This window comes from Coptis chinensis, chromosome 1 (assembly GCF_015680905.1).
Source record: "Coptis chinensis isolate HL-2020 chromosome 1, ASM1568090v1, whole genome shotgun sequence".
NCBI classification, from domain to species: Eukaryota; Viridiplantae; Streptophyta; class Magnoliopsida; order Ranunculales; family Ranunculaceae; genus Coptis; species Coptis chinensis.
The window spans coordinates 10,791,674-11,080,031 of record NC_141456.1 but is presented as its reverse complement, the minus strand read 5'-3'; the positions used below and the strand labels follow the sequence as shown (position 1 = coordinate 11,080,031).

Here is a 288,358-nt window from a genome sequence, read left to right as displayed (position 1 = left end):
ATGGTTTACTACACAAACAATTCTTGAACTAAAACCCATTCAACAGGTTATATACTTGCACAATTTCTTAATAGTCTATGAAGAACAACTACTCAGCATGCTTATATGGAATATTAAGCTTTTCTATTAAACAAAAAAAAAACTAATTTCGTTAGCAATTGTATATGGAATCCGTCAAACATATGCCATTGAGACAACTTTTGATTGTTGTGCTTATAAGTAAATTACAATCACATATACAAAAGCCATAACGTCTTAAGTGGCTTAAGCTAATACCTGAAATGGACGAAATTCATGAATAGTTACCCATTTTATTTTGGGTAGTGATATCACTCTAATATAACTTCAAAGCTCACATTCAATCCTAATTATCTTTCTACTATACATTAGCTTTGTGATGATGTCCTAGCTATAAAGGGAGTGCCACCATGAAGAACAAATTACACTTCGTGTAGATGGAATCTGCAGCAACAACATGCTACATTACCCTCAATCTTAAATAACCTAAGAGGCTAGTCAATATAATGTGTTTCTAGTTCTGTCTCATATAAGTTCAAGAGGTTATAGTAATAAAAAGGTTGATGACACAGAGTATACTTACCTAATACTGATAATTTAACTTGAAGTGTTGAATAGCGATGTTCCATGTCTAAGTCCCTCTATATAAGTGCATAAGCATATATATTCTATTAAATTGTCCATAAGAAATTCAATCACATGGTTCATATCTAAGTTTTGTATTTCAACATACACCACTTTAGGTACTTCACTCCAACCCAACAATAAACCGATCCCAATTAACATCCCCATTGTAATTCCAGAAATTAAAAAAAAAAACCTCTAATTGTATTAAGTTTGAAATTGGAAATTGCATACCCAATCAATCATCAAATTGTGGGAACTTCAATTCGTTTTGGCAGTGGTGCCAGTTCATCCTTGCATGATAAATTTTAGGTTTATTTACTAACTGCAGGGATGAAATATTAAAAAACATCAGTTATAATAACACTGATTGTCAAAAAAATTAAGGAATACTTGTTTGGATGGAAAATCGATTTGCTACATCTAGTTCAGAAACCTTCTTTCTTCGTGGAGAATGGATTTTTGTCTGGAATAAGGGGTTTTTTTTTATTAAGGAGTCCAAGGTTTTTAAGGTATTAAGAAACCTTCTTTCTTCTTTCTCGAGATGCACATTCCAAGTAGGCCATTCCAAGTAGGCCATTCCGAGTAGGGACTAATTTGCAATAAATTGAAATAGGTATGAGCATGGTGGAGAAACTTCAACACTTCTTTTGATGATAAATTCAAGCATGCTGTCACACCCCGAATTTCGATAAATCAGATAATATAAATGATATCCGACTCCTCGATATCCGAGATGTGACAACAACCTCCAAACCCAATCTATATCATAACCCTAATGAATAATAACACATGCGGAAAAGTAATACAATAACATACTCAAAACCATCCACTCATCATGATGAATACTTGTGGTCAGAATTAAGTTACAAACTTCTTCACTTAATAATACGAAAAAAATAAATTAAACATATGTCCCCAACAAATTTCCACTACATCTCAGAGGAAAAATGAAACAACATCTTATTGAAAATAAATGCTAACATCAATCACGAGCAGCCCGCCACCTTCTCGAACATCAGCTAACCCTGTCCAGGCTGATCGACTATGTTCATATAAGAACACACCCGATTAGCAAACATGCAAATCGGGTCAACATTATAAATAATGTTGGTATGAGTAGCCTTAGAAAACCATATAGATATACATAAAATTTCATTCTTTACAGGGCAGGTAGTTCCTCCATCGAGGCGCCTTAGCTTAAGGTAGTTAGTTCCTTCATAAAGGCCCCTTAGCTTCTAACTATGAGTAAATAACTTATGGCATCCTAATACTTACCGTTATGCATGCTCTATCGCAGAGTGGGTCCTCTCTGCAAGAATAATTAGTTTAACCCACTCTCCTGCAAAGCAATTTGTGAAAAATCATAGCATAAATTGAAACTTAACTTGCTAACCACACCGAAGGGAAAAATAACATATCAGTAACATTTATCAAGTGTTTATCAAGTGTCCCTAGTAACACGTCGTCTCTATGTTTTACCTAGTTTTCCTGGCTACCACAATCGCTACCCAACGCCGAACATGTACATCCACATGCCTCCCCTTACATAATGAACCACTCCGTGCGTAACTACCCTGGCGGGATGCCCGACACCAAGTAAATCCTCACACGGAAGCAATTATGTAAGTAATGCCACTATTCGGGAATAAAATATTGCGCATCATCGTTCTATTTTTGCGAGCGGAATAATCAAGCCACTATTAAATTTCGCCAGAGGGCCATCAAATTTTCTTTGAAGCGCCCGGAAGGGCCAATCACATTACTTACGCCCGAAGGCCATTCAGATTAACTGAAACGCCAGAAGGGCCAATCACATGAGTTGTGGTAGCTAGGTTCTAGGATTTTCGTTACGTAATTTATTCAAGTGTATATATCTATGCATCTTAAAATTTCTCTATTTTCACGTGTCAATATTTACACAAGATCAATGTCAAATCTATATTAGATACCGACAAGCAAGTTTATACAAGTATCACCCACATCCTATCTTCGGATTGGTCCATAAATTCAATCTATAACATTTTTGGAAAAAGTCAACAGTCAACGGGTCAACAATCAACCCAACAGTCAACGGTCTTAACCGGTGGTCATTCCACCCGGTCCTTACCCAAATCCATATTTAAAAAGTTCAAACCCTGGTCCTAAGCGACTGGGCTAAACTGACCCGGGTTAACCCGGCCCATAACTGATCTGGCCCAATTGGAAATCTCAAAATTAAGTAGATTCCATGCGACCCAATTCAAATTTTAGGACCAGCCCACATAAACCTTGTAAACCGGCCCAACCAGAACTAATAGGGTCCGGCCCAACTAATTAGTCCTAAGTCCAAAACTACAAATGACACGGAGCACCTTTGGATGCGCTCTCCACGGTCATCCCTTCCGCAGCAACAACCGCTCCTTCCAGCCACCTCCAAAAACCTTCACACACCACCCAATTCGATCTAAGCGAAAATGGAGTGGGTGAAAAACCACACGACTTTACTTCACCACTCAACCACCAATTTTCAGTTTTTACAACACTCCAAAATTTGTTAGATCCGACCCCCATCACTATTCTTGGGAGTTTTCGAACCCCCACAAACTCTCTACCACCACCATACCTCATACCAACAACCCTCAATACACCAAAACAGTTCAAACACGAAATAAAAACAAAACAATCAAAATTACTCAGTAACTCAGTAATGGCCGAAATGGCGTTTTAGACAGAGGAGGAGGTTAGGGGCTCGCGCCTCCCTTCACCACCACCTAATGGTGTAGGCGGTACTAACAATTCTTCAGTGTATTAAACATGTATATGAAAAAAATCCATGGTTGATCAGAACAAAAACGGCATGAAAAATAATTGAAAGGTGGGTTTTCAGTAACCGAAACGTGGTCTGTGTATGTGTCTAGATGCGAGAAACAATACAGAATAACCACTCACAATAAGAATAATCTTTGAATAGAAAAAGCAGAAAACGAAATATGAGCGTAGCAGTCTTTGGGCGTACGGTTTCTTTGTGTCCATATACGGGGAAAAACCAAAATGAACTACTCACCTTATGTGTTAACAATGAAACGAGAAAATATCGGCCGAAAATAATGAAAGATCCAATCCCAGCTAGCTCATGAAATCCGTGTTCTTCTCATTGTTGGCTTGTGTGTGTTGTGTGAGGTTTTTCCAGAAAAACAAGTTCCTATGAAGACAACCTATATTCTCCTTAACTTCCAAATTACTAAATATTCTTATATCCTAACTATGGAAATATTATTTCTATTAAAAGGATTATATATGTGTTACTTAGGTTAATAACTTGTTTCCTTTTTATTTAAAGCTTTCCAAAAATTAAAGATAAATTACCCACATTCAAAATTCAAATACTAGTTTCATTTATTAACATTATTCGAAATTATTATTTGGTATTTCACACGCTAGCACGTTGACCAGAAAAAATGATCAAATACAAAAATATTAAATATTGTTCGTAGATAATGTAAATATAAAATAGGGTCTTACACTATACACACCTTAAAAGGATCTCGTCCAGAGATTTGATGAAAGGACACTAAGCGAATAACTCGGGTCGTGATTCTAACCTTGTCCTCTAACTCCCACGTAACATCCTTCTCATCTTCACTCCATTGCACCTTCACCAAGTTCACTTGTGCGCCGCCGAAGTTGTTTCACGTCCACGGTCCACGATGGTGATAGGTTTCACCGAAAGTGTGTCAAATCGTCATTAATCTCGATCTCGATCGTGGCTCAACAATCTCGGCCGGGTCTTTCACACACACTTCGAAGCATGGAAATATGGAAGACATCATGCACCGAGGATAAAGTAGCAACAGCAACGCGAGCTGATATGCCACACTGCCAACACGAGCAACAATCTCAAACGGTCCAATAAATCTAGGGCTCAACTTGCCCTTTTTCCCAAACCTCATCACACCACGCATAGGGGACACCTTCAAAAATGCAAAATCCCCAACTTCAAACTCAACTCCCTTCCTCTTTCGATCGGTAGTAGCTCTTAAATGCCGAACATCTTAAAATCCTAACATTCTCTGCAGTCTCCCTAACAATGTCCGGACCAAATAAGACACCATCACCCACCTCGGCCCAACACGCCGGTGATCTACATGGCCTCCCATAAAGGGCCTCGAAAGGTGCCATGCCAATACTAGAGTGAAAACTATTATTATACGCAAACTCAACCAAAGGAATGTGTTCCTCCCAACTGCCTCCAAAATCAAGGACACATGCCCGCAACATGTCCTCCAATATCTGATTCACCGCTCTCTTTTGTCGATGCATGCGAGGGTGATATGTCAGGCTCAAGTTTAGCCGTGCCCATAGCACTGGAAGCTCCCCAAAACTCGATGCAAAAGGGGATCTCTATCGAGACAATGGAAACAGTACACCATGGAGTCTCACCACCTCTCGAATGTACTTCTTCGCCAAACTATCGGTGTTTAGCCGTACCCCAATTGGAATAAAAGTGAGCAGATTTAGTCAATCGATCCACAATAACCCGGATAGACTCATTTCCCTGCGGGACTTAGGTAGTCCATCCACAAAGTCCATTGAGATTTGTTCCCATTTCCGTGGGAATCTCCAAAGGTTGCAACAAACCCGAAGGCCTTTGATGCTCTGCGCCTTCACTGTTGACATAAAAATGAGACACATACTCTCCCACATCTCTCTTCATACCTTCCCACCGGAAAGTCCTCTTCAAGTCATGATACATCTTCGTACCCCGGGATGGATAGTGAACCCGAGACCTATGAGCCTCATTCAATATCTCTCTCTTCAACTCAACATTATTCGAACACAAAGTCTATTGGGACTCTCAAAAAGCACCATCGAGAATCCAGCGACCAATCGTAGGGCAATCATCCGGAAGATCCACCACTAAGTCACCCAAACGCCGGTACCAAAGAAAGATCACACATCGTAGGTTCAAAACCTTACTCACTAAGGAAGGCTGGACAGTCAAACTACCAACAAAAGCTCTAGCCGTCCCCGACTCAACATGCAAATCTACTGAAGCTAAAATCTTGAGGGACTTCCACTCTTGCACCACAAGTGAAGTCATCACACTGTGTTGCCTACTCAAAGCATCAGCTACCACATTTCCCTTACCAGGATGATAAAGAATCTCAAAGTCATAACTGCTAATGTACTCCATCCACCTCTGTTGTCTCATGTTCAACTCCTTCTGTGAGTACAAATACTTCAAGCTTTTGTGATCGTGGTACAACTCAAACATCTCCCCATATAGGTAGTGTCGCCATACCTTCAAAGCAAATACCCTGCAAAGCTCCAAATCATCGGGGGGTATCGCCTCTCATGGAGTTTCAATTGTCTAGATGCGTAAGAAACCACCTTCTGGTCCTGCATCAAAACACATCCCAAACCCGTACCGCTAGCATCAGTAAAAACCACCAACTTCCCACCTCTAATAGGAATAACTAAGATTTATTGTAGTCAATCTTTGTTTCAACTCTTGGAATGCTCGTTCACAATCATCATTCCACAAGAACTTAATATTCTTCCGAGTCAACTGTGTCATCGGTGCAGCAATAAGAGAAAACTTCTCTATGAACCTCTATAATGCCGGCCAATCCTAAGAAACTCCTCGCCGATTGGCATTAGTAGGTTGCTTCCACTCCTTAACCGCTACAACCTTCGGGGGATCTCGCTATCCCCTTTTTCGATATCACATGCCCTAGAAATCTGACTTGACCACCCAAAAATGGCGCACTGGCGAACTTTGCATATAATCTTTGCTCCCTAAGAATCTGAACACTAACCGCAGATGCTCCTTGTGCTCCTCAACACTCTTGGAGTACCGCGAGAATGTCGTCAATGAAAATAATAACGAACTTTGTCAAATACGGATGGAACACCCGATTCATCAAGTCTATAAAGAATGCAGGTGCATTAGTGGGTCAAATGGCATAACAGAAACTTCATTACAACCCATAGCGAAAGTAAAAGCGCGTGAGAGAAATACTTTGCTCTTCCACACTCATCGATAGTACCGGTCCTCAAGTCAAACTGCGAGAATATCAACGCCCTTTTAGTTGATCTAGGAGGTCATCTATCCCGGGCAATGGGTACTTGTTCTTGATCGTCGCCTTGTTGACTCCCTATAGTCAATGCACATCCTCAAGGTACCATCCTTCTTGGACACGAAGATAGTCGGTTTTGCGACCACGGCGAAGTTACTCGGGACGTATAAACCTAGTTCATACACACCTTAAAAGGTTTATACTTATATCAACACATAATAATAAATAATAAGCACACAACACACCACAACAAAAGTCAAACACAAACAACAAGGCTTACCCTTTCTGCAACAACTCCTCAAGTTGAACTTTCATCTCATCCAGCTGCTTTGGCGCCAGTCTGTATGCTGACTTGGAAATTGGAGATGTCCCTGGTAGCAAGTCTATCCGGAACTCTACCTCTCGCTTAGGCGGCAGTCCAGGGATCTCCTGAAAAACGTCGGTATAATCGCGTACTACTTCCACCGCACTAATGTCCTTTTCCGGTATTTCCACCGAATACAGGAAACTAGACATCACCGAATCTCCCCGAGTACCACACTCATAAGTGGCAAATGGTAATCCCGGGCTACTAAAAGAAATGGACCTCGCAGCACAATCTAAAGTAGCATAGTTCTTACTTAACCAATCCATTCCTAATATGAAGTGAAAACCTTCGAAGCCCAAAACTACCAGGTCTACTATGAACTCACGACCCATAAAAGAGATCTCAAAGCCCTTACAGTAATCATACAAAGTCACTGAACCTCCTAATGGTGTTTCAACACGTAAAGGTTTAGGGAGTGGGGTGGTTCTAACATTTTCTTTTTCAACAAGCTGGCGAGAAATGAAAGAATGAGATGCACCAGTGTCAAATAGAACTCTAAGACTGTTATGAGGTTGCTACACATTTCCGCTGTCCGCAATGCCGAAGGCACGAAAGTGGTGGGTGCAGTTGTAATCGTCCCTGCTCTGCCCTAAATCCATGTGGGCAGGTACTAGCACGGTGTCCCAGTCGTCCACATCTATAGCAACTGCCTGCAATTGGGGCGATAATTCTCGGACCCGAAAGAGCTGCCATCTGGGGTCTAAACCGGCCCATTCTTTGGCGTGGTTGACCGTGGTAACCTTGTCTCTGATTGCCATTTCCCGGTCGATTATGATATTGATTCCCGACTGGACGATTCTGATGCTGATTTCCCTGTCTCTAGAAACCATTTCCCTGCTGGGGTCTCGGCTGGATCTGTTGGGGTCCCCTGTTTCGACCACGGCCCGGGCGTGCGGTGTCCTAACCGACCACGATGTGGTCGAATGTCTGGAATCACTAGCTCCTCCCTTACCCCTTGTCACCGGATTTCACGAAACTCCTTGTTTACGCTCCTCATACATCAAAGCAAGATCCAAAACTTCGGTCAAAAGTGTCTGCCAAAGGGAGTAATGACCTCGACAAGTAAGGGTTGATCCCTTGATAAACTTTCTATTCTTCTTCTCGGAGTATCCACCAAATAAGTAGCAAACCTTGACAACTCATTGGTGGTAACATATCTTGTTCAAGCTGCCGTCGACCAATGCGCGAGCGAAGTGGCTGAAACTCTTACGCCCATTGTTCCCTCACGGCGGGGAATAAACCTAGCCTCGAACTTCTCACGGAACTCGGTCCAAGACATCGTATCGGCATCAACATGTGGAAGAATAGACATCCACCAAAAGCGTCTTTGCATCGTCCAACTGATGGGCAGCCAACTCTCGCTTCACGAACCTCCAGCCGGATCCATGCTTGAAAATCATCTCGCAAGCTTTAAGCCAAGCCGGCTACAAAGAGGCCAAGGGTTCAAATGAACCTCTTACCACCCAGTTGGCAAAGTCCTTATTACGCTTTTAGCAAGCGGATCATTATGATTCCCTGGATTAGTGCGCATGCGACTGCGGGAGAGTCAAATCCCCCAGTCATCGGACGGGGCGTTCCCTACTGGGTTCAAAGACCATTGCTAGCTCGTGTCTCAACCATGATCTACAGTTCAAACAAAACTCCTATTAATACTCACAGAAACCCCAAAACACTCAACACTATAACCTAAAATCCACATCCGAGGATCACTTAGACATTCCCAATCTAAGCTAACCAAATGCTCTGATACCAAACTGTCACACCCCGAATTTCGATAAATCAGATAATATAAATGATATCCGACTCCTCGATATCCGAGATGTGACAACAACCTCCAAACCCAATCTATATCATAACCCTAATGAATAATAACACATGCGGAAAAGTAATACAATAACATACTCAAAACCATCCACTCATCATGATGAATACTTGTGGTCAGAATTGAGTTACAAACTTCTTCACTTAATAATACGAAAAAAATAAATTAAACATATGTCCCCAACAAATTTCCACTACATCTCAGAGGAAAAATGAAACAACATCTTATTGAAAATAAATGCTAACATCAATCACGAGCAGCCCGCCACCCACCGAACATCGCCTAACCCCGTCCCAGTCGATCGACTATGTTCATATAAGAACACACCCGATTAGCAAACATGCAAATCGGGTCAACATTATAAATAATGTTGGTATGAGTAGCCTTAGAAAACCATATAGATATACATAAAATTTCATTCTTTACAGGGCAGGTAGTTCCTCCATCGAGGCTTTTAGCTTAAGGTAGTTAGTTCCTTCATAAAGGCCCTTAGCTTCTAACTATGAGTAAATAACTTATGGCATCCTAATACTTACCGTTATGCATGCTCTATCGCGAGTGGGTCCTCTCTGCAAGAATAATTAGTTTAACCCACTCTCCGCAAAGCAATTTGTGAAAAATCATAGCATAAATTGAAACTTAACTTGCTAACCACCGAAGGGAAAAATAACATATCAGTAACATTTATCAAGTGTTTATCAAGTGTCCCTAGTAACACGTCGTCTCTATGTTTTACCTAGTTTTCCTGGCTACCACAATCGCTACCCAACGCCGAACATGTACATCCACATGCCTCCCCTTACATAATGAACCACTCCGTGCGTAACTACCACGGCGGGATGCGCGCACCGGTAAATCCTCACCGCGGAAGCAATTATGTAAGTAATGCCACTATTCGGCATAAAATATTAGCATCATCGTTCTATTTTTGCGAGCGGAATAATCAAGCCACTATTAAACTCGCCCGGGAGGGCCATTCAACTTTCTTGAAGCGCCCGGAAAGGGCCAATCACATTACTTAGCCGAAGGCCATTGGATTAACTGAAACGCCAGAAGGGCCAATCACATGAGTTGTGGTAGCTAGGTTCTAGGATTTTCGTTACGTAATTTATTCAAGTGTATATATCTATGCATCTTAAAATTTCTCTATTTTCACGTGTCAATATTTACACAAGATCAATGTCAAATCTATATTAGATACCGACAAGCAAGTTTATACAAGTATCACCCACATCCTATCTTCGGATTGGTCCATAAATTCAATCTATAACATTTTTGGAAAAAGTCAACAGTCAACGGGTCAACAATCAACCCAACAGTCAACGGTCCTAACCGGTGGTCATTCCACCCGGTCCTTACCCAAATCCATATTTAAAAAGTTCAAACCCTGGTCCTAAGCGAGTGGGCTAAACCGACCGGGTTAACCCGGCCCATAACTGATCTGGCCCAATTGGAAATCTCAAAATTAAGTAGATTCCATGCGACCCAATTCAAATTTTAGGACCAGCCCACATAAACCTTGTAAACCGGCCCAACCAGAACTAATAGGGTCCGGCCCAACTAATTAGTCCTAAGTCCAAAACTACGGCTGACACGGAGCTTTGGATTCTCACGGTCATCCCTTCCGCAGCAACAACCGCTCCTTCCAGCCACCTCCAAAAACCTTCACACACCACCCAATTCGATCTAAGCGAAAATGGAGTGGGTGAAAACCTCCCACGACTTTACTTCACCACTCAACCACCAATTTTCAGTTTTTACAACACTCCAAAATTTGTTAGATCCGACCCCATCATCGTTCTTGGGAGTTTTGAACCCCCACAAACTCTCTACCACCACCATACCTCATACCAACAACCCTCAATACACCAAAACAGTTCAAACACGAAATAAAAACAAAACAATCAAAATTACTCATTAGCTTCGGTAATGGCGAAATGGCGTTTTAGGCGAGGAGGAGGAGGTTAGGGGCTCAAGCCTCCCTTCACCACCACCTAATGGTGTAGGCGGTACTAACAATTCTTGATGTATTAAACATGTATATGAAAAAATCCATGGTTGATCGAGAACAAAAGCGGCATGAAAAATAATTGAAAGGTGGGTTTTCGATGGCAAAGCGTGGTGCGTGTATGTGTCTAGATCGCGAGAAACAATACTGAGAATAACCACTCACAATAAGAATAATCTTTGAATAGAAAAGAGCGTAAAACGAAATATGAAGCAGAGCAGTCTTTGGATTTTAAAGTTCCTTCGTGTGTCCATATCTGAGAAAAACCAAAATGAACTACTCACCTTATGTGTTAACAAAGAACAGAAAATATCGGCGAAAATAATGAAAGATCCAATCCGGCTAGCTCGCGAAATCCGTGTTCTTCTCATTTGTTGGCTTGTGTGTGTTGTGTGAGGTTTTCAGAAAAACAAGTTCCTATGAAGACAACCTATATTCTCCTTAACTTCCAAATTACTAAATATTCTTATATCCTAACTATGGAAATATTATTTCTATTAAAAGGATTATATATGTGTTACTTAGGTTAATAACTTGTTTCCTTTTTATTTAAAGCTTTCCAAAAATTAAAGATAAATTACCCACATTCAAAATTCAAATACTAGTTTCATTTATTAACATTATTCGAAATTATTATTTGGTATTTCACACGCTAGCACGTTGACCAGAAAAATATAGTCAAATACAAAAATATTAAATATTGTTACGCAGATAATGTAAATATAAAATAGGGGTCTTACACATGCATTTTGCACTCTATCAATTATATTTGAAGTCTAATGATCTAGTTTTCTCACCTCCAAGGGCAACAAAGCTTGTGGCATCGTTTTTGAGGTGTAGATTCATTCCTTTTAATAGGTGAAGATCCTCCATCCAAATCTTCGTACTGTTAGTCACTTGGATTTATGCCACAACAACAAAACTGAAATAAATAGGAAGACATTCAATAGTATTAAATGCTTGGTATCTTACCAGAGGGGAACTTTTAGAAATTTCCGGAGACATAGAATGCAACTGCTAATGAAATTTATGTAGTTTGAATGTTGAGTTGGGTCCTGAGGTGTCTTTCCAACTCTTAGATATGGCAGGATGGCCTCCATAGGCCCTGCAACATTCAAAAATTCCTTAAGACTATATCCCGTTTCTTATCCCATAACAATCATTCAAACATATACGCCGCAAGTTAGCTAAATACATATATAAACACGTGCAAAAGTGAAATTATGATGTTGATGCTTCCAATCAACTGATCATAATCTACACCATGGCAAAGAACCCCAGATATATATTCCCCAAAAAAAAACCCCTACAACAAAAAGGGAAAAAAGGATGCAAATAACAAAAAGGGAAAAAAGGATGCAAATAACAAAAAGGGAAAAAAGGATGCAGAAAAAAGGTAATAGGTGTGATAGCAAATACCATTATCTTAGCTATAACAATTATTCAAAAATATATGAAATTCGATTTTCTAAAAAGCACATTTAAACCTTGATGTAATGTTGAAATTGCTAGATATGGTCACAAACTTCAGTAAAACATACTTACATTGGTACTTGCGTATGACTTTAGATATGCATTGTTAGTGAAAGGATGCAGATAATAATATAGATCTTGGTTGTTTCACGCTTGACCGTTGCATTTGTAAAATGAATGACTGTCACTGTTAAAGTAAACCAATTGATCGTTCCAAGAGAGGGGGAGAGAAACTTTAACGGGATAAAAATCATATCTAAATGTTCCATTTTCCATTCATTTCTAAAACCCCAAATAAATCCTAAAAGTTCAATTCCATAAAAGTCCAATCAATTCCAATGCTAAAAACACACGTTAATGAAGCTAGAGAATGTGTATACCCTGATTAAACATGTTGGTTTAATTACAAAATATATATTTTAGAGAGAGAAAAGAAGACACATACTTGATTTAGAACGGTAGTGAGAAATGCTCCAAATGGATACACATCATTATGTGTACTTGTTTTTCTAGTTCTAGCAAGCTATTATGTAATATAACTGAGAGTACCTGCCATGGCGAGAAGTTTGAGGATCACTTCCATGATCACATAATTTAGCAAGGCCAAAGTCCCCTAACTTCGCATTTATTTCAAAGTGTGACATATAACAAATATTTTCAGTTCACAAAATTAAATAAGCATTGAGTGAAACTATAGTTGATCCATCGACTCTACTGTAAAAGCTTAGATTTTAGGAAGTTACATAACTATAATCCTCATTTTTGTCGTAGATTAATAAAGTTTAGCTTTTCCAGTTTCTTTCATGAAAAACCAGAAGGGTTAGATAGACTTACCCCCATTTTCAAAAATATTAGTGATACCCCCCCAATTATAAGATCCAACGGTCAGATTTCTTCATCTGAAAAAAAAAATCATCTCATAGCCGTTGGATCTTGCAATTGGGGTATCACTAATATTTTGAAAATGGGGTGTAAGTCTAACTAACCCAAAACAAAAAATGTCTATGTTGCTTACGTGTATCAAAAGTCTAAAGTGTCTCAAAAGTTTAAACTACTAAAAATGATTGCTACCATGTATATAACCATGTTCTCTAGATGTTGCTTGCATGGGAAATATTTGCATATAAGTCGATTTTTCGAACAAAAATATATGCATATGCTTGAATTTAATAGCAACCCATACACAATTACACCAATGCTTAATAAAATCAAGGATTTTGTATTGAGTGAAGGGTTTTAGGCGGAAACTAAAAAATAATGACATACCCCTCAACTTCATCTTTGATTTCTTTGATTTTTTGCATATCAGTCGACATATTTGAAGCTTAGAAGAACGTTAAATGGATTTTTGATACTGTGAGAGTTCATGGAGATATTAAGTTTCTGATTTTATGGTTCGAGGGGAGTGATCTAAGAATTGCAGAGAGATCTCAGACCAATGAAACAGAATCGATTTTGGTGTTTTGGAGATGACTAACGTAGAGAGGAGATGAGTAAACCCAAAAGATAGCTTTGGTAAATCTTGTGAATCTTTTCAACTCTAACAGTCTAACTAATATTCCTATCCTTTTTATCGGTATATCGAGAAGTAAGTTCTCTAGGCCAACTTTTAATTTTCTCATGATTTTTCGTGAGTAAAATTTGATATGGACACCTTGAGCTGAGAGAGCTCAAAAGGGAAGCTAGGCGAGGTGCTTCCAACTTATGACCCCTAGGAATCCAACTCACGCCCACAGAGGGTCTAGAACATAAGATAAACAATACAATACTATATGTAGTAGTTCAAAGTTTGAAAAATATTAATTACAAAGAAAAAGTCATACCTGATTCTAGTGTTGCTCCTCCTTCTCAGATATATAACATGGTGACAACTAAAAATGCGTATCAATGTCCCAGATCCTTGATTAGTTCACATTACAAATTCATTATAATCATCAGCCTAATGAAAACAAATTGTAGAATATTGGCAATAGTTGAATCAGCAATATTATTGAAGCAAATTACAAAAGAGGGTGAGATATCCAGCATACTCCTATAAAAATGAAAGAGACTTACTTCCCTGTTGGGTGCGACAATGGATCATAGCTTTTCCAAAAGTATCCCTTTATATCTAGGATTAGGTGAACTTCTTGATTAAACCCATCTAAAATGACATAAACCCCGTTCATTGTATGACAAATCAAATGGCAAGGAAAGGTCGCCATCTTCCAAACAGATAGCCTAAACTATGTCGTTTTCTCCTACTGCAATGGTTTCCTGATTTATCATATAGAATGGTGTAGTTTGAACTATTTACATTCCTAAAGAAGCAACCTCCAGTACCATCATAGTTGTATACTTGTTGAGTACTTCCCAGCCCACTGGTCACTAAGTTTCCCTTTACCACTGTAAAGGTGCGTTTTGGTTTTTCCTTTACATACAAGGAGAGAGAGGGAGAACGGATTAGAATATGGTTAAGACCGAGTTCGTCGAGGAGCGAATTGCCTACGTATCTTCTCTTGATTTTGGGGGGAGAGAAGAATCAAGTCTGGCGTAGTTCATATGGGGAGTATTTATAGGTGATGAAAGTGAATCCTCACCCAACACGTGTAAAGAACAACACAAATGGAGGGTGAATATTGTGGAGGCGTGTGAGAACTGTGCTCATAGGTCTGCTGTAATGATGAGGATTAGTATCCTGGCTTAGTAGCTTGTGGTAGTGGTCAGTAGCTGGCAGCAGTGATTTGTGTACGTGTAGCTTCATTCATGATTTCTTCTAGAAGGTAAGCTGAGTCACGATATAGAATGATCTGTATAATGATACGAACTGTTTTGGAGCGATGTCGTAGCTTGTTGATGCAATCTAGTAACACAGATCGGCGAAGTACATCAGAGATCGGTGTGGTATTTCCACCATGCTGAGCACGTGCCTGATATTCTTGAAGGAGAATATCACTCCCTCACACAACCCCCTCTCAGTAGGTCGTTGAAGCGAGTTGCTGAGAGAACACATTAGCGCGTGTGGAGCATTGCTAAAGAGAGAAGCTGGTGAAAGTGGAAATACCCAACGAACTATGGAGATCGATCCGTGCTATCTGGTGACCTGATGGGCGAAAACATCTGACACGTGTACAACACGTGAGCGGATCTGAGCAGTTGCAGAGAAAGCGTGCTACCCTATTTTTCGAGATTTGAAAAGACAAGACAGCTTGTTGGAAGTCGTGGGCGGCTAGGGCTAGGATGCAATCATAACGCTTTGGGAACTGGAGGGGCGGTTATACAAAAACTACACTGGCTCTCTGAAATGCCATTTTGTTGCTTCGCTTTGCAGAAAAACTCACTACACCAAGAGTCTTCAGGTTAGTTTTCTGCCATTGTTGGTTTTCTGCTCTCTGCTTCGTTCTTGCTATTTGATATTAAGTTGTTAGGTCGTTCGCTTAGTTGCTTGTGGTTAAAGTTGTGAGAGACAAGAGAGAGATGTCTGACTTAGACGATACGCGATCTAATGAGGTTCGCGAAGTTTCTCTTGGTTGGGATGACGCGCTTGAGAGGAAGAGAAAGAAGAGTCGGTGTGTGGGGTGAGCGAGGGTGGTGATGAAGATGATGATGTTGTTGATGAAAAATTGGGAAGATGATGCCCGTCTGCGTGTCGTGGTTCTGCAAGCTAACGGGGTTCGCGGTGAAGGTGCCATCTTCTAGTGGTTTGCCTCCTAGGGCGTGGATAGACACGCTTTGGCGTTCCCCACTTGAGGGAGGCGTATGGGATCCGTAAAAGCGGTGCGGAGATCCACCAAGAGCCGGGCCGAATTTCTAAACAATTAAAAAAATGAATAATTGAAATATAAATATCTCAACCATCACTTGGTTCAATTGTTAAAACCCAGGGGGCTATGGCCGGGGATACAACACATGTCAAAACCTAAAACCCACATCACAAGGGATCAACTTAACAACAAAATCTCCAAATTTCTCAACTATCACTTTATTAAAACCTTCTTCCATCCCAATACAAACATAAACAAACTTTAAGAATAACAGGTCTTGACATTGTATTTCATGTCATATGGTAACCTACATTATTACATCCTTCCAAAAGATCGGACCTAATAAACTAAACTGTGGTCCTCGGTGAGAATAAAGTCGCCTTCCACCTATGTTCCAAGAACACACCCACGTTAGCAAAAGAAGCAAACATGGTTGACAAAATGGAATTTTCTTGGTATGAGTAGAATAACCACATATAAACATTCAAAACTTTACTTATCCAACTAACACTTTAACTCTATCATAACCTAATCATTCGGCTTGGAAGGCGGTGGTTAAGGCTCATCTCTGGCCCGGCATAGTTCTTCCCAAAGCAAAATTTCTATTATCTTAACTCATTCTAATACCCGTTTTAATATCTAAATCATTGCATTAAAACTTAGGGATATCCATTTGTTGACAAAATGATGAAAAAAGTTAGAAGTATAACATATGTAGATATCGCATGTAAAAGTAACCCAAACACTCGCATAATCAAAGAAAGAGTGGGATAGAGGTGATCAAACAATCACGGTCATTCATGGCACATTGATGAATACGGGTCATTCATGGACATTCAATGAATACATATAGCGCTTAACGGGCCATTTATGGCACATTCAATAAATGCCGACCTAACATATCGGTCATAAAACTCAATTCAAAACTTTAGGCGTGGAGAGTTCTAAAAGAGATGATGAAATTTTGGCATTATTGAACATTATTTGTATATATATGGTAAGCGAAGGTGTATCTTGATTCATGTATTTTTTGTTTTCTGGCGTTATTAATTTATGAATGTATAAAACGCTGCATATCACAAACCGTTAAATATGAAATATCAGTAGCGGTTAATACACATACACATTATATATAGAAAGGTCTTAGCCTAAGTCAAACATGCTAATAGTCCTAGACTTATCCTAATAGACGAATCATAATTTTAGGTTTGGTCATTTTGGTCAAAGAAAATAAAGGATCCAACTCACGGTTAAATAACTATGGTTAAAGTCAACACATCATTGTCTCAAAATATCGTTTCAGGGAGTTCGGGGATTCCGGGACCACTTGCTCATTTCAAACCGGGTTGGGGACATAAAGACCAGCCTACATAAATTAGAAACCGGCCCAAAAACTAATTGGAGAAGGCCCAAACAAAACTTAATTAAACTGGTCCAAAACGGAAAAATAGAAATGAATCTAGTCCAACCCAAAAACTGATATGGTCCGGCCCAACCAAACTAAACCAAAATGGCCCAAGCTTAAATGAACTGGTCCCAAACAAACAAGTTAAACTCGGGCCCAACAAGAAATAGAACCGGCCCAACATAACAATAGAGTTTTGGCCCAACCAATCTAAAACAAAACCGGGCCCAAGCCTCAAGCCCAAACCCCAGGCCCAGCCGGCCAACAGTTCATCTTCTTCACTCTCCAAATCTCCAGCCACCACCGACCACCACAACAGCCACCACCGGTCACCTATAAACAAAATGAAACCCACGGTTTGACTCTTGGAGAAAAACCCCATGTATCTACACCAACAATTCGCGATTCCCTTATACTGTAAAATCCAAATTTGACGCCATTGACAACCTTTGGAGCTTCGACAGCTCCTCTACCCACCACGAAATCAACTCTCCAACAATACAAACCCACCACAAATTAAAACGATTCAAACAACCAACAACACAAACCCACAACAAAACGAGTTCAAACAAATCAAACGTCATTAACGTTGGTTTGGGGCCGACGCCATTACTGCCGGATACAAAGCTTCGACAGCCCCATCCCAACGTCCAAACACCTATCCAACACTTCTTAACAACCAAGCTAAATTACAAAAAAAAAACAGTATGAGCGCGCGCCTCCATTAACCCCTGTTAAGAGCTTCAACAGTCCACCCCAAATCCGGCATTTAATCCCCACTAATCCCCAATCAGTACGATTTCAAAAAAAACCACAATCAGTGTATAACCGAAAAATAAAACACAACAGGTACTAATCATATGCAGGACCATTGTTTTGTTTGAGCGCGAGGGCTCGCGCTCCATTGACAGCCCAAATCGCCTCAACAGAGTTTCGACAGTTCTAAATCAACTCCGAGTTTCACTCGAGTTTTAACAACTTGACAACACCACGTCGAATCAAAACAAAATAAAAGAGTAGTATAAAAACAAAAACAGTAGACAGTATACCGACATACGAAAACTACAAATATGGTGAAATAGCAAAATAGCTACTTCGCTGTGAATAGCTTCTCCGATTATCGGTGTCTTTCCTTCCTTGGATGGAGAAAAACTCCCGGAAAAACAAGGACAACACTTATCCATTTACCTACGGGCTTTTATCCGTATCTGATAATTATCTATATTCAGTTTAACCTATTATTATTATTATTATTATTATTATTAAAATAAGAGAACTAAAACACGGGGTGTTATAAGGACGCACGGGTCTTTAGTGATAGGTACAACCCACTGAACTATGGGGTTATAATCTGTGAGGCGGTGAGGGCATACATACATGGCGATCTGGATTCTCTAAACTGGTTTGTGAGTTCTTGAACTGTTGTGGCAAAGCGCCTTGTCAATTTGTGGGTAACAAGTGGCGGTTGTTTAAATTGAGCGCCGTGAATACCGTGATATAGGAGGTCACCGATATTATTGAGCATTTCTCGATAAAAACGATCTTTGGTGAACTTTAGCTTGCAAACTTCGAATCGATGTCGAAATGCTCGGATGGTGTGAGTAATGAGTCTTGGGATAGAAGACCGTTACTGTTGGTTGGGAACTTTTGTGCTAGGGGGTTCAGAGCATAGAGAATAGGATATGTGACCTTACTGGTGGGTACTAGTACACTATCTGAGTAATCTGAAATTGCATTGGTTGATATTGTATTAATATTACTATTTTGTTGTCTGTGCAGAGCTCGCATTAGAGAGGGAGATGAATCGGCAGGTGATCGAGAAGTTCGCTAGGTTGACTCGAACGGGCGAAACTTTCGGAGGTTGCACATTTCTTTTAGGAATGGGGAGGGCTCGCAATTAGGGAGAAGAGGGAAGTGCAGAAGAAGAAGGCGCGGGGGAAGGTGAGTGGTAAAGCATCGAGGAAGCCTGTGATATGGAAAAACGTAAGAGTGACTTGGTGACGAGGGAAGATAAGAACCGAGGCCGTGCTGGGTCGAAGCGACCCTCTGGAGGTGATGGTACATCTAGGTCTAGAATTGGGAGGGGTCAAGAGGACGCTCCGTTCGACTTGGATGACATCCTCTTTGAAATCCCTGAGTGAAGTCGCTTGCCAAAGAGGAAGGGTAGCGATCTTGAGGCTCGACCTGCCAAGGTCGCAAGGGTAGTTGAAACCACGCTTGGAGGTGGTTCGGGAGCTGGTGGGGAAGGGTGAACCTGGGGGAGGGAGGCTCGTAGTTCAAAGGCGAGGCCGATGCCCGACTTTAGCGTGCTGGGTGAGGAGACTATGGAGGTTGCTGGAGATACTCCCGGGAAGATGAAGGGGAAGGCTATTATGAAAGAGACTGGCAAAGGTCACTCCAGTGGTGGGAAAGATAAGCTGGAGCGCAATCTAATGTATGTGGATGATGTGTCTTGCAAAAAGCACTATGTGAAGAGGTCGGATTGTAGCTACAAATCCACACCTATAGCTGCTTGCTTGTTGGAGGGGATGACTCTGGATGGTGATAGGAAGGACTTGGATTCCAAGGAGCTGGAGTCGAATTTGAGGGGGATGGATAAGGCGTTGTGTCTGGTGAGTAGCTCCTGTATTATGACTTGTCTGCTTTATTGTGCTTCATGTTATTACTTGGTGTTAATGTGGTATATTGTGCGAGTTGTCCCAACTTATCGCTGGGTACTAGAAATTGAAGACGGCTGCTCAGTTTGCTGAGCTAGAAAAGACTGAGGTCGATTCGCTGCGGGATGAGCTCTCGACTCTTCGAGAAGTGGAGCAGTCTGAGAAGAAAGAGCTGGATGCTGTGAGGACAGAGCTTACTTCATTAACGTTGGAGAGGACATCAGTTGTCAATGAGTCGGTCGGGCTAAAGCATGAGGTGGACGACCTGAAGAACAAGGTGGCTACAGCGAATGCTTTTGCTGAAAGGTGCAAAACTACCACGCTGCAGGCGAAGGAAGCCTTCCTTGCCATTCATGCTGAGATAGAGGAGTTGGAGAAAAAATATGAAGATTTGCAGGAGGAATATGAACGTGGGGCTTTGGGTGTTCGTATAAGCTAAACACTCGAAGATGCTAGTAATGTTCCTGAGGTCGTGCCTCCTTCCAATACTGGTGAATTGGCAGATCATCCTCGGGCTTCCGGTGACCAAGATATGACCGTGACTGATGCAGCTGTAGCGACTTCCGGTGACCCGAGCTCTTCTCATGTGTTGGATGTCCTTCTCACTGAAAATTTTGATAATGTTGTTTAAAGATGGTTGTTTGAATTTGTGTTTGTATGTGGCCTTTGGCTTAAAACAATAGAGCTAGTTTCCTGGGGTAACCTGGGCAGTTTGTCTTTTTTTTTTGTTTGTGACAATGATGAACGACTTGGCTTCCTTGAATGTATTAGGGAGTTCAAGTAGTGATGACTGGTGGTTAACTGAGCTGGATTTCCTTAGTAGACTCAGTAGCTCGGTTAGTTTGCGATTTGCGGCTTAACCGTGGTCATCGGTTCGCTCATTTGCTTGTATGGGAAGCATGTTGCTTTACTTTGTTCAATGAGCTTTGCATATTATACGTCTGATTGCGTTTTGTAAGCGTGTGATTGTTGTTGCGACTTGTTGTAAGAGTGATATAGTCTAAACGACCTGTGAGTTTGTTGACCTGTCTTGCTTGTTATTCGATTTAAGCGTTGTAGGTTGCACATATCTTGAGGACGCATGGAGCGTTCTATACTCTGGAGTTATCTGGGCTACAGTACGTGTGTAGCACGTGTAGGAAAATGAGCGATCGGGAGATATGAAATGATGGCTGCCAGGTGGCGTCTCGATGCCATTATGACTTGCCTTGGGAAGATACGTTACTTGGGCATAAATAGAACTGTTTTGAGAATCTGAAGAGCATTTGCTCGTCTTCCTCTTCAAGCTACTCGGTTATTTTAGATAGTGTTTGCATTCTTTCCTCTACTGATCGCCTCAAGTACGTGTTTTTGTTGCTTGGTTCTTTGTTTGATATATAAAACTTTGTCCGTGTAGCAGCTTGCTGATCATTGGCTGTGTTTGTAGACTTTTAAAATGGCTAGACATCGTGAAAACACTACTGGTGGTAGTGAGGGGACGAGGGAAACTTCTCCCCTAGTGATGGAGGAGATGGAATTTAGACCCCATCCTCTGGGGAACCATTGTAAGCGTAAAGCTGATGATTCTAATTCTAGGAAAGGCAAGCGAGCCAAGGTGGAGGGACGTGGGTGACCTGGAGGTGTCGCGTTCAGGTTTCCAAGTTGTGGAGGGGGTGGCGATCTGGGACAAGATCACCATGCTGCGGCTGGCAGCTCGTCCCCACGTCGTGGTGATGTGGGGCGTAACTTCTTCTACATTAGGAAGACAGGGAAGAAGCGCATGGTGAAGTATTCTGATTGTAGTTTCCATTTAGCCTCTATAGCGAGCTGTCTTTTGGAGGGAATAGTGCTAGATGGTGATAAAGACGAGCTGGAGAGTGAAAGTTTGGAAACGACCCTGAAGACCACCGACGCGGCTTGTTGTTTGGTGAGTTTTCTAGTTGTATCAATTTATTGCGACATGAATGAGGACTATTAACAGTAACATTGTCCATGCAGTTTTTGGCGGGGTACAATAGGTTGAAGCGAACTGTTCTTCGTCCTGGTAGTGGCGATGGTGGCGTGGCTGAGCTGGCGAGGATGCGTGCTGCCTGGGAAGCTGATAAGAAGAAGCTGACGTCCCTGAGGAACAAACATCATGACACACTGAAGGAGAAGACTGTACTAGTGAACTCAATGATGGAACTGCGTAAACGGTGGCATCCGTGGCCGAAATGCACGCCAAGCGAAAGGTCAAGAGGTGGCATAAAGCATAAAAGGAGTATGATTGAACTTATGAAGATCATGTTGTGCTGGTGGAATTGTACGTGGAGCTACTAGAAGCGGGATCGGAAGTCGAAGAAACCGGCCGCGACTCGTCAGAGCACGCCGACCACGACGACAGCTTGCCAATGTAAAGGTGCGTTTTGGTCTTTCCTTTACATACAAAGAGAGAAAGGGAGAACGGATTAGAATATGGTTAAGACCGAGTTCGTAGAGGAGCGAACTGCCTACGTATCTTCTTTGATTCTGGGGGGAGAGAAGAATTAGGTCTGGCGTAGTTCATATGGGGAGTATTTATAGGTGATGAAAGTGAATCCTCACCCAACACGTGTAAAGAACAGCACAAATGGAGGATGAAGATTGTGGAGGCGTGTGAGAACTGTGCTTATAGGTCTGCTGTAATGATGGGGATTAGTAGCCTGGCTTAGTGGCTTGCGGCGGCAGTGGTCAGTAGCTGGCGGCAGTGATTTGTGTACGTGTAGCTTCATTCATGATTGCTTATAGAAGGTAAGCTGAGTCACGATATAGAACGATCTGTTTAATGATATGAATTGTTTTGGAGCAATCTCTTAGCTTGTTGATGCGATCTAGTAACACAGATCGGCGAAGTACATCAGAGATCGGTGTGGTATTTCCACCATGCTGAGCACGTGCCTGATATTCCTGAAGGAGAATATCACTCCCTCACAACCACTATAGAACCTTGTCCATTCTGCACATTCTTGAGTGAGCTAGCTAAGAAGCCAAACAGGCTCTAACCCAAAAAACTCTCCTCGTTGTATCCTAAGGAGACATTGGCGATTGAAGTGTAATGGCGCCATTTCCTTGGTCCACATTCTCATTGTACAAATAAAAGGGGAGGTTTTGGAATAATCTGGCCTTGTAGATATGAGATGAGAGTTTGGAATCAATGCTGTAGTTAGAGTTAATTGTTTGACTCACAATTTGCAAACTTCCATTTTTCCCCATCCGCATAAAGTTTGTGAAATTGAATTCTTGGAAGGAATGTGTAACTACCTTTCCTTGAGACGACTCCACCCATCCACTTGAATAGATAGACCTACTTGCCTTAGTCAGGAAAGTCCCATCTAGACCACTAAAGTTTGAAACCAAAGACACCGCAGGAGTTGGATTCTTGTATTCGATCAAATTTCCTTTTGTTTCCATGCTCTTATTGTCCAACCATATATGCAAATTCGCGTCAATGTACATACCACACATCCAAAGCATTTGTAACACCAAATCCAAACTTATGTTCCATTCCATCCAAAATTCTCCCCAGAAAGGGAGTAACTTCAATGTCGTAAGAAGGAAGACCAAATTAACCAATTCCAGTAATCGGTCTCCAAAGAGTGGATTAACCCCTCCGGTATAGATCACAATAAAAGGATAAACAACACCAACTGCCTTACCATCAAGACTGATCAAAACTTCTCTAAAAGGTCCATTCCCAGCCAAACCCGTAAGATTATTGGCAACTATATAATCATTTAAGATAATAGATGGGTTGCTGCTTCAAATGAAAGAAGATAAAAATCATCTTCAGAGAAGACCTGTTTGGAAGAATAAGAGATGTGGATTTTGGAGAATTAGAGATGTGGATTTTGGATGGCCACGTCTATAGTATGATTTATTTATTTATTTATTTTTGGTTTAAATCGTGGGGTTTTTAAGGTTTAGCTTTGAACACTTTTCGCAGTTTTTTTCTCCACGTTTCTCGTAATCTCCTTATCGACGTGGACACTCTCAGAGTGCTCTAAAAGAGACTGCTATTATATATATATATATATATATATAAAGATTGCATACATCGAGCTGTTGAGAAAATAAGATCATCCGTCCTTACATATTACTTTCATATTCTCCATATATCATTATCAGATATATTCAATCTCTAGGTATGTCTTTGAGGACCAGATTGAGTTCATTAAGGCATCGATTATGGATGGGGATAAGATATCTAGAAACAATCATTCTCAGCGTTTTTGTTTTCTTGGATAGTCTGAAGATACTGTTGTCTTATGCTCATGAATTTTAATTGGATTACTTTGTTTTTTCATTTGTTTTGTTTTTGTTTTTTTCTAATTTTTGCTGGATAGCGTGAAGAACTGACCAATGTGCCGCCAACTAACAATTCTGGGGACAACTGCTGAACGCCTGAACAGAAACCATTTAGAGTTTTACATTAATTACTACCTAATGATTTTTTGATCAATTCTTTGTTGTAAAACATAGACTGATGCTTTGTTGGAGACGAGCAATAATCAAATAACAAGATCCCAGTACAGTGGCAAGACGTTAGGCAAAGAACTAGAAACTTCATTTGCTTGCATGATGATCTATCCCCATTTGAACATGAAATTATAAAATATTCTGTTTCAGTAGTCCTAAGTCTTTTGTTATACCTATAGTGGCTAAGGGTGTCAATGGGTGCCAGTTTAACTGGAACCGGAACCGGAACCAGAACGGTGGAAAAAATTATGGTTACGGTTTCTAATTTTAAGAACCATTTAAAAATAGATACTAAAAAAACTGAACTATATAGAACTGGACCATAACCGAAACCGAACCGAAATTGAATGTTATTGTAATTTTAACAAAAAAATATCTAAATAAAATATATAAAAACACAAAATGTTCATTTATATATTACTAAATTCTATGTTTAGTGTAATATATATGTAGTTTTTATGATATTTAATATTATAAATAATATAAAAATATAGCTTACATCTTTAAATATATGTATGGTTTTATTTAATTTTCAACGTCGGCTCTGAGTTTCTGTTGGCCCGAAGCCAACTCTTAAAATCTTGCCCTATATGTGTCTATTGACATGTCAAAAACAAAAATCGATGCCTTTTTTTGCTTCGCGTTATTATTTGTTTTCTTCTCTTTTTAGTCGAATTCCTTTTTATTTTATGTAAGAAATAAGTTTTATGCATCTTTTGACTTCATCTGTGAAATTAATAGCAAGTGAATTTAATAATTTCATTATTAGACATATATAAGCTTCAATTAAACTTATAATTATATTGTTCTTATTAGTAAGTATATATTGCAAGGTGCGTTAAATTGTTACAGTAGACTCTAGTGGTGGATTGGTGGCCCCTTACTTTGTCAAAATAATGAGGGCCCAAAGTATTTGCTTGTGTGGCTTTGCCTTAGGGCTGGCACTGTTAATTTTATTATTGAATGACATAATTATTTATATAAATATTTAAAAAACGACTTGTTCGTGTAGTATTTTTGTGTATTTAGTACACAATTTTTAATAAGACCAATAAAAAATGTGTGTAAATAATGAATATCTTAAGAACCGAAATGAAAAACCGAAACTAGGAATACCCGCTAGAAACTAGTGGTTATGGGTAAGATTCTACAATTTTAAAACCAGAACTGAAACCGCAAAATTAAATGGTTCTTGGTTCTTACAAAACTAAGAACAGGACTAGAACTAGGAGACACCCCTAATAAGTGGTGTTATGCAGAGCACAAAGGTGGGCCTTTGCGAGTGACTTGAAGTATCATTGAAAACTTGTTACAGTCCCGCTTTTAAAAGTACATACTTAAATTAATAAAGTAACTACAAAATCTCAAACAACTCAAAACTTAGAATATAGTTTATTTGTAGACATATCTACGGACCATAAAAAATCATCTCTACAAAAACTCAGCTTGTTTGATATCCTATAAACCTAGGTGTAAACTATTAACTCTTCTTGATATGAAACTATGAACTAATCTCAACTAACTCATCAATAATTTATTGTGTATAATGTTGTATCACATAGTTCACTTCACTTTATTGATGTTTTTTTGGTTTCTATAAATTTGAACGACTTCGAACTTTATATTTATATAATAGGAATCGTGAGGAATTAATTGGAAAAATTGACATGCACTTGAGGCTTACACCGCGTTCAGGCTTACGCATCGCGTCATCAGGTAGTCAAACCGCGCTTTCACGTTTCGAAACATTGTTTGGTACTACAAGGTAGTATCAATGTGACGAGGGACTAGAGAATAGAGATATGATGATGGCTCTCTTCTGGAATCCTTTCCTAATTAATCTCAATTTCTGAAAACTGCTCATCTATTTTGCATACTCCAGTAAACTTTTTAAAGTTTAAACCGTGCTATTTCTGTTACTGGGACAAGTTGTTGAACACTGGTAGTGATCCCACCTAATGTTAAGTTTGGTTTTATCTCGTCCATCTATATCCGAAACAGCACACCCCTTGCTAACTCTGTTACAAAAGTTCTACTAAACCTTACATATATACTGTCATGTTAGGAATTAGCAATTTAGCGTACTCTAATGTTTAACCATTTTTTTACTTGCAACAGATTAACTCCACGACTTAGTTTTGCAAGTTCCACAATTTTCACTGGACGACATCTCTTACTATTTAAGAAGTTCAACCAACAAAATCTTAGAGTTGAGAGCTACATGGTACCTTCTGTTTCAAACGCATTGTATTCAACCTGCACACATGTTTCATACAAATGCTAGCTTATAACTAGTAAGAAGAACCATTGGACTGAGAGCACATTAACATGTTTATAGTTGGATGTAAATGTCCATAAGCTAAAATTATTATGTTCGACTCCTCACTTCCTTCAAAAACAGCTCCAAATTCTTGGTGGAAGACCCACCTTTACCAACACTTTTCATGGCCATTTCTTTCAGCTTTAGTGCATTTCCTTTAATCTCCTTGTCTCCTATAAGTTGATCCAATTTTCTCTTAATTTCATCCCTTGAAATGATCCCATCTTCATCTGGTTTAAGCCCCAAACCAACTCTCCAGATCTCAGTAATGTAAGTCGCATCAAAGAACTGGTCAGCAAAATATGGCCAAGATATAAAGGGAACTCCATTACTTACGCCCTCGATGGTCGAATTCCACCCACAGTGACTTACAAAGCAAGCAATGGAAGGGTGAGCTAACACCTTATGTTGAGGTGCCCAAGATACTATCTTCCCAATGTGGGACACTCTTTCTTGAAATCCGTCGGGGAATGTTGTAGCATGCCTACCATAGAGATCTGATTCTGACCTAAAAACCCACAAGAATGGTCTTCCAAGGAGTTCCAGTCCCAATGCTAGTTCATTAAACTGGCGCTGATCGAGTATTGCGGTACTTCCAAAGGCAATATAGATGACTGAGCCTGCAGCTTGTTGATCGAGCCAACTCAAACAAGTTGAGTCCTCTGGCCATAAGTTCCCAAGTTGATTGTTTGCGGGTAATGGGCCTATTGGCAGGAGTTTCGGAACCAATGCTATTGCGGCATGTTCTAGCTCATCAAATGTGTTGCAGAAAACCCAGTCTGCAGATTTTGAATGTTGGTTATTCCTATGTATAGTTTGGAAAATAATTTCTGGAGATATAAAATCACCCATGCAGTTCCACGTGAAGTGACTCGCTTTCATGGTTGGCATGGTTGGAGACCAGACAACCATTTCATCTTTCTTTGGAGTTCCTGCATTCAAGTCAGATAATTGTTAGTTGTCCATTCATTCATATTGAATACACTCAATAATATAATGTTAGTTAATTTAGCTTGTCATGGTTTCAAATCTTTTTAAAACATTGACTCAGGATGAGACCGGTCACCGGTGGCTAGTCCAGTGGAAACTATCTGCATTCTCGGCGATGTTTTTTTTTTTTCATAATGGCCCTGTTTGGTTCACCATTAAACACAGAAAAATGAAACCACAATTAGTTATCTCATTTTATAATCCCAAACAAGGTCCAAAGGTTAAAGAATTTCTCATTTCCATGTCTTCTCAACTCTATTTCTATTGGTTGTAGAGTTTCAGTATGTGCAGGGTTAAGCTGCATAAAACATTTCTGGTGGAATGTAGCTAGGTAAAGGTGCATGTTTCCAAAAAAAAAAAATTAAGTCATTACCATTTTCATCTATAATACCCATTTCAATTAGCTTTGGTATGTGGTGTAATAAGGCCTTGGCTCCTGCAGATGCAGGGAAGAAGACGGCCTGCCTTATTCCCATCCTCCTGGCAACTAGCAAGTGAACCAAGTGTTTTAGAATCTATACATAAATTTATTTTCACTTTTGCTCGCTTTTACGAAGGGTTGAGCCATATGCAAGTTTTAGTTGTGCAGCATGCAGTAGTTCAGGTCGATGTATAACCGGAAAAATACATGTTCTGAAGATTTAGAAATAAGTAAGGTCATTACCATTACCATTTTTATCTATGATACCCAATTCAATGAGCTTCGGGATGTGGTCTGCTAAGGCGTTGACTCCTGCAGAAGAGGGGAAGAAGGAGGCTATACGCATTCCTAACCTCTTGGCGACATCGACTGCCCATTCTACATCAGATATAATACATTCAATCTTACCTTTGTCAGTTGACTCAGTGTTCTTGATTAGCTTCTCTAACTCTGTAGGCAGAGTGCTGAGGACAGCATTATGTAACTTAGCTGAATCTTTCCGTTCTTTGGGGGTAAGACCGTCTGAGATGGAGGCCAGATGAATATGATCAAGTTGTTTTCCATCCTCTGGCAACGCTCCGACTAGCCTAGAATGGATGTCCTCTGTGTTCACGAATGTTATCCTTACACCTCGTTCAACCAAGCAATATGAGAGCCTCATTAGAGGCATGACATGACCTTGAGCTGGGTAAGGAACAACTAGCACATGAGGTTGGTCACCGATAGTTGTCATCCTTCGACCTTTATCATTACTCGGTATGACTATCTCGTTTCGAATGTCAAACTTTATACTTTGAGTTTTGATTGATATACAAGATATTTGAATGACATCTTTTTGAATAAGCGAGGCATCTTTATCGGTGTTTTTTATTGGTGGAAGGATTCCCTTATCTCTTCCTATGTCTTCCTTTCTTCTAGATCATGACGTTATTGTATTTTCCTCTTGTGATTGATTGATGAATTTAAACGGGCGACTCTGTTTTAAAATATTTAAAGGGAAAAGGAAATCAAAACAAACAAGTGTAAGATGACAAGAACTGAGCTCAGCGATTAACACTTTACCCATCATGTGCAGTTCAAAAGGAAATGAACATTAAGGAGTTCATGCTGTCACAAACCCACAATGCCCATTCACCTCTAGGAAATCAAGAATTCTCTGACGCCGAACTAAAATATGAAGTCTGTATATTCATCACCACTCACCAGAAGTCCAGAATCGATTCCCATAACAAACAGACAGCACTGAACCCAAATAAACCCATGCTAACAACTGTATCTTCTGCTAGGAATTTCCTTTGGGATTCAGAATGTTAAATGCTCAATGAAATTCTTAATTTCTAATGCACTGTGTAACCTTTGTCTTCGTAACGATAACTGGTAGTGGGTCAACATAGAAAGCCCATCAACTTAAAAAACCACTACGGGAGATTTCCAGACAGAATCACTCATCCTGTTGCTAAATGACAATCAGACAATCAATCACAGACTAAAACTAAAGGAGCAAAGCAGATGTGATCAGTTGTAGAAATAAATCATGGCGCCTCGGATAAAAATGCAGCAATCCTATTCAACATTTCTTACATGGTCAATGCCAAATCCGAAAATGACATTTTGATTGAAAATCGTGCACTGCAGTTCATCACCTTCAATTGAAATACGAAGTGATTAGAAGTCTATCAAAGATCTCAGAATGAAAGGAGACTAAACAGCTACAGTTGAGAAGCAGTTGAGCTTGTTAATTTTGTATTCTGAAGTCGGCCTCCTTTTCTTCTCTTCTGTGGATGTAGAAAGAAAATCCAAACAGGTCTTCTCTGACTATGAGATCATGTTTTCACTGAAAGGTTGAACAGAAGGTGCTACTGTTCCAAATCTACAGAACACATAGTGGCAGTAAGAAATGAACTCATGCTGTTGCAGCTAGAATTAGATCGTTCTTCCCCCAACTAGGTAAAGACATGATCATACAATCATCCATGTCAAATGCCGGTAGCGGATCCATTTGGCAGCAACATGGATACCAATGGCCAAGGCTGCAACCAACAACGGTGCTGGAAGTTTTCTTACTGTAACTGTGGCTTCAACTTCTGACTTCCCTTCTGAGAGTTTCTTTGAGTGATAAGATATAGCAAGAGCTACATAAGAAGTCATCACAACCACTCTCAACCAAGGCTGGCCAACGGCCGATAATGCAGCAGCTACAGGCAATGTAGATGTAACAACATCCTTCTTCTTAAAAAACCACGAGAAACTGAATAATCCCATTAGAAGAAGCCAAAAAACCAGCTCAGGAATGTAGTCCATCACAGCAGCAAAGCCAATTATTCCAGCCAGAGTGAGCATATAAGGTTGGCTGTTTGCAGAGTCTGGAACAGCTGCTTCAGCAATTGCAATCAGTATTGATACGAACACAATTATCACTGTTAACTCCTGAACAGGCGCTGCTGCTACAATGTCAGAATATATCCCCCGAATACTGTAGAAAACAGTCTCGACAAACCTGATCAGACTAGTAACTGGAGTGCCAATAAAATAGAAAACAAAGGCTAACACAAATTTCGAGAGATAACCCATGAAACCAGCAATCGCCAGAGCAGCTTTTTTCCAGTTAGAAAGTTCCCACAGCACTGTTCTCCACGCGTAAATCCCAAAAGCTAAGGCTGCACAACAATGGCAAGTCCACAAAATCTAAGATTCGTTGAATAACCAATTCCCTTCTTTAAAATCACAAGTACAAGTAATGCCACTCTTCTCAATTCTTACTGTTAGTCTTCTAACCTTGTGGAATTGAACATAGTAATCTTTAAACACACCGATTTTCCAATCAAAATTAGTGTCAGTATTTCGACAAATATTGCTTCTTAGTTCAAATATTTTGACATATTATAAAGTAAATGCACCTTCTCAAATACATAGAACATAAATTAGAGCAAATATAACTACATTTCTAAAACCCCAACACTTGATAAACCCTGATAAGTAAGAAAAATTGGACCATACCAACCAACCAAGGCCACCTAACTGGACGATCTGGAGCTTCTTTAGTTAAGTATCTAAACCTCTCAGGCATAGTACTCTCTCCTCTACTTTCATCAACTTCCTTCTTTCTCTCTCCCCCTTCTCCATTCTCAGATTTACAAACAAAACCCATTTTTTTATTGAGTAAAAACCCATGGGTCTTTAAGGAAAGCCCAAGAAATGTGTTGGGCTTTGAAGATTGGGTTGTAATTGTTGGATAAGAGGGAAGACGACGAAGAGAATAGATTGGTTTTTGAGATAATGAGTGTAGTGGTGGGAAAGTGACAAGGAGTTTAGTAGCTGATGAAAGAGCTACCGCCATTTTTTTTCAGCTTTGAGGAAGAAGAACATATTTTGGCCAAGTTTGGCAGTGTTATCAACATAGTACAAAATGTCACGAAATATCGAGATATATATAAAGGTTAAAGGTTTTCAGCTAGTCAGCTACCAGCATTGATATTTTGCGAATTGTTGAAATTTAAGTAACCTGATATTTTTTTGGCACTATAGTTTCGAATTTCGATATGCAATGGAAGCGTACATTTAAGTGTGTGAGTCGTTCTTGAAGCATACGCCTCACTCGTCGGTAGTGAAAAATTTTAGACCATCAATTAATTTTTTTTTTAGACATCAACTTTAACTTTAAGTTGTATTGATGTACCAAACTAGCCCACTCTTAACATTTTGTTGGAAGTACTGTAACTTGTAAACTTTTGTTTATTAATCTATCAATGTAATGATTGTGAATGTATAAATTTACATGAATAACATAAGTCTTGGTTCTTACCTTTTAAGTTGGAATGAAGAAAGGAGATAACTATTGATGGTGGAAGTGGCTGCTCTTGATGAGGTAGAAGATGTCTATTTATCCACTTGAGAGAATATTGCCTAAAGATATGGAAATTGGAACAAGCCAATATAGTTCTCTGGGTGGCTTTTATAGTCATTGAGGGTGTGTAGGTGGTATGAACAGTGTTGTGTTGGGTTGTTTGAGTTGACATAAAATGTAATGATGGTAAAAGTGTAATGATTGTAAGAGCATTTGCAATGCAGGTGATAGTTTTCCCCCCCTCTATCACCGCCACCTCCTCACTTTTCACCCCCCTTTTTACCAACCCGGTGATAAACAAGGTGAAGCTGTGCAATGCAAAGGTGATAAAAAACATCTCGGACGGGATGTTAGAGTCCGTTTGGAGTTTTTTTGATACGAGACGAAATGTAACATCCCGTCTGATATTTTATAACGAGACAGAATGTAACATCCCGTCTGATGGCTCAATACCAACAGACGCGAACAGGCTCCATTTTCACTTCCTTTCCAGCCAAAATTTCGATTTTGAAGCCTCCATTAACAACCTTTTCATACAAAATTCCATTGATAATGACTTCTCAACCCCCCAATCCATCCCCACCAACCTCATCACATGAAGAGCATTCCCAATGGTTTGGAAAGGTTAAAATTTCCAAAAAAAAGGGGCAAAAAGGATCGTCGTCGAGAACGCGTAATGTGGGCGAGGAGGACGAAATTGAACTTGGGTTCAATTTTCCACCGTGTTGTGAAATCGAGGAACACCCACCATTAGCAAGTACATCGGTCCGACACGTAGCAAATCGAGTGGCGGAGTCTCAAGTAAGTTTTTGATTTTTTTTTTTATGTTAATTATTATTATTTATGTTAGTTTATATCAAGTTTGTTGTTGTGTAATTAGTTTGAATTTGTCACATTGTTTTAAAAAAAAATACTTGTAATTATATCGTATTGCGTGCGTGTTTGTTGAATGTAGGAAGTACACTTATGGAAAGTGCGTTGTGCACTTTCAAATGTTGTGTCGTGGTGGCGTTGTATGAAATAAAAAACGGATCCTAATTTTGTCCGCGTTTCGACATTATATCCGCCACACCATTTGGGAGCTTTTTAAATTCTAATTTGGGACAAAATGATCAGGCGTTGTTGTTTGGGATAGTTGAGCGGTGGTGGCAAACTACCCACACATTCCATTTCCCATGGGGTGAGCTTGGGATTACCCCTCTTGATTTCACAATGCTCACGGGTATCCCAATTGGTTATGGAGATGCCGTTCCTTTTGATGAAACTTTAAAGGTTTTTACTACGACAATGAGTTTCTTTGAAGGTTTTGATTTGGTTGAAGATGATGAGCAAGACGAGTTTTTGAGATTATCGGCTGAGCAGTTTAAGGGAGGAGCTATAAATATGAGTTGGTTTACTTGAGATATTTGAATAGACTCAAGGAGAAGCCGAAAGACTATCATATTGGTGAGGAGTCGATCCACGGAGTATGTACGTGCCTTCCTCTTCTACTTTGTTGGTGCGGTATTATTTGGATATGCTGATAGTTATTTACGATCGGGTGGATGGCGCTGTCTCGGGCGTAGAGAGGATGTGGGATTATGGTAGGGGTCAATCCATCTTGGCATACCTTTACCGTGGCTAGACCCCTTGAGTTGAGGCGAAAGCCCGCTAAAAGGCAATTTCCAGCGGCTTTGTTTGGATTATACCGGTAAGTCTTATTTATTAAGTTATTGTTTCATTTCATTTATTTATCTAATTATTAATGTTGACATGTTTATATATATATTGATATTGTATTTTATCTATTGATGGCAGTATTGGTGGTATGAACATTTTCGTGTGATGCATCCTGTGTTGAAGAGGTTGGAAGAGGATGAGACTCATGACCTGATTCCACGTATTCAAGCATGGGGGCTTCATCGTAAGGAGGGGTATGGGGACCTATCGCGATAATATTCATAACACTTTCGCCGCCAGATTGAGCTTTTAGGAGCTACCCAAATTGAGTGGCAACCCGGGCGAGTCCTTCATCTTTCGGACCCTTATGCGGATATTCGGATGTTCGAGAGAACACCGAAAACCGTAGACTATCATATATGTGTCATAGAGCAAGGTTTCTTTCTCGGTGAATGAATGATACTTATAGGGTCAGTCACTGCATGGTACCTTGGGGACAGATGTTGGCGGCAAGTATCTGGAGAGATTGTTATACCTTACCCACCACCTATAGATATGACAGCCTCTAATATTCTTCCTGCTGTTCTTTCACACTATAGAGCAAATCCAAATGAGTGGCCAGACGCATCAGCTTTCAGTCTTACGGGAGACTATGACTTATATTGGAAGAGGGTTGGTCGAGGTCTCTTGCTAGGTGCATTATACCGGGGCACCAATTTTGAAGGGGTTACTTCTGGAGCATTGAGGCCCGACATTCATTTCCCAGGAGGAGTGGAGTTGCCACAGTCACAGCCCAGGGTGTTTCATGATATTCAGATGCCACAAAGAACTCCACAGATATTTGATGATGATGACCTTTGGCAATTGGAGCATGATTACTTTCGAGGGGCAAGATATGAGAATACCTATTCCACCAGTAGATGCCGCAGATGGTAGCAGATTTGTCGATCTGATTCGGCGGTTAGCCGAGGTTAGTATGATTTGAATTTATTCATGATTTCTTATTATTAGTATTCACTATAACCCTAACATGCATTTGTTTTGTTAAATAGGATGAAGTAAGGTCGAGCTCCTTAACTACTGACTCTCTCGGTTATGTCATCGTGAGTCCTTCATGGAGTCCTCTCAAATTAGTAGTTTTGAGTACTTACAAGAAGAGCGTGTCGAACTTTGCAGCTTTAGAGGCGTGTGCAAGAGTTGGAGAATCTTTGGAAGTGGAGTACCTCAAGCTCAACCTCAACCGAGAGAGGCGACAACGACGTGGGGGGAGAGCTCTTCGACCGAGCCTTTCGTGGGGGGGAGGAGGTCTCGATAGATATTTTTTGTAGTTTGTAATAAGCGCGGCGCCATTACTTGCCTTATGGCGTTTGGGATTATTGTTTGTAATGAATTTTTGATTAGCGGTTTTTCTTTGATGAGTTTTGGATATGAATATGTCATTAAACAAAGGAGGTTATGTCCAATTTTTTAGAAATTATAAGTTAGTTTTTTCTTGAGTTTCTGTGTTAGACTTGGGTGTTGTTCATTATTGTTGTTTGTCTTATTTATTATTTTCAAAGTATATTAGCAGGTTTTGAATATGAATATGTCAATAAAACAAATGAGGTTATGGCCAAAAAAAATTAAAATTTTATAAGTTCGTACGTTTCCGAAAATGGAACATTCGTTTCACTCGTTTCACTCATTTCACATTCGTTTCACTCATTTCCTGTCTTTGTTGAAACAGAAAATTTTGAGTTTGGAATATCACTCATTTTTGCAGGTGGTTTGGTTCTGACAGTTAAAGCCCGGGAATAGTGTAATGGGGATACGAGAGGCGGAATGTAACATCCCGTCAGGTATTTTAGGACCGAGACGGAATGTAACATCCCGTCTGGTTTTTAAGCCCTCCTCACTGCACATTTTACTATTCCAAACAATGCAATTATGGATGGGGATGGTGGCCCATTTGGAATTATTGAGGGTACATTTGGATAGACATTTGGATACAATGTGTTGTCACTTGGAGAGTGAACAAAAATCTAATAAAATGTGTTGTCAATTGGTAAGTGGACCAAAATCGAAGTATCACATGTGACCTTATCATATGTGACCTTACCTTTCATATTTCGTTTTACTCTTCTTTTCTTTTAGATCAAACAAACAACACGACCATCTTCTTCCCCACAACCAAGCTAAAAATAGGAAAAATGTCTAGAGAAGAAAGAATTGCATATAACCAAAGGTTATGGGGAGGATCTAGTAGTAATAGTTCGTTTTACGGTTTTCACCGAATTCGCCTTACGGTACTTCGCTGAAGAAGATGACTACATGGAAAGAGTAAAGAGATGAGCATAATGATATGATGAGGTGAAGGAGGAGGAGGAGGAGGTTGCAGTTATTATCCTTTGTTGGGGCATTAATGACTCAAGCAGCCATTGAAATTGAAGATGTGGATCTGCACAAACGGTGGATCTGTGAAGGCGAGAGAAACACGCGTTTAGAGATGGTTGTGATTTGAGTAAACAAAAGATAATGAGGGATTACTTTCACAACACCTTGTAGGTGGCCTCCTCATAAGTTTAGGCGAAGGTACGGGATGACAAGAGAGCTTTTTATGTATATGTTGCATCTTGTTGCATCATTCGACGATTACTTTAAAGACAAGGTGGATGGATTGGGTCGGCAAGCAATTTACGGGTTACAAAAGGGACTAGCTGCGGTTGCACAATTAGCAACCGGTTGTTCTTCCGATTCAACGGATGAGTATTTACAAATTGGAGATTCCACAAAGACAAATGTATCTATGAAGCGTTGGTGCAAGGCAATTATCACGGCGTTTGAGGAAGAGTACTTTTGAGGCGACCAAGTGCGCATTAATCGCTAGGATATTAGCTGAAAATGCGGCAAGGGGTTTTCGGGGAATGCTTGGATCAATCGATTTGTATGCACCGGGTGTGGAAGAATTGCCCAAGTGGATGGGTTTTGGAACACATGTAGGGTACAAGAAGGAACCAACTTTGATACTTGAAGGCGTTGCGGACAAACATTGTTGGATCGGCATTGCTTCTTCGGCCTACCAGGTTCGTGATAATGACATTGCGTGCTTCATCATTCTCATGTTTTTGAATCATTAGAGCAAGGTGAGGCTCCCGCCATTGCATTTAATGTGAATGGTAATGACTATGATATGGGATATTATCTTGGCGATGGTATTTACCCAAAATGGGGCACATTTGTTCAAGCCATTCGTTATCCAAGAAATAAGCATGAAAAGATCTTTACTCAACGCGTCAAGAAGCCGCAAGAAAGGATGTTGAAAGGGCGTTTGGAGTTTTGGCACGCACGATGGCATATTGTTAAGGCTTCTGCAGCGTTGTCATAGTGTTGTTGTTCTTGAAGATATAATGAAGGCATGCATTATAATGCATAATATGATTGTTGAGAATGAGCGTGAAAGTGGAGTTTGGAATTGGAAAGGTCGGAGGAAATAAACAATACCGCTCTTTCGGGGAAGATGATGGTTTTCATTTTGTCTATCGGATGATTGAAGCAAGAAATAAGATCGAGAAATGAAGTTACACATACTAATCTTCAAAAGGACTTAGTTGAACATGTTTTTAATTGGTGGCATTGAAGAAACAAACAGATCCGGTACCAATTTATGATCCAAATTGGTCGGATCGGATGAGGGAGAAGGAGGCGAAAATTAAAATGGAAATGAAAATGTATTTCTTATGTATTTCCTATGTATTTCCTAACGTGAACTATTAAGTTCCAACGTATTTCCTATGTATTTCCTAATGTATTTCCTATGTAGTTCCAACGTATTTAATGAGTTGTGTTTTAATGAACTATATTACAATGTATTTTAATTTTATTGGTAATTGTATTTCTATGAAAATAATTATATTGGATGAGAACATACATAGTGCATTAATTAAAAAAAAGTTAGATAAAAATACATAGTTCATTAATTAAAAATACAATGAAATTAAAATACATAGTGCATTAATTAAAAAGACAGTGAAATTAAAATACATAGTGCATTAATTAAAATACATAGTGCTTTAATTAAAATAAAATACTAGATAATTAAAATACATAAGCTTAGTTAGAGCTAGAACCACCTCTAGCCCTTCCCCATTCAAAGACGTATTTCAGCTTGTTGTTGCTTTCGATTATAAAAGCGGTATCGGGGATGGAGGACACTTGTATCGGTCGCTAAAATCTTAGCTTCATATTGCATCTTTTGAAGCCGATTTTTTTTCCAATTGAACCTGATTTTTTTTCTGCTTGAATCCGATTTTTTCTTCTCTTGCCATCACAGTTCTTTGACCATATGCAAGTTCCCTTTCCCTAAGTTCTAAGCATTTTTGTGTTTCATTTGCATCCTGTGAAAATGTATCCTCTAAACGTGTAAAGTAACCCTCCAACATACCAATTGATTTTTCTTGGTTCCTTTTGGACTTGGCTTTCTTCGATCCAAGAGGGCGCTCCATTTCTTTTGACGCTCTATTTCTTGAGAACCCTCCAATTCAACTCCACCAACACTTGGTGAATTAGAAGTTGAATCTTCACCATCATTTTTGCGACCTTTTCCCTTTGTGGGGCGGCTTGACCTTGCCTCAAAAGCGTTACTCCACTTTGGATTATCCTTGAGTATAACGTAACAATGATCAAGTGAAAAGCCGATTTTTCTTTGTTGTTGATGCGTCATCCTTGCCTCGGACAACTAAAAAAATGGTGGTAATTAGACTAAAATAATCACTAGGACTAAGATAATTAAACTGCAATAATAATTAGACTAAGATAATAATTAGACTAAGACTAAAATGGAAATAATAAATACACTAAGATAATTAGGCGAAGACGGAAATAATTAGACTAAGACTAAGATAATCAATAAATTCCAAATTGACAACGTTGTAATTACCCGGCTTTGTATTGTTGTACCACTTGCATGTCGAGCCTCCACCGCATTCACAATTGCAACAAATTTGTTCATCATTTTTGAAATATATTTCCACCTACCGCTAATTGAATCGAGACCTATCCCACCCACGTGCTTGATTGAACTTCGTTTGTTACACGATTCCAAAATCCTTTTGCATTTTGGAAAGCACCAACAATGGAGTCTTCACTAATTTTTATCCAAGCAAGACATAGAGCTTGATCATCGGACATGCTAAAGTGAGCTCTCGCTTTTGCTTGAGTGCTACCACTTGCTTGAGATGCTTGAGTTGATGCCATTTGATATTTGGTTTTTTTAAGAACTGATTTTAAAGAAGAAGAAATATGATATATGATTGTTGGAAGTGTGAGTTGAAATGAAATAAATGTTGTATATATACCAAAGTTTTTTATTTTGACCGTTTTTTGACCGTTCTGACTTTTTGACCGTTGGTACACTAGCCGTTAGGACTCCGGACGGGATGTTGGATTCCGTCTGGTGAGTTTTGTAATCCAGACGGAATCCAACATCCCGTCCAAAGTTAACAAGTCAGTGATAAACTTGGTGGAAGGTTTCACCTTGTTTTGAACTCGGGAAAACTATCACCGAGTTTATCACCCAGCATTGCACAGCACTTTTGGAGGAAAGTAGGTGATAGTTATCACTTCCCCCCCTCTATCACCTGCATTGCAAATGCTCTAACTAAGGTGTAATGATGGTAAAAATGCTACAGTACGTGGTACTGCCTGTAGCTTGATCCTAATAATAGCAATGATGGTAGTAGCTGGTGCTGATGTAATGTTATGAGATGATGCTGAGTGACGACTGCTCAAGACGAGTACTCGAATATAGTGACAACTGCTCAAGATGAGTGCCTGAGTCATTAAGTAGGAGGTCCCTTACAGTAGCCCTATCTCGTTAGGGTGTCTTTGTAAAAGACGACTGGCGAGAAATCAGGAAGAGTGGCCGATAAGATGTCAGTTGTTGTGTTGAACTGTTGAGCAAATAAAGAATGTGGCCTTCGGTTATCATAGACCGTAGGTGTAGCTGTTAGCCCTCAGCGTGGAACGTGAGACATCGTGCCTTGATCGTTTTGAGGGTATGATTTTAATCTATCCCTCAATTGTGAAGTATCATTTGTAGTGTGATGTTTTTTGAAGCAGTTGTGAAGGCGTTAAATATTTGTTACTAAGAGTTGGGCCGTTGGCCCTTTTGGGTTTTGGATTTGATCGGTTGGGTGCATAGATTAAAATCAAACCCTCAATTATCGAAAGTTGTTGGATTGATGTATCAAGCTATGTCATAAAAAATGTCTATGATTATTAGTAAATGTCTAGAATGTTGTGAGTAAAATGAAGATGAAAAAATAGAGCTGTTTTAGCATAGTTGCCTATGACGTTGCTGTATTTACTATGACTTGACTTGGTGAGGGTTTGGCAAAAATCTACACCTCGATCAGTCCCCAAATGTGTTGGAATCTCTTGATGATTAGTATTTCAAATTACTATTCCCAGTAGGAGTTATTCTCTGATTTGGAAACCGAGTGTCTTTTCCAAATAGGAGTCTTTATTTGTTTTGGAAACAGACGAACTTACCTCTATATAAACAAGGACTTTGCGTCCATAAGAGGTATTCAAGAGAGAATAACACATCTAGCACTTCAAAACCCAAGCTACTGTTGTTGCCCTTTTGTTCTAGTGCAAGTCAAACTGCTGTAAACCATTGAATCCTATGAGGAAAACTCCACTGCTGCCTTTCTACACCACTAGAAGGGGTGAAATATTTCCTTAAGGACAGTCTAATCCGCGCCTTGGTTGTTCCCTGTTACTGCTGTCCTTGCCTAATGTTCCTTCTGTTCTACTCTAGTTGCTGTGTTCATACTACTCGTAGTAAAACAAAGGAAATGTTTTAATACGACAATCAAAAGATAAGTCTTTTACTTTGAGTTATTGTTTGTGTTATTGGGTTATGACTTTAGACATTTTCTAATAATTTCGTGTTTATTAGGGAAACCAATTAAAGATTGAATCTTAATTGATCTTTTGTGGTTTATCAAACCCTATATAGTTGTAGACCTTTCTCCTACGTTTGTGGGAGTCAAATTTGACATTTTTATCAAGAAAAACGTCAAAGTTCGTCTTTTTGACAACTGCGTCACTCGTTACGGAAACTGCTGTATCTTTCAGCTCAGAGCTCGGTTTTGCAATCCGCTTCTTGTGTTGGATAGCTGAGTCAAAGAGCTTTCCAGTGGTATAAGTCTTGATAACTAATTCGTCCTGAGCTGGTCCAGAATTATAGTTCTTTTAAACTGTTTCTCTAGAAGGAGGAAAATATGGTAATCTGGTTTTTCAATCGGTTAGGTATCGTATTCTTTCACTCTTTGCAATTCTTTTGGTTTGATTATATGGTGATATTCTTGCCTTGAGTTGCATGCTAGTTTTTCTTAGGAAGGAAATTCCTAAGCTTAAACTTCTTTAATAACCTAGTCAACAAATTATATGTGTTTATCACTAAGATATTAATTGGTTTGACTAGAAGTAGTTTGATATTAATTTTTTTTGTACATATGTAGATGTATGTAGATTGTTTAAGAGAGACCTTAAGATATTTAATATCAACCACACTCAAATCTTGGATAGTAATTATAATGTATTCAATACATAATTGTTTACCTCTATTGAGTGTACGTGTTGTTAGACGATGGTTATAATTGTACTGTTGTGAAAATACATGTTAGATGAAGTATCTTGTAGCTTATATCTAATATAGCATATGTTAAATTTGTGTAGCATGCTAGTTTTGGATATTAATCATCGTGGATTTACTTTGAACTTGATGATAGTTTATTGGTAAATTTTTCTAGTTTAAGACATTAATGGGTTGAGCCATTAGATGTTGTTGTAGTACTTGAGGTCTTGTTGATAGGGTATTCTATCTTACTTGAGCTCATGTAAAAAGAGGATGTGAAGTCCTCATTGTTTTGCATATTCAATGGCTAGATTTGCTTAAATATCGTATATTTTTTGTTGTAAGGGGTACAGTTAAAGTTTTTTTTTTTTTTTTTTTTTTTTTTTTTTTTTTTTGATATGTTATTAACCATGTTTGGCATGAATGCATTTTTTAACATTGGCATGAAGCTTAACCATGTCATATTTTATTAAGTAATGAGCATCGTTGTCTACGAGAGGAAACAATATGGGAAACAATCAATATCCTTCTAAACCTAATTTAGTCAAAGAGATGTAAGGTTATGGATTGTCTTCTTAGACAATATCCTCCAGTGACTATTTTAGACAAGGAGATCTAACGCTTGTAGATTGTCTTATTAGGCATTATCCTCCTATGACTATGAATAAATAGCCAAGGTGATGTACAAGTACGTGGATTGTCTCACTATGTAAGTTGGAATGTTGAATGATGAAAAGAAGAATGATAATGATATTATTTTGGGTAAAACCCTTTTAATCTAATTCTTCTATTCTTTAAAATTCATTTGAATCACTTGTGGATTTCCTTTCAAATAGATAGCATGAATATAATATAACTATGTTTAATATGATTCATAATCATAGATATGAGTAAAGTATATTCTTGTCATAAGAGTGCATATTATTGTTGTTGATTCTTTTAGTATTTGTAGCGGTATAATGTGTTTTGCAAGTAAGTTCGATTATGTTGAGTAACCATTGAACTGTAGGGGGTGGTGACCCATATGCATGACACTGTTTTACCATAGTTTACTTCACAAGATAATTGGAAAGACACTGAACTACAAAGTATGGAAAGGTCTTGGGCCTATCCAAAAATGCTTCAAAATGTGTCTTGTCAAGGGTATTGTGAATGAATCTAAAAGAAGTTTTTTTTTAAGACCTAGAACTATCTAGCAGATGTTCATTGGTGAAACTCATAATAGCGTGATAACAATCTTGTAGATATCGCACTATTATTGAATGTCTTATATGCTAATTTTATTTGAGGATGTGCTATCTGTGAAATTGGCATAGAGTGGTTGGATGTTCATAATGAACTATATAAGAGGATCCCATAATTTCTGAACAAGAAATTTGGAAGACTATCAATGAGTATATCCACCATTCACGATGATGATGTTTATATGTTTTTTGAGGAAGATTCATTAACCTATAAGGAAGTTGTCTGTCTATGAGAAGTATCCTTTTTGAAGGATACAATTTCTCTAAACTGGACTAGCTCTTGATTTATTGGGGGATTTATAGGTTGAATTAGATCTTCAAGAGAAAACTAAAACGTGGTAGTTGTATTGCAAAATACAAGGCTAATAATAATAGCCAAGGGGTTTCACTCAGAGACAAGATTTATACCACTTTGGAACCTTGCCCATGTAACTAGAATTTCTTCTTCAGAATTCTAAAGACTCTAGTTGAGTAGTTGTGCAAAACTACAATACCAAGTAGTACCAGGTGATGAGCTTAAGGTATACAATTTAGTTAACTCTTTGTATGAATTTGATTCAAGCACCTATAAATGGCATAAGCAATTCAACAACATATTGGTGTCGTATGGATGTCAAAGTATCGTTCTTGATAAAGATGTGTCCTTTCTTTAGAGTAAAGCAAGACATATGTGTTAATCTTTCTTTGTTTAGATGATTTCATATCATGAGTGCTAGCATTGAGAATGTGTATGAGAAAGAGAAATTCCTATTTAAAACACATAATAGACCGTCATTGGAGATGATAGTTCATTATGTTGTTAAACTCATTTATGTAACTGCTATATTCAGTTGTCAAGATGTTGACGTTTGAATATGGTTGAAGCCCACAATGTATCTTAAACCAAACCGGCTAGATGGTATAGAGAAATTTCGGGCACTACAGAATTGAATGACTGGTGAATATAGAAATTAAAACTCATGTTGGTCTCATTATGTTGTTATAACACTTAGTAGAAATATTTTTCATTGAAAAGTATGAGTATTATGATAGTACACTAATGGGCATAATGCACAACGTACTATACATGTTTTTGCAATTTAGATAATTTAATTTTTTTTTTTTTTGCACTGCAGTACTATGTACAATTAGTTTATTTGCACTTTTAGACTTTGACTCAATTCTAGTCGGTCAATGCTGATGTGGCCACCGGAATACACAACGTGTCCATTTATTTCATTAGGTGGCATTAATAAAGCACGTGAGAAACACGTTTTTTTTTCTTAAAAACTGAAAAAAGAAATTAAATACCAAATTCACAACTTCAATTCGTCTTCTCTACGAAACCAGTTCACATAAACCCTCTTACAGTAGGAAACAAACAAACTTAAAACACAAAAACTAAACCTAAAGCATGGCACACTTGATTGTGAAATTAAAACAAACATAACACACAAAAACTAAACCTATAACATGACACACAGATCCAAGACTAACTTCAAACACCACAACAACACTTCAATCAACACAACCTCTTCTTCATCGTGCTCATCATGCATACACTAGCAACATTTAGAGCCAACACAACCTCTTTAACTTGCTGCCTAGATGGCCCGGGCACTGGCTGTTGGTGTTCTTTGGTGATCTTATTCTTCGCTACGCTAGCCTAGGTGATCTTCTAAGCCATCTCTGAGGTCTCTCAAATCTTGGTGGAACTTCTAGACTTGGTTCTCGTTCTCGTCGAGCTTCACTTCCCTCTCCATTCTCCTCCATTATTTCAATACAACAAATTTTGCCACAGTCAGTACAAACTTTCAAACATATCTCATCATCTTCCATCACAATCTCCATAAATATCCTCCTACCATTCTTTGTTTGCATCATTTTTTGAATTGCTTCAACTGATTTATCAAATTGTTTACTATCTCTTTGAATTTCAAATACCTTTCCCTTCACCATTATTTGTTTTCACTAAATAAACCTAACTATAGCCTGTTTGAGTTTTTACCTAGCAAAAAAAAAAGTCTGTTTGAGTTTTTATAGCAATTTAAGCCAATAAATACATCCAACTAATTAATCCATTTTTTAATCCTCACACATATATTCAAATTTCAAATAATTTCAATTTACAAGGAAACATTTATGCATGGTTTATTAGGTTTTGACACTTGTTAGTTGATGTCTTTTCAGCCATACCTATTTTAATTTTGAAACAAGGTTAAATGGGCGCGGAAAAATGGGGAAGGAGAGTAAAATGGGTCACGTGCCTTTCATGTGCTGTTTTCAGCTGTTGTGGCATACCAAACAGTGATATGACGCCACAGTAGCAAAAAAAAATGACATATCAGCATTTTTTGACCGGAATTTGGCCCATGGTCGTTACCTGGAAAAAAAAACCATTGTACAAAGTACTGCAGTGCAAAAAAAAAGTAAAGTATCTAAATTGCAAAAAGATGTAACGTACGTTGTACATTATGCCCATTAAGTGTATGATAGTAAACATGTGTTAACACATATTGTGGCAAATATCCATCTTATGAAAAAATAATCTACTTGTGTTTTCTCATACTAAATATGTCAATATCATTGGTAGCCTATTGTACTTAATGGATTATATATGTGAGACATGACATTGCCTACATTAATGACATACTGAGTTGATAACCTATTGTTCTTATAAGGAACATTGGATGTATATTGTCAAATTATCCAAGTACTATAACGGAGCCATTGATTATGGATTTATATTTAGTAGATTTCCATCATTGTTGAAAGGGTAATGTGTTATAAGCTGGATCCAGTAATGTTTATGTGTTTACCCTTGGTGGAAATTGAGTGTCTTGGATATCATCCAAGCTAATCGCCTTAGAAAAGGCATGCGATGATGTTTAGTGGGTTAGCAACCTCTTGGCAAATCTTCCTATTGGCACTAAACAGTCTCCTGATGTGTATATGCTTTGCAACTATCTCATTGCAATAGCTAAGAAATAAAGAAATATGTGCAATGGGAAAAGAATACATGTAAGTTTGAGATATAACTTAATCAAGCAGCTGTTAGAGATTATGTTAGGTTGGACTTCGTTTGGCCACATGTCTGACCACACCACTTTTTAGAGGCAAGTGGTTATAAGTCGAGGGGGATGGGACTTATGCCCTTATATAGGGCGACACTGACGGCAACCCTACCTATGTGATTGGAGATCCCATGAAGTAGGTTAAAAAGGAAAAACAAGTCACTTCGTCGTCCTGCAGTACTATCATCTTATATATTTATGAGATGTCCCACCCTATGGCGAGATGGTACTATAGTATACTTTGTATAACTAAAATTGCAGTGAGTAAGGATGAGTTATTTAACTCTTATTGGATTCCATAACCCATATTTTAATGAGGTAGTGTATTTAAATTGCAATGTATACCTGATGGAAATCCACCTACGTGACTGGGTCGGTTCTTATGAGTATTCGTACAAGTACTCTAGAGCATTCTGTTGGTGTTATCCCTCACATAAGGAGAGAAAAGGAGTTGATTTCTGCTTGGAGAAGTCAGAGCGCGACCCGCGCTCATGTCTTGGTCGACCTCCAGTACCTTCAGCACGACCCGCGCTTGACTTGGTCTTGCCCGAGGCATGACCCGCTCCCAAGTCTATTTTCAGAAGAAATTTGGGACCACGAGTTTGCAATAAGAGTTAGAGTTTTTGGCAAAACCTAACACCCAGAAAACACACAAGAGGCAACACAAAAGTCAGAGAAAACCCAATCTTGAAAGCTATCAAGATTGAGAGATAACTTTTACAGAGATACAACCCTGTAAAAAGATAAGAACGATCTAGTAAGGTGAGAGACTGAAAGGAGAGATTGTAATCTTCCTTCCCACTTTATATAAAGACGAGCTCTTGTGGAAGTAGACATCATTGGCCGAACCACGGTATATCTTTGTGTTGTGGTATGTGTTTAATACTGCTTTACATTATTATCTGTTGTTAATAGTTGTTTAGCGAGTTGGGCATGTTAGTATAGGTTGTAGTTGATATTTAGAATTTGTCTGGAGTTGAATTGTGTTCAAATACAAGTTATCTGTGTAGTGGGGGAATCAATTGGTATTGGTATAAACCCCAACACATTCATGGAACACAGGAAGCGCAAGGGCCAAAAAGCGCAACACCGCAGAACTGACATATAATGAAAGAGCAGTGTGGGTGCATGTGATCTATTTTACTACAAGGGAATGTTGGTTCAAAGATTTTTTAATCCACCACTTTCACGTATTATAAGACATATTACTCTATGACTGATTCAAGCCCGTAAAGCACTAGTATCTTAGGCATTGCTTTTTCGATTCTCTCTGGCATTTCGTTAACCCATTTATTTTAATTTGTAATATCCTATTCCAAAGTAGTGGAGGACTATAAGTATTTTGAAATAGTGGGGGATTGTTGGAATCTCTTGATGATTAGTATTTCAAATTATTATTCTATTCCCAGTAGGAGTTATTCTCTAATTTGGAAACCGAGTGTCTATTCCAAATAGGAGTCTTTATTTGTTTTGGAAACAGACGAACTTATATACCTCTATATAAACAAAGACTTTGCGTCCATAAGAGGTATTCAAGAGAGAAACACATCTAGCACTTCAAAACCCAAGCTATTGTTGTTGTCTTTCTTCTTCTCTTCTTACTGTTAGCCGCCAGAGAGAGTTATACTATCGTTCTAGAGAGTAGTTTGTTCTAGTGCAAGTCAAACTACTATAAATCATTGAATCCTATAAAGAAGACAACACTGCTGCCTTTCTGCACCACTGGAAGGGGCAAAATCTTTCCTTAAGGACAGCCTAATCCGCGTCTTAGTTGTTCCCTATTACTGTTGTCCTTATCTACTGTTTCTTCTGTTCTACTCTAGTTGCTGTGTTCATACTACTATTCTAACAAAATATTGTGTGTAATAGAGTACCAAGCAGTGGGTCGTGGCCCTACTTGGGTTTTGTATGTATGCGGTGATGAGGTCTTTGTAAGGACGTTTGAAATGTAAATTTTGAATTTGAGTTCCGGAGGATATAGATTAAAGTCAATCCCTCAGTTATCGAACATAGTGTATACCGAAACGTCAAAACGTCCGTGGTAGAAAATAAAAAAAATGGATATGCTTACTAGTATGGCTAGGTGTACTCCCTGAAAATGTAGCTGCCAATCGAGGAGCTGAACAAAAGAGAGAGAGAGAGAGAGCGAGTGACTGCTTTGAACGAATGTTGACCATATTCATAGAACGAATGCTTTGAGCACTATATTGATGAGGTTTGCGCCCATATAAATAGATAACCATTTGAGGTCGATCCAATCGAATCCATGCACTGGTTGATGAGAGTAATCACAAGCATGTTGAGATTTCTGAGTAACCTGCGAGAGTGAGCGAAATCGAAAAACATGGGGTCGGTAGACACGCTGAAGTCGATATATATAGACGTGCTAACAGATCATTTTTCTGTTAGAGCTTTGAGCAGCCGAAGGGCAACTGGATAACGCCTTGAGCAAGTCAATGTATAACGCCTCGAGCAAGAATCGAGTTCGCAACTATAAGTCGATTTGCGGTAAGCCGAGGGTAAATAGGGGCGAAGAGCGATGAGGCGTCTTGATCAAAGATAGACGAGTGGCGCTTCGAGCAGTGGGGTAGCCAGTTGGTTGTCCACTTGTTCTTGCGAGCTATGGATTTGTTAGGAATGCCGCGAGTCCATAGAGTAGTGCGTGTGAAGTTAATAGTGCTATATGGCTGTGAAAATTAACCCGCCATGTCGATCTGGTGTTGTCCAATGTAAGTTATCCAGCCTTGAATAAGACATCGAATTGACTCTTTGGATAATATGTATTGATGCCTTTGAACTAAGATATGCAAAGTTCTGGGCAAGAACACAGTGTGAGGCTGGAGCCGAAATGCCGAATTGATGGACTGCATGAGAGCATGCTAAGATTGCTGCGAGTCGAGATTTGTTAGAAATAAGGTTGGATAGACGCCCACCAAGATAAGGATAAACCACTGAGTATAGGACTCTATCCTATCTGATATTAGAGTATAGGACTCTATCATATCTGATATTAGATGAGTATAGGACTCTATCCTATCAGATATTAGATGAGTATATGACTCTATCCTATCTGATATTAGATGAGTATAGGACTCTATCCTATCCAATATTGAGGAGGTGGGAACCTCTATAAATAGACCCCCCACCTCTCACATATTAATCATCTGAACAACAAGAAAAGCTCTCTCTCCTTTAATGGCAGCCTCCAACATTTTCTAAAGTAGAAGCTAGTAATTTGTGGAGATTCCATAGGTGGTATCCTCCCTAGCCATTGTCGGTTCTTGGTTCTTTGTTAGGTGAAAAAAGGTTGCTTCCGTTCGTGGTTGGAACTTGACTCCAAACAAAGTTAAGAAGAAGAAGATCTTGAGTGTGCCAAGAACATCTTCTCCTAGATCAAAGCTTGGAACTTCAAATTGAAAGTTGTGACCAAGGTACGATCTTACATTTCACAAGGCCTATTTTATGCATGTGGTATAACGTAATTGTATATATCATAGGAATCATGCATGAGATATCGATAAAATCCTACATTGGCATCGCATCGGTTTTCCATGGTTTGCATGCTTTTGTTTTGCGGTTTTGATCTTGTGATCTACAATTTTGAAAAACTGCGGTTTTTCAAAATCTTTTAATTAATTTTTAAATAATTAGGTTGTTTAAAATTAATTAGATATTGCTTATTTTTTTTGCAAAATAAATTATTTATGGGAAATGATTAGTGGAAATTTTTTTCTAGGAAATTTTTTTTCTTAGAAATTTTTACATGGAAATTTATTTCTGAGATTATTTCTCTATAAATTTTAGGATTTTTTTTTCACATGTATTTTTCCACAATTAAAAATTGACATTAGGATGTTTATTTTTACCATGCAGTAATTATTTGAATCTGGATTTTTACTATTGCATGTATATAAAATTGTTTGTTTTCTATCAACGGTCATATGAAAACTAAGGCACAATGCCTAAGTCACATAGACCCGAAACTTGTAGGAAAATTGAACCAGATCTTGGGAGACGGGCTTCCAAGAAACGCATGATCGCTAAGCAATATAGGAGAACTTTCAAGAGTCTTGTCTTGAAATCGATAAGATAGAGACAGAGCCACCATCACGGAATATACACCAAAGAGCCCCAAAGTCCTATTCAGGGATAGGAATGAGGCTCGACCACTTAAATCTCTCCTACATCGATTATGGGACGATGCTAAGGAACCAAATCCATATGATGTGTCATCGGGGTTTATTTTCCCACCTCACGGGAAACAGAGGAAGTGGCTAGTAATTTTCAAATGGTGATAGTGACCGTGTGAGGATGAGGATAACTCCACAGGCACCCGGGGCGCTTCTATGTTCATGGTTGACTAGCTCTGTTTTAGTTCTACATTGTTTTTGAAAGATAGGAAACTCTTTTTTGTAGAAACAATTTTATGAAATGGAAATTTAAGTAGTAGATTTTTTGCATATTCTATGTTATTGATAGTCAAATGTATTGATTTTATTTAATGGCTAGAATCATGCTAGTAGATTATCATGATCATCTCATATGTGAAAATGTGGATTACTTAGATTTAATTTAAGAGATGATTCTTATTCGTAGTATCTTATTTTTGGAATTCAAACTTGATAGAATGGCACCCGATGGAAAATCCCCGTTTACGATGCTACCTGAAAAGGACTTGTTAAACGATAAGAATTACGAACTTTGGTCTAGGAAAGTTAGGCTAATTCTGGCAGATAGGAAGGTCATTGATGTAATAACTGAGACAGTAGCAGAACCTACCGTTGAAGGATTAACACAAGCTGCTTATACTGCTGTACTTAAAAAGTACAATGAGTATACAAGCAAAGACAATGTTGCCCGAATTGCCATACTTGGCACCATGAGGAATGACTTCATGATGCGGTATGATGGCCTTGGATCGGCTAAAGAGCTATGGGAAGCAGTAAAGGCGGACCTTGGGGGTACGACTACTGCACAGCTGAGGAGGCTACAAATGAGTTTTGACAAATTTATCAAGCTGCCCCATACCTTTATGACCACAACATTGCACGGTGATGAGAAACATGGTTTGCCGAAGTTAGCCAAGCGGGGGCAGTCTGTCAAATGAACAACAAATTCAAGCTGTCATTAGGTCTTTACCTAAAACTTGGGAACAATTTCGTCTTTATCTTGACGATGACGACAAGATCACAAACTTTGCAGTGCAAAGGAAATGTGAGCTTGAGGAACAAAGGCTTCTCAATGAAAAGCCTGTTGTTCAAACTGAAGCAAATGTTGTCAACTCCAAAAAGAGGAAGGCTCCTTGGAACAAGAAAAGTGGAAAAGTGAAAGGCAAGGGAAAGGCCAAGCCTAACCCACAGCAAAAGAAACCTAGGAAGTCGATAGACATGACTAGTGTTGAATGCTTCCGTTGTCATCAGATGGGACACTATGCTAGGGCATGTCCTTCTCCTGAGGTGAGTTTTACTTTAAGTACTGTCATGCTGTCTGATTCATCACAATATTGGATTGTAGATTCAGCAGCGACAGACCACATAAGCCGGGATAGGTCCCTGTTTGAAGATTTTCGGAAACTTCCACAAGGAACTCGGAGAGTCCACATGGGAAACCAAAGTGTAGCTGATGTTTTGGGCACAGACACTTGTAGGTTGGATTTTGCGAGTGGGAGATCCATCCTTATTGAAGGAGTACTCTTTGTACCTCAATTAGGAGAAATCTTTTATCAGTTTTGAAATTACTTCAAGAATCCTATGTGTTTAATTTTTCCCAGAACTCGCTTGAGATATCTTTAAATAACAGTTTGATAGGTCATGCTTATTTAATGAATTCTTTTATGACATTACACTTAGCACAAACTGAAGTTTTTATGTCTAAAATGGTAGGTTGCCAATTGTGGCATGCTAGACTAGGATATATTGGACCAAATGTAGGATAGACCGCTTAGCAAGGGAGGGTTGTTAGGTAACTTAACCTCTGTTAAAATGGAAACTGTGCGGAAAGTTGTCTTCTTTGGAAAAGCCACCAAGAAACCTTTTGGGAAAGCCCAAAGGGCAACTTATCCTTTACAACTTATTCACTCGGACATCGTGGACCAATGAATGTAAATGACAAGGCATGGGGCTTTGTATTTCATTACCTTCATGGATGACTATACACATTATGGGACCGTGTACTTGATGTCTCACAAATCGACGCCTTTGGACTGTTTTAAAAAGTACAAGAACCTAGTTGAGAATCAACTTGATAGGACGATAAAGGCCTTAAGAACTCGACGCATGAGGGCGTGAATATCTTTTGATGAGTTTAAGGAACTCTGTGAAAATAGGGGTATAGCTAGATGACTAACTATTCCTTATACCCCTGTGAGAATGGTGTCTCCGAGAAGGAATAGAACCCTGCTGGACATGGTTAGATCTATGATGGCTCGGGCTAACTTGCCTATCTCATTTTGGGGTGATGCATTGTTAACGGCCGCAATTTATTACTTAACCTAGTTCCTTCAAAAACTATTGACAAAACACCCTATGAACTATGGACTGGTAGACAACCCGTTTTGAACTACCTTAGACCATGGGGGTGTGCTGCCTTTGTCACTTCTCAAAATCGAGAATTTGGAAAGTTGAGTGCTCCTGGAAAGAAGTGTATCTTTATAAGATACAATTGAGACTTCTAAGGGGTATGTCTTCCTAGGGGAGGATACTCAAGGGCATGTCACAGAAATAGAAGCACGTAACGTCAGATTCTTAGAGGATCAATACCCAATGAGGGGTGAGGTTGATAAGGATATACAACTTTACGAAGTTGATAACCTTATAACTGCTGATGAACAAGGCGAAGATGAAACTTTCATCAACCCTGATTCTAGTAACAATGGCATTGGTCAAATGATTGATCAATCCCAACCTCGTAAGAGTGTTAGAGGCCATATCCCCAAACGTCGGTTTGAGATTGAAGGGGAGATAAATATGACCAATACACTTACAGAAATATCTGATGAACCTAAAAGGTTCAAGGAGGCTATTTCTGGGTCCAATACAAGTAAGTGGATGGAAGCTATGAAGGAAGAATTGGAGTCGATGAAGAAAAACAAAGTATGGGACTTAGTTGATCTACCTCCAAACAGGAGATCTATTGGGAACAAGTGGGTTCTCAAGATCAAGAAAAATGCGGAAGGGAACATAGACAAATTCAAAGCTAGGCTTGTTGCAAAAGGTTACACCCAAAAAGAAGGAATATACTATGAGGACACCTTCTCACCAGTAGTGAGATTTGCCTCCATACGTCTCCTTTTGTCAATGGTTGCCCATTTAGATTTAGAGCTTTACCAGATGGATGTCAAAACTGCTTTTTCTCAATGGAGAATTACAAGAGGAAATCTATATGGATCAACCCACTGGTTTTTCAATCAAGGGTCAGGAACACAAAGTGTGTAAACCGAACAGATCCATATATGGTTTAAAACAGCCTCTCAGGCGAGTGGAATCTGAGATTCCATGAAGCAATGCTTCAAGACAAATTCAAAATGGTAAATGAGGACCATTGCGTATATGTCAAGACATCTAAAAATGGTTTTGTGATTCTATCTCTATATGTGGATGACATTTTGTTAGCAGGTAACAATAAGGCATTGATAAATTCCACTAAGGAGTGGTTGTCATTAAACTTCGAAATGAAGGACATGGGTGAAGCTAGTTATGTCTTAGGAGTTAAAATAACTCGTGATCGGCCCAAACGCTTGTTATCTTTGTCTCAGGAGACATATATCAAGAAGGTTTTGGAAAGATTCAACATGACTGATTGTAAGCAAGTGGATCTCCCAGTAAGTCTAGGAGAGTCTTTGAGTTCTAAAATGTCTCCCAAGACTCCTATTGAAACTCAGGCTATGAAAAATGTACCATACTCAAGCGCAAATGGAAGCCTTATGTATGCAATGTTGTGTACAAGGCGGACATCCGCTATGCAGTTGGGTTAGTATCAAGGTTCCAAACAAATCACGGGTCGCATTACACTAGAAGGCTGTCAAGAAGATAATGAGGTATCTAAAAGGCACCGTGGACTACTCACTTGTCTACCAAGGGAAAGATCTTAAGTCGATTGGGTACTCCGATGCCGGACCGGGTGGAGACCTTGATGAAAGGAAGTCAACTTCGGGATATACCTACATAATGAATGGAGGTGCTATATCCTCGAGCAAAGCAGAAGCAAACTTCCATAGCATTTTCAACTATGGAAGCCGAGTATATTGCATGTTGTTACGCCATACGAGGAGGCGGTGGCTCGGGACGATTCATCAAACACTTGTCAGTGTTCTCAAGAGTTCGAACCGGTTCACATCCGAGTGACAACATGGCTGCTCTTGCATATGCTAAAGATCCAAAGTACCATGGAAGAACCAAGCATATAGAGTTAAAATACCACTACGTACGACAAATGATATCTTGAAGAAGAAAGTGGTTCTACAACATATATCCACTGATCAGATGGTTGCGGATCTACTGACCAAACCTATTCCAAAGGAACTTTTCCTTGCACATGTAAAAATGCTTGGGTTAAAGAGGATGTGATTATGTTAAGAACACTTTGATGGTTTAATGAATAAAAGTGCAATCTTTCCGGATCGATTGCATTCTCATTATCTCATTTATCATCTCATATGTATGTCAAGAGGGTTGGTGGTTCACTCACATGAGCAAGTCACTTCCATTTTAAACGATTGGGAGTTTAGCTTGACAAGTCACTAAACCTTATAGGAAGGGTGGACCTAGTGCCGAGTCATGCCCCTTCTTATAATTGGATAAGAAGAAACAGGCTTCATAGGGAAGATTATGTCTAAACCTACAAACGGTTGTTGCCAAGTGGGAGCATAGTATCCTTGGAATTGTCATTAGGGATGACAACACTTGCATGGTATGAGTGGACATACAGATATCTATTGTTGAGTAAACAAATTAGATACTCTTGCCATGACATGTTTTCACACAACATGTGTATAGTTGACCACCTGAGAGCAAGAAAAGAAATATCCCTAAAATTCTTGCTATGTGAGCTCTATTGATATATTTTTGTTTAAAACATATCGAATGGTACCATCCTTGAACTTTTGACCTTGTCAAGAAAATAAGAGGACTACTCGTAACTTTGGTTTGCTCCCCACAAGCTCTTACTAAAAGGCATTTGGATGCATCTTGAGAAGTTGGTAGAACTCGGCGACAATGACTTCAGCGTGCAAAAGGGTAAAAGAGTGAAGGTTTATCACACAATCACCGGGGATTCTACCCGCCGTGACAATTGATGATAATTGTGAATCATGTGATACGTTTTTGACTTTATGGTGTGGACTCATAGGGATGAGTGCTATTTGTCAAAGTGATGAAACAAACAAATCTTGGGGTATACACACACTCTCCGGATATTAGGTTTTGGATTCATCTTCTTTAAGATCACTTTCATGGTAGATCACCGTGGTCGCGTGCTTTTTATTGCGACTTGCTACTTCCACAGATATCATGATCGTGTGCTAGGGTCACACGAACCATTTGCCGTGTGAGACACACAAATGGCTAAGCATTCTACTTAAATGCTTCTCTTAGAAACCTTCATTTGTTGTGGGGAGTGGGGAGATGTTGGAAATAAGGTTGGATAGGCGCCCACCAAGATAAGGATAAACCACTGAGTATAGGACTCTATCCTATCTGATATTAGATGAGAGGACTCTATCCTATCTGATATTAGATGAGTAAAGGACTCTATCCTATCTGATATTAGATGAGTATATGACTCTATCCTATCTGATATTAGATGAGTATAGGACTCTATCCTATCAGATATTAGATGAGTATATGACTCTATCCTATCTGATATTAGATGAGTATAGGACTCTATCCTATCCAATATTGAGGAGGTGGGAACCTCTATAAATAGACCCCCCCACCTCTTACATATTAATCATCTGAACAACAAGAAAAGCTCTCTCTCCTTTAATGGCAGCCTCCAACATTTTCTAAAGTAGAAGCCAGTAATTTGTGGAGATTCCATAGGTGGTATCCTCCCTAGCCATTGTCAGTTCTTGGTTCTTTGTTCGTGAAAAAATGTTGCTTTCCGTTCGTGGTTGGAACTTGACTCCAGCAAAGTTAAGAAGAAGAAGATCTTGAGTGTGCCAAGAACATCTTCTCCTGTAGATCAAAGCTTGGAACTTCAAATTGAAAGCTGTGACCCGTCACGATCTTACATTTCATTGCGCTATTTTATGCATGTGGTATAACGTAATTGTATATATCATAGGAATCATGCATAAGATATCGATAAAATCCTACAAGATTGGTTGGCTGAAGGACCAACAATTGACTGCAAGTCAAAGCAAATAATAGTACGTATGGGTGCGAAGTTGCGAAGTCGGTATTCGACTGGAATATCGATTTGCTGAATTGGATATAAAAGATGGATCACCAATTGAGGTCGATCAAGTAGAAGGCTGTATGGACTTAATTGAGTTTTGAGTATGAATTCGTGATTCGTCATCATCAATGAATGCCTCATCTGTTGGACTTGTGATTGTCAGCATGGTTGTTCGATTGTAACGATTTTGTAACAATTTCTGACAGTTAGGAAACATTTAAATTTAATTACAAAAAATAATTCCAATTTTCTCCCCATTTACAGGGGACCTAAACCTGTATAAAAGATGCTCTGCCAAATTTTGCAATACAACATTATCCTTCAAATTTTCCAATACAATACTTTCTTAGAAACTTTATTTACACAAAAACTAAACAAAAAATTTCAAGTTTGTAGTATCTTGCATTGCAAACCAAATAAAACATTAATACAAAACCAAAAATACAAATGAGTACACCTTTTATAATTGGTAGTCTCAAACTAGTCGAATAACAAACTTCCATCTTGTAGCTATGTACTATGGAGCAATCTTTGTCTGACTTCAGAACACTGTAAATCACTTCTTCTCACCACCACCAGACGACCGAGTGGGTTAACCTGTTCAAAACTACTATGCACCATACTGTCGCTCCCAACACGCACTTTGTCACTATTTTTTGTACCGGAGCACAATACATGAGCTGGAATATTTAAATTCCTTTTCCAATATCTATGATAGCACAATATGATATTTAAAAGAGTGTGTTAAAGAAAAAGTAAGTCCGAATGCAAACTAACTTGAAACCATGTCATAATCACAACCAGACATAACAATCGGGCTAACTTGCATAACCGGATTACCAAAAAAAAACTAACCGCATCAGACAAAACAATCAATTAAGCTATAGTTATTTTCATATATATGCATACTACATTACTTACCCATTAGTGGAAGCTAAAAATGACTTAATTTTCCGGAACTATAACAATCCTACATCATAAATTTTTAATCAGTAACTTGGACTGGAAAAGAGATACAAGAGTTTAACTGTATGGAACAAATCTATTACCATGTTCTAGTAATCAGAAAAACAACCTATTAATTGTAGCATACATGTAAGATTGGAGTCTCTGTAAGAAAATTTCCCATTTCTTCCATTGTTGTTAATGGCCAAAAAGTTCAAAAAATGACCACTTGTTAGTATAATATTACCATACGGCCAAAAAGTTCCAACGAAAAAAGAACACCAAAATATATACTCAAACTTTTACAAAGAAAATTATGAGTAACATGATAAGGAAATTCAGAAAGTTCAAACACCAATCAACAAGCAAATGAAGTACATGAATGAATCAACACCTGTTTTAAGAAGTAGAAATGGAAGACCAACATCAGATTAAATTTTTGTAGTTCCTACTGACTTGCCTTACGAAAACATGCAAAATTATTTTATACTAGTTTTTGAGCCCGTTCAACGAACGGGGATCGTTTTCATAAAATATTTTGTACTAAAAAGTTTTAACTATAGAATATTGTATTAAGTTAAATTTTGATGAAAACACTAAAAGTACTGGTCTCTATCATTTAGGGAGGAACTAATGTATTGAAGTAGTATATCTATACTTGCAGAAGCAATTCACATGGCATACATTATGAATTACAAACTTAATAACATGCCCATCTTAGGAATCTCTTAAGGGCGTTCAGGCTTGTTAGTTAGGAGTCAAGGACAAACTTTCAATCATGTTGGTGTTTATTTACCACGTCCAATTTTCACACATGGGCAGTTATATGTTGTTGTTTCGAGAACGACATCTAGACAGGGGCTAAAATTTCTAATCAAAAGGGAAGATGATGAGCCAAAAGGATATACACAGAATATTGTGTATAAAGAAGGTTTTCAAGCAAATCAACTACAACCTTTGCTTCATTATATTGGCCTAGAGATTTACCCGTTATTTAATCCAACATTATATCCACAGATTTCGTCTCCATATTTTTACATAAATTAACCATATTACAATCTCAATATACATACCACTTTTTACTTTCTAATGAGACTTTTTACTTTCCTTAATTTTTTTGTTTAATTTTCCCACACATAAAATGAATCAAAAGACATTGGTACGGTATTGAATCAACATGTATTGTCTAATTATATAAGATGTCAAAATAGTCATAACCAAAGAACAAAAATGTAATTAAACAAAAAATGCATTGCCAAGTATATGAAGATGGTATAGGTTTTGTGCATAATTTGTCAAATGGTCTGAATCCCCAGTAAAGCATTACTTTGACATCTAGTCATCTTGTTGGATTGTAAAGTTCATTTTGCCGAGTAATTGTATTGCTCCTCGGTGCTTGTCGGATCCATGGAAACCCTGATTAGAGAAAAAGGACTCAGAAAGAACCACGGCTGCAGCCTTGATGGAAGCAGAGGAGGAGCTTTTACGACATCATTTGGACTATTGACTACAAGCTCACTGGAACCCTCATTAGGATTGTAAAGAACCTCGAGTGTGTGAGGATTTCCCAATAATTGTGATGTGTGGTGTGTCTCGATTATGAGGGAGAGATTGTTGAGGGATAACATGAGGTTTCACCATTTTCATGATGGATTGTGCTCTTGTAGTAATTTGTGGTGATTTAGGAGAGTTGATATAATGGAGTTGCAAAACTGCCCACGATGATACTAAAAAATCTAGACATCATAGAATGTTCGATTTGCCCTAATTCTTTTCTCAGAGACTCCCAACGGTGTTTTTTTTTAAAAAGATCATCTGTTATTTGGCATTAGAATACTGAAGGAGGAGCTCACTATCTCATTAATATTTGGAAGACAACATCCAAGATATTTGCATTGTAGAATGTTCAGGGCATCCACTTATTGCAGTATGGAAATAGCTTATCACCTATTATTCTTCACTTGTTTTTTTTATCGATATTTGTTAATTGTTAGCTTATTTTGGTAAATTCGTTTTGTAATAATAGTAAGGGAGGATAGGTAATGATTACATTTACTCACTTTTTTTGAAGGTCAAAAAGCTAAACAATGCTATGATATCTAATACCTATTCCAAAGTTGACAAATAACTTATATTTTTGAATTAGTCGAATTGGAAAAGTGAGCGTGCTAATATTATAAATTTAAACTAAAAATTAAAGGACTTAATAGTGACAAACTTTCATAAATAAGAAGCGTTAAACCTCGCCATTAAAAAAAATTATATGTGATCAACATACTAAAATTTTGGTATCAAAGTACTAATCCTTATGGTTTTCTTTTCTTTATTATGGAACTCTCCATGTCCTTCATTCCTTTAATTTTTTCTTCGAGAGAATATATTTTATCTTTGTTGTGTTTATCATCAACTAAAAACAATCTAGCATAATATTTTTGAGGATGTCGAGTTGATTCTGTTTCTCTTCAACTTCTATTCTTTTCTTCATAAGTTCTTTGAAATTGAAGTATTCAATTTCCATATCACGTTCATCCTTTATAAACTGTATTGCGTTAAAAGTTGCGGAATCCTCTGCTTTTGCAAATGAGAATATGTTGGGCTTCCATCAATTTCTCTAACTATGACGTCTTCACTGTTAAAGAATAAGTCTTTTGGTACCTTTAATATCACAGTGCTTTTGAATCGTCCGCTCTCTAATTCTGTGTTGTAGACCGGATCTTGTTGAATGTTAAGTCCTTCTTCTAGAATTTCCTTTAACATTTTTTTTTTACATAAGCTGTAATTTTCATACGCCATTATCTGCAATATACATAATAAAATGAAGTCAATAAATAATTGTAAATAATGGTGAAGAGGAAGAAAATAGGCTACCTGGTTTTTCGATATGTGCAGTTAAATTGTTTTTTTTAGGTTAATAGATTATGTATTACTAAGTGATTGGAAGTTCACTTTTCCTAGTTTTTTAGTTTTGTATATCTCTTAAATTTTGATATTTTGTAACAGCGAGCTTCTCCTTTTTTGCAGCCACCACTCTATTAGGAGCATGGATTATGACTCTATTAGGAGCATGGATTATGACACGTGCAAAACGTGTGAGGGGTAGTTGTTGCATTTTGAAAGGGCATACCACCAGACACACCACAATAGACAGTCAAACTTGGTAAATGAATCGTTAACTAATGATAGGGTTATCTAAAGCTAAGAAACGTAAAACTTTGGGTACAATGCAAATACCCATATTATTGGGACGACCTAAAGCTAAATCACCCTATTTTAAATTATTATATTTTTTTTTTCAATTAGGTAGAAGTTATTGGGTTTAGAAATCTGTAGGTTTACTATTTCTATTGGGCCTAGGCCGAACAAAATTTATAACATATGTTGTAAGCGGGTATAGTATCTCAAATTCAATTCAAATTTGACTTGCTACCTCTTTTTCCCACGCAGCTTCATTTCACACTAAATTGCTCCAAAAACTTTCTCTCATCACAAAATAGGATTGATTCATCCTAAACTAAAATAGGTTTCGGATTTGTATAATCAACGTTTCTATACTATCTCTCCCCTTGAACTCTCTCACTATCAAAAACTCACTTCGTGTTCTATTAAGCTCCAAATATGCCGACTGTTATGCAGAAAATCAAAGATGAAGATAAGGTATGACATTACTTTAAGTTTCGTATAAAACCCTTATCTCAATACAAAAACCTTAATTTGATTGGCTTTTTGTTTAAGGTTTTGGTTTAATTTATTATTGTTTTGTTCCAATAAAATTATATCTTAAACACACAAAATATGTAATCATATAAAATTTATATCTCAAAGTATTATACTCTTCCTTTAGTCTTAAGAGCTTGTGCTACCACTGGTATGTTTGCTGGATATGCTAAACATGTGGAGCCATTGCTGAGTTTAGAAGTATATAGTAACATGGTTTGTGAAGGGGTGGAATTAAATGGTGTTGTTATTGTGAACTTGTTGTTGGTATGTAGTCAATTGAGCTGATGGAGAAGGCATCTTGCCCCAAGGATATTAAGACATGGACAATACTTATATCTAGTTACGGGAATGCGAAACTGATTGGCGAAACTTTTATGCTTTTTGAGAGAATGCGGAAATGTGGTTTCTAGCCTGATGGAACGCTTTATGAAGTTATCGTTTATGCTCTATGTAATGCGGGGAAAGGAGATATTGTGATGAAGTTTTATAAGGAGATGGTGTGCAAGAACATTGAAGTGGAAATGAATTTGTATAATGTGTTAATGAATTGCTTGTCAAGATCGGGGAATATATTGGATGTTAGATTGGTTGGAGAGGATATGATTAATGTTTCCCGGGTTCATAACAAAAGGTTTATTCATGCATTCTTAGAAGTTTTGTTTTGGAAGGAGAATAAGAGAATCGCTACAATTGCTTTGTGAGCTTAATAATGAGAATATAATGCTTGATCCTGAGAATTTTGAGGTTCTAGTTCAAGGGTTGTGTAGGGATGGTAAAATATCCGATGTTTTAGAAATTTGTAGCATTATGAAACAAAACAATGTCGTTGATGGAGACATTTATGGGAGTATTATCAATGGATACTTGAGAAGAAATGAGGTTTCTAAGGCTTTTGATATGTTCCGGAGCATGAAAGAATCAGGGCATACTCCTAAAGCTTCCTCATTACAATAAAGCATGCAAGTTGTATGATGAGATGTTGGAAAGTGGCATTCAGCCAGATATTGTGGCAATGACAGCTTTGGTTGCAGGTCATATTCAGAACAATCATGTTCGTGAAGCGTTTAAAGTTTTTGAACAACAACAGATTTTTTCCTCTTCTTCTTCAGGTCAGCTCTTTTTTGCTTGGAAATTGTTTTCATTAATTCATTTCTTTCCTGATTTTGCATACACTCAATACCAAGAGACCTTTTTCTTTTGTCCGCTAAATAATGCATTCGATTAGATCGATTAAGTTTACATTCTGCTTTGCTTAAAACTGGAGAAGTGCCTGCAAAATCAAACAATTAGTGTTTTTCTGCCGCAATATTTGTGCTAGTGTATAACATAACTCAACAAAGAGGAGAAGGTATATGAACTGATATCAGGTGGACTCATTTTCACGACAGATTAGATTTAGAACAATAAACATCAAGATTCACTTAAGCAGGGTAGAGAGTATTAAGTTAAATCAAAAGCATGAAATTTTTGAAATGGAAACAGTTTTAGTGTTTTCATCATATTCAATAAGCTCTTTTGACTCTTTACTTGCTATCCTGTAACTCATTAGGTTATTCTTTGAAGTATTAACATTAGTGTTGGCCATAGTTAGAATTTATGTTTCGTTAGATTTGGAAAATAAAGATTGCATGACCATGTTCAATAGATAAAAAATGGCTAATAATGCATGTTTCTGTTTTTATACACAAAGATATTACGTATGCATCTGCAAAAATGTCAATAGAATGAGTTCGTTTGGGCTGGTTGCAAATAATGCTAGAATCATCATGAGGTATTGGGTACCTTGATAACTTCACAACCAAGAAAAGTCCACTTGAAAGAGTGGAGGTGTAGAGTCAAATAGAATAGTAGGTTAACATAGAGAATGTTAGAGCTGGAAACAGAATATACCTCATAAAAACGCAAAGATGTGGTATAGTGTATAGCATAATAATTATTATAAAATCATTCCATTTCCAATTCAGTTGATAAAATCATTCCATTTCCAATTCAGTTGATTTAAACTTAAAACTTTCATACCGGAAAACTAAAGAAAAATAAAATAAAACAATCTAATAGTTTATGCTGAAAAAATAGAGCAAGCACTGTCTTTCTGACATTTACTTTCATAATATAAGGAATATGTGTGATTATTATTGTTATTATCAGTGTGTGTGCTTATCCAGCACTTCAAGGTTTTTCGCAGACTCAAAGCACAACATGTTAAATTCTAGGCATGTTTGTGCTTGAAATATTTTACCTTTCCCCACAGAGTGAATATAGGTATTAAGATTGAATCAATACCTATTTGTTCCTTTGATTTTATTCTTGTCCTTCTTGATGCTCTACCACTCGTTGAAGCACGCTTTGATGTTCCTTTTGATACCATTGAAGCTATACAGTTGAGAGTTTTTAGAAATTTGAGTTTGATATAAGAAGTTGAGTTTTTGGTTTAGTAGGTTTTAGGAATTCAAAATCTAACTCAGCTGCTAGGTTTGACAGTTTTAAGAAATAAGAAGTGGAGTTTTTGGTTTATTAGGTTTTAGGAATTTTGTTTTATTAGGATTCGTAGAGTTTTAAAAAATAAGAAGTTAAGTTTGTACGTGTGTTTTGGAAATAAGAAGGTGCGAATTTGTAATGTAGTGGGAGCTTCCATGGCTATCGAACCTGTGACATCCGATCCTTCATTAAACTTCCACTTAATTTATACAAAGACGATTAATCAAACCCGTGACATCGAATCCTTCAGGAAATTTCCATTGAATATTAGTTTCTGCAGCAGAGAGGGAGAAGGTGATTGCAATAAAAAAGGGTGATGCAATTGCCCTACATTTTTGTGTTGTTACCTGGTGGTGCAACAAAGATGACGTTAAGCTTGTTGTTCTTTTCTTGGGTCCAACCTCTAAAGCCGACAAAACTGGTGAATTTATGCTGTTTTGGACGGAATAGATTTTGACATTGAAGGATGTTCAAACCTATATTGGGATGACCTTGCTAGGTACCTCTCTGGATATAGCAAGAAAGGTAAGTAGGTGTATTTGACTGCTGCACCACAATGTCCATTTCCTGATGCTTGGGTTGGGGGTGCCTTGAAAACAGGCCTTTTCGATTATGTTTGTGTGCAATTTTACAGCAATCTCCCTTGTCAGTATGCCTCAGGAAGTATTACCAATATTGAAGATGCATGGAAGCAATCTCCTCGGGCAGCTGGCAGTGGATTCATTCCTGTCAACGATCTCACTTCTGAAGTGCTTCCGGCTATCAAAGGGTCAAGCAAGTATGGAGGCGTCGCAGGGGATTTGTTCTCTGAAGTGTTACAACCACACCAGAGATCTTCTGTCTAGAACTTACATGATGCGCCCAGGTTCCAGTTGAAAAGGCCCTCAAAAGACCATTTGTGATGATTGAAGCATCGATCTAACGCTCAATCTGCAGCACAGTACGTTCTCCATATAGATCCCTTTGTATGGCCTTTATCTTCCACCTCTCAGTATGCCTAATATGGTTTTGCAGCTCTCAGTCAAGCAGCTCGGCAGCTAAGTCTAACCTCTTGTTTCTAAAATCCTCCCTGTTGATGGTTGATAGAAGCAAATTCACAGAAGTGGCATCATCCAGATTGATATGAATCATTCTGACCAATTTCTTTGTCGGATGGCATACCAAGGGCAAAAAGAAACACATATAAAAGAATTGTGCAATACACTCTTATGTATATTTGGGTATGTTTGTCTTTTTAAAGCTTTCCTTGTAATCATATATCCCTCACGGTGACAGTGAGGTCAAGGCCTATCTACTGTTGCCATTGTTGGGTATACAAATGCGGTATGTCATTCTAAATTTGATCGTTCTATTATTGACTTAAATAAAAATTCAGAGAATCTGGTTCCATTGTCTCATTAACAAATCTCTATCGACCTATGTGTTCTGTAACAGGGCAAATCAACTTTAGTTAACGCACTTTCAGAAAGTGATCTGTACAGTGATGATCGGTAATTACCCACAGATCCCGTTTCAAGTGTAGGGCCAATTACGTTAAATATTACTGATGTTGCATGTTTGCTTGTACAACCAATTTGCAGATTATTTGCCACAGTGGATCCTCGAGTGAGAAGTGTTATGCTTCCATCTGGGTAATTATTAATGAGAACGTTGAGTACTTTATATATCCAACCTTTTGAAATTTGAAGGAAGCAGAGCTCCTTTGGAGCACGTCTTTCAAATAGTGAGTTTGATTTGTTTGTACTGTTTGTATGAATATAGGAGGAAAGTGCTTCTTAGTGATACTGTGGGGTTTATCTCCGATTTGCCCGTGCAGGTATGAGGAAGAGATGCATAAAACTCTAAATTTTCCATGGGTTAAAAGTTTTCCTCTTGGTTGTTTGTGTTTGTGTTTGTGTTTTTTTTACTTTTTGTACAATTTTTTTGCTGAGTGACATCTCAAGGTTTTCTTTTCATTTTTCCTGTAGTTAGTGGAAGCATTTCATGCAACTCTCGAAGAAGTGGTAGAAGCTGATCTTCTTGTGGTATGAAGAATTTGTTGCGTCGCTAATCTTATAGTAAAGTAATTGTTCATCTAAGAGTTTATTTTAGTCTCAATGGACTATAGTAACTATTCATACATAAGTTAGCACTTCTTTTTGAGTTTCTGATTAGACTTTTGATCTCCTGAACTTCAGTAAGTCCTAATATTAGAAGAATGCTTGAATTTGGGATAGCAAATAATGTCTCCTTTCCAGAATTCTGAAATCCAATGTGAATAACGGTGCATTTTGAGTATTTGTTCAGATTCATTGATCACAATCCTTTTTGGTAGGATGTAGAAGTAATATTCCCATGAAACATTGGTGAAATCAGACCATTTAGACCAGATAATTATAATCTTTAATTGTTGAGCAATTAGGAGTCACTTTTCCTTATTCCCAGGATCAACCAATGCATAGTATAATAGACAAAGCCGTTGACTTTGCCCTTTGGAGGCCACGCCATTTGAGATTTTAAATATCATATGGGCTTCATTGTTGGGTGGTCTGTAGTGAGAACTGTGAGATGAAGTGTTATATTGTAGTTAACCTTAGCTCGTGTCTGTTTATTTTTTATTGAAACTCTAAATTAAGAAACATATTTTTTACTATCTTATACAGCTACTCTATCAGTATAGTCCAGTATATTGGTCCTGTGGTATCAATGTTGTTTAACAGGAAGAAGTGCCCTTGATTGAAGAGTGTAGAGATGATCGATAGTGTGCGACCACCTAGCGCCAATCTTTTTGCTCATACCACTTCCACATATGCCACTTCCACATATCTTCATACACAAACATATCTTTTTGATTGAAGAGTATAGAGATAAGATACTTCATACACATATGCCACTTCCACTATCCCTGCTTACGCACAAAGGTTCGGTGGCATTCACAAAGACCATACTAATGACTCTATGCTCATGGCCTACGAAGGATTGCAAATGAGAAAAGTTCTGCAAGGATAGAAACAATATTTATTTTTTATAATCTGTCAAGTTCCGCTCTTCCTACTTGATCCTGCAAGCTCCAGAAGAGAGCTTTCCAGAACGCCTATCAATCTTTCAGGAACTCTGAAAACTTGATTGCAATGTGCGAAGTATGTTGTACTGCAGAGTAAAATAAATAAAATGCAAATACCTGTGAGTGGAATAGGAGGATGAAGGCAATTATCTTTTTAATTAATGAAATAGATCGTGGAAAATGTTTGTACGTATTATCTATGATCTATGATGGTCCAATATCGTTAATTTTCAAAATCGAATTTACATAATAAATAGAATGACTCAGAATCTTAAGACCTTGAATCTGTCTACATAATAAACAAACTTGATAAGAAACATTACAATATGATCACCATTAGATAGACAATTCATACAATCCTGAAGACTTGCAACAATAATTTCTAAAGTTATATTACATTTTCAACCAAAAAAAACTCCTACTGACATATTTCTGATTACTGCTGCTAGAGGAACAACGCCATTCAACCTTAAGCAAACTTAATATAGCTTTCCACGTCAAATGAGGTTAAACTTCCTATGATATTTGAGCATGCTCTAGTCCTCCTTGTATAAGATCCCATAAGATTCCACTCCATTTAGCAATTCATAAAATTCGATGTCTCTTTCTCGCTTTGAACACTGGGAAGCCAAAACTTCCCATCCACCAAAATATTGGTAATATTATTTTCCCCATTCCTCCAATATTTAATATCAACATTTTTTCCCTGTTTCTGACAAAGCTAATAAAGCATTGTGAGTGGTTGTTGTTGTAGATTTTCAAGCGCAACGATAGGCTCCAACAGTGGACTAAAGACCTACCATCAACATTATATAACTTTATAACTAACAAAAAACAAAAACAGCATCTTCAAAAACTCAGAGTAACTTTTTACCTCCCACATAAACTTCAAATCAAATTTGGCATTCACGTATACAGCCGCAGCAACTGGTTCGATGATATCCGCTAGGACTTTTGGTGCTTTTACCTTTCCTCCAAACGCTGAGATCTCGCAAGCTTGTTCTTCTTTTTTAATTGCTAATGAAAATTCATTAACCTATCAAAACAATATACAAACCCGAATATCAGAGCATACAAATAATTGGAACAACATTAGTAGTGGACTTTCTCTTCAGTATATTTGAAACATAATTTCCCTGTTGATTCGTGGCCAAAGGTTTAAATCAAGTTCACTGTTCACTCTTAAAGCAAAGCCGCTTCATCGTAATGAAGCGCCCTCAGCTTGGTGAAGTCGATTGGGAGTTGTAAACTTACGTCTTTCCATGGCGCCATCACAAGAACTTCGGACCTAAAAATGGTTTTATGAATGAACGGACTGAATCATTTTATTTTTATGTTTTCTGCAGAAATCGCATACATGACTTAAAACCGGAAGCTCAAACGGGATCCGCACGGGGCTTGTTTACTTCCACATCCCACGCCGAATTTGCTAGCTTTGACTCAACAAACTTCATTGGTGTGAAACAGGGAGGGCATTAGTTCGCCTTTCATCAACTCGGGCTTCTTTACAATCATGTTAGAAGCGGGGTATACAAAGGCTGTTTTCATTGGCCATGATCACGTTAATGACTTCGCGGGCAAGTTAAGCGGTATACATCTTTGCTATTTGGGGGTTGGTACCATGCTTATGGTCAGCCGGGTGGGATAGAAGGGCTAGAGTGGTCCTTGCGACCTTGGAAAAAGCAGAGATGAAGGGTTAGGGAACATAGAAAGTCCATCGAATTGAAGCGCCTTGATGACGAACACCTCACGACAATCGATCCTCAAGTCCTCTGGACCAAGAGCTCTGCTCGTAAGCTTCTCTCTATCATTTCTCTTTCAGTTGACCATCTAAAAGACTAAAATGAATTGTATACCCCTTCAAGTTCAATAATCCGTTTATCAGTGTCTCATCATGGGTGCGTAGATGACTCGTTTCTGACCTCATTGGGCACAACAACAAATTTATCTAAGTTGTTTCTTTGACTACCTACGGCTTCTTAAATTACAGGTTGCAGATGTTTGGTCCTGTGGCGTGACTCTATATGTGATGTTGATAGGAGTTTACCCATTTGAGGATACCTTGGATCCTATAAATCTCCGGAAGACTATAGGGGTGAGTTCACTTGACTCTAAGCTTCTAATGAAAAAATCTATTGATCATAAATAAAATATGTACAATTGGAATACGACCATCGGTTTGTATTTTCTTCTGAAAAAGGATGGAAACTAATGACACCTTCTAACAGGTATTACATCTAATTGTGTGAAAACCATAATCCTTAGGCCACATAATCAATATTAGAGCTATATAAAATCCTTATATGACCTACTTGGCGACTCAATAAAAAATTAAAATAAAAAATACTGACCTTGGAAGTATCAAGAAGAACTACGCCGTCAAGAAGAAGCGGTCGGTGATCTTTGGATCTAATCGGTCCTTTGGAAGAAAAAGCCTACTTTTCGATTGGGCCGAAAAAAATGGAAATGAAGACAGGGAGTCAGAAGGGAGCTGATTCAATGGGATCTCCTCTTTCTATTCCTTTCTCTTCTAGTAATCAATCATAAAGAAGTAGTTGCAGATCAAGCAGAAAAGGTGGCCCCAAGTTCCCTTTCTTGAAGAAGCGAGAGATGTAGCGATAACTGCACCATTCAAGATCAATCCTTGTATCCAGAGATAGATGGGCGAAACTCGTTCAAAGTTGAACTGATTCTTATCGCAAGCTGGTCTACCTCTATTGTTTCGGGTATTTCCTTTAGAAACTTGCTTACTGGTCTTACCGCAACCAGAAGGCAAGAAGACTATCTTACGATCTGACCATAGGTTCAGCTTCTATCGTTGCTATTTATCTAAGTTGTTTCTTTGACTACCTACGGCTTCTTAAATTACAGGTTGCAGATGTTTGGTCCTGTGGTGACTCTATATGTGATGTTGATAGGAGTTTACCCATTTGAGGATACACGGGATCCTATAAATCTCAGGAAGACTATAGGGGTGAGTTCACTTGACTCTAAGCTTCTAATGAAAAATCTATTGATCATAAATAAAATATGTACAATTGGAATACGACCATCGGTTTGTATTTTCTTCCGAAAAAGGATGGAAACTAATGACACCTTCTAGCGGTATTACATCTAATTGTGTGAAAACCATAATCCTTAGGCCACATAATCAATATTAGAGCTATATAAAATCCTTCTATGACCTACTTGGCGACTCAATAAAAAATTAAAATAAAAATACTGACCTTGGAAGTATCAAGAAGAACTACGTCCCTCAAGAAGCGGTCGGTGATAATTGGATCTAATCTGGTCCTTTGGAAGAAAAAGCCTACTTTCGATTGGGCCGAAAAAAATGGAAATGAAGACAGGGGAGTCGGAAGGGAGCTGATTCAATGGGATCTCCTCTTTCTATTCCTTTCTCTTCTAGTAATCAATCATAAAGAAGTAGTTGCAGATCAAGCAGAAAAGGTGGCCTCAAGTTCCCTTTCTTCGAAGGCGAGATAGATGCGCGCGATAACTGCACCATTCAAGATCAATCCTTGTATCCAGAGATAGATGGGCGAAACTCGTTCAAAGTTGAACTGATTCTTATCGCAAGCTGGTCTACCTCTATTGTTTGAATTATTTCCTTTAGAAACTTGCTTATTGGTCTTACGAAACCGGAAGGCAAGAAGACTATCTTACGATCGACCATAGGTTAAACTTTCTATCGTTGCTATTTATCTAAGTTGTTTCTTTGACTACCTACGGCTTCTTAAATTACAGGTTGCAGATGTTTGGTCCGGTGGCGTGACTCTATATGTGATGTTGATAGGAGTTTACCCATTTGAGGATACACGGGATCCTATAAATCTCGGAAGACTATAGGGGTGAGTTCACTTGACTCTAAGCTTCTAATGAAAAAATCTATTGATCATAAATAAAATATGTACAATTGGAATACGACCATCGGTTTGTATTTTCTTCTGAAAAAGGATGGAAACTAATGACACCTTCTAACAGGTATTACATCTAATTGTGTGAAAACCATAATCCTTAGGCCACATAATCAATATTAGAGCTATATAAAATCCTTATATGACCTACTTGGCGACTCAATAAAAAAATTAAAATAAAAATACTGACCTTGAAGTATCAAGAAGAACTACGCCCCAAGAAGCGGTCGGTGATCTTGGATCTAATCTGTCCTTTGGAAGAAAAAGCCTACTTTCGATTGGGCCGAAAAAATGGAAATGAAGACAGGAGTCGGAAGGGAGCTGATTCAATGGGATCTCCTCTTTCTATTCCTTTCTCTTCTAGTAATCAATCATAAAGAAGTAGTTGCAGATCAAGCAGAAAAGGTGGCCTCAAGTTCCCTTTCTTCGAAGGCGAGATGCGCGCGATAACTGCACCATTCAAGATCAATCCTTGTATCCAGAGATAGATGGGCGAAACTCGTTCAAAGTTGAACTGATTCTTATCGCAAGCTGGTCTACCTCTATTGTTTCGGGTATTTCCTTTAGAAACTTGCTTACTGGTCTTACGCTAAACTGGAAAGGCAAAGAAGACTATCTTACGATCTGACCATAGGTTCAGCTTCTATCGTTGCTATTTATCTCATCTCTTAAAATATATCGGAAATTCGACCATAGGTTAATTTTAAATCAAGGGTTCTCGAGTTACTAAAGAGGTGTTTTTTTTTTTCTTGGTTCAAGCTAAATTGGTTTTGGAGAAAAAAGGTCAAGAGAGGGTTGGGCGAGTTGAGAGGACGGACTTTGATCTTAACAACATATGCATGAATAAAAAGAGATTAGGAGAACCAAATAAATAAAGAATAAAAGAAGGAGAAAGTAGCAAATCTAGGGAGGTCAAACTAATTTATAAAGTTGCCTTTTTTTTAGGAGTGTATGAGAATGCACGGTTTGGAAAATAGAGTGATATGGTGAGGAGAGTTGATAGGAGTTTACCCATTTGAGGATACCTTGGATCCTATAAATCTCCGGAAGACTATAGGGGTGAGTTCACTTGACTCTAAGCTTCTAATGAAAAAATCTATTGATCATAAATAAAATATGTACAATTGGAATACGACCATCGGTTTGTATTTTCTTCTGAAAAAGGATGGAAACTAATGACACCTTCTAACAGGTATTACATCTAATTGTGTGAAAACCATAATCCTTAGGCCACATAATCAATATTAGAGCTATATAAAATCCTTATATGACCTACTTGGCGACTCAATAAAAAAATTAAAATAAAAATACTGACCTTGGAAGTATCAAGAAGAACTACGTCTGAAGAAGCGGTCGGTGATACTGGATCTAATCTGGTCACTGGAAGAAAAAGCCTACTTTCGATTGGACGAAAAAAATGGAAATGAAGACAGGAGAAGGGAGCTGATTCAATGGGATCTCCTCTTTCTATTCCTTTCTCTTCTAGTAATCAATCATAAAGAAGTAGTTGCAGATCAAGCAGAAAAGGTGGCCTCAAGTTCCCTTTCTTCGAAGGCGAGATGCGCGCGATAACTGCACCATTCAAGATCAATCCTTGTATCCAGAGATAGATGGGCGAAACTCGTTCAAAGTTGAACTGATTCTTATCGCAAGCTGGTCTACCTCTATTGTTTCGGGTATTTCCTTTAGAAACTTGCTTACTGGTCTTACCGCAACCAGAAGGCAAGAAGACTATCTTACGATCTGACCATAGGTTCAGCTTCTATCGTTGCTATTTATCTCATCTCTTAAAATATATCGGAAATTCGACCATAGGTTAATTTTAAATCAAGGGTTCTCGAGTTACTAAAGAGGTGTTTTTTTTTTCTTGGTTCAAGCTAAATTGGTTTTGGAGAAAAAAGGTCAAGAGAGGGTTGGGCGAGTTGAGAGGACCGGACTTTGATCTTAACAACATATGCATGAATAAAAGAGATTAGGAGAACCAAATAAATAAAGAATAAAAGAAGGAGAAAGTAGCAAATCTAGGGAGGTCAAACTAATTTATAAAGTTGCCTTTTTTTTAGGAGTGTATGAGAATGCACGGTTTGGAAAATAGAGTGATATGGTGAGGAGAGTTGATAGGAGTTTACCCATTTGAGGATACCTTGGATCCTATAAATCTCCGGAAGACTATAGGGGTGAGTTCACTTGACTCTAAGCTTCTAATGAAAAAATCTATTGATCATAAATAAAATATGTACAATTGGAATACGACCATCGGTTTGTATTTTCTTCTGAAAAAGGATGGAAACTAATGACACCTTCTAACAGGTATTACATCTAATTGTGTGAAAACCATAATCCTTAGGCCACATAATCAATATTAGAGCTATATAAAATCCTTATATGACCTACTTGGCGACTCAATAAAAAAATTAAAATAAAAATACTGACCTTGGAAGTATCAAGAAGAACTACGTCTGAAGAAGCGGTCGGTGATACTGGATCTAATCTGGTCACTGGAAGAAAAAGCCTACTTTCGATTGGACGAAAAAAATGGAAATGAAGACAGGGAGTCAGAAGGGAGCTGATTCAATGGGATCTCCTCTTTCTATTCCTTTCTCTTCTAGTAATCAATCATAAAGAAGTAGTTGCAGATCAAGCAGAAAAGGTGGCCTCAAGTTCCCTTTCTTCGAAGGCGAGATGCGCGCGATAACTGCACCATTCAAGATCAATCCTTGTATCCAGAGATAGATGGGCGAAACTCGTTCAAAGTTGAACTGATTCTTATCGCAAGCTGGTCTACCTCTATTGTTTCGGGTATTTCCTTTAGAAACTTGCTTACTGGTCTTACCGCAACCAGAAGGCAAGAAGACTATCTTACGATCTGACCATAGGTTCAGCTTCTATCATTGCTATTTATCTAAGTTGTTTCTTTGACTACCTACGGCTTCTTAAATTACAGGTTGCAGATGTTTGGTCCTGTGGCGTGACTCTATATGTGATGTTGATAGGAGTTTACCCATTTGAGGATACCTTTGATCCTATAAATCTCCGGAAGACTATAGGGGTGAGTTCACTTGACTCTAAGCTTCTAATGAAAAAATCTATTGATCATAAATAAAATATGTACAATTGGAATACGACCATCGGTTTGTATTTTCTTCTGAAAAAGGATGGAAACTAATGACACCTTCTAACAGGTATTACATCTAATTGTGTGAAAACCATAATCCTTAGGCCACATAATCAATATTAGAGCTATATAAAATCCTTATATGACCTACTTGGCGACTCAATAAAAAAATTAAAATAAAAATACTGACCTTGGAAGTATCAAGAAGAACTACGCCCTGAAGAAGCGGTCGGTGATCTTTGGATCTAATCTGGTCCTTTGGAAGAAAAAGCCTACTTTCGATTGGACGAAAAAAATGGAAATGAAGACAGGGAGTCAGAAGGGAGCTGATTCAATGGGATCTCCTCTTTCTATTCCTTTCTCTTCTAGTAATCAATCATAAAGAAGTAGTTGCAGATCAAGCAGAAAAGGTGGCCTCAAGTTCCCTTTCTTCGAAGGCGAGATCTTGTGCGATAACTGCACCATTCAAGATCAATCCTTGTATCCGAGATAGATAGATGGGCTTAAACTCGTTCAAAGTTGAACTGATTCTTATCGCAAGCTGGTCTACCTCTATTGTTTCGGGTATTTCCTTTAGAAACTTGCTTACCGGTCTTACGCAACTGAGAAGGCAAGAAGACTATCTTACGATCGACCATAGGTTTAAACTTCTATCGTTGCTATTTATCTCATCTCTTAAAATATATCGGAAATTGACCATAGGTTAATTTTAAATCAAGGGTTCTCGAAGTTACTAAAGAGGTTTTTTTTTTTTTCTTGGTTCAAGCTAAATTGGTTTTGGAGAAAAAAGGTCAAGAGAGGGTTGAAGAGTTGAGAGGACCGGACTTTGATCTTAACAACATATGCATGAATAAAAGAGATTAGGAGAACCAAATAAATAAAGAATAAAAGAAGGAGAAAGTAGCAAATCTAGGGAGGTCAAACTAATTTATAAAGTTGCCTTTTTTTTAGGAGTGTATGAGAATGCACGGTTTGGAAAATAGAGTGATATGGTGAGGAGAGAGATAAGGTGCAAGCTTTTATATATATATATATATAGATGGGCAAACAATTGGATAGATGCTAATGTTTAGGGTTCAAGGTAAATGAGGGTACGGCTGGTCCGGCCCTCAAAGCATGAGAGTTTCATTGTTTGAGGGCTGGGCCAGCCCGACCCAGCCCATTTGACACCACTAGTTTCACCCGCTTAGTTACTTTCCCATTATTTCATTTAGTTACTCGTTATGGGCACCTTTCATTTTGTATTGGGCGGATTTAAAAAAAATTATTACAAGTTTACCATTGACCCAAAAATCATATTTTGTCTTTGGACCACCAAGTAACTTGTTGCTTTTCTCTTCAACCAAACGCGAAAGCTTCAAAATAAGGATTATCCACTCTAGCTCAGCCTCACGCAAGAGACCCATAGTGACTACTAGCTCCGGGACAAGGTTCATCTTCTCAAAGAATAAGAGAAACAATGCCAGCAACTACTTATCCAATCCAAAATTCCAATGTTTTTGTGAAATCAATTCCCAGAGTTGAAAATACGAGAACTTGCGATTCCTACATCTTCCAACAGACTAAGAAAAAAGGGATCAAACCAGCATTAGCCTCCTCATCAGAACAGAAGACTCCAAACTCCTCATATAGGGAGGCCCCCCTCTATGTATAATTCCTAGTGGGTAAATAGTCAATCCATCTTGCCGGACTCTTATTGAGAAGCTTGCTACTAACTAAGAGTCCGGTAAGACGGATTGATGAAACCTTACGTTGTGTAAGCTTAAAGAATAGGTGGTCATGTGATGAGATTGGTTGTCACACCCCAAATTTTCAGAAAATCTAAAATAGGGAATTATTCACACCCTATTCCATCTTCTGAAAATCCAGGATAAAACCAAACCCTAATACTCATTATCAACCACGATATTAAAATATTTGATCAAATTAAAACCAAAACAACAACTCTTAATTCACATATAAAAATATTACAATAATTTCAACTTGGAAGACAAGTTAGTTCCGTTTTCCAAAAACGGCGTGTAGTTTCTTCCCAAGTAAGATTTCACCCCCAACATACAAATTCTAAGAATCTCATATAACAGTACTCGTCATTCCAACTTTCCAAAATAACTCACAATATAATACCACTTACATTCCATTTATTAAATGCACATATGACAACCTAATTAAATATGTGTTTGGTATACCTTACCTTTAAGCCAACACGTCGTCTTAGGGTAGGATATTTACGTCCCTGCAGAAAAGATTAATAGATCCTACCCTCCTGCAAAACAGAATTAGACATCACAATAAAATGATTTATCTCAGCCAGTCAAAATTCCATTCATAACCAAACCTCATTTAAGACAATTAAGTCTAATTGATATTACGGTTGCCGTCCCATATTAGGGGAATACCACTTATCATAATACCTTCATCAAGGGTAGTCATTCATATGACATCATTTCGTCATAAAGTTTTCAGCGTGCATAACCATAGATCTCGGACTATCACAAGTCATTAATAGTTTCGTAATAACATATCAAGTTATAGTCATTTCACAGTCACATAGAAATCACTATCATTTACTAATATTATTTACCGTTACACTTCATATCCATAACATTACACAATTCATATACTTTTACTTTAGTATCACTCGTCTACTTATGAGAACGAGGAAAAGTCACAACCAAGGAGTACATTCATCCCTTGTGAGTATCAACTCATACAAACCACGTAAGCATTTATCATAAGAAATCATATACATCATATGCAATAACTCCATCACACGTAAAATCAATATTTTACTTTGCTTATTAATTATCTCGTTGACTCATTTATTTAAAAACACAGCCCAACCTTTAGTTCCTACTCCACGATTTGCACTACACACATTTGCCAAATCACACATATCCGTGTGCCTCACTCACACCGAGTACCACTACAAGACATATGTCCCAAGCGGGATATAAGCTCCAGAAAATATATTTTTATCTTGTAAACTCAGAACTTGTGAGTCACAGACCATCTGGGCTTTCCATACACATAATCACAAAGCCTCCTTTGGGCATAACAAAATATCAGGTCATTCATGGCACATTCAATGAATACCTTGGGTCATTCCCGCCACATTCAAGGAATACCCATCATAACACTAACGGGCCATTCATGGCACATTCAATGAATGCCCGAGTCATTCCGCCACATTCAAGGAATACCCAAACCTACATTCCGTACATTCAAGGAATACGACCAACCCGCAAGGCGAATACCTTAGTTCCTCTCTAGGGCAGTCCAAACTATTGGGTCATTCATGGCACATTCAATGAATACCCGGGTCATTCATGGCACATTCAATGAATACCCATCTATCACATGACATCACAAGTCATAATATCTCATTACCAAATCTCGAGGCATGGAGAGTTCTAAAGATGTGGGCTTACACTTTAAAACATTATTATCACTTATAATTATACTAGCATTACTCATGTCAAAAGCGGACCACACATGTAGAGAGTCATTTCGCGTGTCAAGGCAAATCAAGCACTTAAGCATCATTTAATGTAAACAGACTTATAATCAAACAAATACAATTTACATAACTACACTCATATATACAATATTGTAAATGTTTCGGCAATAAACTGCTTCAACACAACGAGAGCAATGGTAAAGAACACACTAAGAAACAGAGGAATTTGATGTTGGGGGAGATGAAACTGAACCAAATGATGGCTGCCTACGTACCCAAGATCTGTTCTCTAGGGATCAAGTTTCCACGTAGTTCCTTATGAAAAATGGTTTGGTATTTATATCGATAGAGTAGAGAGTCCTTGTAGCTCAAGTAATCTTGTATTTTGAGTAATTGTGATAGAGTATAACTGTCAACTGATAACTATCTCTTTGATAAGAAATGAATCTGGACATAAATCAATGTACATTAGTGGCAAGCCATGTGGCTAAGGTTCAGCCTTAGACACATGAGTTAATGGGCATGTACATTGATCCATGATATTGCGAATTGGGCTTTAGCCCTGTTGATTAAATGAATACAATAGAGACCCCTACTAATGGACGTTTGCCACGTATGTGGGGGTCGAAACAGTAAACAAATAGTTCATTAACCCAAATTCAAGTCCACACACACTAATGTCCAAAACAGATCTATATATACTAAAGTCTATATTCATATACAACTTCTATCTCACACATATATATTTATGTAGTATCAAAACAACAGTACTTTCTAACACAATCACATAGTTATCACACAAACTAATATATATATTATAGATATAGTGACTGCACCTGTACATAAGGCTGCCTACGTATCCAATCTTTTAAGATTAGAATCAAGCCTTACGTAGCTCTTAACCAATTCTCCAAATATTTTAATAATCACGATAAAATAAAACATATAGATATATTTTCATTCCACACCAATATTTTCACGATAGTAAGAATATATCGAAAGTATAATAACCACTGACCATCTAATGCCATCATGTAACCACCCAACTATATCTATTTTAAACTTGAGCTAATTCTAACAACCTTGTTAATCCGTGCCTTGACAGACAACCCACCATTGGATCTGCCTAAAATTTGTATATGTCATTTAACTGGATATCAAGAATCTATGGATTAAATTTGAGGTCAATCCGATAATAGGTTGACCTCCATCTAAACAGAAACAAAGGACAGCACCCATCAGTTTTCTGGTGTAGTTTCTACTACGACTAGTCCCACTAATGGAAGCCTCGACAGATATCAAGCCATTGGATAAATCTAAAAATCTAATATGGAAGACTAAAATGTGTCAGGAAACTATAGATTAAATTTCATACAAATTCGAGTACGGAAAGGTCACCATCTAAGAAGAAACAAAAGACTGCACACTGCAGTTTTTCTGGTGTAGAAACACTAGGACCTGTCATGCTTATGCGCACCTCGACAGAAATCCAACCGTTGGATCTGTCTAAAATTTTAATATGTCAGACTACAATGTGTCAGAAAACTATGGATTAAATTTCATACAAATCCGAGTATGGAAACGACACCATCTAAGCAGAAACAAAAGACTGCACACTGCAGTTTTTCTGGTGTAGAAACACTACGACGTGTCACGCTTATGCGCGCCTTGACAGAAATCCAACCGTTGGATCTGTCTAAAATTTTAATATGTCAGACTACAATGTGTCAGGAAACTATGGATTAAATATGAGAGACATCCGTGTGCGGAAAGATCTCCATCTGAACAGAATTAAAAGACTGCGCAGACAACTTTTCTAGAATGGTGTTTACTGTTAACTGTTCATCTTCTTCACAAAACTCTATACAATTTATTAATGGCTTTATCCTCCCAATATACAATCCATATGATCACACATAACAAACAACATATCCTATTTCTATGGAAACAATAAAAGAAATAAATATAACTCACCTTATTAAGTCTACAAGATGTAAACAACTATGAATATCAATAGTGCGGTGAGCCCAATACTTTGCGTCCCCTTTTTCTCTTTTCTTCCTCTTCCCCTTCTTTTTATTGGAGGCTAGGGTTTTGATTTTGAATAATCATATTTTTACAGAGAAAATTCGCAGCTCTTATTTATTCCATGTTTTAAGTCTGTTTAAGGTAACCTATGGGCCTCCAATGGGTCTAAAAACACCCAAGGTCCATACCTATATGAATGGGTACATTTTAACAATCTTTTCAAGCCCAAAATGATTATAAAATACCCACATAAGTTCTAACAAACAATTCAAGTAAAAACATTAACTTTTCTTTTTAAAAATCAACAATAGCTAAACAAATTCTAGAATAAGCTAGACTTCATAATATAATTGTTATTTTCAATCAAATAATTTAATTTATGTTGTTTAAAAATTGGGGTTGTTATATTGGTAGTCAAATATTCATGCTTTGAAAACAAGACGTGAGTAAATATTTTCTCTTTCAACAACATTGGGTCCGAAAGCTCGATATCGAAAGAAATTCTATCAAATCGAGAGAAGAGACCCTTGCAAATAAGGGGACCAAACGCTAAAGAGAGAATGCAAAGAAAGGGGAAAGGAGCCACCTGCCTTTAGCTTGGTTTGAAAGCAGGTTTTCAAGAACATCAAAATACCAACCTAGAAACAGACTCAAATACCGATCTATGAACAGGCACAGAACTAAGATCGATTCCTGGCTTAGATCAAAGAGAAGTATTGGCTTAGTGAGAACCAACAAATCATAATGAGATGAATCAGAACAAGGCTTATAACCAACAGATCAATGCTCAAAAGAACCAGTTGATCAACAAGGCTCGGAAGAAACAATGGTCCCTACCTCAGAACAATGGTCCCGTCGCTGCCTCGGAACATCTTGTTGACTCCGACAGAAAGGCAGATCTTGATACCGGTCGTCATGCCTGACCTTATTGTTGGGGTATTTGGCCTTTACAAAGCCAATGAACATTTATTGATTATACATGATGATATTTAATTAAATACACGAATCTTATTATTATGCATATAGGTGAACTAATATCATATGATGAAACCATAAGTTCCATAGGTAATATAATTAGAATAATCAAGCATATGAAGAGTCATGTGTGGGAGATTTGATTGTATCTATTTACCTAGAATGCTCATAGTTAGGGGTGAAGTGGGACGCTTCACTTATAAGACTGTAATATACATAACTGCTATATGATAGGATGATGATATCTCAATCATTTGAGTATGACTCTAAGTTTGTATATTGGTGTAGTCACATGACTGACACTGAGGGGATCAAAGTGAGAACACACTATAAATTCACTGTTATAGTTAGTGTGCAAATCTCACACTACCAATTAATCCCTAGACTTGAAGAATTGTGAAAATTCATTGTGTCTCAAATTTATTACTTTGAAACGTTAAAAAGTAATGTATATTCATAGACTAGACTTAACGTTTTGGATAATAAATGTAGGACGTCTTGAATCACGAATTTTAATAAAGGATCCACCACTCTACGGAGTTATGTATTAGAAAATTGTGACATAACTAATTGAGCTCAAACACGGCCGGTATAAGAAATAGTTTCTTAATGCTCAATTGATGTTAAATGTCAAATTGGGTCAATTAGACATGAGTGTGACAGTGAAGAACAAATTTCCAATGGTCTAATTGTGAATACAAATAAGGTGGAGGGACTTAGATATAATTAATGGTAGGAAAGGACTTTCTTGAAAGTTCAGGGGCCTTATTGTAAATATGGATTTGTTAATGGGCACTTTCCATATTAAAGAGATATATATTAAAAGTGTTTTAATATATCAAGTACAAGTACTTGTATGACAAGGACTTGTCCTCTTAAGATAAGACTTGGAATCCTAAGTGGATCCCACTACACACACACTTACGTATTCTCAAAGTTTCTCTATATAAGAGAATGATTTTTTGGAGAAAGGGACTATTAGTCTTTCCAGGAAAAGTACAACTAAAAGTAGGAGAAAATCAAAAGTGTTTTGTGGTGTGTTGTGTGGTGAATACTACTAGAAGGCTGAAGATTAAGTGATTTGGATTCAGCTTTGGAAAGTTTCCATTTACTGTCAATCTCCAATTCTGACGGCTTTGAAGGTATTTTTCTTTTAATTTCTTTTTTGATCAATAATAGATTATCATGTTAAAGATGTAGGATTAAAGTAATCCCAATAAGTGGTATCAGAGCGGGTCATGCTATAATATATTTTTGATTTAATAGAATAATTAGATCTGAAAATTGTATATAAGATATATAGTAATTTCATATCTGCATGTTCTAAGAAATAAAAGTTCAATTTTTTTTAAGTATTGAAACATACTATTTAAAATTGAAAAAGAAAAAGATATATTAACATTGTTAACATAAGATGTTAGCTTAATTAATATGGTTTTAAAAGGTGAGTGCTAAAAAGAAAATAGAAAGCATACATGTTTATTTTGTATGGTACAATTTTTTTTTGGATAGATCAGCACAAGGCATGCATTGGTCAATTTCTACTGTTGGTTATAACTGACACTCTATAGAGTCTGGTTTATCATCTTGTACATCAGCATAGTCAGTAGACCTTTTGACATGCTAAGCATGTAAGACTCTTTAGATAATGGCCTGAAAAGAACTATTTTTTTAAGGACCACATGCCCTAATAAAGGACGGAAATTTTCTTTGAAGAAAAGTGCATAGTTTCTATACTATTATGTCATAGGAATATTTTGTCTTGATAAGTAAACATGGGGAGTTGGACGTGAGTACTTACTGTTAGTTGCTTAGGGACTCTGCCCTTTAGTGCATGCCCTTATTACTTGTTGTACATGGATTTTTGTTATGCTTAAGCTTTAAACCAATAGGCAGAAGCATTATTTGCTTTTTAGGGGGGGGTTTTTTTTTTTTGAAAATTGTATTAGGTCACATGGAAGTAAAAGACGAGATTTGTTTTTTAGACATGTGCATAGTTTTTGTGTACTGACACTTGTAGGAGATATATGTAAATCATGTATATGTCAAATATGTACATCAGACATGGTTTTGCATAAACACATGTGCGGGTTTGGAAGTAATCACTTTCATTCATAGTTGATATAGTTGTTGGACCCTTGTCTACTGACACATGCAGGAGATGCTTATAAGGTTTTTAAGGTTTGTTTGGGTTATTGAGATAGATAACTGAAAATGCTTTTATCTATATATTAACGGTAAAGTAATAGTTGAAATTCATGTGCTATGGTATGTTATTGATTTAGTATCACAATGATATATTTACCCTTATTTATTGTTGGCATGAGATGCATAGTTCGTTAAATAGGTAGTATATCATTGCTAATTAGTGACATACATAATGTTATATTCATATTAAGAGTTGTCGATATATGTTGATCATTAATTGTTAATACCTTCAGGTTATATAAAGCAAGTGGTAAAGGCATTTAATTTACGAATTGAATCCTTTGCTACACAGTTATCAATTCAATAGGAATTATATTTTTAGATGTGATTAATATGATCCCTACGGATAAATTAATTGCATGCTAAAATATTTTTGTCTATTGTCTATTCTTAAGAAGAAAAATTCATATATGGCTAGTGAGAGTGTTTTCCCTTACGGATTCATTATCTTGTGGTTACATTAATGAATTATGATGATGGCACACTTGGCTGAAATATAGTTAACAGCCCTACGGTTTGTGCAATTATGTTTTAGTAGCAAAATGAATTATAATGGAAATCATATTACATGTATGTAAAATTGATGGGTTTAGTAGAACTCGCCTGATTAAGTTGAATAATTTTGATGCCCTACGGATAAGAGATTATTCATACGTATTAGGTTTCTATTTATATGGTTTCTATTGCTTATATTTATCTTATTAATACAATATGGAGGGTGTTGTATTTTTATTATATAAGCGGGTTATTGGTTTATTAAATTCCCAAAACCAATATTAAATGCATTATAATAATTTTTATGTATATGTAAATGTTCCAGATATGTCTCAATCAAATTTCAGTCCCTTAGCATCTATCTTGAAAGAGAACAAGTTAACTGGTCCTAATAATTATGGATTTGGAAGCGTAACATTAACATTATCTTGACTGCTGAAAGTTACAAATTCGTTCTCACTACCCCTTTCCCCCCTGAACCAGCAAACAATGCTAGTGCAAGGCTAAAAGATGAGTATAAAAATGACAAAAGGCCAATGAGATGTCCAAGTGTCATCTCCTGGTATCCATGTCGAACGTACTCTAGCACCAACACCAAAATTTTGGTACAGCTACTGAGATCATGACCAATTTGCAAGAGATGTTTGGCGAACAAAATCGTACTAAACGTCATATTGCAATGGCAAACCTGATGAATACAAAAATGGATGATGGGACTCAAGTTAGAGAGCATATCCTTAAAATGATTGGCTATGTCAATGAGTTGGAGATCCTAGGCGCTGAAATAGACGCCAATTCTCAGGTTGATGCTATTCTTCAGTCTTTGCTAGTTTCATTTAATCATTTCAAGTTGAACTACAACATGAACAATATGGATCTGACACTGCCAGAGTTAATGAACTCTTTGCAGCAGGCTGAAGACTTAGTTAAGGTTAAACCAAGTGTAATGGTCTTAGAAAATGTTGGCGTTTCCAAGCCTAAGCCGAAAGGCAAAGGCAAGTGGAAAAGGGGTAAAAAGTTTGCCCTTGGGGCAAAAAGGGGAGTGGAGAAGAATTCAGGGGATAAAGCAAAATGTAATTGTTACCATTGTGAAAAGCCTGGTCATTGGAAGCGGAATTGTAGAGAGTATCTGGCTATGAAACAAAAACAAAAAGAAGGTATGCTATCCTTTATTCTTGAAACCAAAGAGTTGGTTTTTCCTTCTAACACCTGTTATGTGGAATAAGAGGCCACTAACTACTTTTGTAAAATGTTATAGGAGTTTCAGAGGAAAAGAAGGATGAATGAAGAAAAGGTGTACTAGGCACTAGGGACAGAGGCAAAGGTTGCTGCAGTATCAATAAGGAGTTTATTATTTAGCATTAGAAAAGAAATTGTTGGTTTTAGAAGACTATTATTATGTTCCAGGGATAAGGAGAAATTTGGTTTCTGTTTCTGTACTTTATAAGTCAGAATATAATATTCTATTTCATTTGATTCAAAATTTGTAATCATATTAAATAGAAAGATTATTGCCTCTAGTATTTTGGAAAATGGTCTCTATTTACTTTCTTCTATGCTAAAAATAAATGATACTGTTGTTAGTAATTCATCATATGTTAAGTTTTTACCTCAAAAGAAGATATTTTCTTCTGAAAATCGAACAAACTTGTGGCACTTAAGACTTGGTCATATCATTTTGAATAAGATTGATAGCTTGGGTGAAAGATGGGATTTTAAGTTCACTCCCTTTATAATCTTTCTCAACCTGTAATCTTACTTAGAAGGAGAGATGCCTAAAAGATCTTTTAAAGTAAAGGGTCAAGAGCCACATAGTTAATGGAGTTAGTACATACATATGTACATGGACCTATTAAAATGTGAAAACAAAAGGTAACTTAATGCAAAATATGATTTTGTTTCAATTAAGTGCACCAAGAACTTCACAACAAAAAGAGATTGAAAAAAGAAGGAACATAACCTTATGAGGCATGGTTTGGACTATGGTAAGTTATTCAAACTCTCCCAATATCTTTTTAGAGATAAGCCTTAGAGATGCTAGCAGATATTCCTATTTATGTTCAATCTAAATTATAAGTCAATCTAGATTAACTTATAGTTTAGATAAAACTTCCATGTAAAGTTCAGAGTTCACCTAAACCTACTCCAGTACTTCATCGTAATGGGAGGGCAAATAGTCCTCCAGAAAAGTTAACCCGACCTATTATTAAGGGAAACTTTAAATGTTATATCAGATGACATGGATGTAGATCCTATAAACTACGAAGAAGCAAGTTCTGACATTGATTTGAGTAAATGGCTTGTATCAATGAGATAAGAAATGGAGTCCTTATATTCCAACAATGTCTGGGAGCTTGTTGATCCACTACCAAATATTAAGCCTATTAAGAATAGGTGGTTATTCAAAAGGAAAAGAGGGGCTGATAGAAAGGTAGAGACTTTTAAAACGAGACTAGTGGAGAAAATGTTTACTCAAAAAGAGGGTATTGATTATGAGAAAAAAAATTTTGCCAATAGCCATGAAAAGTCCATTGGAGTCCTTCTAGTGATTGGTGCTCATTATGACTATGATTTGGCAAATGGATGTAAAGACCGCGTTTTAGAACATGGAGGCTTTATAGTTCCTACAAGCTTTAAGGAGTTGGAATGTAAACTTTGATCAAACAAATCATTTGGTTTTGATCAATGTAAGGAAGGACCTTGTGTTTTACAAGAAGGTTGAAGGTAAGATGGCTATGTTTTTGGTCTCATATGTATATGATACACTATTCATTATGAATGATATAGTCTATGAGGACCAAATACTATATATTGGTATATATGCATGTGTAGACCCTTAAAGAGATATTATGGGTTTTAGAATGGGTTCTAAATGGCTTTGAATGCCAGTGGGAGATTGTTGGGATATTTAGCCTTTACAAAGCCAATGAACATTTATTGATTATACATGATGATGTTTAATTAAATACACGAATCTTATTATTATGCATATGGGTAAACTAATATCATATGATGAAACCATAAGTTCCATAGGTAATATAATTAGAACAATCAAGCATATGAAGAGTCATGTGAGGGAGATTTGATTGTATCTATTTACCTAGAATGCTCACAGTTAGGGGTGAAGTCGGACGCTTCACTTATAAGACTGTAATATATATAATTGCTACATGATAGGATTATAATATCTCAATCATTTGAGTATGACTCTAAGTTTGTATATTGGTGTAGTCACATGACTGACACTGAGGGGATCAAAGTGAGAACACACTATAAATTCACTGTTAAGGTTAGTGTGCAAATCTCACATTACCAATTAATCCCTAGACTTGAGGAATTGTGAAAATTCATTGTGTTTCAAATTTATTACTTTGAGACATTAAAAAGTAATGTATATTCATAGACTAGACTTAACGTTTTGGGTAATAAATGTAGGACCTCTTGAATCACGAATTCTAATAAAGGATCTACCACTTTACGGATTTATATATTAGGAAATTGTGATATAACTAATTGAGCTCAAACCCGGCCGGTATAAGAAATAGTTTCTTAATGCTCAATTGATGTTAAATGTCAAATTGGGTCAATTAGACATGGGTATGACAGTGAAGAACAAATTCCCAATGGTCTAATTGTGAATACAAGTAAGGTGGAGGACTTAGATATAATTAATGGTAGGAAATGATTTTCTTGAAAGTTCTAGGGGCCTTATTGTAAATATGAATTTGTTAATGGGCACTTTCCATATTAAAGAGATATATATTAAAAGTGTTTTAATATATCAAGTACAAGTACTTATATGACAATGACTTGTCCTCTTAAGATAAGACTTGGAATCATAAATGTATCCCACTACATACACACTTACATATTCTCAAAGTTTCTCTATATAAGAGAATGACTTTTTGGAGAAATAGACTATTAGTCTTTCCAGGAAAAGTACACTTAAAAGTAGGATAAAAGCAAAAGTCTTCACTACAAAAAAAATGAGTTTATTGAACTGGCACCATAAAGAATATCTGACGGTTTTTATCTATTGAAAGTTTCCAGCTTATTTTGTCCGTCTGATATTGTTTGGCCATCTGTCAAGTAAACTCCAATGGTATTTCACATGTTTTAGATATGGCCGACGGTCCTATGAGAGTTACTAACCGTGGGATAGTTCGACGGTTCTTGGTTATTTCCAACATACATTATAATTTCCCAACAGTAGTTTGAATATTCTATAATGGTTAATATTCTACGAGTTTTGGCCATCGGCTTATCTCTCCCAATTATCAGGCGGCAAATAAATTTGTCTTCCCTCTCTAAATTTGTTTGGAAAAATAAAATAACAATTAAAGAAATAAAACCTAAAATCTATTTCCCCTCTCTCACTCACGGCTTTGCTGTCGGCCGCGATTCATCCCTCTCTAGCTCTCTCATGCGACTCCCAAGAAGGTAACATATCCTCACTCTCCCCCAAATCTCAAATCTCCTCACTCCCACACTCATTTGTCTCACTTATCACTCTCACACTCAACCAAAGACTAAACCTCTTCTTTTTTTTCGGTTGTTAAAATCAAATTATGATTTCATATTTACTAATCTTTTCTGTCAATGATTTTTTAGGTTGAACCCATCAAGGTAAATAATTAGGGTTATCTAATTATTTTCTAATAAATTTTGATTATTTATGAATTGGGGTTTAGTTAAATTTTGAATTTTTCCTTTTGCATTTGGTTTTTTTTTTGTAAATTTTGTCAATAAGCTTCCACTGACTGCTTATGGAAACTAGTAATATGAGATTGTATAGTGTAGGATTGTATTACTTTTGTTTCAAGCAGTTAGAAATGCAGTGGCAATTTGCGTTCGCTAAGAAGTTGTTAAATAACTAGAACTGCTTCTTCTGTAGGTAACAAGTTCTGTCAATGGAAGACCAATCTCGCAGGCATGATATTCTTGATGGAGGTAGTGGTTCTGTGATTGGTTTGAAAGAAAATGGTTTTGTTCTCAAGCCGGTGCCAGATAATGCATCAGGTGAAAGTTTTTATTTTTGCTTTGATTTTCAAGGCTGGTTTTCTAATTCGGGCTTAATTCATTTTTGTTCTCTTTGGTTTTACTTCACACGTTGATTCTCTTAATTAATTTTACTGGTTGATTTAAAGCTGAAATTACTACTAGAGAAAAAAGAAAAATTCTGGCTGGGTATATTTTTTTTGTTGTTTTTTCTTTAGTTTTTTTAGATTTCAAGTTGATTTAGTTTCAGGAAATGAATTAAAGTTTGGTTATGGTGTTAGGTTAGTAAAAGCTTCGACTTTTGGTTAATCTCTCCTCACGTTGGTTAGTAAAAATTTAAATAATCGACTGTTTGGCATCTAATTCTTATATCTATGGTTTTTTAGGTCTTTTAACCTGGTTTACTAGCTGTTCATGGATGGTCATGCCTCAAGAGGTATGTAAAAAGAAAGGGAGAACGAAATGAAGGCAGTTGCAATTAATCAAATATGGTCATATTAAAGTTAAATTACGACATTGGGTTCTTTAATTTGATTTCAAGTACCTGCTTGAATGTGACTTTAATGGATAAGCTTTATATATTTGGAAGTACCAAGCGATGAAGTGATGAACTATATGTTTGTATTTTTGTTCCATATCTAAATTTTCGAGTCTTTTTTTTTTTGATAAACTGCCCTGATTGTATTAATTTGTACATAAATTCTTACAATCAAAACAATTAACATTAACCTGAAAACAAGAAAAGAAAACTGAAATTAAAACAGTTTGAAATTTAGAATATATGGTAGTCTCGCCATAGACTCCACCAGCTCAAGCAACCACCAGCAAACACCTTGACCACATTGAAACCCCATCCTTTTCTCTTGGTCACTTCATAGTTGCTCCTTCTTCCACCGTGTTGGATCTCCCATGGTGACGACTCACGAGTCATTAGGTTGTGAGAATACTCCACAACAACAAAGTGATTAGCAATTCCAAATCTAACTAGTGAGTGTCTCTCACCAAGAACCCCAAACCAGCAATCCGGAGGGGGTAGAAAATGGGAGAGAGCCATGGCTTTGAACAAACAACTCATAATGCCAAACCAGAAATCCGGACATAAAGGGTGAACCCATGGCCTTGGCGTCGATAGAGAGATCTGGACCCAGTAAATCCAAAATGAAACTACCACAACCAGCTGCATACCAAAAACCAACTAAACCCAACTTATTTAAGGTCTTGAGATAGTGTAAGATCTGCAAAATGTGGGAAGGTGGCTGCACCAAAGGAGACAACCACAAAACCCACCTCCGGATCCATCGAAGATAGACACCAATGTTGGTTGATATAAACTCTCCTACATACCAATGAAAAGGAGGAAGCTTTTTTTTTTTTTTTTCTTCTTCATCACTTCCAATTAGTAGATTCTTTGGAATCAAAGAGTTTTGGGTTGTGGAGGCTGTGAATGGTAAGCTCTAGGTGGATAAGAGAGTTTAAAGGAGAAGAAGGGGAAAGGGGGTAGTGAGAGGTATGTTCCCCTTGAGGAAGGGTATCTCTACTCCCTCAAGCTTGAGGGAGATCGAGTTTCTTCACTAAACACAAAACAGGGTAGCTGCTTTAAGCCGCAGGAGAGCTGTCCGCCATTAGAGCGGTTTTATTAGAGCTGTCCGCCATTTTCGAGTCTCATGCCACTTACTTGACATGTTTTGTTTGGATCGACTTTAACACATTTTAGTATACGTGTTCCACTATAGCAAGTATACTATATTGAGCTTTGAACTTGTTGGATTGACATGTAGAACCTAAAATGCCTTTTTTATTTTGTTTTTATATATATATTTTTGTTGTGGCCGTTACTGTCAGTGAAGTAGAGGCTTTGTATGAACTTTTTAAGAAACTGAGCAGCTTGATAATCGATGATTGGCTTATTCACAAGGTCTATCAATTTAGCTTTTCTTGAGTTTCCTTGCTTAGTCCAGGATTGATTGATCATCACCTGTCCCATTCTCGTGATCAGGAGGAATTTCAGCTGGCCTTATTCAGAAACAACAACAAACGAAATCTCTTTGCAGATAGGGTATGTTGCTAGCTTCTCTAATCTTCTTGTTTATTGCAAATATGAGTGCTATATGTTCTTGCTAGATTCCTCAAGTGTTTCTGAGTCAAAACGTCAAGAAAATGGAGAATCCATAGATGGGACAAGTACCAACTCTCAAGAAGAAGACCCACTGATACGATTCCGTAAGTTATCACAACTAGATACTATATCGGAAACACCTACTGATAAGTCTTAATTCAACCGATTAAGTAGAATGGGCTTTAGTTACCAATTGTTATACCCAACGACAAGTTAAAAATAAGATTTGTTCATATTCTTTTCAGTAAGCTACATATTCTAGTCACTTTGCAGGAAACATAACAGGTCTAGTACACTAGTTATATCTCAGTTGAATCATAGGAAAAAGAACTGTTAAATTAACTTAGTTCAATCTGATTTGTGGAACTTCTAATTCTATTTCATTGAATATTGATAGTGTTATGAGGATCAAGGAAGCATGGTTTCAAAGAGGTAAACGTTTCCTTTTTATTAGTTGACACCCACCCAACTGTGAAGGCTTCTTAGCCTCCTTTTTTCACTTCAACTTCAGTATTAATAATTCCACTAGTTTTGCATATACACTTGTTACACTAGTTTTGCTTATTGAGCACACTAGTGATTTCTGAATTTATTTTTCAAAGTTAGGCCACTCCTTTTTTTATATCCTCTTTTGGTTTATAGGAAATTGTGAAGGATTGATTCGAATTCAATAGAATGTTTGCTTTTTTTGGTCCGACACTTTGACTTGCTATGTAAGACTCCTACATTTACTATGCATTCCGTTATATGTTGAAGTAATTTTTCGTTCCAAAACTTATTGTAGTCTTTATGCTTGACTTGTTGCAGCCTATTGAACCAGTAACACAAGCTTGAAAAGCTCACACTAATTCATATTTTAACTTACAAGTTAGTTCAAATCATAGAAGACATGATAAAGATTTGTTGCAAATTTTTTAATTTTTGAACTTCTATTTGGCAGGTCAATATGTGACAGTGGAACGGTAGAATAATTTGAACAATTGCAGCAACAGTTGAGGATGTCATCCTAGTGTAAGTTCCTTTTGTGTATGATACTCTTTCACATTGAATCGTGTTAGTCATTACCACCATCTCTTTTGTGGTTTAACACGGACGTCAAGGGGTGGTCGAATGTGATCTCAAAATTTGTTTCAGATTTCCTTGTTGTCCTAAGTAGCCAAACCGTTAAAGTTATAGTTCACTATTGCTGTAATGAGTCTCATGGCTCTCTTTATCCTTGACCACACTTGTTTAATAAATCTTAAGACACCCATTATATTTTTGGCGATGGGTTGGTTTTTGCAGCAACACGTTTTCATTATGATTTAGGTGATGAGTTGATTGTTGAAATATTAACTTTTTTATCTTGCGATAATAGGTGCTACTTGTCATTAAGACTTCTACGACATTTCCTTTATTATCTTCTCCATGGTTTAACAGTTGAATAGGTTGTTTTAAACTTTCAGAACTTTCTGTGTGTTGTTTATTTGTATATCTTGTATTGTATTCTTTTGCTTGTACCTAGTGTTGGGTTTGCATGTGTAGGTGTTGTGTGAACATCTAGCAATAAGTGTACTTGTAGTTGCATGTGGTTGTTGAGTAGGAGTTGAACTAGTCAAATTGATCATGAAATGTGAATGTTGAGCTTTGCAATATATTCACTAGATGCACACTTGTTCTTATATTGCTTCAATTTGTTTAACAGGTGGATGTCATAATCCTTTTAAGTGGAAGATTAGTCCGAGTTAGATACCAGCAAATCCTTGATTTTAATTGTTGTTATTGACATTTGACTCCCCTTTGAATGAGAAAGGAATATGATTAGTGTCTTGGGATTCTCTCATTTTTTCTGTAATAATTGTGATGTTAGGATATTTAAAAGAATGTGATGTTAGGATGACAAATATTTTTTTTTAATAAAAAAAAACTAATATCTGACGGACATAAACTGTCGCTCAAGAAACATATCCGATGGTTAAAAACAGCTGCCATATCCGACGGTCAAAAACAACTAGAATACCCGACGGTTGATGGCAGCAAGCATACCCGGCGGTCAATGACTGCAGGAATATCCGACGGTCAAGGCCATAGGAATATCCGTCGGCAAAGATCATCAACACCGATGGCCCGTTTCAACCAATTATAACCGTCAGAACTCTATGTCGATCAAGTGTTTTCCGACGGCCTTACGACAGTTTTGGTCTGTCGGGTAATACCTTTGGCGACAATTATTGTCAGTCGGGTAAAGTCGTTTATTTTGTAGTGATTTTGTGGTGTGTTGTGTGGTGAATATTACTAGAAGGCTGAAGACTAAGTGATTTGGATTCAGCTTTGGAAAGTTTCTATTTACTGTTAATCTCTAATTCCGACGGCTTTGAAGGTTTTTTTTTTTTTTTTTTTTTTTTTTTTTTTTTTTTTTTTTTTTTTTTTTTTTATCAATAATAGATTAGCATGTTAAAGATGTAGGATTAAAATAATCCCAACACTTATAACCATATTTTATCATAACTAGAAGTGAGTCCGGCTGGTACTTAATCAATATTTAATTTCGCGGAGACCAAATCAAATTTTGGTTTTTGGTGAATTAATTTCATAGAGGCGAGGGTTTCTTTTTGGTTGTGGGTATAACTGGTTGGAACCGGTTATTTCCGATTTATTTTTGTTTGGGGTTTGGTGTTGGGGTCTGCCCAACACTCTAAGTTGAGCCCGACACAATTACAGACCCTAAATTGGGCCGGGGTTTGCCCAACACAAAAGGGAGTCCGTCAATAATAGGACTCTTTGATTTATTATCAAACAAATGAAGTTAAACTTGTGGAATAGGTGTACAAGTAGTTATCTTTTGTCTATAGAGCAGTAGGATGGTCTTACCCCTTTTAAGGGGCAGGACGCTAGCAATCCTCTTGACGAAATGATTGGAATATAAACTCTTTTGTATATATAGAGAAAAAATTAATGATAGAAAATAAAATCTGTTGACTTTAGCTCTATTTTGAAAGGGACTAGGGTTTGCCCGTGCCATACGGCACTGAAGACCCCGACGCACCTTCGGCGCTGCCTAGGGTATAAGAGCGCCACATACAATTGACCATGACTGAAGCCGAAGATGTGTATATGTGCGCATCGGTACATGGGGCGGATGCACGCGGGGCCAAAAAGCGCGGTATCGTATGCATCGTATCGGGCGGATGTGCGTCGGGGGGCCAAAGACGTGCGTATTTGTCTTATCAGGGGGCGGATGTGCATCGGGAGCGCCGAAGGTGCGCGTATGCCGTACTCCACGGGCAAATACTAATATCCAATAATTAAGGGGTGCAATGGGTCATGCATTACTTAAATACCATTATATATTAACACATGGGCCAATCAAAAAGTAAAGAACACCTAAAATAGACAACAATATTATTCAGGCCCAATCTCTCTGCCCTGATTACGTCAGTTGTAACACTGAGGTTTTGCACTAAGCTAACGTAGATACAAAATGATCGGCTAGGTTCCCTAGAAAATGATCATGTAATCTCATATTTTGTTCCTTCTCTTAGTCATTCATTAATTTATGAATATTGTAGAAGAGGTTAGGCAAGGAAAAGTATATCCAAGATTTTAATGCAGGTATAGGTCCGCCATAACCTCAAATCTATTATAAAAAGAAACACACAACTACATAAAGTGATTTGATCGGTCGATACAAAATAAATGTTGAATGAAACAAAATGAGTTCTATACTCGGGCTGAAGAAGCAACAAATGAAGTCATGCCTTGTATCTTGTAGAGGATGCAACAAGTACATCTATCTTATGGCATATCTTGTAGTGCAATGTTATTTTTGTGTGCGCTGATGCTTAAGTTTGGTGAAGAAGAAGGCTCTAAATGGCTCGTCGTGTTAATCTGTTCTTCGTGACTGTAACATGAAAGCGAGACTTGGACGAGACGATGCAGCCATAAGATCTCCGGACACACAACCACTGAAACTGCGATCATCAAGTCCAGCTAATGTGATATTCAATCCACTTGTTCTTCTGAGCTCTCCACTCTCATGGAGAAGAAACGAACCCCTAAGTGATGTGATGTGAAAATATCCCTCGTAAGTAGTGGTTCCACCAGTTGTTGAGTCAAAAATGTTGCAATTGACACGGCTCCAGGTTCGATACAATGTATGCTTTCCAGCTACAGTGATGAGGGTAGACTCCCAACACAACTACCTATTTCCCCTACAACCTCTGTTACCTACACCAAAAACTTCACTCTTCGCCATTAATCTTGAGCATAGAGACTGCCTCAAATCAACAAAGAACCACAATATCTCCTCACCAAAGATCGGAAACAAGCATTAAATCCTGCCCAATCCGAAGACCCCGCTGAACTCAAGATCAATAGATTTACTACTCAATTTTCCCAAAACTTCGACCACACAGAGGAACAAGACAGGAGAAAGGGGAATTTCCTGCCTAATACGCTCACAACTCCTAAGAAATCCAGCAGGTGGCGCATTAATAAGATCGAAAATGAGGTTGAACACGCACATCTAATCCATTTCCTACTTCCACCTATGTCTCCTTACGTTGTCTAGAAACTCTCAACTCCCATAATCATATTTTCTATAATGTTGCACTGTTCATAACAAAATAAAAAAGTTAGACAAAGACAATTTCGGATTAGTATATCAATAACCTTAATAAAAATAAGAAAAAGGGAAAAAAACTTACGAAAGTGCTAAGATCCCAAGTACAAAGAAGTAACACGTGAGTAGAGCATTAACCAAATCTTTTGACAAAAACTTGAAGAGCAAAAACAGTGACAACAGCATTGCACTCCCAATCAAAGGGAAGTGCATAGCATGCTCATTTGACATCGTCTCCTGCATGATCAAAACGCGTACATCTAATCCATTTCCTACTTCCACCTATGTCTCTTTACGTTGTCTAGAAACTCTCAACTCCCATAATCATATTTTCTATAATGGTGCACTATTCATAACAAAATAAAAAAGTTAGACAAAGACAATTTCGGATTAGTATATCAATAACCTTAATAAAAATAAGAAGAAGGGAAAAAAACTTACGAAAGTGCTAAGATCCCAAGTACAAAGAAGTAACACGTGAGTACAGCATTAACCAAATCTTTTGACAAAAACTTGAAGAGCAAAAACAGTGACAACAGCATTGCACTCCCAATCAAAGGGAAGTGCATAGCATGCTCATTTGACATCGTCTCCTGCATGATCAAAACGCGTAAAACTCAGATCGATGAAAAAAAAATCGATACTTTGTCAAATCACAACTGTAGAACATGCTTGTGCTAACAACCGTGCTTACGGTAGGGAGGTGTTGGTTTGATCGATCGAACAACAACCAACATACATCGGGCATCTTTGTCAAAATCACATTCAGATTCGGATTGACCTTTACAACCAAAGGTGCTAACGTCAAACCTGTAAAAATTTATCGTATGAGATTCATAATTTATCTCCTTTCGTAATTATTAACTTCACAAAACAATTAAACAATTGGTATGTTACGCATTCTTGTAAACTACAATTATTATCTCAAACTTTACACACACTCGATACAACCTCAAAAAACATAACAGTTACAAGAAAATGAATTACTCACATCCCATAAAACCTCAACAGAACAATCTATTAAAATTCCCCACAAATTTTACACCAATCAACAAGAAATTATCATACACATAATGAAACCATGATTTACTAAAGAAGATAAATTATAGATACCTGCAAGAGCCAAATTTGCAACACGTTCACTGGAAATCATCCTTCTTCTTCTTTTCTCTATTAAAAAAAACAGTACCTACCTACAAAATCTGATAAAAAAGAGTGCAAAATTAGCAACAGTTTAAATATATGACGTCATTAAATCAATAATCAAACCTAAAATTTTCACATATTATATGATATAAATCAATAGTCTTTTTTTATTTTCAATAAAGAAAAGAAGTCGTACTTGCGAGAGAGTGAAGAAAGATCTATCGCTTTCGGGTAAACACATCCGAAGATGTAGTCAGGTGCCTGTTCATATGTTACGAAAGACAGTAAGTACAGGAACAAAAGTGTCCACTTACGAAAAACAAAGCAAAGAAAATAAACTAAGTGAAAAAGGGATATTACACATTTGTCGTTGAAGATGTTTATAGCAAAACTTCGGTATACGACATTCGCAGTTTGACTTTCTGCATTTGGAGGCGTAAGAATGCCGATCCCTGTCCTCACCGAAGTGCATCTTGAGGCGCCACATACAATTGACCATGACTGAAAACTTCCGCGCGGAGGTCAATACCAACATACTTCACCGATTGTCCTTGAGACTTATTAATAGTCATTGAATAGGCCAATCGAATCGAAATTGTCTTCGTCATATGGAACGGAAAATCGGAAGACAGCGGTGACAAAGATATCCTTGGAATAAAAGCTTCATTGCCCGCTTTTTCACCGGTTAAAATGCTTTGGAAAAAGCGTGTGGTTTGCATTGTACCACAACCAATCGGGTTCCATTGCATAGTCCATCTCTCGGGAGCAATATTCCGCAACAACATTATAGGACTACCAACTTTAAGGTTAAGAGGCGAAATGGTGGCGGAACCGGTTGGATCAAGTGTGTTTAGGTACTCATTTGGGTATTGATTAATATTACTTGGATTATTTGTTTCCTCGTGATCCTCCATCTTGTCGGCACTAGAAAGAGAGTCGTTTCTCCCGGGAACATATTCAAAGCTGTTGCATTAATTTCATTGACATCATCATTGCGTGCGAAAAGAATTATGCGCTTCGGTTAAATATCCCGGGGTGACCGTGGCAAAGATGACGGTGAGGGTATGTAGCAGAAATTAGTTCTCGAAGATCTGCACATTGACGAATTGTCGATGGCAGTTCCACCGTCTCACTTGGATCACTTCCAATCTAAACGAAGGAAGACAGAAAAAGATTAATGGATATAAGTTTGAAACAAAGGAGGAGAAAGCGTAATACATAAGTGGTTACCTCGATCAAGAAATTTATAAACCCATATTCGCAGAGTTCCCATGTTCTAATCTCATGTTTTGTACCAAAGTTAGAACCCGAATATGATTCCAGAGGAAAGAACACCGCAAAGAAGCACGCACAATTTGTTCTCGCACCCCTTTGGGTATAACTGGAAGGCATTGGCGAAAGTCACCACCAAGAACAACTGTAATTCCACCGAAAGGCTTATTATTGTTGCAAGTATCCCGAAGCGTCCGATCAACTGCCTCAACACAGAACTTATTTTGCATTGGGACCTCATCCCAAATAATAAGTTTAGTTTCCCTGAATAAGTGGGCATGCGGTGAATTCTTATTGAACCCACAAACCGAGGTATCAAGAATGTCCAGTGGGATGCAAAAGGTTGAGTGAGCGGTCCGACCTTGACCAATAGCAATGAAGCTATTCGGATGAAGCAACCATAATAACAATATGTCCCTCAATCCACACGTAGCAGCAATAGTGTTATAGACAAAAGTCTTGGCCCCTCGCTGCCCCATTCAAAAAGAAGAGTGTCCCTTGATTTCGTAAACGAATCCGGGATCGCTTTATATGCCGAAAGTGTTGCTCAACATTTAAATGAACTCTGTTGCCATGTGCTTTTTCAGTTTGTGGATCATATTGAAATTGTCGTTGGTCCCATATAAGTCGGTTACCAACGAATCGAGTTCCAATTGGTGGTTGATAGTGGCATAGGAGGAAAATTAATGAGAAGCGGTTTACTCCGACTCTATGAGAATCTCATTTAGAAGAAATAAACCATAATCTTGGACCCGAGCTTCCAGTAGGTTACGGAATGTTGAAGATGGTGCGAAGTTTGTGTGAGAGGTCGTCACAGATACTCTCCCAAAAATCATGCCACAATGTTTGGGGATATAGAGGATTGCATTCTGCGAGAATAACACAGAATAGTCGACGAAGATGATAACCAGTTTGCATGGTTGAGGCCTCTTGCAGACACTGCACCCATTCACTATCATCCTCAAGAAGTCCGCGTGCAATACATGCTTCTTTGAAAGTTGGATGTAAATCAGTACCAGTCCTTTTAAGATCATTAAAGGACTGTGGCCCTTTCACGACGGTTAAAAGCAAGCGTAAGTAAAATCTTTCACCAGAATTAGGACTCGCGAAATACATTCTACCAATAGCAAACCCCTGTGCCCTGAATTTCCAAATTTGGTGTTGCTTTATCCAAACGTAGTGTTCTGGCACTTGTTGATATGTGAGCCCCCTTGCACGCGAATCTGAAGCGCAACAATCAAAAAATGCAGTAAGAGTTGACCGTTGCCTCGCTGCCCTAGCCCGTATATCATGCATGGACTCATTAGCATTATACACAACACGATGCATTCCAGGGAGATGAAGGGCTAATCTCACAACTGTTGGAATTTCCTCGTGCAGAGAAATTCCTAACAATCTCACAGCAGCTTCAGGTGGCCCAATATATCTCGCATCCAAATATTGCTTGATCTCATCCAATTCATTCAACACAATTGTTGTCCTATCATTACCTTTAAATATGTACTTGTGAATGTATTTCACACAAGTAAGCCCTGCACAAACTTCAACATTAATATGGCAGTCAAACATCTTAGAAAGGTAAGGATTGTAAGGAACAACATTTCTATTATCAACTGAATGTTCTCTAACAAAATAAGACTTCCCATTGTCACGGCGACGGTAGAGAGCATATCCATTTGTATCCATAGTTGTACAATCTGTGAAAGCTCGGGGATAGTGATATTTACATTGACGATTAACCATGCAAGGAGAGTTTGGATTGTTAAGCCCACATGGGCCATGAACCATACATCTTAGTACAGTACGAAATAATTCAGGCTCAGTGTCAGGATCAGGAAATTCCGCAGATACAATGCGATCGACTTGTGCAGGCACTCGGATCTTGTCTGAATGTCGAAGATATATAAGTGCATGCATATGTGGCAGACCACGTTTCTGGAACTCAATGGTGTAAACATGAGCAACTGCCATACCAAGGACGCCACGCTTCTTTATTACTTCCATCAAAGCTCTTCGTTTCAATTCAAATGCACGGGCAACCACCTCCGGGCGATCATAAGCAGTTTGGTTTGTAAACAATGCTTCAAGAATTTCCGTCCACTGCGGGTTTGCAGTCATTGTGAGGAATATGTCTGGATGGTGGTTGTAACGTGTAATTGCCATGGAGTCTTGGAAAATTTCAAACATATGCCTAGGGCTGCCGATACAGGATGATGGTAGTACGACTCGCCTTCCAATCTGATTTGGATCGACAGCATCAGCTGACACATCAGTGATACCTTGATATAGTTCTGCACGAAGCTTGTCTTGTTGTTGCCTGTAGTAGCGCATTTTGTTTTGCTTTCGGTTGATGCCCATCCGCCCACCACAAACTCCTCAAACAACTTTCTCTCCCTCGCACAAAATAGCCGAAGTACTCAGTGGTGCGCAAAAGCGATGATAAGAATAAAAATTCATCTGTGTTAAGCGATCATTAGTGGTGGTAGCGGTTGAAGAGTCCCAACGCCGCAATTCAGGTGTCCATCCAAGCTCCCCATGGGGAAACAATAGGACATAATGTAATGGTAAGTAAGCTGGATGACACTCACTAATTTGCATGAATTCTTGCCCTCCTTTAAGATAAATAACAATGTCTCTCATACTTGCTCGCTCACTGCCATCACCTGGTAAAATGACAGCAACCTCATCTGCTGTTGGTAAGTTGTACCGACGACTGTCTCGTGAAGCAGTGTAATGTAAATAAGCAGGTACATTGAAGTCCTCACCATGCTCAGAAGAAGCTGATCTAAGAACATCATATGCATGGCGATATGTATCAGAAAAGCGGTTATATTGGAGCATAGTAGCTTGAATGATTTTCAAGACATCCGTGTTGAGCTTAGGATTACGAAGTTGACGGACAGCTAGTGCAGCACTGGGATCATAGATATAAAGTTGAGAATAAGTAGCTTGATATCCTGCGTCAGGAATTAAAGCTCCTGTGCGATGTCGCAGTTCACCGTGAATAGTGAAAGGCCTTGGACCCCGTCCAGCAAATAAGTGTTCTTGTACTCCAAGACTTGTAAATGCAAAAGCTTGATTATATTGTCGCATATATCTCGAAATGACTTTGACTTCCGATCATTCCCATCGTGATAAGGCTTTAAGGGCAGGAGGCAAAGTGGTTGCAAAGGAGGACGCTTTATCTTTCCTTGTAAACAACATCTCCCAAAAAGAGGGCGGACAAGCCGATGACTTTGATAATCGTTCATCCATCCAATGAAGTGCCTTACAAAATGGACATTGAACGCCCCATTTTCCCCAAGTAGTGTCTTCCTTGTTCAACTGGGCGGTTAGGATTAAGAGTCGCGGTGCCCATCCCCATTGTAGTCGAGTGCCTCTTCATCGTCATCTTCACTCATGGTATCGACGCTTGAGAACGGTTGTGCAATATCTTTGGAATGATCAGCGGTCTACGCAAGAATGAAGTATTAAAAGGATTTAGACTGAGGTGTAAACAATTTATTATTATTGCAAACATTTATGTGAAGAAATTACCTAGAATTTTGGTCAGCTGATATTGACTCAGAACCCATACTTGGTAAATGTGGTATTGCGTCAGTAAAGCTTGATGTAGACAAAATGAGGTTACATGCATTGCAAGGGAGCTTATATGGGTAAGAAAATATTGAAAGTTTGGTACTGAAAAGTAGAAAATATGAAGAGAAAGTTGTAAAGAGCTTTGTGGTGCTATACCTTGCATTTTGGTAAGACGACGTTGATGCAAATGACTCATTTCTGAAAGTTGGAATTGCATTATTTGGTAACGCAACACCAGAGTTAAGAATACATGTGTTGTAGACAGATAATAAGGGTGAGGTGTGAATTGGATTGGAAGGAAAACCAATAAAGTGACATCTGAGACTCACCGCATTTGCTTACAGTCTTTGAATCAACATGAGTACATTCTTTCCGGCAAAAAGGTAAATAACCTAATAGGATTAAGAGCAGAGAGAGACGCTCAAGAGATTCCGTGAGAATTGAGTCGTTTAGTTGATGTGGTATGAGGTGTGATTGGACTATCTTTGAGGTGGAAGTCCGACAAACCGAGGTGGAGTTCCCGGAATGGAGGGTGGACATACACCACAAGACCGCATAATCGATGGGCCATTGCTTGATGCCCATTCTCGTTTATCCAATTTTTCCCTTTCCTTCGAGCACTGCGTGCAATAATTCTATTTGTTAGGCTTAATGTCTTTGATAGGAGAAGGGGATGGTTGTACTGATTGGGCAAATTGTCCAGAATTGGCGAATTGAGATAAGTTGGTGTAATTGGATAAGAGCATAGAGGATACGAAATAGAAATAGAAATTGAAAATAGAGATAAACATAAACATAAACCAAATTTCCAAAGATAAAATCTATATTCTATATAACAAATTAGGAAACTCATCTCTATTTCAATTTCAATATGCAAAGAAACGAAGATAAAGATATGGCAATATTTGTATCGGTGAAGTCCCATATGTAAAGAAAGACCCGAAGATAAGGTATACAAGTGACATAGCAAATAGGTAAAGAATAAGAAAATAGAAAAAGAGGATAATTGGGTAGATAATGAGAGGGAAACATTGTAGGAGTATTAGTACCTGAAAACTATGAGGTTGGTGGAGGGTAAGCCTATCTGGTGGAGGGACAAAGACACGTTTTTTCTTGTTAAGAGGATCAAGAGAATGGTCCGATTAAGGGGCTTCTGCGTTTTGTAGGTTTGGTCGGTCTGGCCGCTATATAAAGAACGAAGAGAAAGTTAGAGAAGGAGAAAATATAAAAGCAAACTTGATGTGCAATGTCAACAGTAAGTATAATAAATTACATAAGACCGCAATTCAATTACCTGAAAGCCACGAGGTGGTTGAAGGTTGAGTCTATCTTGGAGAGGGATAAAAGTGTTTTTCGCCGGTTCAAGGATCAAGAGAAGGGTCGATTACGCGTTTTCCCTTGTCTAGGGTTGGTCGGTTTGGATGCTATATACATAACCCAAACAAACATATAAATCATGAGACCAAGAAGAAATAAGTACCATGTGGATTAACGAACCAATGTAATAGAAACAACAAGAATACCGAAGCCGGGAGGTGGTTGAAGGTTCAACCTATATCATTGCAGGAATCGAATATTTAATTTTTTTTGTTGAAGGATCCTTAAATGGGTCCATTGGCCGTTTTCCCTTATCCACCATCAAGTTCAATCCTTCATAGAAATTGTACACTCAAAATTTAAAAACGGAGAAAAGAGAAGGAATGGTTATTAGCTATAAGAAACTATAAGAAACATTGATTTTTGATAGTGCAATCCTTAGAAGATGCAGTAAGATGCCACAGAAAGAATACATGTCCAGCAAGGATACATGTCTACGTAACATAGCTATAATTACATTATGTGAAAGCTAGAATGAGGATAATTTTTCATATAATGCATGAGTATAAAAAAAAATTGAATAATTTTCATATAATGCATGAGTATAAAAAAAATTGAATAATAAATGTATGTTGTTGTGTTTTTTATACGATTGAAACTACAAATACATTGAATAATAAATGTACGCCATTGTGATTTTCGGTTATTATTTTTGTTATTTACTATAGAAACTACAAATACACGTTGCCTAAAGTCCTCAACATAGAACGTTCTTATGTTATCTACTATAGAAACTACAAAAAAATTGGGAACAGCGTTTATACTACGATATACAATATCAATCAAAATCATCCTTAACAGAAATATAGGATTGGTTGGGCATTAAACTATTATGCTTCTAATAATAACATTTGCATAGGCAAGTGTTATAAACGTGAAACTCATTACCATCAAATCAAGTAAATACTAATCCACATCTATTCTATAAAATAAAAAACATACCTGAAACTGATTCCTCGCAGACACCGTCTTTCCAAACTCCTTAGTATTATAAGCGTAAGTACTACTCGAACCCATATCATAAAACACGACAATATAGATCAGTAAGAACATATTGAACGCCGAAACTCATTACCATCAAATCAAGTAAAATAAAAAACATACCTGAAATTGATTCCTCGCAGACACCGTCTTTCCAAACTCCTTAGTATTATAAGCGTAAGTACTACTCGAACCCATATCATAAAACACGACAATATAGATCAGTAAGAACATATTGAACACCCAAATTAAGCAAAGTATATTGAAAACGCCTAATTAACAAGCTAGGATATACACGCAATACATGTAAAGATGAGTCAACTTGCAATCATAGGTAGACATACAGAGAAATATGTCACGTACCAACTGGACAAGTGTAAGGCTTAAGTTGTAATTGGAAGGGTTTTGTCTGAGACGGCCTATAGCCCCAGGCGGTACAGTGCTGAAAAATAAGTACCAGGCTACTGACACTTTGACACATCCTCATGTCTATTCATATAGCTACAGAACAATTACTACTGTTCGTGTTGGTGACATGCTACTACTGTTCGTGTTGGTGACATGCTACAGACAGCAGATGAACATATTTCATCACACAAATACTTACTAAAAAATATTTTGATCCACCTTTTGCGAATAAGATATCATTTCTTGTAAAGCTCAAGTTCTAGAGAATTATTATGTTTAAATATGGTTGACAGTCTTTGCTGTAAGTTCTTCTTGAGGAACTAATGTCATTACCTCACGAATTTAGTTTTAATTATAAATTCTACCAATGGACAAAAGGAGAGCAAGAAAACATATGGTAATAATGTACAGGCCAGCTTTGCTTTAGACCCAGCCATATGAAATATTTCATTTGTGAAAAGAAAGAGATAGCAATTAAAGTTAAGGTTCGCTTTATAATGTTTCGCTTTACTTGGCTTAGTGCTATGAAATGAAATATTTCTAAAAGCAACATCTGCGTTTAACGTCTCTTGGTATCCTTTTTTCAAAAACATACACGGAACCGATTCCTCAGATTAACCGTCTTTCCAAACTCCTTAGTATTATAAGCGTAAGTACTACTCGAACCCATATCATAAAACACCGACAATATAGATCAAGAAGAACATATTGAATGCCTAAAACTCATTACCATCAAATCAAGTAAAATAAAAACATACCAAAACGATTCCTCGCAGGATTAATCAGTCTTTCCAAACTCCTTAGTATTATAAGCGTAAGTACTACTTTCGAACCCATATCATAAAACACGACAATATAGATCAAGAAGAACATATTGAACACCCAAATTAAGCAAAGTATATTGAAAACGCCTAATTAACAAGCTAGGATATACACGCAATACATGTAAAGATGAGTCAACTTGCAATCATAGGTAGACATACAGAGAAATATGTCACGTACCAACTGGACAAGTGTAAGGCTTAAGTTGTAATTGGAAGGGTTTTGTCTGAGACGGCCTATAGCCCCAAAGTGGTCTGATCTTTGAAAAATAAGTACCGTGCCATCGACACTTTGACACATCCTCATGTCTATTCATATAGCTACAGAACAATTACTACTGTTCGTGTTGGTGACATGCTACAGACAGCAGATGAACATATTTCATCACAAATACTTACTAAAAAATATTTTGATCCACCTTTTGCGAATAAGATATCATTTCTTGTAAAGCTCAAGTTCTAGAGAATTATTATGTTTAAATATGGTTGACAGTCTTTGCTGTAAGTTCTTCTTGAGGAACTAATGTCATTACCTCACGAATTTAGTTTTAATTATAAATTCTACCAATGGACAAAAGGAGAGCAAGAAAACATATGGTAATAATGTACAGGCCAGCTTTGCTTTAGACCCAGCCATATGAAATATTTCATTTGTGAAAAGAAAGAGATAGCAATTAAAGTTAAGGTTCGCTTATAATGTTCGCTTTACTTGGCTTAGTGCTATGAAATGAAATATTTCTAAAAGCAACATACTGCGTTTAACGTCTCTTGGTATCCTTTTTTCAAAAAACATACCTGAAACTGATTCCTCGCAGACACCGTCTTTCCAAACTCCTTAGTATTATAAGCGTAAGTACTACTCGAACCCATATCATAAAACACGACAATATAGATCAGTAAGAACATATTGAATGCCGAAACTCATTACCATCAAATCAAGTAAAATAAAAAACATACCTGAAACTGATTCCTCGCAGACACCGTCTTTCCAAACTCCTTAGTATTATAAGCGTAAGTACTAGTCGAACCCATATCATAAAACACGACAATATAGATTAGTAAGAACATATTGAACACCCAAATTAAGCAAAGTATATTGAAAACGCCTAATTAACAAGCTAGGATATACACGCAATACATGTAAAGATGAGTCAACTTGCAATCATAGGTAGACATACAGAGAAATATGTCAAATGATTTTGCCAATCACACCACGTACCAACTGGACAAGTGTAAGGCTTAAGTTGTAACTGACCAAACCAGATAACTGGGGAAGGTTTTTGTCTGAGACGGCCTATAGCCCCAGGCGGTACAGTGCTGAAAAATAAGTACCAGGCTACTGACACTTTGACACATCCTCATGTCTATTCAGAACAATTACTACTGTTCGTCTGTGATTATATCATACCCTCGTGATCATTCCTTAGCAATGTAAGTGTGCTCCTTATTGATTAAAAAAATGGTGAGGGAAAGAACGTGACAACTGTATCGCTATCAGTTATTTACACTATGAATATCTGAGACCACCACCTAAGTATATGTTTAAGCATTGTTAGGATTTTCTTTTTTCCAAGTTCTCTTCCAACTTACTTTTCTCTTAGATAGATTAGTAACTATTTCTTATTTCTAACATGGTCACCAAACTGGAGCTATTTTTGGATAAGGTTCCTGGGCAGACCTCGGTTCTTTTGGATTCACAAAAGTGAGCTTTTTTTCTTTCTTCAATACAGAGTACCATATAATCATTTGAGAAATCTTTCTTCAATACAGAGTACCATATAATCATTTGAGAAAGCTACTTTTACACACAAATAATAACTACTAAAATATGTAGTTGTAGTGTAGTCGAAAGGCCGAATTTTTTTCTTACCTTTAGTGCTGAATGTCGTTGTTGCTTTCAATCTCAGTAATTTGATCTCAGTGAAGGCGCACTTTGCTTTCAATCTCAGTAATTTGGTGAAGGCGCACTTTGCTTTCAATCTCAACAGAATTGGAGTGATGAGGGGTTTGTTTGGAGAAAAGAAAAGGGGGAGGCGTGGGTTATCGCGATACTATGGGCCGGTCTGTGGCAAATAAAGAGACATACCACTTAATAGTCTTAGATCCTGCCATGTCATAAGCAGGGTGAAACTGTGAGAATGTGTTTGCGACCGTCGGATGGATGAAGACCCTTCCCTAATTTGTTATATAGATATAGAGCCATTGGAATCAGCCTTACCCACTTAAAGAAATCAATTATAGCCAAACACAACACTCTTAGGAATAAATCTTTTGTTTTGTTGGCCGAAACAAATATGTTCAATTATTTCCAGTGTTTAGAAAACCGGACCGGACCGGTGGTTGAACCGGGGTCCGACCGGAACCGGTAAATTTTCGGTTCGGTTCAGTTAAAATTTGAGTTTATGGTTGGACCCTCGGTCTAAACTTAAACCGTGGTTGAACCGGCGAACCGGTTAAACCGGTTCAGCTCTAAACCGGATCACCGTTATATAATTTTTTTTTTTTTTTTTTTTTGAAAATTGAAAAATGATGGGGAGTTGAACCTAACACCTAAACAAGATAATCCAAACTCCAAACCAACATACTACTATGTATTTCTTGTATAATAAATTTATTTTGATATATAATATCAATTAATATTGAATTAAAACATGTATTTATTCATTTTATTATTGTAATTATTAAAAAAATTGCTAAATAAATATCAATCGGTCTGACCGAGTCGAACCATGGTTGAACCTAGTTGAACCATTTTAACAAAAAATCGGTTCGATCACCGGTTCGGTTTTCAAAACATTGATTATTTCCGTATCACACATTGTCACATTCACACTAGACTTTCTTTGCCACATGATTTTTTTAATAATAAATGAACCCAGCATTATTGCACCGTATCATGCACATCGACAAAATAAAATTATATTAAACGTACTCGACAAGTCGACAGATAGTCAAGGGCCACTGGAGCAGTTGAAGACAAAGATTCCAGCTGTAGCCTAATCTTACTCCGGCCTATATAGTGCATTACTGTATATTATATATCTATCTAATAAAAAACAATGGTGTGGAGCCTACATAGACTCCATCCAATTGTTGCTATTGTCTTTTATAAGTTGTGACATGGCAGATCCAAATGTTTGGAGAGTTTGTGTAATTTTGTTAAGTGTAATCAATACTTATAGAATCTATCCAAAAATCAACCAAAAAGTCAACAATTGTTGAAATTTGGCCATAAACCATTAGCCTTCCAATTGATTTGGGCTTATAGATAATGGGTAATTGGGATGGCCTTTGTAATTTATAAATTGAGTTGTTTTCATTTGGTCTTGCGAATATTTTACCTTTTTAAGATATTTATGACGTTTCTGCGGCGACGGCGATGAGTTATTAGGGATAATGTTGTTGCAGCGCGTCGAGGTCTCGCGGGCCGTAGGCACGGGCATACCCTAGTATTATATAATAAGCATAAGAATCTAGAGTGAGAGAGAAACAAAACAAATAATGGAGAACGAAGCAAAAACTCATGTTCTAATAGTTCCATATCCAGGTCAAGGCCACATAAACCCTATGCACCAGTTTGCTAAACGCATAGTTAATAAAGGAGTCAAAGCAACACTAGTCGTCACCAAATTCATCTCCAAGTCAATGCATGCAGAAACTGGCAAGATTGGAGTTGAGATGATCTCTGATGGTTATGATGATGGTGGCTTCACGGCTGCAGAAAGTGTGGAAGCTTATCTATCACGCTTCGCAACTGTTGGTTCAGAAACCTTAACTGAAGTCATCAAGAAACAAGAGAGTTCTGGTTATCCAGTGAGTTGTGTGATTTATGATTCATTTATACCTTGGGCATTGGATGTTGCTCATGGGTTTGGAATACAAGCAGGAACATTCTTTACCCAGTCTTGTGCTGTTAACAACATATATTACCAATTCCATGAAGGACTTCTGGACACCCCTGAATCATATCCAGCAGCAGACCCGACACTTCCTATTAGTATTCCAGGGTTACCACCACTCAGACCTAAAGACTTGCCGTCTTTTTTCTATGTGCCTGGGTACTATGGAGCTTACTTTGAGATGCTTATGAATCAATACTCCAATCTTAAAGAAGCAAACTGGATTTTCGTTAATACCTACAAAGAGTTGGAAGTTGAGGTCAGTAAGCAATTATTTTCATATCAGTTTAGAGTAGCTTGAAGGCTTGAGAATTTGAGAACAAGCTTCCAGCATAGATATTGATAAAAACTGCATTAACTACATATTAATTGAGATCTCCCCTCCACAATACCATGAGTTATTAGTTGATTCTATTGTCAAAACAAACTTGTCCACAAAACAACTAAAGACAAGTGTCTCCCAGAATTTGCTCTGCATCTTGCCTTAAACCAATAAGACTGTGCGGCTCTCGTAATCCAGATTAGCCTATATATAAAGTTCAGTTTGTAGCTCAAAATGCTGGATTTGCCATTTTCTTTTTAACAGATTCTATCAAGGTCTTTCATCGTTAGTACTGGAGGAACTAAAGGGTAGTCCGCTGTCCCTCCTGGGACATCAGATAAAATTGGAACTAAATGCCTGGTAAAAATATAAATTTACACACAAACGAGCAATTGTAATTTTCTTTACAGATTAACGGGATATATAAGCATGAGTAAATGAGATAGCTTATAAACACTAGCGTCGGAATACCCTCGATGAGCATAACATTATACACGTTTTGGCATAAATTTTCATAGTCAAGCTCTTAAAGGAGGGCCAGTGAGATAATTCGCTAAAAAAATGTATGGATGGTAATCGTTGTACTTGTTTGAGGAATTTGTGTGTTCTAGTCGTTCTTTACTCCTTCATGGATGGCCTCAATTACCCCCCTGAACTAATTACCGCCTACTAGTATTATCTCGATGAGCTAATTAGTATTTTCTCCTTACTGGACGGGGAAATTAGGGTTTTTTTTTTAAAAAAAAAAAAAAAAATTGGATTGACTATGTTTTTTTTTGTGTGTATTTGAAAGAAAAATTCTAATTTTCTATCTAGTGGAAGAATTCTAATTAGCTCAGCTAGTGGGATAATATTCATTAAAACTGAAAAAAAAAATAAAAAATATAAAAAATTATGTAATTATTCACGTACAAACACAATATCAATTAGATTAGGACATAATCCTATCTTAAACACAGTTGTCAAGGTACCATGTGCGCTGCGGGCACCACATCTTCCCGGAGAACGAAAGTAATAATTTGTTGGGTTAACTAGTATTACTCCCCCACTAGATGAGTCAATTAGATTTCTCCCCTACTAGATGGGAAATTATGGTCTCCCCTAAATGTTGGAGTTATCCTCACATGAGGAGAAAAAAACGAGAAAGCGAGCGGGCTAATTCGGTTTGAAATGAAGGGCCAGCCCGAGTTCCAATAGAATAGGGCGACCATTCATCATAGGGGGCGACCCGCCGACTCAAGACATTGAAGCGCCTGGCCAGTCTAATTTCGTGGGCCTTTCTTCTACATGCAGAGTGAATTTGGTTTTGGAGATAAAACCAAAATCAAGGTTTTGGAAAACCTAACCTAACAAGTCGGAAGGATTGGAATCCGGACTAAAACAAAGAGAGAACCTTTACAGAGATACTGACCTCAGAAAGAGATAAGAGTGATCTAGTAAGGTGAGAGAGACCGAAAGGAGAGATTGTAATCTTCCTTCCCACTTTATTAAGAACTGGCTCTTATGGAAGTAGGCATCATTGGCCGAACCACGGTAAATCTTTGTGTTGTGGTTTGCTTTTACTGCTTTACATTATTATCTGTTGTTAATAGTTGTTTAACGAGTTGGGCATGTTAGTATAGGTTGTAGTTGATATTTAGATTTTGTCCGGAGTTGAATTGTATTCAAATACAAGTTATCTGTGTAGTGGGGGAATCGATTGGTATTGATATAATCCCCAACAAGTGGTATCAGAGCCTTGGTTAGAATAGCCTAGGGTGTTATCCGAATCTTGGTCAGAAGGTGTTTGACGAAATTCCTGAGAGAAGATTTGAGGTTAAATAGCTTGTAGAGATGGACCATTCCGTGAACACTCATTATGATGAGTCGAATAGGAAGAACTACACCATCCGAAAGCCAAGATGGAAGACTTGCTATCCGCAAGGACTTGGCACTTCCCATTGAGAATGAGGAGTAAAACCGAAAAGACCGATGAGGCCGAAAGTGGAAAAAGCTTGACGTAAAAGCGATTGGATACATTCGACGGTGGATTGACGGCGGTGTCTTTCACCATGTGGCCCAAGAGACTCTGACCTTCGTCACCTATGGAAGAAACTTCGAGGACCTTTATGAGAGGAAGTCGGGTGGAAACAAAGTGCTAGTCGTTAAGAAGTTTGGAACCACGAAGTACAAGAAGGTTCTTCAATGTCCGAGCATCTTAATGAAGTACTGAGAATATCATCAATCGATGCATTTGATGAAGATAAATTTGGGAGACGAAGTTGAGGCTTTGTTTCTATTAGGCTCTCTACCCGAAAGTTGGGAGACATTAGCGTTTTCTACATGGAGCGCCCAAGGATGGAATTGTTACCATGGAGATGGCTACCACGTCTTTGTTGAATGAGGAGACTAGAAGGAGTGCAAGAAGCAGCTCTTCTCACTCGAGAGATCCTTTTCACGAGAAACGGGGAGAGGTCAAAACGAAAACCATCTCGTTTCAGAGGTGATGATTGAAGTAAATCTAGGGGTGAAGCTAGAACTCCTAAAGGCTGAGGAGAGAGGCAATGTTACTATTGTTACAAAAGGCCACTTATGATATGAGTGCAATCGAAGAGGGATGAGAAGAATAAGCGTGTACATGAAGACATGGTGAAGAGGAACGGAAACACAAAGGCAGAGATACTACCACACTAGTCGACGACTAGTGGGGGAATCAGGTCGGTGTGGTGTGTCGCCGTCTTAGTACCTCATGTCGATACGAGTGGGTGATAGATACTGGGGAGCATCCTATCACGTCCGCGCGCAAGACGGGGATTCTTCTTCACTACCTACCGTGGTGAATATGGTGAAGTGAGGATAAATGCTGATGGCCTCAAGATTATAGGCATTGGAGATGTTCATATAGAAACCAATGTCGGCTACACCTTGACACTCAAGGATGTAAAGACATGTCCCCGACATACGGTTAAGCCTAATTTCGGCCGGGAAATTAGATGGCGATGGCTTTGTAAACTCGTTTGGTAACGGGGTATGGAACCGAAAGCGAGAGGTTCCATTGAAGCGGCAGAGGAAAAAAAACTTTCTCTTTACAAAACACGTGCTAGTTTGTGTAAAGCGGTTTCGAATCGCGAAGAAGAAGCTTCATCCGAACCGTGGGCACAAGAGGCGTCGCGGTCACACATGGGCATAAAAGGGATGGAAGTTCTTGCTAAGCAAAAGGCCATGCCGGACATTAAAGGTACACATTTAAATACATGTACTCATGTTTGGTAGGAAAGCAACACGGTGTCTTTCCAAAGATTCCCGTCTCCTACAGAAAGGACACCGTCCCCGAGCTAGTGCAACGCACTTATGTGGTCCTATGAGAGTGAAGTCCCACCGGGGAGTTTTTTACTTCTTGACATTCATTGATGATCGTCAAGAAAGATATGGGCCTATAGTCGAAGACGACAAGGATGAAGTACTTGGCGTGTTTGAGAAATTCCAAAGATGGTGGAAAGAGAGACCGGGAAGTTGTTGAAATGTATTATTTCGGATAATGGGGGGTGAAAGTACATTGGGCCATTTGAAGAGTATTACCCGAGTCATGGGATTCGCCATGAGCAGACCGTTCCCAAGACACCGAATGAGAATGGGAATAGCGAGAGAATGAACCGCACTACCATTGTAGAGAGGATGAGATGCATGCTATCTCACTCTAAGCTACCTAGAACTCTTTGGGTAGAAGCAATGCGCCCGTGCATGTGATCAACATGTCGCCGCAAAGCCTCCGAATAGTGATTATCCGCAGAGAGTATGGTGAGGCGCGGAGATGTTGATTATGGATACTGAGGGTATTTGGGTGCGGGGCATTTGTGCATATTCGGAAGGATGAGAGATCAAGCTTGATGACAAAGCCAAGCAAAGCATTTTTCCGGGTTATGGAGATGAAAAGTTTGGTTACAAACTCTATGATTCGATTAACAAGAAGGTAATCCGAAGTCGAGATGTTGTGTTCTTAGAAGACCAAACCATAGCGAGACTTTGAGGAGGTGAGAAGCTACGGGCTTTCACCAATGATCTTGTTGATTGAACCGAAGTTCCTACCGTGGAACGCGCGAAGGCATTGAGAATGCAGAGAACCATGAGTTTGAAGCTTCATGATGAGAATCCTATTGCTTCATGATGGGATAGAACCTATTGGTATAGAAGATGGATGAGATGCATGAACCACCACCGCCAGAGCAAAGCGAGTGCAACGACCTCGAGGCACCGTGAGATGGGGCAAGGAGGTCCGACAGAGGGAGAATAGCTTCAACTGGTATCCACCACATACGTGCGTGCTACTATCGGATGGTGGAGAACCCATGTACTATCAAGAGGCACTTGAAGCGTACGAGACAAGGAAAAGTGGTTCAAGGCCATGCATGACGAGATGGATTCTTTGCATGTTAATCACACTTATGAAGTTAGTTGAGAAACCCAGGGGAGAAAAGTTCTCAAGAATAAGTGGATATACAAAGTCAAGCATGGGAGAACAATCCTCACCCAAGCCTGCACAAAGCTTGCTTTATTGTGAAGGGATTCGGTCAAAGAAAAGGGATTGACTTTGATGAGATTTTCTCTCCGTAGTAAAGATGACTTCTATCCGGGTGGTATTGGGTATGGCCGCAAGTATGAACCCAGAGGTTGAGCGACTAGATGTTAAGACGGCTTTTCTTCATGGAGACCTTGAAGAAGATGTTTACATGGACCGGCCGTGAGGGTTTGAGGTCAAAGCAAGGAGCACCTAGTATGCAAGTCGATAAAGAGCTTGTATGGGTTGAAGCAAGCACGGAGACATTGGTACATAAAGTTTGATTCCTTTATGGCGAAGCAAGGATACAAGAAGTCGGCTCCCATCATTGGCGTTTGTTGAGATTTCCGGATGGGGATTTCATTGTCTTTATTTTTGTATGTGGATGATATGTTGATAGTTGGCCCAAACATCAACAAGATATCAAGTGAAGAAAGACTCGAGTAAGTCCTTTGAGATGAAGGATTTGGGTCAAGCAAAGCAGATACTTGGGATGGATCACCGTGACGAAAAGAGTGGGAAGTTGTGGCTTTCAAGAAAGCTACATTGGAAGGTGTTGAAGAGATTCAACATGGATCGCCGGTTTAGTCGGTTGTCCGCTTGGTGGCCGGCCCGCATGACCAAAGAGATGTGTCCTAAAGGGTGAGCATGAGCAGAGTCGGATGGAAAAGATTCCTTATGCATCCCGAAATGGGCATTTGATGTATGCCATGGTGTGTACTAGACCAGGATATTGCTTTTCGCCGTTGGGGTTAGAAGCGATTTCATCAACCGCAAAGAACATTGGGAAGGTGTTAAGTGGATATTGAGATATCTCAAAGGCACTTCCAAATCGTGTTTGTGTTTTTGGTGGAAGTAAGCCCTTACTTGGAAGGCTACACCGATGCGACATATGGCAGTGATGTCGATTTCGATGAAGTCCACCTCCCGGTTATCGGGTTACTTTTGCGGGGAGCGGTTTCTTGGCAATCTAAGTTACAAAAAAGTGTGTTGCCCTCTCCACTACGAAGCCGAAGTATATTGCAGCCACCGAAAGTGTTGCAAAAGAGTTGCTATGGATGAAGAGGTTCTTCGACGAACTAGGGCTAAAGCGTAAAACAGTTTGTAGTTCTAAATGTGATGACGGTCGAGGCGCCATCCACTTGAGCAAGAATCCGAAGTTTTCATTCTAGGTCCAAGCACATACATACGTGCATTATCATTGGATTAGAGAAGTTTCGAGGACAAGCATTTGTGTATCGAGAAGATCCATACCGACAAGAACGGGTCGGATATGATGACCAAAGTCTTACCGAAAGGTAAGTTTGATGTTTGTTGGGCTATTGCGGAATGGCGACACCTCCTCCGTTGATTTGGAAATTGCATGGAGGAAGCCCCTCACCGCTCGAGGGGAGATTGTGGAGTTATCCCTCATGAGGAGAGAAAACGAGTGGCGACGTAAACGGCGTTGGAAATGCGAGGCGGAAATGCGCTTCGGCCAGGGGCGACTTCGGCTCGAGTTCCAGAGAATAAGGCGACCGCCCTTCATAGGGGCGACCAGCGCCGAACTCAAGATACATTGCACATTTAAAGAGGGGCTTCGGGCTTCAGTCTAATTTCGTGGGCCTTTGCTACTGATACCATAAATTTGGTTTTGGAGATAAAACCAAAATCAAGGTTTTGGAAAACCTAACCTAACAAGTCGGAAGGATTGGAATCGGACTAAAACAAAGAGAGAGAACCTTTACAGAGATACAACCCTCAGAAAGAGATAAGAGTGATCTAGTAAGGTGAGATTGAAAGGAGAGATTGTAATCTTCCTTCCCACTTTATTAAGAACCGCTCTTGTGGAAGTAGGCATCATTGGCGAACCACGGTAAATCTTTGTGTTGTGGTTTGCTTTTACCGCTTTACATTATTATCATTGTTAATAGTTGTTTAATGAGTTGGGCATGTTAGTATAGGTTGTAGTTGATATTTAGATTTTGTCCCGGAGTTGAATTGTGTTCAAATACAAGTTATCTGTGTAGTGGGGGAATCGATTGGTATTGATATAATCCCCAACACTAAATACACACAAAAATTTTTGGTCAACCCACTTTGACTTTTTTTTTGTGTGTATTTAGGGGAGAGACCCTAATTTCCCATCTAGTGGGGAGAAATCCTAATTGGCTCATCTAGTGTGTGTGTGTGTGTGGGGGGGGGGGTTAATACTAGTTCACCCTAATTTGTTTCTTGTGAGCTGCGTCATTGATCCTTCTTTCTCAAACCCTTTCTTGCTCAGTCCCTGTAACTTGACAGGGATTCTTTGTGTATTCAGACAGAATAATGAATTCACACTGTTTTAAATTGCTTAAATCTACAATAACAAGTTATTGGGACTCCAAAGCTTACACGTTATTAATAATCTATCACAATCCTGTGGAGTTTTTTTTTTTTTTTGATGAATTTGGAAGTATAGTTAGAAGGATATTTTATTGAATCTTTATTGAATACAAATATGCAAACTGAGCTATACCCATCAGTTTTTTTAAGTTTTGAAACCCGTCCCTTGAGATTGATAGTTAGCATAGTTTTTTTGGATTCTAATTGTAAATAGTAATTGTAATTATATAGGAGAGACTTATTTATTTATTTATTTTAAACAAAATGGGAGATAATTATGTTATTTAAGTGACATTAGGGAAGCTCTTATAAATTATCAATAATAAAATAGGATTTGTTTTAATTTCAATGTGGGAAATAGAGATAATTATTTAATTTAAGTGACATTAGAAGAGTGTTTCTAAATTATTAATAAAGAAGTGACGTTGTTTAAATTATATTAATAAAAGTGAAGTTTATTCTAAATTTAGTGAGAGGTGTGTTTCTAAATTAAGTAAATAAAGAGATTTATTCTAAATTTTGTGGATTCCGTTGAGGCTAGGGCAGCGGCAATTAGCTTAGTACACGATTTCTGTCTTAAATGGATCTCTCTTTCTGGGTTTCCTGTCCTGTTCCATCCCTTTTTCTTCTGTCTGAGGCAAAGGCGAATCCGAGAGTTTGGCGAGAGGAGATCATGGAAAGGGACTCGTTTCATTAGGTGGGGAGTTCGATATGGCCACTGTGACAAGCCTTCCCTATGTCCATAATTGAAGTGTTTTTCGGCCCTACTTAGTTGACTGAGAATGACAAAGGCTTCCAAGACGATCGGAGGATCAGTCATTTTCAAAGTCTGTTGGGATGATGTAAAGGCCACTGTGCTATGCCGGATCAAAGCACTACTGGCCATATCAACACTCTTTCGACCCCCACGATTCGGAGATGGATAGATAGAATCTTTGAGATAGGAGTCTCTCAGTATACTTGAAGGAAGGAGACCCCGAAAGATCTTGTCTGGTGCTTTTGGCTCTTCCACCAAGGGAAAGTATTTTTAGCCTCGAAATCTCCTATTGAATCGATCTCTTGCATCTAAAGGTTCTTCCCCGAGCTCATCCACAAAGTCTCTTTTTGTCGATAGGCACCCATCTTTGTAAAGGCTCTTGCATCTATAGAACCATCTTTCTCACCGACTCGAACAATCCGGGTTCTCGATCAAGAGGACAGCGAGGCTTAGATTCCATTTTCTTATGTTCAGTTATAGAGGCTCATCTTTCATTGATAGGAATGCTAGTAAGCGCAAATGCATTCCATACTTGTTTGCACTCGGTATCCAACTTCTTACTTTTTAAGAGGAATTGAACTCACCAACCGAAGGCAGGCCCATATCGAAGGGAGCTTAGCAAGCCTAAGCTTTGTCTTCCCCTCTGATCATATATATTTAGTGTTTTTTTTTTTTTTTTTTTTTTTATATATATAATATATATATATATATATAGTGTAGAGATATATCTATTTTTCTTTAACATTTAATATCAATTCACATCATTCTTGTTATTATATTTTCCATCAGGTTGTGGAATATATGGCAAAAGATAGCCCTTTAAGAACGATTGGACCAACATTACCGTCCATGTACCTCGACAAGCGCATCCCAGATGACACAGATTACAAACTCAATATCTATAAGCCTGATAGCAGCTTATGCATGAACTGGCTAAACGAGAAGCCAAATAATTCAGTTGTCTTTGTGTCCTTTGGGAGTTTGGCAGAACTGGGTGTAGAACAAATGGAAGAACTAGCATATGGATTAAAGCATAGTGACTGCTACTTCTTGTGGGTGGTTAGGGCAACAACAGAGGAGAAGCTCCCTAGCAAATTCAAAGAAGAAGTATCAGAGAAAGGTTTGATTGTTAGATGGAGTCCTCAGTTAGAAGTATTGGCACCCAGCACTCGGATGCTTTGTAACACATTGTGGATGGAACTCAACAATTGAAGCACTGAGCTTGGGAGTTCCCATGGTGGCAATGCCACAATGGACAGACCAAACAACTAATGCTAAGTTTGTGCAAGACATTTGGGGAACGGGAGTTAGAGTTAGTGTAGATGAGAATGGGATAGTAAAAAGAGAAGAAATAGAGTACTGCATCAAACAAGTTTTGGAAGGAGTAAGAAGTGTTGAAATTAGGAAGAATGCTATCAAATGGAGAAATTTAGCCAAGGAAGCATTGGGCGAAGGTGGAAGTTCAGAAAAGAACTTTGATGAATTTATCTCTAAACTCACACCTACACCAGAGCTCGTCATCTAATATCAAATACAGAAGCATGGAATAAGATATGTATAATTCCTTTTTCTCTCCCTAGGAGAGACTAGTGGTTTGCTTCTCTTTCCTTTTCGTCTTTGGTATTTCATAAATCATTTTGATGTTCCTCGTCTTAAGATCGATGCAGTGTCCTGCTCGATTTGTTTTTCCCTTTTTCTTCTCTCCGTGTGTATGGGTGTGTGCACTTGTGTAAAACAATGATACATATTTTGATTGAACTACTCTAGCATTGGATTTCTACATTGCGATGTTTATGAAAAGATACCACTTAACTAGCATAATAAATGGGGAGGGATTGGAGGGGGAGAGGCAAATAGAACTGTGCAGTTATTACGTAGTTATAAACCCAAACAATGTTATTCATTAAACCAGGCAGCAGCTAAAGATATCAGGGGACCTTAATTTGTTTTTCAATCCACCATACTGAACTTCTATTCACCCACCAAACAATCTGCAGATAATACACCACGATTCCTACATGCATGAAGTTGTTCCAAAAGGCCTAAATAATAAGACATCACTTCCTATTAATTACACGAAAAGATCATTACTGCGACCATGGTTAATGAGCGCCTATTGGATAAGATTATGCTATAAAATAGTTCGATCAAGTGCGCCAACAAATTAAGATCAAGTTCTGGACACCAAAGTATCACACCATTATAGTGCTTGTTAGTGGACGCTCGACTCAATAATAAGTCGACCAAAATGGAGTAAGTTTGCCAAATAGGAACTCATCCAGAAACAATTAAGTTAGGGAAGAAAATAGACCTGTAACCTGTTGAACAATCCATACCTATACAATTTCCTATTCCAGGGTTTGGTAACTTACATATATATCCAGGTTCACTTGGTGTTGTGTAGCCGACCTAGTCGTTCACTAGTAACTCCAAATTCCAAAAGAGTGAAATGATTCCCAGGCTTTCTAACTATTTTGGACCGGCTCATTGGGAATTAATTTGGGTTGTCCCATACCATTAGTAGGATCTTTACAAATAAAACCAACTCAAGCCCATTAGTGTTTGCTATAAAGCCCAACAATATGGGGCTTTTTAAAATAAGAGAGCCCAAATTCAAGATCACCTATATAAAAGGTTGATCGATTTCAAATTAAATAACCCAATAAACCTAATTTCAAGCTAAAAGGATTGAAAAGTTTGACTTATTCTTTGTTCTTTTTTTACTGTTAGATCTACAACTCTCTCAATCTCTCTCTCTTGTCTCTTTCTTCTCTTTAATATAAGTCTTGGTTCTTAGCTCTTAAGTTAGGATGAAGAAATGGGATGGTTGTTGATGGTGGAAGTGGCTGATTTTCATGAGGTAAAAGATGCCTACGTATCCAGTTGAGGGAATATTGCCTCAACAATATGGGAACTGGTCATCTCTTCTTCCCCACTCAGTATGTTATTCAGCCCCATAAAGAACTACGACAGACTCGATTCCTAAAAGAGGATACGTAGGCAGCCACTTCGTGGTTCAGTCCATATTATCAAATACTTCTATTGGTTTCGGTAGATACGCTTTGAACTAGAACACGGTGTGAAGACATCAGCAAAGGATTGTGGGATACTCATAAAATCACCTACAGTAAGAGTGGGGTCAAAGGTGTAATTATGGTAAGAGTGCTACAGTGGCGCCGCCTGTAGCCTGATGATAATAATAGCAATAATGGTAGTAGCTCGTGCTGATGTGATGTTATGAGATGATGTTGAGTGTAGAGGTTTGTATATTTTTTGGGGTCTACGACTTGATGTTGTGGTTGGTAGGGAATGGTTGCATTCTTTTTTAGGATAATAGTTGCCTACGCATCAAGTTCCTTGGGTAAACTTGAATCCAACCTTACGTATAGTAGTTCATCTCTCTCTACTTATAGATGTTTGAGCTGACCTTCCTTATTGTTTCCAGGCCGTTGTCAAGTGTAGATCCATATTTTGTGTTATCTTGATGATTTGTCATTACTCCCGATGTTACAAAGTAAATGTCTTCTTGATTGGTGCGTTGACTGAGTAATCGCGGTAGATCATTTGCTTCCTTATATGGCTGTATCTGATATTTGGGATGACTTGAGTCTGGGTCATTGTTATGTCCTGGTGGTGTGGTACGAGCTGGTGATGTACGAGCTGTAAAGATACGACTGGATTGTGGACACGTGTGCTATAGTGATATGAATGTAAAACGAAGGGTACTTACACTGAGTGACGACTGCTCAAGACGAGTGCACGAATATAGTGACGACTACTCAAGACGAGTGCCCGAGTATAGTGACGATTTCTCAAAATGAGTGTCCGAGTCATCGAGTAGGAGGTCCCTTACAATGATGTATTCCCTATTGACTATTGTCTTGCAAAATGGAGTATAATTGTTAACTCTTAATAATATGAAACTCTAAATAAACCACTAGTTTATGAATAAATTGTTGTATAGTTACTTCACTTCATTGATTTTTGTTTGTTCACTTTTGATTTGTATGAGACTTAAAACTTAATATACTTACATAATAGGAAATTTTTAGAATTAAGAAAATGTCATAATCTTGAGGCTCCGCCTTATGCCATGAGGCTTATGCGTCGCTTCATGAGCTGGTGAAATGCCTTGCCCCGGCCCGCGCTTTCGCATTTTAAAACATTGTTTGTTTAACTAGGCATGTATTTGATCTAAAAAAAACTAGGCGTGTATGTAGTTGGCCTATTCAAAGTATTGCTCTCGAGACATGGGATGACGGGGCTGGTATTCGACCCATCGGGCGCTTCAGATCGAATGTTCAAGTTCGGACTTGTTATTTAGTTAGCTAGCTTAAAATGTGTTCATGTTCGCCTTACATAGTATTGTGATACGGGCGAGATAGACTTGATGGTTGATATGAATAAGATATGAAAAAAGTAACTGTAAGGGACATCCCATCAGTCACGTGATGTGCACACACAATGACTCCCTCAACATAACGCGACATATGAACACCCATCGCACTCGCTATATCAGAGCACTCGCTCACTCAGCAGATCAATGACTTGTCACTCGACTTCATCTCGTGACATCATCACCTAATACTATCATCATTACCAGCTTATCTTTAAGCCCCTTTCCCACTGTAATACATGCACCATTACAGCCATACACCATCATTACGGTGAACACCATCATTGCACCCTATGCCAACTCAGATAGACCTACAATTGCTAATCCACGTGCCTCCCACAGGCACATGTCAATCCATCTCAACCGCACATATGTACTTAGCTTATCAGTACACGTGTCACACCCGATGCTCACTCTCAATGACTATAAAAGCTACCCTTCAGAGCTACGTGTGGCTTGATTTCCAGTCTCACTAACATAGTGTTGGATACGTAGACATCTTCTTACTCATGAAGAGTGTAGGGGGGATTTCCCATCACTAACTAAATGACATGTGGGAGGGAAATGACCCAGGACTATAGATGTCCAGAATGAGACGAAATCCATAAGATCAGTTCTATGAATAAGTGATCTCGTGTTTATCACGAGTGTTTAGTAAGTATGTGCCAGACACGTGACTAACCGCCTCTAAGCATAACAATTCTCCAAGTCGTTAGAAACTGATATGGACAGTTTCTAAACAGAAGGAAATTGAAGAGAGTGATCTTTGATGATAAGGAAGGAATCGTAATGACATATCTGTAAGAGTTACCTTTTAGATATAATATTCCCATATGCGATGGGATATTATGATCAACAAGGAAACCTACCTCTAATAAGATATGATCTAGATTTAGACTTCCATAAGGAGAGGATTCCTAATAGGAAGGCAGAGTCCAAAGATGGAAGGAAACTCACAAGCGGTAAGGTTAACTCTAACCCTATGACTCTCAAAGCTTTTCCTATATAAACCACAGGGATTTGCTCTTAGGACCTACGCAAAATAGGGTTTGATTCTTCTAAATAAACAAGGAGATACGTAGGCAGCTGTTAGGCGGTTCAACCCTGAACTCTAAATCATCTCATCTCTTCTCTGTCAAGAAAAAGAATCTGAATCACAAGGCACAGAGGAAAATCAGGGGATACTCAGAAAATCTCCTACAAAGAGCAGCCATTAACACCAAACAAAACCATCCCCTCCTTATTATTCCAACTTAAGAGCTAAGAATCAAATCTTAATCCTTGGTGTAAATTTAGACATTTACATTTGGCGCCGTTTGTATGGAAATTAACCATTCAAACATTTATATTTGGTACCGTCTGAAGATCACCATTCAAACACTTATATTTGGTGAAATCTATTTGCTTAAGACACCATCAATCTCGTTCTAGATTTAGGCATTCATTCAAAGCATCAACATAGTCAAGGCTAAGTTTTTTTTTTCCTACACCTCTCGTTTCACTAACAATGACCAGACATTTCAAAATTTACAATGTTTGATCACTGAAGGCTTGGCTTTAATCTATATCCTCAGAAACTCAAATTCAAAACTTACATGCCAAGCATCCTTACAATGACCTCATCAACGCATACATACAAAATCCAAGTAGGGCCACGACCCACCACTTAGTACTCCATTACACACTACATTTGGTGACGGAAGTGTAGATTAGGGCCAAACCCTCACCAAGTCAAGCTAGAGTGAATACAGAAATGTCATAGTCAATCAAGATCGAACATGGCTATTTTTTCATTATACTCACAACGTTGTAGAATTTTATTAATTACCATAAACATTTTTTTGTAGCATATCCTGATACATTGTAGGTTAATCCAACAGCTTTCGATCACCGAGGGTTTGATTTTAATCTATGCACTCAACCGATCAACTCATAAACCCAAGAAAGCCAACGGGGACAACTCTTTGTAACATACGCTTAACACCCACACAACGTCCTCAAAAAGCATTACATTGCAAACAATACTCTACAATTGAGGGATATATTAAAATCATGCCCTAAAAAATGAGGCCATTCGCGGCCACAGAACCATCTACATACGTCAGCTAATAAGTCTTACAACGACTTCTCAGGAACTCGATCGTTCCCCACAAGATAGACTATCATAGTTTCAATTCTTACAATAAGTCTTACAACGACTTCTCAGGGACTCCATCGTCGTCCCCCACAAGATCGACAACAATGACTTCTCCAGCACTACATCCATTCTCACTTAAGCGAATCACTCCTCTACCAAGACAAAACTTATAGTCCCAACAAAAAATCATTTAATCACATATGCTACTCAGTCGGTTTAGTCCAAGACGACTGGCAACCAAACCTCAACACACTGAGGGCTACAACTCGCCTCTCCTACATTCAGCCAGTCGAACCAGTCATCAACAAGTATTCAACCACAGTAGACAACAAGTCATAAACAATATGCTAGCTAGATACATTAGACAACTACATCAATCACATTCAAGCAAAGATTTTTCACAACATACTAGAAGGCAAATGAATTCTTTCAATACATTCATAACACCATACATTCTCAGATTACAATTCTCATATTACATGAGTACAACATGAGTACAAGTTACTCTCTTATATTACAAGTAGCTCCTTCACTCTCTACATACACTGAGAGCTTGTATTGCCCTGATCAAAAGTTGAAGATTCCGCTGGATCGTCGACATCACCATCAGTTATATTGTTGCATGACACAGCCAAAGTCTCTTGCAACACCAAGTGATGAATGCACTTCAAGAAAAAAGAGAAAGGCTAAGGCACACGACTACCTCTTCTCTACCTCTCTGGACTCACACAATGCCACGACCAGCTCTAAGCGGCAATCGAGTGGTTCCGAGCCAATATAAGACGAGCATCACCACCACTCGAGCACTGATGTCGCCGAAGAAGACCACTCGCTTCGCCCAGAACCAAAACCCAAGGCCAGCAGGAATGACAACCCAGCTAAGACACGCATAGCGAGCCTGCTCACCGTCACGTCGTTCCCATCGAAGGCACCACAAAGTACGGTGATTCGCCACTACCAGAAAATTCACCCGCCCCCACACATGGTCAATCCCCTCATGTGGATCACCAAGACCACAGGGCGAGCCAAATATCTAAGGCACACGATGAAGGATGCTTTCCTAAAAGCATCTCTTCATCGACCAAGCAACTTGTCGAAATCTCTTTCTCGTGGGTCCACGCCCCTTTAGCAACATGGCAACCACACTCGATCTGGTGAAGCAGAAACTTCACATTTGCTCTTCTCCACCAGATCTGAGTTCCCTTGGGCAATGCAACTGCACCATCCACCGGTGCGGCGCATCATTTCCCGAGACCACCCATTCTTAAACATAACCACCAAAGGAGTCAAGTAGAACATCACCTACCAACACCACGAGTTCACTACACATTAGCAACTTTCCCCCTACAACCACCAGCTACATTAAGCCAAACAATTCCCTCCACCATCCCTCCCACCAACAAATCACCATCTCCCGAAAACCTAAAAACCCCCCACCACCTGATACAAACTCCCACCGGCATAACCACAATTCCATTTATTTTTCTTCCTCATCTCTCAACATTACTACAAATAACTTACTATAACAACTACTCCACCAACACCTTACCACTTGCTACACTACAAGTCTAAAAATCCCAAACAAAAACCAGACAAAATGAAAAAACATGAGAAACAACAAAGAAACACAGCAAAAAATGGCAACAATTTTTGGCAAAAATTCTTCAAGTACGCAAGTAACAATGACTTCAAAAACCATTTTAAATAGGCAAGCTCACTGCCTCCTAGCCCTCCGATCTATATCAGTCTCAAAGGCCACAATCTCAACAAAATCTGTGTAGAATCTCAATCGCATATGTCAAGTCCCCCTTTTTTCAAGGACAACTCACCGCCTCTCAAACGACACCTTGCACACTTGGCTTGATAAGTCAAGTCCAACGTAATTTCCGTATTTAACAACTACAAGTCTTGAAGTGACCATTGCACTTCCCCAAAACAACAATTTCCAAAAAAGACTAGATATAGCTCACCCACAAATATGGCAAGCTTACAAGGTTACCTTTTCTACTCACATTCCTTATGCTTATAAGCTAACATGATATGCAGATCACATGAAGACAAGACAGCCAAAGACAAGACAAGATGCAAATTCAAAGTAATAATAAATCAGCAAACATCCTACAACGAGCCCCACATGGCCTCCCCCAGTGGAATATGACTTACTATTTCTACCATAGAAAAAGAAGCAAGAAAGACGAGCAGCACAATGCATACTCTATTGTATTAGGCTACTTAGAGCCACATCATTCACAAATCCTCACCAAAACTCTCTAAACAACAAATTCAAGAAGCCACGAGGCCCGCCTCACCATCACCTACATCTAGGGGTGTCAAAATGGCCCTCAAACCCTTAGCCCGCCCGCCCCGACCCGGCCCATAGGCCGAAAAAGCCCTCAAAATGAGGCCCTCACACATTGGGGTGGTTTTGGGCCGACCCGCCCTCAAGCCTTTGAGGGGAGGGTAAGGGCCTAGACTTCGAAACTTAAGCCCTCCCTTAAGCCCGGCCCTCATTAGGCCCTCAACATTTATTACATATATTTTAATAAAAAGATTTACAATATATTTCATCCTACCTATATTAATATCCGTTTCTCCCAAGATGCTCATAGTGAGCCACATCAGCAAAGTTTTTAAAATAGTCCCTATTTGAAAAATAATTACTTGCCATCTTACCAAACTAACCCTGAATTTGGCCTGCTCTCTAATTTAATATAAATTAAAATTGTCCTTTCATGTGTTATGCTAAAACAAAAAACAAAGCTACGCATTATTTCATTATTTCAAATGTACGCATGGGATAAAAAAAAACAAATTAATTGATATGTATTAGTTATTGGATATGGATATGGATATGTATTAGTTAATAGATATGGATATGGATTAGTTAATGGATCATGATATGTATTACTTATTGGATATGGATATGTTAAACTTCCAAGTGCTTCCCTTAAATATAGGCCCAGACATGATGGGTTTAAGAATAACAGGCCCGGCCACAGGTCGGGCTGCATGGCTAGTTTTAACATTAATATGCTAAAAATCACTTAAAAAAACATTTATCTATTAAGTTTGCCACCTTATAATTTTATTATAATATTTTATGAAATGAATTTAATTGATCTTAATTGACTAATACAACTTTAGCAAGTTTTTTTAGTAGTTTGAAAGTTTAATTGTGAAGTGCATTCGATTTTATCATTTTTAACTAATGTTTCTAAATTTATTTTGTAAATCAAATGTATAACATAGTATCCGGCCCCACGCGTTTGGCCCCAAAGCCCCGCCCTTCAAGCCTACCGAGAGGGTTGAGGGTGGGTAAAGGCTTCGAGATTTAAGTATTGGCCCAACCCGACCCGCCCTCTCGAGTAAATGAAGGTAGGGCTGGCCCGCCCCAAAAACATGAGGGCTTCATTGTTTGAGGGCGGCCGGCCCGCCCATTACCCATTTGACACCACTACCTACATCCTTCATTACCTCCTCGCCAGTCGCGACCGTCACTTCCACTGACTGGACAACAACCACAATCGAGGCTCCAGCACTCGTCCCTTCAGTTGGCACATCAGTATCCACCACATTTTCCCCTTCCACGCATCAGAGGCTGCATAAGTCGACTGCAACAAAAGACACTTCCGCCTCATCACCACGGTCGTCTTCTTTTTCAAAATCGTCACCACTCGCATCATCGTCACTCTGGGAAATGGCCGCAATCTGCACTAGGTGCTAACACTAATTTCCCGTCCACAAGATAACCAACCAGACAATTCCACTTTGAAGTGTGCCTCTCTGCCAGCCTCTGGTACTTGCGCACATCTCCCCTCTCAAACTCCAACTCCCTCTTCAAACGCTCCAACTCTAACTTCTGCCCCTCATACATCTTCCCTAGCTTGGCATGCAGCATTTTTTTAGTATTACACTGGAAATTCACTTCATCCAAATCTTTCCACGTACGCATCTTCACTGCCTCAGCCGCATGCAAATCTCCCCACACACAGTATTACTCATAGTTTCTACCTATTCAAGACGTGCTCTCAAATCAGCATTCTCAGCCGCTTTCAATTGCATCTCCATATCAGATGAAGCCAAAACTGACGCCAACATCTCCAGTTGTTGCACATAGAGCATATTCTACACCAAGACAAGACACAATTATCTACATGGGCATATACGAAATGACTAATGAAACCAGCAACACGAGTGATACTTACCCGATATGCGCTCAACGTACTCAGCTCACGCAGCTCTACAGCCGTCATCTTCTCCACCAGCTTACGATTAGCCTCCAGCATAATCGAGTGCACCAAGCCTTTCGCAATTGGTGCTCGATTATAGGCCACATCCGTGCGCCTCACACGACTCATCCTACGACCCTCCGCATATGTAGCCCTCCCCACATAATCATCTTCTTTATCTTTCGGTAGCCTAGTCACCAGTCTACTAGGCCCACTCTCCCTCTCGCTAGTCGGTACACGACTGACATCAGCCGTTTTCCTTGTTGGCACAGGCACGACCACATCCACACCAGCCCAACCACCACTCTACACCAACACCCCTCGTTCACTCACAACAGTCGGAATAGACACTTCACCAGCACTCACCACAGGACAATCAGTTGCACCTCCCGCTCCACCAGCTCCCTCTCCCTCAGTCAGATCAACCACATTCTTTCCTCCCAACTTTGAAAAGTCGATCTTCATCGACCCCGACTTCGACTTCTTGCGACTTCCCCTGGACGATTCTGAGCCAACAACACCCCTCCTCTTGTCCCTTACGCCCCCATCCATATTTTCGGACGAATCCCTTATCAAGCTAACCGACCTCCTGATACGACTCCTCACACGGTCTTTCTTCCCGTCATTCTTCTCACGAGCGACAATCGACCCCCGCTCGTCAAAATATTCGGCAACCATTGTTAGCAAATTCTTCTTTTCCTCTCTCCCCAAGCCAGCAAAACCTTCTATCTTACCACACCGCTCCGCGAATGGAACCATATACCTTAGAATCTCTGCAAAACATAATAGACATATATCAGAAACCCTCAGACACAAACATAAACACACGCAAACATCATCCCCACCCATTTTTACTATACCTTCATTGTTATACTACTTCACAAAATAACCCTGTAATCAGAACCGGATGCTCCCACCATGTCTCCCAGTTCGGTAAATCCATCAACTCTGACGCATTCGCCTTCAAGCTCAGGGCACACTTCATCACTGTCTTATCCTTCAACCAATTTGCCTTCATATGCATACATATACTCGAGAATATCCTTCAAAGTAATCCCATAACCTTGCTTCTCATTCAATATATCAAAAACCCGCAAGTATCTCCAGCTGTTACTCATAAACTGGTAATGACTCTTCTTGCAAAAATTCAAAAACTTGACTGTCATCCAGCCCTCATCTGCCTCGTACTCACTACCACATACAGTTTGCATTGGCAACTTATACCTAAGAGTCCTAGAAGCTAAAAAATCCCTTCGCAGGTCAGCAATCACCCTAAACTTCAACTTTTCTAACCTCATAATCTCCCTCGTTGTTTGTTCCAGCGACTCCACACTCCCCGAGCCGCAATGCACTTTACGAGCCAGCGAAGTACTCACAACTCCTTAGTTACTGCTCGCACGATTGCCCGATTCGGTTCTATCCTCACTACTCCCACTACCCTCCTCTCAGTTCGATGACGACTCCTCCATATATAATAATTCTTTTGCACAAACACTACTCCCAAACTTCACCAACACCAACACCTCTTCCAGACAAATATTTTCCTCCTTACTCACAACCTCTTCTTCCCCTACATAAATATCATCACTATCACTATCACTATCACTATTTAGACCACATCCAAAAATCCACCCATATCTATTAACTATCCTAACAATCCCTACATAAAGTTACAACCACAAAGAACTTCTCTTTTCATCACTAGTTAAAACAACATAAATTCTTTCCTTTCCCAATAGAAACAAAAGACACAAATAGAACAAAACTAAGGAGCCAAAAACGTACCTTGTACAATGAAGATCACTGATATTCACAAATTTATGTAAACTAACTATCTATGCGTAAACACAAATAATCAATCAACTAAACAAGTGCTTAGATCAATATTCCTACTCTCAAATAATGAAGTAATATAAAGAGTTAGGATTCGTTCCACTCCTAAACTACCAAGACTAAATAGAATCCAATTAATCAAACACAAAAAAATAATGGTGAGAGTAATATTATGTTGAGAATTTATACTATGAGATAATACTATCAATTGATCTTATACTAATATTAACTAAAGTAATTATTTATAGGTGAATCAAATATGGAGTATACTAACTAATTTGGAGTAAACATGACAGGCAATGGGTGGCAAAACATTTTGAAATGAAATACCAAAATACCCCCTCCAAACAAAATTGAAAAACTCTTTTTAAGTTTGAAATTTTTTGTTTGGCCTATACTCCAGAAAGGTGGTATTGTACAAAAACTTGGGTCTTTTAAAGTCAGATTTCCTAGACTTAATGTGATATATATATATATATATATATATATATTAACATGCAGTTTACCATATATCAATAATCTAAATAATTGTGAATCTTTCTATAAATAGTTAACATGGAATGCACCATCAAACAGAATCAAGTACCAAGATTTCCTATAATGTGGCTTAGTAGAATGAAGGGAATTTTGATGGATCTAGAACCTAATCGAGCATACAGTTTCCTCTTTTTCCTCCTACGAAAGGGAGGCTAAGTGAATGAGCGTGAGAAAATGGATGGTTTTGGAAAATACGTGGGATATGGATAAGTTTTAGAATGATGGAATGGAAAAAATGAAAAAGTGTCAGGTGGCTTGTCCTTAGGTATTATTTCCGTATCAAAAGGGTTTAGAAAATCATGAAGCATAGGAGAATCCAGAAGGTCAAGTGCAAACTCAATGGTTCTTTAAAAAGGTAGAGGGCGAGGAACATTCGTGATGGAAGGTGGGTGACATAAAAAGATGTGAGGTGGGTGAATGGTGCTCAACTAGTGTTCTTAGTTCTATATCATCAGAAGCCTTGAGATATGTAAGACATTCCTTAATAGGTGGATCAGAATAATCACTGAGATAGAGGGTGAAAAATTCTTCTTCCGTCATGGCGTCAAGGGATGAATGGATGTCAATAAAAAGGGACTCGCGAGGTGGCAAAGAAGGGTTGCAAAAGAGTCGAAGGAAATCTTCCTCAATGTTATCTACGTCTAGAGAGTAGAAATTGTGGTGTTTGTCTTCTTCCATAAGAGAGGTATGTACTAGTGTGGGGACGAAAGCGTCAGCCGCACTAATGTGAGATACAAAACTCTCAATGGACTTCACTTCTCCTTCTGCAGGCAAACCTAGTTGACTCTACTTTTGTCTAAACATGTTAACTTTCACATAAAGATTTCCAAAAGAAAGAGTCATTGAGCCATCCCGACAATTGATTTGGGCATTGGCGGTTGCCAAGAAAGGACGCCCTAAGATGATGGGAATATAATCATGAGCAACTTCTGTGTCGAGAATAACGAAGTCGACTGGATAGTAAAAGTCTTGAACTTTAATGAGAATATTTTCAACTATGCCCTTAGGATACTTAATAGAACGATCGGCTAACTACAAAGTCATTTTGGTTGGTTGAATTTTTGTTAAACCTAGTTGTTTATATAAATAAAAAGGAAATAAGTTACTCACCCCCAGGTCTAATAGAGCAGTTATTATGAAGTAATCTCCCAAGGTGCATTGTATAGTAGGACGACTAGGGTCTTTGTACTTAATAATTCTGTTATATTCAGATAAAGAGGGATATTGTTCAGTTAAGAAGGCTTCGTTGGGTATGTTGATTTTCATCTTCTTGGTGCACAACTCTTTTAGAAACTTAACGTGTCCAGGTAGACTTTTTATAGCATCTAGAAAATGTAAGTTTATAGTCAGATTTTTAAACACTTCCCTAATCTTATCAAAATTCTCATCCTTTTTAGACACAACTAGTCTATGGGGATACGGTGGTTTATCTATATATTTAGCATAAGGGTCAAAAGTATTATTCGTATTTGCTTTATCTTTAGCCATTTTCCATCTAGGTGTCCATATTGGAACCTCTATAGGTGTAGGATCATCAATTTCTATGGTGGTATGTAGTAAGGCTGTACCTCTTGGTTGTGGTTGGACAGGAACTTCTATAGTTGTAGGGTCTTCAGTTTCTATGACAGTATTCGGTATGGTTTCATATTCAGCTTCCATTTGTGGGCAATCTCTAAGCATAGTCACTTTGTTATCAACTACTCTCCCTGAACGAAAGGTAGTGACTGCCTGTAGGTCCTCTGGGGTTATATTACCATTATACTAAATACTATTTATTTCAAATGTGGTGTTTGTTGACTTAGGGTTAGGCACTACTTGACCTGGAAACACGCCAGTTTGGTTATTATTTTGGTTAAGAGACATGTCAATAACCTTTTGGCACAAAGACTGCATCATTTGCATCGTTTGTTTCATCATATTAGAGTTTTGATCATGCTGATCTTTTATCAAGTTGGAGTTTTGTTGCATAATTTGATTTTGTTTTTTCAACAAGATCACTACTACTTTGTCTGTAGATGGTTCGACTGGAATTAAGGCTTGTTGAGCGTTCATGTCTTGATATTGATAGTTCTGGGTCATGGGCACTAAACCTCTATTCTGGTCACCTAAGTTTTCTTGTTCTTGATGTGGAGTTAACTGGTTGAAGTTTAATGGTTGTGGCGGTGGTTGTGCATAGCCAAGAGGACAATAGAAGTAGGAATGCTCAAGACTAAAACAGACATTACAACGAGCAGAGTTAATGTTCAGGACTGGAGTGGGCTATTGTTGAACAGAGAGGACATCTACCTTTTTAGTGAGGGCATCGATAAGAGTTTTAAGCTCGGGATCTTGTTTAACCTTAAAAGAAGAAGGAGTGGAGCGGAAAGAGTCGTTACCTCCCCAATTGTTGTTCCTCTTAGATTGATCTTTTAAGAATTTATAAGCCTCCAAGGCTCTTTTACTAAGAAAACTACCCCCAGTCATGATATCTAGAACCTCCTTATGATGATGTAAAAGCCCCTTGAAGAAGGCACGAACAAGCGTGTCTTTCGCAAGATTATGATGTGGGCATTCAATGAGAATATCAGTGAAATGATTCCAGGCCTCTGAAAAAAATTCATGAGGATTCTGGCAGAAGAAATGAATCTTTTGAAGCATTTCATCTGTCTTCAAGGGTGGGTAAAACTATTCCATGAACAATTGAACAAGATTAGCCCATGAGTCTACAGAGTTTGGCGTTTAGGCAGTTAACTAAAACGCCGCCTTGTCATCTAGGGTGAATGGAAACACCCTAAGTTTAACTTGATCGGGACTTACGCTAGGATGATGGAATGTAGTGAGAACTTGTTCTATCCTACGCATGTGTTGATAAGGCTTCTCGTGGTCTAAACCATAGAAAACTGGTAACAAATTAAATATATTCGGGGGAATTCAAAAATCCCCTACTAGGTCTGCAAGAACAATGCACGACTTAGGGCCATCGTTTAGTGCTTTATAAAAATTAGAGAGAGGAGTCTCTGGTTTTGTAGCCATTGATGCAAGTGTAGTGTGTGAAATTCTAGATAGGCGTGTGGTATTGCGTCTAAGAAAAACAAGCCTGACTATATTTGAATTGAAACTCCTCTGACAGAAGCGGCGAGGAGTGGAAGAAGGAGTACCTGAATGCCTCATTGTTACGCGTATGAATAGTGTCTTGTATACGCAATCTCAGTGTATTTAAAAAGTTGGAAACACTTAATATAAAATAATTTGAACAAAACGAGAGCCGGTGACTAACCTGTGAAAATCAGGCTTTGCTTCAGATGGGCGGCTACGCTTGGAATCAGGCTAATAAGGGCGCGTGCGCACTCTTGCTTGACACGACCTCTAGTACTTAGAGCGCGGGCACACTTTAGAAATAGGCTACTTAGAGCGTGTACGAGCTCCAAAAAATTTGAAATTTTTACTGTAGTTCACTAAGAAGTCCAGTAAGTAACTAGTAAAATTTCAGAACAATCGGAGTTATAAAAGTCCTTCTACTTCCCTGAAAAGTTTGTGAGACAGTTTTCGGATACAATACAAACAACCAAATGGTTAATCAATCAAAATAGAGCCAAAAATAGCCAAACTTTTATTAGAGAATACTGACAAATCATCTGTATTCCTGTAAAATATTTAGAGCAATTAGAGTTCTACAAACCCCCTTATCGGTTGTTGTTCCAGAAATTAAGTGTTGCAAAACTGCAGAAACACACTGGAAATAGTCCAAAAATTAGATGGTCAAAACAAATTAAAAACACTTCAAATTTTTACTGCAAACTCCTGACTTATGATAGATACTTTTGTAAAAATCTTAGAATTTTTGGACCTAACTAAGTAACCTTACTCGTCAGTTTTTCTTGAAAATTACCATTTGAAAGCACTGTAAAGATGGTATTAGTTCACTAGGTAAAATAACTTGGAAAAATCTGAAAATATTTCAGTAAATCAATATCACCTTAAGGATTATACCTATAAATTTTAAGAATTATTTGAAATTTACAAATACCTTTGCTGCAGTGTTTTTCATTGTGAATCCGCAGACACAAGGGAGGGAGGGCGCGCTCTGAAACAAGGCAAAATGGAGGGCGTTCCCTCCTGTGCCTAAAACAGTGAACAGTAACAAAAATGCAAGAATTAGGAATGAAAAATTAAAAGGGTGGGTGGGTTGAGAATGGGGGATTGCCCCTTGGATTCAAGCAATTGAATTCTTGTCTTGAAAGAGTTTAAGATGGCAGCGGCGCCATTTGTATTCACAAATTTATGTAAACTAACTATCTATGCGTAAACACAAATAATCAATCAACTAAACAAGTACTTAGATCAATATTCCTACTCTCAAATAATGAAGTAATATAAAGAGTCAGGATTCGTTCCACTCCTAAACTACCAAGACTAAATAGAATCCAATTAATCAAACACAAAGAAACAATGGTGAGAGTAATATTATGTTGAGAATTTATACTACGAGATAATACTATCAATTGATCTTATACTAATATTAACTAAAGTAATTATTTATAGGCAAATCAAATATGTAGAAAACTAGAGAGAGATTGAAATCCACTTTTAATTTCTTAACATGCTAGCATAGATTTGTATAGAAAACCCTAGTCTAGATATTCTCACACAAGGTTAAAATATAAAGACTAGACATTTAATGATTCCTAATTACTTTATATTATCTCTAGTCATAAACTAATTAGCATGAGAGAAAGCTTGTTTCCATTCTCATGGCAAACTCACTATTCTCTAGTTTAGGTTAAACTCTTCTTATCTCTAAGTTAAGAAAAACCTAAACTTAAAACCCTAACAACAAATCTATACTAACAAATCAAGTCCTCTCAAAGCTACATTCAAACTCCCTCTAATGGAATATTAGCTTTGATTCATGGGATTATCATGAACAAAATAATGAAAGGAATACATAATGTAAATAACAAGTAATTGAATTGAATAAACTAAAGCTTTTATTAATAGGTTCCAATGGAAGCTACAAACTAAACTCATAAACTCAAACTAAAAAAATAAATAAATAAATAAAAAAAAAAAAAAAATAATCCTAATTTTAAAACTAAACTAAATAGGGGAGTAGTCAAATTTTGTTTAGCCTTAAACCTTTTTATATAGGAGAGAGTTAGGTTTACAATTTCGTGCATGGGCTTTGGAGCTATGTTTTGGGCCATGAAATCAAGCCCAAAACCTAATTACATATGTCCAAAAAGGGTTTCTCTATGCGAAATCACTTCAACACCCTTTTCATCCATTTTTACTACTCTTATTGGGTTAAGGCTTGGATCATTACAAAGCTCTTTCCAATCCGGTCGTTTTGACATATAATAGGCCCAACTACGAGATCTGAGTCCAAAGATACGATCTGCAGAAGTTCTTAACTTTTATGCTCTTTTTCTACCCGCGTTGACTTTGACTTTTCAGCTTTGATTAGGCTTTTAAAATGCTTTTTCTCCTTGAAACTTGGGCTTCATCATGAACTTCTTAAGAACCAACCTTTCGCTTTCTCTTTGCAAAAATGACATATTTCTTCACATATTTAACTCCAAGACCTGAAATACACAAAAGCACGTAAACAATATTAACTCTTATTTATTATACACATAATTGGTCTAAATGTAATATTATTAAGGGGTTAAAACTACAGTGTTGAGCTCTTATCAATCACAATGCTCACAAATCCGCTCCTGACAACCTTCAGTACAATCCTCTCATTTGGTATTCCAAAAAATTTTCTTCAACTTTACACAAGATAGCAACTAAGCCTTTTTTCCACCAACTTTTTCCACTTATATACCACACCCAGTTACTCCTCAACCGTCCAATCCCCAAAACCGTTATAACCTTATCAACGCTCCACAAAATGCAACTTTTCGCTTACCCTTTTTTGGGCGCCAATTTTTTCATACCATCATCCCAATCAACGGTCCACACATTTTTCATCCAACGACCTCCCATCATTACTACAGATACAACACCTATCCCACGCTTCGTCTTCCACGTACCCATTTTGAGTTCCCCAACCGTCTCTTCATACGTAAAACAATCATAACCATAGTAGTTATTACTTCAGCCAGCCCACTTCACTTTTGTAACCATCACATCACGTGACATCAATTATCTATTTTCTTTCTTTTTTCTCATCAACACGCCATTTTCAATGACGTGTTAACGAGAGATGGCTCTGTAAGGGACATCCCATCAGTCACGTGATGTACACGCACAACAACTCACTCAACATAACGCGACCCCCAGGCATATGAACACCCATTGCACTCACTATATTGGAGCACTCGCTTACTCAACATATCAATGACTCATCACTCGACTTCATCTCGTGACATCATCACCTACTACTATCATCATTATCAACTTATCATTAAACCCCTTTCCCGTTGTAATACATGCACCATTATAGTCATACACCATCATTATGGAGAACAATATCATTGCACTCTTGCCAACTCAGATAGACCTACAACTGCTAATACATGTGCCTCCCACAAGCACATGTCAATCCATTTTGACAGCACATTTGTACTTATCAATACACGTGTCGCACCCGATGCTCACTCTCAATGACTATAAAAGACACTCTTCAGAGCTACGTGTGGCTTGATTTCCAGTCTCACTAACACAGTACTTGATACATAGGCATCTTCATACTCATGAAGAACAACCATTAACATCTAACAAAACCATCCCCTCCTTATTATCCTAACTTAAGAGCTAAGAATCAAATCTTAATCTTTGGTGTAAATTTAGACATTTATAGTAACATATATAATACAAGTAGTAAGGATGTGCTACAAGAAAGAACGGTGTGCCAGTCCATTTACATTGAGCAAGCCCATTTCATTTCATATTTTCAGCCATTGAACAAACTCTTCGAAATTCTTTGAAGACGCCCCTTCACGACTAACATTTTTCATGGCTATCTCTTTCAACTTCAGTGCATTTCCTTTAATCTCTGCGTTTGCCAGCAATGCAACAATCTTTGTTTGGATTTCTTCTCTTGAGATGATCCCACTTTCATCTTGGTTGAAACCGATACCAATTTTCCAAACATCACAAATGTATGCTTTATTTAGGGGCTGATCGTAAAAAAATGGCCAACAAAGAAAAGGAACTCCAACACTAAGTCCCTCCATAATTGAGTTCCAGCCACAATGTGACAGGAAACAAGCAATAGAAGGGTGTACCAACACCTCCCTTTGTGGAGCCCAACAAATCATCCTTCCGCGAGAGGCCACTCTTGCTTCAAACCCATCAGGGAACACATCAGTACCCCCATCAATGAGGTCCGGTCGCACGACCCATAGAAAAGGTTGGCCGGAAAGTTCAAGCCCAAGTGCTAATTCTTCGATTTGCCGTTTGTCGAACACTGTTAAGCTACCAAAGGCCACATAGATGACTGAGCGGGGTGGTTGCTGATCGAGCCAGCTTAGGCAAGTCAAGTCCTCTGGCCAAAACTGAGCGAGCCGTCCGCTCCCAAAAAATGGGCCAAGAGGCTTCATGTTTGGAACTAGAGAGAAAGTTGTAGGTTCAAGCTCGTAAAATGAGTTGCAAATGAGATAGTCAGCAAGGTTTATACGACGATTGTTACGGACCAACAATTCGAAGATGGTTTTCTGCTGGAAGGCCGAGGTGGCCATGCATTGCCACATAAAGTGGGCCGTGCTCATGGCAGGCACCGTTGGAGACAGATGGATCAATTGGTGTTTGGTAACAGTTCCTGAAAAATAAGTTGGAGTTAGTCACATCCGATTATCAGAATACTTTATCGAAAATAAAAAAAATCTGATTATCAAAATAGAAGTTGTCATGGTGGCTGTGCATTTTGTCAACTAACTGAAATATGATTAATTAACTACGGTAAATTAAAGAAGCAAGACGCAAGAGCTCAAAGTAGTCATTCAATTAACAAACTAACCATCTTCACTAGTAATTATTCCATCTTCAATCAACTTGGGAATACGAAGTTTTAAGGCCAATTGAACCGCAGATGCTGGCCAGAAGGCAACTCCTCGAATCGACATCTTCTTAGCAACCACGAAGACCCAGCCCATGTGTTCATCAGTAATAATACATGTGATCCTATCGTCACTATTGTTTGATTCATTTATCTTCCTAATTTGGTCCTCCAAATGTCTGGGCATCAAAATTTCCATTGCATCGTAAAGCTTCTCTACATCTTCGTGTATGTCTTTCCCAGTTTCTATTCCATCAGGAATCGCAACCATATGAATATGATCCTCTTCGTCAACATTGTTTGACGTTGAAGCCACCAAACGATTGTGAGTAGATTCAGGATTAGCAACTGTTATCTTGAAACCGAGATCGACCAAGTTGTGGGCGAGCTCCATGATTGGCATGACATGACCTTGTGCTGGGTACGGTACAAAGAGCAAATGCGGCCTACCCATGAGTGCTGATATATCCTTCAATCGAAAGCTGCTTTTAGTAGGATATGATATGTGCAATAGCGCACAACAACAGAATCAAAGAAGGACGTCGAACAAGACAAAATTTTCGTGCAGCGGTTGTTCCCTAGTGAGAGATTACGCTCACATTGACCTACGCTTTATCATTAACTTCAGAAGTTCCTGGATAATGGGAACCTTTTGTAGAGTATCAATAGCTTGGCTGAACATCCAATGCCAAAGACTCGTCATATCAGCGATTTGCTTTTGTAGAGTATCGAATTTGTAAACTGCGAAAACAGATAATTCATTTAGGGATTACCCAATTTTCCATGCTAGTGTTTTGTGGACAGCAAATAGTTGCTTATCCACAAACATATTTCGATATTAAGTGGTGTGGAAAATTTATGGTGCGCATGGTGTGCTGTCAAATCTGGGCCACTGAAAAAGTGCTCTTTATTTATTTGTTGTTTAGTTCAATTCAACTGTTCAGTGATTTGTCTTTTGTTTCCATATTCACTGCTACTTCCGCACCTTTAAAACAGAAGTCAACAAAGGATGCACGCTCAAGACAAATAAATAATTTAATCAAGACCACTTGCAAGCCTGCTTCAATCATATCATTTAGCAGGTGGTAGGACCATCTGGTAGATCGGCTGAGGTGTAACTAAGACTACCATTGTGAGCGTAGTTTCTTTTGAGCTTGCGGGTGGTATGACACTTACAACGCTCGAACAAGGGTATGTAATTGTACTGGTGCGAAATGCATTGCAAATTGCTTTGCATTCCAAGGCCGACATAATATCTTGATTTAAATAAGAGGAATATTAATAAAAATACTTTACGATTTAATTAGGGGTCTGAAACTCTGATTCAGATCGATGTATTGATTTTTTTCATGCTTTAAATTGGATTCTCCCAAGATGAATTAGATTGTTTTTTCAAATATATGCGGAAAGAGGAGACACATATCTTCATATGCAAATACATTCTTGATTGAAGATACAGCACATGATATAATGCTTCGGCTGGGAGCCAACCGTCCACTGATTGTTTGAACTTGTCCAGTTCTACAGATGAAAAAGATGATAAGTAGTCACGACCTTATCACCTGAACAAAATCTTCAAAATTCTTGAAAGATGCTCCTCCATTTCTAATATTCTTCACGGCTATCTGTTTCAAATTTACTGCCCTTTCCTTAATTTCCTCATTTCCAAGCAGTCCAAGCAATTTGGTTTTGATATCTTCTTTTGTGATAAGCCCATTTTCATCTTTGTTCAAACCCATACCAATTTTCCAAATATCAACAATGTAGCTTTTATTGAGAATTGTTGGAATCTCTAAGTGTATTTCGAAATACTTGTGAGTGTGTGCAAAGTGGAGGAGATGAACCATATGTGTTCTCTCCACATAGATAGTCCCATTATTGGTTATCCACCACATCCTGGGCTTGGGCTTCTTGTTGTGGGTAGTGGTTTTGACCAATAGCCTAAACTTGTTTTGCCTTTTTCGAAAAGCAAGTTTAGGTGTTCTATTAGGAGTTGGTCTCCCTTTCTCCTAACCTCTATAAATAGGATGAGTCCATAGAGAAAATAGACTTGATCGTTCCGAAACTCAAAAGTTCTTTTTTCTTCTCTTCTTTTGTCGGCCAGCAGAGAGAGTTATATTATCATTGCCGCTCTAAACAAGTGCAAAGTCGATGGGTTAACCATTGAATCTGTGAGGAAGACGCCCAATTGCAACCGCACCATTGGAAGCGGGCGAAATCTTTCCTAAGGGGATTCTTAATCCCCTTGGTTTATTCCCGATTCTTTGTCCTTGTTTCTTTATTGCATCGTTCTTCGTTTCTACTTTAGTTCTTTGTGTTCATACAACTATTCTATCAATCTTAAGGAAAGAGTTTTGTAGTAGAACAAAGGAGAGTGCTTTTATCACGACAATCAAAAAAGATAAGTCTTTTACTTTGAGTTATTGTTTGTGTTATTGGGTTATGACTTTAGAAATTTTCTAATAATTTCGTTTTTTTGATAGGAAACCAATTAAAGATTGAATATTTATTGATCTTTTTGTGGTTTATCAAACCCTATATGGTTGTAGACTTTTCTCCTACGTTTGTGGGAGTCAAATATGAGATTTCTATCAAGAAAAACGTCAAAGTTCGATTGTATAGCGTCACTCGTTACGACGAAACTGCTATAACTTTCAGACTCGGGAGCTCGGTTTTGCAATCCGCTTCTTATGTTGGATAGCTGATTCAAAGAGCTTTCCAGTGGTATAAGGCTTGATACCCAATTCGTCCTGAGCTGGTTCAGAATTACAGTTCTTTTGAACTGTTTTTCTAGAAAGGAGGAAAATATGGTAATCCGATTTTTCAATCGGTTAGGTATCGTATTCTTTCACTCATTGCAATTCTTTTGGTTTGATTATATGGTGATATTCTTGCCTTGAGTTGCATGCTAGCTTTTCTTAGGAGGAAAATCCCTAAGCTTAAACTTCTTTTAATAACCTAGTCAACAAATTATCGTGTTTATCACTAAGATATTAATTGGTTTGACTAGAAGTAGTTTGATATTATTTTCTTTGTACATATGTAGATGTATGTAGATGGTCTAAGAGTGACCTTAAGATAGTTAATATCAACCACTCTCAAATCTTAGATAGTAATTATAATGTAAAACGATAAATTTGAGCGTGTTGTTAGATGATGGGTATAATTGTATCATTGTGAAAATACATGTTAGATGAAGTAACTTGTAGCATATATCCAATATAAAGCATATGTTAAAGTTGTGTAGCATGCTAGTTTTGGATATTAATCATCGTGGATGGATTTAATTTAAACTTGATAATAGTTTATTGGTAAAAATTTTCTAGTTGAAGACATTAATGGGTTGAGCCATTAGATGTTGTGGTAGTCTGGAGGTCTTGTTAATAGGGTATCCTATCTTGCTTGAGCTCTCATGTAAAAAGAGGAGGTGAAGTCCTCGGTTGTTTTGCATATTTTTGGCTAGATTTAATTTTAAATATTATACTTTTGTTGTGAGGGGTACAGCTTTAAAGTTTACTTTTCCCGAACCTATGATATGATATTTACCATGTTTGGCATGAATGCATTATTTAACATTGACATGAAGTTTAACCATGTCATATATTATTAAGTAATGAGTATCGTTGTCTACGAGAGGAAACAATATGGGAAACAATCATATCCTCCTAAACCTAATTTAGTCAAGGAGATGTAAGGTTATGGATTGTCTTCTTAGACAATATCCTCCAGTGACTATTTTAGACAAAGAGATGTAACGCTTGTGGATTGTCTTATTAGGCATTATCCTCCTATGACTATGAATAAATAGCTAAGGTGATGTACAAGTGCGTGGATTGTCTCCCTATGATAGTTGGAATGTTGAATGATGAAAAGAATGATGATAATGATATTATCTCGGGTAAAACCCTTTTCATCTGATTCTTCTATTCTTTAAGATTCATTAGAATCTTTTGTAGATTTCCTTTCATATAGATAACATGAACATAATATGACTATGTTTATATGATCGTAATCATAGACTTGAGTAAAAATACATTCTTGTCATAAGAGTGCATTTTATTGTTGTTGTTTCTTTTAGTGTTTGTAGCGGTATAATGTGTTTTGCATGTAAGTTTGATTAGGTTGAGTAACTATTGAACCTGTGGGGGTGGTGACCCATACGCATAACATCTTGTTTTTACCATAGTTCATCTCACAAGATAATTGGAAAGACATTTGAACTATAAAGTATGGAAAGGTCTTGGGCCCATCCAAAATGCTTCAAAATGTGGGGGTGTCTTGCCAAGGCTATTATGAATGAATCTAAAAGAAGTCTTTTTGAGACCTAGAATTATCTAGTAGATATTCATTGGTGAAACTCATAATAGTGATGTTTGTTTTCGGTTGTCATGAGTGATAACAATTTTGTAGATACCACACTATTATTGAATGTCTTATATGCTAATTTTATTTGAGGTTGTGCTTTCGAGAAATTGGCATAGAGTGGTTGAATGTTCATAATGAACTGCATAAGATAATCCCATTATGACAAGAAATTTGGAAGACTATCAATGAGTATTTCCACCATTCACGGTGATGATGTTTATATGTTTCTTGAGGAAGATTCATTAACCTATAAGGAAGTTGTGCATACATGAGAAGTGTCTTTTTTGAAGGATACAACTCCTCTAAACCGGACTCTTGATTTATTGGGGGATCTATAGGTTGAATTGGATCTTCAAAAGAAAACTAAAACGTGATAGTTGTATTGCAAAATACAATGCTAATAATAATAGCCAAGGGGTTTCAATCGAGGAGACAAGATTTATACTATTTTGAAACCTTGCTCATATAACTAGAATTTCTTTACGAATTCTAAAGACTCTAATCGAGTAGTTGTCTTGGAACTACAATACCAAGTAGTACCGGGTGATGGTGAAGGTATATCTGATTTAGTTAAATCTTTGTATGAGTTGATTCAAGCCTATAAATGGCATGAGCAATTCAACAACATATTAGTGTCATATGGATGTCAAAGCACCGTTGTTGATAAAAAAATGTGTACTTTCTTTAGAGCAAAGCAAGACATATGTGTTAATCTCTCTTTGTTTAGATGATTTAATATCATGAGTGCTAGCATTGAGAATGTGTATGAGACGGAGAAATTCTATTTGAAAACACATCATAAATCGTCATTGAAAATGATAGTTTATTATGTTGTTAAACTCATTTCTCAGAATCGCTTATATTGGTTGTCAAGATGTTGACGTTTGAATATGGTTGCCACAGCCGTACCTTAAACCGGGCCGCCGGATGGTATAGGGGAATTTCGGGCACTACAGAATTGAATGACTGGTGAATATAGGAATTAAAACTCATGTTGGTCTCATTATATTGTTATAGCACTTAGTAGAAATATTTTTCATTGAAAAGTATGGATATTATGATAGTAAGCATGTGTTAACACCTTTTGTGGCAAATATCCATCTTATGAAAAATAATCTCATTGTGTTTTCTCATACTAAATAAGTCAATATCATTGGTAGCCAATTGTACTTGATGGATAATGTATGTGAGACATGACATTACTACATTAATTAATGGCATCTCGGTGATAACCCATTGTGTCCTTATAAGGAACTTTGATGTATATTGTCGGATTATCCAAACTTATAAGCTGAGCCATTGATTATGGATCGATATTTAGTAGATTTCCATCATTGTTAGAAGGGTAATATTTGGATCAAATAATGTTTATGTGTTTACCTTTGGTGGAAATTGAGTGTCTTGGATATCATCCAGCTAATCGCCTTAGAAAAGGCATGTGATGATCTTGAGTGGGTTAGCAACCTCTTGGCAAATCTTCCCATTGGCTCTAAAACCTGACCTCGATGTGTATATGCTTTGCAGAACCGTCTCATTGCAATAGCTAAGACATGTTAACTTATGCGATGGGAAAAGAATACATGTAAGTTGAGATATAACTTAATCAAAGCGCTAGAGATTATGTTAGGTTGGACTTAGTTTGGCCACATGTCTAACCGCACCACTTCTTTGGAGGCAAGTGGTTATCGTCGTCGGGGATGGGACTTTTGCCTTAGATAGAGGGAGACACCGACGGAACCCCACCTATGTGATTGGAGATCCCATGAAGTAGGTTCAAAGGGAAAAACAAGTCACCCTCGCGCTCTGGTATGCTATTGTCTTTCTTTGAGGCGCCCCACCCTATGACTAGATAGCATTATTGTATACTTTGTATAACTTGAATAGCAATGAGAAAAGGATGAGTTATTTTACTCTTAATGGAATCCATAGTCCATTATTTTTATGAGATAGTGTATCTGCTATGTACACTTGATGGATATCCACCTACGTGAATGTAGAACCTGGGTGGGTTCTTATGAGTATTCGGCAAGTACTCTAGAGCATTCACATAACACAAAAATGCTAAGAAGGGCAAAAAAAAGCATAAACACCGGAAACGGGCATATAATGAAAGAGCAATGTGGGTGCATGTCCTCTATTTTACTACAAGAGGAATGTTGGTTCAAAGATTTTTAATCCACCACTTTCACGTATTATAAGACATGTTACCTATGGTTGGTTCAAGCCGAAAAGCACCAAGATCTTATGCATTGTTTTTTTCGATTCTCTCGGCATTTCGTTAACCCATTTCTTTTGTAATATCCTATTCCAAAATAGTGGGGGACTATTAGTATTTTGAAATAGTGGGGGATTGTTGGAATCTCTAAGTGTATTTGAAATACTTGTGAATGTGTGCAAAGTGGAGGAGATGAACCATATGTGTTCTCTCCACTTTAGTGCATAGTAGATAGTCCCACATTGGTTATCCACCACATCGGGTAGGGTTAGGGCTGGGCTTGGGCTTCTTGTTGTGGGTAGTGGTTTGACCAATAAGCTTTAAACTTGTTTTGCCTTTTTCTTGGCGGCAAGTTTCAGGTGTTCTATTAGGAGTTGGTCTCCCCTTTCTCCTAACCTCTATAAATAGGATTTGTGAGTCCATAGAGAAAATAGACTTGATCGAAACTTTTCGGAGAAACGTAAACTCAAATTTTAGAAGAGCCGTTACAGAGGGGGTAGTCCGTTTCTAGTGCAAAGTCAGGAATCGTTAACCATTGAATCTCGGTGAGGAAGACGCCATCATTGTTGCCTTTCGCACCATTGGAAGGGCGAAATCTTTCCTTAAGGGCGACCTAATCCAGCGCCTTGGTTATTCGATTCTGCCATCGTCGCCCTTGTTTCTTTATTGCTCATCGTTTCTTACGTTTCTACTTTAGTTCTTTGTGTTCATACAACTATTCTATCAAGAATCTGGTCAGAAAAATAAGGCCAGCATAGGAAAGGAACTCCACGACTGACTCCCTCCATAGTTGAGTTCCAACCACAATGTGTTAGGAAACAAGCAACAGAAGGATGGGCCAACACCTCTCTTTGAGGAGCCCAATCAACCATTCGTCGGCGAGAGCCCACTCTTGATTCAAACCCATCGGGGTACACATTAGTACCCTCACTAGTAAGCTCCGGCCGGACAACTTTAGGAAACATTTGCCTGACAGTTCAAGCCCAAGTGCTAGTTCTTCAAATTGTTGTTTATCAAAGATTGTATAGCTACCAAAGGCCACATAGATGACTGATTTGGCTGGTTGTCGATCGAGCCAGCTTAGACAAGTTGAATCCTCGGGCCAAAAGTGAGCTAGCCGGTTACTCCCAAATAATGGGCCAATAGGCTTAAGGTTAGGAAGTAGGGTAAAAACTGAAGGTTCAAGTTCATAAAATGAGTTGCAAATAACACAGTCAGCAAGTTTTACTGCACGGTTGTTACTAGCTAAAAGGTTGAAAATGGATTTCTGTGAGGCAGAGTCGCCCATACACAACCACGCAAAATGAGCTGTATTCATGGCAGGCATTGATGGGCATAGCTGAATCATCTGGTTTTTTAAAAGCATCCCTGCTAGGCTGCTAGTAGGTGCCATTTAGTCAGATTTAATTCAGACATACTTATATTATACTAAGCAGGTGTATAAATAATGCATTTCCACAAGTATAGACTAATCAGAATTGCTAGTTGAAGGCTTGAAGCAAGGCATCGCCAAATCAACATCACATATTTACGATACTATCAACATCGCCATTTACGAAAACATAACACAGTCAATATGAGTAAGAAGAAGAGAAGAATAATAAGCAACCAATTAGAATAGAGGTTTCTAAACAGTCACTATGAGTAACGAAAAATGACTAAAAAAAGGGTATCGAACTTTACCATTTTTAACAATGTGGCGGACTAAAATTTTTATTTTGGTTAAATTGGGGACCAAACTTTTTAATTTTTGGCAATGCGGGGACTGGAGACTAGTTACATATGCAATCTAAATTTTTCACATGGTGTTTCATAATTTCCACATCTAACTCTTTATTTTCACATTCAACCACAACCCAAGCTATTGGATACAATTGGTTGTTTCCATCTTTTCCTACTGCAGTTAATAGTGGTGTGAGAAATTTAGATGACATGTGTAACTAGTCGATCCCCACATTGCAAAAATAAAAATGTTTGTCCCAAAAAAAAAATGTCCACACATTGTCAAAAATCGTAAAGTTCAATACTCCTTTTAGTTGTTTTTTCTACAAACAAAACAAATGATATAATAAAATTAACTAAACAAGAGCAGTAATGTTGTGTTAGTGGAAGTATTTGATGAAGAATTTAAATATGAAAAAAAATAAAAGTTGATTAGGAAATTCCAATATTAATAAAAAAAAAAAATCAAATATTAAAATTTTCAATACATAATGGAATGAAAATTTCTCAAATGAGGCATTCAAAGTTCAAAGTTCAAACAAGCTTACCATCTGCACTAATTATTCCCTCTTCAATCATCTTGGGAATGTGAAGTGTCACGGCCTGAATCACCCCAGACGCAGGCAAAAGGCAACTCGTCGTATCGACATCTTCTGAGCAACCTCCAAGGCCCAGTACATATTTTCTTCAGCAATCACGCAAGTGATCCTGTCATCACCATTATTTGATCCATTGATCTTTTTAATCAGATCCTCAAAATGTCCTGGCATCACATTCACAATCTTGTCGCAAAGCTTGCCTAGCTCTTTTCGGTCTTCCCCTGGCTCCATTCCATCAGGAATCGAAACCAAATGAATATGATCCTCATAGTCATTGTTGTTGGACATAGCTGCTGTAACGAGTTTGTGATTAAACTCGGAGTTAACGAACGTGATCTTAAACCCCCGGTCGACCAAGTTGTGGGAGAGCTCCATAAGAGGCATGACATGACCTTGTACTGGGAATGGTATTACAAGCAAGTGTGGCCTACTCATAATTGTCCTTCCACCAAAATTGCTGATATATCCTTCAACGGAAAGTGTGCTTTTAGTAGGAAAATGTGCAGTAGCGCACGACGACAACAGAATCAAAGAAGTATATCGATCAAGACAAAATTTACGTGGTTGTTCCCTAGTGAAAGATTACGCTCACACCGACTGTAATTGAACTACGCTTTCTCATTTACTTTAGAAGGTCTTGGCTAATGGGGACCTTATGTAGTGTATCAATAGCCTTGGCTGAACATCCAAATATCCAATGCCAAAGGCGAAGGTACCGTATTTTTCATATCAGTGAATTTGTTGTGTGGCTCTTGTTTGGATAAGAAAACATTTATGGATGGTTATACGAGTGACTCCAAAGTTAGTCCACTCTTAAAAAGTGGACTCACAAAATAAATTGCGCTAATTTTTTGTGGAGATATACATCACATGGAGAACATTTCTACAAAAAATTAGTTCAATTGAATATGTTTAATCTTGTTAAAATTTGTTATGAATTTAAAACAAATTTGGCCCGTAGGATAACTTCATAACATTATAAATGATTTTTTGACGAGGTTGTGCATCTTCAAATTAAGTGATTTTTTGTGAGGATGATCTCTATTGTGTAGAGAACATCTCTACTAAAAATCAGCTTTTGATTCATTGTATTTAATAGTGGAGTCATTTTGGAGTCACTATAAGATGAAATTCATATAACGATCCCCAACATCTAATCTATTGGTAAAATAAACAAGGGTAATTTTCTAATTCAGCCATGATAATGTCATTTTGTTCTCAATTTGGACAATGTCAGCAACTCAGTGCAAAAGATTGCTAACATTACCCCCACTAATTATTGATAAAATGTGGTATGTTGCTATTTGGGTTCTAATTGGGAACACATTGACATTATCATTGTTGAATCAAGAAATTACCCAATAAACAGTCATCAAATAAACTACAAAAACAGATCATTTTGTTGTTTAGTTCATTTCAACTGTTTTGTGATTCGTCTTTTGTTTCCATATAGGCATATACACTGGTAATTCCGCAACTTTAACAGTTAACACAGAAGTCAACAAAGGATGGACACTTGAAGACAAATAAATAACTTGGTCAGGTACTCAGGTACGAAATTGTAGTGGTGCGGGAGTGAATTGCAAACTGCTTTGCTTCCAAGGCCTACGTAATATTAATATGGGTCTGAAACTATGATTCAGATCGATCTATTGATTTTTTCCGTAAAATTGTTTTATGATTGGATTCTCAAAGATGAATTAGACTATTTGTTTCAAATACATGCGTAAAGAGGAGACGCATATGCAAATACAGTCTTGATTGAAGATACGGTACATGATACAATATAATACTTCCGCTGAGAACAAAATGTGGCCTGATTATTTGAACTTGTCCAGTTCTACAACTTCTACAGGTGAAGAAGATTATAATTCACGACCTTATCAGTTATCCCTTGGACAAAATCTTCAAAATTCTTCAAAGATGCTCCTCCATTTCTAATATTCTTCATGGCTATCTATTTCACATTTCCTGAATTTCCTCATCTTCCAGCAGTCCAAGCAATTTCGTTTTAATATCTTATTTTGTGATGAGCCCATTTTCATCTTTGTTCAAACCCAACCCAATTTTCCAAATATCCACATTGTAGCTTTTGTTAACAATCTGGTCAGCAAAATAACGCCAGCATAGGAAAGGAACTCCAAGACTGACTCCCTCCAGTGTAGAGTTGGTGTGGTAGAAGTAAAAGAAGGCGCAGGCTGCCGCTCAATCGCTTGGAGGTTCGTCAAGACAAGAGCGCGGGTCGCACCTTGAGCAAGACTAATATGAGCGTCTAGTCGGTTTTGACAGAGGTTTGATAGATTCATATGTTTTCTATAAAGGAAAGTCTTCAATCCATTTAGAAACAAGAGACACGAATATGCACTCATGTTGTGTTATATAAACACCTCTGTAACACAAACCATTATCAATCAAGCAAAACCTTTCTTCTCCCGTGGACGTAGATTGCCGCATTGGCACCGAACCAATATAAATTCTTGTGCGTTGTCTCTTTAATTAGTTGTTTAATTATACATGGTATCAGAGCGGAGCGCTTAATATCTCCTCTAAATCAATATAGATAAACACAATACATTATGTCAGATCCAAAACCAAACCCAAAGTCTGCTATTACAACAGAGACTGATTCTAATTCTGGTTGGAAGCTGTCATCAATTCTCTTGAATGGAACAAATTATATACCTTGGTCTAGGACTGTTTCGCTATCGCTTGGTGGCAAGAGGAAATTAGGGTTCATTAATGGTGCAAATGTGTGTCCTGCCACTGATGATGCCGAATATGAGAATTGGGTTTCTAATGATCAGCTTGTTCTATCTTGGTTACTCAATTCTATGGAGTCTACTATTCTTTGGAATTTTTACTTTCTCGATTCTACAAAGGAGATGTGGGATTCAATTGAAGATTTATCGAAACCCGGAACAATTATGCGTGTGTGTTTGAACTTCAACTTAATGATCGGTGCTTTTGCAACAAGGTGAAAAATTTCTGAGAACACCTTGGGAATTTGAAGAAATTATGGGATGAGTTAAACATATATCGTCCCACACACCACCGGATGCTAAGATTTTTTTTGAAGCGGGCTAAAGAGGATAAAATCTTCCAAGATTTATTTGTGATCTTAAACCAGAATATGAAAATCTTGAAAGCAATATTCTAATGGAAAACACTCTTCCATCACTTGCTGCTGTTTGTGCAACTATTCAAAGAGAGGAAACAATGAAGAAAATCATGAACTTCGAGGTAAAGTCCTCAATCTCTGAATCTACTGTATTACTTGCAGAAAACGATTTTCAAAAGAAGTCACAGGGATTCAAAAAAGGTAAGGGAAAAAGGGAACCATCTCACTGTGATCATTGTGGAAAGAACTGGCACACCAAGGACCACGTACTATTGGGAATTATATCCACATCTTAAAAAGGAAAAGGAACTGTCCAAAAAAGAGTATGTCGCTGTTGCTGAGACATCAACGTCCAACTCAGATATTAGTCATCAGTTGAGTCAAATTCTCCAACAACTCACTAAGTCCATGTCATCTAGCAAAGGTTAGTTTGCCTCAACTCATGTGTCAGGTAATTTACATGCCTATTTTACTATGCCAGAAAATAGTAACTCATGGATAATTGATTCGGGGGCTACGGATCATATGGCTAATTGTCCTGCCTTTGTCCATAATTTTGTGTCCAAAACCAAAAAGCATAATATTTCCATAGCCAATGGCTCCACTGTTCCCATTCTAGGTAGTAGTCAAGTGGATTGTTTTTATCAAACACTCAAAAGTGATGCTCTAGTTGTTCCTTCATTCCCTGTTCAACTTCTATCTATTGGAAAACTTACCAATTCTTTAAATTGTGATGTCATTTTTTCTCCTAACTCTGTCGTCTTTCAGGATCGAAAGTTGAAGAGGACGATTGGTGAAGGAATTTATTCCAATGGACTCTATTTGTTGAAGTCGCATAAGAAGGCATGTCAAGCTAGTGATTTACTTGAAAGTCGAATTTTACATAAAAGACTTGGGCATCCATCTAGTCATGTCCTATCAAATTTGTTTCCTTATGTTTCTTTAAACTCTGATGATGTTTGTGATGTTTGTCAATTTTCTAAACAAATTCGTTTATCTTTTCCAAACTCGAATTCTATGTCAAATAAGTTGTTTGAGTTAATTCGCTCTGATTTATGGGGACCTGCTCCCGTTAATTCTTATGATGGCTATAAGTATTTTGTGTTGTTTATTGATGATAAATCTCGTGCTACATGGTTATATTTGTTGAAATCGAAAACTGGGGTTGTGACTGTATTTAAGGATTTTCATACTGTGATTACTAATCAGTTTGGTGCAAACATCAAGATGTTTAGATTTGACAATGGCACTGAGTTTTGTAAAGGTCTGTTACCTGAGTATCTTCGTAGCCAGGGGATAATTCATCAAACTAGCTGTGTTGGCACACCTCAGCAGAATGGCATGGCTGAAAGAAAGAACAGACACCTTTTGGAGACCACTCGTGCTCTTATGTTGGGCATGAATGTTCCTAAGCAATACTGGTCTCATAGCGTCTTAACTACTGCCTATTTTATTAATTGTCTTCCCAGTCAGGTTCTTGGTTTTAAATCCCTATTGGAAGTGCTCAAATCTAGGCCGTTGGATCTCTCTCATCTGCGAGTGTTTGGGTGTGTTTGTTATGTGCATTAGCAAGCTATTCATCGAGATAAATTTGATGCTCGGGCTACTTGATGTGTGTTTGTTGGTTATTCTACCACACAGAAAGGCTACATATGTTACAATCCGGCGACAAGGAAACTAGTTGTCTCTCGTGATGTCCGATTTGTGGAATCTGAAGCTTTCTTTCACGATTCAGTTGTGCCTGGGAATCAGTCCTAAGGGGAGTGTTTGGCAGATTTCACACCTCTCCCAGCTGTTACGGCTGATTTGGCTCCTCTCCCAGCAGTTGGTGAAGGCATTGTTCCTGTCCCAACGGTTGGTGAAGGTATAGTTCCTACCACTGAAGAATTGGCCTCTACTGAAGCAAGGGCTCGCTCTGGTGCTCCACGACCTCCAGTAGATAAGGCACGGGCGCACTCCCAGAATGAGCAAACTGAGGCGCGGGCGTACTCCAGTTTCTAGACAATCTGAACGAGAGAGACGACCTCCAGTAACTCTCAAGGATTACTATAAATCTGATAGAGAACTGCATCCTCCAGTGACTCACAGGAATTTTTATTCTTTACATGATGTTTCATATTCTCTACAGGAGTATATAATGTATGCCAATATCACTTCATCTCATCATGCTTTCTTAAGTATAGTCGATGACGTGCATGAACCCATGAACTTTAGAGAAGCTAACTCTCGTCCAGTATAAAGAAAGGCGATGTAAGAAGAACTTCGTGCTCTAGACGAGAATAAAACTTAGGATATTGTTATGCTACCATATGGAAAGAAAATTGTTGATTGTCGGTGGGTGTTCAGAAACAAGTTCAATAGTGATGGTTCCTTAAAGAGGTCTAATTAAAGCTCGACTTGTTACAAGGGGATTCACCCAAACTTATGGTCAGGACTACAAGGAGACTTTTGCACCAATTGCAAAGATGAACACGTTTAGAGTTCTTGTATCTCTAGTTGTAAATCAAGACTGGAAATTATTTCAGATGGATGTGAAAAATGCATTCTTACACGGAGATCTTAAAGAAGAAGTGTATATGAGCATCCCACCTGAACATCCAAAGGAGACTAAGATTGGATTAGTATGCAAGTTAAAAAAGGCTATCTATGGACTTAAACAATCTCCACGAGCATGGTATGCCAAGCTTAGTTCTGTTCTAGCTATGACCGGCCTTAAGCGAAGTGATGTTGATCCTTCCTTATTTGTTAAATCTAGCAGGTCAGGCTTGGTTATTGTTCTTATTTATGTTGATGACATAGTTATCACAGGTGATGACTATATCGAAATTTCTAAGCTCAAGGAGTTACTGCACAAGAAATTTGCCATCAAGGATCTGGGTATTATGAAGTACTTTCTTGGGATTGAAATTGCTTATTCAAAAAGAGTAATCAAAGAAAGTATGTGTTGGATCTTTTGAGTGAAGCAGGAAAGCTGGTGGTAAAACCATCTTATTCTCCAACTAACAGTAGAGCCAAGTTGGACAACACCGGTGATCTTCTTACTGACATTGGTCAATATCAGCGATTAGTTAGTAAACTAATATATTTAACTATTACCCGACTAAATATTTCTTATGCAGTAAGCTTGGTTAGTCGTTTTATGCATGCTGCAAGGACTCCACATATGAATCACGGTTTCTAGAATCTTTGCAAAGATATCGGAAAGGGTCACCAGGCAGAGGTATTTGGATGTGGAAAAATGGGCATACATCTATTACTGCTTATACAGATGTTGATTGGGTAGGATGTTCAGTTGATCGGAGGTCTACTTCCGGTTATTGTACCTTTGTGGAAGGTAATTTAGTCACTTGGAAGAGCAAGAAACATAATGTAGTGGCTCGTTCTAGTGCAGAAGCTGAGTACAGGGCTATGGCTTCCACCACCAGTGAAATCATATGGCTTCGCACTCTTCTGAAGGATTTGTGCTTTGGGTTGCATCTGCCAACTACACTTTACTGTGATAATCAAGTTGCTATGCACATTGTTGCAAATCCGATGTGTCATGAGAAAACTAAGCATATTGAAGTTGACTGTCATTTTGTGCGTGAAAAAGTACAGTCTAACATTGTCACTACCTCCTTTATTCGAAGTGACCAACAACTTGCAGACATTTTTACCAAAGGACTTCCAGCTTCCAAGTTCCATGATATTCTCTCCAAGTTGGATTCGCTGGATATCTTCCACCAACTTGAGGGGGAGGGTGGGAGAAGTAAGAGAAGGTGCGGGTGCGCCCTTGGCCAGGCAAAGTCGAGGGCGGGGCGTGCTCAATCGTCTAGAAGTTCATCAAGGCAAGAGCGCAAGTCGTGCCATGAGCAAAACTAATATGAGCGCAGGGCGCCCTAGTCGGTTTTGACAGAGGTTTAATAGATTTGTATGTTTTCTATAAAGGAAAGTCTCCAATCCTTTTAGAAACAAGAGACACGAATATGCACTCATGTTGTGCTATATAAACACCTCTGTAACACAAACCATTATCAATCAAGCAAAACCTTTCTTCTCCCGTGGACGTAGGTTGCCGCATTAGCACCGAACCACTATAAATTCTTGTGTGTTGTCTCTTTAATTAGTTGTTTAATTCTACAAGTTCCAACCACAATGTGTTAGGAAACAAGCAACGGAAGGATAGGACAACACCTCTCTATGAGGAGCTCAACCAACCATCCGTCCGCGAGAATTCACTCTTAATTCAAACCCATCAGGATACACATCAGTACCCTCAGCAGTAAGGTCCGGTTGGACAACCCATAGAAAATGTTGGCCTGAAAGTTCAAGTCCAAGAGCTAGTTCATCAAATTAACGCTTATCCAAGACTGTGAAACTACCGAAGGCGACATAGATAACAGAACGGGCTGGTGTTGATCAAGCCAGTTCAAGCAAGTAGTATCCTCATGCCAAAAGTGACCTAGGCGACTGCTCGCGAATAATGGGCCACTGGGCTTAAGTTTAGGAAGTAGGGTGAAAACTGAATGTTCAAGTTCATAAAATGAATTGCAAATAGGATGCTCAGCAAGTTTAACAGCACGGTTGTTACAAGCTATAAAGTTGAAAATGGATTTTCTGTGAGGCAGTGTCAGGAGCAAATTTAAACTGATCCGACACATATTTTGTTGATGAAGATAATCCATTTTCACACAACGCCACAAATAATACGTAAAACAACAAGAAGGATAAATAGTACAAGACAAACTTTATCGTGGTTAGGCCAAAAAAAGATGCCTACATCCACACTGATCTTCATTAATGGTGTTTGATTTCTAGTTGGTTACAAGAGTTTAGATCTCCTTTGAGAATGATGATCTTTCTTTGTACAGAATGAGAGTGTGTGTGAGCTGAGAAACCCTCCTCTTGAGAATGGGGTTCTTATTCTTTTGGGAATAAGGAATCGGTTCCTTATTTTATGGCCAAATCCCTTGATTTATGGTTCCATCTTTATCTCTTTAGTTTCCTTAAATGTGCGGTAAATGGACCTAGCCAAAAGAAAGGTCCACACAGGCAGGGTCGCCTATACATAGCCACACAAAGTGAGTTGTATTCATGGTAGGCATTGATGGATATAGCTGCTGCAAGTAGGTGCAATATAGTCATATCTAATTCAGACAAAATTATATTATACTAAAGGGTTAACGAGTATTACCCTCCCCCTCGGTTCCTTATTTTATGGCCAAATCCCTTGATTTATGGTTCCATCTTTATCTCTTTAGTTTCCTTAAATGTGTGGTAAATGGACCTAGCCAAAAGAAAGGTTCACACCGACAGGGTCGCCTATACATAACCACACAAAGTGAGTTGTATTCATGGTAGGCATTGATGGATATAGCTACTACAAGTAGGTGCAATATAGTCAGATCTAATTCAGACAAAATTATATTATACTAAAGAATTAACGAGTATTACCCTCAGCCCACCCCACCACTAGATGAGCCAATTAGGATTTTTCCCCACTAGATGGAAAACAAATAAATAAATAAAAAAAGTCAAATTGGATTGACCATGTTTTTTTCCCGTGTATTTAGGGAGGAGACCCTAATTTCCCATCTAATAGGAGAAAATCCTAATTGGCTCATATAGGGGGGTAATACTCGTTAACCCTATACTAAATAAGTTAAATAATGCATTTCCACAAGTATAGACAAATCATAACTGTTAGTTGGAGTTAGGCATCACCAGATAGGGCAGGGATCGGGTCGGATATGGCTATATCCGAATTTGAATCCAAATAGTTTCATAATATTCGAACCCGAACCTGAACCCGATTATATCTGAAATTTAATATCCGAACCCGATCGAATCCTACTAACCCGATCGGATAACACTAAAAATTTAAAAAAAGCCCAAAAAATATATCCGAACCTGAATCCGAAAGACACGAACCCGAACCCAACCTGAATAAATAAACGGATATAAAAATTGACCCGAACCCAAACTATTCGGGTCAGGTCGGGTTGGGTCGGATTTGGGTCAAACCCGACCTGATTCCCTGCCCTATCACCAGATCAATTTCACAAATTAAATATCAACATCACTAATTACCAAAACATAACACATTCAGTCGAATAGCAACTAATTAAAGTGGAAATATTGGATGAAGAATATTTTTCGGAATATGAAAAAAATAAGAGTTGAATAGCAAATTCAGATATTAAAACTTTTAACTGATATTGGAACGAAAATTTCTCAAATGAGCCATTGAAAGTTAAAACAACTTACCAGCTGTACTAATGATTCCATCTTCAATCAACTTGGGAATGTGAAGTGTCACGGCCTGAAGCATCCCCGGACGGCAGGCCAAAAGGCAGCTCGTCGTATGGACAACATCTCAGCAACCTCCAAAGCCCAGCAGTCCAGCACATATTTTCATCAGCAATAACGCAAGTGATCCTGTCATCCCTATTATTTGATCCATTGATCTTGTTAATCAGGTCCTCCAAATGTCCTGGCATTGTTGGGTTTGTGGAACCGTCGAGCTTTGCTCCGGTGATGGTAGCGAGGAACTAAAACAGTTGTGAAACATAGATGGCTGGATTAAGCCAGTTTTTCACTCTTGGACGGCCCGTTAGCACTGTCCCACCTTTGTGTAGTTTTTTTCTCTCCTGCATCAAAGTCAGCCTGATCTGACCAACTTTAAGAAGTTTGGACGGCCCAAGAGAACCAACCGAGATCCTTGCACATTTCTTCTTTCCTGTTTCGAAGTCGGCCTGATGTGACTAACCTTGAGAAGTTTGGATGGCCCAGGTGAACCGACCGAAAGAAGTTTGGACGGCCCAAGAGAACCAACTGAGATCCATGCACATTTCTTCCTTCCTGTTTCGAAGTCGGCCTGATGTGACCAATCTTGAGAAGTTTGGATGGCCCAGGTGAACCGACCGAAAGAAGTTTGGATGGCCCAGGTGAACCGACCAAAATTCGTCTTGACGAAATATTATGAAATTTTGACGGTTTTGTCGAATTTCAATAATAAACCCATTTTCTCGCGAAATTTTCTCCCCACCTATATAAAGAAACTTATGGTTAGGGTTGAGATAACTTTTGAGAGATTCATTTCTTGGGTATTGTGGGAGCTCTATTGAGCTAGGGTTTGAGTGAGGCATCTTGTTCTTGATTATTGATATCTCAGTAAACTCTCGATCTTTCTTTATAAAGGCTTCGGCTCTTGTGTGGATGTAGGTAACATTTACCAACCACCTAAATCTTTGTGTCTCTTTGCATATTTATTTTCTTATTTATTGTTTGCTTGTTATGGGTAATGATAAATTAGTGGCTTTGCTTGTTTGAGTTTGTTGTGATAACTACCAAAGTCTTGGGTTGGTGATTTCCTTGGTGTGATCTCCAAGTTGAAATCATTTGGGATAGAAAGTAGCTAGATTGAGGTGTGACTTTCTAGTGAAATCTCCCAACAGGCATCACATTCACAATCTTGTCGCAAAGCTTGCCTAGTTCGTTTCGGTCTTCCCCTGGTTCCATTCCATCAGGAATCGAAACCAAATGAATAAGATCCTCATAGTCATTGTTGTTGGACATAGCTGCTGTAACGCATTTGTGATTAAACTCGGTGTTAATGAAATTGATCTTAAACCCCAGGTGGACCAAGTTGTAGGAGAGCTCCATAAGAGGCATGTCATGACCTTGTGCTGGGTATGGTATTACAACCAAGTGTGGTCTACTCATAATGGTCATTCCACCAAAAGTGTAATTATGGTGGAAAATTGTAGTCACAAAAACAATGTTAATCGAGAGAAAAACGGAAGTTTACTCGGTGACTCTAAAGAAGAAAGTTCGTTTCCAGACACTCGTGCTGGCCAATTCGACTAAGCTTTAAGCAGAGTAGAGTAGAAGTGGGAAACGAAACCAGGCAACATCAATCTCAAACCAATTCCGCATTCAGAGAAGCAATCGTGTGCAAGTTTGTTGCGTATAATACGTACTAAAGAGCACAAATGCACATGTTGACAACCCAAATGCAGAACATTTTGTCTTGTGTGCTTACAGTGATGTAATCAAATTTAGGGAATCTTTTTTTAATTTTTCTTTTCTTTTTTTAATTCAGGAGAATGGTTCTTATATTGCTAGTGTTAGACATGGACTTGTAACGCGAGTTAGAAAATAGTTTGCGCCAAAAATGGATGGTTTTGCAGCCAAAAAAAGGTTGAGACGCCACAAATTGGTATAGTCTAAGATAATACTAGAGAAAAAGGCTGTTTTCATTTAGCCCGGTAGCAAGAGCGTAAGTTTTGCAAATTGATCAAACAAATTACTTAATTCCTTCAATAAAATCTTCAAAGTTTTTAAAAGAAGCCCCACCACTACTCACATTTTTCATGGCTATCTCTTTCAACTCCATTGCACTTGTTTTAATCTCCTCATTTCCGAGCAGTCCAACCACCTTTGTTTTAAACTCATCTCTTGATATGAGCCCATTTTCGTCCGGTTTCAAACCCAAACCAATTTTCCAAATTTCACAAATGTACTCTTTATTAAGGTTCTGATCAGCAAAATAAGGCCAACATAGCAACGGAACACCAACACTAATTGCCTCCAGAGTTGAGTTCCAACCACAATGTGTCAAGAAACAAGCCACAGACGGATGAGCCAAAACTTCCCTTTGAGGAGCCCAACCAACCATACGTCCACGCGAGCACACTCTTGTTTCAAACCCATCAGGATACGAATCAGTGCCATCATTGGTGAGGTCAGGTCGGACGACCCATAGAAAACGTTGACCGCAAAGCTCAAGCCCAAGTGCAAGTTCATCGAATTGGCGCTTATCCAAAACCGTAAAACTACCTAACGCTACATAAATGACTGATTTGGCTGGTTGTTGGTCAAGCCAGCTCAGGCAAGTCAAGTCCTCAGGCCAAAAGTGAGCTAGACGGCTGCTCGCTAATAACGGTCCAATTGGCTTAAGATTCGGAACTAGGTTAAAAGCTGAAGGTTCAAGTTCATAAAATGAGTTGCAAATAATGTAGTTGGCAAGCTTTGTACTAGGGGTGTTATCGAACATCAGTTTGAAGATGGTTTTCTGCAAGTCTGAGTCCCCGAAACATGCCCAGACAAAGTGGCCTGTTTTCATGGCAGGCATTGTTGTAGATAAGTGGATCATTTGGTTTGTTAACGGAATTCCTGCAATTAAATTTGCAAAATTCAGTCTGATCCAATAATGAAATCTAGAAGAGAATGGGCTATGTACATTTACGGTACTTCGAACTACCAAATTGGTCACGTTATTTATAGGTTTTATTCCTTTTAAAGCAATCATAACAGAAAAATGTTGCGTGCTATCTAGAGAAAATTGTTGCATACTTGCATACATGATGCAAAGAACCTTACCCTCTGTATTAATAATTCCATCCTCGATCAACTTAGGAATGTGAAGAGTTAACGCCAGAAGCACAGCAGAGGATGACCAAAATACAGCTCTTTGAATTGACAATTTCTCTGCAACCTCCAAGGCCCAACCCAGGGTCTGGTCAGCAATAACACAAGCGATCTTGTCATCACCATCTTTTGATTCATTGATCTTCTTAATCAACTTCTCAAAGTGTCCTGGCATCACTTTTATCATTGTGTTACTTAACTTCCTAGGTCATTTCGTTCTTCTTCCGTTTCCACTCCATCAGGAATTGCAACCATATTAATGAAATCCTCATAGTCACTATTTTTGGACATTGCCGCCACCACACGTTTGTGAATGGATTCAGTATTTACGAACGTAATTTTGAAGCCACGGTCTACCATGTTGTGGGAGAGCTCCATAAGAGGCATAACATGACCTTGTGCTGGATATGGTATAACAAGCACATGTGGCCTACTCATGATTATTGTTTGATCTAAATTTCTGGCTTGAATTTTCAATTATACACTAAGAAAAATAAATCGAAATAAAAACAGAAGCAATCACACGACACAAAATATGTGCGCTTACAAACTCCCACTAATTCCACTACCAACTTTGATGTACTTTGATGGAGAAGAAGTAGAATATGGTACACTAGGATGACCATTTTATCAAGTTCCACGATTCCAAATTTATAGAGACCATATACATGTAATTAAATATGCTTGACATGGGTCTTGGCTTAAGATCCAATGTCAAGGTTTGTCCTCGAGTGAATATGTCCTCTTGTTCTTGTTTAGAGTGTGTTTCCGTATCTGGAAACCAGCAAGAACATAAGGCAGAAAATTTAGTATGTTGGTCTTTTTGTATGTGAGGCGTGTGGGTCAAACGAGATACTGACATGTGTTACAAGATTCTAATCAAGACTAAGTAGAGTCTAGGAGATTTAGTTATGATTCCTATAATTTAGGAAAGGTTAGTGAAAAAATGGCAATTATAATTGCCAATCAAAACTTACTCAATTAAGGTAATTTAATTCTTCTAATACCTCCATTCGTCTTTCATCTTTTCTTTTTGATTTTTGATAGAAATTAAAAGACTATAAGTAATTTAAATGGCTTAAAATATAAATAAATCTCCAAACAACTAATTTGATGATTTTATTCAAGAGTAATTCTCACTTTTGACAAACTAATGAAGTTTTAAAATGATATGAATTTTAGCATTCAAAGCTAATAGAATCACATACAGAGAAATCTTGGTTGTTTTATTTTTTCCTAATTATTTTTATTTCTTTTTTTCCCTCTATATTCTAAAACCCAACAAGGCACCAGGGATATACGTAGTTTCCTATTAAAGCCAAAACTCTAGTTTAGCTATAATTAATTTATGTGGACACGTGGCAAATTCGTATTGGACCCACATGCCCACATACAAAAAGACCAACATACTAAATTTTCTAGAGTATAAATTATGATCTCAATTTAATTGGTTAATGAATTGTAAAACCAATTATTGTTCTTAAATATGTTTTGCAATGGTAAGGATGATTAAGCCATGAATGAAGCTAGAATCACAAGCTTGTCATGCATTGAGATTCATCATCAAGAATTCAGGACCACTGTTTTCTTTTTCCCTTTTAAATAAACATCATATCAATTTTTCAGTGAGGTTTTGAGCTCTGTTCAAGATGGCAGATCTTCAGATTTTCAAAAGCCTAGTAAGGCAAAAGCAAATTGGAGAGTCAAACGTGCAACAGGAAACTTTAAGTAGAAGCCCAACGGTAAAGCCCAACTATTAATCTGGACCCGTATTTCCTTTTTACATACCACCGAGTTCTTTGGAAATTCTTTGCAGCAATTATATATTTCAAGTAAACTACAAAAATATGCTACATTTAAAATGGTATTAATTATCATGTAAGCAGAAAGAAGAATCTATGAAGAAACGAAAATATTGAATAGATTTGTTTTGCTAATTAGAAGTTACAAAATCCAGCAATTCTAGGAGTCCAGAATATGAAAGTGTATCACTAAGGAAAAAATAACAAATATCCACTGTATGTTTCAGAAATTAGACACTGAGCTTATGTTTTTTTAGTTAAGCAAATATACAGTGGATATGAAAAAGGATTATGAGAAGGATATTCTACTTTCTGGAAAATGAAGCAATCATATGAGGCGATTTTTCTACTACAAATAGCTTTTAAAATCAGTCCGGCATTTTACTCTTACTGTCATCGTACCTATATTAATATCCGTTTCTCCCAATATGCTCATAGAGAGCCACATCAGCAATATTTTTAAAAAAGTCCCTACTTTTAAAATAATTAATTGTTTGATTAAAACAAAATCCCAATCCCATCAAACACCCCACTCTCTCTCGAAAAAAAACTCTTTGCCAGAGATCTAAAGGAGACTGAAAAAATTGATATACCAGAGACCTTATAACAATAAAGTACCCTCATTCTCTCAACCTTATTAGTTTTCTTCTCTGTATGCTGATAACTCATAACCATTCAGTCCATGCTGATACATAGTTTTTAGTACCCTCATTCTCTCAACCTTATTAGTTTTATTCTCTGTATGCTGATAACTCATAACCATTCAGTCCATGTTGATACATAGTTTTTAGATCACCGTGTAATTTTATGTTGTTCTTGGTATTAAGTAATCTTCATTCCTACCAATTAATTGGTGTCATTTGTGTTCAACAGTTCTTTTGCATTTTCATCTGCATCTTTCCTCGAATGGTACATCACAAGTACACCCCAAGTCAATCTTACAATGGACTTCAAACAAAGGGCCCTAAATCAAATGATATGTTGTCCATGCAACCACGGATATCAGCTTCTCCTCATGAAGCCCCGTCAAACACCCACTCTCTCTCTAAAAAAAAACTCTTTGCGAGGAGATCTAAAAGGCGATTTAAAAAGATTGATATACCGGAGACCTTATAACAATAAAGTACCCTCACTCTCTCAACCTTATTAGTTTTTTCTCTCAGTATCGATAACTCATAACCATTCAGGTCCATCGATACATAGTTTTAGATCACCCCGTGTAATTTTATGTTGTTCTTGGTATTAAGTAATCTTCATTCCTACCAATTAATTGGTATGCGTTGTGTTCAACAATTCTGCATTTTCATCATCGCATCTTTCCTCGAATGATACATCACAAGTACACCCCAAGTCAATCTTACAATGGACTTCAAACAGAGGGGCCCTAAATCAAATGATATGTTGTCCATGCAACCACGGATATCGACTTCTCCTCATGAAGGGGTTTTCACAAAACAGAGGTTAAGAATGACATGTTAAATACATTGATAAAATCCAAGTCAAGTAAGTCCAAACTCTCCATTTATTTTAAAAATGGGAAAAGTAGTCAAAGGAAACACCAAGAAAAAAGTTGATTGCGAAGCCTTATGAACACCGATATTGCAAATGCAATGGTTGAGCTCTCTATTGCGGCATCGAAGCAATCATCCATATCTAAATTAGTAAATAGCGCCTCTGCTTCCGAAGTTTTTCCCGTTTCACCAGTATTTGAAGTTGCACTCACGCGTGTAAAGCAAGCATGGATTAGGTTATGTCAACAAAGGTTGGCAAATATATCAGATTGTGTAACCGATGTGGTTGATGAGACTATTCTCGCAAGACACGGATGAAGACACTATGGCAGATGCATGTTTGCAAGTTGGCATCTCTTGGCAATTTCGTGTTTTAAGAAAATGCCACGATTGTTTTCTTCATGATAATAAATTTGGTGATCTTCAGCTTAAGCAAAGCGGTTTGGAGCTGTTAGGGTTGTTTATATTAGAAGTCATTGTTTGGTTTGTTTTGGAACTGTTAGGTTTATTTTCATTTAAATATTTATGTTTATGTTGGAATTGGAATGGGTCTGATTTCTCGATCTATTCATTTGTTATTTTAGTTTCTATGTCTCTGCAAAATAGTATGATCTTCGATGTGCTATATTCTTTGGGTCTGTATTTCTCATGATTGACAAAGGTTGTTGAATACTTGAATACTTGAATACTTGAATGCGTAGAAAAAGATTTATATGGTTTCTTCAGTCTGAACAACTATCTTTGGCAAGGTGAATTTTTGCTCGATACGCACTCTACATTTTGCACCTTTATTATTATTTGTTTATGCTTAAAGTTGTACAATAATGCTTTTTAGGTTGAGATTTTATCTGTAGCATTGTTTGCATTGCAAAGAATATGTCAAAGGCCTTTCATGTAGTTGTTTTTAGTGCTCCTTTTGGTATTTTGTAATAAAAAACGTAGTTTTATAGATGAACATTGGGGAATCAGGTAAAATCTTAACTCTTCATATTATTTCAGAATTGAGTTTTAAACCTATTCTCCTGTGTAATTTAATTTCTTAGTAATTATACTATCTTGCATAAACAATCATGTTGAATTGCTTTGCCTTTTTTTCCCCCTTGAAAATTATATTAGTGTTTGGTACTGATTAAGAATGTTTTTGTATTTCAAGATTGGCTTGGTATTGGATCAGTTAAACGGTGATGAGAGGAAAGAGATTCCAAGATTGGATAATGAATTGGTAACTTTTAAAGCAACATTCTCACAACCTTGAATGTTGTGGAATCCATAGGAGTTCATAAAGTGTGAGTTGAGTGCCAGAGATGTGTAGAATTCACTTTGCCTCCATTCTCAATTAGATAGTTGTTGCTCTCGTTTAATGTGCTAATTGAATCTTCTTCTTTGCAACTTCATCAGTGGAGATTCCCTCAATCCATCTATTCACTGCCCTCACAACTCGATCTTTCATTGAATTCAGGTATGCCTCATTGGTTGTTTTTTATTTAATTTGTACGTCTATGTCCCCTTCTCCGTCTTTGTAGATCGTACTACACTACTACTATCACAATTTTGTTTACGTGACATGTACAGTTCATTTACACTCCTACTTATTATTGTGTTAGTTACATTACATTCTACACTATTGGTATAAATCAATACTGTGACACATACCTTTTCCCATATGTATCTTTTTTTTTTAATAGTGATTTGTTTCAAATATGGATTGAATTGATAGTTCCCTTATGACAGGCATGATTTGTTTTTTCTTTATTTGAGTTTTCTGCTGAGCATGAGCATGTTGGGGGAATTATTAGGGACTATGGAGGACAGGTGCTTCTGGCTTTCACCCGAAGAACTAAGACCAAGCGAAGCAGGCCTTGGAGGTTCCTTGAAGTTGAGTTGCACTAACGTTGAGGTTAGTTGACATTTAGAAACTATATATATAGTTTCTAATTGTTTGTTGAATTGATTTGGGTTGAGTTTTATTTTACCAATTTGATATTTCTTTCAGAATTTCTAAAGGTCAAATGCTTAATGAATTGTGAAGTGGTTTTTATCCTTGATCATAAATACGAACAACTTCACCAGATGTCCCCTCTTATATTGGTTGTTAAAGTGTGTGTGGAAAGCATAGCCTGACTTGCTGAGCTCTTTCACCACAAAGAACCCTAGACTATTTGTTTGATGTTGTATGCAGAAGCCAAAAAAGGTTAGTATTTCAGTTTTTGTTGAGTATTTGATTTGAATTTCTTATAAAAACAGTTGCTTTTTCGTTCATTCCAAATCTTCTTGTTATCTTTGCTAGCTTGCTACTTTTTCCATGAATGATTCGTCTTAAAATTTTGGCTGCTTATCTATAGGTAGTCTACATGAGATTTATTTTGAATTACATTCTAGAGTGTCGCGATTAAACCGTGGGTTCGATGAGGCTGTGGTGCTACTTCTAGACACATCTATTAATCCTTTCAGTCTTATATAATTTGATAGATCTGAGTCAATTAAAATCCCTTACGCTGGCTTTTTGATTACTCGCTATGGTTATCATTATATAGTCTTCCGAGTTCTAACTGTAGCAAATGGCCTGGGCATGCCTTTGGTTTAGCCAAGTGTAGCTGACTTATTGCAGAATCAATGAAGTCAGTGCTCCAAACAGTTTAGACTGTGTTCTGATACGTGGTTGTACAAAAGGGTTTGCCTTCAAATTAATTTAACTACAAAAAATTGTTTTTGCTTGAAACTTATATTAAACACTTCTTCTGTATATAATAAAAAGTCCCATTTGTAGTATGATTACATGATTAGTTATTAATTATGATCACATAATCACATTTTGTAATGAGAAGAGAAAGTGTGTTGGTATTATACGTTTGTGTCTTGAGGATCATACACCTCATACCTACCATGCCTATACCAGCATCACTCTTTGCTATACAAGGGAAAACCGTTATTCAGAGTTATTCTTTTTTGCCATTGTTTGGGTTGTATGACTGGAGTGGAGCTCGCTATATCTTACATTTATTTGACTTAAAAAGAAAGGATATTATGATGAATACTTCCAAGTGTTAATGGCGTGTGTGGTTTGTGTCATAGTTTGTTTCGATAGCTCTATATTGGCAATATGATCCTTAACTACCCTGTAGAATCCTGAGTAGGTACCAGTTGGCCTAATTCAAGGTAATGTTTAGTATGTATTGTTTGATGAAAAGAAAAACTTATTTGAGGATATTGATTTTAGTATTAGAACCTACCTAAGAACAAGTTTCAACGCTTAACCAATGATTTTGACGGTGCCAAGTTGAGAAACATATCATTCTATAAGACTAAGCCTAATACTTTATCATTGAACATAAACTATCCACTCAGTTTCAGTACGTTTAAGATCCTAAGTGTTTTGAGCATTAATCTAATAACGAAAAATGTTAGTTTTTATTTCAGATGTCTTAGGAATCATGACAATCTAACTACCAACGACTCGGTATATATATGTTCAAGTTCAAGAGCTGCATGTTAGCTTTGCGTAACGAATTGTTGTCTAACTGAAAAATGCTTGCTTCGATATTAAACATCACAAGTCAAATTAGCATGCCTAAAATTAACAAGCCCGGCCATAGGACGGGCAGCGTGGCTAGTTACTCATTAATAACGCGTTAGTCAAGCTTATTGTGTAGGTGGACTATGTCACTATCGGAGGCTTACGGCGATTGGCCTATTCAAAACTGTTAATGTGCATGACTATGGTAGTAACGGGTGCAACTTGCTCGATGACTTTGTCATAGATCATATTTTACCGAATCTGACCGAAATCAACATTTTAAGATAGGTGAGACAAAAGCGATTATCATAGAAGATCCGACATCGGTGCAAAATATAACTCACAAATTAGAAAGACGAGTAAAGGTTACAATCTTCCCTATGAGTATATCACATTAGAGGGTGTAAAATCAAAGTTTCATAATTTTGTAGTTGGTCTTTGTTCAGTTTGTTCGAATGATTAAAGTTTATTTTTTATGAGTCGAAGGGGAAATCCTTCAAGTATCGTAGTTCGTCCTGAACATTCTCAAGTTCTTAGAAGTTTTAATAACTTTCTAGTGATACTTACGCATTCAATAGGACATACTGACATAGAGATTTGTCACATGTGTAGGGGAGCAATATCCCCACTAAGGAACATTGCAGACGAAGCACAAGCGACCTCAACGCATCGACCTCCAAGACCGATCTGCGAGCGACTCCTTAGAAGTAGGTGTGTAGGGGAGCAATATCCCCACTAAGGAACATTGCAGGCGAAGGCAAAGCGACCTCAACGATCGACCTCCAAGACCGATCTGCGGCTTAACTACAAGTAGGTGGTGCGAACAAAGATACCTCAAGATTTAACACTTTGCCGAGGAGATAGAACGCGCCCCACCGGATGTAATCATTGCCAAAATCTTATTTGTATTTCCCACCACCGGAAATAGGGACTACCGCTACCAACTCCCAATCGAGCATGACTTACACCAAAACCACTCCAAAGACTCATTCACGATCTCTACTCTACATTTGTACAAAAGGGTACACGTGACCGAAGGATCTCCACCCCGAATCCTATAAATACCACCTCCACGGAACTACGATGGGACCCGATTCTTCTCCCCAAGAAAAGGAAAAAACGAGAAGATCGTAGGGCAGTTCGCCACAACGACGACCCGGTCCAAAGTCCAAACCCATCTCGTGCCCTCCTCCCCATGTCGGGAGAAAACTAAAACGCTCCTTTACATTGGCTCGCCTGTGGTTTCGATTCTTTGGAGAGCCACTTTAGATCGGGTTCATCCATCTCTAACTCTCCACCCACGAAGCATGGTTAGCATAGAAGATCAAGTTGAACCTTGCCCACCGGTTAGGAATAAGCGAATGAGAGCATTTCCTTGCTCGGGGAGGAAAATGCTACTTTACGTGCTTTCGGTGGATAGTTATCGCAACAACAAGTCGGGCGGAGCCGAACACGGCGATCAATGGCGTTAATCGCTGATTTTAATGAAGTTATCCCAAAGGATTGGCCGGACCGCGAAGAAGGATTCGACACGATTGCACAAGATGCAAGATGCTTAAGGCGTATCGCGATCATCTCCGTTCACCGCAGAGGTCCTCAGTAAATCTTCTCCACACGACTTTATCTAGCCACGCTTTCCCATGTACGACGGCAGCACATGCCCTGGTCAGCATGTGGCTCGCTATATTCAGAGTTTGGCACTTTACAGCTCACCCGAGTTTGATTATCTCCATCTGCAGATTATTTCCGGCCAAACCTTCAAAGATGCGCCTCGATTGGTTCTTTTCACTGGAGTCTGATTCTATAAACACCTTCGAACAGCTTACTGATTTGTTCGCCAGCCAGTACGTCCACAACAGGCGGAAGAAGGCAGATCTTGATTCTCTGTTTCAATTATCATTCAAGGAGGACGAGACTATTCGTGAATTCCTAGGACGGTTCAAGGCCGAACTGCTGTGCATGGAAAGTGGCTTGAAAGAATCTTTCGCCACACTGGCCTTTTCCAATGCTTGCCGAGTGCGAAACACCGACCTCGCTTAGGTCGTTGATGAAGGAACGCCGGAGACACCGTCTCGAGCTCTACGCTCGCGTGGACAAGTACATCAAGCTGCAGGAAACTTTAAAACTCCATGGTTTACAAGAGAACCACGAGGTCGCTGAAGTCTCAGATCGTTCCCCCCGGGGCAAGAAGCGCGCCAGTCGCGATGCCCCAAAGAGCTTCGTGCACGCGATCGATAACAACAGAGAATTCATCGTGTCGACATCGTTCCCCACATAACCGATAAGATTAAAAAGCGCCCTTTTTTCGCCAAACATCGGGCAGCCAGCGGATCGACTGGCAAGCTTTTTTGTGCATTTCATAAAGCAAAGTGCCATGAAACCGATGCATCTTTGGGGGCTCAAGCACTATCTCCAAGACACGGTGGAAGCCTGGTTATATCAAACATTACACTAGCATTCCCGATGGCGACTGCGTCACAAGTTGATGGCTCGAAATTAATGCGTGAGTCGGTCTCCACCTCACCGTCACCGCCAAGGGGTGCAGGCTCGTCCTCACGGTAGAGGGCGCTCTCCGTGATCGTTCGCCACGAGAAGGCAACACTCGTCCGATCGTGACAATGCTCGTGACTATTCATGTGATTACCTTTCCGGACGATTCCGTGACCTCTTCCCGAAAACGACGTCGGGTTGGCTCTTCGTGAAGTCTATCATTTTACTTCACAGGCGACTCACGCCCGCGTGGTTCAGTCCTTGGCCAGGCGATATCACTTTCACGAGGCCGACTTAAGCAAAGTCGCGCTTCCTCATAATGACGCCTTTGGTCGTTCATGTCAAAATCAGCGACCGGATCAAGCTGGCGTCCGATAGATTCGGCGGTTCGTGACATCTTATTTTACCACACCATGCAAGAGATGAACCTCCCCAAGTCCATTCTCGTCGACCTAATCGCCCCTTTACGGGTTCAATGGCTCCAGAGCCGACCCCATTGGTGACATTATCTTACCAGTATCGGTGGGATCTCGAGAGGATAAGATTACCTGTAATACTCGGTTCTGCGTTCTCGACAGCAAGTCGCCATACAATGCCATCCTCGGACGTCGCTGGATTCATCAGATGCAGGCCGTACCGTCCACTTTACATCAAGTTCTCCGTTTCCCAGGACCTCGAGGCATGATGGAGCTTAGAAGCAATCAACTTGAAGCGTACCATTGTAACCAGATCCAATCAACAGATGCGACCGCTCGTGAATTGCTTCCCACCATACAGGATCCTCCAGCTACACAATGGCACGTGACTTAGTCGCAGAAGTCCAACCCCGAACTGCCAAGCAGAACGCTGGGGGCTCTTACAAGCAGAAGTTCTCTCCAATGCCGATACCCGCACTCGCTCCCCGAGTCCTCAATGCACCGGCGAAGACCTCTAGCTTTGACCCAACGACAGTGGCTTCGTCAATTAAAGTTTCAGAGATCGTTTCAGCCCATGTCGGGGCCGCCCGCGATTGCCCAATAGCAGCCGCACCATCAATGTGTTTGCAGCCAGGTCCCACTCCCGGTTAAGTGGCTACCCCGGCGCGCGTTTAACACAGTCGCTCCACCATCGACTGACCGGTCGGTCGTCCACCAGCGATTTCAGCCCTTCTGCGGAAGTGAGTCGCCAAGTAGTGCTTCGCCACCAGTTGTAAAACCCCCAGTGGCAGAAAAAGAAAAAGTGAATCTTGGCACAGAAGACGACCCGAAGTTTGTATATGTAGGGGCTAACCTCGACCCCACACTCAGATCCCAACTTGTAAATTTCTTATCAATGAATAAAGATGTTTTTGCTTGGTCATATATCGATGTGCCCGGAATCGATCCTAACCTCGCTTGCCACAAATTAAACGTGAACCCCAATGCTATACCAGTCCGACAACGACCTCGTCGACTATCACTGCGCTTTCAAAAAGCCATCAATGACGAGGTCGAAAAACTCAAGCAAGTCGGTTTCATCAGAAAGGTAGACTACCCCGAGTGGATTGCCAATATTGTCGCCGTCCCCAAAAAGAATGGCACAGTTCGCTTATGCGTCGATTTCACAAATGTCAATCAGGCCACGCCTAAAGATAGCTTTCCCTTGCCTCGCATTGACCAACTGGTCGACCAAACCTGTGGTCATGAACTCCTCTCCTTTATGGATGCGTACAGTGGGTACAACCAAATCCCACTCGCCGAAGGAAGATCAAGAGAAGACTTCGTTCATTACGGACAAGGGATCTATTGTTACAACGCCTCCGCCGTTCGGTCGAAGAACGCTTGGGAGCGACATACCAACGCCCGGGTCACGGATATGTTCCAAGACATGTTAGGCGACACCATGGAGGTCTACATTGGCGACATGGTGGTCAAAAGCAAAAAGCGGTGATCACCTCACCCACCTAGAACAAGCGTTCTCCAGACTACGCCGTACGGGCATGAAGTTAAACCCAGAAAAATGCCTCTTTGGGGCGTCCTCCGGCAAGTTTTTAGGGTATCAGGTGTCGCAGCGCGGGATCGAGGCAAATCCTGACCAGATCCGAGCGTTCTTAGATATGCCCAATCCACGCACAAAGAAACAGATACAGAAATTGTCGGGAATGGTCGCGGCGCTCAACCGGTTCATATCAAGGGCCTCAGATAAGTGTAGACCGTTCCTGCAGCTCCTCAAAAAAGGCGAGCCGTTCTCATGGAGCGATCAATGTCATCATGCATTCGCTACTCTCAAAGAGTATCTCACCACGCCTCCCGTCTTAGCCAAACCAGTATATGGAGAGACACTGGGGCTTTATCTGGCCGTTTCCGATTTCGCCATCAGCTCAGTTCTCTTTAAAGAGGAGAACAATTCAGAGAAGCCGATCTACTTCACGAGTAAGACACTCACGCCAGCCGAAAAGAATTACTCCTTCCTGGAACGAGCCGTCCTTGCTTTGTTGTATTCCGCACGGAAGTTCAGGCCGTACTTTCAAGCACATCAAATCAAAGTTCTTACCGACCTTCCATTGAAGAAAGTCCTTCACAAAGAAAACAAGACTACTCGAATGGCAGTTTGGGCCGAAGAACTCGGAGAACACCACATAGAGTTCGTCCCCGCGACTTTCGAAAGGTCGTCGTCGCCGATTTCCTAGCAGATTTCGGTCGAGGACCCTAACCGGGAACAAGAAACCGAAAGCTCCCGCACACAAAACGGGAGTCAAATCGCCTTGGTCTCTCTTTGTGGATGGTTCGAGTAATCTCGGTGGAAGCGGCATCGAGTCGTCTTAGTTTCCGACGGAAATATGATTGAAAAGTCATCCCGCATTGATTTTGCAACTTCCAACAATGAAGCCGAGTAACTGGCTTAATTAGGGGACTAAGGATGGATGCCGCACCGATTGTGTCGAAGAGCTCCAAGTCTTTAGTGACTCGCGAACCGGTGGATTCGCGCCAGTTGCAAAAGAGTACACTACCCACGAAGGTAACCTTTCCAAGTATCTTCGTGTCGTTCATCGGTTATTGCCTTCTTTTAAGCGGTACACATACATCATTTCTTGGAGGAGAACCGCCACGCCAGAACCGGTTTAGCTTATTTGGCTACCGGACCGAAAGCTGCGTCCCCGACAAGTTCTCATAGAAGTCGCCGACCGACCTCGCATACCAAGTCGACCACACCTTGATGATAAGCGACCTATTTCCTCTCTCCGCCGGATCGGTTGAGCCAAACATGGATGCGACCATCATCGATTATATCCAAGACGCACGCCCCGAGGAGCGCACCAAGGCCGAGCAGTCTCTTTATCAAGCTCGGCGTTATTGTTTAGTCCAAAACAAGCTATTCAGAAATCTGGCGGTGGCCCACACTTACGATGCATTACCGAGCAGGGGTCAATTGATTTTGCGAAATCCACGGCGAATGTGGAAATCGCGCCGTGGCCGCTCATTAGCTCACAAGGCCATCTCTCAAGGATATTTCGGCCCCGGATGCGGATCGATGCTAAAGCATCGCCCCTCAAATGTCTCAAATGCCAAACGTTCGCCCACAATATCATCCAACTGCTTTCGGCCCGAATCAAGATAGCGAGCCCGTGGCCATTTCACATGTGGGGCATGGACATCATGGGACCATTCATTCCACAGAAGAGTACTGGCTTCCGCTTTGTCCTAGCTGCAACCGACTACTTCACCAAGTGGGTCGAGGCCATTCTTCTCGCGACTGCGTCAAAGAGTCCCATGTCCGAAACTTCATCTGGACTCACATTATCACCAGATTTGGTTTACCACATACATTAGTAATGGACAATGGGCCTCAATTCAAAAGCCGAACAGTTAAAGAGTTCCTAGCCAAGTGGAAGATCATTCATGCGTTCTCTACTCCGCTGAAGACGCCGAGTAACGCCAAGCGTAACCCGCAAGAACAAAGCAATCTTGGAAAATTTGAAGAAAAAGATTGAAAAGAATAAGAGCCAATGGCCAAACCGGTTGGAAAACATTCTATGGGCTCACCGCACCACAATTTCGCTCGAAGACGGGCGAAGTCGCCATTCTCCTTATGTTATGGCACGTAAGCCGTAATTCCCACCGAAATGACCGTCACTACAACTTCGATCGAACTTGTTGAGTCGGGGGCATAACGACTCCGTGTTTATCCGCGACGGCGTCGACTGTTGGAAGAAAAGCGAGACTTAGCTGCCGTCCGAGTCGATCTTACCAAAGAAACTCGAAGAACTCCTACAATAAGCGAGTTCATCCTAGGTCTTTTCAACCGGAGACCTAGTGCTCAAAAAAGACGGGGACGATTCCAAGTTAGCACCCACATGGGAAGGCCCCTACATCGTGGAACGCTATTAAAATCGGCAATGGAGCATCTTGGATAAGAACCCAAGAGGGGAAGATGTTGCCTCGACCTTGGAATACTTATCTACAGAAAAAAATTTACCAATAGAGCCATCCATGTTGTACATGTTTTGGTTCACATTAATGTTAAATAAGTTTCCTGTGTTATTTAATACAAGTTACTATCTTTATTTGTATTGACAAGTCAACCAGTTTACAAAGCATAGACGCTCAACACGTTTTACTTGGCTCGCCGCCCTCAGCCAGCAGCATACTCTCGCCAACGAGAACGGCTCTCGGCCGAGCACCACAACTCTACGAGCTCAATGGCTACATAGCCTCTCCAATTCTTGTTACGCCGAGGGACCTACATTTCTAGGATCGACTACACGAGAACGCTCTCCGCGAGCACACAGCTCTCTGGAGCTCAATGGCTACATAGCCTCCAATTCTTGTTACGTCGAGGACCTACATTTCTAGGATCGACTACACGAGAACGCCTCTCCTCATGAAACAGCTCTCAGGAGCTCACTGGCTACTTAGCCTCTCCAATTCTTGTAACGTCGAGGACCTATATTTCTAGGATCGACTAAAGCGAGAACGCCTACCGGTGGGGCGCTACCGAGGAGCTCATTGGGCTACTTAGCCTCTCCAATTCTTTTGTAACGTCGAGGACCTATATTTCTAGGATCGACTAAAGCGAACGCCTCGGAAAGCACTCTCAGAGCTCACGTGCTACTTAGCCTCTCCAATTCTTGTAACGCCGAGGACCTATATTTCTAGGATCGACTAAAGCGAGAACGCCTTCGGCCGAAAGCGACGACCACTCGGGAGCTCACGTGCTACTTAGCCTCTCCAATTCTTTGTAACGTCGAGGACCTATATTTCTAGGATCGACTAAAACGAGAACGCTTCCACGAGCAAAACACTCAGCCTATCGCAGTTACATGCATCATACACGAACACATAACATGCATGCTAAACACAACCAATAACAATATTCGGTTCAAGCATTGCAATAGATATGCCCACCGATCTGGCTGGGATTACCCAGGAAAATCCGATCGGGCGTCTCATACAAAATAAACAAAGTATAGAACTGCGCCAAGGAAACAGATCCTCCAAACAAAAGACGAATCCGCAAGCAAGCTCGAAAACACAAACTCGATTGAAACCTCCCGCACCTCTTCGAACGAACGTGTGTCGTGAATCCGACATTGTAATATCACCTTATTCTCGAATCACCAAATCCTAAACCCTATAACCTAACACCGACCTACCAACTTAATAAACCCTTATCGAACGAAGAAAGCAAAGTTTAAAATGAAAAGCAAACAAAGAGCGTAAGACTCACCGCAAAGCCCTCGCTATGTTTTTTTATGGAAGAAGAAGCTGGAAATGCCTTTTGGTTGCCCTCAATTTTGATTTTGCACAACCGCTGTTCGGTTCCTAAGAAGTTATGATTACGCCTATGATATAGCCCCACACGTGTCCAAGGAACCGTCTTTTCGACTTCCGAATACCGCTGGGCGACACGATTCCATTTCCAACCGCTATGATTCGTCACGCACAAGAACACGCTGAAAATTTTCTTTTCCCGGTTTCCAACTCAGCGGCATCCCAAACAGAACGATCTCCATAGCTCGCTCATGCTTCACCCAAGTGTTGAGTCTTCTCTCAGCAGATCGCCTGCATGAACCCAGCCATTCTACTGAGAGGGGGCTGTGTAGGGGAGCAATATCCCCACTAAGGAACATTGCAGACGAAGCTAATGGCGACCTCAACGATCGACCTCCAAGACCGATCTGCGAGCGACTCCTTAGAAGTAGGTGTGTAGGGGAGCAATATCCCCACTAAGGAACATTGCAGGCGAAGCACAAGCGACCTCAACGCATCGACCTCCAAGACCGATCTGCGAGCGACTCCTTACAAGTAGGTGGTACTTAACAAAGATACCTCAAGATTTAACACTTTGCCGAGACGTAAGCGCCCCACCAGATGTAATCATTGCCAAAATCTTATTTGTATTTCCCACCACCGGGAAATAGGGACTACCGCGCCAACTCCCAATCAGAGCATGACTTACACCAAAACCACTCCAGACTCATTCACGATCTCTACTCTACATTTGTACAAAAGGGTACACGTGTCCAAGGATCTCCACTCCTTAATCCTATAAATACCACCCTCTTGGAACTACGCCGGACTGATTCTTCTCTCCCCAAGAAAAGGAAAAACGAGAGAAGATACGTGAGGCGGATGGCTCCTGGCGACCTCGGTCCCATCCAAAGTCCAAACCCATCTCGTCCTCCTCTACTGTAATCAGGAGAAAACTAAAATGCTCCTTTACAACATGTTCTTCATCGAATGTGTATTGTTGTGAAAAACCACCACCAATTAATGCTCGGCCACTCGTTTGACAAACCACCTAAAGCATGTTTACAAGTGTCGGTTTGGAATATGTATATTTTGCGGTAATCTGCGTTGAGTATTGTCCAACAAATTGTTTATCAATGACTGTAGAGCTTAGCTTGGGGGCTTTATTCAATCATCGTGGTTCTAGTATGAATGGGGTTTCAGTCGATTGATAGCATCTCAACAAGTGAATTCCTATCAATAAATAAAAATGCTCTCCAAAAGCAATTCTTCTCAAAATCTCGAAGGTGCCGAAGTTGGAATCCCATTCTAAAGAACCCCGTATTTCTTCTAGAAAATCTCCTAATTGTTTGAGCAACTAGAAAGAGATTCTTTAACCGTAAAGAATTCATTCAGATGTATGTGGGATACCCATCCACCCCCTTTTCCGTCCGACTCTTTGGTCTTAAGAATGAGTGATTGTCCTTCTCCGACCCTTTACCGGTGCTATCATATACCTTTGTATTGGTTAAATTCACTTAATCATCGCTGACCATCCGCCACAGGGGTAAACCGCTGACTTCCGCCACAGGGGTAAACCACTGCCTCTCAGGCCTCCCCAACTGATTCTACCTGGGATGAATATGGTAACTTCAAATTCTCTTCACTTGGGAAATGGGAATGGTTGCAGTATTTCAATACTGGTTTCAGAAATGGACTCGTGCAGTCACGCTTACTTTACATGGCCATCAATGGCGATGATGAGGAGATAATCCACGGGACCACGGGTGACGGGTCATTAGATTAAAACTTAACTATTTTGAAGGAGATTAGACTAATTACTATAGAGAAGCAGTTTTTGTATATAGGGTGATTGATTAGCTAATTGTAATCAAACGAGTTTAGCCGAGTCTTCTTGCACGGTTTAAAATGACTGGACGTCTGGTGGAGCACTTGTATCTCCGTGTTTAGGAATTTATACGTACTGGCTTTCCAGTGTACTGTGTACGTATAGAACACTAGAACCTCCTAATCAACTTATGTCAAAGTGCACTTTTCGAATGAAAATGCAACAGGGTCACTGCTCAAGCTAAATTATGTATCTTTTATTTCTTTCAAACTAGCAGAAAATTGGAGAAATTTTTTAGTAAGTGCCGAATTCCTTAAATGTAATAGCTTTAACAAAATCTTCAAAGTTTTTTGACGATGCTCCTCCACTTTTGACGTTGTCCATTGCTATTTCTTTCCAATTCAGTGCGCTTGCTTTAATCCCTCGTCTCCAAGCAGTCCAACCACCTTTCTTTTGATCTCTTCTCTTGAAATGATCCCATTTTCCTGTGTTAAAACCCGCAAATGTAATTTTTATTCAGAATTTGATCTGCAAAATAAGGCCAACATAGGAAAAGAACTCCATGACGACCCTCCATAGTTGAGTTCCAGCTTCCAACCACAGTGTGTTATGAAACAAGCAATAGCAGGGTGGACCAACACCTCCCTTTGTGGAGCCCATCCAACCATCCGTCCTCGAGAGCCCACACTTGCTTCAAACCCGTCGGGGTGAATATGAGTACCGTTGTTATTGAGGTCTGGTCGGACGACCCATAGGAAAGGTTTATCTGAAAGTTCAAGGCCAAGTGCTAGTATCATTTGTAGAATGTATGGAGGAAATAAGTGCAGGCATCTCTTCTTTATAGTGTGCGTTGCATGGAACCCAACTGATTCTAAAAGCCAAACTATGGACTATATAATTACCATGTTGCACTTGATTTATAAACCGCACAGTCACACTTTCATGTGAACAAATTAATTTCATCTTTAAGGCTAGGAAAAAAAAATCCATTACTTGATCTGAATGGTGTTTCATACTGTAAGAGATTTGGGCTTACGATCAAATCAGCATTGCAGTAATTTAACTATTATCGATAGAGAAAAAATACAAAACACATCCTTTGATAGTAGAAATGGGTAAGGTCTATCAGACAACACATGCATTGAGGTCTCAAACAAAATGTTGCCTGTTATCCTTCATACTTAATCCATTGAACAAAATCTTCAAAATTCGTCGAAGATGCCCCTCCATCACTCACATTCTTCAGGGCTATCTCTTTCAGGTTCAAAGCATTTCCTTTGATCTCCTCGTTTCCAAGCAGCCCAACCACCTTTGCTTTAATCTCCTCCCTCGAGATGAGCCCATTTTCATCCGAGTCAAAACCCAAGCCATTTTTCCAAACATCACAGATATAGGATTTGTTAAGCAACTGGTCAGCAAAATAAGGCCAACACAAAAATGGTACTCCAACACTCAGTCCTTCCATAGTTGAGTTCCAACCACAATGTGATAAGAAACAAGCTATAGAAGGGTGAGCCAACACCTGCCTCTGAGGAGCCCAACCAACCATCCTTCCACGAGAGCACACTCTTGCTTCGAACCCCTCAGGGTACACATCCGTACCCTCACAAGTGAAGTCTGGTCGGACTACCCATAGGAAAGGTTGGCCGCAAAGTTCAAGACCAAGTGCTAGTTCTTCAAATTGTCGGTTATCCAAGACTGTAAAGCTACCGAAGGCCACATAAATGACTGATTTTGCTTCTTGTTGATCGAGCCAACGAAGACAATTGGAATCCTCAGGCCAAAAGTGAGCCAGTCTACTGCTGGCAAACAGTGGGCCAATGGGCTTAAACTTTGGAATTAAGGTGAAAGCTGAAGGTTCAAGTTCAGAAAATGAGTTGCAAATAATGTAGTCAGCCAGTTTAACAGCGCGGCTGTTACTGACTATCGCCTTGAAGATGGTTTCCTGTAACCCTTGATTGCCCATGCATAACCAAACAAGATGGGATGTGTTCATGGCCGGCGTTGTTGGAGATAGGTGGATCATTTGGTTCTTTAAAAGACTTCCTGTGAATAGGTGCAACTTAGTCAGCTCCAAATAAGAAATCCAACATTTGACATTATGCAATTGTTATTTAGGACATTGCGTTCATTTGAATTACAATTAGATGACTTGTCTTTCTTTCATTTTTCTTGTAACTTTTATTTTAAATATTTAGAGGGTTAAGGCAGACCCACACCGGCTACAAATTAGATGAATTGTCTCGTGTCTCATGCATCAATCTTGTTATAAGGCAAACTGTAGAAGGTAGAGTAAATTTTAAAATAGAAAATTTACATATAAAGGTCAGCATTCTCAGCAACTATTCTATTATTTTGTCTACAAAAAGAAACCACTAATTTCTTTAGTAAAAGGAACAAAATTTCAGAAATTTTCGCAAAATTTCGGAAACTTTTTTGTTTTCGGTGGGCATAGAAACATTTCGAACCTACATTTTCTGTTTGCAAGTTTTTGACATAATTTCATGAAATTTTCGACCATTTTTTCGATTTCGTTCATTTTGTATACTAATATACAACTTTTCACGAAATTTACAAAAAATTTTGAATGATAACAAGTGCAATAAATAATTTAAATAGTGGTTAAGTTATTTTTGTCAATTTAACATTTAGCATTTAGTATATATATTTTTTTTTTTTTTTTATTGGGAAGCAGGGTAGCATTTAGTATTTACTAGTTACTAAACATTAAAGACATAATCTTTCTCAAACAAACATCTAGCATTTAGTATTCACCTTGCCATTCATTTTTGCTACTTTTCCCTTTTGATTTTGATTTTGTATTTTTTTATGGGGTCACATTTGATTATTGAGATATATATCATATATGTCTATTTGAGAGGATTGTTAATTTTGAGAAAATGAGTTGTTTATTTATGTCATTTTTAGTGTATAGACATTTAAATTTGAAATAATAATTGTTAGCGTATATATATTTGTTTTTTTTTATGCATTCGCCATATTTTTTCTTACTTTTCACGAAAATTTCTATATTTTCGTTTTCTTTAACAATAACCGAAAACGAAATTTAATTTCTTCCTTAGTATACCATTTCTAGAATTAAAATAGAACTAGCTAAAACTAGTACTCTCAGTATTTTATCTCATGAAAAGAAGTATACCAAATAAATGGGTGCGGCAAGAGCTTAAATGTGTCAATCAAACATACCATCTTCACCAATAATTCCATCTTCAATCAACTTAGGGATGTGAAGAGCCACAGCAGCAAACACCACAGATGCTGGCCATACGGCAGCTTTTCGAATGGACATCCTCTGAGCAACCTCCAAAACCCAACCCATGTTTTTATCAGCAACAATACAAGTAATCTTATTTGAGTCATTGATCTTCTTAATCAGGTTCTCCAAATGTCCTTGCATGACATTCGCCATTGTATCAAATAGCTTCCCTAGGTCATTTCTGTCTTCCCCCTCTTCCATTCCATCAGGAAGGGAAACCAGGTGAATAAAATCCTCACTGTAGCTATTGTTTGACAATGCAGACATAATTCTTTTGTGACTGAATTCAGTGTTTACGAATGTGATCTTAAAACCGTGGTCTACCAAGTTGTGGGATAGCTCCATGAGAGGCATGACATGACCTTGTGCTGGGAATGGTACAACAAGCAAATGTGGCCTACCCATGATTTTACACAAAAAGAAGTGTGAAATCTTTATTGGAAAATGAGGCAATCACGCGGAAACAATTATAATCAAATGACAAAAAGAACGTAATCGCACAAAACAAAAGATTTTAGTGGTTAGACTAAGAAAGAAAATATGCGAGACTAATTGTGTGACCAGTAGTATACATGAATTCCCAATTTATAAACATCATATGCGAAGTACTTATGTTGTTTACCAGTGGTTTGGCTGAGGACACAAAGGCCAGAGTTTTGTACCAGAGTGGTTACAATTATGTTTGGATCAAACTTAGGGAATCTCTCATCTTGTTCTTGTTTCTACAAGAAACTCACCTTGTACGCTAATTCACATCATTCCTGTGAAAAATTAGTATTTTCTTTGTGTACATACTAATAGGTCCCAGACCTTCAAGACAAGATGGAAAACAAATCTAGTGACAAATAGAGAAGCACTCAACGACAAATGTAACAATACGATCAAACAGACAAGATTTGGGAACCTGTTTCAGTTTAGTTTAATGGCATCTGAGGAAGAGAAGTTTTCTCACCTATTACGCTATTAGCCTAAAATATCAGTAATAACATTAACGCAGAAAATGGAATAAAATCATTCAATTTCAAATTTGGGCTGGACGGATAATCCATGTAAAAAGTCTATTTGGCCTTTGGAGGAATAAGATCAACACTCTTGTGACAACACTACTTGCCACAGAGAAGAACCTGCGAATGTGACAGGAGCGTTTAGGTATTCTGAAGAAAACTGAGTCAGTATCCAGCAGTTGCATATAAAATGAGTCACACCTTCTATGTACCCTGACCGATTTACATGTGCAGATCATCATATAAATTGGGGAACAAAGCCTAGATAGATCATACATAAATCAAAAGCAAATATATCAAACATATGAAGTGAATGACAAGGGGATGAGTGTGCGAGAAAATGATCCCCATGATCACACTCTAAATCTGCTACAGATTCTGACTGAAGCAACACTAAACTAACTGCATTAATTCTGTGTACTCTTGTGCAGCACTAAATCAGTCGTGAATTCATGATCTTCACAGATCATATACGCAGTATTGAAAATAAAAACAGGGCAACAGCACAAACAAAAGAAAACTGGCCGGAAGTAGAACAAAAAAAGACTTGAGAAAATTTATATTATTTTACACCAAAGCACTACAAAAGCTATTTGTTCCACGAAAGTATCAAGACAAACACATCAAGAGCGAAAAGTCCACTCAGAACACAAGAAATTGCCGAACGTTTTGTCGTAATAATGCATATGTTTATCATTAGTCTTCTGAGACAAAAATTGTGCTATTAAGTTGGTTATGGGTAAAGGCTTGGGGGTGACAACTTAACCAATCACATTGCTGAGTGTGAAGCTATTGTTTGTGCATTAGAGTTAGCAATCAGTAAAGGGTGGTTGGAACTTGGAAGTACGGGTGGAATCAGATGCTAGAGCTGCAGTCATGGCTTTTGTAAAGGATCAAGTCCCGTGGAAGGCTAGCGCAAGGTGGACCCGCTGTAAGAGGAAGTTTACATATCTCCTAGTTTCACATACTTAGAGAATCGAACTTTGCTGCAGATACAGCAGCAAAAAGAGGGACAATGCTAGAGAGAGATGTTTCTGTAATCTATGATGGTCGACCTCCTTGGCTCTTTAATTTGGAGGTGCCGGACCAAAAGTACTTGAGATTTTTCTGATTTTGGTTAGATGTGTATGAGCTTACAGTCTGATAAACTTGTTTTTTTTTTTTTTTCAATTCTTTCTTCCGTATTAAAAAAATCAAAATATCCTTTGTAGAATGTATGGAAGAAATAAGTGCAGGCATCTCTTCTTTATAGCCAGTGTGCGTTGCATGGAAACCAACAGATTCTAAAAGCCAAACTATGGACTATATAATTAACATGTTGCACTTTATTTGTAAACCGCAGTCACACTTTCATGTGAACAAATTAATTTCATCTTTAAGGGGAAAAAAATCCATTACTTGATCTGAATGGTGTTTCATCCTGTAAGAGATTTGGGTTTACGATCAAATCAGCATTGCAGTAATTTAACTATTATCGATAGAGAAAAAAATACAAAACACATTCTTTGATAGTAGAAATGGGCAAGGTCTATCAGACCCAACACATGCATTGAGGTCTCAAACCAAAATGTTGCCTATTATCCTTCATACTTAATCCATTGAACAAAATCTTCAAAATTCCTCGAAGATGCCCCTCCATCACTCACATTCTTCAGGGCTATCTCTTTCAGGTTCAAAGCATTTCCTTTGATCTCCTCGTTTCCAAGCAGCCCAACCACCTTTGCTTTAATCTCCTCCCTGGAGATGAGCCCATTTTCATCCGAGTCAAAACCCAAGCCATTTTTCCAGACATCACAGATATAGGATTTGTTAAGCAACTGGTCAGCAAAATAAGGCCAACACAAAAATGGTACTCCAACACTCAGTCCTTCCATAATTGAGTTCCAACCACAATGTGATAAGAAACAAGCTATAGAAGGGTGAGCCAACACCTGCCTCTGAGGAGCCCAACCAACCATCCTTCCACGAGAGCACACTCTTGCTTCAAACCCCTCAGGGTACACATCAGTACCCTCACAAGTGAAGTCCGGTCGGACTACCCATAGGAAAGCGTGACCACAAAGTTCTAGACCAAGTGCTAGTTCTTCAAATTGTCGCGTATCCAAGACTGTAAAGCTACCAAAGGCCACATAAATGACTGATTTTGCTTGTTGTTGATCAAGCCAACTTAGACAAGTTGAATCCTCAGGCCAAAAGTGAGCTAGTCTACTGCTGGCAAACAATGGGCCAATGGGCTTAAAGTTCGGAATTAGGGTGAAAGCTGAAGGTTCAAGTTCATAAAATGAGTTGCAAATAATATAGTCAGCCAGTTTTACAGCACGGGTGTTACTGATCATCACCTTGAAGATGGTTTCCTGTAATCCTCGATTGCCCATGCATAACCAAACAAGATGGGATGTATTCATGGCCGGCATTGTTGGAGATAGGTGGATCATTTGGTTTTTTAAAAGACTCCCTGCAAGTAGGTGCAACTTAATCAGATTCAAATAATAAATCCAATATTCAACATCATGCAATAGTTATTCAGAACAATGCATTCACTGGAATTATAAATTTGTTGACTTGTCTCATGCATCACAACGCAAAAAAAAAACATTCTTGTTTTCAGGCAAAATTGTAGAACAGATAACTTATGTTAAAAAGTTTACATATATATAGTATAGTTTATCCACACGAAAACGATTGATTCGGTCTCCAGAATATAATACAATGAATGTATGTAGCTAGCTAAAACTAGTACTTTCAGAGTTTCAGTTGATCTTGTGAAAAGGAATATAGTAAATAAATGGGAGTGGCAAGAGCTTAAATGAGTTGATCAAACTTACCATCTTCACCAACAATTCCATCTTCAATCAACTTAGGGATGTGAAGAGCCACAGCAGCAAAACCCGCAGATGCTGGCCATACAGCAGCTTTTCGAATGGACATCCTCTGAGCAACCTCCAAAACCCAACCCAGGTTTTTATCAGCAATAACGCAAGTGATCTTATCATCAACGTTATTTGATCCATTGATCTTCTTAATCAGGTTCACCAGATGTCCTTGCATAATATTCACCATTGCATCACATAGCTTCCCTAGGTCATTTCGGTCATCCCTCTCTTCCATTCCATCAGGAATGGAAACCAAATGAATAAAATCCTCGTCGTAACCATTGTTAGACAATGCAGCCATGATTCTTTTGTGACTGAATTCGGTATTTACAAATGTGATCTTGAAACCGTGGTCTACCAAGTTGTGGGCTAGCTCCATAAGAGGCATGACATGACCTTGTGCTGGGTATGGTACAGCAAGCAAATGTGGCCTACCCATGATTTTACACTAAAAGAAGTGTGAAATCTTTGTCGGAAAATGTGGCAATCACGCAGAAACAATTATAATCAAATGTAAAACAGAACGCAGTCGCACAAAATAAAAGATTATATTTGAGTGGCTAGTCTAGGAAAGAAAATATGCGAGACTAATGGTGTGACCAATACATGAATTCCCAATTTATAAACATCATACGCTAAGTACTTATGTTGTTTACCAGTGGCTTGGCTGAGGACACAAAAGCCAGAGTTTTGTACCAGAGTGGTTACATTCATGTATGGATCAAACTTAGGGAATCTCTCATCTTGTTCTTGTTTCTATATGAAACTCACCTTGTAAGCTAGTTCACATCCTTCTTGTGAAAAATTAGTCCTTTCTTTGTGTACATACTGATAATAGGTCCCAGACCTTGGAATCTTTTCCACGTAAGCTGGTTGTACAAAATTTGTTTGTTCATACAGGCAGTGTGATTTGGGGAGATTTGGTAGCCAGAGCCAGACGGTTTTCATTAAAAAGGCATGATAGCCTTCAACTGCAGAAAAGTAGTGCGGAGAACTAGTAAGAATTGTGCCTGCCATGCAATACTACTGCATGACAATATTACTCTATCAGACAAAACTAAAAAGGACAAAATTCTGAAATAATGAACCAAAAAACCCATCCGCATTTCAAAAACACTCTCAAGGACAATAGTTGACTTTGGTCCGAAAAAGACAATAGTACCCTAGTATGCACAGGTGTCCGTGCATACCACCTTCTTATGTCACCTTAGGTATACACAGACGTCAGTGCATACCAAACATCAGAAAGAAAATGTTATGCACAAGTATTAGTGCATACTACCTCTTGGTATGCGAGGTATGCACAAACGTCAGTGCATACCAAACATCACAAAGAAAATGGTATGCACAAGTGGCGCAGCATACTATCTTGGTATGTAGACGCAGGGCGCCGGTGCATACCAAACATCTAAAGAAAATTGTATGCACAAGTGTCAGTGCATACATACCACTTGGTATGTAAAGTATGCACAGACGTCAGTGCATACCAAACATAGAAGGGTAAAATTGGAAAGAAAAAAAAAAAAAAAAAAGTCGAGTCTGTCCTTATTAATAATTAAAACATGAAATCTGGTTTTTCTAGTAGTTATAAGTAAAAAATTGTTTTTATCAATGGTTTCAAAACCCAATTGTCCTAGACTATGATTAAAATTAGAAATTGGACCTTTTGGCTTATTTCTTGTATTACTCTACCACTCTATAAATGGAGACTCGATAAGTGTCTTCACTTTGTCAAATTCAAATCAAAGAAATTTAGTACTAGCACGTATGGCTATGGATGCTGTGATAAGAGCCCAAAAGTGTAGTTTTAACCCCTTAATAATAATGCTTTTAAACCAATTATGCGAGTAATAAATAAGAGTTAATGCTAATTACGTGCTTTTATGTATTTCAGACATAGAACTCAATTATGTGCAGAAATATATCACTTTGGCGATATAAAGGAGCAAAAGGTTGGTTGCTAAGAAGTTATGGGATTAAAGGCCAAGACGGGCAGAAACAGCACATAAAAGTCAGCAGAACTTCCGAAGATCGTATCTTTAGACTCAGGCCTCGGAATTGGGCGTATCTTATGTCAAAACGACCGGCTCAGAAAGAACTTTCCAATGGTCCAAACCTTAACCCAAGCAGAGGAGCATAAGTGGATGAAATACCTGTTGAAGTCGAAGCCAGCTGAAAAGATCCCTGTAGACTGAAGAAATTGGGCTTTGGGATCGATTTTCTAGCCCAAAACATGGACCCTCAGCTCATGCATGAAAATGTGGATCTGGTCTCCTCCATTTCCACACACAAGACTTAGCTCTTGAGGATCAATTACTTAGGTTAGGAAGTAGCCATTAGAGTAGCCATTAAACCTTAGTTCTAGATCTAGTTTTGAGAATTTTAATTAGTTTATTAATTAGGTTTCATTCCTTGTTTTAGATTAAGTATTTGAATCATTGTTTATCATTGATTAGATAAATAAAATAGTTAGTTCTTGTTAAATTCGATTTTGTTATTTAAAATTGTTTAGATCTAAATTCAGTTATTAGTTGTTATTAATTTCTTAGTTGTTTAATTTAGTTTTGAATTATTGATTATAATCTTCATATTCATAAAGTTAGAATCTTTATATGATGTCTTATTCAATTTCATTTGGAAATGATAGTTTGATGAATCGAGGCTAAACCTCCATTAGAGGGGTTTGATGAAGCCTTGATGAAAACTTGATTTTGTTAGCTTAGAATCGTTGTAAGAGTCTATTCCACTCTAGAAGGACGTTGATTCGTCATGAGAATGGGTGGACGTCCTCATATGCTAGTTATGAATTGGTAGAGATGTCATATATAATTAGGGATTAGAACGACCAATTCTTACCGTAAGAACGTAAGAATTGGATTACAACAATCTATATGCTAGTTTCTTAAGTTGGATTCACGGCGGATTCAATTCCCCCCTAATTCTTATTCTAGATTCAAACCTTAGTATTCCGTAGCATTTCATAGTATAATTCGTAATTCTCTCATTGACTTTGGTAGGATTGATAGTCATAGGAAACTTGAATGTTAAAGAACTAGGAGTGGATCGAATCTTCTATTCCAACTCTACTTCAATAGATTCGAGAGTAGAAATCTTTGATAAGTCTAGTATAAGTTCAGTTTGTAGTTTTACTTTCGTTTAGAGTTTCATTGCTTTATTCATTAGTAAAACTATCATTTTTACGTTTATCATGCTGCAAACAGGCTTTCTGCAATTGCTGCAGACAATAATGAATACAAATCTATTGATGACAAATGTAGCAATATGATCAAACAGACAAGATTTGGGAACATGTTTCAGTTTAGCCTAATGGCATCTGCGGAAGACAAGTTTTCTCACCTATTAGGCTATTTCAAAACAATCTTACGGTGAATAAAGCCGAATTACATATTTTAAGTTGCACAAGTGATTGATCATTTGAAATGATCTCAAACCCTACAATTGGAAATTCAAAAGAAATTGAATGTGTGTTAGGAATTAGAGATTACACTAATCCCGACTAACGACAATTATCCTCAAGATCTTGGAATCAATGACAAAACAATAACACCAATACAACTACTAAAGCAATAATGAAATAACAAAGAATAAACGAACACAAGGAACTTACGTGGTTTGGTAATTGCCTACATCCACAAACGCACTAAAATCCACTATAATCAAAAAGTTGTTTACAATGTCACGAGCCTCATACAAGCACCAATCTCTCTCTCACACACACACACTTTTGGCACTCACAAATTTATGCTATTACACTATCATAATGCACTCACAAATTTGGCTATTGCCTTACACTAATTATTGTTCCAATAATATACTCGCTACGCGCCCCGTACACTATAAGCTCTCTTAGTTGTGTTTTCTTAATTCTCAATTACTGTGGGGTATTTATAGAGAACGTGAGGAACTAAAGTAGTAATTGGTTTTCCAAACCAATTTACTTGTTCATCACCGTTTAGGAGAAGTAGTGCTGGCGGGTCCATGCTTCCAATTCCAATTTGGAAACTAACCACATGGTGATCAGGCTCCATACTTAATAATCTCCCACTTTGAAACTGATAACCAAAGTAAATCAACTCCATGCATTTCCAATGCATAATGGTACACTTCATCTACGATCTTCAAACTAGAAGACCAACTGAAGCTATGTCGCTTCTCAATAGTCACTGTCTTTGTCCATTGTGAGTCCTAGCTCACTGTAGTAGCTCCCACTGTAAAGACATAATTAGTAGTACCTTTCCTACGATCAACTTCACCTGCAAAGTCTGTATCAATATACCCTTGCAAGTACACATCACCCCTCACACAACATATGCATTCATCAGTAGTACCTCTTAGATACCGCAGTATCCACTTCAATGCTTCCCAGTACTGCTTGCCACAATTGGTCATCAACCTGCTAATAGCTCCCACTGCAAGGGAAATATCTGGGCGAATGCAAACCATGTACCACTCTACCTAGGGGGCTTGTGTCAAACTATACAAGCTCTTTCTTAGCTTGCATACCATATTCTCTCTACTCAATTCAATAAAACACTCACATTGCTGCACATACATCTCTTCCTTTTGGTCACCATGGAGGAAGACAACTTTCATATCTAACTACTCAAGGTGTAAATCTTCTGCTGCAATAATACTCATCGACACTGACATCATAGTATTTAGTTTCACAACTGGAGAGAATATAACTATGTAATCATAAACGAAGGACTTCATCTCATTCTTCATTGCAAACTCCCACTCGCTCGCATCATCAACCTCCAATGCTTTATCATAGCATTGTGGCACACCGCCATCAGTACGTGGCAATGATACTGGCGGTCCTCTGTTGATCAAGTAAGATGTCGTGCTAATGGTCTCTGCCCAGAACTGTTTGGGCATCCCTGCTAGTATACGCATACATTTAGCTCTTTCTATCAGTGATCTGTTCATACACTCTATCACCTCGTTCAATTGAAGCATCCCTCGCAAAGTATATTCCATCTCCATTTTATTATCTGCACAACCATTCCTCAAACCTGCATCAACATACTTTCCTCTATTACCGGATCTCAACTCTTTTACTTTCAAGTTTGTCTCATTTTCAACCTTGGCATTCCACTTCCTGAACACTCCATAATCCTAAGATTTATGTCTCAAGAAATATGCCCACACCTTTCTCGTGTGGTCATCAATAAAAGTCACAACATATGACTTTCTGCCATGGGAGGAGACTGTAGTTGGCCGCCAGACATTTGTATGGACTAACTCAAGCTTTTATGCTTTCAGGGCTCTGCTTAAATTCTGAAAACTCACCCGCTTCCGTTCTTCAACGCAGTTCTCACAGAAGCCAAACTCAGTCGACTGTAACATAGGTAGTTTTCTAATTGAGTGAAGGACTTGCATTCCTTTCTCACTCACGTGACCAAGTCTACGGTACCACACATCCAGATCTTCTTTGCTATACGCAATAGCAAATGAACCACATGCATCAATGGTCTATAGAGAGTACCACTCTTATTTTCTTTTGCCACTATCATAGAACCCCTAGCGACTTTCCAAGCATCATCAGTAAAGGTTGTCACATAACCTTTATCCGCCAACTGCCCCACAGAAATCAAGTTCTTCCTCAAATCAGGGACATGTCTCACATCCGATCCCTCAATTTCCATGCAAACCTTTTCAACTTGATCTGCATGTCACCCTTGCCAACAATGTTACAAGGTTGATCATCACCAAGGAATACCTTGCCTAGGTCACCTTTGGTGTAGTTCTCAAAGAACTTCCGATTTGAAGTAACATGGAACGATGCGCCGGAATCTATGACCTAACACTCCCAATTGTTCTTCTCCATAGAACATATCAATGCATCATCATCCAGTTCAACAACATTAACATCTTGATTCTTGTTATTGTTGTTATTTCTTGGAGTTTTACATTCATAACTGTAATAGCCTGACATGTCACAATTGTAACCATAGTTCGGAATTTCATAATTCTCGAAATTCCGGCAAATCCAAAATCTGAAATTCATTAAATTTCGACCCCTATCACATTTGGAATTTCAGATAATTTCGAAATTTTGGATATTTCGATTCTATATTCGGAATTCCGTTTTTTTTAAAAATCGAAATTCCGGATGGAATTCCGAAGTTTCGTTCGGAATCACGAACTATGATTGTAACACAAATCATCACTTGTATCTCTAGGTTCATGTTCAATATCATCAAGGCTATAAGATTTCCATCTCCCCTTTTCTATGTTCTAACCAATGTCGGCCTTTGTATGAACTCATTCCTCTACTCTCTGTGATCAATGCAGACTCTGAAGTGGAGGCATTATCCGACTGCCTTCGGATCTCTTCGGTTAGTATCATACTAATAACTTCATCATATTTCAACTTAGATTTACCAGAATAACCACTAATTGTAGAAATTGTGGCTTTCCAACTTGGTGGCATCTGCCCGGCCAAGAATTGCGCAAGCCATCATCTCATCACTAAAAGTTATCTCAACTGACTCAAGTTGGTCTTTGGTCTCATTGAACAAATTATTAAGATGTTCTCTGAAAAGAATCTCCCTCATACATTCTCAATGTAAAGAGTTTCGTTATAAGATGTACCTTATTCGCCGCAGAAGGTTGTTCATACATACTTGAAAGAAATTTCATAAGAGATGTTGTCGTCTTCTCGTTCTTGATGTTGAAGGCTACGAACTTAGACAAACTCAATCGGATTGTCGCCAATGCTTTTCTATCAAGCAAATCTCATGCTCCTTGTTCCATCGTTGCAGACTTCTTTCCTACCAACGGTTCATAGAGATATTTCTGATAAAGATAATCCTCTATTTGCATCTTCCAAAAGCCGAAGTTTGTACCATCAAACCTCTCAACTATGGTTGTCGTCTTTTCGGTTGTCATTGCTCCCACTTGAACCAAACTACGGTGGAGTAATCTTCACTCAAGAAATTTCTTCAAACACTTTGTCTCAAACAATGGTAGAGTTCACCACTCAAGAATTTCTTCAAACACCTTCAATAATTCGATTCATAAACCAAAACTCCGATACCATTTGTTAGGAATTAGAGATCACACTAATCCCGACTAACGACAATTATCCTCAAGATCTTGGAATCAATAACAAAACAAGAACACCAATACAACCACTAAAGCAATAATGAAAGAACAAAGAATAAACGAACACAAAGAACTTACGTGGTTTGGCAATTGCCTACGTCCACAAACGCACCAAAATCCACTATAATCAAAGAGTTGTTTACAATGTCACGAGCCTCACACAAACACCAATCTCTCTCACACGCACACACTTTTGGCACTCACAAATTTATACTATTACACTATTATAATACACTCACAGATTTGGCTATTGTCTTACACTAATTATTGCTCCAATAATATACTCGTAACGCGCCCCGTACACTATGAGCTCTCTTAGTTGTGTCTTCTTAATTCTCAAATACCGTACACTATAGAGAATGTGAGGAATCAAAGTAGTAATTGGTTTCCAAAACCAATTTATTTGTTCATCACGGTTTAAGAGAAGTAGTGCTGGCGGGTCCATATTTCAGGCTCCATACTTAACAATGTGATTATCAGGAAAAGTTGTTTCAGTAAACAATGAAAAAAATGGAACCAAAAAAAAGGACTAGCAGCACAATTTGAAGCGCGATTGTCCTCCACTTCTGTAGTTCTGTATAGGAGAAGGCAACCACAGGGAAGACTTCCTGCTATTTTTTTCGTCACGAGGTTGATAAAATGCACCAGAGAGAGGCTTTAAAGCCCATCTCCTGAAACAAATTAGACAACCTTGTAAGCCTACAAACAGATTCAATCAATTGAACTTTTTGAAGTTCATTTCAGGCACCACGTAAACCTTCAGAGACTTAAGAATTCAAATCTAATACCATCTCAGATTTCAGCTTTGCTCATCATTTTCCAGTAATATTTACTTACAATTGAGAACCAAATGTTGTGCTTGTTATTTAGGAATTTAACTCGTTATGTAGAATTTTCAAGGACAAAATTAAGTATATCGTGGGCAGATTTACAAAGTTTCTCTCACTCGAGTTTTCCTGTCTCAGTACTAAACTACTTTCTAATCTTCTCCATCAGGAAAATTAAAAACAATGGATTCTGTGCAGTGCAATTCAAGATTTTCCTTACAGTCTCAACAAAGAAACTGATATTATTAAAAAGAACAACTACACGGTGAATTTATACACACACAGACGAGCAAGAGTTGACATTGCACAATTAATACATATTGCCTCACGTAAACACATACTACTGGCAAACACAACGACTCTAGCAAATCACCGTACAACTTTAATCAAGCAATACTGATATTCTTGCACTTGCACTAACACTACACTCTAATATTCAACATTCAAAAATCATGGTGACCTGAGTAGTACAAGATTAGGGGATGGGTAGTGCCCTGGGGATGGAGATGGAGAAAGTTCAAATGTCCTGCTTCGGGGTGGAGATTTAGCTTCATTTAGCAAATCAGGTATCTCTTCGTATTCCAGGTACCTTGGTGGACTGGGAAAATAAGCCTGAACACAATAACCAGCAACAGTAAGTTTGTCGTCCTTGTTTATATTCTAGCCCAAGAAAACATATGAAAACAATCATCAAGAACAAAGACCTACCTTTGGTTGGTTTGACTTAGGAAGCACCAATGGAGTCACCAAGTGCGCTGAAAAATCTGAACAGGAAAAACAAGGTTAGATAGCACAAAGACACGTAACACATGACACATATTTGAGGTACGTAAAGTTTTAAGTTACCTTCATCAAAACCAAGTGTCGTCAAAAGACATTGCATTCCCATTCCCTTTCTCTGTGCATCTATGCACTTTTGATGATCATGAAGGAACTGTTCTTCAGCGATATTGTCCAGCTTCTTGGGAAGATTCTTAGTTGTTATCTGACGTGAGTTGGAAATGTCAGCAAGAGCCTTCCTATCACTACGCCCCCCTTTCTTCTGACTATCAGGGACATTACTCTTTCGACTCACAGAAGCACCTGTCATACATAGGCCCATGGCTTTAACAGCAGATAGTGGAACAAAATCAGAGCTACTAAAGTACCTTGATAGTTTTCATTCAAATTCTTACCTTGAGAAAGAAGTTTCTTTTGGGAGTTTTGGGGGCATTGTACATCACCATCACTCAACCTTTCGGGAATGTTTTTCTTTAAGACCTCTTGTCGAGTTGGCTTCCCTGAGTTTGTAATATTGGATAGTGGTTTTAAACCACCCAGCCCTGCTTTCTTCATAGGTTTAGAAACATTGGTCCCTTTCCCAAAAGCAGCCCCTAATATATTCATCATCATTCAGTTAATACGCACTCCACAAACATACATAAAAACTATAAGAAGTATAGAATCGGAAAATTTAAAGCAAAATTACCTCCATACCGAACATCCATATTTTCGTCTTGAATCACACGAAAACTTTTGGTTGCCATTAGTAACTTTCTTTGCAGTCTTCAGTAATATCCAACTGCATGCAAGACAATATCAATCTTGATCAAGTAAACTTTTTTATTCATTCTTATGTAATCATCAATTGTCATAATATTGATTCAAGAAAAAGGAATCAAGAACTTAATACCAAACAAAACCCTAAGCCCATCAAATGAATAACCAAATTCTATACATATTGATCATTTGAGCTTTTGTGTTTCAAGGAAATAAATCAAAGATATGTAATGATAAGAAATAAATTGCAAACTCACTTTGTTGTGTTCAGAGCGTTTTGGTGTTTGAGAAGAATACTGAAAGCAATTTTAAAGCCGTTGTGGCGCGTTTATATAGGCTCCAACGGTCACAATATTTTCTTTTCTTTTTTTTATTTAAGTCCCGTGATAAGTGCGTGAGTTTTGTGTTTGCTCTATTTTGGCTACTGTACATTCTGGGCTTCAAAAGTTCAGTTTGTAATATTAGTTGCGTGTTCGTTCAAGTAGCGGGGCAAATTCAGGGCATGCCTAGGCTTATCTGTTTTTGTGCAAAATAAGAATGAGAACGATTAATGAAGAAGAGAGATGGGTAGGTGATAAATAGGCTCGATCACTTTTGGTCCAAATTTGCATCTGAGACTAAGAATCCCCAACTTCGAATGAATGTATCCCTCATGTTTTAGTTGGGGACCATTACCCAGTGTTTCATTGTTCTTCCTAAAAATTGCAGAAGATAGAATAACATCATTCAAAAATCAAAACAAACTTAATTCAACTCGAGCTGATTTTTGAATTTGGACTGGGCGTATGGATAATCCAACTGAAAAATCTATTTGGTCTTTGGAGGAATAAGGTCAACACTCTTGTGAACGGCACACTACTTGTCACAGAGAAGAACCTGCTAATGTGGCAGTAGCATTTAGGTATTCAGAAGAAGAAAACTGACTCAGCATCTAGCAGTTGCATATAAGATGAATCACACCTACGCACCCTGTCGGGATTAACAATTTTCAAATGTGCAGAACATCATATAAATTGGGAAAGAAAACCTACGTACAGACAAATCCAGCAGTGTTCGATGGGTGATGGTTTCCATAAGTAGCTCTCTCGTCCCAACTTAGATAGATCAAAAGCAAATATTAGTAGAAACAAACACATGAAGAGAATGTCAAGGGGACGAGTGTGAGAGAATATGATCCCCATGATAACATGCTATAGCTTCTAACTAAAGCAACACTAAACTAACTGCATGAACGCTGTGTACTCTTGTACAGCACTAAATCAGTCATGATCTTCAAAGATCTCATACGCAGGATTGAAAATAAAAATCAGTACAACAGCACAAACAAAAGAAAACTGGAGGTAGAACAAAAAAAGACTTGAGAAAAAATTTATATTATTTTACACCGAAGCACAACAAAAGCTATTTGTTCCACGAAAGTATCAAGACAAATACATCAAGAGCAAAAAGTCCATTCAGAACACAAGAAATTGCATTGTTGACAGCATGGTGGTTTCTTTGAATTCTGGTTGTTGAAATTGCAAGATTTCTAACTTTGTGTGCCTGGTCGAACAGGGCCAAAGTAGTTCGTCACCAATCCCATTACAGCAAACCTGTCACAGTCCAAGATTTACAAGTACAAATAAGAATTGTGCAGTCCTTATCACGTATTCACGAAGAGGTGAGCATTTACAGAAAGTACTGCATTTCTTATTGAAAAAAAATATAGAGAAATAAGAGTTGTGCTTACATCATGGCCATGGATATTTGCTTAAGATCAGTTTCTACATTCTTCATGTTTGAAAGTGACTGAGCACAGAAAATTATGGCGAGCCAAGAGCTGAGCTTGTACTGCAGAAAAGAAAATAAGTGCAACCCATCAAAAGAGGTTAATCCAGTTGAAAACTTTAGCCCTGCCATGAGAGGAAACCTCATTAATGCTAATATAACATGGTTTCATAGGTGGATCAGAACCAAAGACTTGAGGTGGATCACGTCATGCCATACACTCAAAACAGATAGTAAACAAGAGGGTCTAGTTCTTATAGAAGAACAAAAAAAAAGATGGGAGTCTACTTTTCTTTATGAAAAACCAAGCAGACCCACTCACGTGATTCACGGCTAGACCGTTGCTATGAGCCTATGACCATGATGCCAGAAAATGTTGCACAGCAAGTTTAGATTATTGAGTCCATTAATAATTTTGGTTTCAAAACTAGTTGGATAATGTATTAATTGCAAAAGATACGCCATCCCTTTACACTCTAGATTGGAACACTACAAAAGGTCTACAGCCATACACAATGGGCATTCTAGAGATTGCTTGGGTAAAATAGGTATTCTGAAGGATAAATAATTTGAACCCTAAAGTGTGTTACTGCAAACGGACCTATATAACAGAGTCACTAAGAAATCTTTTGTTCCAATATCCTAGGTTATACGTTATGTTTGTTATAATTAGGTAAAACAAATGTTTGCTCGTTGTTGCCTCCAATATATTTTCATGAACAAATAGTTTTTGCTTATATCCTCTCATTCTTCTCAAAAACTCAACTATACCTATACCTAACAGTATAGAATTTACACCGTCTAACCCAATTTTCCATAGGACTTGAAAGCTAAACTAAATTATTCTAAACAATATATATTTGTTAAAATTGTATCATGAGCTATAAACATGTATCAGAAAAGAGATAAGAACTGACCCGGAAGAGAACACCAGCTATACCAAAAACAACAGCAATAAAACCCGAGTAATCAACTGGTAGATCTTGAGCTGATACAGCTGGTGGCACGTACTGCTTTGCCGTCGATGGCTGCCGTGGATCATTCCCATTATTATTATTATTATTATTCATCTCTCTCTCTCCTCAGATTCACATCTTGTTCAACTTTTATTTATGTAAATAATGGGCCTAACTTTACCCGGCCCAACTTTCAGCCCAATTAGAAAAAATATAATTAATAAGTTTCAAGCTGTGGGAAAAAAAGATGCAACCTCAAAACTCAAATTCATCGAGACTATGGAGACCAGCAGCACAGAGGAACTTGAAAAACCAATGGTTGAAATTGGTCTCTCATAAACAAAAATGGGTTTCAGCTTCGTCAAACGGGCGGTCCCACGCCACGTCGCTCGTAAACTCTTATCTATCAATTAGGTATTTGCCGTTGATGGAATTGGGTGTTTTGAGTGATATGCGGAATATTAAAGAGATGGCTTCCTTCAAATTGGCTCAGCAGCAGGTAATTTTATGGTATAATAACATTCTTGTTGTTGTTAGACATATTTTTCATATAACTAATCTTCTTTGTATCAGGAAACTTACACGAAGAAGCTTATATCTTCTTACAAGGACATGGTATATTATTTTTTAGCATTTCAAATAAATTTTAATCATTCGACTATGGATGGTTGTTTTTGTAAATGTCTCGTTCATTTGATGTATAGGTAGCTGTTGTTGCTCACATGATTAGTGATTCCAGATCTATGCGGTGTTTCATGAAAGGACCCATTGGTAGTCCACTTATGCAATATTCAAGTCATTCTGAGGATAATAGGAATGATCTTGGTGACGGTGGCGGGATTCCTGTTTTCACATTTTGGTCAGTTCCGTATCATGGTATGCTCCATATGTTTAAACTTGTCCGCATGCCTTATTTGGAACTTTGAATTGTTAATTGCAGCATTACTGATTTAACTTTGTACCACTACTCTATCTACTGCTTTCCCAAGAAAATAGAGTTAGATCAAGTTCCCTAGCCCCTAGGAACGTATGTGTCGGTTACCTCTAATTGTATGTATAGGGTGTCTATCTCTCTGGATATCCTGCACAGCTATAGTTCAATGCAGGCTTTCGCTTTAAGATTGATCTGTGTTTATCTTGGTGGTTACTTTTCTAATTTTCTATTCACCTAACATACTGCCTACAGCTTCCTACCGTTATGAATAGTTATCAGCCTCTGTGATACTTGGAATATAATGTCTGAGAAAGTGAAAACATTTTATTAACAGTGCTAATTAATGTCTTAAATTTTCAGAGAAATTGGCACAGGAGTTTGTTAAGATGTTTGCCTCAGAGCTATTGTTGAAAGTAAGTAATCAAATTTTTTCTTTTATTGTCTTTGTATTTGTAACACTATTGCCTACTATAACTTTGCTACTGCATTTTTTGTTATCTTGGGGGCCATCCTCTATCATATACAATCTAAGTCTTGTATTTTATTTCAAGTACTTATCTTTCTGGGGTACCTAATGACACTCACAGAGACTGCTTGTGGTTGAGTTGTTCTCTATCACCGGTGAAAAACAAAAAACAGAGAAAATAAGTTGGGCAGATGAACTTTATCAAGGAGAATTTGAAGATTTAATTTCAAGTGGCTTGTACTGCGAAGAAACTTGTCAGCCGCTTCCTCCCAGAATATATGATCAGGAATCTGATTTTCCTGTAACTGTACGATCTAACAATCGTCCAGATCATGAGGTTTTACAGGTATATCCTGCAATCTGTTGATTAATTTAAAACACATACAGAAGGGACATTTAGTAATTCTGATTTTCTCTAAAATGGTGGTCTGAGACAAAATCTGTGTGATTATACTTCTAATATATGTAATTGTATTTAAGATACTTTCTTGACTCCTGTAAAAGTATGCCTTCTTAGTCCATATGCAGCAATTTCTGATTTGTGGAATTAGTCCCCATAGGGCCTGGACCTAGAAGTTTGTTAATTAGAATACTGGATCATCTTTTGAAGTAACCGGTTGGGTCTACTCAAAATGGCGCATCAGTGAGAGCCTTCAGGCTAGGTTCCCTTCGGGGTTGATGAACTTTTGGGCTAGTGGCCCTTTGGGGTTGATGAGCCTTCGGGCAATGTAAGCCTTCGGGCTAGGGTCCTTCGATGTAACCAGTGTGGGTCTGCTTAACCCTCTAATTTTTATTTTATTTTATTAATAAAGTAACGAAACTTGAACTGATTTTTCCTCTTTTGATGAGATACTATTGCAGGTATATTTAACAACATGGCTTGTCGAGGTCAATATTGAAACTCACAGGTAGAAAAAGGAAAATATAGCATTTCACTGTTTATTTCCCGATCGTCATTTGATTACTACTTTTTTGTTTGTATGCTTAATATACTTCCACTTCTGCTGTTCCAGGGTTGAAGAAACTCTGACAACTGTCGGGGAGGAAATGCATGTTAGCCTCTCTTGAAGCTTTTGTTCCTGTGTAAAAATACTGGATAATGGAGATCGGGAAAGACAGAGTTCTTTATCTTGATCATACCGTATGATTAGTTTTCCAGGGATAAATGTATCAAGTTTTATATGGATTAAGAAGGGAAAGAAAAGAGGAAATGAAACTTGAAGAGCGATACAATGAATTATAGTTTTTTCTTTTCTTTTGTATTTGCAATTAGAAATTGTTGATCGGTTTTATCATAAATGAGATCACGTCACAGGCACTGGACATTCGTGAAATTAGGAATTGCCAACATCTGTTTTAGCTGGGCAATGTGTCGCGTTGGTAAACTATTTGCTGCTTTTTAGGGATTAATTTGATTTTGGCCCCACTTTTAATAGGGTATTCAGCTTTTGGCTCCTGTATTTTTGGCTCCAGTTGTGTCAGTTGACTTGGTCAGCTTTAACTGTTCGTAGCACATTTTCAAAATAGCAATTTTACTTTTCAGGTGAGTTGCGCATGAATCTTGTAAATACTAGTTTTGTAAAATTTCACGAGAATGTGGTGGAGAACGTGGGAAAACAAGTTATCTTTTGGGTTTCTTATCTTAAAGCTTATGAAACCCTCGTCTCTCTCATTTACTAAGTTGTTGTCTCTCTCACTCCAATCCACTCCAAAGCGGGAAAACAAGTTATCTTCTGGGTTTCTTAAAGCTTATGAAACCCTCGTCTCTCTCATTTACTAAGTTGTTGTCTCTCTCACTCTAACCCACTCCAAAAGAAAAAAAAAATGCATCGATGGGTAACGAACTATAGACGAAATCAAACATTAGGGCATAAACTTTTTTTTGAGCAAATTTGGGTAACGAAGTGTACCGCGTTTTGCAACGTTGGCTTCTGTTACACTTCCGTCCATTTTTTTTCACACGTGGCACGTTATTTTTCATTTTCTCTAATTATTTTTCTATGTGGCTATGTAAAATTTGTCACGGCGTTGCTACACAGTATGTCAGCGCATGGAGAAAACCATCAGAACTCATCATCATCAACAACTCGTCGATCGAAGAAACTCCATTGAAGAAAATTTCTTCTTCAAAACCTGAACCAGTGAGCTCAATTTTTATTTAATTCAATTATCACCACTTCAATTTCTCATTTCTTTTCTCTCCCTATAGATCCTTGTTACAAAATCTCTTATTTCGACTTTTGAAGAAGCAATTGTTGTTGACATCAATGAATCAATCAATTCATCAATCGATTATGAAAAACTTGTTAATCAATCACCTGATTTCTCAGAGGTAATATGCATATCGATCAATAATTTTGTTAATTTTCATTCCAATTTCTCATATTCTTTACTTAATTATGTGTTTCCAGTTTCAGAACTCATCAATTGCTTTATCAGATTTGACTAATTCAATTGTAACAAACGATTCCCCATCTAATTTCACTCCTACTTCAAAGCTCATCGATGATAACAAACAAGAAAAAGTTGTAATCAATTGCTTTAATTTACTGATGACGGTTGTAAGACTGTTGTTGATTTTCTTTGAGAAGATCATTTTCAGTTAGTGGGTTATTCTGGCGTTGATCCTACATCAAAGAAGGCTCTAGATGAATCGGTTAAGATTATGATTAACAGTTTGTACGAGTTTCTCAAAGGAGAGAGAAGAACAGGTTTTCTGATTTTAGTATCAGTGATGAAGATGCATATTGGGTTTGTTTGTTTGTTTCTTTGAATTGTTTCAGTTTCAGATGTTTTGTTCTCCTACTTTGGTAAGCAGCAGAGTTACTTTACTCACATGCCTCCTACGTGACAAGTAGTTGCTGGGGGCTGTGTTTTGTGTTAGCATAACACGTGGCAAGTTTTACATAGCCACATAGGAAAATAATTAGAGAAAATGAAAAATAATGTGCCACGTGTGAAAAAAATGGACGAAAGTGTAACATAAGCCAACGTTGCAAAACGTGGTACACTTTGTTACCCAAATTTGCTCAAAAAAAAGTTTAAGCCCCAATGTTTGATTTCGTCTATAATTCGTTACCCATCGATGCATTTTTTCTCACTCCAAAACCATACTCCTCTTCAAGTCATCATATCACTTCATCACTTCATCACTCATCATCTCCTCTTCAATTCATTATATTATCACTTCATCTGTACAAGTGAAGCAAGTTTAAAACATCACTACCCTTTAAAACAATGTGTTCAATTAAGTGAGTAGGAAGCTTTTCATTTCGTTGGAACAGTGTGAGTTGGATCAAGTGTGTGGAAAGATACGACCTTTATGTTAGTGTTGCATGTAATTTTGTGGGAATTTTGTTGTGTTGTTGTGATACATGAAAAGTGATGAATATAATAAGGAATGTGGGGACCAAACCCTAGAAATTACTGAATGGTAGTTTTAAATTTGTAACTACAGTTACTTTCGAAATTTGGGGGTTTTTTAAATTGAACATAAATTAGCCCAAATGATACCACATAAAACGGGGCTTTCGTCAAATTAGAGTTCTATTTGTACTTTGTACATAAATTGGCCCCAATTTCTTGTAAAAAATTGGGACTTTCATCAAATTATGGGTTTATTGTGCATATTGAACGTTACTTTGGGGAGATCGTCTAATTATATTTTTATTTTACAAATTTAGCATGTTGCTATTGTTAAAGCTTATTTAATCATGATGTCTGTGTTTGTATGCATGTTCTATGTGTTTATATGCTGTATGCTTAGGTATAGTGTATGTATGCAACTGATTCTATATAAATATGCATTTCCAAAGTTATGGCTTCACCTTTAAGAGGTTAGAGAGAGTTTCTGATACGCTATGATGGTTTATGGATGCAAATAGTGTTTGGTAGAATGAAATATCTAGATTATCATGGTCGTTCTCAGTTTCATCTTATGTTAGATGGGGAGGAATTGAGTTATATGGGGCTCATTGAAGATATTCACAAATATGTGGGGGATGATGTTCCCATTAATGGTGTTAATTGCATTTGTAAAGGGTTCTTGACTACCATTTACAATGATGTTGGAGTTCTTAAAATGTGGGATACTATTAAGGCAGAAAGGGATCAAAAGTTTCATTTGTTTGTCACCATGGTCACTCCAGATATGATGCAACCTACTGAAGTCCCTAAACCTAAGCTCTATAGTAAGCCCAATGCCAAACAATATAAAAACCCCAGTATTGTTTTTGTTTCTAAGTCTAAGTTGGTTTCAACCCAGAGCCCAAGCACACCTACCAAACACCCTATTATTAACTTTGAGGTAAGAAGGTCACCTAGATTTTCCTCTCCAGTTATACAACTTTCTCCAATAAACCAAGCTTTTCCTCCTCCAACAAAATCTAAGTCTAAGTTGGTTTCAACCCAAAGCCCAAGCACACCTACCAAACACCCTATTCTTAACTTTGAGGTAAGAAGGTCACCTAGATTTTCCTCTCCAATAAACCAAGCTTCTCCAAATGAACCAATAATTCCCATTAGTCTCATAACTGAGAACACTAATCAAGGTGAAGATGGATATGAAGAGATAAAACAAACTGCAGAAGATATTGTGAATGAGTTTGCTGAGTTATTTGAAACTGGAAAAGCATTTGTTGATGCAATACAGAGTGATGTGAGTGAAGATACTGTATAGAATGATGAGAGTGAAGATGAAGATGCACTTGGAAGGTACTTTCAGAAGTTTGAGGCTGGTGGTCCATGTGTGGACATGAGAGCTAGGTATGAAAGTACCACTCATCTGATAATGAAGATGAAGATTTCACACCTAAAGAAGATGATGAACATGTTGATGACTTGGTGAATGAAGCAACAGATCTTGAAAAAGAAGCTGATGATGTGATTAATAGTCTTGGGAAGTTCACAAATAACAACTTGTACTAGGAACAATACCAAAATGTTGAGGATGAAGATGTAAAACAAGAACTTGTTTTGAAGCTAGAACCTGGCATGCAATGGAAGTCAATGGAAGAATGTAGGAAATTTCTTAAGACTTTGGCAAATACAAGACATATTCAGTTTCAGGCAAAAGCAAAATGACAAGAAGAGGTACAAAATTTATTGTATTGGTGAAGACCATTCAGATCAAGAAATGGTTAAAGGATGCACTTGGAAGGTAGCATGTAGTCTCACAACAGACAACCATACTGTGAAGTTAAGGAAATATGTGGGGACTCATACTTGTCAGGCTGATGGAAAGAATCGTGTTGTATAGGCCAAAGCTCCATAGGTTGCAACAGTTCTTGAGGATTTCCTTAGAGATCACCCAAACATGAAGCCTGTAGATGTTCACAAGGAAGTTTTCAGAATATATGGAGTTGAGTTATCTTATTACACTTCTTGGAAATCTAAAGTCATGATGCATGTTTGAGAAAATAAATGGGAATTATGAGTATAGTTATGTAGTAGTATCTGAGTTGAAAAACCAGATATTGAAAAGGAATAAGGGAAGTATAGTGAATTGGTACAAACATGCTGAAACAGATGAGTTTGTTAGATTCTTGCTTGCTTACAAAGCATTATTGGATGGGTTTGTCAATGGCTGTAGACCTGTGATTGGATTAGATGGGTAATTTTTGAAAGGGAAATATGGTGGATGTTGTCTAAGTGTCATGGCCTTAGATGCACAGAATGGGTTATTCCTAATTGCTATATATGTTTGTAGGGGTGAGAATGGGGATACATAGTAGAAGAAGCTTCTGAGCAAGCTTAGGCCTCATCTGATTAAACACAAGGATCCATTGACATTTATCTCTGATAGACAAAAGGATCTCATAGGCTGTGAATGAAGTGCTTCCAGAATATAAGCACATGTAATAAATTACATTATACTTATTTACATGTATTCTGCCATTATTCTTTAGGTATTGCTTTAGACACATATACAAAAACTTTAAGGTGAATTTTAAGGGTGAGTTGTTTAGATATTTGAACTGGAGGGCAGCAGAAGCATTTAAAGAATGTCATCATGATATTTATATGGAGAAGATAGAGGTTGTGGATGAAGAAGCTAAGGATTGGTTAGAGAGGGAAGCAAAATCCACTTGGGCTAGGTCACATTTTGATCTCATAATAAAATGTGATGCTATTACCAATAACTTCAGTGAATCCTTTAATTCTTGGATATTGAAGATTAGAGATAAACCACTAGTGCAATTTATTGATCAATACAGTCTTGCTGTGATAAAGTTGATCCATGAAAGGAGGATTATTTCACAAGAACTTGTTCATGGTGATTTAGTGTCAGCTGCTCAAGGAGTTATAAATAAGATAGAGAAAAAATACAACAAATACAAAGTTCAAGGATTTGTTGAAGGAGTTGAACATAACTCATTTTGTGTCATTAATATCAAGAGTGAAAAGAAGTTTGTGGTAGATATGACTGGTTTGAGTTGTACATGTGTTGTATGGTAGATGACATGAATACCATGTATTCATGCAGTTTGTGTTATTAGAAAAAAGGAGAACACAAAGATATAACTGGGCATAGTAATTAAGTGTGTTAGTTATTAGAAAATAGTACATGTACTTTTACTACTTTTGTTTTCAATCAATGAGTAACAAATTGACTTGTTCATTACATTTCTTGTTTGCATTTAGGTATTGCAATTCATACTACAATGTCCTGTCCTTTAAAGCTATTTATGCTGGCTATATATATCCTTTTGATAATGAAGAAGACTAGGATAAGGTAAATAAATATTTGGACCCTAATTTTCATGTTAATGCTTTCATACCCCTAATGTTTAGTTATGAATGTTTGTCAATTACTAAGTCAAAGTTGGTAATGAAGTACTACCTCCACCCCTTGAGAGAAAATCTGGAAAACCTAGAAAACTAAGAATTAGGGATGTAGATGAGGATAAACCCATAAACAATAGATGTTGTAAGATATGCAATGTACCAGGCCATAACAAGAGGACACGTGAAAGGAGACAACAAGGTGGAACTAAGAGTTTATCCAAAGCATAAAAGAGACAAAAGAGAGGAAGAGGTCAAGAACAAAATGAGGTGAATGTGCAGCAACAAACACAAATGAACCAGACACATCCAGATGAGGTCAATGTGCAACAACAAACACAAATGAACCATTCTCAGCCAAATGAGGTCAATGTGCAATCTTAGCCAAATATGGACCATATTCTAAGGGCTAGAAGAGGAGGTAGAGGGAGGAGGGGTGGTAGGGGAATGGCTTATTGGTTTGGTGAAGACACACCACCAAGCTCAAGCCAAGCAACACCACCCCCTCCAACAAGTTCTACTTAGTAGTGCTTAACATTGAAGGTATTATACTTAGTAGTGTTTTTTGTATTTTTATTATTTATATTGTTTGATTATACTTAGTAGGTATTGTACTTAACATTGAAGCTTTTAATGTATACCCACGCATGTGTTTTATGTAGTGTTGTACCTTTACCTTTTAATGTAATCATGGACTTCTTCAGTTTTGGTTTTCAAAATTTTGACTTGGTAACTGTTATTTTTTACCCAATATTAAATGTCTTAAATGTTCCTACATCTGTGTTTGCTATAAGGATATCTCTCGCACCATTCTTTAGTTCTCACATCTCACATCTCACATCTCACTCACACACATTTCACTTTGAATATCTCTCTCACACATCTCATATCAAATGGAGAAGGGGAAGAATAAGGATACGGGGAAAAATATAGATAAGGGTTATGAATATCCACCTCATCTCATGAGTGCTATTAGATTTGGCTATAATAACTACCATAATTATGAGGTTTTGGCTGCCAGAGCTTATGTGGATAAGCATGGTCATGATGTTTCTATTGAAGAAGTCCATGCTTATATCCATAATTATAGGGACAAGAAAGAGGAACAAATTAAAGGGTGGTTGTAGGACTACCAAGTGAAGATCTATGTGATTGGGAGAAGGAAGCTTGGGAAGAGTATTGTAAGGAGTATGTGGATGAGTATATTATCATCCCTAAAACAAAATCTAGAAAGGATAAGGGTGCTAAGGGAGAAGGAAGTTCAAGATAGACACAAGCTGCTGGGGGAAGTCAAGCACAAGTACAAACATAAACACAACCAATGATGGTTGTGCAAGCTTTAATGTGTGCACAATAGTTTGAAGCTCTGCAGATTCACCTCAAGCAAAAGAGGAAGAAGTGACCAGTACATGATTCTTTGATTCTGTTTAAAATTATTAATTTTGTTTTTTTTTTATTTAATGTGACTGAATGAGTGTTTATGCAGCAAGTAAATGTTGATGTTGGTAGTTGGTTGGAAAGACATGTTGCTGGTCTTTTGTGGGGGTTGTAAAGACATGTTGATATGTTCCTTTTGTTTTGTCTTGTCATTTCGAACTATGAATTTTGGTTAGGTTGGTTATGTCTTGTCTTTTGGTGTTGTAATGAATGTAGAAACTTGGAATGCAATGTAAGGGATGAAGTAGGATTTCTGTACTTACAGTGTCTATGTAATGGATGAAGTTTGTTATGTACTGGATGCATTTTGTAATATATATAGCAACTTCAATTTCTTCTTAGATAATAGACTTCATTACATAGTAATACATAGCAATACAGTTAGCAGTACACAATCCCTCACACACTAACACTATTGGCTCAAACATTAGGTATATGACACCCATTGCATAGGCTACACACTTCACACAGCTCAAATTCTTCTTTGCACAGGTTGCAAGCTTCATTCTCAATTTTTCTGTCAAAGTAGATCCACTCCACAACACTACATTGGTCAAACGAGCACTTCAAATACTTGTATTCTAGAATTCCTTGTTGTCCACTGTTAACACGACCAAAAACCACTTTCATAAAGTCACAACAACAAGCACGAGGGCAATGCATCCCAAAGTACTTACATGTAGGAGCATAATGCCCAACTTCAAAACACAATTGACAAACCTACAAAACAAACATAAATTGAAATTTAGTCATTCCATTTACATATATTTTTGTTTTTGACCCCTGTTTCAAAATAACTTTTAAGCTTTTAGCCCTTCCTCCATTAATGGACTGTGAGATATCCTTCAAACAAAATACAAACCTTTGGTGCACCAACGATGACAACTCCAAACACCCCCCCCCCCCCCCCCACCCCAATTGTATTATTTGATTTGGAGTTAGACATGAGCAAAAACCAATAAGCAATTGGTCCAGTACTTATAGATGACCAGTATATCCATTGGGAGCAACATTCAAAGCTCCAACGGCTAGTCACTAATAACCCTTGGATCCCAACCGTTAGATTTGGACACGTGTTATTAGTTTTTGTTAATTAAAAAAAAACACGTGTGGCACACGTGAGGGGTATTTAGGCCATTTTGAAATTATGAGGAGCAAAACCTACGGAGCAGTTAAAGTTGACCAAGTCAACTGACAGAATTGGGTCCAAAAACGAATTACTGAACTTACAAGAGCCAAACGCTGAATACCCTATTAAAAGTGGGGCAAAAATCGAATTAACCCTAAAAAAAAAAGCAAATTTGTGGACATACACATTTTTCATGTCCCTAAATTCTGATTGGTCCACATCATCAAAAGCTGTGCAGTTTAAGCACTAATCGGGAGCAAGTCTCTCCAAAAACTTATAGCGATTAATCGGAATTAATCACCTTAGTTAACTTATAATACATACTAGTTTTTGAACCCGTCCTACGAACAGGTGCCGTTATATTAAATTATTCTAAAAAATATTAGCAATTATGTAGAGCTATGAGATATATATGAAAATTATATTAATCACTCATTCAAATTTCTTGCACTACTCTCAATAAAAAGAAAACACCAAACCTTAATAAAACCTATCGACTTCTTTTAATAATTTAAGTTTCATGAGAATGCTCAATGTGGCGAAGATGATATTGAAACTACTTGAATAGCAAGACATTTTCAATCATAATAAAAGAATTGTGATAAACAATATTTAAAATACAAAACTATACTTGTTGAGACATTATATTCCCTCTACAAATAATACAATTATGTTTCGGGATTAGTTCACTGCATTTACATCAAGTTTCTGATTTTCTGTTAATTAATCATTGAGGTTAGTTCAATGTAGTTATTGCATTTAGTTTCCGATTTCCTATTAATTATTCTTTGAGGTTAGTTCAATGCAATTGCATCAAGTTTTCGATTTCCCGTTAATTATTATTTGAGGTTAATTCACTGCAGTTGCATCAAGTTTATGATTTCTTGTTATTTATTCATTAAGGTTAATTTAGTGCGGTTGCATCTAGTTTTTGATGTTTCATTAATTAGTTTTTTAGATAGTTCATTGCATTTCCATCCAGGTTCCAACTTCTCATTAATTACTCTTTTAAATTAGTTCAATACATATGCATCCAGTTTCTAATTTCCAGTTAATTATTTTTAGAGGTTAGTTCGATGTTCAATGCATTTGCATCTAGTTTCAAATTTCTTGTTATTTATGCTTTGAAGTTAGTTCGACCAGTTACATCCGATTTTTGATTTCTTGTTAACTATCCTTTGAGGTTATTTCAATGCATTTGTATCAAGTTTTTGAGGTTATTTTAATGCATTTGTATCAAGTTTCTGATTTCCCGTTAAATATTCCTCAAGATATTGCGTCCAATTTCTTATTTACCATTAGTCAATCTCTGATTTTAGTTTAATGCAGTTGCATCCAGTTTCTGATTTTTCGTTAATTATTCTTTGAGGTTAGCTTAATGTAGTTGCATCCAATTTTCGATTTCTAGTTAATTGCTCTTTGAGGTTAGTTCATTGCATTTGCATCAAGTTTTCGATTTCTTGTTAATTATTTTTTTAGGTTAGTTCAATGTAGTTGCATCAAAATTTATGATTTCCCGTTAATTATTCATTGAGATTAGTTCAGAGCAGTTGCATCTATTTTTTGATGTTTCGTTAATTAGTCTTTGAGATTAGTTCATTGTATTTGCATACAATTTGTGACTTCCGTTAATAACTCTTTGAGGTTAGTTCAATATATTTGCATCTAGTTTTTTATTATTTATGCTTTGAGGTTAGTTCGATGCAATTACATCTAGTTTCTGATTTTTCATTAACTATTCTGTGAGGTTATTTCAATGCATTTGCATCTAGTTTATGATTTTCCACAAATTATTCTATTAGGTTAGTTCAATGCAGTTGCATTCGATTTTTGATTTTTTGTTAATTATTTTTTGATATTAGTTCAATGCATTTGCATCCAGTTTCCGATTTTCCGTTAATTATTATTTGAAGTTTGTTTGATGTATTTGCATACTGTTTCCGATTTCCCGTTAAATATGTTTCAAGGATTTGCATCCAATTTCTAATTTCTCGTTAGTTATTATCTGACGTTAGTTTAATGCAGTTACATCCAGTTTCCGATTTTTAGTTAATTACTTTTTAGTATGGTTTATTGTATTTGCATAAAGTTTCCAATTTCTTGTTAATTACTCTTTGAGCTGAATTCAATGTATTTGAATTCAATTTTTGATTTTCTTTTAATTATCCAATGTGGTGTGTAATACCAACTTCAAACAGGACATAAAAATAAATTATGTTTCATTTACTATGTGGGATCATAAAAAATTATCCAGTTTCCAATTTCCCGTTAATTATTCTTTAAAGTATACATGACTCACTATGTAGGATCTTCAAAAATTATCTACGAACGTGTGATGTTATATTAATTATTCTGAAAAATATTTACAACTATATATGCAGAACTATTATATATGAATATTATATTGATAACTCGTCCAAATTTTTTATAACGTGAAAACCCCACTATCCATTAAAAAAAAAACTCACCCTTGATAAAACCATTCAACTTCATTTTATTGTTTAATAATAGAAGTTTGATTGAAGTTTTGTGAGATTGCCTAATAAGACGAAGTTCATATTAAAACTATTTGAATAGCAATGCGTTCCCAATTATACGAAAAGAGATAAGATAAACACTATTTTAAATGCAAAACTATACTTATCGAAACGTTCCCACAACATATAACACAACTATATTTTGAGATTAGTTCAATATATGTGCATCTAGTTTCTGATTTTCAATTCCGTTTTTTTTTTTTTTTTATGTTAGTTCAATGCAATTGCATCTAGTTTCCGATTTCCCATTATTTATTTTTTGAGGTTAGTTCAATGCATTTACATCCAATTTCCAATTTCCTATTAATTGTTCTTCGAAGTCAATTCAATACATTTGCATCCAATTTCTGATTTTCCGTTAATTATTCTTTGAGATTATTTTAATGCATTTGCATCCAGTTTTTTATTTCTCGTTTATTATTCGATAAGGTTGCATTTGTATCTAGTTTATGATTTCTTGTTAATTATTGTTTAAGGTTAGTTCAATGAATTTGCATACAGTTTTCGATTTTCCATTAATTATTTCTCGATGTTAGTTCAATACATTTGCATCCAGTTTATTTTTTAGATTAGTTCAATGCAATTGTATCTGGTTTCCGATTTCCCATTAATTATTATTTAAGATTAGTTCTACGCATTTGCATCATATTCCCAATTTATAGTTAATTTTTCTTTTATGTTACTTCGGTGCAGCTGCATCCAATTTCTGATTTCCTATTAATTTAATCATTGAGGGTTAGTTCAATGTATTTCCAACCATTTTTCAATTTCCCGATATTTTTTTGTTTTTTTATGTTAATTCGATGTATTTGCATCCAAGTTTTGATTTTCCGTTAATTATTTTTTAAGGTTAGTTTAATGCAGTTGTATCCATAGTCCGATTTCCCATTAATTACGTTTTAAGATTAATTTAATGTTTGCATATGCATCAAGTTTTTGATTTTCTGTTAAATATTATTTGAGGTTAGTTCGATGCATTTGCATCCAGTTTTTAGTTTCTCATTAACTGTTCTTTGAGCTTAGTTTCATGTAGTATTATATATATTTTAAAATAGTTGTCATTATTAGTTTGCCGTTATTATTATTATTTTTATATATACATGTGAGTTTGCATTATAATGAATGGAAAATTTTCTATTACATGTTTTGTGATGTTATTTTTTGTATAATTTAATTTTTCACTGGAATTTATTTTGGTTTGGTATATACTTTATTTTATATATTATAAACTTGGAAATTATATTATAGTGTTGATTTTTTTTTTTATAAATTCATAAATTTAATTGGAACATATGCATGTTGTAATTATTGTGGTTTTTGATATCCTTAACGATGACTAAATGTCTAAATCCCAATGTGGATGGTGCATTAAATCTATCCAAGTTTATTTGTTTAGGCCCATATAGACATATAGTGCATACAATACAATTTTATTTGTTGTCCGCTTAGTTTTGGGTGTACACTGTTACTTATTTTATGATTAGTTGACTTTTATTTTTTCTTTTTTGTCCAAGTCACATGTGAGGTTAACAAATGTAGAAAGTAATTGTTTAGGCAACTCAATTCATTTTTTTCTTCGTTATTTAATTGTCTTTTTCTAGAAAGAAATTTTGTTATGTTAAATTTCACCTAATATTAGTGTGAAAACTATTCTTTGTGGTATATTAGGAAAATCGTTTTCGGTGGAAACCATTGTTTTTAGCAATTTAGTTTTTTGTCTCCTATTTTTTCGTAATTAGCTATAGTATTTAGGAAAAGTTGAAGAATCTATGAAACTCTAGATGAGATTGTTTCCTTTTTTATATCATATTAAAGCTGGAGTCTATGTGATTGCCAAATGTTAGTCTCCTACTTTTTCGTAATTAGCCAAAGAGTTTTACAAATATTAGTCTCTTACTTTTTCGTAATTAGTCAAAGAGTTTTACAAATATTGGAGACTCTATGAATCCTCAAAAAATAGAGCCAAGAGGGTACAACTATAATATATATCTAAGGATGTCACATATAAGTGATATAACAACCTAAAACAAAATAAAGTAAAAAAACTACAAGCATGAGTGGTGGAGTGATTATTTTACCGGTGAAGTAAAGAAACTATTTGGCCTAAAAGTTTTTTCTTTGGTGGTTTTCACTTTTTACGGTTTTGATTATTTTTTTGAAACATTTTCAATATATAGATACGTGGCTTTTTTCTTTTTTGAGGTTTTTGTTTTTTAAAAAAAAAAAAAAAAAAAAAAAAAAACTAAACATTTTCACTTTTACGGTTTTGATTATTTAGAATTGAAAACATTTTCAATATATTCTTTTTTTTCTTTTTTTTTTAAAAAAAAAAAAAAAAAAAAAAAAAAAAAACGGTTTTGAAAAGTGAAACATTTTTTCAATATAAAAAAAAGCTTTTCTTTTTGAAAAAAAAAAAAAAAAAAAACTAGAGAACGGTTTTGATTATTTTCTCGGTGAAGTGAAACATTTTCAATATATAGATTCGTGAGCTTTTCTTTTTTGAGGTTTTTTGTGGGCTTAAAAAAAAAAAAACTAAAATCGGAGCTTCTTTTATACCGATTAATCCCCAATTAATTTGCGAAGAAATCGCCCGGAGAATAGCCATCGGACCTCAAATTTTCGGATTTCGGTCGGTGTCATTAGCGGACCTTCCTTTGGGGCCTCATTTGGGCTTTTCGGATTGTTCATCCCTTATCCCTTCACTTGAACCCTACTAAATGAGAGAGAAGAAAATTTAAGAAAAAGAAAAAAAAAAATGAAAATTGCAAAATGTTAGTATTTAAGAAAAGTTGAAGAATCTATAAAATTAGATGAGATTGTTTCCTTTTTATATCATATTAAAAAAATGTGATTGCCAAATGTTAGTCTCCTACTTTTTTAGTAATTAGCCAAAGAGTTTTACAAATATTTTGAATCCTCAAAAATACATCTATAATATATAATGATATAACAACCTAAAACAAAATAAAAATGAGTGGTGGAGTGCTTTGGCCTAAAAGTTTTTTTTTGGTGGTTTTTCACTTTTACGGTTTTGATTAATCGGTGAAGTGAAACATTTTCAATATATAAGAAGGTTTTTTTGTAGGCTTTTGGTGGCACGGTTTTGCCAAATAAAATTTTCAATAAGTGAGCTTTCTTTTTAATAATTTTTTTTTATCCGATTAATCGGATTTTTTTCGGATTGTTCATCCCTTATCCCTTCGAACCCTACTAAATGAGAGAGAAGAAAAATTTAAGAAAAAAAAAAAAAAAATGAAAATTGCAAAATGTTAGTATTTAAGAAAAGTTGAAGAATCTATAAAACTCTAGATGAGATTGTTTCCTTTTTATATCATATTAAATCGAGTCTATGTGATTGCCAAAAGTCTCCCTAATTAGCCAAAGAGTTTTACAAATATTGGAGATTAAAACATCGGACTTAAACGTTGGGCCTCATTTGGGCTTTTCGGATTGTTCATCCCTTATCCCTTCACTTGAACCCTACTAAATGAGAGAGAAGAAAATTTAAGAAAAAGAAAAAAAAAAAAAAAAAAATTGCAAAACCCTAACTAAACTCAAAATCTCAAAACATTTCAATAAAATATCCCCAGTCCAAAAACAAACAATGGCGGTTTTCCTCAAATCTCGACACCTTCTCAAAACCCTAAACCCTAGTAGTAGTAGATCAATCTCCACCTTCACTTACCTCTCTCAAGAACCCGAACTTGCCGAACCACCAAACCCATCAGCATCAACAGTACCATTGCCACCAAACCCATCATTTGGAACACCCATTTTCCAAGAAAACTGGAGAAACCCAAATGCATATCCAAGTCCACCATCCGACTCAGCTCATTCATTAGTCCCACTAGGCTTTATTCACCAGACCTCTTTTTCCCGACTCCAAACATTAGCCCAAACACTTGACACTAATTCACTTATGAATATATTTGCTGACTGGGCTACTTCCCAACGATGGCTTGATATCAAACAGTTGTTTGAGTTTTGGATTAGGACTCTTGATACTAATGGTTTACCTAAGATGCCTCATGTCGATTCCTATAATTTTTATATTAGAGCTAATTTGCAGTGTGGTGTTTTACCTGCTGACCTTGTTCTTCTTATTGAAGATATGAAGAATTATCAGCTTACGCCTAATACTGCCTCGTATAATTTACTTTTGAAGTGTATACTTAGTTGCAGGGAAGTTGAATCTGCTGAAATGGCGGTCATTAAATCTGCTGAAATGGTCATCAACCGGTATGTATTATTACTGCCGTTTATTTAATCGTTGAATAGGGGTTTTATGTGATTAGTTTAAAATAGGAACGTTTTTTGACCTTTTGATATGTGGAAACAGGATGCTGGAAACAGGAAAGGAAGCCTTACCTGATGACGAGTCATATGATTTGATTATGGGCATAATGTTTAAAGCAAATTTATTAGATGATGCATTGAAATATTTAGATATGACTTTGAAATCTGGTTGCACACTACACATGAAGACGTTTAATGACTGTGCGTGGAGATGTTTGCAAGCTGGGAGATTGGATACCTTGGCACAAATCATTCAAAGGTGCAAGGTACGCAATTTCAGCTCGGGGGGTTCGAGTAGTATTTGAATTTATATTTCTTCGGCTTTGTGAGATTGCAATTTTGTGGCCTTTATTATTGATTTAATTTTTTTTTGGGGGGTTTACAGACAATGGAGCAGAATAAAGCTCTTTGTCCCGATTGGAAATTGTGTGTTGATATTGCTCATTGGGCGTTACAAGAAGATAATGGCAAGTTGGCTTTCTTTGCCTTAGAATTCTTTGCTAGATGGATGGCTCGTGGTGTGAAAACAAGACCACCTGTCCAGCTCTCCATTGATGAAGGATTGGTCATCTCAGCCCTCGGTACTGCTGGTAGGACGTACAATCCTACTCTCATTGAAGGATCATGGTCCATCCTGCATCGTTCTTTGCGTCAAAAAAGTCCCCCAAGTCCAGAATCTTACTTGAGTAAGATATACGCCCTTGCGTCGTTGGACAATTTGCCAAAGGCATTTGGTGCTCTTATTGAGTTTGAATCTGTTTACGGGTCGAGTACTGAGGCAGAAACCCTCTTCTCTCCATTTACCTCTTTGCATCCACTGGTTGTGGCATGCTGTAAGAAGGGTTATGACAACCTAGATAAGGTAAGTACGGCACTTTGTGCAATGTTTGAAAATTGAAATACACATAACAAATTATTCTTCTTGGGTGTTGTGAGCTACCGCAGTTGAAATATGCAGTTACATTGCATTATAGAGTTTCTGTTATCTTTTTATATCTAATGTTTGTCTGTCCAATGTATTATTTTTCCCGTTTAACTTTTATGTTACTAGTACTATTTTCTGCTTCCATGGGTATAGTTTGCATTGCAAAACTTTTACTTAGTTTGGCTTTCACATGAATCTGTTGGCTTACATAAGCTCTTATGTTGACAATTTCCCTAGGTGTACGTGCAACTAGAGACTCTCAGCCAAGCTGATCCTCCTCACAAGTCGGTTGCGGCACTGAATTGTATTTTATTAGGTTGTGCCAACATTTGGGACCTTAACCGGGCATACGAGACTTTTGTGGCCTTCAGTAAGAATTTTGGATTGACCCCTGATATCCATTCATACAATGCCCTCATGTATGCATATGGGAAACTGAAGAAGGTACTTAGATGAATACTGCTGGAGGTTTTATTATTTTGCCACCTGCTTGCCTAGCATATACCTTTTGTTTTTCCTTTGTTTGTTCAGTTTTTTGGTATTGTGCGGTCTGTACAAAGGGCCTAAGCCTATACTGAATCCAAGAGCTTTGACTATCTCAGATAGATGAAGCTTCAAGTGTGTTTGATCACTTGACGAGTATGGGTGTGAAACCAAATGCGACAACATATGCATTGCTTGTGGATGCTCATGTCACTAACCTGGATGCGAAGGCTGCTCTGTCTGTTATTGATGAGGAGGTATAAGCTTTGATCACCTATGTTATTTTTTCCAAATAGCAGTACAGCACATTAGCACTTAAACATACTGGACTATCTATGCACCCTTTTGTTGCATAATACCACATATGAAGTAACTAATAGAAAACTAACTACACATTGGACAGGTGAAGGTGGGATTCAAACCCTCCAAGGATATGCTGCAGAAAGTCAGGAGAAGAAGTATTCGAGAGTTTGACTATGAAAGTTTTGACCGGGTGGAGGAACTGGCCAGAACGTTTAAGATTCGAATGGGCAGTGATAATCGAAAGGGCATGCTGTTTAATCTCGAGTATAGTATGAATTACCCTTGAAAAAGGTAATGCCTAATTGTTAAGAACTATAATGTTTAGTCACACTACGAGGATAAAAGAGAAAATGAAATGTGGTGGCCGGCTGGGTGGCCTAGCTGTCCAACTTTGACTAACTATAAAATCCTTGTCTTTTTCAAGTTACAACTAATGTGCATCTGCAAAAAAAAAATTGTTGCTTTTTCTTACATCAACTGCTTGGATTGGCTTGCTCTCAGGTTGTTATTAATGGTACCTTGGGCTGCCTCAACTCTGACAACTTGGTTCGCCTAGTAAGAGCCATTTCGGTCTTGTAGTTTCTCCAGATGAGCACCATCTCAGCTTGTAAATTATCTGAAGGTAGTTGCTTTCAAACAGTGATAAAAAGGAGGACATCTGGGTTAAGCATCATAATGCCACATGTGTTTCAAACTTTTAACTTATAGGCAGTCTGGGGAACTCAGAAGGTAGATATTTTTTGATCCGTGAAACTTGTTTTCGTGGATGTCTGCCTGATTTGATGAAAGATTTGCAAGAAAAAGGTAGTTCAAAAGAATTACTTACATGTTCTTTTCATATTTAAGTTGTAACTGTAATAAGGGTTACAAGCAAACTTGTAATTTAAGATTTTTATTTTTTAAATTACCAGTCTACAATAATTCTTTGTATTGTCAGAATTGCCGGTCTTGAAAATTGGAACTGATATCTGAACTGTGGTAAAGTGGTAGCTTGATCCTAACATCAGTCCTTGGGCTGCGCTTGAAGTTATGGGGTACACAAACGACTCTTTCTACATATTAGGATTTAGGAATCACTGTAATAGTTTTCCCCTTATGGGCTCACGCTGTCTGTTATAGTGTTTTAGATGGTTTTAGTTTTGCCTTTTCCCCCTAGGCCCTAGCTTTTGAAATTTCAAAGAACGTTGAGAGTTTTAGATCCTTGGCCAAGCCCGATAGCATTAGAGCAAGTCCAATGGTGCTATATGGGTTACTAAAGGCTATATAATACCCCCAAAAATCAAAATGTCATTCCATTGGGGTTGCTTGAATACTCCTAAATTTGGCTGGTGGGATAAACCTAGCCAAATTTATGGCATTGTCTAGTCATAATAAGTTTCGGGAGACGGATGGCACAATTTTTGCTATCCGTGTGTTAAATTTTGACGGACGGTAGAAGTTATGTCGTCTATCCAGTCTATCTAAAAAAATTTCAATGGTATCCATTTAGCACCTCCATTGGAACTGATTTTGAGTTTTTTACCTCTAAAATTTAGTTGGGCAACCAAAAATGCTAAAAATTCTATGGGGCGGTACTATAGCAGCTCATTATAGTAGCTCTCCATTGGACTTGCTCTTATCATTTGTTTCCCACACTTTACAGAAGCGTTTTGGGGGCGAACAATGTGGTAACCTTTTGCAAGTTGTGGAAACAGAGGAAAGTGAAAACAGGGAATGTTAGGGACTCGTGGGAAAACAGGGAATGTTTGGAACTTGATATTTAGGGGATTCCCGAAAAAGGATGTTTTTGCTCTAGGTGTCTGCAAGTCTCAAAGTCTTTAAACCAAAGTACTAGTCTAATGTAATCTAAATGGATATCAGTTTGCTGCAAGTCATAGTATCCATAGTTTGCTGCATGCTATCCAACAACTTTTTTATCGCTTGAGCTCTCCAAGAGTATGCATTGTTTGCTAAAAAAAAAAGAGCATACTACACTGAAATAATTCTGTTTCTGGTTACTTTCAAAGTTTCAATGAGAGCAGAAGGTTATGCATTTATGCAGTTACGCAGGCTAGGGAACATGTCAGTTTGCAGGGTTATTGAATACAAACTTTCATTATTCATATCATAAGAAGCATCATTCCTTTCGTTGGAAAAAACGAAAGAGGAAGACTCATAATTACATGGTCTTTTAAGTTCCTATCAAAACTTCATAATATCTCAAACAAACAAAACGGCACAATGAGCAGAGAATCTTGATATCCAATCACCATTCCTTTTGCTTGCTTTTATTATCCTCTTCAACAGTAGACTTTATCTCCATTGGTAAATTTTATGATGCCGCAGTTGCTGCATCCTTCTGAAATGATAAATTAGTAGCCAGCTATAAGCAATTCTTAAATTCATATACATACAAAGTAAAGCTGCAATTCAAAGCTCACAATCTTTATGAGAATAAACTGGCGCATCAAACTAGCAATTATATTATCTGTAGTCTGAAAAAATGGTGCTTATGAACTAATGGGTCTAGTTTGTTTTTTGACTGAGTGGTATGCTGGCAGTTGGCTATTCCGTTCAGGCCGAATTCCTATTTTGGCACTATGATTCATGGATTAGCAACACCGTGTCACCGTATTAAAAGCATCCCAAAACAGGAACCAGCAAGCTAGGACAACTCAAACCAGCAAGCTTCCCTCATGGCCATGAATTATGACACAGTGATTTAACAGTCAAAACATGTAGAATAAGGTTTTACTTTGGCGTTATTTACCAACTAGAAAGGTCAGAAAGACAATGCAGTCGCTAGTTGATAAGGAAGAAACACGTAAACCACATAATATGCTTTATCACGTAGAAAATTTTAGTTCCCTTCCTGTCAAAACAGGTAGTTAACTTGGCTGTAACCCAGATGCAGTTACATATCAGTATATAGTATCTACCATTTAAGAACATGATTTATGAAATCTTACTCGCTTTTGTTCTTCAATGTTGGCCTTGATTAAAGAATACATAGCAACCCCAGCAATTGCGATGGCTGTGCCGATCCCAGTTTGTGTAGATATTCTGTTACCTGTAACATTTGCAAGTATTATATTATGACATTACAAAATAATGACGCGCACTTCCATACAGTCACAGAGAATTCGTTTCTATACTCTTCAAAAATCAGGGCGAGGCAGAGCAAGTAATTACCAAAGACCACAATAGAAAATCCTATCACGAACACTCGCTTCAACACATTGCCAACTGCATGGGTGAGTGGTGCAACCCGTTCTAATGTATTAGTAGCAAGCTGCAGCCAGAAGTAAAGTCAGTATCTACTATACCATTGTAAAACGATAATATATAGATTACAAACACAGACCATGACAAGAAAACAGCGTCAACCAGAATGAAAAATGTAAATTACACGTTACTTTCAGGAAGTGAAAGAGTAACTTTGGTAGTTACACGCGTTGAAATTCACAAGAGAAGTATGTTAAAGAGTCGATGATCTTTTTTTCAAGATTTAACAACATCCCTGTTCAAAGTAGGGGCTATAATAACCTGATTGTACAGATGGTAAAACATTCCAATCCAGAAAAGGTCGGAGAGGAACTTGTAAAGGCCCACTTTAGCAATGGCATCTCTAAAACCATGTTGCATCAACTGAGGTCCCTCAATCTGTGGCACAAGCAAACAAGCCGTCATCGAAATCCTTGGATATAATGAAAACAATTTTACTTTACACTTTTTCTGCCCGTTGTATTAAACAATAAAACTTCGAATAAGGCATTGAGGTAAGGAAACTTACAAGGAGTGCAGGTGGTATGCAAACGATAAGAGCAATGATCGAAGTATAAGCATAGACATTTGTGCTGTCCATTCCTGTCTGCACAAAAAAATTTATTAGAAGGAAAGAACAAAAAAAAACATCAAATGCAGAAAAACTCAATCCTAGCATCCATTAGCAATATTGTATTCCAGATATGACCCCCAGGAGAAAATATTGCATAGCTGCATCAAGGTTTTTGTCTCCAACTAACTCTAGTAGTTTACTTCCCTTTACAAATTTCAGGGGGAAAAGAAGAAGACATGGTACAAAGGCAGATCACAATTGGCAAAATATTCATTGGTTGAGGATAGTGGGTAACTTGATGGAACCCAATAGGAGGAGAAAAAGCAGATGATGCAAGTTTTGTACATAAAAAGAAAGCACAAATGAAGCCATGACGACACCTGTCAAAAAAAATATGACAAAATGTGGTTCCATTGTGGACTACTTCCATGTAGATTTCAAGAAGTGAAATAGTCCCCATTAAGGGAATAAAATAAAAATTAATCTGGTTCCATAAATAAATGCATATACCAATTAATAAGACAAAGTAGGAGTTGTAGAGAAAAAGGTGATTGCCTGGGCACGTTACTAGCTCAGATTACTCTCACCGTAACTCTCAAAGAAACGAACAGTACAAAATAAATAAAATGAAGTGGTCAATAACACAAGCACAAACTACTGACGGATAACTCTCACCATTGCTTTCTTCGAGTAGATGCTTCTGTAGGTAAATGCAATATTTGAGATCATGGCACTGATGAAGCCAGTCCAATTGAAAGAAAGTTCAGTTAGAGATGCCATGCACACACCTAAATAGAACACCAAAGAGTGCATCAGTAACTGTAGTTGAAGATGGACGGTTGATCTTAAGATTAGTACTTAATACTATTGCATCAAAGAGGTGGCCCTCTTGGAGGTATCAAATGTAGAGCTGCTACTGGTCTGACATGTCAAGATATGCATAATGTACCTTGTTTCTTTTCTTATCATGTAGCAAGACGAAGAAAGCAACTGAAAAGGAAAAGGTGAAATCATTAAAAGGTTACCTAGTACAACTGGCGCCAATGATAGCCAAAGAGACACCGGAATCTGGTGGCCCAAAACAAACTGAGAAGCAGAAGCATTGACGAAGGGCTCAAGTGCTGTGTAGGAACAACAACGTATGGAATAACATAGTAAGAGAAGAAGTAGGCATCATGAAACTTTATTCCAAATCAACACTTATTTTCTTATAGGCTATGGCTACATAATGAAAATTCTTTCAGGGAAGCTTAAGCACAGTGAGTTACAGTACGCAATATACATAAATAGAAATGACTATTAACAGTACTTAATATACTTGAGCAGAAACAGTGATTAAATGAAACACGTTACTTTACACGTTTGAGCTTAACCAATAAATGGAGTTAAAACAGATATACTAATGGAGTCCTATTCCTATACGAATCTTCTCACTGCTAGTAACTTAGGGAACATACGCGTTGAACTTCCATCAGCTAAAAATATATTCAAGATAGAACTTGGTAGGAAACTGGTTCCCAACTTCCCATGCATAGATAGAACTTCCATCAGAATGCTATGCTATCTTAGAAAGTGATGAGATTGCTATAGATAAGGGTTTCATGGATATTTGGATTGAAACGGATTCTCAAGCTGCTGTCCATGATTTTGCTACTGGGAGTGCCTTGGGAATTCAAGAATAGATGGAAATACCTAGCGAAAAAAAGAATAGATGGAAATGGCGCCTGAACAGATTACATGCTCCTTTGCTGTCACACACGCTTCGAGAAGAAAATTTTGCAGCTGACATCATATAGCACTAGTCTTGCTGCAGGTGTTATGGAATTGTATTAAGGGAAACCCCCATGGTTGTATAAATGGGAGGCCCCTGAGTCAATTTATTTGAGATTTTATAACTGATTGTCTCTGGACAGTCAGATACTTGTAATTAATCTAACGATCAATCTTATATACAACTCAATTAGCAAACAAAAATGTAGGAAACTAGTTTCATCAAATAGTTTGGAACTATTACAAATGACACAGTATGATCAAACTATAAGCAGCAGCGTTGTTCACAATTCCCAACTGATTCACTCGTTTAAGTAAAGATGACCAATGGGAAAAAGAATGCTTGGACATGCTGAAGTCCAATACCACAAGGGTCAGACCACCCCTAATACGAAAGATATATCAAGTAGACTCAGAGAGATGCAGGAAATAGTTTTCAAGAGAACTACACTACAAGATAACATCTAAGACAGAAGTACCTTTTATAGTGTGAGTGAAGGACACAGCAACAGCTGCAAATGAGACATTGGACATCACATGTCCGAGTGCGTGACAGATAGCAACTGGAGTAAGGATTACCAACAATTCCTTATTCATTGGCTGCTCAAAAAGAAAATACTAAGTCAGTCTTTGTACACTACGTATCTAATTAGGAGGGGCTAACAAACCCAAGCTGTAACTTACGGCACGTTTCGGTAGACCTACAGCCCAGCTAACGAGACAGTAGCACACTCCAACCAGAAGATGCACAAAAGAAACAAAACTGAAGCATAGAATACAAAAAGACTAAAAGAGTATAAATGCAATATTTCTTAAACATGAAACATCTAAACTCAACAATAGCTATCATTCATAGCCCAAATTATATTTCCTATTGACTGAAAATTTGATAAAAGCTTTAATTGATATAAAACAGTAAAACATGAACTTAGCCAACTTACTATGGATATGGAAAGTAATTGTAGACTTTCTTGTTCAGAATATTGAAAATAACATTCAAAAAGTACCTGTCAAAAGAATGTGAACACAAACAAAATATCAGATGCAAATTGTGAGAAAACAGAATCCTAATATACCTAAAAATTTAACACCCCCTCCCCTAAAAAGGTTGAACAGGAAAACATTTAATTCCAGCTGCATTTTCTTATTCAATTTCAATTATAAACTACCTAGCTTTAGAAATTATAAATAAAACAAGGGGGTTCCTTAATACTATACACATTGGTACATCATTACAGCATAGAATCACTCTACATATATAAAGTAGTTATGAACATACATACCACAAGAAGAAGAAAAGCCCTGTAATAAGAGCTGGATACTTTTGTGCGAAACTCTTTTGAGGAACAACAAGTACTTGTGCAACTCCCTTGTCCAAATCATCTGCATCAGCAGCTGCCGCAGAACATGCAGTTGAAATTTCGACAGGACAATGGCGCTTCAGCAATGACTCAAAACTAGAAACTCGTGAAACTTTTGTACAGTTTAAATTCGATGAAAGCGGATTAAAAACAAGACTCCGTGTTATAAGTAAATTGCGAGAAGAAGATGATGGAGTAGATAGATAGAGAGAAGAGAGTTTAGAACGATGAAGAAGAACCGGTGTTTGAACCGAAGCCATTTTTTTTTGAAAAACTTGGGTAGCAAGATTGATCAAAGTGATGAAGAAGGTTAGATAGATAGTTCAGAAAGCAAACAAAAACTAACAACTTGGATAGAAGGACGAAGAAAACGAAGTGTGGGGAGTTTTTATCAACGGAGAAATCAAAGTGTAGAGTTTAAAATCAAATTTTATACAAGTAAACAGAGTAAGTTACTGAGATTGTTAGAGTTTACAAGACTGCGAGACTAAACAGAGATTAGAGATAGATTATAGGTTAATAAGAAATTGGACGGATTAAAGTATGTCTTTAGAAGTTTGGTAATGGTGTGCTTTTATTAAAACAGAGAAAGAGTGATTCGTTTTAGCTTATAATTAAGGTTCCCTCAAAAGTTACAAGTCTGCTTATATATATAAAAAAAAAGCAAATTTTGTACTCCATAATAATAAGAAATTCCTTGTTGAAAATTACGATATCTTATTTTTAGAGACCGGCCTACTAGCAGAATGGTAGATAGTACATAAATAATAACTTTGGTTCTTCAGGAAAAATTAGGCATATTCGTCTAGTTGATAGTTAATTACTTAATTATTATGCAACTTTTCAGCAATAAGAAAGATGAAATATTGTTACTTTTTTTTTCTTAATTTCCTCAGTAGTAAAATTTGCCTGTCCGGTTAGATTGTTTTTGAGCTTTTCAAGTTGAATACCTAGAGGATCCATAAAGATGAATGGAGTTCGAGCCTTATTCATGACACAATACAATACGGTTAGATAAGTAAGTGGTGACAATTACAATGTTACTTCGATCGCCATGTCAATCAAGTGTTGTAATTTTTCGACTATGAGAAATATTGAAAACTTGAGAGTCTGCTAAATAGTATCAAAATTATCAATGAACAACCAAAATATATTCTAGTAACGGAATCATAAATAATTGCCATGGAAATGCTGATGTAGCTAATAGAATAAGCAACAAATATGTTGCACGTGTGCGATGGTTAACAATAGTGACGCACTGACTCCACAAATGTTATTTTTCCCAGTGTCCAAACTTCATGTGTCATGTCCACGTCCCCTATCATCTAACAATTTCATATTCAGATGCCTTGCCCATGATGTAGGAGGAAATCATATATTAAATTTTAATATATTTGTTATTTTACTTTTTAGCATGACGTATTGACATGAAGCTGTTAGGCGAATCCAAAATTAGGTCAGTTTGGTTGACATTGTAACCCCATACTGAAACGGAATAACTGAGATTCTAGGGTGATTTTGGACACACTCACACACCCATAAAAACACTTCCATACTCTATAACTAATTTAAATTTTTGTCATACCCCAATAACCGCTTCAATCCAATAACATCTCCCAAATTAATTTGGAGTATTTCCAATAAGAGTAAAATGATTAAAAAATAAATAATAACATGTATTTTGGGTACTTGTTCTTTTGATCGAAATAAGAAATCAAGTACACTTTTTTTTTTTATTATTAACACAAAGAAATCAATTACAAGTGAAGGACGTAGAGTATCTAGGGTTTAGTACGTATGGAGTCCCACGATGTATATTAAATAAAGGACTTGTTTTGTTTTGGGTACACCTAATAAAAAAAATTGTAATTTAGGAACCTAAATGTGTCTAAAATAATTTTATTTATTTATTTTAAAGTTGGAGTACAAGAGTGTTTTTATGGGTGTGTCCAAGATCACCTTCTTATACACACTAAAATAGAAAAGGTATAGACGAAATCGTCCTAGTGAGGCTAAGGCTATCAATGGGTTTCGATAATCTAATAACCGACCTAAACCAAACTAATAAAAAATGGTTTGGGTTTTTGTGATTTTGTTTACCCTCCACCGACTCAAAACCGAACTGATATGAACCCAAACCAATAAAATGACATTTTAGTAATATTTATGATTAATTTTGTACATATTTATCAATTGTGTGTGCATAAAATTAATTGATTTAATTTAAAATTTAATTGATTTTATAGTTTTCGGTTCGGTTTGGTTCAGTTTCGGTTTGCAATATATCTTATTAGTTCGGTTCAGTTTGAGTTTCCAATTTTCTTATCGGTTCATGTTCGGATTTTCTAAAACCCGACCCAAACTGATCCATTGACATCCCTAAGTGAGGCTATAGTTTCTTGAACGCATTCCCTGGAAGGTTATCAACTTTTGGTTCATTTTGTACGGGAAACATTCGCTAGATAGAAAGCACTTGTAATATATTGTGGAGCTTCTAGGGGACAATTAATGAGAAATTACTGTTTAGCTGATTCCGTGTGTTGTAATATGAACATCCATGGTGTGAAATGAAAATGTGCCTGGTCGAGCAGAAGAGATGTAGATAGAGAACAATCTGTGGACCATCAATGTTGTCACCCTTGAACAGAGAATACCCGCAATGCACGGAGTACTTGAGTCTGAGAACCATTTTAATTAAGGGAGGGGTTCATATTATCTTAACACTTAAACAAACTCAAAATTGTTAGGACATTTATAAGTTTTGGATTAGACTAATTTTTTGTAAATATAATTTCCTAACTATTCTAAACATTCTCACAAATAATAATAAAAAACCAAAAATTTCTAAACTTGCCAAATATAGTATCTAAAATGGTGAAAATAAACGGTCTACAATTAGCCAAATTTGGTAAATTGTTAACTACATTTGGCAAGTTTGAAATTTTTTGATTTTTTTGATTATTTGTGACAATGTTTAGAATAGATATGAAATCATATCTACAAAAAAATTAGCTTAATCCAAAACTTATAAATGTCCTAACGATTTTGAATTTGTTTATGGTGTTATGATAAGATATGTCCCTAAAATCCTCCTCCCCTTCTACAGCAACACACACTTTGAAATTGAACACAATAAGCTGAGAGACCTTGAGACGCACCCCTGCCCTGATGAGTGCCACGTCATTGTGTTCACAAATTGTGTTCAATTTTGTGTGTTGCTAAAGACTTTTCCTTAATTAATATTAGACGAGTGGAGAGTATTTTGGTGTGGCTGTAGAATTTCTTTGTTATTGTTTACTGCTACTGGTTTTCATTTTCAAACACAAACTCTTCTTTCCAACATAAAAAGCTTGCGGAGTTCCTGCTGTACTTTTACTTGCTTTGAAAATTAAATTGACAATGGGGGGTTTTAAAAGCATGAGATTAGGATTAGTTGGTGTGGGTCTCATGTTGATATCTCCAACATACGCCTTTCCAAAAGATACGTGGAATATAGCACTACATTCTAAAGCGTGAGTTGCTTAAAATATGGTAGGATCCCATCGTGCACTATGGCCTGAACTGGTAGCACTTAGATCCGAGGAGAATTCTATTGTCAACGCCACAATGATTGATAAGTACGTACTTAGACTTTAGAACATGTGAGAAGGACATACGATTAGTTACGTCAGAACCAAATCTTCATCATCCTGTGCACCATAAAAGCCAGAGAACTAGAATACCCCCCTCATTGTCTTTCTCTCTCTTCACGTGGATAGAGACAGAGAAAGACTGTTAGTTAAACCTCAGACAATACGAAGAATTAAAGAAGATGAGATTCAGACTTTTCCAACACATTAGGATTCAAAACTAGCAAAGAAGACAGCATTTTCAACGAACTTGTCTTTTTACTGAAACTGACAAAATTTAAAGTTTCTGCACATTTCTGATACATCTACTACACCAGATTCCCATCAATATTCTGTATTATAATGTGAAATGTGCTTACAAAGCCCATTGGCGCATGTTACTGAAGTACTGACCAACCAAAAAGTAACTTTATAGATGGGCAACCCCCACTTCCTAATTCTTTTGCAAGGAGTTTGGTGTTGATGCTACAGCCTGTTGGAATATTTCTCCTTAATTGTGCAAGGTAGAACCCTAATCACATTTTGTTGCAGGGTCAGTATAATAGAAAGCCTCCTGCACGATGGATACAGGCAATACCACATGTATCTACAATTGACTTGCTGCATTAGCTTCATTTCTTAAATTGCCAGCTTCAGCTGCTAGGCTTCTCCTTGTACATTACAGCCACATATCGTATCTCCTTAATTTTCATACAAGAAGGATGTACAACTGCCAACATATATACTAATCGAAGCGACATTGATAGCTCAACACGAAATGATCGGACAACCCCAATAACTAAGAGGAGCCAAACTGATAATCCATGGTGTAATGGTCATGCATTATCCCTCTTTGCTCTTTTCCTTGGTTGGGTGGCATACAAGCCAAACAACTGAGGTCTAAATGCATGAAGGCAATGGAGAGACCAAGGCCAGTAGGGCAAAAAATCAGTTAATTATTAATCAAAGTGAGAGACATTGTACCCCTGCAGGTAGATTCCTCGGCATTGCATGTGCAGTAACATATCTCTGGGGGCATGTTTTTTGTGTGATAGCAGCTGCTGCACTAGAGGACGTTGAGGTCTCAGCTGCATCAGCCTGGCTCCTGCCATGGAACTTTGCAAAACGGTTGATAACTGAAAACCTCTCCAAATCCTGACATTCCACTCTAATGTCCATGACTGAGGCTCTCTTGTCGAACCTACATAGTCACCAGAAAGTATTAGGAATGGAAAACACTCCAACATATAAAATTGAGGGGGGAAAGGGAGGTATGGGAAGAGCAATAGCAATAAACAGTGTCTTTTACTAATTAGTAAATCAGTCTAGACCATGAGATCACACGTGCAGTCAAATCCTGTCTCATCCACAGTTTTCTGGTGAACATATTTTGTATAGCAATTGATCCCTATTTGAATGGTGTTCATTTTATGGCCTGTATTCCTACTATAGTTCTATCAAAGTCGAAAGATCACATTATCACATAAAAATCCATTAGCATGAATATAGAATAGGTGTGTCATCTCCTCGATGCATATCGTTATAAGTTTTACTTCTAGACCTTCGTTTAGTCACAAGAAGATTAATACTAGTGTTGGTTTGGCTGGAGCTCTTTGCACATAATCCACCAGAGCATTAGAGTTTCAGGCTGTTAGTTGGTGTATTTGGTTTTTAACTCTTCACGGCCACCTACAGCCATCACTTAATGATTCCATTGGTGTTGGAACACTTCCCTGTTGAACACTAAACTAATTAAAATGTAGACTCGAACACTTGCTGAGAAGAAATATAATTTGTTGACAACAGTCACTGCTCTCCCTTCTTCCTAAAGCAAAATTCCATTCACTGTCAAACCATAAAAACAGGCATCTATTCAGTACTAAGATATCCCAACTATGTTTGCAACTTAAACATACTTGGTATTTGTTGAGGAAAGTCATTATTCCCTTTCTTATTTGAAGTGAAATCCACTAATTGTCAAACCATGATACAAAGCATAAAGAGAAGGAACAAACGATCGTCTGCATAGTACTAAGACATCCAACTAGGTTGGCAACCCCAGAACTTTAACACCCAAATAAGAATCATACCAGGTGCATATTAGCATTAGCAGCTCATGAACGGTAATAACTTCATATCTTAAGAGAAACACAAGTTCTCTATACGAACACAAACTAAACCTAAGATACGGATAGATAAAGAGTACTCAATATGAGTGCAGTAATAAACTGCGAACTAAACAGAGTACAGAAAGTTATAATCACTGCTAAACTTGGTGCGTACCTCAAGAGATCAGTTTCCAATTTTTTAGCTCTGCCAATGAAGTCTTCCACAACCCTTACAATATGCTGATCACCTTCCTTCTCATCAGATGTTTTGGACTTTCCAGATTCCCTAGAGAAAAAAAAAAAACAAACAAACAAACAAAAAAAGACTTCAGATTCAGAGAACCAATGACCAACCCTTTTCTTCCTGACCATACTTACTCCGCATTCTATTAAGTGAAGTGTTCTAGGGACATATAAGAAAAACATATAAACAAACTCATGGTCGTTAGGGCATTGCTAAGTTTTAGATTAGGCTAATTTTTTGTGAATATGATCGTCTAACTATTTTAAACATTGTCACAAAAGATTATAGTATTCGGAAATTTATAACCTTGCCAAATACAGTATCAATTACCCTGAAAATGAATGGTCACAATTCTTAATTTGTTGACTACATTCAATGGGGGTAGAAGTTTCCGATTTGAATAATGTGTTTAAGGTAGTTGGGAAATCAAATCTATAAAAATTTAGTCTAATCTAAAACCTAGAAACGCCCTAACGATCATGAGTTTGTTTACGCGTGTTTCTTATGTATGTCCCCAGAACCTTTCCCTTCTACTAATATAAAATATTGAAAGGCAACTGTAGTTGGCCATAAGAGTTTAATGACTTCATCTCCCATTGCAAAGCTTATGCTTTTCTAAAAAAAACTTAACAATGGAATGACCTTGATTTTCACCTTTAGTTAAGTCACTATTTCACTTACAAGTACGTGTTTCACAAAATGCACAAAATTAATCTTCAGATAAAGGAATATTTTATGCAAACCAGACCAAACTCCACAAATCCACATACAGAAACACAGAATAGTATGTTTTATGGATACACAATGTTGCCACTAGCTAAGATTTCCTACCTGTTTTCATCAACAACCGCCGAATATGAGCTAGAAATCAAGCTGCAAGCTTCCCCTAATGCCGACTTAGAAACAGAATAAGTCACAGCCTCATAGCCCGAAATGGCTTTTGCAGAGAGAAATTCTGCGGGTGCAGGGCGAAGCACTTGCTGCATTAGCTGTGTAGTATAAATAAGCCTTCTCTTTGGTCGAATCACTGACTGTCCATCATCGGCCGACTCTGGTTCTTCTTCCACCTGCCATTGGAAATGAAGTTATTGGACCTACTTCATCCTACAAATTATAAAATGCCAAGAGAACCTAATTTATAAAATCTCCCAATAGGGTCATACCTTCTCAACCAGCCGATTTGCAGTTAGTGCCCAGTCTTGCTCTGCGATGCTGTAAGATTTTGCATTAACAGACATCCAAGTAAGGACTAACCAATTTATCAGAGATCAGTAAGCTTTAAAATAACTATACAGAACATGACAAGTAGAGGTCCTACAAAATGTGGTTTAACAAATGTACTAGTTAATTAGGTATGACAATCACCTGATAGTTTGAAGCCTCTGGGAACCATGTACAATCTGTTTATGCCATGGGATTAGCATTGATGTTTCAGTTTTACGTTTCCTTGGTCTCACTACAGCCAAAGTCTGATCAGTAACTTCTGTCGGCATTGACTGTAAGGGAGTCAAGTGCTCACTCTGTACGATTGTTGAAACTGTACTTTGACTGATACTATCAATCTGATTGGAATCAACGGCATTAACATTCTCTATTGATCTAAGTGCATGTAACCCTTCAGGTCCCTTGTCAAAAATGAACTGCTGCGCACTCGGTTTAACTTTACTTTGTGTATCCTGCATTGGAAGAATTTGTTCAGTTCTAAACGTCCCATAACGATCAAACCAGGAAGGTGCCATTTTAGGATTGATTTGGGGATTCTCAGATCTAATAGCTGGCGCATTAAGTTCACTAGATCGATTATATGTTTCAATCCGACCAAATGTCGCCATATCCCGAGAAGGAACAACTCCATGAACACTTTGGGATGCTGCATTTCTATTCTGATGTTCTCTTCCCTCCGAAGAAAAACTAAGCATTTTCCTGTCACCGGAAGAAAAAGAAGTGTGCTGGACTGCCACATTTGTACCACTATCGTGTAGCTGGTGCCCAGTCCTGTTAGCCAGCTGTTGAGCATCTGAATCACCATCCGCTCCTTTAAATCTCTTCCCACTTCTCTTATCCAGATCGTTTTCCATACTCTTCATGGCTTGCACTTGGTGCAGCAAGGAATAATTCTGATGTGTTTGCCTCAACGATCGGCCAAAGGCTTCGATATCTCTTGTAGAAGTCGCGGGGTTCCGAGAAGATAAATTCTCTCTCTGTGAGACCAGGGCTGGGTCCTTCCTGTACTTTGTATCCAGTGGATGTTTCACCACAGATTCCTGCCCCTGGGACGCACCACGATTCTGTGGAGTTGGGTCAACCTTCTCAGCTGGCATCTGTTGCCAAGAGCTTTCTCTAACAGGCTGTGAATTAGTAGAACACCCACCAAAATCAGGAACCTTTCCACTATTCTTGGTATCGCCATATTCTAGCTGTTGTGAAGTTTTTTCCAGATTACTATTTGATTGACTGGACTGAGAAAAATTGGGAGGAACCCTGTGAAGGGTTCCACCAGTTGAGTGTGCCTGAGCAGATACGTTAGCCCATGCATGGTGCAACATTGATGAAAAGTCACCTTGTTGAGACTTTCCTGTCAAAGCAGATGGTCGAGAGACAGGCACAGACTCCAAAACAGGTAATTGTTGGCCAGAAATTCTAACCTGGGACCAGCTTGGACCATTTGGCTGAGAAGTATCTTCAGGAGGAGTGAAAGAAGTCCTGCTACTGGGGCCAGCCAATGATACCTGGGAAGATTGATCAGCTACTACTTCTCCCTGAATGCCATGGGTCTGTCTAAAATGGGGAGGTCTATCATTTAAAACATTGACAGGTGGAGTACTCATTGCTTTCTCACCATCCCTAGAAATTTGTTGAGATTGCAGTTGATTTCTTGAATAGGGAAGCGTTGATGGAAATGCCCCAGAAATATTTGCTTGCATATTCGACTGTGAGGTTTCATTGCCCGTCTGTCTTGAAACATTGGGATTGTTCTCCCAATTTTCTCTTTGAGAAATCTCCTGAGGCAAAGGATGCAGAGAAGATGCGGCAGCCAACCATCTCTGTTTTTCCTCTTCTGCGTTGGAATCAACCTGACTTGAGTTGAGACTGTTAACTACTTGCGAGGAATTCTGTGAGTTCAAAACATGTTTTGTAACAGGCAGTCGTTGAGATGGAGGAGCCAACCGTAAACCATAACCTTGGGAAGCAGTAGACTGGTTGTGCCATTGATGACCAATAGAAGCATCAGAACCTTCTGCTTCAGGCATAGCAGATGAAGGATGACGATCAGAAGAACTCAAACCTGCTGCTGTGCCGTGCTCTGCCGAGTGATCAACCTTGTGAAAAAGCTCAAGCATATTTTGACTGCCATATTCAAAATCAGTTATAAGTTTCTTCAAGTTGAATATGGGTAGGAATAACATATTCACAGTGATAAATCACATAACGGATTTCAGATTTATGATGGCAAAGGGTTGTACAAAATGAAAAGAAACAATGAGTATTGTCTACAGCTTACAATGGGATTACATACAATCAAAGCAAATCAAAATTAATAGACCTTCAAAGGTTAAACTTAAACTAAAGAAAAATCCTGAAACATCAACTACCATGTCTGGACAGTCCTTCTGCTTTGTGGAAAAGTGCCAGCAGATCCATCAGAGGAGGCTGATCCTCTTTCCGTTCCTTGGGAATCAGGTATATGCTCCTAAAAATGCAAGTCCTTTCAGTGTTTTCATAATAAATAGAAAGTTACAAGACTACTTAAAAATACAACCACAACGCTTACAACGTTCATGCTAGCAAAACTTTAAGAAATCAAGAAAAATAAATTCCAATATTACCTTTTCCATACCAATGGCAAGATTAGAAGCATTAGTATTAAAATTTGAGTGGCCAAAATATTCTCGCTCGTGACCTTTTGATCCTTGAAAACCCTGGTGGGATGAGGCCTGCAGATGTGCAACACGTTTTAAGGTGTCAGTAGTTTCCAAATCCACCTCCATATTTCCCATCGGGTGATATTGAAATCTGCGAGGCATGGGAACTTTGTGACCAACCTGGCCAGTGGACTTCTGATTGGCACTTGCCAAAGGTCGAGAATCACTAGTACTTAACCAGGAATTCTCTCTCAGGCCACCACCTGTAACAGTAGGCTGTGACTGGTTCGAATTATAGCTGTCATTAGAGAACTCTTTCTGGTAGCAGTTCTCCCGCTTCTTATCATGTGTGTCACCTGATCCTCGGTCAGAATTATACATTGATGATTCGTGAACCTGAGAACCCATCGGCTGCTGGTTATATCCACTATGATGTAGGTTATATCCAATACTGTCACCTCCTCTGTGATTCATAGGAGGATCAACCATATGCTTCCGATAGTTGAGCTGGGGACTATTTAGGATCTGTTGGTTTGTCTCCTGAAAACCCTTGGTAGTACTTGAATTTGGTATGGTATTACAATTATTCATGAAAGACGCCTCTCTATTGACCTGATGATTACCTCCACCGTCGTTAAAATTGGGGAAGGAATTGGTCGTCGCTATTCCACCATCCTGATCTATGCCCATCTTAAGATCATTCCTCTGAAACCTTTGTGCGCAGTTCTCACCCTCACTGATTCTAAATGTTGCAGCTCCGCTAACTGGCAATGAATTGTTATTGTTCCAACGGTTTGTGTTATGGTTATTTGGACTATCAATATTACGAGACGACGTCCCATGCTGATTAACCCAAGACCCCTGCATGTTCTGAGTATCAAATCCCGCTTTTGTTGCATGCGCAGCACTTTCTGAATGCACTAGTCTGGTCCTAGCACTTGGAAAGGCATTTTCAGAATTCAAAGATGGTTGGACTTGATGACTGCCCTGAATGAAAGAATTCTGTTGAGGACTATGATCTAACCAATTAGCACTCCCTTTCAAAGACTGCTGAACCGATTCATAAGAAGCATCATTCTGCATCCGCTCATTCTCTTCATAAAAGTTTCTGGTCCCTGACTTCTGGAAAACGGAGACATTTCGTCCATTTTGACTCATTTTTCCATCATCAAACAGAGGGAAAGGTCTTGAAGTCAAAGAAGCAGCACTCTGCAAGTTACTATCAGCCCAATCAGTTTGCTGCTTTGCACCATCACCCTGAGCAGAGGGCTGATCTCCAGTTGACAACTCCCTCTGATGAAAACTTAAGCCACTCCATTCATCTTGTAACCCTGTTTCACTGCTAGAAGCTTCTGCTACAGCAGACTGCATTAGAGCACTCCACGTTCCACTCTGAATGGAAGGGAATGAATTTAACTCCATTTTTTCTAAAGGATTCTCATAGCCTCCTGCACCACTTACACCACCCTTAGCACCAGAAATATCCCAGATATTGTCATCTGAACTGAACAATATCTTCTTTTTCAGTGGGATCAAGGCTAACAAAACCCTGAGAGGGTCCAACTTGACTGGCTGCCCTCCCCTGTAAGTTTCCCGACCAACCAGCTTGGTGCTCTCTACCCTGTAATTCTTGCACTGGTGCTTTCCCTGACACAGAATTAACTTGCATGCTACTTCCTAGCTGAACACCAGAATTCCCACCTTGAAAGGGATTATTCCGCAACATACCTTTTCCTTGAAAACCCTGTCTAGAGACTGAAGCACCATCGTGCATGCCAACCTGGTCTGGAAATAACACCGACTGACTACCCTGCAAAGTATTAGATAAGGGCAAAGACTGCATTATAGGCTTCTCTAACTGATTGCCATTCGACTTGTTCAACATATCAGCATGATCTTGAGACATTCCTTGGAGAGGTGAATATTGATTAAATGCACCTCTAGTGTTTGCATTATGACCAGGGTAAACAGACTGGTCAAGCTGCTGAGGAACCAATCCCATTGATCGCAACATCTGAGCTTGCTCAACTGAGAGTAGACCATCAGGAATTCCTTGCGGAGCAGAGGATCCACCACGCTGTGCCCAGTTCGGGTTACCCACCAAAAACATTTGTGAGCCATTTGGTACCTTGGAATTGCCCCCGCTGAGCTCGTTCTGCCACGCATAGTTAGATGAACCATGAATCGGCATACCATTGACGATGGCTGGTAACTGATCATTAGCTGCTTGCTTTGCAAATGCAGACAGCTGGTTCAATTGATTCTGGTGACTTCCTTCCTGCTCCACCTGCTGAAACTGTCTTTGCCTTTGAAGTTCTTGCAATTGCTTTATCATTATCTGTTGTTGCCATAACTGCATCTCTCTTAACCCAGGTCGGGGTTGTGACATGCCTGGTTCTTAATTCCTCACAAGCTGATGGTGTCGATCATGGATGTCACGATAGATAGGAGCCTCGGAATTTTTCCAACCTTTCTGAAGCTCTCGCCAAGCTAGGAATATGCTTAGTAGCATTCCCTTGCTCTTTTTCAACAATCAACCAACAATCCTCTCAAAGCCACCTTGACTTAGTTTGCTTCTTCATTCACTCTGTAAGATTTTAACATCTTTCAAACCTGGCTCTTGATTCCAGCACTGGATTTTTGGTGAACAAGAAAAAATAGTGAACAAGAGTGTTTTTGGGGACTCTTTACTGTCTCCTCTCAGAATCTACAAAACCAAAACAAATGGCAATTATTTATCACATTCACTGCCCTCGCTAATGATTGTCAAATTGCAAATAAGAGTTTCTTCAAAGTTCATAATCTATGACAAAGCTTGAACAACATTAAAAAAAAATTAAACAACAAATGGAACTTGAGATTTATGTTGTCTGCGGGATCTACAACTTCATTACCATATATATATAGCCTGCAAACTAACCTCACACAACCTTACATCACAAAAGAAAACCTATCTCTCATAATGTAATGTATGTAACTCCATAAATGTCAATTAACGTAGCGAAACATGTCAACTCACAATAAAATAAATGAAATGTTAAAATTAAAAACAACGGTATCAAAAGTGAACCTTCCCTAAATGAATTTAAACAGATAGACACAATGCATGACACATCGAATCTAACTAACAATGAAACTTGTAAAGTGTTTTGAACAAGTTGTAGTATAAATTTCCAGCTGCAACACATGAGAAGCAAATCTAACAAAACAATTTAAGCAAGATCAAAAGAGATATACATAAACTAATCAGCAGATCGAAGTTTATTTTTTTAACCCTAAAAAGATAAAACGAGCTAGAAGAAACAATCAAACTAATTGAGTAAATAGTAAATTGTATTATGTGTTGAAATGAAGAAAATTAGGGTTTGTAGAAGCACTACTTACTTAGTTATCTCGAAATGGGAAAATCGAAATATCGAAACTTTGGAGTTTTTAGGGTTTGTGTGTTTGGAAATGTAAAATAATTGGAGTTGGGAACGGCGTGTTTTTTTTATTTTTATTTATTGCTCAAGAGAGAGAGAGAGCTGAGAAGAGAGAAAGAAAGAAAGAAAGAGAGCAAAGATAAAGTGATCGAAATAATAGTGCCAAAATTTCAACGAAACTGTTGAGACACCAGGTTGGGGGTGTCTTCGGCTTCGGGTGTCCCGAACCTGTTTTTGCTTCGGGTCGAACGAAGCTAGTTTTTTGGGTTTGGATACACGGAAGACCGGTGGGTGGCACATTTTTATCTGGATGTAGAAAATTATTTTACTGCTAGGCCCGATAAGTAAAATTTTGAACTGGCACACATCTACCTTTCAATAAAAATCTTAGTAACACATCTAGCTAAATAATAAATATCGACTACATCTTTTCAGCGTACACTAGCACATACATATTGGTGATTCCAAATGTTTATACAGAGGATCTAGCTAGGAAAAAGACCAAGGAACAAAGAGTGGAACTACAATTTTGCTGCTCCTTGGTGCTACTATACTTCCAACTTTCACGACACATTCTAATTTCTGTACACGTACCATTTGGGACTACAGTTTTAATTTGTTGGGTGTCATTGAAATAAAGTCCGGCATTATTGAAATTTGAAACTGCTAGAACATTCTCTGCATATAAGCTCATATTCTCAAATGGTGGAGAATTCGATGACAGTTGCTTCTCCATCTGCTCAGTAGTAAGCTTTAAAAGAACCAATAACGTTGATAGTTTGAGGTTCTTAAGATATTCTGGAAAAAGAGACTTTGTATCTTTGCACATAAGTACATTTATCTATCTGTGTTGTGTACCACCATTAACTCCTTCTACTTAGCCGACAAAAGAACCAGAATCCTTGTGGCCCTAACACTTTCCATAGATCACGGAATCTTAGAATTTGCCAATTAGAGGCGCTATTGCATGCATCATCACCCTGAAAAGGCCACGCAATCCAACAAAAGATTTTGGAAGTATGGTACGTAAGCATGCATACGTACATGCAGTGCAACCAGTAATTATTATTCGATCTCATGCAAAGTACATACTAAAACTATTAGCTGGTCATTCCGTGTTGGTTTTCATCTTATAGATTATTATTGGATATATTTGGATAAGGTCATTATTAATAGGCTCCAATTGCAATAGCATGATGATCATTGGATCACATGTACGTGTACTTTAGAAAGTGAATTGAAAATATTGTTCACCACTTCCATATATCTAATTAAAGTTCTATATAATGGTCCCACTAATTTTCATTTCCCTTTCATTATATTGTTGCCAATCTTTCAATTCAAAATGTCTAAGTCGATTGTAAATGGATCCTAATAAAATTCCAAGAAATTTGACTATCTACTTGACATTATGTGACAAAACAACTCTTTCGATTTAGTCACCAGTTATTTATTGTTAGTCTTTGTGTTTTCTGCGAAGTTTGAAATTTATTCACTGGATACTGTATATCTTTTATTTTGCAAAATTTGTTTGTTTTAATTTTATATTTTTTTTGTTAGTGATTCCTATTAAACAATTAGACTCTGTTTGGTCGCTCGAATCAAAACATAATAATTTCTCATGGAAGAGTACGTTTCCCATGTTTCTCTTTAAAGTGGTATTTAATTTGAGTTGTACTTCGCGATAGATTTTGTTAGGGCTCTTACTACAATACTTCCATGTGTTAGTTGCAATGCAAATTCCAGATTAGTCTGTTTAGATTTCCTTTTATGTTTTGCACGCATCGACTTATCATTCTAAGTGAGAATTACCTTGTCTGTTTGATCACCGTACCAGCCCATGGGGAGCCTCTGGAACCTGGCTCCTCTGTTGTGTATAATCCCGTCATGTCTACAGTCTACTTCATGTCATAAGCATATCGCATCTATGTCAACTCGTGTTAATAACTTCATATGAAAGGTTCTAGATTTCTAGCTACACACCCCTTTGATACTTCAATCTCTATTAGATAATTGGATCCATATATCGTATTTTCTCCTGATTTGGAAATGCCAGATTTTCAATGCTTTTTGTCACCTTCGATAGGCCCATGAGATAAGTACATTTACGTATTCAACAGTACGCATACTTTTCTTATACATTATTATTAGTTGGATGACATGTAAAATTAAGATATGATCAATTCCCTGATGTCGACTAAAAAATGTTTGTCAAGGTCATATGACATATTCACACATGTTTTCAGAGGCCCGCTTGAAACCTTAAAACCTCGGGTCTAAAGTGATACAGAGGTATCACGAATTACGATGACTAAAGGCCCAAATATCCTCCAAAGCTACAACGAACTTAATATTTTCCTTTTCGTTTTGGTCATCTAGCGACAAAGTTGAGAGCAAACTTTCTAAAGTAACTTAATCTTTCGTTTTTTCGTTGATTCAATTGGGAAGTTGCAAAGAAATCAGGCTCAACAATAGTTGTTGGTTTGGTTTTTACTGTTTTCAAGCAATTTATAAGCAAAGTAACCAAAACTTCCCACTAGCAAAGTTGGGAAAACTTTTAACCCGGCAGCATCAAAGATTAGTTACTGGATCTCATTTAAAACAAGCTTGCCAATCAACAAAAAAAGTGAGGAGATGAAGTTGATCAACAAAAAGGTAAACCAAATATAGATATTGTGGGTGAAAAGTAATAATGGCAGGACAAAACTTAAAGTGAGGACAGCGATGAAAGTGCCCACCAACACCTGAAAGGACAAACTGGTGACCTTTATTATCCGTCACCATGAGAGAATAAAGATTATAAAGGCAGTAAAAGAAACAAGAATAACCAAACACAGAGGAGATGGGGATTGCAGCAAGCCAAAAGAACAATAATATTCTTGGCTATTAAATAAGCACTAAAAGCTAATAACTACTACACATTCTTCTTCAACAGTACCTAAAACCAGTTATAATGTGAAGAGTTCCTACTAATCCATCAAATCCTCCAAACTAAAAACTAAAAGGCGCTAGTCAAGGATTATCTTCAAATAATCTGTGCCTGACATCGAGCAATGGCACATGAGCTCCATTAGTGCTGCAGAATATATTAAATTTCGATTAGTTTTCCGCTAAAACAAAACAAGTAAATTCACTGTGGGGATTGAAAGTATAAAGTGCTTACCTGAGGTTCTGTTGGTTTGGGCTCTTCAGCCTTGGGCTCCTCCGCCTTGAGACCACCATCCTCAACTGCATATACAAAAATCAGTTCGAATAAGCTACTATGGACTTCACTGTCAACAGCCTTGGTATAAATCTATAAAAGTGCACACAAGTCTACTTCTATGTCTATAAAGTACCTCCTTCTTCAGGAAGATCAGAAGTCCAGAGTGTGAGATTATCCCTCAGCAATTGCATAATCAGAGTGCTGTCCTTGTATGACTCCTCGCTCAGGGTATCCAACTCGGCAATTGCTTCATCAAATGCTTGTTTTGCCAGATGGCATGCCCTGCAAAAAATAATAACACATCCTGACAATTGTAAGGGGAAAAAAATCGTTATGTTAACTGCTAGCCATGTGAAGATCAGGAAACAGATTTACCTCTCAGGGGAATTCAATATTTCATAATAGAAAACAGAGAAATTAAGGGCCAGACCAAGGCGAATTGGGTGGGTTGGGGAAAGATCTGTACTTGCAGTGTTGGAAGCAGCCTTGACAAGGTACAACCACAGAGGAAATGACAATACATTAAAGGTGCATTAAACATCAGCTTAAGAAATGAATGCTTCCTTAAAATGTCATCAAAAGGAAATACCTGGTAGCCCTTCAATGACTGGTCAGCAGCATCCTTCCTATCTTGCTCAGTCTTAAACTCAGCAAGATAGCGGAAGTAATCACCCTTCCTGCATTGAAGTTAACACAAAAACTGTTACCATATTTTCCTCTAACCAAATCAGAATAGACTGATTGCTTGTCAACAACCTTATGTCCTACTTTGACCAAGGAGATCTAGTATATTGTGCAGGCCAAGATTAATGTTCAAAGATAATCCCCATTCAAATATTAGGAAACAACTTGCTCACCTTCTCAATCTAATAAATCTTTTCTCCCAATCAACCATAAACATTGACTCAAAGTCTTAACATCATTTGATGGGCTTCTCAAGTGCTCCTTCTGACTATTAACAAGGACAAACTAGGGGATTTGGTCTATGTTTAAGATGTGTCGCATCACATAGAGGACTATATATTCCCAGTAAAAAAGGGACTGCGTGATTAACACGTGCAAATAATATATAAGCTAATGCATAATAGCTTATCCATACCTAATCAGACCACAAAAGGAACTGATTCAATAGAAATTATATGAAACCAAGAAGACTCACATCTTGTAGTAGAAAACAGTTGATTCTCCCGAGGTCGCAGAAGGGATCAAGTGTTCATCTATGATGGTCAAGATGTCATTGCAAATCTTGGACAGCTCTTCCTCCACCTTACTTCGGTAATTCTTAATCAACTTCACATTCTGTTCATTTCCCTTCGATTCTTCCTTCTGTTCAATTGAAGACATAATGCGCCATGAAGCACGACGAGCCCCAATAACATTTTTGTAACCCACAGATAGGAGGTTCCTCTCCTCCACAGTCAGCTCTAGATCAAGCTTTGCAATTTTCTTCGTACATTCCACCATTTCTGTACATTTTCCACAGGAGAGTGTTAAAACATATATTAACGTTTAATAATCCCAAACGTCCATAAAAATAAATTAAATGTTAAAAAACACGAAACCCATCTCAAATCCCTTTTCGTTAAAAAAAACAGTGCACTCTCTTTCCACTAAGCACCAAATCCACACATGGAGAATGATAGTAAATGAAAACCTCAAAGTGATTTCCAAAGTAAATAATAGCCTCAAGCGAGATATTGAGAACCCCAAGTCCGATCTATCCAATCAGCACTCCACATTACTCGATAAGACGATAACAACAGTAAATGATTTGTAACCTAGGTAATCTAAAACTTGAAGCATATAATTTCTAAAGTCATATAACTGACGAAGCGCTGCACAAGGATCACAAAACACACTTTGATCACATTTTAATTCATTACAACATTTTACATATTTACGCTACCTACATTCTACAATCAAAGTATAAATAACACCATATAATACAAGGTCAGTGACAATGACATCAAAGAGCAAAATACTAAGATCAAATGATGTAATTATTAAATCCATAAAAATAGAATCTGAAACCCTAACACATTACTAAAAATAGCACATTTCAACAGATCTGAGATAAATCCAAGTGCAGAACCATCAAAACTACTTGGATCTAAAACAAACATACATAAATCGAGAGAGAGAGAAAACAACATGAGATCATGCAGAAACTCAAAAGTTTTTTTTTTAAAAATGCGTATCTCGAGGTTAGTTATTATTAATACCGTCATAACGTTCAGCCTGTTCAGCGAGTTTGGCAGTGTAAACAAGGGTTTCTCTTTCTTTCTCTGTCGACATTGTTCAGATCAGAGAAATAAAATATAAAAAAAAAGAACGAGAAGAGTTGGAAAAAACGAGAGGGAAGATGAAATGCTGAAATGAAAATGAAAAAAATTGTTCAAACTTTGAAAGTTTTTTGGAAGGAGTAAAATAAGGGGGTATTTATACAAGTTGTTACGAGTCAAAAGAATAAATGATGAGGTAATCGTGGCCGTTGGATTTTTATTGTAGGGCAGATTATTATTATTATGTGCTGACGTGGCATGAGCCGAGCTGGACTACACACGCATAAAAATCAGATTCCGAATGGGTACTTTGTATTCATAGATGATGACAGTGGCCTCGACTTTTTAGATGCAAAAGTATTTTCGTGAGAGCCCATACTTACTAAATGAACAGAACAAAACAGCATTCGTTGGAAGAAAATGTGAAATTTCTAGCGCTCTCTTTCATTTCTTCTTCTTCCATTATCTGCTTCAGGAACACAACACGTACGTTTGATTTATGAACTTTGTCTTCGTAATTCAGGTTAGCAAGTCATGTCCTTATCTGCATCCTACTTAACTTGACTTTCAGGTCCCATACGGTGATACGGCCATACTTCTCTTCCACGCAATCAGGCCAACTACTGTTCAAGACTTCAAGCTCATTTTACTTTTTGAAAAAACTTGTAATTATTAACAGAGGCCTCTTAGGCTCTTACTAATAACGTGTTTTCATGTTTTCTTGAAGCTATAGTTTCATAGACACTTCAGTAAGAAAATGTTACAACAACTTATATTCAGCGGATTTCTCTCCCTCTCTCAACAAAAATAGTTATTCAATCAACACTTTGTTCATAATAAATGAATTTGAAGACGTGAAAAAAGGAAAATTAAAAACAAAAAAATTGATGAATGAATTGCTACAATTGACACGAGACAAGCCAACTGAGGCCAATATGAGGTAATCACTGTTGCCTACAACATCTGCATTGCTCTTGTTTCAAATTTGAGGTCATCGTAACACTCCGAGCTAATATCCATGAAAAGGCTGTCTTGATTGATCCATGCTCTGTAAATCAGTTGTGTTTTGGTTAGGGAGGTAAAAAGCATATCTGACTTTAATAGCATTTATTGGGCCGCTCAATTTAAAATCGATTTCAACATGTATAACTTAGTGAATATGCTGGTATGGATTATTTATGTTAGGACGGGCCTCACATGGTGAGGACTAAGAAGTTAGCCTGTACAATCAATAAACCCTTTAACTTAGTTTGCTACTGATGTCATCTCAGGCACGACAAAAGAACTCAATGCTGCAACAGTTCAACTATTTCCATTTCCTACTTCCAGAAAGACAAAATGTAGAAAAATTACCTGAGTGGAAAAATGGATTTCTCCCGCAAAATTACAATCTCATGATTCTGGGCAATCACTTCTTCAAAAATGGCTTTTGGCAAACAAGTAACCGCTGGTCATTGTCGTTGGGGAGCTCAATCACCCGTGCTTCCCATCGAACCTGTGAAGCCAGTGAACGTGCTTTCTCTATCGCTTGAACTTTATCACAAAGAATGACCCATCCCTAAGATTCAAAGTTCCATACGTTCATTAAACATATATAAAGCTATAAACTTGTTATTTACTGATCTCAGTAAGAGTCAGGCAGTTTCAATGCATTGCCCGCAGATACACGACTGACAGTACATGTTGCACAAAAAGATACCCGCAGAATCCTAAAACTATACAGATGCTTATATAAGAAAATATCAATATTGACCCACAACTACATGATGTACAGGAGACAAACTGCAGTGTTTATCAGAAGCTCTTGTGACCAATTGTGTTGCACATTTTGATGAATATGTACTTTTTCTCTTCAAGTTCCGTGGTTTGCTCAGTGTCAGACGTAGGTAATCTACCGACATTCATGAGAGACATAATGAATATTTCTAGCAATATAATGGTATTTTGACAGTATCAATACATATGATTCGTCATATATGATATATCCACAAACAGTATCAACATCTTAATGTTACCTTAATCGTTCAAAATCAAAATAAATAGAAAATGTTTTTGACCACCGTAAATATCAAATATCTTGAGAAGTTGTCAATATGAAAGTTACAAGCACAAAATACTTTTAATCTTTTTATGACACAGTAAATATCAAATATTTTGAGAAGTTGTCAAAATGAAAGTTACAAGCACTTACTTCAGGGTAGAATACGGTCCATCTCCAAGAACAAGTCCGCTATGTCACAATGCATTGAAGTAAGATGGTGTGAGAGGAGTCCATTTCCATGAAGCATGTCGTACGTCCTGGGGTATGTAGGGAAGGGCTCACACCTGCGCATAAATGAAAAGGTAATCTCAGGAATGCCTTTTTCATGTTATAAGGCCTACAGTACAACAAATATCATGCAGTTAGTTCAACAAGCCTCGCCATAAAGGGCCAAGGACGTGGAATATTAATATATAAAGATATAAACCATAGAGTATACCTCCGCACAATTACGTATGCATGTATATGTATATGTCTGTTACGTATTCTAAGGCAAATTTATGTTCTTTCAACTTGTTAAGATATTGAATGATGTCAGATCAATAAAATCTGCAACAAAGAAGCATAAGGGAGACAGCAGGGTAGGTTCTCTTCAAATTTACTTCTCTTGTTGCCTTGGGCCGAGGCCATCATTCAAATTATTCCATAGTTGCAGACTCATGACACCAAGTCTAACAGATGCTCATGAGGCCTACTTTCATATGAGTAAATAAATCTATTTTGTCTAGGATAATATCCTTGCTATTCCTATTTCCATGTTTTCAAGTGAAATTTATTTTCATAAAACCCAATTTACGTGGAAATAGACTTTTAATAAGAATAACTTATTTTGTTAGTGTTGGGTGGATAAACCATATATACACTCAATTTCCTATGCCTAAGGCACCATCCATAAAACTCCCCTAAAAGTGCTTCCACAGTTCCACCAATTCCTGGCCAACTTGACGTGAGAGTGAATACAGACACGTCAAAACTCGGTGACGCTTTACTCGATAAAATAGAAGTTAGATCTTTGATAATGCCATGAAGCCAACTGGATTACGTTTTTTAACTTCTTGATTTATGTAGGATATCCTCAACCTACAACTCTCTTTTCAATTGGGTTTACAAAATATGTCTACCTCTACCAATAAAAAAAGAAGAATAAAAGAACAAGCTAACTGGAAGCTTTTGGTAAAAAGATAGTTCTTAAACTTTAGGAGCATCCAACTCAAAACCAATTGTAATGAGTGGAGAGGCCCAGGAACTTTTTTACTGTATTGCGAGGTATTAAACATCCCGTGTGGGACTATACTAACCATCTCAACAATAGTTAAAGCATCTTTCAAAACATAAAACAATCTGAAGGAAGAGACAGAGTGCTATCTCACCAATCATGCAAAACACCAGCAAAACCTCGATCAAGTATGACAGGAAGTGTATTACTACTCCTGGCTGGTACAACATTCATCACCCATACTGACTTTTTTGCTTCAACAAATGCAGCATTTAAGCCCCCAAAATGGGCATTTAAATCCATTACATTTCGTAACATGTTGTATGGAGGTAACGGATCTTCATCACCCGGCCTCTTTGGATGGTCAGAAAAAATCAATGGTGTGAGCAATGACCAATAATTTTTTAAAGCTGATCTCCAAATCTGCAAGTCTTCAAAGAAATCCTCAGGATGCACTCCTGCAGCAATACATGATAATCAATATGCAGTTATTGGCTTTAAAAGATTTACAGTTTAATGAAATTTGTAAAACTAGAGCTAAAGAAACAATTTGCTTCAGAACAATACTTTCCATGAACTTCAAGCTCAGCAGAGCTCAACTGGGAACCGGAAGACCTATTCTGTATCGAAACCCAGCGTTTGCTGGTGGTTCCACTTATACATGATTGGAGAGGCTGATAATATGATTGAGCATCATAATCTTCATTACAGAGAGGAGGTATACCACCCTGCGTACTACAATAAAAGTAACAAGTGAGGCGTTAAGTTCAATATGGAGATAGACATTAATCAGATAGACTCCACACACCATTTGCTCACACTTTTCCTAAACTAATGAAGGAAAATTTTATACAGTAATGTCTCACCGTGAAGTATAGCAATTAACATCTGCAGATTTCTGCCAAACTAAGGTCTCATCTTGCTGTGCTAGTAGACTCCAACAGATTTTCTGGGCAAAATCCTCAACCGGTGCAAAGACATTCTTATTCTTCGCATTTAACGAACCTCCTTGGGGTTTGCTAGTGGGTGACGTCAAGACAAAGTAACCTCCAGGCTTGAGCACCCTGTCTGCTTCAATAAGGAATGCCCCATCTAACATATGAAACCACAGTAAGAGTTAAATAAAGGTGCAATGTAGATAACCATATCGACAAATTTTATTAGATAACTGAACTATATTCACAACTGAACAGATTACGACCCTCCAATTTGATCACATCACCATTTAATATCTTTACTCCTATGAAAAAGTATACCTTGACAAGAGCCGTACTAATTGATACACAACCAATTTACAGTGCAAAACTACTTTTTCAATCAACAAAAGAGATATCTTATATCAGAGGGATGAAACATAAGTAACGAAATAAAGTATAGGAACCTAAACCAATAAATTCTACAAGTACCTTTCTCATCCCAGTAGATACCGCACTGAGCACAGTGAACCATGTCAAATGATAGGGATGGGTATGGTAGTTGCCTGGAAATGAAGTCCCCAAGGATTGCGGGAAGACCTCTCTCAAGGGCCATCTGAACTTGACTCCCAAATACCTCATATGCCGCAATACAGACAGTCATTAACTTTAAAGAGATCAAATGAGCTCCAAAACTACCAAATCCGCAACCAATATCCAGCACAGTATGCACCTGTGATTTACATTAGAGAAGACTCAAATGAGTACTTGAACGAAGAAGATTTGATTTTTCTGTTTTTTCCATTGTAACACATTCAGTTTTAGTAAGACGAGTATGACAAGCGACACAACGTTTCCTCAATTTAACCATTTCTTACAAGCAATTTTGGAGGCTAAAATCAACGGCTTATATTAAAAATATAGAAGAGAACCATGATTAAAAATCGAAGATAAAATATACAAGAATAATAAAGACTTACACCAGCTTGATGGAATTCACTGTCACTTCCCAACCCTATCATCTCTGCAATTTGGCGAGAATAATCTTTGACGCCATCGATGGTTATTCCATCCTCGGAGTGAAATGCAATTTGGTTTTCTTCTAGCAGCATTAATCTATGAAGTTGCAAAAGAAGACTGAACATTAAAGCAGCAATGGAGACTATGAAGAACACATAAAATCTTCTGCGTGTTTACAATCTATTCATTTTTATCCCCCTATAGGATGCAATATAATCAACACTTGCAACCCCGCCCTACTCCCACCCCAGACACCAAAATGTTTTAGACAAGTCCAATAATAAAATCAGATACCATTTATCTTTGGCAAAGAAATTTACCTTTTGGTCATGCTTCCAGAAGAGAGGAATTGGTCTTTGGTTATCTTCACATTGCCGCTCCATATCACGTCCCGACCAGCCGGCCACCTCAGGGGAATCTTATACTCCTTGGGTGGACGTACCAAACAACGCGACCCCACTATTGATACCTCGCAATGACGATCAAATTCCTCACCATCATGCAACCCAGCTGTCAAACTTGCAGATACATTATAACAAGGCACATAATTCTCTCTTTCCTTTCCACACAATTCAAATTCCTTTGGATGAGTTACCCCAAGTGAAAGAGACTTTACTTCCAAAAAATCACTCCTCGCTTGCTCTTTTAACCTTCTATAAGTATTATAAAAATCAGGAACCGAAGATGAAACAACCGAATCCAAAGTCCTGGAAGACGACGAACCGAAAACTGCTATCAATGCAAGGACACTAATAAAACACAATAGTATCCAGTTAAGCGGTGGTCTACGTCTCAAATTGACCAAATATTGGGTAGACCCAGAACTTCTCATGTCCAAATTGACTAAAAATTCAGCCTCAACAATTTTCTCACAATCATAGATTCACAATCCAACAAAATTTCTTATAAGCATTGGAGCAACAATCTTTTTTCCTCCTCTAAAAAGTCAACTAACAATAAAGAACAATTCAACATCTCAACTACAATCTTATGGTCAGATCAGTGTAATTCAGCTCAAGAATGACCACCTGCAATTAACAATATTAAAAACAGATCCATGAATTAACAAAATGTAGATCTCTAAACAAAACAAGATCCAATCAGAATTGAATCGTGAAATTATTAGTTTACCTGAAAAGAGTAATGGGAATTGTGAAAGAAGAGAGAGAGAATGAGTTGGATCGGTTTTAATGCGGAATTTTTTTTTTTTTTTTTTGGTTATGGTGAACAGACTGACTGACAGAGTGTTTTTGTTTGTTTGGATTGGGGGAAATGGTTTATATATAGTTTCTGAGATTATTATGAGACGATGGAATTTATTTTTTGTTTTATAATAAATGGGAACATTTATTAATTCCTATCATGTGTTGCAGACTTTGCCACTTCCAATTATATCATTTTCATTATGAGTACGGAAATAATTACCCCACTGTCAACAATACAATCATATCTATTTTACATTCTTACTGACTAGGTCCCACCCAGCCTTTGGACTTGGCTCACTCTATCTAATTCGTGTTCGACAAATCGAGCCTGAAAACAAAAAGATGTCAAGATCATGTTACACAACAGAAAGGCGTGACGAGAGTAGCTGTCCAACAGAGACATTGTCGAAATTGAAATTCGCCTTTTGTTTTCTGTACTGATTTTACCCTGTTAAGTAGTGATCAACCCATGTTCCACTCATCGTACTAAGTAACTAATTGACTTGCCAAAAGTTGTTAGCATTTTTTTATGTCTAATCTTCCAATTGAAGAGTTAAGCCACAGCAAATAACCACATATCCAGCCATACTTTGGAATATGTTCCCTAGTAGCAATGGTATCAAGTGCACGATAAACCTTGTAGGTTTACAAATCATTACTTTGCTAATCAATTAATTTTTTTTATTTTATTTTATTAATAAATATGTTTTAAATTAGATCAGTAACTATTTGAATTAATTACACACCTTAACGTTTCCATGGTAAACACTTGCATCTTCAAAGTTCAAACAACACATGCTCGACATCTTCAAACAGAACAATTAATCATTAGCTGCTACCGAATCAACAACCAATCCACACTTATAATTTAAGAATTTATATCAACACGATGCACTTACATTTGTTCTGATAATTGCAAATACAACCACAAGATCAAAACTCCCACAGAGCCTCGACTTTTTGAACACTAGTAAATATCGCAAACAAACAATTTCGAATCCTACCAAAACCGCATGAACTCGTACAAAACCATCACCTCCTCGGCTTCTTTGATGACGACTTCTTCGAAGAGTTCCCACGCTTCAGACTTGCATATGTGTCAGCATCCTCTTCGCCATCATCATGACCCCCTCTTCTTTTTCTTTTGCTACCTTGCTCTTTGACTTTCTGCAAATATCATCAATTCAAATCATTATTGGTTGCAACTTAAAAAGTTCAAAAATAATTTGTGCAGAGTAGTGAGGATCACTCATTGACGCATGCATTTCCAAACGAGACTTAACAACCATTGGGGCACTCCTAGAATGGTGTTGAAAGATACTCCAGCAGGCTCAACAAATTTTCAAGAACTAAATCTGGTGATACTATCAACAGATCTGAACCCTAAGAAGTAGCTCGTTAGAATTCACAATCAACAAGAACTGTTCATTAAATCATTGGGTTTTCATTACGACTATATGTAGATACATGTTTTGGCTCGAGATAACGTAAACTAGCTTTTAAAGGAGATCCATAACTCAAAAGAGCATCGTCTAATATCCTAACACCCCAGAAGGTTAAGAATTGAGATCATCCAACCAAATCAGCTTCATGCGGGAGCAATTGCCTCAGACATACCAGAAAATTTTGCGCAACTGGCACATGCACCATGCTGAGACAATGTGTTTGTAGCGTCTCATCTTGACATTGGTTATTTCTAGTTCTATTTCTAGTTCAATGTTGGAACTGATTTATACTTTCCCACTAACAACGAAGAGAATAAAAAAACCACTTAAAAAAATGATGATAACGACAGTAATACCGTTAGAGCCAGCCTTTTGGCCTGTGCCACACGCTCCGAGAAAAACAGAACTTCCTCCTCTTGAGCAGGAAACTCGGGAAGCTTTTTTCCTGAAACAAAATGACATGCAACAGAATATGCTTTAGTGATCAGTATAATCAAAACAGCTTCTGGGTCAAATGTGATTCTCCACATATAAAGACAGTCATGCATACCGATAAGCTTCTCTATCTGGATATACCACTCCAACTCATATTGATTTACTAGTGAAATAGCAACTCCAGATCGCCCTGCACAAGCAGTTCTACCCACTCGGTGAATATAATCCTGAAACACACTTTGAGAGATTAGTAGAAATAGGAACATCAAAGTATTTGAGGTGCGGATTGCTAACTAAAGATAAAGAGCAAGAATGTGCAAGTAATACAAAGCAAGACATCCTGTGTTTATCAGAGGCAGGTTTTGCAGGTTGGCCTTTTAAAGTGCCAATCTTCATCTGGTATTAAGGCCATTCACTATATGCAAACCACGCAAGTAGCAGAAGTGCACGAAAAACACTCCAGGAACTAGGTCAAATGAAGGATCTTGAGACTTTATACTTGTTGCCCTACTCCTAATTGCCAAACTATCCTAATGTCAAAAACCCTGATATCAATGAACTCACCTTAGAATTGGCCAGAATATCATAATTGATAACCATGTCTACAGAAGGAATATCAAGCCCTCGACTCGCAACATCAGTGCAGATAAGAATGGGACACTCTCCTGCCTTGAACTTGTTTAAGGCCCCAAGTCTCTTTGCCTGTCAAATGTTCCAGATAACAATATGAACAGAAGAGGTATTGAATATAAAAATTCCATGTTATGTAAACTTTTGACGTTATGCACACCATGTTATACTGGTTTTTAACACATTATCACTTTAAAAGAATGTGTGTGGGAGGGGGGCAAGAGTACATATACATCCATAAATAGATAATACGTCAACATGGGATGGTAAATGGCAATTTAAATGTCAAAACGCACACACACACCAAAATTGAAAAAAAAAAAGAATATGATGTAAAACTTGGCACGACCTAAATAATGGTTTTGAAAAGAATATGCACCACCAAGGACACCGACCAAATTTGTGCATAGAAATTATAGAGTACCTGACTCATTTGACCACTAATTGGGATGGCACCGAATCCCAAGTTTCGAAGAATCAAAGCCAGAAGACGCGTTGACTCACAAGTGCGAGTAAACACCATTGATGTACTTCCAGGCATATCGCTTAAAATAAATACAAGGTAGCAGTCCTGCGTGTGATTTTAAATTAAATAGAGGTTAGCACAGAAGAATACAGTTTCTGGGATATGTGACAATGAATACTTTGGGTTGGGATCACACTGAAAATCACAAGCCCCAAACCAAGTTAATTCTCAATAATTGGCTCAGTACACAGCTTTTAATGCCCAATTAACCCAAGATCCTGCAAAATATAGTGGAAAGAAGAAAACCTTGTACTTCGCAGGACAAAGCGATACTGCTGCTTCAGAGTGTCAACAGTGGAATATTTAGAAGCTGCCTCAATCTGAATAAACCAGAAAAACTGAGATTTAGACCATAACTGATACAATTATGCAGATAGTGCAACACCAAGCACTAGTTGTGCAAAGATACGCAAACTCCTCAACCATAAAGAACACAAACAGATACCTAAAATAATACGGTAGAAAGAGAACACACCTTCACAGGATTCCGCAGACATGCCCTTTGTAGTTTGCGGACCTAGAAACACAAGGTAACAGATTAGTGAAAGCTGATGGTTATTACCCAAAGACATTAAAAATAATAATTAAAAACCATAGTCACAAAGCTTGAAACTATGAACTCAAGGGTTCCCTTTGTCATTACAAGAATTAGAGCATTGCAGATAGAAAACAGGAAAACTTGTCAAGACATGTACATCTTACCTTTTTTGTCATGGTAGCAGAAAATAAATATGTCTTGCGCTCTCTGGGAATGGCCTTCAAAATGTTATCAATTGATTCCTCAAATTCCTCATTCAATAATCTATCTGCCTCATCCAAGACCTGCCAAATACAAACAAGTCATAATTAGTAGGTAAATAATAGATTCGCAGATGGAAATTAAGTTCCTGCATTAAAAAAGTTATGCAATGCCATTTAGAAATTAAAATAAAAGAGGAAAAGCACTTGAACCAGTAAGTGTTTGGAATGTTGTTCACACACATACCACTACAAAAAAAAGATATGGGACTTGGCCGGACAAATGCGATACAATCTTCTAGGGACAAGCAGTCATTTGTTTCGACTTGCGGTTTTTTTTAAAAAAAAAGGTAAAATTCTCTACATTTTATTATCCTTATTATCTTACTTTCATAAGCCACGCCCCTCCTCATAGCATCTCAAAAGCCCCAGGCAATACTCCTACCGTTCATCCTCCCTCCTTGAAGGCTAAGTGGCCGATAGAGCGCATTCCAAAGGCGAAAGGGCTTATAGGAGGAAGCAAAAAGGTGGGCACTTTTATAATGAAGAAAGATATGTGTACCAAATTATTCTTGACATCGAGGAATTTCTCTCCAATTGTCCTTCTGGGACTTTGACCATTGAAGGGCTTCAATCTTTTGTAATGTAGGGTGTCCTGCTTACTGTAAAGCAAGAGGTGGGATTGAAACTATAAGTACTAAAATTTGGTCTGTGTTCCAAGCACCAATAAGTTGATGGAAAACTTTGCGCAGTCAATAGAATGTCATGTTTTAGATGTCATAAATTGTACCAAAGAATAACAAGGGACATCATCCAAAATAGACATATGACATATGTAGGGAAAAAAAGAATGAAACTGATTATCCGGGTTAATGATTTAACCTTCAAAAAAGTCATATTGGGGAAGAAAAGTTAATAACTAAAGCTCATAACAGAAAACAGAAAACATACCAAGTATTTCAATGTCCGCAAACTAAAACCTTTCGTATTGGACAAGTGGTCAATGAGCCTCCAAGGAGTTGCCACCTATTAAGAAAAAAATGTGAAGGAAAATAGACACCTTATGAGAATATGTAGATCAGGTATGGATCCCATGGGAAAGGTCCTCCACAACCAGTATAGATAAGCAATATGATTAATATAATAATATGATGTAATAGAAGTTAATCAGCTCATTTTCACTAACACTGTTAAACAATTACAAATAATGATAGGGGAAACTTTAGCCTCCGACTCAATTTGAAACCTGAGGCTTAAACTCACAGGACTCAGATGGTCAACACTTTTTGATTTACATGTGAGGGGCAACAATGTCTGATAGAGGACGAGTTGACATGTTATTTGTCATAAAAAATCCGTAAAAGAGAATAGACATTATATGTCACTAGTAAACGGGCACGTGCGTTGCACGTGTTAGGATAGGAAATTGGGGTGGAGAAATAAAAAGAATGAACGCATTTAAATTAGTAACATACTACATTTGTGTGAATGGATACATTTGTGTGAAGGAAACAGTGAGTAATGAGTACTGCAATGTTCCAGCCGCACATTCACATCCTGTGTCATGGTTGGATAAAGCTGATATCGATTCTCTTCGTGAATGTAGTGGGAATAAACTAAAACTACTAATGAAGTAAATGTTCAAAATTCTTCCGCAGAAGATGAACCAATAGTAGATAAGTTAGAATTATCAAGACAGGATGGTGAAGACAGTTTAGGGGTTCAAATTTGTTAGGTTGATAATAAAACAGTTGATCTACCAAAAGGTTCTAATCTGACAGGAGTAGAAACACATAATACCTCCAGTGAAGCAAATATCCAACTTGCAAGTGACAGGCTGATCAAGTTCACATTTCAGAGGAAATGCAAGAAGGGATCCTTGAGCGACCCTGATGAAAATGAATATCAAGAACATAACGGGAATATCAAGAGTAAACGGGCACGTGCGTTGCACGTGCTAGGAATGAAAAATGGGACGGAAGTATTATGTATAATGTAAAATATTACATATTAAATTTGTATAAATGAAACTTCAATAAGCCAAAAAAAAAACACTTGAATACGTTAGTTTTATTTTTTGTTGGATACGATTTTTGCTGCTTTGCCATGCTGTGAATAAATATATTTTGAAGACATGGTGACCCTCCTGTAATTTAGTTAGTATGTAATTAGTATTGTATATGCCACAAACTAATTTACCTAAAAAATAGATATTATGTTTAGGAAATTCACCTTTGTGCTGCTAGTTGTGTAATTCTCTTGTCGAGCATTTATATGTGATGGAGGAACATCTAAAGAAAAATGCAAGAAGAATAACCTTTTTCTTATTATTGTCTTAAAAATGATCTAGCGAATCCATTAGCAATTGTTTTTTTGTCGTTGAATATTTTGGTCTGATTAAATAAGTAAGTAGGTTAGACAGAGAAAGAAAATGTTGCTAGCTAAAAAAAGCCATTTTTTTTAAAAATTTAGAAATGTTCACATTTAAGTCGGATATAATATGTGAACTAAATTGAATGATTTTCAGGATTCACTCACTATTTTAATGATTTTTATATATAAATGTAAAATATAAATTAATTTTTAGACATCAAAATATAAATCTTGTTAAAATGATTTGGGTTTTCGAATATTCGGGTCGGATTCTAATCACAAACATAGAAACCATATCCGTTAAAATGGATTCGGATATGATCGGATTCGGGTCGCATATTGTACCATTTTCAGCCCTACTAAAAAGTCTACACACGCCAGAAAGTAGATAAAGACAGAATCAAAGACAACATCTAAAACGGGACCATCCCTTTCTTCCTCAATTTGTTATTCCTGCTCTAGCAACGCTGCAACATCACGATTGCTCACCAGCAATTAAACTTCATCTTCTAAATTCTTCACTTCTACTGCATGTATAAATGAAAGGAGTTGATTGAAATAATGTTTAACAAAACATATAAGTGGAGGTAAAGTCCAATTGCCATTTTTGCAAACATTTGAAATCCTAAACGACCTCCAAATCTTGTTCACTCACATTTCGGCATATCTTTGGTTTGAACAACCATTTTTTCAGTATTGAAGATGGTACGTAGGCGTTGGGAATTGTTGGGTTCCGATATTAACGGTGACTTTTTGTTCCTCGTTGTCCGAGATGTAAAATACTGAATGGCTTTATGTCCGGCTTATATTCTTATCTAGAGAGGAATAAAGAGCTGAGTCCACTGCTCAAATCCAACTTTGTAAATAAGACATGCTGAAGGCCAATGATATTACTTGCAAGAGTTAGAAAAAGTTCAGTATGGGAGAAATGAGGAAACGATTTACACTGAAGGCAATCTAAAAAAAAAAAAAAAAAAGGAGAAAAACCTTCATCAATTAGGATTCAGGACTGCTTAATGGAAAAGTTAGTAGTAAAAACCATCAAAACAGCTTTAGAGCATTATTTTGCAAGTGCAAAATGCACAAAACCAAGAGGTCATCACTCGTGTAGTTCATTAAAATTAGAAGCCTAATTACAGGGTAAAAACCATCAAAACACCTTGCAGAGGCCAGTGTTTTCTGTGGATTTGCTTTCACAGCGCGAGTTTGAGCAGCGGGGGAATTCTCTTGAGGGAAATTAACCTTAGCTTTGTTTCCACGAATCCTGTGTGCCTCAGCATCATAAGCTCTTTGCAGCTTCTTCAGCAGTGTTGAAGGTTCCAAGCCACACCCTGACACTGCACTCTTCCTGGGTCCCTGATCTCTATTGCCCATTTCCCCCATGGACGCTGTATGATACCTCTATAGTCTGTACTAATACGTCTTTTTTCTCTTTGCGGACTTCTCAACATATCCATTGAATTCCACATTTTTCAGAGCAGTAGATGTTTCTCCAGAAGAGCAGAGGAGAATCAAATTGGTGCTATCCGCCCTATAAATTTAACTCGATAACGGCTCACTCACGAGCAACAGAAGCTGATAGTATGCTGAGATCACGGTTCAAATAAGTCATTACAGACTCGCCACTCTGTAATAATTTTTGTGATGGATTCAGATGATTCAGATGATCCTGCTGACACAGCTGCATGCGAAGCTCGGATATTCCTTAAGGTCCGAAGGGACTGAAATTGAACACGAAACATTAAATGTATTCAGAAATTATGGATGGTAAACTTACTCTGAAAGAAAACTATGCATAGAAAGGATGTGATCGTCATTGTGACAGAGTATCTGTATCAACATAACAAAAGCAAACAATAATACTATATATAATTGGAGGAGACCAGTGGAAAGAGGAAGAACCAAGGTACAGCTTGAGAGAAATGCAAATTAACGGAGTAGGCCTAAAAGAATAAACGCCACATAAGTGTTGATTCTATCTTAGTATCATGTTGACTAAGACCATGGAAAAGCATGCAGATTGGAGCTCCATTTGGTGTGCGTAATAGCAAATATCTTGTGAACTCTTGTATAGTGCATACTCTTCCTCTAGAAATGCAGTTCGTCCTCTAGTCTGAAGTTTGCAGGGCAGAAAGGGAGTTTCCTATCTAAAACTGATTGGATAATCTTGATCAAGAGCACTCTCTAATAATCTCTCGATGGCATGTATCTAGCTTTTGTTATTATTCCATTTTCATGTACAGTTGTAGGAGATGACAGCCTACCTCTTTGTTAGACATATACACTGAAAACTATATGAGTTGTAGCATTAGCTTCTAATACAGAAAAATGGTCTGTTTTCAAGGTCAAGAGCCCTGAATTATCTGATGAATGATGTGAACAGTTTAGAGTTTGATTACTGGTAAACAGTCTGCAACCTTGAGCATTGCCAATCATGTGAAGATGTTGTTCTTTTTAAAGCATAACAAATCTGAGGCATTTAGCATTTGTAGGAGGAAAACTAACTAATGTCATCAGGCTTTTCTTCGTACAATAGCATATCTAGAAAGAATTTGATGAGCAACGTAAAAATTGAAAATGTGTGTTTAGGGCTCTGGTTGATTGTTTATTGGTAGCACGATGAACACTTCATATCTAATAAAAATGAGATAAATTGTGTTTTTAACGTAAAATGAAAGAATGTGCACCAGTGAAATACCTTCAAAAGCATTTTATAAGCCTCCAGCAAGCGATTAGCAACAGGGCCAAACCAATGCAATTGTGGTACCTCCATCATGTGAGTCCAGGGACGAATTATCTCCATATCCAGGGTGCACTATCAGTTCCATTACTGCAAGCATCTATGAACTCTTTTGCATCTCTTTCAAAGATTGTATACTTCCAAAGTCTACTGCTATTTTGTAGGCAACAATTCTGCCTCTGCGGAGGTACAGGACTTCATTTGCGGAGGCAGTATCTTTGGCCCTTGCTTCAGCTGGTTCCACACGAAGAGTTGTCCATTTTTAAGAGAAAACCTTCTGCCAACACTCAGAAAGTTTAGAATAGATTCATGAGAACTTAAAATCTTTAAAAACTTCCACTTATTTCAAGCTTGCCATATAACATTCAACATATACATTCACTGATATTTGTAAGTATACTCGAAAAATATACATTTGTATACAAACATCATAATACGGTGTTCATATGCATGGTACATCACTGTGGCCCACATGCAAATTGACTTTAAACCGTAGTTATTGCTGCATTTAGAGATATTTTGTGCCAATAGATAGGCTTTTGGAAGACTGGAGACGTTGGGTCCTCCAAAATCCTTCAACACTGCCAGTGAGATTGCTAGATTAATTAAAGTTGTGCAATGAGTTCGACACCGTACCTTGATAAACAGCTACTCCTGCTGCAATAGTGCCTCGAGGTGACTCTAATGATTCAGCAGCAACATGGCTATTTTTGGAATCATCTCTGACAGGGTTTGATACAGAATAAAATGAACCATTGAACCCCCTTTTATTAATAGAATTGACATACAACAATAACACAACAATAATCTTTTTTGTTATACATCTAAACAGTACCACAGCACACATATATCGTAATAAAAGAACATCAACCATCAAAGGAGTTTTTGTAGTCTAATCTACTAAGTAATTATTAGGATCTAAAATTAAATAAAATGGAAAACGGACGATGCTGTTATTGATCTGACCCATCAGTAATTGCCTAAGAATTATTTGACGACTTCAATCTTCAGTCCTATAAACAAAGTGAATTTGGATATTGTTTTAGTTAGTACGAATAATCATGTAGAATAATAGTGGAATGATATATATATATATATATATAAATCTTAAGTCAAGTTTAAATACCTGAGATTCTTTTATCTTGCGCACCCTTTTAGAAGGAGTTCTTATAGCTGAAGTCTGGGAAGGTTCATTTGATATGCCAATCGAGTATGCCTTTGACAAATAAATAGAAAGAGTATAAGCGAATGTTTTTTTTTTTGTTTAAAAAAGGAAAATATGTATAGAAGTAACATACCATAGAAGCTTGCTTCTTGTACTTTCTCTTAGACTGTTTTTCTTTATTTGAGGGTTTAGGAATATCGGTTGACTTTTCCAAAAAAAGCTCCTGCTATATAAATGTTTAGAATTAGTATAAATCAGTGAAGCAAGGAAATCGGAAGCGAATATATACTTTTTAATCTGTGGCAGTAGAATTAAGGTAAATGAGCACATTTTTTTTCAGCAGATCTGCAGCGTTCTCATTCAAGCTGTTAGGTGTATGTTCTTGGAAAGTACAATCAACAATTTGTGATGCATCTGTCACCTGAGTGCACATCATAAGATTATGTAACGAAATTAATGTATGTAATGGCTGCCAATGTTTAAGAAGCATGTAATTGAAAGCTAGTGTAATAAATCTTATTACCTGTTCTATCTGATCTGGTACTTGGTCATACTCAAGTGTGTAATCCACCGGGAAGACCTTGTTAGCAGTAAAGCCACTTCTGCCTTGACTTTGAAGGTTGTATTGGCTAATTTTTATCTCAAACACCACTGAAGAACCGATAATGGCATTTATTATGGCCTTAACAGTCTCAATACCATTTGTCTAGTTCAATAAAAGAGAATTAGTATGTCACAATTATTTATTTGTAATGCGAAAACTATAATGTCGTAATGGCTGTACCGATTTTATAAGCTTTTCCAACTCGTAAGAATTTGGATGTTTTAGTAATGCTTGACTTCTTAAGCCAAATATTGTTATGAGGGAACTTTGTGTGTCATCTCGAATGCGAGCTTTCAATTGATATCTAAAATAAATGTCTATAAGAGTAAGTTCATAAATAACAGTGTTAAACGAATAGTATGGTAAAAAAAAAATATTAATTCATACCTCACATCTGGAGACGGAATACTGTTTTTGCAATTACCACACCAATAGTGATCATCTCTATCTATCAATTTCTTCCGACAACCAGTTTTGGTGCAAGACATATAGAACGGTTGATAATCATGAACGATATCATAAATGATTGCTTTGCATGTGCAAATCTGTCCCTGCACGGAGCTTAAGTACATTGAGAAAATTTAAAATAAAGTTAGACATCAGACAAATGTATAGTAAACTTACAACAAACTCTGCGTTCAACATCTGAATAACTTGTGAAAGAGTTTTTCTGTTTCTCAATGATCTGTCCTTCATATTACGTTCAATCGATGATGACCCTTGTAGCATCGCAATACTTCTCTCTTCAAAAGTGGAGCTAAAAAAAATATAAAACATTTTGTTAAACTTAAGCAATGTATAGTTAATGGAAGTGTTTTTTATTTTTTTTTGTGAATCACCTAGCTTGCAAATCCGATACTTCTGGAATGTCCAAGTTGACGTAGATTTGCGTTGTGCTTGTTGAATTAAGGAAACAGTTATCTGACAAAAAAAAAATTTAAGATTCAATAACCTAGGAAAAAATGTGCTATATAGATTAAAATATCCAATATAATCACCGTAATAGTTCCCAACAGTTAACGAAGTGACAATCAACACCGGTACGCTCTTTGCATACTTAATCACATTATCAAACAATTGTATTGCATTTTCCCAGAGATTTATTTTCAATTCAGTTCCACTGCATAGATGATATAATGTTGTGTTAATATATAGATTTGGTTATGAGTTTTTTAAATTCTAAATGAGCATACAGAAAAATGAAAACCTGGCATTCTTCAAGAAGATCTCTTTCAGCATGAGTCCTTTTCGAAACATCAACTCTGAAGCACCATCAAGTGCGCCAAACGCATCTAGCACAAAATATTTAACAAATAGTTATTTCTAATGGAATTTGCTAAAGTAATTGAAGTAGTTATATTGTTGCAATTGATTACCTTTAAGATTTGTATTTGCTTTCGAAAGCAGCCTAACATTGTCAAACTCAACGAAATCAAATTTGTATAGCGGAATTTCCGGGTGAGCTTCTGAAGATCCCCTGACAATAGTGTCCCATCTGATAAGTATAATAAATTCATGTTGAATCGGGCGATATGAGTCTCTTCTGGTTTGCACACTGAAGTTTTCAATATGATATACGTGTCCTTCGTGAAGAACATTTAAGAATGTGTTTGAATGGTTTTTAGGAATAATTGCTTGAATCTGATCTCCCTGGCAAAAAATCAGAGCATTAAGGCAGTTTCATATCATGGAAAAGTTAATATGCGGAAATGCAAACTACTCAGACGACTTACTTGTTGATCAATTAGGACAACATCAAATCTCTTCCGCTTATCTTTGAAGTCTTTATTGCTTTCTGGTCCATCTTCTCGTGACGAACTTTAACTTGACACTTTAGAGTTTTGTCGGGTTAATTCGGACACTCGAACATATTCTTCTATGGCCATATCTAATTGCACCTACAAGATAAATGGGTTTAATTAGCATAGAGAAAAAAATAATAAATTAGCAGGGGAAAAACTTGTAATATAAAATAGAAAAGATTTAGAAAGAAACCTTTTTGAATGATATGGTTCTTTGTTCTTCGCAAGGATGCAATTGGAAATGGAAAGGCAGCAGAAGAAGAGAGGGATTTGAAAATGCAAGACTCTCGGTATTTATAGTGATCATCATACCTCTAACGAGGGGATAGTTAGGGCCGGTTAACATTATAAAATAACTGAATTTGTGTTCTGAACGGTTCCAAAGATGTATATCTGTTCAAATGTAGAAAAGCTGAAACCTCGATTCTTGGCTTTAAGGGATGTAGTTAAGCTTTTAAAATTGCCTTAGATACTCTAGCAAAAGAAGTTTGGTCGCATACGTATCCGACCCATTTTTTCCAGCAAAAAACGAAAAAGTATCCACCATTTGGTTCCGAAAAGTTTTTTTGTTGTTATGAAAATATTACTAAATAATCGAAGTGAATAACCTCTATAAATTTGATTCCAAAATGAATTATTACTGATTAAATACAAATAAATGTGAAAAAATATAATTCGAGTAATGAAATGGTTCACAAAAGCAAGAATAGCTTCTAATCAAAAGTCTCGCCAATTTCAGTAAAAGTTGCAACAGCTAAATAAATCTAATATTGTGTTGAATGCCTTTGTGAGTGAGCATCCTCACCCAGCTAGTGCGAGGAAGCTGCATCAGTAGCTCTTGATGAAAACTTGGTACCCGTGGCGGTGAAATGAACATCGGATTACCCCGTCTAGAAGCATTTTCTAAAAGTAAGTGCTGAAGACAAATTACTGGCCTTCCCTCCAGGTTGATCCTCATCTCCATCAGTCCTCACTTTAGTGTCAGGTTGCAAAGAGCATGGTGACGTGCTATTATCTGAATCTTGAAGAAAACGACTTTGTTGTGCTTGGTGGCATCATCACTTAAATCTACAACAGGAGGCTTTAACTTAAGTGACTCTGACGCAGTATTGATTTCAAGGTATTCAAATATTTATTAGTTTACCAATCAGCATACTAACAGAAGTCAAAATCCCACTTTCGGTTCAGACAGAATCAGAGGAATTCCACTTTTACTACATTCTATATATGAAACGTGTTCCTTTGGAGTTGGTTATGTCAAGTTCCATTCTTCTTTGCCTTGCTCGGCCATCGCCCGAGGAAGGTGCCCTCTGCCTAAACTCTTGTTAGCTATGGCGAGCTCATTCAATGATGATCCCTAAGCACAATGACATTCTTTGGAATGAGAGACTATCGAGTCATGAAAAAAGAATTGATTTGCCAATTAGTATGCAAGAGTATTGAACATGCCTTGCTAGGTTCTTCTATCAACAAAGAATAGCAGTAGATTTTCCTTTTCCATAGAACATTCATAGAAACCAAAGAATCCAAAATAACATAGTAATCATGCTTATACGCAGTGTTTACTTTTCTCATAGTAATAATGCTTAATTTTGGAGTTCTTACTTGTTGTTTAGGGATGTTATTACTGCCACTTTCTTTCCTTTCCCAAGTTCAGGATTGATACAAAAGAAATGTGAACATAATAGTATAGTCATTTTGGATAACATCGGAGAGTGTGAAAGATCCCTCCAGCATTAGCAAGTCAGTTGCATGATCCCTCCAACATCTCAAGTTTTTTAAAAATGCATCCTTGTAACAACACAAAAGCAATAATTTATTTCTCGCACTCCAATTTTGCTTTCCTAGCAATTGACAGATAAAAGGGCACAATACATTGCAAACTTCGGTCTAAACATTATGATAAATATGATATAGACTTGGAAATACAGTATCAAAGATTTAAAAAGAAGCATAAATCCAAAGTTTACCTCTGTTGTTCCCTTGCCCTCATCTCAGAAGGTTTCTTTTACGGTCTCCTCTCTGCAAAACACATGCGCTCCCGCCATGAAGAACTTGTCCATCCATTTGATATTTCGCTTCTGCAGCATCATCAGGATCCACATATGGAACAAAACCAAAGCCACGTGGCTCCCTGCGGCAAAGTATAATTTAGCAACAATAGACACTATTGAATCAACAATACATATGATCAGCAAGTAACTTCTAACGCTAAGATAAAGCGAGAATAAAGGCCGAGTATGGGAGGGTCGAGATGCCGTGAAGCTATTGGTATTTTATTATAAGTTCAAAAGTAAAAGCAATCATCTACCGCTGACCTTGCAAATGTAGTGTTTTAAGATAACTTCAACTTCTTCATGACATGAACATCTGAAGTTTTTAAAAATTGCATCCTTGTAACAACACAAAAGCGATAATTTATTTCTCGCACGCCAATTTTGCTTTCCTAGCAATTGACAGATAAAAGGGCATAATAACGTGCAAGAATGTGCACCAATTTTCTTTAAAAAATGGTCATCGAAATAAGAGAGTTAAAGTGACCTAGAGACATCATGTGACTGTGTGTGCATGCTGAAGTGTGACAGGGTTACACTCAACTACTCTTCACAAACGGTAAAGGGTCGGATAATAACCTAGCTAATCATCCGAGAAGAAGAGATCTCGATCGAAACCGAAGAAGAAGAGTAATCAGAGGGGCCACCACATCCAGCCTTTGCTGGGAATAGGGATGAATTCTGATCCAAACAGTCGAATAGTTTCCCAAAATCTATTGAGATGTATTTTTTTTCTCTGTTTATCTTTTTGTGTCCTTAAGTTGAATCGAGTTTCCCGGAACATTCAACCATTTCACGGATAATTCCTGGGGAAAACCTCTAATGCTAAACATCTGCTGAAATCAATCGACATCTCCAATGAGAAGCTCCCCCTGGAGCTAAAACGGGATGTTCTGAGCTGAACCATGTGTGACCACTATCTGACGAATATGGATCAAATTGCTGCGGTGACGTGGAGTTCATTTTCAGTGACATCCATAGCAGTTTAAAACGCTGTGGTTATTGTCCTCAATCTGTATCTGGGTCCTTGCAGTGATTAATAGCAGTTGACGTCAATACGTTCAACTACATTCTATCATTATCGAAGTGATATAATTCTGGAGTTTGGACTCTCGAGCATATTCCCTCCCTCCCAGTACTCATCCACCAAGTTCAGCCATCGAGCCGCATGGTAGCCACCATACCTTTTTCAACATCGTGTCGCAGAGTCGTTCTTTCTTTGAAATTTCTCTTAAATATCTCCTTTCTATCATCAAGTCGAAGGAGTGGTGTAGTGATTACAGATTTATCTGCAGCTGTTGAGGATGTGTGCGTTCCATAGCCTTAAAAGTCTCTCTGCTTAACCTTCAATGACAGACACATGTCTATATCGGCAGTTTTGATTCCTTTGCTGAAGTACCGAGCCCCTATGAGCTTGAAGTTACAATTGGAGGCATGAGCCATGTAGTCCAGCAGCTGCCATGGACACCAGAAATGCATGAGGAGCGTGGCCAGTGATTGTCATGAGCTCACGACGAAACATCATATTACCATGAATTCTGCTGTCTATACAGCAGCTGAGGAGCAACTTGTAAGTTTGTAAAGAAGGTTGCAGAGCCAAAGCCAGCATACTCTGAAGCACTTCATAAGCATTAGGGAACAGGTGTGGTCGAAGGAATTCACTACGAAGAGAATTGCATGTGGGAACATTAGGGCAAATGCCTGCGTCAATTATAGCCTAAAACCATCTGCGAGCTTTATCAGCATTTCCAGCCTTTCCCCATAAATCTAACAGGAGACCGTACACATGTTCATTTGGAATCCATTTCTTCTGTTTCATATCTTAAAAAACAGCTTCTGCTTCATTGAGATAACCACAATGGCCAAGGATTTCCATCACAATGCTGTATTTGTTTATGGCTATGGCTATGTCTATGTCCTAAGCGCACTGGTATCATGGCTCTGTCATTGAAACTACTATTCCGAGGCCAAATGCGAGTGTTAAGTAATCCGATAATCACATTTTGACCATATGAAGCTGCAAGCCATAAACCAGAACTGTGTCAATAGCTTTCCATATGACTAACGGCATGCGGGACGATGACCTGGTACTTTCTGCATGTTGAATAGCTGAGATGGTGTTAGGCTCGAACTAAATACATGCATAACATGGTTGTAGGAGTAGAGTAATGTTTCTTACTTGCAGGTATCTTGCATTGATTAGAGCGATGCCAATGTGTATCGATGCTATAATTCATGTGTTAAGAAGGATGCTGCATTTTGTTAAGTCTGAAAACACTGTCCGTATCTCATCCTCTGCGCCACCATTGACTCTATTGGCCTCTTCAGAGTCACAATCAATTGTTAATGTAAGAAAAGGCAGACGTGATGACTTGTATATCTTGAACAAACTGTGCTCAGTTTAAAAGTAAGAGGTAAGCACGTGGAGAATATAAAGAAAACTTATCAGAAAATGGGCAAATAGAACTATACACACTTGAATTCCAAAAAAGGACAATCCACTGATCGTATGGAAATGCATAAATCAAATCCCAAATACACATCAAGGGTTTGCTCCTTAAGCGTAACAGCTGTTCTACGATATATGCTCGTACATCACAACTCCTGCACAACACACATATCAAACAAATCATGAAGCATAGCAACAAACCTAGGAAAATACAGTGTCAAAGTTTTTTAAGAAAGCACAAATCCCAAGTTTACTCCTGTCGTCCCTTGCCCTCATCTCACCAGTTTTTTTTCTAGTTTCCTCTGCAAACACAACTGTCAGCTCCTGGACATGAAGAACTTGTCCATCCATTTTTGTTTAGGTCCTCCCCCTTTTGAAAGAAGTATAATGCAATTAATCGACACATAATAACTTACAAAAAGAAATCGTATCTGGTTTAAGATGCTACTATAGAACTAACCTGGTTTAGTAGGTCAAGTGTTCCTTTCAATGCAGCACCCTGTATAGCTTTTTCAATCAAGCTATTGATAGTATAATGCAATTAATCGACACATAATAACTCACAAAAAGAAATCGTATGTGGTTTAAGATGCTACTATAGGACTAACCTGGTTTAGTAGGTCAAGTGTTCCTTTCAATGCAGTGCCCTGTATAGCTTTCTCAATCAAGCTATTGATATGTTTTTTTTGAGACTCTAACTCGTACTATGTACGTACACACACAGTGCAAGAACCATTAAGCGTAAAATACTAATCACAATCACAGTTATAAGCTGATTGGGAGAAATATGACAGCTTACATGAAAACTATATCTTGGGATAGCCCACACTTGCATGTTGAGTTCGTCTAATTTGATTTTTTCCACCGTAAATGTTTAGTTGAAAATCCAGAACAACAACATCAGGAAAGTTGTTACAGGCACACCAACCATAGATACCATTTTGATGTATATGGTCGAGAAGCCAAGTAAGGAAAACCAAGACGTAGCTATTAGTCGTGTGATGGCAACTTTGTACAATTAATAACATAGAAAAGCATAGTAAAGTTGTTTTCCCTCCTCCTTTATCTGGGCTTGGGACCAGCAATGCAAGAACGGATTTTGCATTGGCGGAGCTAAAAACTTTTTTATATTAATTATGGTGATAGTCATGGGTTAAATGGTTTAAAAATGAGACATATAGGAATAAATACATACAATTGTTCACTGAACGCCACTATGTAAAGAGAGCACATTATATTTTATATAGTAAAATATAGGAAAAAATGTAGGAAAAAAAATAATAAAACAGGGAAAAAAAATAGTAAGTAGTCATGGGTTAAATTGAAACGTTAAGAAGACACATAGGAATCATTGCATACAATCAAATATTAAAGCTAGCAGAGGAATAAACATGATTTTCTTGCAATATTAATCACTCATATCATCGTATTCTGCAAGCAAGACGTCACGATACACTATATTTCTGGTATAAGTTCCATCACGTCTATTTAAGGATCCATTTTTTACCAATATCTTGATGTTATTGCGTGAAACACACCTTGACAATGCAACATATAGTTGCCCATGGGAGAAAACATGATCAGGAAGATATATACCTACGTTTCGAATAGTTTGTCCTTGTGATTTATTAATAGTTAAAGCAAAACTAAGTTTTATTGGAAATTGTTTTCTAGTAAAACTAAATGGCATCTGTTCATTCACATTTGGTTTGAGAGGTATACGCGGTATAAACTCTCTCTTACCTCTAAACTGTCCAGATGAAATCTCAGCATATATAGTATTATCATAGAAATGTAGACAAATTAATCTTGTGCCATTACAGAATCCTATACTTGGATTAATATTCCTAAGAAGCATGATTGGACAACCTTTTTAAGAGTTTAACGATCGCGTGGCAGGCCACTGGTGCAATTGAATTTAAAAATTCTTGTTGATATAAGTTTTGAAGATCAAAGGAACAATATCAAATGAGTAATAAGTCTTTTTCTTCTCCGGGAAAAGGCCTATCACCTTATTATTAAGTTTATCAACAATATCATTTCTCGGTGTTAAAATTGCTCTGTCAATAATGTAATTATCATTACATCCATTAATACTTAATGAAGGATAAACAAAATCTATTAAATCGTTTATTGATTGTTCACCAGCCCAAGGTATGGCAATATCATCAGGCAATCTAATCATATTATCGTCATCAATATAGGGCTCATTACCATTGCCAATACGCAAAAGTAAATCAGCAAACATTGGATCAGTTCTTGCACGCATATTTTGTGTTAAAGAAATTACCTCAACTTTTGGCCAGAAGAATGACTTGACAACACATGCGTCTATCTCTTGAGCTCTAGTAGAACGTGGGACAACCGGAAGCGTCTGACGAAAATCACCGCCAAGAACAATAACCTTTCCGCCAAAAGGGAGATTAGAGTCGGTGATATCTTTTAAGGTTCTATCTAAAGCTTCAAATGCATGTCTATGAGCCATAGTTGCTTCATCCCATATAAGTATATCTGCATAACACAAAAAAGCTTTGTGTTTAGCCAGATCGTTTAGAAATGTTACACATTGACAATGAATCAATAGTTATAGGGATGCTAAATCTCGAATGTGCAGTTCTTCCCCCAGGTAATGCAATGGCTGCAATTCCCGATGTCGCTGTTGCTATTGCAATATGGTTATCATTCCTTAGATATGCAAGGAGTACTCTATATAAGAATGTTTTTCCTGTTCCTCCTGGACCATCTATGAAAAAAATAGATTCTTGTTTCTGTTTAACAACTGAAACGATCTTATCAAAAGCCTGCTTTTGTTCAACATTAAGTTCCCCAATTGCCATAAGGTCTTCATCAGGGATTTGAATAGATCTCTCCTCAATAATAAGACGTGTTAATTCAATATCTTCATCAATGTCCCCAATCATTTCTGGCAAATCAAAATCAGAAGTACTTTTTTGTTTTTCAGACAAAATATGATCAAGGTCTTTCAGAAGACGATTAATGAATAATTCAGTATTACCATTTCTATCATTTCGTGGAGCGTAATCTTCAATCATAAATGGGTAGAATTCATCCCAAAGTTGTCTTACTCCACTCGGCTGACAATAAAGAAGAATGGTGGCAAACAATCTCCTTAAAGAAAGAGGCATATGTGTACTTGCAGCCTCTCTTAAACAACTTCTAATGCTGTCATCATTCTCAAGCAAACCCCGTATTTCAGCTGATTCTTTAAAAGTACTAACAGGCACACCATTAACTGTTAGCAAAGCATTGAAAGAAGTGGGACCTCTCACATGTAACAATAACATACGTAAATAATATCGTTCTCCTTCCATAGGAGAAACTGTGGCAATCCTTCCAATTGTTCTACGTTTATTACTTCTACGAACCCATTCTCTACGAGCGGAATCCCAATAAAAATATTCAGGAAACTCTAAGTAAAGATATTGGCGCGCCTCCTCATTAATAAGATTGGTTTTGAAAAACTCAGTAAGCATGGTTTTAAGTCTGTGCTCATCATCTAATATATCTTCAATAAGTTCACCACTATAATAAGAAACTTGTTGCCTATTTGGCAAATGTATCTGCAAGGAAACAACTGAAGGAAACATGCCATTTAAAGGAAACTTATACAATCGCCAAAAAGCCTCAGGGGGGCAGATCCATCTGGCATTAACAAACTGTGAAATCTCATCCTCACTCGGATATGGTCTAGTACTAACTCCAAATGACACTCGATCAGGTCCTTTATAAACATATTTATACAAATATTTAACTGAAGTGATGCTCGAACAGATCTCAACATTAATATGACAGTTATATTTTAATAGCAAATAAGGATTATATGGAACAACATTACGGTTGTCTAACGTGTATTTTCCTATACCAACATGTCTTCCATTATCACGTCTCATGTATGTAGCATATGAATCAGTACCATGCGAAGTCGAAGGTGCAAATGACTTAGGAAATCCACTCCTACATCTACCATTTTTCATACATACTGCACTCCTATTAACAGTTCCACATGCATTATGCATCATATGATTTTTTACTGCACTATACAAATCAGGTTCAGTACTGGGATCGGGAATTTCAGCAGAAACTATTTTATCAATATCCTCAGGATTGTGTATTTTATCATTTTCATGTAGGATGATCAGAAAATGAGCATGAGGTAGCCCTCTTTTTTGAAATTCTATAACATGAACTTGTGCAATAACTCTACCCAAAATATGTCTTCGAAACAAATCATGCTTAAGTTCTTCTAAAATAGAATGGAATGTTCTAGTAGCTAAATCAGGTCTATCTTGTGTACGTTGGCCAACTTCTGTTTCTCGAGTAATTGCATGCCATGATGAGTTACATGTTACAGTTATAAATAAATCTGGTTTCCCATACCTCCTGACCAAAGCCATTGCATCCTGATAGTGGCGATGCATATCCCGAGGGCTACCAATATGAGAAGGTGGGAGTATTATCCTTTTGCCAATGTTGCCTATTCATTATAAGGTCAAATTCTGAATTTTATATAAATGAAGGAAACCAATGTGAATATAATGCTATTATACACACGAAAATATAAGTACCTGCATGTGTCTCCCCAGAGTTTAGTGCATCCTGAATGCCTTGGTACAACTCGGACCTAATAGTTTGCTGATTATCCCGATAAAATCTCATTTTCATCGTCTCAATTTTGACACACATGTCAACAATAAACTGTTGTAGAAGGCGACATCCCAAAAGAAACAATGAGACTTCAGAAGGCCGAATCTGAATAGCAGCGAACATGAGAATTGAGAATTTGGAATACATGGGTTATACTAATAAGCAAAACATATCGTACCCTAAAACTGATGGTATTCTCCAACCAAATTCTTTGATTAAATGAAATTTAAAAACAAAACTAAATTCCAACAAAAGAAAACGAAAACATCATATGATTATAACATAATAACTGATAAACCCAAGAAGTTCAAGACGGTTTTCGCTTCACAGAGAAATGAAACTACGCCTACCTTAAACTATATCTCAAAATAAAACAAAAACCATTCAGTGTATACAAAGCCATTAAAAAAAGGGAAAAAAAGTTTATTTATAAGCAAATGTAATGATCTAAAGGAAATCGACGGCCAAGACGGTTTTCGCTTCACAGAGAAATGAAACTACGCCTACCTTAAACTATATCTCAAAATAAAACAAAAACCATTCAGTGTATACAAAGCCATTAAAAAAAGGGAAAAAAAAGTTTATTTATAAGCAAATGTAATGATCTAAAGGAAATCGACGGCAAAGAGTGTCCTTTCTCTTCCACCTAACCCTTTCAGAAAACATTTTCAGCACACATATATTTTTTTTTACGTAATACAGAGCAAGCACTTTAAAAGCAGTTCTAATAACAGGCAATGTATTTTAGAACATATCAACTTATTAATACATTTTATGGCTTAAAGTTATGGTGAACCAATGAACATTAGTTGTCAAACAATAATAACATATAACACATATTTTTAAAACATAGGAAAATTTGTAACGAACACAAACAAATATCAAAGCGAAGCACATAATTTATTTGGTTTTATGAAGTCTATACAAACCTGCAAAATATACGCATAGTAACAGCGACAACTAATTCTTCTTGTATAGCTACGATGCACACCCAAGTCCCAACCATATTCACCAAAAGGCAACATTAAAGGATATTGTAACGGATCATAATATCCAGCGGTATCTGGGATTTGCCGGAGCTGACCAGTTTGTGTTTGAACAATAATATCTCTTGGCTCCAATCCTTCTGGATCATTATCTCCAATTAATATTGCAGCCACCTGCGATGCCGTTGGTAATGCATAATCTCGACGATCGGTCCTCAACTCTTTGATAATAAGGCGACAATTTTGCAAATCATCTCTTTGGCCGAGTTGTCTGAACACGCCGACAAAGGGATTATTACAGTTGTCGAGGATATTTTTTAACGTAGATATAACGTTTGTTCGCAAAGCTTGGTTTTCAGCATGCCGATTTTCTACCTCATGATCAGTGTCGTAGATATACATCTGTAAATACCTTGGCCTTCTACCAGCTGTAGGCAGAAGACTTCCAATCCTATGATAAATAGACGCTCTTGCACGAAATGAGTATACGCCATCCCGTCCATTTGCAAGATCTTGATCAAAATCAACACCCATCGAAGTAAATGCAAATATATGGTTGTAGGACCGGATATTTTCTCTGAAATGTTGCCCAAGGTCAGTATCATCACGAAACAGTTGAACTAATTCGGTTGGAGCCGTTGGTCTCGGTAGATTTATTCTTCCTTTTGAGCAACATATTTCAGCGGTTTCATGAACGAACTGTTTGGCTCCACAGCTATTGCAAATTGTAGGTTGAGGTAGAATGTAAGGGCGAAAGTCTTCAGGTTGAGCAAAATTCCTGGCACATCTATAAAACCCAGTGCTTATCCTTGACGGTATTTGAGATCGAATCGGTGTTGATGTCGTATGGGTGTTCACATCGTGATAATCTGTAGACATTGTAAACCTCATAAACACAATATAGGAGAAACGTAATTGCACAATAAATTAAAAACCCAAAATAAAATTACCTTGTTGCATGCGATTGTTAGGAGTGTCTATGTATCTAGCCTGTCGACGAATGTTGGTAAGACGCACACGCGCAGGGTGTGTTTGTGTATGGGATGCTGAAATTGGAAAACAGTGAACGACACAAATAGTTGCTAATAAACAAAGCGTCCCCACGAAAAAAAGAAAAATAGAATTTTGTAAAAAAAATTTATGTTGAATACCTTCAGCAGTAGTAGACAAATGCGGTGTTTGAAAGCGCATTTGATATCTATTTCTATCCCTAATACTACGCAGACGTCTCCTTCGAGTATCAGTCATTCGTTGCGTACAGCCGATTGGCCGACTCTGTTGTATCAATCATTCGTCGAAACAAAGGAACAAACACAAAAATTAAATAAAATTAAATTAGACGATGAACGAAAACTTAGGGATTAGATTAGAAGACATGGAAAAACTAACCTCAGCCATTGCGTCAGTGCAATTCTTGCAAAAAGAAAGAGAGACAAAATCATAAAAATCATATAAAGAAGAAAGAGGGAGACAAATTGGAGTTTGGGGATACTAAGAGGAAGAGAAGAGAATATATAAATCATATAAAGGAGAAGATTAAAAATTTGAGTTTGTAATAGATGGAAAGAGAGATGGAGAAGGCGGAGATGGGAAATGGGGTTGAAACGGTGTGTTTTGGCTCTATATTTTGAAAGGAAGTTGCGGTATTTTTTTCATTGGTTGTTAAATGACAAACATACCCATGTACTTAAAGCTTTCCGAGAATTTCGTTGGTGAAACTTTTGGGTACCCTTTTAGACCAAAAGTTTGGTGTAAAAAAGAGAATACGGGAAGTAATAACGGGGGCAAGTATTCCCATTATATATAAGATTAATAAATTACCAAGCCAAAAAAAAAAAAAAAAGACATTATATGTCAATAATAAATTACTAACGTAAAAAGAACAGCAAACTTATTTGTGCAATTCAATCAACATTGCATATTTGCATGCATACCAACAATGTGACAGTAAAGAGAATCATACCCAAAAGGAAGAGATAAATAACAAAAATTTCAAGCGTAAGAGCACGGGCAAAAGGGAAGTCGGGAGTGCATTTATTTAAAAAATATCAGCAGATTTTTCTTTTTAGCCATATGTATGAATTCAATCTCCCAATATGAGAAAACTTAAAACCCACGATTACTGTGAACACTTTTAAGGCTTCGTTTGAAAATTTGTGGAAAAGCTGCTGCCCGTATAAAACTAAAGCCCCCTAAAAACTGAGAGCATCTTTAGGAGAGCAACAAAAAAAACACCAAAATTTTGAACCACAAAAACACCAAACCAAAAAAACACCAAGCAACTTTATGAGCAATATCAAAAAAACACCAAGCAACTATACGGTTTTGCCAAAACCGCGCCATATAGCCCACGTGGTTTTGGCAAAACCGCGCCACTAAAGCCCAACTAACAGGCCCAAGATCACGCGGTTTTGAGAAAACCGCGCCATGTATCGCACATAAATTTTTTTTTTTTTTTTTTCTTTCCCAATCTCTGGCGTGGTTTTGTGAAAACCGCGCCATATAAGCCCAATTAGAAGCCTAAGCCCACGCGGCGTTGGCAAAACCGCGTGAGTGATTTGATACAGCACCAAACCTGGAACCAAATATTGGTCGATTTGGTGTTTGGTTTGGTATTTTTTTGGTGTTTTCATCAACATGTAGTTCTCCTGAAGTTGAAAAAACACCAAATTTTTGGTGTTTGATGCTAGGTTGATATCACTGCTAAAGATTCTCTGACGGAGGTTTTAGCAGAAAATATTGAAATATCGGTTTTGATTATATGCCGATATTCAAAATTCTTATTATTATAAAAGAAAAATCACACGTGCACTTTTTACACACTTTGGTCTTGTAAAATACAATACTCATAGCATTCCCACTGCATGTGGATATGGTGAGAATGTGACTTTATTCACCTATTTTTTGTTCAAAACTTTTGCCCAATGCAAAGGTAAATATGGTGGTGACTATTTTTCCAAATCAAAACGAAAGTGAAACCTTCAACTGAGATAGTGGTTGAGTTGTGAATTTCGGACGGGATGTTGGATTTCGTCTAGATTACAAAACTCATCAGACGGAATCCAACATCCTGTCTCGCTATATTTCTTTTTTTCCAGATGGAATCAAACATCCCATCCAGAGTCCTAACGGCTAGTTCACCAACGGTCAGAAAATCACAACGGTAAAAAATGGTCAAAAATAAAAACTTTGGTATATATACAACATTTGTTCCATTTCAACTCACACTTCCAACAATCATATTTCTTCTTCTTCAAAATCAGTTCTTCAAAAAAATAATATCAAATAGCATCTCAAACAACTCAAGCAAGTGGTAACACTCAAGCAAAAGAAAAGACTCACTTTAGCATGTTCGAAGATCAAGCTCTATGTCTTGCTTGGATAAAAATTAGTGAAGACTCTATTGTTGGTGATTTCCAAAATGTAAAAGGGTTTTGGAATCGTGTAACAAACGAGTTCAATCAAACACGTGGGTCAGACAGGTCTTCCGATTCAATTTGCGGTAGATGAAAATATATTTCAAAAAATGATGAACAAGTTTGTTGCAATTGTGAATGCGGTGGAGGCTCGACAAGCAAGTGGTACAATAATACAAATCCGGGTAATTACAACTTCGTCAATTTGTCAATTATTGATTATCTTAGTTTTAGTCTAATTATTTCCATCTTAGTCTTAGTCTAATTATCTTAGTTTAATTATATTTCCATCTTAGTCTTAGTCTAATTATTATTTCCATCTTAGTCTTAGTATAATTATTATCTTAGTCTAATTATTTCCATTTTATTTTTTAGTTGTCCGAGGAAAGGATGACGTACCAACAACAAGAAAAATTGTCTTTTTCACTTGATCATTGTTATGTTATACTCAAGGATAATCCAAAGTGGAGTAGCATTTTTGAGACAAGGTCAAGCCGCCCCACAAAGGGAAAAGGTCGCAAAAGTGATGGTGAAGATTCAACTTCTAATTCACCAAGTGTTGGTGGAGTTGAATGGAGGGTTCTCAAGAAATGGAGCGTCCTCTTGGATCGAATAAAGCCAAGTCCAAGAGGAACTAAAAAAAATCAGTTGGTATGTTGGAGGGTTACTTTATATGTTTAGAGGATACATTTGTAAATGATGCAAATGAAACACAAAAGTGCTTAGAACTTAGGGAAATGGAGCTTGCATATGGTCAAAGAACTGTGATGGCAAGAGAAGAAAAAAATCGGGTTCAAATGGAAAAAAATTGGGTTCAATTGGAAAAAAAATCAGCTTCAAAAGTGTAATATGAAGCTAAGATTTTAACGACCGATACAAGTGTCCTCCATCTCGATACCGCTTTTATAATCGAGCAACCACAAGTTGAAATACGTGCTGAATGGGCAAGGACTAGAGGTGGTTCTAGCTCTAATTCAGCTTATGTAATATCTAGTATTTTATAATTAATGCACCATGTATTTTAATTTCAATGTCTTTTTAATTAATGCACTATGTATTTTAATTTCACTATCTTTTTAATTAATGAACTATGTATTTTAATTTCACTATTTTTTTTAATTAATGTACTATGTATGTTCTTTTCAATATAATTATTTTCATAGAAATACAATTACTAATAAAATTAAAATACATTGTAATATAATTCATTAAAACACAACTCATAAAACACATAGGAACTTCATAGTTCACTTTTGGAATTACATAGGAAATACATTAGGAAATACATAGAAAATGCATAGGAAATACTTTGGAACTTCATAGTTAACATTAGGAAATACATCATACTTTGGAACTGAATAACTTACTCACTTCCATTTCCATTTTAATTTCTCTCTCTGGATCCGACCAATTTGGATCATAAATTAATTAGTACTATTGTTTCTTTAATACCACTCCAATTCCACACATGCTCAACTAAGTCCTTTTAAAGATTAGTATGTGTAACTTTATTTTTATTTTATTTTATTTCTTGCTTAAATCATATGATACACAAAATGATAACCATCATCTTCTGAAAGAACACATGTATTTTTTCATTCCTATGACCTTTCCAATTCCACACTCCACTTGTACGTTCATTCTCAACAATCATATTATGCATTATAATGCATAATATGATTGTTGAGAATGAACGTACAATGCATGCCTTCATTATGTCTCCAAGAACAACAACACTATGACAACGCGTAGAAGCCTTAATAATATGTCATCTTGCCTGCAAAACTCCAAATGTCCTTTCAATATCTTTTCTTGTAGCTTCTTGACGTTGACTAAAGATCTTTTCATGTTTATTTCTTGGATAACGAATGGATTGAACAAATGTGCCCCATTTTGGGTAAATACCATCACCAAGATAATATCCCATATCGTAGTCATTACCATTCACATTAAAATTAACAGTAGGAGCCTCACCTTGCTCTAATGATTTAAAAACATGAGAATGATGAAGCACGTTAATGCCATTATGTGAACCTGATAAGCTGAAGAAGCAATGTCAGATCCAACAGTGTTTATCTGCAACGACTTTAAGTACCAAAGTTGGTTCCTTCTTGTACCCTACATGTTGTCCAGCCCATCTAGTTGGACAATTCTTCCACACCCAGTGTATACAGTCGATTGATCCAACCATTCCTAGAAAACCCCTTACCGCATTTTTAGCTAATATCCTAGCCGTGTCTGCCTCAGTTGGTCGTCTCAAGTACTCTTCCTCAAATGTCGTGATTATTGCAGCGTACCAACACTTCATAGATACATACAACTACTGTGGAATCTCTAATTTGAAAATATTGATCCATTGAATCAGATGAACAACTAGTTGCTAATTGTTCAACTGTAGCTAATCCCTTCTGCAACCCAGAAGTTGCTTGCTGACCCAATCCATCCACCTTGTCTTGGAAGTAGTCGTCGAAACAGTTTTCAACATATACATAAAAAACTCTCTTTGCATCCTGTACCTTATCCTAAACTTATGAGGAGGCCACCTACAAGGTGTTGTAAAGTAATCCCTCAGTATAGCTTGTTTACGTAAATCACCACCATCTCTAAACGTATATGCTCTGCCCATCACAGATCCACTGCATTTGTCTGTATCCACATCTTCAATGGCTGCTTGAGTCATTAATGCCCCAGTAGTGTATAATAACTGTTGCCTCCTCCTCCTCCTTCGCCTCATCATATCATTATGCCCATCTCTTATTTTTTCCATGTAATCATCTTCAGTGGAAGTACCAGAAGAAGACTTGATAAAACCAGAAGATGAGCTATTACTACTAGATCCTCCCCATAAACTTTGGTTGAATGCAATTCTATCTTCTCTAGACATTTTTTCAATTTTTTAGCTTGGTTGTGGGAAAGAAGATTGTCGTTGTTTGTTTGATCTAAACGAAAGAAGAGTAAAACAAAATATGTAAGGTAAGGTCACATGTGATAGTTAGATTTTGGTCCACTCTCTAATTGACAACACATTTTATCAAAATTTTGTTCACTCTCCAAGTGACAACACATTCTATCCAAATGTACCATTGTGATCAACACGTACCCTTAATAATTCCAATGTATGGTCCACCATCAATAATTCCAATGTATGGAATGAGAGAAAGGCGCAGAGACATGGATTTTTGTTACCAGACGGGATGTTTCATTCCGTCTCGGTTTAAATGACCAGACGGGATGTTACATTCTGTCTCGGTCTACACCATACAGTATTCCTGTCAAAACCTGTCAAGAACCAAGCCTGAAAAAATGAATGAAATTATGAAAAAATTCTTGTCAGAACCAAAACATAGGAAATGAGTAAAATGCAACTTATAATTCCTATAAAAATTTATGTCATAACCAAGTTTGAAAAATGAGTAAAATGCAACTTATAATTCCTGAAAAAATTAGACAGTATACTTTGGAAACCTACTAACTTATCATTCCTGATTTTTTTTTGCCATAACCACATTTGTTTTATTGACATATTCATATCTTGATAAAGATAAAATGATAGCTTTACCTACGCATAAATGATGAAACTCAAACGCAAGTAAAACTAAAACTATTTTCGTGTCTAATTTATCAAAGTTATTCTACTCTCGATTCTATAGCAATATAGTGGGAATAGAGAATTCGTTCCACTCCTAGTTCTTTAGTATTAACGTTTTCTAAGGTTATCAGTCTATCCAAAGTTAATGAGAGTATTACAAAATTTATACTACGATGGAAATTTAACTAACAAGATATGATTTTATACGACTACGGAATACTAAATTGATACTATGATAAGAAATTAGGGGGGATTGATTCCACCTTAACTCAACTTAATCAACTAACAAAGAAATATTGCAATCCAAATCGAAATGCTTTCGCATAACAAATTAGTAATTCTAATCCCTAATTATTCATAACAATCTCTACCAAGTAATAACTAGCATGTGAAGTAATCAAACTAATTCTCATGGTGAACTAATTACTTTCTAGAATTAAATAGATTATCACGATGATTTATAAGTTAACAAATTTCAAGCTTCATCGAGGCTTCTTCAACCCCCTCTAATAGAGGTTTAGTCTAGAATCATTATGTTATCATTAATATATAAATTTAAGAAAGACATGATATAAAGATTATAACTTTGCTTATTTCAACTTGAATGGAAATCTAAATTTGCTAGATTTAATTGAAACTAATAATGATAAATAACTAAATCAATGAATTGAAACTATAATGATTTAATGAAAATGAAACTAGATTATCAAGAACTAATTAACTTTATTGATCTAATGAATAGCAATAATAATAATTCAATAACTGAATTTAAAACAAGATAAAAAACTAATTACTTAAATGGAGACTAAATCTAGATCTAAACTATTTTATGACTACTTGCTACTTAAAGCTAAGAATGCTTAAAAGTTAAGTATTGTGTCTTGAAATGGAGAAGACCAGATCCACATTTTCGTGCATGGGCTGAGGAGCCATGTTTCGGGCCGAAAAATCGAGCCCAAAACCCAATTTCTTTAGTCCACATAGGCCTTTCCAACTGGATTTAACTTCTACAGACTTTTCATCCACTTCTACTCCTCTGATTGGGTCAAGGCTTAGACCATTGGAAATCTGATTCCAAACTGGTCGTTTTAACATAAGGTAGGCCCAATTCCGAGGTCTGAGCCCAAAGATACGGTATTCGAAAGTTCTACTGACTTTTGTGTGCTGTTTCTGCCCGCGTTGACTTTGACTTTTCAGCTTTGACCGGGCTTTACAAAGGCTTTTTCTCCTTTAATCTTGGCCTTTAATCATAGAACTTCTTAGCAACTAACCCTTGCTCCTTTATCTCGTCAAAGTGACACATTTCTGCACATAATTGACTTCAATGCCTGAAATACATAAAAATATGTAATCAACATTAACTCTTATTTATTACTCGCATAAGTGGTCTAAAAGTATTATTGTTAAGGGGTTAAAACTACAGTTTTGGGCTCTTATCAAACCACCCCCAAATAGCATTTTGCTTGTCCTCAAGCAAATATGAGAAATTAGCATAAGTGACCAAAAATAGAGTTCTAACTACTTTCGTTTCACCGAGTGCGATTGCATTGACCATATGCAACAAGGCCTTAAACCACTAAGAATTCCTTAGTGGACGAGTTATAGCCTCATGAGAGTTTTCTAGTGAAGGTACTCACAAACTTCATCTATACTACAACGACTAAGAAATAAAACTATTGTTTCCTTATTTATGCCCAAACTATCTATACATCTTACTAGCAATGAATACAGAATAATAAAGTCGAAACCTAAGCTAATATATGCATAATAATCAATCATCTATGAATAAGCATATATACAATGAGTAATACTATGAAATGCACTAGCAGGTCCGTTTATGAAAACTCGGAATAGCGTCTTTAAGTAGGTCCTCACATAAATGTCAAGACAAACACCACTCTGATTTTTCCGCTCAAATTTCGCTACTCCAGTGTGCAGTGGGCACACTTTACCTTACAATCTCAATGGCACACAAGGAAGCCGGAGTCGATCAAACACATCTGTCACTTACTATCACATTAACCTATTCCTAATTGAGCTAAAGGTCTTTATTAGGTGTTACGGGGATTAGGAGATGGTTTAAGAAGGAAGGAAATGGATATTCAAAAAGGACAAGTCTGAGATAATAGAGTGTTCATATTATGTAACTAGAGAAAACCTTGCTCTTTACTTTTGCTTCTACACTTTGTTTCCATCCTTAGCCGTATATATATTTTTTCTTTTTCTTTGGCTTTTGACTCATTTGATTCTATTTTTTGGAGTTCTAACTCTTTATTTTCTTTTATTTATTTATTTTTATTTGGATGGAAACTTTCTTTTTTTATCTGAAGCGACTAACAATTCTTGATTTCAAAGGTCTTTCTCTTTTCTATTCTTCATCTCTATTCTTAGACTCATTCAAAGAATAGGTAGGCTAATTTTTATTTTTATTTTGTTTTGTAAAAAGTTAAAGGAATTGTGGCTTATGAAAGGCTAAAGAAAGGCTCAGAGGGGCGACTAGCGGAATATAATTTCATAAGGTTTGAATTTCTGGCTATATCGATCCAAAGAGGGCCTAAATTCTAGCTTAGGATATGATATAGTGATCAAGCAAGTGGACGTGTAATTTCTCTATCCGGATTTTACTTCTCCTTTGTGTCATTTCTCAAATGTTTCACTCATATAAGGCTTTAGGCTATATTCTCACAGAATTTGTAGAATAAGTACTCTAGTCTAGATTTCAGAAACTTACTACCAAACAATCATAGATATTCATGTAATATATTTATAGATAGATGCAAAGATTATTACCTACATATTAACCTAAGTTTCTAAAAATTATTATAATGCAAAAGCTACGTGAGACTTCTAGATTATTCAGAGCATAGAGAAAGAAAACAATACCAATATTCCTAACTGTATAGCATAACTTTTTATTTATATTTTTGAAATTTTTGAATTTTTACTAGAAAACAAGTGCATACTGTACATATCTATATCCTAACAGATGCCTTAATTACACGCATTTTTATGCCACCCCCAAACAAGAAGCATGCTTTGTCCTCAAAGTATTTAAATAAAAAGGGTAGGAAAATACCATGGAAACGAGTGAAATTCTGGAACATCTGCAAAACAAGGTTAAAACATACTAATATAGAAAATAAAAATTGACGCAACTCTATAAGAGTTCCACCCGTTATGTTAATAAGAATTAAATTGCTTGGGACATAAGCAGACACTAATTGAAACTAAAAACTTACCTCCTCTCCCGCTTAATCGTCATCCTCCTCCTCATCCTCTTTAAAGAGATGAGGTTCCTTCGCGTCCTGCCATGCCATGATAACTTGCCAAACTCGTCGTCGGGTGTCATCAACACGTGCTAACCTGTCGAGTGTTACTATGTCTGATGGGATGTAAGGGGCAACCAAATGAGGCTGCACCTGCCATCCCGGCCAAGTCATAACTCGAAATGAACGAACCACCCAATTGGTGGGTCTCATGACTTCAACCCTTTTCCAATCCGTGAACTGGGTACAGAATTCAGGTAAACAACCGTTCATGATGCGGCAAACCAAAACAGGCATAAGAAGATACTTATGTCTCATGCTATGGGCTCTCTTTAGACTAGCCACTAATATGCGGGGAATGTCATATTGGTGACGTCCCTCAGCTAAAGCAAGGAAGATGTCACCAGCGGTACTATTTGCAGAATTAAATTGCCACTCCCCTAAAATATTCATCATGATGAATAACATGGTGGTGCCTACATTTAGGGACAGGCTACTAAGGGCTATATTATATCGCCCTTGGTCCATCACACGAAACACTCCTCCCCCATAATACTCATGGAAATATGTATAGTCATAGAGGTATGCATTATCGGTCATATATCCCCACGTGTGCATAGAATCAGGCAAGAGCAATCCCGAAACTAACGCTACCAAAGACTTACTGAATTCCCTTGTATTGACATTAATTGCAAGGGAATTTTTTTGTTCTCCATCTTGGTTACAATAGAAAGTAATATTATTGTAGAAAAATGCAGTAAGCTGAGGTGAATACGAGTCATCATCACTTACCAGTAGATGTCGCCATCCTAACTACAAGATCCTGTCGCGGAACCAACCTCCATAAGTCTCGCTTCCCAACAAGTCTCCGAAAGATTGTTCAGGTATGACTGTAGGAGATGTCATCACAAAACTACTCTCTAGAACAGCTGCAAACAATCCTTGAATAACCCACAAAAAATCGGAATTTTTCGTGTCTACGGAGGTCAGGGCGCGGGGTGCGCTCAACCTAAGCCTTGTATGGGTGCGGGTCGCGCTTAGGAGCAATCGGACTTACAGGTGTTTTTGGTGGTATTTCAGAGCAAATGGACTGATAGTGTTTTGGGTGTGTGGGTGGCTTCAATTGAGGCGGCCTTGGCGCTCCGATTTCCGAAAGTCTTTGAAGTGAAGCAGCAAAAGAAGGAAAAATTGGGAGTGAAAGGTGAGAGATGAAAGTGAGAGATGTGAGTTTTGTGTGGGGAATGAATGAAGTTTATATAGGTTTTAAGTTTCCAAAACGAATCGGGAAGTTGCCAAAAAGTTTTAAGGCAATTGCTGAAAACAAAAAATTTCCAAAACCGAAAACAGAAACAACCCATATTCTTGATTCTAAAACAAACCTAATATCTTTTAGATTGAATTTAGAATAGTAACTTCTAACTCTTTTAGATTTCATCCTACCACAACATCTAATCATAGGTATGCCAATATCGGCAATATTCTCAACAATCACTCCAAAACAACTTCTAAAATTTAGGATCATATAAAAATCATGCTAGAATAAATTTGGGAAGGTGGGATTAACAATAAAATCAACGCACAATTTGAAAAGAACCAAATTAAATTAAAATTAAAATTCAAATACAATTAACTACCGAATTCAAATTTAACTACGGAATACAAAAATTAACATCCGAACTAATAAAAACAAATAAAAAACAACATCAACTCATAAGATCCCTAAACCACACACTGTTGGTAGAGGATGGAGCATGAGATGAGGATGGGCCTTGACCTCCCGATGGGCCTGAGCCATCCGTCCTTCGGCGACGACGCTCGAGCCTCACAGACGCCTCCTCCTCAGAAGAACCCCCGTGGGGTGGGAAGCATTCTCGCATTTCTTCTCTGAACTTGCATTGTGCTTCCATCTCGGCCTTCATCTCTTCCCAACGCTCGTCCTCGCGCTGTGCACGAGTCTCATAGTTATGATGGATGGTAGTTTGCCGAGTCCGGAGATCTTCACAAATAGTATTGAGAGAACGTATGCCACGATGAAGCACCGACATGTGTTCTGCATTCGACGTACATCTCTCCAAGGCATCGACATCAAAACATGTCGTGTCCTCCTTATCCTCTGACTCATCCTCTTCAACTAGGTACCCTATCTTCAGGCAACCTCCAAGTTTTTTGGATACACTCCGTATAAATAGTAGGATTTTGGTGCCTCTTCAGCCTAATCCGATTAGACTTCGGAGTCGCTTTCAACCTCATCATAATCTTTGTTATCAAAATAGGGGTGCAATACTCTTCCCGACTCCTCTAATCATAGTAATAAAAAACTCGAGGATACAGAAGCCATATTCCTTCGTCTGGAGTATCCATAGAACATGAAGACAATTCAGACTGATGTCACTAACTTTCTCGTTTCCAATGACATTCCTCCCAATCCATCGAAGCTACTGACTGAATTTGGTTGGTTAAAGAGAAACGGGCGAACACAATGCGAACTCGCATTGTATTTACCACCCTCCAAAACCGTCTCGTTCATCAAAGGCTCGATCCCACTAACTTGGGATTCCTGCAATGTAGTTACGAGAGTGCATCCTTCCTTCATACCGAAGATATGCGCCAACAAATTTCTATCCACTTCTCTCCTTACTTTATTCACCTTCACAAAAATCTTATTCCCAACCAATTCCCTCGTCCTATAAAATTGTTAGACCAAATCCTCATGGTAAAAATCACTCGTCGTATACCACAAATGATTCCAATCCCTACGAATCATCTCGTCACTGTAAAATGGTGCAAAGTGGTGGGCAAAAAAAACTTGTTCCGGCAAAATTCTTCATCTTTGAGCCATTGAAGTTTTGATAGGATTTGTGGGTTTGAATAAGGTAGGGAGAAGAGTTTTGAAACAAACTCACTAAAAGTAATGGGAGGAGGCGCTGTGATGGCGGTGGCAGTGCAAATTTTTTTGGATTTTTAGATGTTTTCGGTGGCGGGAAAGGTTTGAAATGGTGTGGGAGAGGTTTGGAGGAGTTTTTGGAGTTGGTTTAACTTTGGGCGTGGGTGGGTTTACGTTTTTTTTTTTTAGGTTAGGGTTTATAAGCTTTGTTAATGGCGGAGGTGAAGGGGAAAACTTGCGATCTGTTTTGGGTTGAAGAAAGCGGACGCACGTGCGTGGCACGTGCATGCGAGATTTTGGGCCCAAGCCCAATTCAATTTTCAAAATCTGCTGATTTTTCGCGCAACTTCAAACTAAAATTGCCGCTTCGTTACCGGTCCAATTTTTACAAATGACCTATGAAAATGATCAAGAGAGAATTTTCAATCTAATGATCCATAAAACACTCTATTCCAACTGTGGGTGATATATAAGAAGATGGAAAATGCCTCAAAGTGTGTGCGTGACGTAAGTTATGCGAACAAATGAAATCTAAATTCATAGATAATGTCACCCGAATCGAAATACAATTAAACGGCCTAAACAACACAAATGGAAAGTTGAACAATCAAGGACGGAAAAACGAAGGCCCACCCCCAAACAAATTTTAGACAATAGAGTTTAGAAAATTTGTTTGAAATGTGGGTCTTTTAAAGTCAGATTCCCGAGACTTCCTAAATTACTATTTTTATGATTTAGAATATTTTAATTTTTATGCATGATGTTTACTATAAGAAAAATGAAAAGCAATGAGGACATAATTCACACCATAGAGGAACATGACTAAAAAATCGAGAAAACATGCAAGAGTGGAAAATGTGAATTATGTTAAACGTAGACTTAGGATCCGGTACTTACAGCCACACACTCCATAGGGAGGACCCGGTTACCTAAATAGTGCACTAACCAATATATGGAATTATAAGAAAGTACACCAAACAACAAAATGAGCCGTTTATAGTCAGATACTCGAGACTTTAACAAATAATTAGATATATATATATATATATACCCTGCAGTTTTCCATAAATCAACAACCTAAAGAGTTGTGGGTCTTTCCACAAATAAATAACATGGAATGCACCCCCAAACAGAATCAAACACCAAGATTTTCTACGACGCAACTTAGTGAAATGGAAACGAAGTTTGATAGATCTAGAATGTAACCACGCAAGCACCTTCTTTTTTTATCTTTGAACGAGAGGGTGTCCAAGTGAATGATCGTGAGAAAATGGATGTTTGTGGAAGATATGGTGGATACGGATGAATTTTAGACGTAAGGATTGGAAGAAATGAGAATGTGGGTTTAGCACAAAACTCATTCATGGTGTAGGTGGGAACTGTCTCAATTCTGAAAATGAAGGTGTCAAGTGCCTTTCCTTTGGAAATTATTTCTGTATTAAGAGGATTTAGAAAATCATTAAGCACAGAAGAAGCAAGAGGATCAAACACAAACTCCGATCCGGTTCCTTTGAAAAGGTGGAAGGTGGGAAAAATTGGTGATGGAAGATGAATGAGTGTCAGCTAGAGCTCTCAGGTCTAGATTATTAGAAGCCTTGAGATATGCAAGACATTCCTCGATAGGTGGGTTAAAAGAATCAATGGGATAGAGGGTGAAAAATTCATCTTCCATCATAGTGTCAAGGGATGAAGGAATGTTGGCAGGGTGGGACTCGCGAGGTGGCAATGAAAAGTTGCAAAAGAGACGAAGGAAATCTTTCTCGACTTCCAGGGAGTTCTCGTCGAAGTTGGAACTTCCAAAGGAAAGGAATTTGTGCATCTAATCATCCAGAAACGTGGTTTTGAAATAATCATGAGCTAAGCTCTCGATCATGCTAATCTCTCCATCAATATTCATGTCAGGAAATTATTTCCTCATTTTAAAAACATTAACCTCAACAGAAAGATAGCCGAAGAACAAGGATATCGAACCATCGCGGCAGTTTATAAGCGCGTTGGTAGTTGCTAAGAAAAGGGCGCCCTAAAATGATCAGAACAGAGTCGTTAGCGACTTCTATATCGAGGATAACAAAATCCGCAGGATAGTAGAAATCCTGAACCTTAACCAACACATTTTCCACTACACCCTTAGGATACTTGATAGACCTATCAGCTAATTGCAACGTCATTTTTGTAGGTTGCATCTCCTGTAGACCTATTTGTTTATATAAATAATACGGGAGTAAGTTAACACTCACCCCCAGGTCTAATAAAGTAGTGGTCGTGTGAATATCCCCTAAGGTGCATTGTATAGTAGGACGACCAGGGTCCTTGTACTTAACGATTCCATTGTGTTCCGTTAAAGTTGGAAACTGTTAAGTTAAAAAGGCGTCTTTAAGAATCTTTGTCTTACGCCTAGTAGTACACAACTCTTTGAGAAACTTAGCATGGTGAGGTAACTTTTTAATTGCTTCAAGAAAAGGTAAGTTTATCGTTAGATTTTTAAAAACTTTCCTAATCTCGTCAAAATTTGTATCCTTGTTTAACATAGCTAATTTATGAGGAAATGGTGGTTTCTCTCTATATTTAGCATATGGATCAACAGGATGTTTAACCTTGGCTTTCTGTTTTTTAGGTTGCGGTTTAACTGGTACCTCTACAGGAGTAGGATCTTCAGTTATCATTTCGGTATCTAGTTCGATATCCGGTATAGGGACTACTGGTGGGGTAACTATAGGCATAGTTACGGCGTTATCAACCACTCTGCCAGATTGGAGAGTGGTGATGCCATTTAGCTCACTTATGTTTGCATTTTCAGTACTAGTATTACCATTTACCTCAAAGGCTGTGTTTGTTGTTTTAGGATTATGTATCGCTTGACCTGGAAACACACCTTTTGGTTGTACTTTCTTTTGTGCTAACTGTTGTAACGAAAGTTGGATAGCTTGTAAAATCTGTTGTTGGGTTTGCATAAAGGCGTCAAAACGATCCGATTGTGAAGGAGTGTTAGCTATAGGTTGTGTGACAGGAACTATGTCACGTTGATTATTAATGGGTGGATTTTGATAGTTATTATTTACCGAAACGATACCTCTATTAGCATTATAATTATTATAATTCCCTTGTCCTTGTCCTTGCCTCGGTGGAGCTTGGTTGTAATTGTTTGTTGGCATAACATTTTGGTTATTAAACCTTGGAGGTTGTTGATTATTTTGCCAACCGAAGTTGGGGTTTTGTCGCCAAGCTGCGTTAGGTTCGCTATTAATGGAACAAACATTATCTTGTTGTGATTGTTGTTGTTCATAGGCGAGAGGACAATAGGAGTCGGGATGCTCTAGACTCAAACAGAAATTATATGGATTGGTGTTGACATTCATGACGGGAATAGGCTTTTGTTGAACAGAAATAGCCTCTACCTTTTTAGTTAGAGATTCGATTAAATTTTTAAGTTCAGGATCGGGTTTCATCTCAAACATACTGGTAGCCTTAATTGTTGAAGAAGAACTAGCGTTGCAGGAGATATCGTCACTAACCCCCCAATTATTATTACGCTTTGTTTGATCTTCTAAAAATTTATAAGCCTCTGAGGCTCCCTTACTGAGGAAACTACCCCCATTCATTATGTCAAGCACCTCTTTGTGGTGGTGTAACAGTCCCTTGAAAAAGGCACGAACTAATAGTCTTTCGCGAGGTTATGGTGTGGGCACTCTATAAGAAGATCGGTGAAATGATTCCAAGCATCTGAAAAAGATTCATGAGAATTCTGTCGAAAGAAATGAATCTTGGAAAGCATTTCATCGGTCTTCAGTGGTGGGTAAAAATGTTCCATAAATAGTTGAACAAGTTTGGCCCACGAGTCTACAGAATTAGCGCTTGGGCAGTTAACCAAGACGCCGCCTTATCGGCTAAAGTGAAAGAAAACACCTTCAGTTTAATTTGTTCAGTACCAACCGTAGGATGGTGGAATGTAATAAGGACTTGGTCAATCCTACGCATGTGCTGATAAGGTTTTTCATGGTCTAACCCATGAAAAACGGGTAACAAATTAAATATATTTGGGGGGATTCGGAAATCCCCCACTGGGTCTGATAGAACGATGCAAGATTTTGGGCTATTGTTAAAGGCTTTGTAAAAGTCAGAGAGAGGAGACTCTCTTTCTTCAGCCATTATTTCAGGTGTTGTGTGTGGTATATTAGCTAGAGGTGTAGTGAGTGGTATACTAGAAAGGCGTGTTTGTTGACGTTACCGGTTGATTACGTTAGGCATTTTTCTTCGACCTGACCTTAATCTCATGCAAGGCTAAGACCAATTTTAACTAAACACGACAACATTCAAAACAATCCTGATATGCTAGTATGAACCTCTAACAGGAGATGCGAGGAGTGGAAGGAAGAAGTACCTAAATGCCTCCTTGCTTCGCTTATGAATAGCGTCTTGTATATGCGAGCTCAGTGTATTTAACGAGTTAGAAATACTGAATAACTTGAAGTAATGGAAATTTGAACTAACCTGTGGAAATCGGGTCGTTTTCGTAGAGTAGTGGCTGGGCCTCGGGTTCAGACCTGGAAGCGGCGCTGGTCGACTTGAACTTTGGCGATGTCCGGTGTTTTTTGGTCGTATTTCGAACTTTGGCTACCAAGGGCGCGGGTCGTGCTTAACCTTGGCTGATGTCCAATGTTTTGGGCGCGGGTTGCGCTTGAACTTTGGTTACCAAGGGCGCGGGTCTCCCTCAACCTTGGCTGATGTCCAGTGATTTGGGCGCGGGTGACGCTTTAATTTAGCCTACCAAGGGCGCGGTCGCGCTCTGTGTATTCCTGCGAGGAAAAATTCAGTTTTGAAACAGACAACCACAGTTAGAATCAAACAAGGGTGGGTGGGTTTAATGGAACTTTGGAAAGACTAATTATACTAACGAAAACAATTCTAAAGGGAACTAAGATGGCAGCGGCGCCATTTGATAAAGGTAAAAATGATAGTTTTACCTACGAATAAATGATGATACTTAAACGCAAGTAAAACTAAAACTATTTTCGTGTCTAATTTATCAAAATTATTCTACTCTCGATTCTATAGCAATATAGTGGGAATAGAGAATTCGTTCCACTCATAGTTTTTTAGTATTATCGTTTTCTAAGGTTATCGGTCTATCCAAAGTTAATGAGAGTATTACGAAATTTATACTACAATGGAAATTTAACTAACAAGATATGATTTTATACGACTACGGAATACTAAATTGATACTATGATAAGGAATTAGGGGGGATTGATTCCACCTTAACTCAACTTAATCAACTAACAAAGAAATGTCGCAATCCAAATCGAAATGCTTTCGCATAACAAATTGGTAATTATAATTCCTAATTATTCATAGCAATCTCTACCAAATAATCACTAGCATGTGAAACAATCAAACCCATTCTCATGGTGAACTAATTACTTTCTAGAATTGAATAGATTATCACGACGATTTATAAGTTAACAAATATCAAGCTTCATCAAGGCTTCTTCAACCTCCTCTAATGGAGATTTAGCCTAGAATCATTATGCTATCATTAATATATAAATTTAAGCAAGACATGATATAAAGATTATAACTTTGCTTATTTCAACTCGAATGGAAATCTAAATTTGCTAGATTTAATTGAAACTAATAATGATAAATAACTAAATCTATGAATTGAAACTATAATGATTTAATGAAAATGCAACTAAATTATCAAGAACTAATTAACTTTATTGATCTAATGAATAGCAATAACAATAATTCAATAACTGAATTTAAAACAAGATAAAAAACTAATTAATTAAATAGAGACTAAATCTAGATCTAAACTATTCTCTAATGGCTACTTGCTACCTAAAGCTAAGAATGCTTAAAAGTTAAGTCTTGTGTCTTGAAATGGAGGAGACCAGATCCACATTTTCGTGCATAGGCTGAGGAGCCATGTTTCGGGCCGGAAAATCGAGCCCAAAACCCAATTTCTTCAGTCCACATAGGCCTTTTCAGCTGGATTTGACTTCTACAGACTTTTCGTGTACTTATACTCCTCTGATTGGATCAAAGCTTAGACCATTGGAAATCTGATTCCAAGATGGTCGTTTTGACATAAGGTAGGCCCAATTCTGAGGTCTGAGCCCAAATATACGGTCTTCGGAAGTTCTGTTGACTTTTGTGTGCTGTTTCTGCCTGCGTTGACTTTGACTTTTCAGCTTTGACCGCGCTTTACAAAGGCATTTTCTCCTTGAATCTTGGCCTTTAATCACAGAACTTCTTAGCAACCAACCCTTGTTCCTTTATCTCGCCAAAGTGACACAATTCTGCACATAATTGACTTCAATGCCTGAAATACATAAAATCACATAATCAGCATTAACTATTATTTATTACTCGCATAATTGGTCTAAAAGTATTATTGTTAAGGGGTTAAAACTACAGTTTTGGGCTCTTATTATATCCAAAACCTGCTAATATACTTTGGAAATATTAAATAAGATAAACAACAATCCTAAAAAACACCCAAGTCTAACACAGAAACTCTGTAAAAAAACTAACTTATAATTCATGAATTTTTTTTGCCATAACCTCTTTTGTTTTATTGACATATTTATATCCAAAACTCATCAATATAAACCTACTAATAAAGAAGTCATTACAAACAACAATCCCAAAAGCCATATTACAAGTAATGGCGCACAATTATTACAAACTAGAAGAAA

The 288,358-nt window shown here is 37.7% G+C and overlaps 16 protein-coding genes, 6 long non-coding RNA genes and 5 pseudogenes across 36 annotated transcripts; 5 read left to right on the top strand and 22 right to left on the bottom strand.

The window, feature by feature from the left end:
* Nucleotides 1-22,985: 22,985 nt before the first annotated feature.
* LOC147522091 (peptide-N4-(N-acetyl-beta-glucosaminyl)asparagine amidase A pseudogene) lies at nt 22,986-24,753 on the bottom strand (annotated as a pseudogene).
* A 2,131-nt stretch (nt 24,754-26,884) lies between these two features.
* LOC147522090 (UDP-glycosyltransferase 83A1-like) lies at nt 26,885-29,332 on the bottom strand. Of its 3 annotated transcripts, XM_086590924.1 has the most exons (3): nt 28,633-29,258; nt 28,336-28,449; nt 26,885-27,904 (listed from the first exon to the last, which is right to left on the bottom strand). In XM_086590924.1, the coding sequence occupies exons 1-3, from the start codon at nt 29,114-29,116 to the stop codon at nt 27,021-27,023; spliced, it is 1,482 nt and encodes a 493-aa protein (XP_086447050.1). In that variant the 5' UTR covers nt 29,117-29,258; the 3' UTR covers nt 26,885-27,020. The 3 variants fall into 3 exon arrangements, with proteins under 3 accessions (XP_086447050.1, XP_086447054.1, XP_086447056.1); XM_086590928.1 differs by lacking the exon at nt 28,336-28,449 and having other exon boundaries at nt 28,633-29,332; XM_086590930.1 differs by lacking the exon at nt 28,336-28,449 and having other exon boundaries at nt 28,792-29,256.
* Nucleotides 29,333-29,895: 563 nt separating this feature from the next.
* On the bottom strand, nt 29,896-31,763 carry EMB1923 (embryo defective 1923). Its single transcript, XM_086590933.1, has 2 exons — nt 31,381-31,763; nt 29,896-31,040 (listed from the first exon to the last, which is right to left on the bottom strand). Exons 1-2 carry the CDS (start codon nt 31,718-31,720, stop codon nt 30,343-30,345), a joined length of 1,038 nt encoding a protein of 345 aa, XP_086447059.1. The 5' UTR covers nt 31,721-31,763; the 3' UTR covers nt 29,896-30,342.
* A 32,119-nt stretch (nt 31,764-63,882) lies between these two features.
* Nucleotides 63,883-65,456, top strand: LOC147522088 (uncharacterized). Of its 3 annotated transcripts, none has more exons than XR_015194936.1 (5): nt 63,883-64,279; nt 64,354-64,662; nt 64,774-64,829; nt 64,920-65,155; nt 65,307-65,456. It is a non-coding gene; the product is annotated as an uncharacterized LOC147522088 (long non-coding RNA). The 3 variants fall into 3 exon arrangements; XR_015194942.1 differs by having other exon boundaries at nt 63,895-64,662; nt 64,920-64,970; nt 65,101-65,155; nt 65,307-65,455; XR_015194935.1 differs by having other exon boundaries at nt 63,950-64,662; nt 65,307-65,455.
* A 1,562-nt stretch (nt 65,457-67,018) lies between these two features.
* Nucleotides 67,019-74,820, bottom strand: LOC147522087 (ribonuclease 3-like protein 2). The gene is made up of 4 exons (XM_086567135.1): nt 74,686-74,820; nt 68,734-68,817; nt 67,257-67,418; nt 67,019-67,178 (listed from the first exon to the last, which is right to left on the bottom strand). The coding sequence occupies exons 1-4, from the start codon at nt 74,818-74,820 to the stop codon at nt 67,104-67,106; spliced, it is 456 nt and encodes a 151-aa protein (XP_086423261.1). The 3' UTR covers nt 67,019-67,103.
* A 14,637-nt stretch (nt 74,821-89,457) lies between these two features.
* LOC147522086 (uncharacterized) lies at nt 89,458-90,492 on the top strand. Its single transcript, XR_015194934.1, has 3 exons — nt 89,458-89,634; nt 89,700-89,798; nt 90,092-90,492. It is a non-coding gene; the product is annotated as an uncharacterized LOC147522086 (long non-coding RNA).
* Nucleotides 90,493-93,824: 3,332 nt separating this feature from the next.
* LOC147522085 (uncharacterized) lies at nt 93,825-94,882 on the bottom strand. Its single transcript, XR_015194919.1, has 3 exons — nt 94,736-94,882; nt 94,380-94,640; nt 93,825-94,284 (listed from the first exon to the last, which is right to left on the bottom strand). It is a non-coding gene; the product is annotated as an uncharacterized LOC147522085 (long non-coding RNA).
* A 163-nt stretch (nt 94,883-95,045) lies between these two features.
* Nucleotides 95,046-101,431, bottom strand: LOC147522084 (uncharacterized). 2 transcript variants are annotated; one of them, XR_015194915.1, is made up of 4 exons: nt 101,341-101,431; nt 95,637-95,701; nt 95,408-95,496; nt 95,046-95,104 (listed from the first exon to the last, which is right to left on the bottom strand). It is a non-coding gene; the product is annotated as an uncharacterized LOC147522084 (long non-coding RNA). The 2 variants fall into 2 exon arrangements; XR_015194917.1 differs by lacking the exon at nt 101,341-101,431 and adding an exon at nt 95,801-95,869.
* Nucleotides 101,432-101,822: 391 nt separating this feature from the next.
* On the bottom strand, nt 101,823-106,064 carry LOC147522083 (uncharacterized). Of its 2 annotated transcripts, XR_015194909.1 has the most exons (4): nt 105,749-106,064; nt 104,836-104,896; nt 102,611-102,671; nt 101,823-101,941 (listed from the first exon to the last, which is right to left on the bottom strand). It is a non-coding gene; the product is annotated as an uncharacterized LOC147522083 (long non-coding RNA). The 2 variants fall into 2 exon arrangements; XR_015194911.1 differs by lacking the exons at nt 101,823-101,941; nt 102,611-102,671 and adding an exon at nt 103,843-103,878 and having other exon boundaries at nt 105,749-106,060.
* A 1,270-nt stretch (nt 106,065-107,334) lies between these two features.
* On the top strand, nt 107,335-117,534 carry LOC147522082 (UDP-glycosyltransferase 74F2-like; annotated as a pseudogene). The gene is made up of 2 exons (XR_015212088.1): nt 107,335-108,036; nt 116,544-117,534. The product of XR_015212088.1 is annotated as a UDP-glycosyltransferase 74F2-like (transcript).
* A 5,534-nt stretch (nt 117,535-123,068) lies between these two features.
* LOC147522081 (uncharacterized) lies at nt 123,069-128,502 on the bottom strand. Its single transcript, XR_015212104.1, has 2 exons — nt 125,746-128,502; nt 123,069-124,602 (listed from the first exon to the last, which is right to left on the bottom strand). It is a non-coding gene; the product is annotated as an uncharacterized LOC147522081 (long non-coding RNA).
* A 7,129-nt stretch (nt 128,503-135,631) lies between these two features.
* On the bottom strand, nt 135,632-137,758 carry LOC147522080 (UDP-glycosyltransferase 83A1-like). The gene is made up of 2 exons (XM_086590905.1): nt 136,829-137,758; nt 135,632-136,630 (listed from the first exon to the last, which is right to left on the bottom strand). Exons 1-2 carry the CDS (start codon nt 137,319-137,321, stop codon nt 135,756-135,758), a joined length of 1,368 nt encoding a protein of 455 aa, XP_086447031.1. The 5' UTR covers nt 137,322-137,758; the 3' UTR covers nt 135,632-135,755.
* A 9,779-nt stretch (nt 137,759-147,537) lies between these two features.
* LOC147522079 (UDP-glycosyltransferase 83A1-like) lies at nt 147,538-157,018 on the bottom strand (annotated as a pseudogene).
* Nucleotides 157,019-157,160: 142 nt separating this feature from the next.
* Nucleotides 157,161-158,920, bottom strand: LOC147522078 (UDP-glycosyltransferase 83A1-like; annotated as a pseudogene). Its single transcript, XR_015212086.1, has 2 exons — nt 158,250-158,920; nt 157,161-158,042 (listed from the first exon to the last, which is right to left on the bottom strand). The product of XR_015212086.1 is annotated as a UDP-glycosyltransferase 83A1-like (transcript).
* Nucleotides 158,921-176,038: 17,118 nt separating this feature from the next.
* On the bottom strand, nt 176,039-178,995 carry LOC147522077 (UDP-glycosyltransferase 83A1-like). The gene is made up of 2 exons (XM_086590883.1): nt 178,358-178,995; nt 176,039-177,196 (listed from the first exon to the last, which is right to left on the bottom strand). Exons 1-2 carry the CDS (start codon nt 178,830-178,832, stop codon nt 176,319-176,321), a joined length of 1,353 nt encoding a protein of 450 aa, XP_086447009.1. The 5' UTR covers nt 178,833-178,995; the 3' UTR covers nt 176,039-176,318.
* Nucleotides 178,996-180,867: 1,872 nt separating this feature from the next.
* Nucleotides 180,868-183,197, bottom strand: LOC147522076 (UDP-glycosyltransferase 83A1-like). The gene is made up of 2 exons (XM_086590874.1): nt 182,257-183,197; nt 180,868-181,886 (listed from the first exon to the last, which is right to left on the bottom strand). Exons 1-2 carry the CDS (start codon nt 182,741-182,743, stop codon nt 181,009-181,011), a joined length of 1,365 nt encoding a protein of 454 aa, XP_086447000.1. The 5' UTR covers nt 182,744-183,197; the 3' UTR covers nt 180,868-181,008.
* A 7,275-nt stretch (nt 183,198-190,472) lies between these two features.
* On the bottom strand, nt 190,473-192,953 carry LOC147522075 (uncharacterized). Of its 3 annotated transcripts, none has more exons than XM_086590851.1 (6): nt 192,837-192,953; nt 191,731-191,823; nt 191,438-191,635; nt 191,109-191,345; nt 190,971-191,026; nt 190,473-190,874 (listed from the first exon to the last, which is right to left on the bottom strand). In XM_086590851.1, exons 2-6 carry the CDS (start codon nt 191,786-191,788, stop codon nt 190,713-190,715), a joined length of 711 nt encoding a protein of 236 aa, XP_086446977.1. In that variant the 5' UTR covers nt 191,789-191,823; nt 192,837-192,953; the 3' UTR covers nt 190,473-190,712. The 3 variants fall into 3 exon arrangements, with proteins under 3 accessions (XP_086446977.1, XP_086446981.1, XP_086446971.1); XM_086590855.1 differs by having other exon boundaries at nt 192,833-192,888; XM_086590845.1 differs by lacking the exon at nt 192,837-192,953 and adding an exon at nt 192,059-192,149.
* Nucleotides 192,954-193,158: 205 nt separating this feature from the next.
* On the bottom strand, nt 193,159-194,638 carry LOC147522074 (asterix-like protein). Its single transcript, XM_086590865.1, has 3 exons — nt 194,486-194,638; nt 193,531-193,631; nt 193,159-193,393 (listed from the first exon to the last, which is right to left on the bottom strand). The coding sequence occupies exons 1-3, from the start codon at nt 194,636-194,638 to the stop codon at nt 193,330-193,332; spliced, it is 318 nt and encodes a 105-aa protein (XP_086446991.1). The 3' UTR covers nt 193,159-193,329.
* Nucleotides 194,639-194,771: 133 nt separating this feature from the next.
* LOC147522073 (uncharacterized) lies at nt 194,772-197,258 on the top strand. Of its 3 annotated transcripts, none has more exons than XR_015212019.1 (7): nt 194,772-195,023; nt 195,098-195,139; nt 195,229-195,400; nt 195,819-195,871; nt 196,046-196,689; nt 196,786-196,832; nt 196,938-197,223. XR_015212019.1 is itself a non-coding variant. In XM_086590844.1 (7 exons), exons 1-7 carry the CDS (start codon nt 194,772-194,774, stop codon nt 196,990-196,992), a joined length of 846 nt encoding a protein of 281 aa, XP_086446970.1. In that variant the 3' UTR covers nt 196,993-197,258. The 3 variants fall into 3 exon arrangements, 2 of the variants coding, with proteins under 2 accessions (XP_086446970.1, XP_086446962.1); XM_086590844.1 differs by having other exon boundaries at nt 196,046-196,270; nt 196,938-197,258; XM_086590836.1 differs by lacking the exon at nt 195,098-195,139 and having other exon boundaries at nt 196,046-196,270; nt 196,938-197,258.
* A 14,044-nt stretch (nt 197,259-211,302) lies between these two features.
* Nucleotides 211,303-214,756, top strand: LOC147522072 (Tetratricopeptide repeat (TPR)-like superfamily protein). Its single transcript, XM_086590823.1, has 7 exons — nt 211,303-212,049; nt 212,150-212,372; nt 212,492-212,968; nt 213,269-213,475; nt 213,634-213,771; nt 213,918-214,108; nt 214,319-214,756. The coding sequence occupies exons 1-6, from the start codon at nt 211,415-211,417 to the stop codon at nt 214,101-214,103; spliced, it is 1,866 nt and encodes a 621-aa protein (XP_086446949.1). The 5' UTR covers nt 211,303-211,414; the 3' UTR covers nt 214,104-214,108; nt 214,319-214,756.
* Nucleotides 214,757-215,895: 1,139 nt separating this feature from the next.
* Nucleotides 215,896-221,390, bottom strand: LOC147522071 (triose phosphate/phosphate translocator, chloroplastic-like). 2 transcript variants are annotated; one of them, XM_086590805.1, is made up of 11 exons: nt 220,688-221,390; nt 220,346-220,411; nt 220,089-220,167; nt 219,884-220,004; nt 218,660-218,755; nt 218,310-218,422; nt 217,590-217,667; nt 217,343-217,459; nt 216,989-217,088; nt 216,766-216,866; nt 215,896-216,155 (listed from the first exon to the last, which is right to left on the bottom strand). In XM_086590805.1, the coding sequence occupies exons 1-11, from the start codon at nt 221,023-221,025 to the stop codon at nt 216,129-216,131; spliced, it is 1,236 nt and encodes a 411-aa protein (XP_086446931.1). In that variant the 5' UTR covers nt 221,026-221,390; the 3' UTR covers nt 215,896-216,128. The 2 variants fall into 2 exon arrangements, with proteins under 2 accessions (XP_086446931.1, XP_086446940.1); XM_086590814.1 differs by lacking the exon at nt 217,343-217,459 and having other exon boundaries at nt 220,688-221,310.
* A 3,242-nt stretch (nt 221,391-224,632) lies between these two features.
* Nucleotides 224,633-234,122, bottom strand: LOC147522070 (uncharacterized). Its single transcript, XM_086590795.1, is given in 10 exon segments — nt 224,633-225,574; nt 226,657-226,767; nt 227,557-227,792; nt 227,889-227,937; nt 228,091-230,073; nt 230,319-230,416; nt 230,553-230,660; nt 230,769-232,109; nt 232,111-233,295; nt 233,973-234,122. Coding segments are annotated over 9 exon segments (5,031 nt in total). The 5' UTR covers nt 232,978-233,295; nt 233,973-234,122; the 3' UTR covers nt 224,633-225,336.
* A 2,737-nt stretch (nt 234,123-236,859) lies between these two features.
* Nucleotides 236,860-239,637, bottom strand: LOC147522069 (14-3-3 protein 7-like). The gene is made up of 7 exons (XM_086590781.1): nt 239,438-239,637; nt 238,375-238,681; nt 237,805-237,892; nt 237,591-237,700; nt 237,349-237,497; nt 237,174-237,238; nt 236,860-237,086 (listed from the first exon to the last, which is right to left on the bottom strand). The coding sequence occupies exons 1-7, from the start codon at nt 239,508-239,510 to the stop codon at nt 237,081-237,083; spliced, it is 798 nt and encodes a 265-aa protein (XP_086446907.1). The 5' UTR covers nt 239,511-239,637; the 3' UTR covers nt 236,860-237,080.
* A 610-nt stretch (nt 239,638-240,247) lies between these two features.
* On the bottom strand, nt 240,248-246,066 carry LOC147522068 (putative methyltransferase PMT5). Its single transcript, XM_086590757.1, is given in 11 exon segments — nt 240,248-240,545; nt 240,851-241,055; nt 241,689-241,695; nt 241,697-241,822; nt 242,909-243,213; nt 243,327-243,489; nt 243,621-243,846; nt 244,161-244,401; nt 244,649-244,784; nt 245,009-245,716; nt 245,820-246,066. Coding segments are annotated over 9 exon segments (1,866 nt in total). The 5' UTR covers nt 245,521-245,716; nt 245,820-246,066; the 3' UTR covers nt 240,248-240,545; nt 240,851-240,905.
* Nucleotides 246,067-246,751: 685 nt separating this feature from the next.
* LOC147522067 (DEAD-box ATP-dependent RNA helicase 10-like) lies at nt 246,752-253,423 on the bottom strand (annotated as a pseudogene). Its single transcript, XR_015199403.1, has 10 exons — nt 253,178-253,423; nt 250,619-250,693; nt 249,632-249,751; nt 249,405-249,446; nt 249,176-249,249; nt 248,828-248,974; nt 248,338-248,475; nt 247,889-248,000; nt 247,695-247,783; nt 246,752-247,060 (listed from the first exon to the last, which is right to left on the bottom strand). The product of XR_015199403.1 is annotated as a DEAD-box ATP-dependent RNA helicase 10-like (transcript).
* LOC147522066 (replication protein A 70 kDa DNA-binding subunit B-like) lies at nt 253,019-258,756 on the bottom strand. Its single transcript, XM_086590769.1, has 16 exons — nt 258,545-258,756; nt 258,283-258,447; nt 257,926-258,199; nt 257,757-257,841; nt 257,548-257,669; nt 257,389-257,470; nt 257,174-257,306; nt 256,937-257,100; nt 256,730-256,853; nt 256,469-256,651; nt 256,274-256,366; nt 256,079-256,168; nt 255,907-255,996; nt 255,417-255,793; nt 254,739-255,057; nt 253,019-253,761 (listed from the first exon to the last, which is right to left on the bottom strand). Exons 4-14 carry the CDS (start codon nt 257,804-257,806, stop codon nt 255,788-255,790), a joined length of 1,137 nt encoding a protein of 378 aa, XP_086446895.1. The 5' UTR covers nt 257,807-257,841; nt 257,926-258,199; nt 258,283-258,447; nt 258,545-258,756; the 3' UTR covers nt 253,019-253,761; nt 254,739-255,057; nt 255,417-255,787.
* Nucleotides 258,757-264,772: 6,016 nt separating this feature from the next.
* On the bottom strand, nt 264,773-269,851 carry LOC147522065 (uncharacterized). The gene is made up of 6 exons (XM_086567114.1): nt 269,657-269,851; nt 269,456-269,551; nt 268,449-269,374; nt 267,441-267,624; nt 265,418-267,349; nt 264,773-265,365 (listed from the first exon to the last, which is right to left on the bottom strand). The coding sequence occupies exons 1-6, from the start codon at nt 269,751-269,753 to the stop codon at nt 264,773-264,775; spliced, it is 3,828 nt and encodes a 1,275-aa protein (XP_086423240.1). The 5' UTR covers nt 269,754-269,851.
* Nucleotides 269,852-288,358: the final 18,507 nt, after the last annotated feature.

Bases quoted from the DNA above. Each gene is read 5' to 3' on its own strand.
- LOC147522090 (XM_086590924.1), bottom strand. From the start codon at position 29,116: ATGACAACTATCGGTGACCAACCTCATGTGCTAGTTGTTCCTTACCCA. The intron at 28,450-28,632 runs GTAATGGTAATG...TTCACTTGCTAG, and splicing joins GGGTATCATAGATAAAAATG to TTGCCAGGAGGATGGGAATA. The intron at 27,905-28,335 runs GTAATGACTTAA...ACTTGAATGCAG, and splicing joins GGGTATTATAGATGAAAATG to GAACTCCAAAGAAAGATGAA.
- EMB1923 (XM_086590933.1), bottom strand. From the start codon at position 31,720: ATGGCGGTAGCTCTTTCATCAGCTACTAAACTCCTTGTCACTTTCCCA. The intron at 31,041-31,380 runs GTATGGTCCAAT...ATTGTTGTGCAG, and splicing joins TAGGTGGCCTTGGTTGGTTG to CCTTAGCTTTTGGGATTTAC.
- LOC147522087 (XM_086567135.1), bottom strand. From the start codon at position 74,820: ATGGGTCTCTTGCGTGAGGCTGAGCTAGAGTGGATAATCCTTATTTTG. The intron at 68,818-74,685 runs GTAATAATTTTT...ATCGAAAAGTAG, and splicing joins TTTGGGTCAATGGTAAACTT to GCTTTTTCTTCCAAAGGACC. The intron at 67,419-68,733 runs GTCAGTATTTTT...TTGTTTTGATAG, and splicing joins TTCTTCTTGATACTTCCAAG to GTTAATGAATTTTCATTAGC.
- LOC147522080 (XM_086590905.1), bottom strand. From the start codon at position 137,321: ATGGGTAGGCCGCATTTGCTCTTTGTACCGTACCCAGCACAAGGTCAT. The intron at 136,631-136,828 runs GTTAGTTTGTTA...CTTATTTTTCAG, and splicing joins AATAATTACTAGTGAAGATG to GAACTGTTACCAAACACCAA.
- LOC147522077 (XM_086590883.1), bottom strand. From the start codon at position 178,832: ATGGGTAGGCCACATTTGCTTGTTGTACCATTCCCAGCACAAGGTCAT. The intron at 177,197-178,357 runs GTATGTTTGATT...ACCTATTCACAG, and splicing joins TGGAATTATTGGTGAAGATG to GAAGTCTTTTAAAGAACCAA.
- LOC147522076 (XM_086590874.1), bottom strand. From the start codon at position 182,743: ATGGGTAGGCCACATTTGCTTGCTGTACCATACCCAGCACAAGGTCAT. The intron at 181,887-182,256 runs GTAAGTTTGATC...ACCTACTTGCAG, and splicing joins TGGAATTGTTGGTGAAGATG to GGAGTCTTTTAAAAAACCAA.
- LOC147522075 (XM_086590851.1), bottom strand. From the start codon at position 191,788: ATGGCAACCAAAAGTTTTCGTGTGATTCAAGACGAAAATATGGATGTT. The intron at 191,346-191,437 runs GTAAGAATTTGA...TATGTATGACAG, and splicing joins AAAGAAACTTCTTTCTCAAG to GTGCTTCTGTGAGTCGAAAG. The intron at 191,027-191,108 runs GTAACTTAAAAC...TTTCCTGTTCAG, and splicing joins GACACTTGGTTTTGATGAAG to ATTTTTCAGCGCACTTGGTG.
- LOC147522074 (XM_086590865.1), bottom strand. From the start codon at position 194,638: ATGAATAATAATAATAATAATAATGGGAATGATCCACGGCAGCCATCG. The intron at 193,632-194,485 runs GTCAGTTCTTAT...TCTTTTCTGCAG, and splicing joins TAGCTGGTGTTCTCTTCCGG to TACAAGCTCAGCTCTTGGCT. The intron at 193,394-193,530 runs GTAAGCACAACT...GGACTGTGACAG, and splicing joins CAAATATCCATGGCCATGAT to GTTTGCTGTAATGGGATTGG.
- LOC147522073 (XM_086590844.1), top strand. From the start codon at position 194,772: ATGCAACCTCAAAACTCAAATTCATCGAGACTATGGAGACCAGCAGCA. The intron at 195,024-195,097 runs GTAATTTTATGG...TCTTTGTATCAG, and splicing joins TCAAATTGGCTCAGCAGCAG to GAAACTTACACGAAGAAGCT. The intron at 196,271-196,785 runs GTATATCCTGCA...ATACTATTGCAG, and splicing joins CAGATCATGAGGTTTTACAG to GTATATTTAACAACATGGCT.
- LOC147522072 (XM_086590823.1), top strand. From the start codon at position 211,415: ATGGCGGTTTTCCTCAAATCTCGACACCTTCTCAAAACCCTAAACCCT. The intron at 212,050-212,149 runs GTATGTATTATT...ATGTGGAAACAG, and splicing joins GCTGAAATGGTCATCAACCG to GATGCTGGAAACAGGAAAGG. The intron at 213,772-213,917 runs GTATAAGCTTTG...CACATTGGACAG, and splicing joins TGTCTGTTATTGATGAGGAG to GTGAAGGTGGGATTCAAACC.
- LOC147522071 (XM_086590805.1), bottom strand. From the start codon at position 221,025: ATGGCTTCGGTTCAAACACCGGTTCTTCTTCATCGTTCTAAACTCTCT. The intron at 220,168-220,345 runs GTAAGTTGGCTA...TCTATGCTTCAG, and splicing joins AATTACTTTCCATATCCATA to TTTTGTTTCTTTTGTGCATC. The intron at 216,867-216,988 runs GTAATTACTTGC...CAAATGTTACAG, and splicing joins ATTTTCTATTGTGGTCTTTG to GTAACAGAATATCTACACAA.
- LOC147522069 (XM_086590781.1), bottom strand. From the start codon at position 239,510: ATGTCGACAGAGAAAGAAAGAGAAACCCTTGTTTACACTGCCAAACTC. The intron at 237,893-238,374 runs GTGAGTCTTCTT...ACTTCAATGCAG, and splicing joins ACTGTTTTCTACTACAAGAT to GAAGGGTGATTACTTCCGCT. The intron at 237,701-237,804 runs GTATTTCCTTTT...TACCTTGTCAAG, and splicing joins AGTCATTGAAGGGCTACCAG to GCTGCTTCCAACACTGCAAG.
- LOC147522066 (XM_086590769.1), bottom strand. From the start codon at position 257,806: ATGTTTCGAAAAGGACTCATGCTGAAAGAGATCTTCTTGAAGAATGCC. The intron at 257,101-257,173 runs GTAAGTTTACTA...AGCTCCGTGCAG, and splicing joins TGTTGAACGCAGAGTTTGTT to GGACAGATTTGCACATGCAA. The intron at 256,169-256,273 runs GTGCTCATTTAC...TTTATATAGCAG, and splicing joins CAGATCTGCTGAAAAAAAAT to GAGCTTTTTTTGGAAAAGTC.
- LOC147522065 (XM_086567114.1), bottom strand. From the start codon at position 269,753: ATGACTGATACTCGAAGGAGACGTCTGCGTAGTATTAGGGATAGAAAT. The intron at 267,350-267,440 runs GTACTTATATTT...TATAATGAATAG, and splicing joins CTCTGGGGAGACACATGCAG to GCAACATTGGCAAAAGGATA. The intron at 265,366-265,417 runs GTAACATTTCTA...TGTGTTATGCAG, and splicing joins TATTGATTCATTGTCAATGT to ATATACTTATATGGGATGAA.